The following is a 288,358-nucleotide window of genomic DNA, read 5'->3' as shown; positions in this document are numbered from 1 at the left end:
CAAACCAAGAAAATTTCTAATTCTTTATAACTAGATTAATAGTTGATACTTGACACTGCTAGTTTTTATCCCCGTTTCAACATTTAATAATTGTCTCCTAAGTTTTTAAACCAATGAACGAGGTTTCCTGTTCGAACATTTCTGGTACCAGTATAATTAACAGTCAAATGTCCTCTTGCTTTTTGCTTTAAAAAAAGAATATTTTGAACTGAGATATTTATTAAAATATTTATACACAGGTGATTTCTCCCAAAGTGCCTATCAAGCACTGAAACTCTTGAATTTTAAATAAATTGAAAATAATGGGTGTTTCTGTGCTCGACTTGACTCTTGAAGGAAACTTCATATTAACTCTATCTGCCTTTATACTTTTCATATAGTATATGTTTTATTGTTGTGCTTTCTATGTATAAATTTCTACATGTTATTTAATCTTTTTGCAAATCCAAGTTGACTTTTGTTTCTTTTATTCATTCATTTCTTTTTATTCCATTTACTATTCTCTTGACCTTTTAATAAAACAAATAATCTAAAAAAACAGGCAAACCCACACACATGAATGGATTTTACTCAGCTGCTATTTAAGACAGACAAATTTTTTTATGTAAGTTTAAATTCATAATAAGCTTTTTAAAGCGTGAAACAGCTTAAGACGTTTTACTGCATTTTAGATTTGCTATATAGTGGCAACGATCCTTTAAAAAAGAGGGGGTAAGACGACCCTCCAAATTTTATTTTGAAAAAAAATGTTAAAAAAGAATGTTTTTGGACAGGGATATTATTTTACAGTTGCTACTTACTTTGTTAATAAGAATTGTAAACCTCCCCGAGTCCCCATGACCTATAAGAAGTACACTGAAAAGGAGAACCTTATCAGTTCAGTGGTTAGTAAGATCTTAAGTTGCAGTCAGACAGTTATATAAAAGGATTTTTTTCTTCTGAATATTGCATAAGTCCAATATATTTTACTTAATTATGGACAATCCTTTTTAAAAGATGAAAAACTTTTTTTTGTCTTTCGCCTTTTAATACTTCTTCTAACTTGCTTCATGAATAATTCTTTGCCCGATTATAACCAATATAATGCAATATCCAGGATTAAAAGGCATTTTAAATCTATTATTATCCACAAACCAGTGGCGTGCCCTAGGGAGGTGTAGAATGTTGTAAACACACCCTAAATATTGAAATACATACATGTGAAGACACTTCAGCCATGGCTTCACCCTTGATTTTAATTGATAACTAGAATTCATAATATTTTTATATCTTTCATACTTAACAGGAGATCACACATATCATTGTAACACTGTTGTATTCATTAAAATAGAAATGAATGTTAAATATACGTGGCTATTATGACAGGGGAAATATTATCGTCAATTTAGTAATCACTTTATCCCTGATTAATAGTCTAGACATTATAGTTGTAGAAAATTACACTTTCATTCAGAATAATAATTATCATAAATCAAGGGATTATCAACTAGAAGAAAAAAATGGATCCATATGTTTTTATTTTCATATTCCTGGACAACTTTCTATTAAACCGTACATACCATCAACCAAGCCATATCTGATAAAATCCTTATATAAAAGTAATAGGCTTTGTGTGTGTGCTTCTGTTGTGAAGGATTTCTCTAATAGATATGGCTCTTCTTCACAGTGAAGCTTTACATAAAACCAGAAAAGGTTATTATTAGTTTAAAAGCCGCCAATAGAAAAGATTACCCCACCTCCTTAAAAAAATACTACTTTTTTTAAAATAAAAAATAAAATGGAGACTCCACCCGACCACCCAACTTTCATCCAGTGCCCTTGAGGCCGTTTTTATAATGTTTAATTTGTTTAAGTATTTAATCTAATAAACCTATACCCCACTTCCTGAATAATACTACATAATAACACTTTTCTTCAGTAGATTAATCATATGAATTGGTTTCTTTTATTTTTAACATTATGCTTTAGAGAGGGAGGGGACACTAGACTGTAAATTATTCTGGGAGCCACAGTTATGTAAACACAGAACCTCTTTAGTTAAATACAAACTTTGGATACCTTTGTTACATTTTCTATGAACTAGCATTGTCTAAACATTTCCACCATTAACTTTAATAAACAAAAAACTTCATTATTTTGTCTTTTTTTAATATGGCAAATGGACATTGATTGCCTTGTTTATTTGCTTTGGTACAATTCAACGGGAAAAAGAAAAACAAGGAAGAAATCATGCAGAAGTATTGAAACAGACAAAGTGATTTTTAAAGCAGATGTCCATTTCTCAGATAGAAAGAGAGAGAAAAAAGAAAATCACATAAATTAAAAAATAAGGTTTATATCTTTTGAAGCATGACCGACAGAAAGACGGACAAACCAGTGTATTTACTAGATGCGCAAATGTAATACGATTCTTCACTTTAAATGTCATTGTGTATCTTCAATATCAGTCGAGAAAATCACATTCGCGCATAGCGTTACGGACTGACAGACGGACAGACAAAGTGAATTATAGAGTAGCTTCGCTACTAAAAACTTAAATATAGTTCACTATAAAATGCAATAAAATGATTAAAGTATGAAAACTTTTTAGATACGTAGCATTTTTACAAGTCCTATCTTTTCTCACTATTTAATTCACCTAAATGTTGTACTATAATATTTTCAAGAGGCTCGCTTAATTAATAGATCTTTTAATATAATAATAATTATTCATTTCAACCTTTATAAACCCCAGATAGTAAAAAAAGGATTTTTCCTGGGCCAATAAAACAGGGATTAAATGTATGTTTCATTTTCAGTGGAAGCTGTTTCAAAAAATTTTAATAAATAACTACGATACATAACTTTTCAGTGTAGATAAGAACTGTTTTTTTTTCAGTGGAAATGGGATGTATTTGAACTTAAAAAGAGATTTTTTAAAATTGTTCAAGAATTTTTTAACTTTTACTGCTGCGTTTCTAATTGACAAAAGTTTCCTTGCCTTGAAATGATGTTATAATGACAAATTGTAATGAGAGGTAAAAAGAACAGCAGGCCAGGAGGGAGGGGACCATGTTCGCTTATTTTTTGGCTTAAAAATTAGGTACATTATTGAAATTTGATTGATTGGTTCCAATCTAGAAGTGTCCAAACTTTTTACCAGTAATCTTAATCTACAGATGGTATTACTTTGCAAATCATCATTGGGATGTATAACAATTTATCATCCATTGTCTTATCCCGTAAAATCCCTGTCATAAAGTGCAAAGTGCACAAACTGCAATCCTAATTTTAAACTTTTATATACAAATAACAAGGTTCTGCCTGTTGACAGGTTAATTAATAAATTTTCCAATGTGGCTTCGAGACCGATTAATATCCGCCTGATTAGAACCGGTTCTCAGCCTTACTGAAGTATCATGTATAGCATAGTATTACAGACAATTTTCAACGAATATTAAAATAAAATTAATATCAGTTTTGTAAGCCCGGGTCTTCGGCTTCTCGTTGATAACAAAACTGACTTTAATCCTATAATTTTATTAAAAATCCGCAGAAAGCTGTCTATAATACGATACGATAAATAACTATTTGTGCACATTTTTAATTCGGTAGCTCCTTTATCACTAGAAGTTTGACGGTACGTCTGTTACTTTCGAAACTATCATTTCAATAAACTGTACTTTTTTAAACGTCCTTTTAAAAATACATTTTATCTAAAATCTTATCTATATATTTTTTCGTATTGACACCTTTTAATTCTCTTTCATTAAAATAGAAAATATTTTTTTAATATCATTTAAATTTGTGAAGAATATGAATCCTTTGTCTTTTTGTTAAGTTTTTCCGAGTATATATTAAATTATTTCTTGTATTATGCTTATTGACAAGTTGAAAGAAAGTGTTTTATTTGACACAACCAAATCTGTCCCGATTTTGTATCACTTTGAAAAGTGCGATTCCAGTTACGTCATATACGTTTCGGGAAAGAAAAAGGGAAGGGGGGAAGAAAATCTCTTCAAAAGAGATGGGAGAAAAGGGAAGAGATTTGGGGGGTGTTAGGTAGTGTCCAACAGGTAACACCCAACAAAATCGGCTAAGCGGCTACTGAGATCTTAAGCTTCAGACGGACATCGTTCTTGTTAAAAGAAATAGCAATGCAATTAATGCTTTAAAATCAGACTGTAAAACAGACGATCATAAACACTTGTAAAGTGTCAGAACTTAATACTCAGAATGAAAATTATAAGTCTAAACAAAAATGTTTATTCGTTGCAATATTTAAGGACTTTCTTGCAATTTTAGGATTTGACGTGCTTAAAGTAGCTATAAGAGCTATCCAGACAGACGGACGGAAAGACCCTAATTTTAAAAAAGCTTTGAAAATGATTTTATTTCGACACTTTCTTTATTTAAGACTTTTTTGCTATTACTAAAGTTTGCTGTTTTGATAAGTGTGTGTAAAAGTAATACAGAGCGCAGACAGACAGACCAATGAACAATAAATTGTCACAATTTTCATGGAGCCTCAACTAATCAACAATTCTAATTTTTTTTGCAGTTTTTTGTCTTGGAATTAGATTTTTAGCTTTTTTCTTTTATCATTTCAAGTAAAAGGAAGGTAAAAAGCACTTTAACATAAAGTACCAGGTTGAGCAGTGATTGTCCCACACTTCCCATTATTTTATAAAACCTTTTAAAATAAGAAGGGGGCTAGTTTTTCGTTTGTTTGTTTATTACTTTAGGTCAGGTTAGGACAATGGGAAAAAACTACCCCCACCCCCTCATTTTCAATTAATTCAAAAATGAGAGGTGTATGAAAATCCCTAACTCAAAAATATAAAAAGATATACAGATGTAGTTTTAGATTAATATCTTTTTTTAAAAAAATATTTTCTGAAGTTTACCAAACTGATTTGAATATTTTTTAAAAAGTTATTTTGTTGAGGACCCATATTTTAGTAGAACTAGGCCACTAGTGCAGAATCCAGGACATAATCAATAATTAGGAAAAATATAAAGGAAACAATAAAAATCAAAGAATTGTTTCATTTTGGTTCCAAATTAGTATTGTCTAAATTTATCAACCTATTAATTTGATCTACAAAAGGGTAATTTTGTTTGTCATTACTAGAGATGTACATCAATTTATTGACTTTTGTCTTATACCTTTTGATGCCTGATTTAACTTGTTTAAACTAAACTGTAGTAGCTTGTATTTGCTGCGCTGCTGTATTAAAAAATTTCCTTGTTTTATGATAATTGTTTCTGTTCATGAAGAAAAGTTTATAAGGAACAAGAAAATATGCCGAGTGTCAATTTCTTTCAGGAGTGTAGGAAATGACATTGGGCAATTGATTTAATTTTAAAGTCCTTTAAACCAAATTAATCTTGAAAAATTGTCTTGGGAAAAATTGTATTAATAAAAATAGAATACGTGTTGTTTTTATTGTTTTCAGTAATCTTCGTCTGTAAGAAGAGTAACTATTGAGCGGCATTCTGTTCTAGTCCCCAAATTGCTAGAATACAGACAAAATAAAAGTTGCGTTGGTTCTATTACCCATTTTGTAAGACAATGAAAAGAATGCATTTTGGGTCCATTATCCCAACCCTATATCCCTGTTTTCTATGAAAAGTAATGCCGTCGCTGAAAATAGAATAAAAAAAAATTTGTACAATTTCAAAACAGCCATAAGTAGCGAAGCACAAAAAAATTGTGGATGGAGGAATAAAAAAAGTGATTTATAGAGCAGATATTTTGTGTATGGTTTTAATCCAGGTGGACAATGATCGGTTTTGAAGACATACTGAAAATAGAATTAAACGTAATTAAAGCATGTGAAATAAATACAAACATTATATTATAGAAAAGTATCATATCTGTGTTAGTGACGAAGCCTAATATGTCCTACTTTTGATTCCTGTGACTTAATAAAAATGATGGAGATGAGTGGAGAAGTGGGGAAGAAAACCCCTAAAAGGAGATGGATAATGACGTAACAGGAATCAAAAGTAGGACAGATTGGGCTTCGTCGTGTTGGTTATTTTCCGGCCTACAGATCACTGGACAAAAGTCTTACAATTAAATTTTTCGCCACATAAAGGTGGAGTGAGTGAGGATAGCTCACCTCATTTGTATTTACTTTTAGATTTAGCGTATTTTTCTTAAATTTTTGGAAGGATAAGTGTGTACCTAACAATTTGGAATTTTCTTTGAAAAAACTAAGCCAAGTTGGTCAATTCAGACAGACAGAAAGACAGACATCCAGAGGTGTACAAGAGGGTGTAGGGTGTAGAGAGGGGGATCCCTTCTGTTTATTGATATTAAAGATAAAAACGAGATTTAATAGAATGATGTTTAATTTATATAAAACACTCAAGCATAATAAATAAAATATTATTTTTTATTGCAGGCAAATCAGCAATTCTAATTCTGTATTAGATTCTAGAGTTTTATGAATGTTATCATCGTTGTTATTTTGAAATTAATTAGCCTACGGTAAAATTTTAATGTACATTTGACTACAAATTAAAATAAGCATCCCAATAAATATGTTTCTTTTATCAAGGATAATTTTGTACATAAAAAGCAGGGCTCGGCAGCTGACTGTGGTCCTCAGGGAAATCAACCTTTTACAATTTTAAAAATCAACTGAAAGTCTAGTCCTAGGAACGATTTAGAAAGTGTAGCAACTCTATAATCGTTATCAAAAAGTCCACACGTCCATTATAAACATGATAATTTAAAAAAACTTTTTAATGATGAAAACTTTTTGTATGATATAATTATTCTATTTATCTAATATTTATAATATTGAATCCTAGAACAACAAAGTACAAGCGATTTATCTCTAAGGTAAAGGCTAAAAGATATAAGTATGTCTCTGAACCATATCCTGTAATTTTTAGTTACTGTTAGTTTGTCTTAAAGTCTTAATTTAGAGCTTCACTTTTATGGATGTTGTCATCCTTGTTAATTTAATGTGTAGGTTAATAAGTTTTTTTTTACGGAAGTTCAAACAGATAAAAACAAAAAAAAGAGATGTAGAGAAGCTGCTGAGCTAAAAATATCAACATCTAGGTCATAATTCATACAAATTTTCGCAAAATATTTCTACAATTTCACGGCTTTTCAAAATTACTTTGGAGATTGTTGGAAAGACAGATTTTAATGAGTTTTGTCGCGGTTCAATATTTTGTTGTTGTCACTTTTTTGCTAAGCAGACAACCCCCCCCCCCTTTTTTGACCTTTTTTTATGAAATTATCGCCCCCATCCCCTTATATTTAATTATTCTTAAAACCCAACCACCCTTTTTGTACGACCTTCCTTAACATGACATCATTAAAAATTTTTAAAAGTTGCCATAGCTGATATATTATTGACATAACAATTTTACAATAACATGTTGATACTCATTTCATAAATATAAATTGGAGAGAATAAAATTAGCGTCCATTGTCATATTCAAAATCCCTGAAACAGTTTTAGGACGAATTACACATTCTTCTACATGAATGTTTAAAAAGGAGGGAGGGGGAGGGATTATAAGGTGAAATTTTTCAAAATATTGGATACTACCAGTTCTTTATACTTCGCAAATACTTTTTGCAAAGTTTTTCCTGAAAATTATGAGGCTATTTTTAGTTTGCTTCAAATGTCAAATGTATTTCTTTCCTTTTTTAAAGCGAGGCTCTTCTACATTCAATGTCGGTTTGTTCGTATTAATGCATAGCTCTTATAGTAAATTCAGAAATTTTAGAATTGCACTATAGATTGACACGATGATTCCTTTAACAGAAAGTCCGTATGTTTATTATTATTATTATTATTACGATTTTTGCCTTTTAATACAAAGTTTTACTTGATATTGTTATACAATTTTCGTGAATTTTGGTTTATGTATTACTGGGACGATAGCTAAAATGTTTTCAGCAAAACGTCACTGTAATCAAATCTAAAATTGTAAGTAAATTCAAAATATTAAATGCATTGTTGCTCTACATTTATGTCCGTCTGTATGTTATGCTTTGCTTTCATGGATTTTGTTATCCTTGTTTAAGAAGCACAGATACTCTAATATTGAATTCGCTCAATCATTTTGTTTTTACTTGACCAGGCACTAATCAGTATTGAAAATGGTTTTAAAAATTGTAACTAATATCATTAGTGAACACTGGATGTTTTTTTATGAACCAATCAAGATTTGATAAAAGTACTGAACTGATCATGTTTTATAATCTTGGGTTCAACTACCAGTATAATTTACAGTTCAATGTCCCCTTCCTCCCTTAAAAAAATGTACAAAAATAATCATATCAGTACTGTTATTGATATATACATAATTGTACTTTGTATATTTATTCATTAGCTTCTAAAAAGAGATTTTCTTTGAAAAACAAATTGTTACAAATGTATGTATATTTTATTTATACATACTTCATTCTTATATAAATGTAATTATTTTTAGGATAAATAGGTTCATTCTGTCATTCACAACAGAATTTATTTACTTTTTAACACTTTATTCAGTTATTCATAAACGACGAGCTCCTATATATTTATTTTTAAAAGCGAAGCTTTTCTATATTTCAATCTTTGCCTTATGAATCTTATAAGAATTAGGTACGATTTTGGACGCGTAGCAACTCTACAATCGTTACCAGCAAGTGCGTATGTCCATTTAGAACATTTTACTTTTTTATAGTAAATTTTTGTGTGATAAAATTATCCTATTCATTTTATTTATGGAATAATGATTACTATTACAACAAAGTCAATGTTATAAGAAAAGCATATCTAAAATAAAGTCCTAAAATTGTAAGTATGTCCTTAATTAGTATCCTGTATTTAAGCAGTTTTGAAACAAATTTACTTACATTTTTGTTTAAAATTGTACATTTATATTCTGCTTATTCCAATCTGACATACTACAGGTATTAATGTTCGTTTGTCCAAAGTTTTCAGAGCTTCGCTTTTATGTATGTTGTCATCTTTGTTTAATAATGTGTTCCCCCAACGTTATTAAATGAAATCGTCATATTGTTGTCAAACAAGTAAATTGTTGTTAGGTTAAGTGATAAGTGTAGCAATTAAACAACTCTGCAAAAAGAATAATTGAATCTGATGTTTGTAGAAAACCTTTGCGTGTTGGAAATATAATTAAAAGTACAGTCTATGTTTAGTGTTGTTCTATATTTAGTTTTGCAAATGTTGAAATTGAGCAAATAAACTAAATAAATTACAAATTCTGATCTTTATCGTCTCATTCCTATACTCTTACTTTACCAGGAATTAAAGATTAAGGTATTCAAATTTAAGTATGGCATTAAAACTTGTTGATATCCACTGGATTAGAACCGGTTCTCAGCCAAACTGAAAAATAATCTATAACATCGTATTACAGCCAATTTTTCACGAATATTAAAATATAATTCTGAAAATGAATATAATTTTTGATGTCCGGGAATATTTTAATATCCCTGGAAATCTGTCAAATACTAAACCACATGATGGGGGGGGGGGTTGACTTCAAGGGCCCCTATCTGATGATTAGATCTTCACCCGCATAATACTAACAAACACCACACACTAAAACAAACACATAAAGCACTAAAAAGTAAAAATACAGGATAGTATAGATAGGTAAATAGGCCAAAAAGTATACTGAACAAGAATGACAACATCCATAAGTAGCAAAAAATGAAAACATTATGGATTGTAATACGGGCAAGAAGATTTAAGGAGCATTTATTCAAATGAAGAGATTTATTGGGGAAAACATCACGAAACCTTTCACACTTTTTTATATTCTTTCATATTTATATGTCGTATGATTGACAGACATACGGACAAAGTAAATAACATACTAGATGCTCATTGGTATAGGGAATCTTCTCAAAAAATTAGCCATTTATTTTAAATAGCAGCCGATAAGATCAAATTTCTTTCATTACAGACAGATTGATGAACAGACAAAGTTAGTTGTAAGTCTACAGGTATAACTTCCCGATCTGTTAATCTCTGCAAACACAAACATACACACACACACACACACATACACACACACACACACACACAGTCACACATATTTACCCGTATATGCAATGCAAGGTTAATCATTTAATCTAAACAAACATGGATTTTTTATGCGGTGCACTCGAACTTTATCAAGTGAAAATCTCAACTCAAGAAAAAACATAAATTTTAAATTCGAATTATTATTAATTAAAGAAAGTTCATACTTAATAAGAAACATCTTTATTTTCAAATCCTGATGAATAATAAAGCCTATTACATATTAACAAGGATTGCAGAAAAGAAAATAGATAATATGTAAAAACTCAAAAAAAATCACTAAACCTTTAAAGAATAATGTTTAATGTCTTTTTAAAAATGACTGACAGAAGGACAAAACAATGTATAGACTAAATGTACATATTTTATGAAAATTTCTGCAGACTATTTTCAATAGCAGCCAAAAAAAACACATTTCCCCCATAGCGTTACGGACATACGAACTTATAAACTGAATTATAGAGTAGTTTCGCTTCTTATAACATAAAAGTTATTGTGCAACCAAATATTTATGTTTATTGAAGTGTTCTTTTCAGGAAAGCTTCATGTAAGCCCTGGCAGGTTAACCATGCGTTTTTACAAATTTTCAATATTAGGACATAACAGTTTTCTACTGTTTCCCCTTTTCTGAAAAGTAATAGTATGCCTTGCCCGTGTGCCTACAATAGATATAATCTAGATACATACTCTATAAATAATCCAATTGGAAAACAGTGGAGCAACAGCAATATTTTTGGTAAGATTATGTACTGATTTTCTTATAAACAGGGTTCTCAGCCATACTGAAAAATCATGTATAGCAAAATTGGTTTAAATCTGATATTATTTCATTTTAATATCTGCAGAAAACTATCTGCGGAAAACAATACGATGCGATAATAACTATTTTAAGTTTGACGGATTGTTGGGCCAGGTTTGAGCATCTATCTTTATAGTTTATATATCTATATCTCCTGCATAACACCTGTCAGATACAAATTACTGTGTCTGGCTACCCCCAAGTAACGTTCTGCAAATACAGAAAAAATATGCCATGTAAATTATGAAACATTTTAAAGTACATTAAAGTTTTATTAATGATAAACATACAATTATAGATAAAGTTTAACGTTGATGAAAGTTATATATGAAAAATAAAAATATTTTTTTTGTAAGAATAATCTTGCCGTTTTAGAGAACTTAAGCACCGTTGACATAGAGACAGACATTCACACATTACATTGTTCTGTCAACAAATTATCACTTTAGGGAAAGGGGGAGGACTAAGTTGACCCTGCACTTTTCATTTTATTTTTAGGAGAAAAAGTAAAATAAAATTAAAATTGGGGTGTGTTTTTTTTCCAGGGTCGATTTCTCTTGTGAGGGGGACACTACCCTTCCCCAAATAGTTGAAAACCTGTCCTATTGTATAGGCTGATTTACTGCAAAGGAGAACCATATCAGTTCAGCTGTTGGCGAAATCATTAGCTTTAGAAACACAAACATAAATAATTTTTTTTTGTCATTGCAAAAATAAAAATAAAATATTTTGCTGGATTTTAAAATTTCCGAAAGTTTATATTTAGATTTTCACATTTGATCATTTCACACATTCAGACTTTCATCTATTTATTCAAGTATTTGCCAGGGAGGGAGAGGAAAATGTCGCTGAAATTAATCTACACCATTCTTTCTATTTTACATCAATATCTAAGACATAATTTTACTTACAAGAAATTTGGAGAATAAGGATTTATCTTTTCTTGTCCCATCCGTGTATTCCTACAGTATTTTTACATATTTTTCATGTTTTTAATAAAAAAAACTTTCTATAATTTTCCAGTGTATGTCTGTGTAGATTTTTTAGTCAAGTGTTTAACTTTAGTAAAATTTTGCAATAAAAAAGTTGCTTTCATTCAAATGTACTTCTTGAATAATGAATCCCCAACCCAATCCCCAACCCTACTTCTAGCCCTCTAGGGGGACACCAACCCTTGTAAGTCCTGCGGGTCTCTTACCAACTTTTACTTAACCCAGCCAAACCTTCAATAACATATGAAAAATACATCAAGGGGCCAAAGGTTAGAGAAAAAACATATATTAAAAAATTAACTCATAAACTTTATTTTCAAAACAAATTTTAATTTTATGCAAAGTTTAGCAATAAATTTTCATCAAATATCAAATGTTTTGATTAGGTCAATTTTTAAAAGGGTATGATTGTCCGTCTTTTTATCAAGGAAACAGAAAAAATTATTATAGAGTAGCTTTGCAACTAAAAAGAAAATAACATGACACATGAAGAGTAGCATCGGTGATTTGAAAAAGAGTTGGTGTTTATTTATAATTTAAACATATATTCTTATGCAACTAACTCAAAGTTGACCTTATATCATTTTTCTGTTGCTCAGAAGCGAAAAGTTTACGTTTGTGACTGTAATTAAGATTATAGTGTATAGTTATCCTCGCAATGAGATAGGACAAAAGAATATTATGAACAATAGTAAAGTGTCTAAACAAATTTGTATGAACACCGTATTAGTGTCTTAGAAATTATCAGTGTGACGTAAAAATAATAGGATGTTTCGATAGTATGAAGATTTTAAGAATTGTTAATATAGCTCCGAAATTAAGATTTTTTTTGCTTTTAAAAAATATAAAAAAATATTTAATAAATTGTATAATATTTTTGCTTACTTTTTATTTAACAAAATCAACGTTTTTTGCAAAAATTTTTTTATTATAATATCTTTAAAATTGAAGGTTAGTTGAAACAGCTGATTAATGTTTTGATTTTTGAATCCGGGGATTTGACAAGAAAAACAGACCATTTTTATTATACATTTTAAAGCAAAGCTTTTCTATAATTAGGGTCGGTCCGACGGTCTGTCGGTCCGTCGGTCCGTGACGGATTGCTTTTTTCGTTGATTTAGGCACGTTAGATTTTTATATCGACTTCAAATTTTGCATGGTGGTCCCTGTATAAGTTAGGTACAATTTAGAAAGTGTAGCAACTCTATAATCGTTACCAAAATGTCCGTACGTCCATTTTTAACATGTTGATTTTTCCACTTTTTTAACAACATATTTTTATATGGTTTAATTATCAGATCGATTTGAGTTTTGCTATACTGATTCCTGGGACAACAAATTATATTATATTTTTGCACACACTATTCTCCAATATTTTTTAATATACTCGCAAGTCAATGTTTACGTCAGTAATGTAGAAGTCCGTCCGTCCATCCGTCCGAGATAGATAGCTTTTATTCGTTAATTTAGGCATGTTAGAATTGTCATATCGATTTCAAACTTTGCATGATGACTACTGTAGTAGTTAGGTACGATCTAGAAAGCGTAGCAACTCTATAATCATTACAAGAATGTCCGTTTTAAACATATTGATTTTTTTTACTTTTTTAACAACAAATTTTGATTTGATCTAATTATCCGTTTGATCTGATTTTTGGTATATTGATTCCTGGGACAACAAAGAACAATATTATAAGCGAAGCAACTCTATAACCAAGTCCTAAATAGGTAAGTATGTCCATAAACATTATCCTGTATTAAGCAGTTTTTCAAGAAATTACTTACAATTTTGCCTCGACTCTTATACTTTTATATTCTGGTTATTCAGTTCAGACACTATACAAGTGTTAATGTCCGTTTGTCCTACCGTTTCAGTGCTTTGCTTTTATAAATGTTGTCATCCTTGTTTACTTCAATTTTATTTATCTTTAACTTAAAGTATCACGCTTTCACAATCTTCAGAAAGATACTTTTATTTTTTTATAATGCATTATTTATAGCAGATGTCGCCCATGGAATGAACAACTTGTATCCTCCATTCCAACAACTCAACGCCAAGCGGGTGGTTTCAGGAAAAGAAATTAATTTGATATAAGTTGCATCATATTCAGCAGATATTAAAATGAAAATGAAAACATTAAAACCAGTTTTGTTAGCACCTAGAAGAAACTAGTCTGTAATACGCGTATGGTTAAGAACTGGTTTTAATCCAGCGGATATCAATCAGTTGCGAAGCCATACTAGAAATTCATTTTTTTTTCTTTATACCAGCGCGGCGGCTATGTTCCTTTAGTCTACCCTACACTTTCTATTGTAGGTTAAAAATGGGTTTTTCCAGGGGGGCGATTACATTTGGGAGGGTGAAGGTACCCTCCCTCCAAAATAGTTATAATTATCTTTCGGTACAAACAAAAACATAAATCAAAGTAAATTTTTTTTGCGGCAGGATGAAGTACAGGTTGAGTTTCGATCTACAAGGTAGTAGTTTTTATTGCATAGTATTATAGACAGCTTTCCGCGGTTGGAAAAGTGTAAATTATAAGATCAATTCCAGTTTTGTTTGTCTCTTAAATTTTTCGTAAAAAATTGTATAGATTCAATGCACGTTTTTTCATCATGGCTAAGAAGCGGTTTTAATTCAGGGATAATAATCGGTTTTAAAGGAAAAGTAACTTTTTACAAAGATTTTACATAGTGATGGAGGGGACACTGGAATAAGAATTATACGGGTGCTCAAAGTTGTGCAATATCCAAGTATTAATATATCTTTCTCCATAATATGGAAAGTGTCGCACACTAAAACTAATCCTTGTTATTAGGGTTGGGCCGGATATCCGGCCATTTTCAATATCTGGCCGGATACCGGATATTGAAACTATCTGGCCGGATATCCAGCAATATAATCTTTTATATTTTACAACAAAAATCTCTGTTTTTTTAATCTTAAATGGAAGAAATTTTTTTTCTGAATATGTTTATCTTTATGTAAAGGGGTAGGTAGTTTCACGAAATGCATTTGAACTCAATTTAGTGAACCGCATATTTTTTCCTGGTTAATTGGTTAAACTACATTTATATGGCATATATTAGAAAGAATTTAAATTTTCTACTACGTAGTTTTGAAAATATCATGACTTGAAAATCGTCTTTTTGTGATATATGCACTTTAAAAAGATGATTTTCTAGTCTTGATATTTTCAAAACTACGTGGTAGAAAATTGAAATTCTTTCTAAAATATACCATATAAATATAGTTTAACCCATTAACTAGCAAAAAATATGCAGTTCACTAAATTAAGCTCAAATGCATTTTGTGAAACTACCCCTTTTATATTAGAAATCTCAATACATAAATTTTGGCGGTGGCAGCAATACTTGGCAGCTGCCAGCCGCAAACCGACGGTTGGCAGGTAAACGGCAACGGATTTTATGAAATTGTAATATGTCATGAAGATATATAAAAAAGCCTAAGTTTAAAATTTGAAATCTTTAAGTAAAAATTTGCAGTCACAGGAATCGTTTAAAGATTTCTGGAGACCTGGAGTTTCAGGACTTGAACACCTATATTACATATGAGGATGTACGACTATAGGATATTTTAGTATTAGATAACATGAAATGCTTTGTTTAAGTAAAAATATAAATATAAGCTTCTTATAGGTCCCAGGGTGGTTTTAGGCTGTTTAATTTTTACAAAAAAAGTCGTTGTAAGGTTTTAAGTTATTTTTCTGCACTTTCATGTCCCTTCTAATATCCCTAGATACTAGGGACGCAACCGCTAGTATAATATAAAACACCAGTTTATGAAGAAATTTTTTGCGGGTATAGTCCCTTTCGTGGCAACGCCCCTTAAGGAGCGATTATTCGTATTTTCAAAGTAGCTTTCCTCCTATTTCTAGCCCCTCGCGGGGGACTCTAACCTTGTGGGGCCAATTGCCTAACCCTGCGGGGCAATCACCTAACCAAATATAACCTAACCTAACCTAAAATAACCCATTAAAAGCAATTTTAAAAATACAACAAATCACCCCTTAAGGTGCGTTGCCACGAAAGGGACTATATCCTTTTGTGATACTTTAATATGTAGTAATTTGGCCGGTTATCCGGCCGGATATCCGGTAATTTGGTCGGATAACCAGATATTTGCCGGATACCGGCGTTGACCGGATATCCAGCATTTGAAATCAGCCGGATATCCGGTATCCGGCCAAAAAATTATCCGGCCCAACCCTACTTGTTATTTCAGGCCTAACCTAACATCCAGTGTGCAACGTTGTCACCCTCATATCTGCAATGAAGCTTGAGCGAGCGGTTCCAATTTTCTGGTTCACCTTGTACGTCTATTCAGAAGTAGATGCAGCTAGCCAGGTAAAATATTATATCAGGGAGAGAGGGAGGGAACATTGGGAAAGCATCGGACACATGACCGTGAATTTACTCTTATTCTTTGGTATAAAAACATAATTGACATCTATAAAATATTTATAGGAACAAAAAAAGCATTGTCAGAACTTTTCCACCAATAATTTTAATATTTTTAAAAGTAAATCTTAAAAACAAAAATGAACATCCAGTTATTCAGTAATAGTCCCTTTCGTGGCAACGCCCCTTAAGGGGCAATTCGTCGTATTTTTAAAATGGCTTTTGATAAGTTATTTTAGGTTAGGTTAGGTTAAATTGAGTTAGGTGATTGCCCTACAGGGTTAGGCTATTTATCCCGTAGGGTTAGAGCCCCCCGCAGGGGCTAGAAATAGGAGAAAAGCTACTTTGAAAAAAAACAAAGAAACGCCCCTTAAAGAGCGTTGCTCTGAAAGAGACTATACCCAGTTATTCTAATAAAAGTAAAAGGGGACTATCCACGAACAAAAGCAAGTGATTCTAAACACCTTCCAGCATTGATCCATAAAAATTTTAATATTTGGTTTATCGACTAAAAATTGAGATTTCATCATAGTGTTATATGGAGAAAAAAAAATTGAAATGTTAAGCATCTTTTAGTGCAATATCATAAAATTTGATGAGTTCTAAGTTCAATATTTTAAACAGTTTAATTAATGTACTTTTACAATTTACAGCATTTGATGCTTTTATTCTATTTTGTCCTTTGAACTCAACAAACCATTTGATGATATTGCATCAAAAAATGCTTTACATTTCAAAGTTTTTTCATGTAAACAATGCACATAGGGGCAACAAGGGGCAACAATTCACTACCCCCAAATCAAGTTTTAAACATTCTATGAGTATTATCATACCCAATGTACATCAGATTTCAAAGGAATCGTAAAAATACGCTTTTTAAGTAAGCATTCTAATGCATGGAAGTCAAGAAATGCAAAAAATTTCTTACAGAAAAAGGCATACTTTTTGTGTTTCACCAACAATTTTAAAAGTATTATAAAATCTCTTAGAATTAACGTAATTAGACAAAATAACTTCTGACGAGTCATGTATTACATATATTTTGACAGTATAAAAGAAAAAAACCCAAATTGAAGAAATTAGTCCTAAATAATTCTAGTTGAAGTCAAGATTTTAGTTTTTATTTGTTTGTTTTTTAATCAACATTTAAGAAGACAGTAAGAGAAAACATGTTTTCGCTGGGTGTCGCCGGCTAAAAAAACGATATTTGAATTCCCAAAGACATATTTTAATTGCCAGTACTGGTTTCATTTACCCCCCCGCGCCCCCGTAGGGGTTTTTAGCCCGTTTTCTGAACGTGGGTGCACAAAAAGCTTGTAAGAAAAGGCGTTTAAATGAGCTTTTAAAGTCAAAACTTAAGATATAATTCAAATAAATAAAAGACACAAAAACATAGACATATTGGGAAATATTTATTCTGACTTAGAATTAAAGTTAATAATAAATATTTTCAAGTTCTATTGCACTAAATGATGGGGGGAAGGGGGGGGGGGGCTAAACCTAAATTTAAACCTCTTTATGTTTGATGTTTTAATGTACTTAAATAATCGTTTCTATAGATTATTACAAATATCAGGGATCTAAAGGGATAAGACAAAGGTCAATAAATTGTTGTACATCCCCAATGATAATACACAAAACTACCCCTTGTGTAGATTAAAGTTAGTAGTTAAAACGTTTGAACACACAACTGTAAAACTTTGGGGACTAGTGTTATAAACAGCCCAATGTCCCCTACCTCACTGCGGAAAGGTAAAAATAATATGCAAATAACGTGAGGTTCTTATAATCATTCTAAATTGGAATTAGCAAGTAGTCTTCTGTCTGTCTATTGGTAATGCTTTGTTTTTAAATTATGTAGTTACAGGGTATTCATGTTTAAAGTCAGCAGTTTTATTTAGAAAGGGAGGGTACTGTTAATTACACTAGTCCCCAAACTTCAAAGTTTTATAATAACATTTTTATATTCGTTAGCATAAGAACTTCAGGAAATTTAATTTATTTTTTATTGGTTGGTTCATTAAGATGAGTGTAAAAACTTTTCAACCACTAATTGTCATCTACAGACAAATAATTTTGTAATATAATTTATTAAATATGTATTTATTAAATATGTATCAATATTGGGGATGTACATCGGTTATTGTTTTGTTCCTTAGATCCCTAGGTGTTAATATATAATACAAAGTAGCTTGATGTCTGTTTGTCTGTCCGCCCATCTCTTAAGATCTTGCTAACCACTAAACTGATTAGATTATACTCTTCAGGGAATATATCTACTGGTCCTTTGGTTGTTTAAAGATCTTTTTCAAAGATAAAAATCCCCCTCAATTTTTTCATATTTCTATATTAGGGTCGGTCCGTCCGTACGTCTGGTACAGTTAGCTCTTTTACTTAACTTAAACAGGCTAGAATTGTCCTATCGATCTCAAACTTTTCATGCTGATTTCTACAACAGTTAGGTACGACTTAGAAAGCACAGCAACTCTATAATCATTACCAGAAAGTCCGTACCTCCATTTATAACAAGCTGATTTTTACTTTTTTGACAACAAATAATGGTTTTGAATGTTATAAATATCCTATTCATCTTATTTTTTGAATACTGATTCCTATTTTAACGTCTATTGTTATAAGCAAAGCATCTCTATAATCAAGTCCTAAAAACGTCAGTATGTGACACATGTGTTAATGTTTGTTTGTCCTTCCATTTCAGAGCTTCGCTTCTTTCATGGATGTTGTCATCCTTGTTTAATTACCTCTTGGGGCAAATCCCCTAGAGGCTAGAGACTAGTGTACATATAAACAGTAAACAAGAATCATAATATCATTATAAATATAGATATTAGTTAATAAAAATTTATGTTAATCATGCCCACATTCATAATGGATTTATTAAACATAAAAATAAAGTGAAACTTGTAGCTTGCTAAAATAAGGATCCCCATCCACCCCCATTTACACCATCCCCTTCCCTCCTACTGAAATGAATTCCATGACCCCAAATTTGACACTTTGAACACTAAAATCGGACTACAATTAACCTAGTTACACTTTAAAGGGCCCAAAAAGCTAGTGATAGGGTAGCTGCGCTACTAAAAAATTCTCATATTGCTCTGATAACCAAAACCCCTAATTAGACATTTTAAACACGAAATTCAAGATAGTTGATGGATAGATAGATGGATAGATAGATGAATAGGTAGATGAATAGATAGATGGATAGATAGATGGATAGGTAAATGGATAGACAGATGAATAGATTGATGGATAGATAGAGGGATAGATTGATGGATGGATAAATTGATAGTTGATGGATAAAGAGATGAATAGTTGATGGATAGATAGATGGATCGATATATAGATGGATAGAGAGATGGATAGAGAGATGGATAGAAAGATGGATAGATAGATGGATAGATAGATGGATAGATAGATGGATAGATAGATGGATAGATAGATGGATAGATAGATGGATAGATAGATGGATAGATAGATGGATAGATAGATGGATAGATAGATGGATAGATAGATGGATAGATAGATGGATAGATAGATGGATAGATAGATGGATAGATAGATGGATAGATAGATGGATAGATAGATGGATAGATAGATGGATAGATAGATGGATAGATAGATGGATAGATAGATGGATAGATAGATGGATAGATAGATGGATAGATAGATGGATAGATAGATGGATAGATATATGGATAGATAGATGGATAGATATATGGATAGATAGATGGATAGATAGATGGATAGATAGATGGATAGATAGATGGATAGATAGATGGATAGATAGATGGATAGACAGATGGATAGATATATGGATAGATAGATGGATAGGTAGATGGATAGATTGATGGATAGATAGATGGATAGGGTAGGGGGGGCTATTTTTGGGAGGGGTTAATCTGGTAATTTTCTATCTACCTTCATAAAATGACCTTTATCTCCATTTTTATCTTTCAAATGACAGAAAAAAACATAAAAGCAAATTTGTTTGTTGTTAAATTACCTACAAAAAAGTATAAAATGAAATTTTTGTGAGATGAATTTTAAGGGTACTAAATAATTAAATCCCCTTTTTTGTTGATTTGCCCCAATGTGCAATGGTGAAGCATAACTTTTTAGTCGATAACCCAAATACTAAACATAAACCTAGTATATTCACTTGCTCTTGTTCGTGGATAGTCCCCTTTAACATAAAAAAGTCATAATTAAGACAATTTATGATGTGTTTGCATCTAACATGTTATCCTTATAAAAAAAAAAACAGGATATCTAGCTATGAGTATGTACCGAGGGATCCTTAAAGGAAGCATGCAAGAAATACCACGCTTTAACTGCTGAAAGACTGCCACAAGTAGACCAAATACCCCAAATTTGAAGCCTTCAGCTTCTATAACAAAAAAGTTCTAGGGATTTTAAAATGACATTTTATGTACAATGGAAATTTTGAAAGAATTGCAATGCTCATGTTGAAAACTTTAAAATTAAACTACGTGGCCTAGAAACAAAATTATAAGCTTATTTTTGTCATAAATTTAGGTTTCCAGTAACTAATTATATTTTTACAATAAAAATACCCATTTTTATAGTCAAAATCATTAAAAAAATTAAGTTTTACTTGCGTTGTACCGAATGTACTGTAGCCAATCAGATGGCTGAATCAGCTTAACAACCAATCACAGCTAAGCTTGTATTAGTTTACCCCTTTGTTTCCGCTATGATTTTCGTTAAAAAATGCAATTTAAATCGAATTTTTTTCATAGATTTTGACTATGAAATGTGGTGTTTTTATTGTAAAAATGTAATCAGTTACAGGCAAGTTTCTGACAAAGATAAGGTTATAATTTTATGTCTAGGCAACGTAATTTAATATTGTTTTTTCTTTTATGAGCATTGGAAATCTTTCAAAAATTCCATTGTACATAAAATGCTATTTTGAAATGCCTAGAACTTTTTTGTTATTGAAGCTGAAGGCTTATAATTTGGGGTATTGGGTCTTCTTGTGGCAGTCTTTCAGCAGTTAAAGCGTATTATTTCTTGCAGGCGTCCTTTAACCACTGAATTGTACAACAGTTCTCCTTTACAATGTATCATCTCCTGGGTCCCTAGAAGGTTTATAACTATTTTATGGGAGGCGATCTAACCTCAAAAAAAATTAGGGGGGATTTACTTATCTTTTTACAATTAAAATAAAAGAGAAGGGGGGTCGAATTCAATTAAAACCACCTCAAGTGGCCGCCCTAGAGGCCCCTGGGGACGTATAGCTGTGCCTTTGCTTCTCTTTCCATGAAACAGACTATAAAATTTTCCTTTTCAGGTACGCATGAATCAGAAAGACAAATACAGGCGAACAACAATACCTTGGAATCTAATTTAGAAACAGGTACAGTAGGGATGGGACATTGTATTGTAAATTACATTGGTACCCAAAGTGGCAAAGTTTTATAACTATGTTATCATTTTCGTTTGCACAAAAAATCCTTGGGTGCCTTTATCGAATCAGGGTAATTTTAATTTAAAGATTGAATGATTTTGTGTATCATCATTGGGGACATATATCAATTTATCTTCCATTGTCTTACCCCTAAAGATTTCCGTGTATAAGTAAATGTAAATAGACGATAAATTAATCTTCCCCCAACATTTTAAGCTAAGACAGATATCAGTAAGGTTTATTTCTATTAACAAAATCAAAAGGGCACTTATTTGCTGGTCTTTGGATGCCAAATTCAGTGACATTGAACAATAGAAATCATAACTTTACAGGTAGATATCATATATAGGTTTCCAAATTACTGGCTTATTAATCAAAGAAATTTCGGTTATAGTCCCTTTCGTGGCAACGCCTCGTAAAGGGTGTTTTGTCATATTTTTACATTAGTTTTTATAGGTTGTTTTAGGTTAGGTTAAGTTAGATAATTGCCCTGCAGGGATAGGCAATTGTCCCCACAGGGTTAGAGCCCCCTGCAGGGGCTTGAAATAGAGGAATTGCCACGAAAGGGACTATACCTGAAATTTCAAAAAGTGTACCCTCTGTTTCTATGTCAATCATGCAAACAATATAATAAAGAATGGTGCTTTCAAATTGCCTAGCGAGAATAGAAACTTCTCCTTTAACATTTTAGATAGTTTAAATTGTGAGGGGTTATCTTAAACCCAATACAACCTAACCTAACCTAACCTAAGTTAGAATAAAATACTAACACACCAAAAACTATCCCATACTTTATTTTAAAAATTTTTCCAACTAGTGGGGTGCTTCTGCTTGACTGGACACTTCAAGGGAATCCTCAAAAAAATATTGAATTGAGTAAATATTATAAAATGTTGAATATTATATATTTTTTTCAGAAAAGCAACCCAGAAGCCGTGGGCGTCTCTCCCTTTTTTAACATTGCAAGTAAAAAAAACATTTAAACCTTTTTAACTATTTGTCTCAGGGTATGAAACAATGCATTTTCTTTTTTAAAAATAATTTTTTTATTAAGAACTAATTAAAAAACATAGACAAATCTAACTTTGCATTAAAAAAAAATAAAGAAAAGTTCCAAATGATAAAAACAAAAAAATGTACCTTACAAAAACAAACCAAAAAGTCTTTCCAAGAAAGTTGTGTTCTTTAGATATGTTTGCCTTCTATTTTAAGTTTTACTTTTTTTATCCATTTTTTATTTAATTGTCAAAATCTAGGTGATGTAAATATTTATAATTGTTATGTTTTTTCTATTGTGATAAAGTATAAAATGTTGTATTTTTTTTTTGTATATTAATAGTTATATATCTCATCGTATTATAGTCAGCTTTCTGTAGAAAATAAAAATAAAAATATTTAAACAAGTTTTGTTAGACCCAAGGGGCCGAAGGTCCCGGATAACAAAGCTTATATTAATTTTTGATGTTTATTTAAATATCAGTAATTAAGAGATTTTATGGTCTTGCTGTTATGGATGTTGTCATCTTTGTTGTTAAATGTTGAATACACTATAAAATTTATTAAAAATAAAAAAATGTTTGACTGTATAATTTCATCTTCTTATCCTTTTTAAAGCGAAGCTTTTCTATAATTAGGGTATATACCTCCGTAACTGTTAGCTTTGTTAGTTAATTTAGGCATGTTAAAATTGTCCTATCGATTTCAAACTATGCATGATGATTCCTATAGTATTTAGGTACGATTTAAAAAGAGTAGCAACTCTATAATAATTCATTATAAACGTCCATTTTGAACTTGTTTATTTTCAACTTTTTAGTAACAAATTTTTATGTGATATAATAATCCGGTTGAACTGTTTTTTGAAATACTTATTCCTAGGACAACATAGTATAATGTTTTAAGTGTAGCATCTCTATAATCAAGTCTTAAAAATGTAAGTATTAAACATTCAACAAAACGTACAATTCGACTTTTATACATTTATATTCTGATTATTCAGTTCTGACACTCTACACGTATTATTGTTCGTTTTCCTTCCTTTTCAGAACTTCGCTTTTATGGAGGTTCATCCTTGTTTTGTATTTGTTAAACTGAATCATTGAAATATATAAAAGAAATGATCTAAAATGTTTAACCAGTTACTCGCTAATACTGATTCCTATGACAACAAAATACAATATTATAAGCGAAGCATCTCTATAATCAATTCCTAAAAATGTTATTATGTCCTTAAACGATATCCTTTATTTAAGCAGTTTTAACAAATTTACTACAATTTTGTTTCGACTTTTATACATTTGCCCTTAACAGTCGGGCCCCTTGCCGCACCTTAATCGGTGGGGGGGGGGGGGGACACCGTTAAGGGTTTATATTACAATTTTTCAGTTTAATTAATGAATGTTTATGTTCGTTGGTACCGATTTAGAACTTCGCCTTTATGGACGTTGTCATCCTTATTTTTTCCCCCAAAATTTAGGGAAAATACAAAGGGGTTACATAAAAAGAGAAATATTCGCTGAAGAAGGCATACAATATGTTTCAAACTTGCTAACCGCTGGACCGATTTGGATCTGCTTTAAATTTTTGTATATATTCCTTCAATGTAAATCGCCGCTATTAAAACAATACGTTCCAACTAAGCGGTTCCCCCCTCACTCCTCTTCCCTTATATAATGAATTATATTTGTCATAGATATAATGCTGACAGAAGCTTGATAAATTATACAAATGACTATGTTTGCTCGAAAAATTTAAATTAATCTATGCATTGAAAACAATAATATAAAAGCTAAATTGCTATTGCTTATTCTAAAGGGCGATTTGTCGTATTTTTAAAATGACTTTTTATAGGTTAGGTTAGGAGTAAAGCTACTGTGAAAAATACGAAGAATCGCCCCATAAGGTGCCATGTTACGAAATGGACTATACCCGATATTTATTTATAGAAAATCTATATTAATTCTTCTTTGGAAGGAAAAATAAAGAAAGATAAAAACAGATTTACAAAGAGTATAAAAATTATAGTATTTTGTACTCTTTGTAACATTATTTCCTAAATTTTCTTTATAAATTATAAATTATCGATCAGTCCTATTTTCCATCCCACCAGTTCTATTATCCATCCCTTTTTTAGGGGTTTCCTTTCCCACCTCTCCTCTCATCCCTCAATTTTTTGTTACGTCACTAAGTTGATTTCTAAGACAGTAATACGGGGTTCATTTGTATGTAAATTTACTACGCCTTATAAATCATTCCTAACTCTGACAGAAATCTCCATAAAAAAAATAAAATCAATAGGAGAATTCTATCGTGCTTAAATTAACGGAAAGGGCGTACGTGTACGTTGTTGAACGTACTCTTGTTATGGAAAAGCTTCGTTTTAAAAAAGTGTTATTTTTGCATTTTTATTGGCAAGAGGTTGCGGCTGGCTACAGTTGGCGGCTGAATATATCTGCTACAGACGAGAAAAAAACTAATTTTGAAAGATAAATCACATTGAATTTTATTTTCAATAAAAACTCCTCGATTTTGTTTGGTTAAAACCAGGTAGTAGTTTAAAATGGTATATAACGCCTATAAAGACTAAAATCCCCTAAGATCTGTAGTGTACTTCAATCAAAATTGGAGAAAAATCAAATATTTTTTCTTTCAAATAAAATGAAAAAAAGGGATATTATTTTCTTTATGTCTAGCCCCTGCGGATTCCTTAATCCTGCGGCGCCTATACCTATGGTGTCGTATCCTTGAGTTGCTACCCTGTACTCAATATAACCTAACCTCACCTGGCCTAAGCCTGTCTTAATTTCAATTTATTTAAAAAAAGAATGGGTTATCTATGCTCGACTAGCTACTTTGAGGGAAACCGGCCAAAACTTAAAATATGTCAAATGTAAAGTTTATTTTGAATGTAAATCTGACCTTAAATATTTCCCTTGCAATGCCTCTACGTGTTATAAACACACTGCTTTTTACTGCACTTTTTATTCCCCTAAGGAAATAAAAACATATGTCCTTTGCTTCAGAGAGTTAGGGCATATTCAATTCATCAAAAAATATTAATTGATTATAGAATAACAATTAAAGGGTAATGGGCGTTTTCCCTAAAAGTCCATTTTTAACGTTGACCCTCCACTTCCCGCCCTTATTTTATAATAGTTTGCTTATTAGATTATATTGGATGTATAATCCGCAGTGAAATGGCTCCAGTAAGAATTGGGCATAGTAAAAAAAAACTGATCCCCACCCCACAATTTTTAATTTATCTAAGGAAAAAGGTGAGAGGGTATCAGTGATCAAAAGGTCCTTTAAAATAAAGCACCAAAACTTTCCCAAATTATTCTCCACTTGGTTTAACCATTTTAAAACTTTTTTTCTAATTAATCAAAATAGTCATAGACAAAAAAAAACTTCTCTGAAAGTTATAAATCTGTTCCGAGTGTTTTGAGATCCTTCTGAGCAATTAGAAATATAAACCCTTTATTGAGACGTCAATTTAAAGGATTATCTTTTAAAATTCAAATCCCTTACATCTCTGTTTTTAAGTACACTTATATTTTGAATACTTTTTTATATGGCGTTGCTTCTCAATAACTTGACTTGTTGGTCGGTCACATTTTCATGTGTACATTATATATCTTTTAACACTATACATTATACAATATACATGCACAAAAATTATCGTATTTTAATTGTATAGATAATTTTTTGTTATGATGAATTTAATTCTAAACTGATATAAATGATATTATAAGCTTAGTTAATTTGTAATTTTTCTACTAACGTCTTTTTGTTTGTTCAAATTTTTAAAGTATCTATTGAATTGGAAAAAAAGTTTTATTTATTTAAAAGTCTGCCTCGCGCCTAACTCTGGGATGTGTCCTTGTCTGATTAGATTTCTTTCAGCAGAACTCTTTAGAAGCCGTTTCAATATCTGGTCCTTTACCTCAAAGAGCTTATTAAGCACTGAACTCCCCTCCTCTTAACTTTTAAAATAGGGGAGTATTTTTTTCCTATGTCCAATCCATGCAGGGTGCCCATAACATTACAGAGCTTCCCAAAACACACTTTATATATATGATAGCAACAAAAAAACTACCACTCCGCACCCTCCTACATCCTTTTTTCAATTTATAAAAAAAAATTAAGGAGAAGAGGGGGAGCTTCATTGCTCAATAGGCACTAAGGGGAACACCACCTAATATCTTTTGGGCAGCAAAACTATTCTATAAATCTAAATATACTTCCGTATGGTCCTAGGACAAACACAGGAGTCCCAAACGTCAGAGTGGAAAAACGTCGGAAAGGAAACTTAACTTAACCTAACCTTTTTTAGACCATCGTATAGGTTTTTTAAATGCCTAACCCCTGCGTTTGTCCTAGAATCGTCCGTCTGTATCTGAGAAACTTTATAAGATATAATATAACCTAGCATGACCTAATCTACCTACCCTCCCCCGCCACCGTATTTTCAATATATATTAAAGTAAGTGTGGTGGGTCTGTTCACGACTGAGCCCTTTAAGGGAAACACACAAATATGATTTTAACTTCTTGCAAAGCGTCCCCTAAACACAAAATATATTCTCTTAAACTTCTTTAAAATATTTATTTCCTACTTCGCTATTTATGGATATTGACATAAGTATCGTCAATACTATCTAATTACATTTAAATTACAAAGTACTTTTCAAAGTCATTATCTAGTGTTTTGTTCAAATTAGTATTACAATATAAAAAAGCTCTAAAAGTAACAGGAAGTATGTCTGTATCTGTGTTCCGAGGGATCTCGCTAACTGCGGATCCAATACGCTTGTCATTTAATAGCAGATCTTAAAAAAGGAAAAGCGGCTAAATTCACAAAGCCGAACTATATAACATCTGCTGATCGCAGTATATCAGCAGCTGCGTAATGACTTTAAATTTGGTGGCTGCGGTAATCCTAATTTACAATAGCAGTGCAGTGGCAGTCTATATACAACAAGCGGCTACGCCCCTAGAGGCCTCTAGTGGCATTTAATTTTTTTTTATTTTAAATATCTAATTTGAGAAATAATTTGTCTATGGTCAATCAGCTGTTAAATTCATGTCTCTACTCAGCGCCACTACGCTAGTGACACTATGCGGCGGGAATATTTCAATTTTTTTCGATTTTATTGTGATTTCTCTTGGGAGGGTGGTGGTACCCTCCCCCAAAATAGTTATAAACCTTCCTGGGACCTATGAGAATCTGATCGGTTCAGCAGTTAGCGAGATCCTTCGGTACAGACACACAGACAAACAAACAGACAAACATCCTGTTACTTTAGTATAAGGATATTATAGAATACTATTATAACAAGATTTACAGATGTTTTAAGATTATATCATGCATATGGTTTCATTAAATATATACATTTCCCGAAGAAAAAAAATCTTCTCAAATTCAAACTTCAAAACATCCTGTAATTATGATTAATTGCATTTCAAACAAGAAGCCTTATTAGAGTAAAAAACTATAGGAAATATAAAAACAGTCTAACAAGGAAAATATAATTATTAAGTGACGCAGCTACAAATAAATAATGAATAAAAAAGTAACAGTTAAAAACCTCATCGATATCAAGTAGGCAATCTATCATTACTCTCTCGATCAGTCCTTTCATATGAAAGGTACTTCCAAGCTGGTCCCGTCTACCTTAGCCTCCAGAGCCATTCTTTCTCCCAAAGTTACGCTAATGCCGCGGGTTACCATAGTTATATAGAAGCTGAGCTTCTAAAATCCTATTATATAAAGTAGTAAGGTTTTCTTGTCTTATGTTGGGTTTGATGATATTTTTCTACATTTCTTCGAAAACAGAGCTCCTAGATGCTAGTAGCGCATCCGCTTGTAGTCAATAAAGTAAAAAAAGAACACTTATAATGTAAGAGAAAGAAATATGAAAAATAGTTATATTTTGCACATAAGTTTACTTTTATGCTGAAAGAAGCTTGACAAATCTCTATGCAACAAGGATGGCAACATCCATAAAAGCGAAGCTCTGAAACAGTAGGACAAACGAACTTTAACACTTGTAGAGTGTCAGAACTTAATAATTATAACATAAATGTATAAAAGTCGAAAAAATTGTAAGCAAATTTGTTGAAATACAGAATAATAAATAAGGACATACTTACATTTTTCAATTGACTATAGAGATTCTTCTTCGCTTATAACATTGTAACTTGTTGTCCTAAAGAAGATATTTTATTCAAAAGAATATTGAAAGACGCAATATCTTATTTTTTATCCCACCTCTTGAGTTAAACCACAAATATACATATATTTCATCTGTAATACTAATTTAGAAGTGGCACTGACATTTCTACATCCGACAAAAGTACAACGGATGTATTTCGCCATTGCATTCAATAAAGTGACTTTTAGCTGTATAAATGACAAAAATAGATATTAAAACTCCTTGCAAAAGAACATCTAACATATTATTTATACTGCCAATGTTGGCAAAAATACATCTGTCTAATCTAAACACTTATAGAACATAATACCATTAAGACAACTACAGAAAATGTGGATGTATTAATAAGTAAATGACATTGTCAGGGAGGGAGGAGACAGTCCGAAATTATTATAATCAACGATTCATTGTAATTATTGACAATACCTTGTTCTTTTCTTAGAAAAAAAATTGCTTGTTATTGTTGCTCTACGCATTGTTATTCTGGTGATTTCCCTCAAAGTTCCTCACGACCACTGTCATTGACCTTCACCCCCCCCCCCTCCCCGTCTTATTTTAGAAGAAACATTTAAAGAATGGATAATTGTTTACCCTATGTCATTGTCTAACCCTTCAAGGAATTTAACCTGCTGGGCTACTCAGGAACCATTTTAACCTAACCTAACATGCCCCCAATATAATAAACAATCAAACAAATAAAACTACACCCCCTCCCCCTTAATAATCGATTGTTTTCTAAATTAAGAGAGGGATGGGTTATTTGATCGACTACTCACTTTGAGGGAAACCAATGTTATTTTTTAAAATTAGTGATACGAGAGAAAATTAATGTATTTTCTATGTATTTTATCCATTAACTAAATTGATATAATTAATTTATATAAATTTTTCTATCTAATTTAATATATATTAAAAGATTTTTAGTTTAGATACTCTAGAGTCTACAAATCATTTTATCAGTCTTAATTTTTTATGGTTTTTTTCTATTTCTATACATCTATTAAAACGTAAATTTCTCGTCTGCTATTAAAGATAGTGGCTGAATTGTTGAGATTTCTTGAGTTAATTATTTTGAGAAAATAACAAGAATCTATTTTACAGTATTGCTTCGAAACCGATTAATATCTGCTGTATTAGAACCAGTTTTCATGCATACTGAAAAGTCATGTATTACATCGTATTATAGGCAATTTTTAAAAAAAATTATAAAATAAATTACTATTATGTCACTCCGTCCACTTGATAGCATGTCTTTTATTTGTTTTTTCATTGTTTGTTTGAGCAATGCTACTTATGGATATTGTCAACCTTGTTTAATGTTATAATTTAGTAAAACAATATATTTCTTATATGTATATTTATTTAAAAACACTATACAAAATTACAATATAATATATCTAGTACAAAAAATAATGAATCATTTATAAATCTTAAATTTACATTTTCCTAATTGAAAAAAAACAGTTATTTCTCGCATCGTATTATAAACAGCTTTCTGCGGATATGATATGCATAATTATAAGATTAAAACAAGTTTTTTTAGCCTCGTGATGCCAAAGGCACGAGCTAAAGAAACTGGTTTAAATCTTATGATTGTACATTTTGATATCCGTAGAAAACTGGATATAATACGATGCTAGACATAACTTTTTTGTATGATTGAGAACCGGTTCTAATCCATCGGATATTAATCGGTTTTGAATGAATACGAGAAAGTACGTTATTCATCGTTATTTGAAAACATGATTGATCATTGCTTACAAAAAAGAGAGAAAATTGCCATAATTTTTTTTCAGATGGTACTGAACCTAGTAATAGTGTCTAACTTTTTATGTTTGTGACGTAACAAAAATCGAAGGATGAGAGGGGAGGTGGGAAAGGACACCCCTAAAAAAGAGATGGATTTTTGTTACGTCACAAAGATAAAAAGTTAGACACTATTACTAGGTTCATGGTACTTAATAAAATAACATTTTAAAATCAAATTTTAATCTTGGATTTAAAAGCTTTACCAAGTAAAACCAGGGATTATAAGGGATAAGACAGTGGACGATAAATTAATATACAGCTTTAATGTTGATAAACTAAAGTTTGCATTTTGAAGATCAGAAATGAATTATTGGTTGAAAAGTTTGGAAACAAAAAATCACAATTCAAAGTTTTGAGCCAACGAATAAATAGTTTGATTATAAAACTTTGGGTACCAGCGTAATTTACGGTCCAATGTCCCCTACCTCCCAGAAAACCGATTATGTTAATTATTTTAGCATTATCTGTTTGATCCGAATAAAAAAGATAAACCAGTATTCGGCAGCCGCCAACCGACCACCGATTTACTAACAATTGACAGCTAAAAATATGTTTAATTGGTTGCCGGAAGAATTTATGAGAACGTCGATTTTTTGGCAGTTACTCATGCGGCTGACTGACTGGCGGTTGCGATGCCCTGCTTTTATTATTTAAAGTTTTTTTAACAAAAAGCTGTTTCTAAAAACTTACAGAGCCAGTAACAAATATTCAAAAAATTTTATGAATGTAATTCAAATATTTTGGAAGTATTTGTTTTGAGACAGCGTAAAGTGCCTCCAAAAAATGACGTAATACGATAAAAATAACCAATGAGAGACCAGTAAAAATTTTACTATTTTTTAAATTTAAGTGTAAACTGGCCTATCATTGGTCAATTTCATGGTATGACGTCATTTTTTGAAGGCACTTTACGCTGTCTCGTTTGATTTTATTCTTTATAATTTGTTATTACCCCATTTCATCAATCAATTCAAAAAAATATATATATCACACAAAACTGATGCTGTGAGTATTGGTGCAAAAAATGGGGACATGATTCCAGTGACGTCATATTTTTCTTTCCCGAAAAAGGGAAGGGGGGAAGAAAAAAAGAGATGGGAGAAAAGGGGGTTTTCCCCATCTCTTTTGAAGAGATTTTCTTCCCCCCTTCCCTTTTTCGGGAAAGAAAAATATGACGTCACTGGAATCATGTCCCCATTTTTTGCACCAATACTAACAGCATCCACAAAACTTACATGGTTTTAATTAATCAAAATTACTGAAAATCCTATATGTCTATAAACTGAGATAGACAAATATTGTATCAAAGACAAAAATTCTATTAATTGGAAATACCAATTTTTAATATTGTTTCTTTTATTTATTTCTTTTTCAGACAAAAGAATAAGGGTTTTTCCACAAATACATTAGTGGAACAAAATTCCCTCCTTCTCTCATTTTTAAAAGCGAAGCTTTTCTATAATTAGGGTCGGTCCGTCCGTACGTCCGTCCGTCCGAGATAGATAGCTTTTATTCGTTAATTTAGGCATGTTAGAATTGTCCTATCGATTTCAAACTTTGCATGATGATTCCTGTAGTAGTTGGGCACGATTTAGAAAGCGTAGCAACTCTACAATCATTACCAGAATGTCCGTACGTCCATTTTAAAAAAGTTGATTTTTCTATTTTTTTAACAACAAATTTTCAAGTGTTCTAATTATCCGTTTGATCTGATTTTTGGTATATTGATTCCTGGGACAGCAACGAACAATATTATAAGCGAAGCAACTCTATAATCAAGTCTAAAAATGTAAGTATGTCCATAAACATTATCCTGCTTCAAGCAGTTTTTTCAACAAATTTACTTATAATTTTGCTTCGACTCTAATACTTTTAAATTCTGATTATTCAGTTCAGATACCATACAAGTGTTAATGTCCGTTTGTCCTACCGTTTCAGTGCTTCGCTTTTATGGATGTTGTCATCCTTGTTAGATAACTAATATATCCATTTGTAGAGCAGAAATATTAAGCCGAAAATAGAAATTTTCATAGTAAAGAAATATGGATTAACTAGCGTATTTGACTGACAAGCATAACCTCTAGAGGACAGGATACACCAGTAGGTCTTATTTCGGTATTTCTCTGGACCAAATCTAGCCAGTTAAGTGTATGATTACGATGTACATTTTGATCAAACGACTTTTGTCTGGAAGTCCTAATTGTTAATGGTATTGAGTTGTACCCTTTATGGGCCAAGGCATACCCCTATCTTTATTAATATAGCACAATTGACATAGCAGCGAAAGGAACTATTTATTCCCGTCCTTGATTAACGCGTTGTTATGCCGTGATTCGAACCTATCACGTTCATACAACGGGCTCAAAATCAACATTAATAGAAAAAAGCTTTGATAATTTCCCTAGTAATAAGGAGGGTTAACTATGGTCCATCTTCAAAACTATGGAATTTTTATTCCAAATAAAAACGGTAATTGACTCTCCAAGAAGTATTGAGTTTCTTTCAAGAGAAATATGTATCTTTACATACAAGTAACAGGATGTATTTGTGTCTGTCTTTACCGCATAACCAATATGGTTCTCCTACAGTGAAGCTTCTCATAAGTCCGCGATAGGTTTATAACAGTTTTGGGAGAGAGAAACACCAACCTCCCAAAAGAAATCACCCATTGAAAAGATACCTCGTAAAGGAGAACCATATTGGTTCAGCGGTTTGCAAGATCCTTCGGTAAACATATACAAACAGAGAGACTTAGCTTATAATTCCTGCGCTTTTTATGAACATAAATTTCCTTGTTTTATACCAAGACCCAGACTAAAAACATCTCGTTACTTTTTATTTTCTTGTTTTTCACCATATTTTTATATCACTTATTTTTTTTGTCTGTGTATGATTTGTGGATATTTGTTGTTTGTTTGACTTCTTCAAAGCATTTGACTCACTCGTCTGAGAAATTTTTTTATGGTTATTCAGCGCATTGTATATTTTTTTGTAACTACATAACATATTTTGTTCAGGAGGGGTTGCTGCTAAGTCAAACACGTGACATTATCAGAATCATATTTTTTCATAACTATGCTTCTCGTAAAATCAGTTTAAGAATCAGAAAAAAAGACTTTAAATTGATTTAACAAAAAAAGGATGAAGATATAAGTGTAGATTATGACAGGGGAAAAATAGTGGTCAATTTACGTTGCTATTTCTCCCGTCTTTTTTTGGGCAGTTCATTCATTTAGTAGGACGGAAGGGGATAGGGTGAAGGGAGTGGAAGGTGGAAATAGTTATTTTAGCCCGCTGCGTTTTTCACCTTATTCGAAAACATGAAAATCTTGTGTTAGATCAAAGTAATGATATATTCATTATAAAAGAAAATAAAGACATTCAATGAATTATAATCTGAGAATGTTCTTGGATATTAGAAATAATGTTATCAAAGTTAAATTAGCATTAACCAAAAAGTTAACCTTAACCAAATAACTTGTAAAAAGTTATAATTGAAATATATTTCGACAGTATAGTATACATCGGGGATCTGAAAGGATAAGACAATAAACTATAAATTATAAATCCCATAATATGAAAAAAAGATTCTTCCATTTCTAGATTAAAATCATTGGTTAAAAATTGACATTAATAGATTGGAAATAACCAAACACAAGTACCTCAAGTTTTAATCAACGAATAAGATAAAGTGGTTAAAAATTTTGGGTATCGGTACAATTTACAGTCCAATGTCTCCTCCCTCCCTGAGTATACATTCTCTCAAGGTGATCAAGGTTTTGTCTCAGTTTAATGAAGGACAATATTTTCACCCTAGATATTTCAAGGTCGTGATCAAGATTGGGGCTGAGAGGGGTTGAAAACCTTTAACAACCACCCCATCAAAACAACATTGAGGGGGTTCAGTACCCCTTCAATGATTTTCTTAGACGAGTGAGAGGGGTGAAAGCGGATAAATGTTGCAAGATTTCTTTCAGCCAAACTCCCTAACCATCCTCCTACCCCGGTGGTATTTTAATCTTTCCTTATCAATTTTCATATTTTATAAAATGTTATACTTTGCTACCCTATTAACGATTCACTAAAAATCAATTCTTGTAAATTGAAGTTTGGATTTAGTAGAACGACTCAATCCAAGCCAAGTTTATAAATATTGTTGCTGAATAACTGCATGCCTGTTGACTGTTGTTCTTTTCCAGGATTTAAATCTTTGCTTGGCTTCCTCTGTGGATAAACTTGTGTTGTAACTTACTTTTCTAAATATAAATAATTATCAATCTATATATAAAAGTAACCATATGTCTATCTGTCTGTCTGTATGTGTTTATTATGACCTATATTGGAAATTAAGGGGGTAGGAGTAGTATTTTTATTTTGTTTATCACTTCAGGTCACGTTAGGTTAGGTTATATTGGGTGCTTGGTTGGGGCACCTCTAGTAAAGGCCTTGGAGATCTTAAGGGATAAGACAATGGACGATAAATTGTTGTACACCCCCTATGGTGATAACAAAATTACCCATTCTGTATTTTAAAATTATAACCCAATGTCCCATCGCTCCCTTTTAATGAGTAATTAAATTTTAAAAAAGGACTAATAAAGTCTGAAGTCAATTGTCTGCTATTCAATTTTCTAAAGAATTTTTCCTAAAATTAAAATCTTTTCATAAATTTTATTGTATTGTCTAATTTACTATATCCAAAATAAGGTACTTCAAATTTATTGATATATTCTTCATTCATTGATATATTCTATATAAAATTCTATACAACTTCTGTAATAAGTCTGTTTGACTGAAAGTTGAATTAACAAAGACATAGAAAAAGTATTGGTTAACAAGGATGACAACATCAATAAAACGTTAGGACAGACAAACATGAACACTCATATAGTTTTAGAACTTAAAAGGCAGAATGTATAGATTTATGAGTCTAATCAAATTTGCACATATATTTACCGTCGGACAGACGGACATAGATAGCTTTGCTTTTAAAAGATCTAAAAATGCTTCAAACTTTAAATAACATATAATCACTACTGCAAAGAAAATAAAAAAAAGATATTCAAGTGAATTTTATATTAAATTATGTTAAATTTAATCATTTTGTTAAGCTATAATTCTATATTTATTTTATTCTTTAAAAAAACACATAAAAATTCTAGTTGTGAGGATCTCTAAGTTTTAAAAGAATCGTATCTACACTAAAATTTATTTATTTTCGAAAGTCTGTCCGTTCGTTCGTTACTAGGACTAGATGCACTGTTTCTTACTTTGACATTGCCTTATTGTTAATCTAAGTCTGTTTGTCATTCAGTCTGTTTGGCCTTATGCCTGTCTGTGCTTCTGTCTGTCTGTCTGTTCGTCTATCAGTCCCTCTGTCTGTCAGTCCTTCTGTCTGTCTGTCCTTCTGTCTGTTTGTCCTTCTGTTTGTCTGTATTTCTGTCTGACTGTTCGTCTGCCTGTCTGTCCTTCTGTTTGTCTGTCTTTATGTCTGTCTGTCTGTCTGTCCTTCTGTATGTCTCTCCTTCTGTCTGTCTATCCTTCTGACTGTCTGTCCTATTGTTTTTGTTGCTTTTGTCAATCTGTCTCTTAGTCCTTCTATCGGTTTGTCCTTCTGTCTGTCTGTCATTCTGTATCTCTGTCCTTCTGTCTGACTGTTCATCTGTCTGAATGACCTTCTGTTTGTCTGTCTTTCTGTCTGTCTGTTCGACTGTCTGTCCTTATATCTGTCTGTTTTTCTGTATGTCTCCCCTTCTATCTGTCTGTTCTTCTGTCTGTCTATCCTTCTGTATATCTTTCTTTCTGTCTGTCTGTCAATATGCCTTTCTGTCCTTCTGTTTGTGTGTTTTTCTGTTTTTCTGTCCTTCTGTATGTCTCTCTTTCTATCTGTCTGTCCATCTGTCTGTCTGTCCTTCTGTTTGTCTCTCTTTCTGTCTGTCTGTCCATCTGTCTGACTGTCCTTCTGTTTGTGTGTACTTCTGTCTGTTTGTCCTTCTGTATGTCTCTCTTTCTGTCTGTCTGTCAATATGTCTGTCTGTCCTTCTGTTTATTTGTACTTCTGTCTGTCTGTCCTTCTGTATGTCTCTCTTTCTAACTGTCTGTCCATCTGTCTGTCAGTCCTTCTGTTTGTCTCTCTTTCTGTCTGTCTGTCCTTTTGTTTGTGTGTACTTCTGTCTGTCTGTCCTTCTGTATGTCTCTCTTTCTGTCTGTCTGTCCATCTGTCTGTCTGTCCTTCTGTTTGTGTGTACTTCTGTCTGTCTGTCCTTCTGTATGTCTGTCTGTCCATCTGTCTGTCTGTCCTTCTGTTTGTGTGTACTTCTGTCTGTCTGTCCTTCTGTTTGTCTCTCCTTCTGTCTGTCTATCCTTCTGTATGTCTCTCCTTATATCTGTCTGTTCTTCTGCCTGTCTGTCCTTGTGTATGTCTTTCCTTCTGTCTGTTCTTTGGTTTGTCTGTCCTTCTGTTTGTCTATCTTTCTGTCTGTCTCTCCTTCTGTATGTCTGTCTTTCTGTAGTCGTATGATTGACTTCCCCTTATTTTTCCTTCCCCTTATTTTTCCTTCCCCTTTCCCTCTCCTTCCAAATGATTGAATAGTTACTCTGATTAATATTCAATAATATTAAACTTGAAATCATTAGAAAATTTTTCCATGACAACAACCAGTGGCGTGCGAACCGAAGGGGGCATTTGGGACAATCGCCCCCCCATAGCGACCAAAACGCCCACCCCTGCCCCCCCTAGCAACCGCCCCCCTGCCCCCCCCTAAATGTTAAAAAATGCCCCATTTTGCCCCCCCCTGGTCAACCAAAATGCCCCTTTTTGCCCCCTACCCTACAAAAAGCAAAACTATCCCAGTTTCCAAAAAAAAGATCAAGAAATACTCAAAAAAAAAAATACTATTCATTTAACCTTACCAAATTTTTAAATTAGTGTAGAAATTAGGTAATAATCTTTTTTCACTGAACATAACAAACCAGGTTATAGGAAGTATTTTATTTTGTATAATATAAACTTTTTACCAACGAAATTTTGTACATCCCCAATAATGATACACAAAATTACCCCTTATATAGATTACAATTAGTGGATGAAATGTATGGAAACTCTACTTAATTAACCAACCAATCAAAATTCCATTAAAGTCCACAAAGTTGTTGAGCCAACGAATAAGAAAATTGTATATGAAATATTGGGGACTAGTGTAATAAATAGCCCAAAAACCCCTCCCTCCCTGCATATTTGAAGAAAAAAATTTGCGCTTCGCGCCCTTCCAAATGGTTTCTGCTATGAAATATTGGGGACTAGTGTAATAAATAGCCCAAAAACCCCTCCCCCCCCTGCATATTAGAAGAAAAAAATTTGCGCTTCGCGCCCTTCCAAATGGTTTCTGATATGAAATATTGGGGACTAGTGTAATTAATAGCCCAAAAACCCCCTTTTCCCTGCATATTTGAAGAAAAAAATTTGCGCTTCGCGCCCTTCCAAATGGTTTCTGCGATGAAATATTGGGGACTAGTGTAATAAATAGCCCAAAAACCCCTCCCTCCCTGCATATTTGAAGAAAAAAATTTGTGCTTCGCGCCCTTCCAAATGGTTTCTGCTATGAAATATTGGTGACTAGTGTAATAAATAGCCCAAAAACCCCTCCCTCCCTGCATATTTGAAGAAAAAAATTTGCGCTTCGCGCCCTTCCTAATGGTTTCTGCTTTTTATCACAATGAAAGAACAAGTAATTTTTTTTTTTTTTTTACATAGTTCATTATATCTTTGGTTTTTATGGTACGATAAATTTTTTTGTGAATTATGATATTAAAAAAATAAAATTTCTCACTGTTTCGAGCATCCAGTATGTAATTTACTTTGACTGTCATCATACAACATACAGGAAAAAGGATTTGTGACTTTTTTTACCTAAAATATATATTTATTTCAACAGATGCTCTTTAAATCTACTTGTCTGTATTCTTATTAATGCTTTTTTGTCCTTTGCTACTTAAAGATGTAAATATTTAATATAATTTTTTCATATTAGGTTAATTTTTGGTAAATTATTTCCAAAATGAGTGTTTTTATCTCCCCCCCCCCAATTTTTTTAAATGGGGTTATTCATCCTTCCTGCTGAGATTTTATAACATCCCCTTCCACCCATTAAAAATGTTTTGTGGTGGAGGGGGGGGGGGGAAGGTTAATTTATCTTCTGTACTATTTTTTCAAAGATGCTTTCTAGCTCCCTTCCCTTCGGTCATTGCAGGGTGGGGAGAAGGGATGCGGGAGAGAGATAGGGAGAAGAGATGGGGGGAGGGGAGAGGTGGGGGATATAAATGGGAAATAGGGATGGGGAAGAAGGGATAAGAACTAGGAGGCCCATAATCAAATAATCCCACCCCTTAAAACGCCCTTATTTAAAATTAGTATATATATTCAAAATGCCCCCCCCTAAAGCAAAGTGCCCCCCCGGGGCACTTTGATTTAGGGGGGGGGCAAAATTTTACAAAATCTTCAAAATGCCCCCCCCTAGACAAAGTGCTTCGCACGCCACTGACAACAACTCTAAACAATGAAATCAATTATGACGTATTTATACTATTTAATGCAATAGAATAATTCATTAATTACGTGAACTTTTTTATAATTGTCTACATGAAAATAAACATTTATTTTTAACGTGATTTTTAATGGAATTTTTTTTTATGAAAAATAGATTTTGAAAGAATTATCTATCTTGAATTTGAGATTAACTGAATTGTGTGAAAAATGGCAAATTGTGTTTATAGTGTTTTCATACCAGTGACCGTTGCGCATCTGCGTCATAACTGATGACATTAAAAATTGTTTCTACTGCTGCTATATTAGATGTGCGACATTAATAGACAGAGAGTAGGAAACCCTAACTTATAGACTAGCCTAAAAAAAAGATTTTTATGTCTTTAAGAAGAATATCTAACAATACGGGACCAAGTAAATTATACACCAAACGCTCATAGGTACAATAATAATTAACATAAATTCAAGCTTTTTATCTTTAATAGTAACCAATAAAATCACATTAACCGTATATTGTTACGGACGGACAGACAAAAGGAACTATAGAGTATCTTGGCTACTAAAAATAACAAGTAAAATAAGATTTTATAACTTTGCAAAATATGTTTTCAACAAAGTTTTTAAACGTAATTATTTTAAGTTTTTGATAACACTGCTTTTCTACCTACAAAGAAATCCACCTCTGTCCATAAACGTATTCTCAAATTCTTTTTTTTTTTCATGATATGGCTAAACCGACCAGTGAACACATGTGCATAGTCTATACATTGTATTGTCCGTATATCCGACGACCATGCTTCAAAAGACTTAATCATGTTTTTTAAAGGTTTCGTAATTTTCTCTGATTTTTTGCATATTCAGAGAGAGAACTTGTTATGACAACTGAACACCTGCTATACAAAATTTTGTTCGTTTCATGATTTTGTACTTCGCTACTTATGGATGTTTCCATTCATGTTATTCTATATGGCGTGCGACTTTTATGGGCAAAATTGTTCTTGCTATTTTAGTAAAAAGATTTATATAACATTGTTGTTAATTTCTACGTAGAACAAGGATGACAACATCCATAAAAGCGAAGCACTGAAACGGTAGGACAAACGGACATTAACACTTGTATAGTGTTAGAACTTAATAATTATCATAATATAATTTTATAAGAGTCAAAGCAAAATTGTAAGTAAATTTGTTGTAAAACTGCTTGATACAGGATAATTTTTATGGACATACTTACATTTTTAGGACTTGATTATAGAGTTGCTTCGCTTATTACATTATACTTTGTTGTCCCAGGAATCAATATACCAAAAATCAGATCAATCCGATGATTTTATCACATAAAAATTTGTTGTTAAAAAAGTAAAAAAAATAAACATGTTTAAAATGGACGTACGGACATTTTGGTAATGATTATAGAGTTACTACGCTTTCTAAATCGTACCTAACTACTAAAGGAATCACCATGCAAAATTTGTAATCGATAGGACAATTCTAACATGCCTAAATTAACGGAAAAAGCAATCCGTTACGGACGTACGGACGGACGGACGTACGGACGGACCGACCCTAATTATAGAAAAGCTTCGCTTTCAAAAATCAACTTTATTTTTCAAAATAATTTATATAAAATGTTTTGCTTTCGCAAGACGATATGCGATTTTAATATTCATCTTTTTTTAGAAATATTAATTTCTAGGACAATAAAGTACAATGTTATTAGTGAAACATTGCTCTAACATAGTCCTAAAATGTCCTTAAACAGTGTCCTGTATTTTAACAGTTTTGCAACATATTTACATTCAAGTTTGCATGGACTTGAAAATTATATTCAACATAATATAATTTTCTATTAAGTTTTGACTCTTTATACGTTTTAATACCAGGTATACCAACCGTTTCAGAGCTTCACTTTGAAATTTCCCAGGACGGAATTAATACCATAAAAAAACCTAGTTTTTACCACTTTTATGGTAAAATTTTACCAGCCTATACGATTTAAAAGGTGGTAAAATTTTACCGTAATCGTGGTAAAAACACTTTTGGTGGTACTCTGTGACGCTTTTTACCAGCGATTTTTACCACAATTATCGGTAAAATTTTACCAGATTTCCGGTAAAATATTACCATTTTAGGACGCAAATTTATACCAGATTTTGACCAATTTTTACCACTTTTTTGGTAAAATTTACCGCAAATTTCTGGTAGATTTTACCGAAAAAGTGGTAAAACTGTTCAACACCTGGTAATATTTTTGCCCTAAACTGGTAAAATTTTACCAGAAATAGGGTAAATATGGTAAAAATTTACCAATAATTGTGGTAAAAACGGGTGGTAAAAATCACGAGAAAGTGGTAAAAAACGACCTTAATTATAGAAAAACCTCGCTTGTACACAAATCGCAAAAATAAAAAAAAAATTGTTTTCATTATTATCTTTATTGATTGAAACACTTAAACATATTTTTTTACATAATGATTTACATAGGTACGATAGCGCGATACTATATAGGTATATATTCACAGAAATTTTCTTAATTAGTCTATAATTCTAGACGTGGTTTAAATGACCAAATATTACATAGTTTTACAGATAATATAACTGCATGTTTAATCGGTTTAAGCTGAGAAATTAACACAAATATACATAGGTTTTAATTGCTGAGATCTGGATTCTAATTGTACTTTATACTAGAACATTTTTATACACAAGAAAAATATATTACGAAGTTACTTTCCATTATTAAATTTTCAAAAATTTGCTATATAGGAATAGCGGTTTCAAATATAATATTATATGAATATTCTCATCGTCAGAACAAAACTGTCAAAACTGTCATATAGATTAATGTACGTACAAATTAAAGGTGGTTAAACATATTTTTGACTCAAGATATCTTGATATATATCACTTTTTTATCACAAATAGTTTATATATGATCTGACTGGAAGGACTATTATACATCAGCTTACTTTTGTCCTTCTTTTCTTTGTTTTTGCCTCTTGTGAAAGAAGACGCGGCAGTCTGGACACATATAGGTGCATTCGATGAGTCTTGTGTTCAATGGCAGCTCGCTTCGGGGACTGCGTCCATGGGCGCAGGTCTTGATTTTCCCCGGTGTTGCACTTCTTTTGCGCCTACTCAGTTTTGATGCTGGCGGGATTGTAGGAGGGGGTGGTTCAAACATCTCCTGCTCATCATCTGACACCCGATACACTGAAATTAAAATATTTTTTAAAATTACTTTTTTTTACAAAAAAATACTTCAATTTTACAATAGTTTTTTTTTCTAGCCTAACCTAACCTAGTGTATTAATAGAAAGAGTAATATTTCTAGTTTTAGCCTAGCCTAGCCTAGCCTAGCCTAGCCTAGCCTAGCCTAGCCTATTCTAACCTAACCTAACCTAACCTAACCTAACCTAACCTAACCTAGTGTAATAATACAATGTATTACGGCATTTTCTTAGTGCCTAGTACAGAAATGTTTCACTATATGCTTTGGGCACAGTCGCTAGTATAAATATTGTACTATACCTGGGCTTTTTGGTCCTGGATTCTTTATGTTCTCATAAATTATATCAAAATCCGGTTTGTCTTCCATCCTGAAATTAAACAATCTATACTACAAAGTAAAACGATTTTTGTTTGTATGTAGCGAAGGATCTTGTTAACCGCTGAACCGATCGGGTTCTTCTCATAGGTACCGGCAAGGGAAGGGAGTGGCAAAAGAAACTTTAAGGATATACTTCATATTAGAGGGTTTAGCGTACAGAAAAATCATTTACAACACAGTCGCCAGGATAAAGTAGTAAAAACAATTTTTAAAAAATCTTACTTTGCTGGTGTTTCCATAACAGTGACTTCCTTAACCTCGTTCTCATCCGAATTTTCTGGAGAGCCAGCTGCAGCTGTTTTGTTCCTGAATTAAACAATATATATATAATAATCTATTTAAATTAAGTAGTTAACTTTTTGGTTCCACATTTACCCCTTCCACCTTACCCAGCTAGAGGCGTACTTGCTAGTACTCGCTTTTAATAAATAAAGGAACACGTTGAATTTGTCTTTACAGAAAAATCATTTACAACACTGTCGCCCGGATAAAGTATGAAAAAATAATATTAAAAGAAATATCTTACTTTGCTTCTCCTTCCATAACAGAGGCTTGTCCGACCTTCTGGTCATCCTTTTGTGCCGCCGGACATTTCTCGGATTGCTCCCTGAATTAAGCAATCATATTATTATTAAATAGTAAACTTTTTATGGTCCACATTTACCACTCCCACCTTACCCCTAGAGGCATACTTGCTATAGTTTTGTAATATATAAAGGTGAATTTGTCTGTACCGAAAAATCATTTACAACACAGTCGCCCGGATAAAGTATGAAAAAAGATTATTAAAAGAAACTAGTGGCTACGCCCCTAGAAACCTCTAGGGGCACTTAAGGTTGGAAGGGGAAAAATCAACATCTTCCCATTTTCAATTTCAGTTTCAGAAGAGTAAAAATATTTTTTGGGGGAGGGGGTGAAGACACCCTGCACAAAAATAGTTTAAAACCTTTCCAGGACCTATAAGAAGCTTCACTTTAAAGGAGAACAATATCGGTTTAGCGGTTATCCTTCGGGACAGACAAAAAACGCTTACTACTTTATATAATAGGATATCTTACTTTGCTTCTCCTTCCATAACAGAGGCTTGTCCGACCTTCTGATCATCATTTTGTGCCGCCGGACATTTCTCGGATTGCTCCCTGAATTAAGCAATCATATTATTATTAAATAGTAAACTTTTTATGGTCCACATTTACCACTCCCACCTTACCCCTAGAGGCATACTTGCTAGTTTTGTAATATATAAAGGTGAATTTGTCTGTACCGAAAAATCATTTACAACACAGTCGCCCGGATAAAGTATGAAAAAAGATTATTAAAAGAAACTAGTGGCTACGCCCCTAGAAACCTCTAGGGGCACTTAAGGTTGGAAGGGGAAAAATCAACATCTTCCCATTTTCAATTTCAGTTTCAGAAGAGTAAAAATATTTTTTGGGGGAGGGGGTGAAGACACCCTGCACAAAAATAGTTTAAAACCTTTCCAGGACCTATAAGAAGCTTCACTTTAAAGGAGAACAATATCGGTTTAGCGGTTATCCTTCGGGACAGACAAAAAACGCTTACTACTTTATATAATAGGATATCTTACTTTGCTTCTCCTTCCATAACAGAGGCTTGTCCGACCTTCTGATCATCATTTTGTGCCGCCGGACATTTCTCGGATTGCTCCCTGAATTAAGCAATCATATTATTATTAAATAGTAAACTTTTTATGGTCCACATTTACCACTCCCACCTTACCCCTAGAGGCATACTTGCTAGTTTTTTAATATATAAAGGTGAATTTGTCTGTACCGAAAAATCATTTACAACACAGTCGCCCGGATAAAGTATGAAAAAAGATTATTAAAAGAAACTAGTGGCTACGCCCCTAGAAACCTCTAGGGGCACTTAAGGTTGGAAGGGGAAAAATCAACATCTTCCCATTTTCAATTTCAGTTTCAGAAGAGTAAAAATATTTTTTGGGGGAGGGGGTGAAGACACCCTGCACAAAAATAGTTTAAAACCTTTCTAGGACCTATAAGAAGCTTCACTTTAAAGGAGAACAATATCGGTTTAGCGGTTATCCTTCGGGACAGACAAAAAACGCTTACTACTTTATATAACAGGATATCTTACTTTGCTTCTCCTTCCATAACAGAGGCTTGTCCGACCTTCTGATCATCATTTTGTGCCGCCGGACATTTCTCGGATTGCTCCCTGAATTAAGCAATCATATTATTATTAAATAGTAAACTTTTTATGGTCCACATTTACCACTCCCACCTTACCCCTAGAGGCATACTTGCTAGTTTTTTAATATATAAAGGTGAATTTGTCTGTACCGAAAAATCATTTACAACACAGTCGCCCGGATAAAGTATGAAAAAAGATTATTAAAAGAAACTAGTGGCTACGCCCCTAGAAACCTCTAGGGGCACTTAAGGTTGGAAGGGGAAAAATCAACATCTTCCCATTTTCAATTTCAGTTTCAGAAGAGTAAAAATATTTTTTGGGGGAGGGGGTGAAGACACCCTGCACAAAAATAGTTTAAAACCTTTCCAGGACCTATAAGAAGCTTCACTTTAAAGGAGAACAATATCGGTTTAGCGGTTATCCTTCGGGACAAACAAAAAACGCTTACTACTTTATATAATAGGATATCTTACTTTGCTTCTCCTTCCATAACAGAGGCTTGTCCGACCTTCTGGTCATCCTTTAGTGCCGCCGGACATCTCTTGGATTGCTCCCTGAATTAAGCAATCATATTATAATTAAATAGTAAACTTTTTTTTTGGTCCACATTTACCCCTCCCACCTTACCCCTAGAGGCATACTTGCTAGTTTTGTAATATATAAAGGTGAATTTGTCTGTACCGAAAAATCATTTACAACACAGTCGCCCGGATTAAATACCAAAAAAAGAAGTGAAAAAAATTTCTTACTTTGTTTGTGTTTCCAAACAAGCGATCTCCTCTTCCAAAGAAGCAATTTTTTGCTTTGCTGCCCTAAGGTCTTGTTTTATTTTCTGCATTGTCTCCCATCCATCGTCGTCCCTGAAAAATAAAAAAAAATAATACTAAAGTAACAGGATGTCCGTGTTTATGTACCGAAGGATCTCGATAACCACTGAACAGATCGGGTTCTTCTCATAGGTACCGGCAAGGGAAGGGAGTGGCAAAAGAAACTTTAAGAGATATACTTCATATTAGAGGGTTTAGCGTAGCTGCTAATTTGAAATATCAGGGGTGTATATCCTATATGGGATCCCCTGTTCAGGTGGTGGGGGGAAAATAACTAAAATATGTGTGGTAGGACCAAAAATTTTAGTTCTTTCAATATTTCTCCATTTCCGTCCCTACTTGGTGAGATAAAAATAGGTGGGAAAAAAATACAAAATTTTGTACCACGGGAACAAAATAAATCTTGTGCGTAATGTACACCCCTGAATGAAACTATAATTATTCGCCATAACAATAATGTTTATCCTACTCTTTTCAATCCGGCTACTACCACCTTCCGAACAGAAATAGAATGGTAACAAAAATAAATAAACTTACGTAGTGCAATCCAAAGTTAGGTTCAAATCTTCTGTATCAGACGATTTAGGAGGGGTATCAGGCAGGTCAGCCAGCTTAGCAGGCAGCTCAGGCTCAGACACACTCATTTCGTTCTTCTCTTTTTCGCTATCACTGAAATATATAAATATATATTATATATCCCAGGTAATCGGACCTTTGCCCAAAGAAGTAATTACCAAAAAATATGTAATATGTATTTATGTAATTATGTTGTGATGGATTGTCGAATCCGATTCGATGAATGGTTACCAAAATATAGCTAGGGACGGACGGACGGACAGACAGACAGACAGACATCATTCTACTTCGTTTTATACATATTAAAATATTACTCACCCACTTGTGGTTTCCGGCTTCTGTTCTTCGTGCTGTTCGTCTCTCTCTAAGTCGGCTGCTGCTGTGGCTGACATGGACATGTCGGACATTCTATATTAAATTTGAAAAGAAACAAATTATCACTGGTAATTATAAATTTTCATGAATAAATGTCCAAAAAACTGACGTAGGGAATTTTAATATAATAGGGTCCAGCAAGATCACATATTGGTATATCTTATATTGTAAACAAGTATATAGACAAATTTCATTTACAAAAAGTTAATACAAATTTGAAACGTTCTCTTTTTTAATTACAGCACAGAAACATTACGGATTTTACCATGGAAATCTACCACCGTATTAATTAAAACATTCCCTACAATAACTGTCATATATATAATATTTATATACAAAATTAAACAAATATATAAAATTAACAAAAGCTAGTTGTGAATACTTTTTTTCCTTAGTTTAGGGGGTAAACTACAACTGCTATATACTGAATTACAAAAAATGCAACAGATTATACAACAAAAAATTTTCAGTTTAAGCTCTTAACTTTAAGCTCATTAAACTTAATTGGTGGAAAGGGGTAGTTTCACAAAATGCATTTGAACTTAATTTTGTGAATTGCATATTTTTCTTTGTTAAGATGGTAAAAGTACGTGGTAGAAAATTTAACTTTCTTCAAATTTATGCCATATAAATAAAGTTTAAACACATTTAAACAGGTTCAAATATACGGTTCACTAAATTAACTTCAAATGCATTTTGGGAAACTACTCCTTTCTAGATATTATAAAAAAAAGTTGAAGATGAAACTTATGACATAAAAAAAAATTACATATAAATATATATATACGTAAAGTCCTGGAATTATTGGGATTGACTGGGAGCTATCAGGTCTTCGTCTTGTTCTTCGTCTTGTTCTTCGTCTTGTTCTTCGTCTTGTACTTCGTTTTCAGACGAAAGTTCCGACGAATAATACTTGTCTCCATTCTGCCAGGGATGTATATTCTACATGGTTCGGATGTGTAATATTTTTTCCAAGTCTGCACAGGGATGTATATTATATTTCATTAAATATAAATAGATGGAGGTAAGAAAAAAAGGTAATAATTAAGAAAACTGAAAACATTTGTAAATTTTAAAAATTTTTAGCCGTGGACAAACAATATTTCTTGTGCAGAATATACACCCCTTTCCCGAATCAGCTGTAATGTAGCTGCCAAAGATACTGTAATTGTTTATGTTCTGAGAACATTGTTGAGAACTTGCTCTCTGTGGTGGTCTGGAGCTTGATCTTTTCTTCTTCTCTAACTCTTCATCTTCAGGCCTGATTCCCTGTTCCCACAATCTTTGCCTCTTCATGTTGGCCTTTACTCGTTTGTTGGCATCTCTTCTTGTCCGAGTCTCACCACGCTGGCCGAAATCGGGCAAATGTGTATTTGTTCTGTTCAACATTTGCTGCATCCTAATTTGGTTAGGTTGCTCACTGAGTTGACTATTACTACAACCTGGCTCTGCACTGAGTTGACTATAACTACAACCTGGTTCTGGGTTTACGTCTTCATCAGGATTTGATGTGCCTCCGCAACTTTCAGCATATTCCCGGCTTTCATTTTGTGCTCTGCTCGTGCTTGCTCTGCTCTGGTTTCTGTACAACACCGCTTCAATTTGATTTGTTGATGGAAATTTTGTTTGTTTTCTGGGACGTTTAGGAACTTCTTTGGTAGGCTTTGGCTTTTGGGCCACTTTTGCTTTTGGCCTGCGTTCATCTTCTTCTTCTTCACTACTACTACTACTGCCAGTTCCAGTGTCTGGGTCTGATTGATGACCTTGATCTGTATCATCACTTTCTGGTGCTTCTTCTTTGATGTCAGAAATTAAATCACCTTCTTCTTCATCATTTTTCCACTTTGCTTTTTCTCCTACAAAGAAATAAAAAATGTTAAAGCAAATGTACATAATTGTAGCTTCAATATTATTTCCATACCTATATGAACATTAGTTACTATTAATCAGATTCAAATGAAAACAAGCAATATTTTTTACCCTATATTTATATGCCAATCAAAGATAAAAGGGGGAATTTTGCATTGGCAGTTGCTTTATAGGGGTACAATATGGAACTGTGAAGAAACGGCGTCGCCACCGCCGAGAACCGCCAATAAAAGCCCCAAAAAAATTAGGCTGGTTTTAGTTTTGGTTTCAAAAAGTGTCACTTTCGCCCACCCCCCCCCCCCCCCCCCATTTATTACATTAAGACCTGTAACTTACCGTCAATGTTGATGAGTTCTAAAATTTCCCTTTGGTTGTGTATAGAAACATTTGAGCCTACTGCAACAACCTCATAATGACCCGTGTGGTTTTCAATTATAATGGCAAGTTTGGGTAATATTATTCCACATGGATGTATCCGAATTTCCTTACTTGCATTGCCGTCATTCTTGCCCTCAATGTCCTCAACCTCCAAAATTTCGTCACTCTCGTTTCCGTCATCTTCGTTATCCACCTCGAATGATGGTTCATTTGAGTCCAGCTGTAAACTTCTCTTGGTTTTTGCTTCGGCTTCCAATGCGGTTTGCCTTCGCTCCCGGTTCTTCTTTGGAATGATCGGCACATCATCTAAATAATTATTATAGTCATTATTTCAAATAGTATAAATGTTACCCAACCCCCCCCCCCCCCCTCCAAGGAAATAGCTTAAAATCACCGCAGGACCAATACACAGAAGAGTAGAATCCGATCTCCAGGATACAATTAATACCATAAAAAACCTAGTTTTTACCACTTTTATGGTAGAATTTTACCAGCCTATACGATTTAAAAGGTGGTAAAATTTTACCGTAACCTCGATCGATTCAGTGGTTACTGAGATCTTAAGCTTCTGACGGCCGGACAGACATTAAGCTACTTAGTATTATAGATAGCGGCTGCGCCCATACAAATTTTAGCCTAAAACCCTGTCAGGGCCTGTACGAAGTTTCCCTTAAAACAAAATTAATCCACAGGGTTTTTATCTAAGACTACTTCTCAACTAAAATATTAATAAACTTAAATTTAGGTGATACAGTTCCTACGTTTTTCAAACTATAAATAACAATACCTTCGGCATCCTCATCATTCTCATCACTGCTGCTTTCCTCCACGACACTTGTTGCCTTTCCAGTCACCTGTCTCTCGTTACTGTTGCCTGTAAATAATTAATTTATACATTAATTTTATACGTTTCCAAACAAAAAGCAAGTACTGAAAACATTTTTTCCACCCCCCCACCCCCCCTACTTGGTTGAAAAAAAAATTTTAAAAGGAAATGTGTTGTAGGAGGGATAGAATAAATAAATCATAGAGTTCTTTAAATATTTTTCAATTTTCCCCCTACTTGGTGAAAAAAAACTAGGGGGGGGGGGAAGAAAAATTTAAAAAAAATTAGTAGCAGAGGAAAAAAAATCTTGTGCAGTATATACACAATACGAGGAAAGATAAAACTTATAAATAATAATTAATGTTCAACAAATATGTACCTGTGATTGAATTATTTCGTCCATAAAATTCTTTCTGTCTTTGCAGTGGTGGAAAGTTTGGTGGTGGTTCATCATCTTGCATTGGCACTGTATCATCAAGATTTCCCACATTTTGGCCCTCATCGTCTGTTTCACAAATAATTATCTTCTTCGACTTTTTCGAGCCCTTTCCATGCTTCTTCCTTTTGGAGCTTGTGATGTTTTCAAATACATTTACTTTGGGTTTATTATTGGACTGGCTGTTGACAATTGGATCTTCATATAACCTACGTGGCTTTACTGGTTGCTTTACTGGTTCTGGAGTTACTGCTGGATTCTCCGCGGGTGGTATGCGTAACTCATTCCCAATCTGATCATCATTTGAATTCATTTCAACGTCGTCGCCTCCGTCATCAATTACAAGCTCCTCACCATTGTTGCTTTCTTCATCAGCAATGTTTTCCATACCATTTTCTTCAACAGCATTGCCTTCAGCATCATTGTCTTCAACAGCATTGCCTCCACCATGATTGCCTTCACCATCATTGTCTTCACCATCAGTGGATTCATCAGCAGTGGAATCATCAGCAGTGGAATCATCAGCAGTGGAATCATCAGCAGTGGATTCATCAGCAGTGGTGTTCATTCTTCCGATCTTTCTATTTCTGGAAATTTTTGTTGCTTTCTCACTGGCATTGTGAATCTTTGTCTGTTCTTCACTCATTTCTGGTTTCAAATTGTTTGTGGCGTACGAATAATACATTCCAGCTCTTTGTATAACCTTCTTATCACTATGGACTGTCTTGAAAAATTGCTTGGATTTCTTTGCATTCCCAATGTCTGCATAATTTTTGATCTGAAATGTAGTACTCGACCTGTCATTGTTTCTTTTCAAGTAAATCTGGTTCTTTCCTTGAACTTCGTGGGGTAAGCAACCCATTGAGTGGGCACCTAACATGTAGTAAAATTTCTTGTCTTCGGCTGTAACACCTGGTGTTGAAGTTGTGATTGTCTTCGGTTTAATACGCCGCTTAATTCTTTGTATCTCTGCAGGGGCCAGATACAATTCACACATCTGTAAGGCTGATCGTTTCTGTGGCTTTTCCTTCTTGTCTTTCTTGTCTTTCTTGCCTTTCTTATTGCTTGTCTCCTTGCTTGGCTTGATTTCAAAAACCTGTTCATACTTGTAGAGGGGGGTTGACAATGCGCGTTCTTGTTTTCGCGTTACCAGCCCTCGAAATAACCTCCAGCAGACAGGATCCTCATTAGCAATCATATAATCTTCGGCCCTCTTCATATTTTCACAAAAACCAGTCGCGTCCTTTTTAAAAGTGTGTTCGAAATTGCGCTTGAACCTAGATAAAAAAAGGGTTTATATCAAAACAGTCTCAATATATAACATATAACATATATCAAGAAAAGATGAACTAAAAGTCTTGCCACATAAAAAAATACATGGTACAAAATTGAAATTCTTTGAAACATATGCCATAGAAATGTAGTTTAACAATTTAACAAGAATACAATATGCAGTTAACATTTCGTGAAACTACTTTTTTAACTAAAGAACATTGAAATGCATTTTGTGAAACTACCACTTTCACATTTAATAGACGCGGAATAGATGCGATAAATAATTGAATTACCTACAAGCTTGTATGTGGTTCCTCACTAGAAAAAGGTCGCTTGAAGACACATAGGTTCCTGTTCTCCACAAATTTGGTGGGATAGCTTCATGTAGGTACGTCTCGTTAAGCACTAACTTACAATGATCCAAGAAACGTTCCACTGAAATAATAATGAAATTTTCAATTAACTATGCATAGGTACATGTTTATTATTGTACCAGGGGTGTATATTCTGCACAAGATTTATTTTCACAAATAAAATATATATATAAAAAGATTATTGTACATGGTCACCTGCTAGCAAGAATAGGAATGCCTTTTTTATTCGGTTTATTTCCCTTGCCCCCACCTCCCTTCTCCCTGTTTTAAACGTTTTCTCATCATGTCAAATTTACAAAATAATATTTACTTACCAGTTTCGTCATCAATAAGTTCCGGAGCAGTCCAAAAGGCAGCGGTGATGCGGGCGTCAAAGGTGAACTGCTCGAACACGACATATAGGAAGGTTATGATGTCTCGGCATACTTTCAGTAAGGTTTGCCAGCCTTTATCCACTTTCAGTGAGTCTTCGAAATTTTGGATGAAAAAGACAATTTCTTCTCTTCGCATATAACCATCTTTTTCCAAGGGGTCATGGTTCTTTATTCTTTCTTTGTAAAATTCTGGTGAGAAAATACGGTCCACGACAACATCCTGATTCTCACTAGGCCCTTTATTCGCCTCCTCCTCATCAAGCTCATCCACATTGGTCAGTCTTCTTAGATCAGTCACCAAGGTTTCCACTATTTTTCCGGTTTTCTTCATTTCTGTTGTCAGGGTTACAGTATTTTCAGCCATATCTCTTGATACACTGTCTTGCAGGTCTTTGATTTCATTCTTCACTAATTCATGGTTTGTGGACGTTTTGTTTACCAAGTTTCTGATGGACGCATTAATGGGCTCTATTTGATTTTTCATTTGTGAGGTCAAGAAAGTACGTAGCTGCTGAAATTGGTTCTGAATTTGGTTCATAACGGCCCCGGTGAACAAATCCTTAAAATTAAACATATTAAACCACATATTTTCAAGTCTTGGTATTTTAAAAACTACGTGGTAGAAAAGAAGACTATCCACAAACAAGAGCAAGTGATCCTAAGCATCTTCCATCATTTTTGGACTTTGACAAACAAAAAAACTTGGTAAAATTTGACCAACTTTTTGGTAAAAATTGACAAGGTAAATTTTTAGGCTAAGTCCAGATTTTTGGACTTTGACCAAAAAATCAACTTGGTAAAATTTGACCAACTTGTTTGTAAAAATTTACAAGGTAAATTTTTATTGGTCAATGTTTACCAAAAATTTAGTCAAATCTTACAAGTTATTTTTTCCAGGCTAAGTCGATATATATCCTAAATAATTGTAATTTGTATCCTCTGGATGACAAAATGAAATAAAAATAATACCTCGCTTTCTTCCATCTCACCAGAAGGGCCAGATGATCCCTGGGGTCGTGATGACTGGGGCTGGGGTCGTGATGATGTTGCAGGAGGAACTACAACTCTCGCGGTCCGTTGATTCGCGGAGGGGTGCCGTGCCCGTGGAGATGGAGGTGGGGTAATATTTATTGGCCTTATTGGAGATGTTGTGGTTCTAGTTGTGTTCTAAAAATAATATAGATAATTATTGTAAAGCATTACTTACCGAGGATTATAGTTTTAAACAACACCGGCATTATCCTAATTTTTTTCTTCTATTTTTTAAAACTTTACCCTACCCCCCCCCCTCTCCCGACAAAATGACTGTGTTAGGTTAGGCTAGGTTAAGTTATATGGTTAGAGGGACCCAATTTGTTCAACGGTTAACGAGATTTGTTGGTACAAACCCACAAACAGACATCATGTTAGTAAGTTTAGTTTAACAACAAAACACCAACAAACCAAAAACCGATAACAATAAAACTTAAAATCCTACCTTTGCTGTTGTACCTTTGCCACCTCCAGTAGATTTGTTGCTTCCAGGTTTGGCACTTGCAGCTTTGGCACTTCCACCTCTGGCACTTCCATTAGGTTTGCCACCTCCAGTAGGCTTGTTGTTCTAAAGCAAGAAATAATTGTTGTATTTACAATGCATAATAAGATATTAGATAGCAGTGGCTACGCCCCTAGAATTTTAATTACTAATATCAAATGTTAAACACACTGTGGAAAATTAATAAATAATTATACTTGGTCAATAATCTTTTGTGGTCTGTTAAGCATGAACCGATAAGGTTTTCCTTTCGATCCGGTAACATGCGAATTTATAAGTTTTAAGAGCGAAGGGTAGCAGCAATTTGTACAATAGTAAATTAGGCCTTAAATATAATTTTTACCTTTACAGAACTAGCACTCTTTCCAGTCCTCGTCATTTTGGGATCTAGCTTGGTCAATTGCCAGTCGAAATTACGCTGTTGTATCCAGGTCGTTGGCATGGGCAATTTGCATAGTTTTAAATCTGAAATGTGTAGACAGAAATTAAAATTTTATGTAAAATTAAATTAAATTGCAAACATGTACTCTTTCAAATTACAGACTAGACTTATAACACTTTAACTTCATACCCATCGATGGCCAAAAAGGTAGGGTTTTGCTAAATAAAGTTGACATGCCTTTTTTAAAATTAGCTATAAAAAATAATTTTAATGAAAAAAATATTTTAAAGTACATTTCACATAAATTCCAAATAAAGAGGGAAGGACCTTCAGTTGAATTTTACAACATTTTACATACATATTATAACAAAAGGGGGGGGGGGAAGTGACACTTTTTGAAACCAAAACTAAAAGTCAAAGGAACTGAACTAAAGAAACAGTTACAGATCTGTCATTTTGCATGGCAGTTGTTTTATAAGGGTACAATATGGAACTTTTAGTTTTGGTTTCAAAAAGTGTCATTTCCCCCCCCCCCCCCCTTTCTCTGCTTTCAATGTACAAAATTAAATTCCGATAGGAATTACGATGGAGACATCTTGATGCAACAGGTGTACGGAGATATGTGCTACTCTGTACTTCAGTAGGTTGGAGGCTAGTTGTGTTGGAGGATGGCTATAGTCTTCGGGATCGTCAGTCTTGCCTACTCCTAATACCAGGGGTGTATATTTTCAGTGTTTAAAACCATAAAACTTAATTCATATTTCCTAGACCCCCCCTCCCCCCTTTACCACACTCTCCTCCTGGCATGATAAGAGAATTACAAATAAATTGTGGTAGGTTAAAAAGGAATTAGATGAAATGTATAGTTCATGAAATATTTCTATACAACAATTAATCATGTGCAAAATATACACCCCTACCTATTATTCTGGAATCTTCAGGAAAGGTGTATGCCGGAAAAAATGTCCTCACTTTGTGGACCAACCATACTGTTTTATCACGACGGCAGTCTGGGACAAAGTAGAGGTCTTGGCAGTCTGTATAGAATTGATTACTTTCGAACTTTCGTTTGTTGGCATTCCTTTTTCCCCTGACAGCCAGCTTTTCATTTATGTACGGTTTCACTGTGTGAAATATCAACAATCTAAATATGTCATTTATGTCATTAATGGCTGTTAAACGGAAAGGTATGTTGCTGGTGAAATCGTTATAGCTTAAGTGTTTGATCAGCAATACACGGAAAGAAAGTTATGTTACATTTTTAAAAATTACATTAAAATTTGTAAAGAGTGGGGGGGGGGGGGGAGAAGTGACACTTCTTGAAACCAAAACTAAAAGTCAAAGGAACTCAACTAAAAAAAAATAGTATTACCTGTTTGAAACCTCTTTAAGGCCAAAATTATATCCTCGGATGTAAGTTGATATCACATGATTGGCACTTTCGAAAGCATAACAACTGAACGCCATGGATGGTCCAAATCGGCGGACATGTTCCGGCATATGGTAAAGCATGTGAGTATTGTAACTCAAGCACGATTCGCCGTACATCTCCGCCAATTTTGAGTTCAGGACCATTATCATGGTCTTGAGCTCAGCCACACGTTCAGTTGTTATATGCTCTTCGAGACTGCGCAATATGTGGAATAAAAACTTGCATATCAGACGTTGTTCATCTTTAAGATTTGCCAACTGGAAAAAAAAAACATTGTAATAATTTAAGGTAAAACTAGCTCTTTCGCCCCTAGCCTCTAGGGGCTTCGCCCTATATACTTATTGGAAGTCCACCCTCCTCAATAGAAATATATATATAATATAGCACACGTGCGCAAATTTAAAAAGAATGTTATTGCTATACAATATAATGAAACTGAAATAAGCTTTAAATTCTAAAAAGATTATAATATGGTAAAAACCTACCTCTGCATAAAATATCATATGGTAGAAGCCCAGTACTTTGAATTCAGAACTTTTCAAATTGAGGGCTAGCTTCTTCTCTGTCAGGCGCATGATGGACGTACGGGGAACGCGATCAAAATCGCCAACAAGCTTCAATTGATCGTTGATTTCATCTATAATTGGAGTTACTGCAGTTCATGGTAAAATATGGGTGATAAGGAGAAAATTTTCAAAATTTAAGTTCTTTAAACTTTTCAAACTAACACTCTTTTAAGCGGCATAACAAGGCGTACAAATAATGTGTAATAGACATAAATCTAAAAATGCAGAATTTTATCGCAGTGCCGAGAAATGCGCGAAGAAAACACCTATTTTACGCGTCATTTCTTTAGTCAAATGCAGTACATCCCTGTAATTCTCTCCATTTGAACTAAGTCTTCTTCTTCCAATTCTGGATAACTATTACGTCCTTTCTTCAGGTACGTCATCACTTTCTTTACATAGCCCAGGTGCAACGCGTGCATCGGATCACTGGGGGTATCTTGTATTAAATCCAAGCTCGGGTCAAGGTCAGAAAAACTGGTTTTCATGTTCTGATTATTTTCCTCTAACTTGCGGAATTTCTCGTCAGACCTCGGCGTACCCATATTTTGACTGTCACTGGGGTAAAATACATTCATTGATTCAAACAATACCAAGTTCTTTTGACGGAGATAAGTCTGTGAAAAAGCCATCCCTGGAAGGTCACAGTGTGGGCATCCATTTTTTGATCCATGGCCAAGAATGCCGAATACATCGGCTCTGGCAACGGCATCGTGGATGATGGTTCTACATTGAAAGGTATGTCCAGGTAATCCTTCTTGAATTAGTTTGTTGATGAATCGGGTAACATTATCCAGAAAGTTGTAACTGTAGGGACGCCTCCTCGTCTTCTCAAATATGCTGACTGGCAATATAACACTGAAATCCTTGTTGAAGAATAACCTGAAATAATAAAGAAGAATTAATAATAATAGCATTTAATACCTTAGACTTAAAATTGTAGTCACTGATTTATAAAACGTAAAGGCTGGTAAAATTTTACCGTAAAAGTGGTAAAAACTAGGTTTACTTATGGTATTAATTAAGTCCTGGTATACAGTAAGACAGATTTTTATATATGTATGCAATAGAAAAAAGTATCAATTGTAAACTTAGTTTTCTTTCTTATTTGTTTATTGAATGGTTTCCTAAACTTTGGCTTTAAAAATCTGGGCTGTCAATTGATGTAAAACAAATATTTTGATATCCTTTGAAATATAGGCTGCCAATCCTAAAAAATATTTTTTCGAGGGTCATGCTGTATATGAAAAGAACTTTATCCCAACCCAACCCTTTCAAATCCACAATATATTAATTACTTACCTAATCCAGACAGTATAATAGGAGATATGAGATCCCTGAGCTGCTTTCACTCCGTCGCCCGAGATGTCAAAAGTTATATGATCATCAACGGCCTGTTGTCCATTCAACCGTTTAAAGTCTGTGATGGCGTCTTGGAGGATCTCATAGGTAGGGAATCTGGAAAAAGAAATATATTTTTAACTAAAACTTGCACAATTCAAAGAAATTTTGCACCATCGGGCTCCAAATAATATTACGATGAAAAGTAATGGAACAAGGGTGACAACATCCATAAAAACCAAAGCACTGTAACGGTACGACAAACGGACATTAACAATTGTGAAGTATCTGAACTGAATTTAAAAATATTAAAGTCGAACCAAAATTGAATGTAAGTAAATTTGTTAAAAAAAAATACTTCAAGAAGGATAAGGTTTATGCACATACTTAAATTTTAAGGAATTAATTATAGAGTGGCTTCGCTTATAATATTGTTCTCAAGTTGTCGCAGGAAGCAATATACCAAAGAATGATCAAACTGATAATTAGAACACTTGAAAGTTTGTTGTTAAAAAAGGAGAAAAATCGACATGTTTAAAATGGCGTACGGAAATTCTGGTAATGATTATAGAAATGCTACGCTTTCTAAATCGTATATAAACATACCTGCACTCAATCAGTGAACCAGGAGCATTTGTAGGATTATATTTGTTTTCTTTGATTTCAACTTTGTATTTGGGTTTGAATAATGTATTATATGACGGAAAGAACCACGTACATCTTAATTTTGTAATATGTATTTACCCTTACAAGCATAGATTATTTAATATTAGTGTACTTATTTTTAGCGTAGATTCGATATTTGAAGCCAGATTTAACATAGGAGTTGCCGTTTTAGAGATATCAGGGGTAATAAAAAGCCCCTAAGTTAAAAAATTAGAAACCCAAGAAAGAGGTCTATAATTTTCACAGGAATAAGGCGGCTTTATGTAAAAAAAATAAAATACATACAACAGAATAAATATTTTACAGATTTAGTATTGGGTCATTTAACTAAAAGCCTTCATTGCAGTTATTTTTAATTTATTCAAAAAACATATGGAAATTAACACGATCTTACACACACGCCAACCAAGTTGCCTATACACACACATACACACACACACACACAACATTCAAGGTGCTCGGCAATGTCATCACACCCACACTCCCGCATTCTTAATAGCTGTAAATAAAAGATTCTCTTTCTAATTAATTGTTTACTTTATATCGAAACACACACACACACACCCGCAGCACAACGCTGCTTCCAGGAATTAAAATTTTTTTGTAATCTTTCGTGCCTCCTAGTCCTTTACAATGAAGGGAGGAAGGGTAAGGGTGCGGAAGAAAAAGAAATAGAGAAAGGGAAAGGGGTTTTCTAGACCGGTGTCTTTTAGATAATCATCATATTCATAAGCGCATACACTCAAAACATTAACACACAAACGTATAAATACATGTTAGCATTGTTTAATGTGTATTATATTAGGACGCACTTTTACCTTTCAGTAAATATTATTAATTAATATTATCAACAAGAAAGTACAATTGGACTTCAGTTCCGTAATTTTGTTTTAATGAAATAAAATATCAGTTTTAATTGTTATTCCCATCATGTACCCGCCCATTTATGCTTATTTAAGTGTATCAACAAACACTTTTTCTTTATTTATATTTGTCATGTTATTAAGGAAAATATTTGTTTTAATACGTATATGTTTCAGATTTCATTAAAATGGCAAGTAATCTCCACATTAAATGTTTGCAGCAGGATTTACGTCAGAGCTTAACAGAATAGGTAAACTATTATATTACATAACATTGAGCAGGGGTTTAAAATTAGCTATCTAATTCTTTAAATCAAGCAGTTCCAATCTGCGAACTCATTATTTAATATAATTAGCCCGCGATCTTTATTTTAAAGCATACTCAGTACTGTTTACTTAAAAGTGTATTATTTATTTAAAGCTATCTGTTAAAATATATTGGCTTCACATGAAAAATGTTATCCGGAGAGGGGGGGGGGGGTCGGTTTAAACTTTCCCATGACCTACCATACCAGTTCAGCTGTAAGCGAGATCCATTCGTGCACACGCACATAATTCGTTTTTTAATACTACCGATGTTGCGCCCCTAGCATCTAGAGGCTCTGTTTCTGAAGGGTGGGGGAGAGAAATAACTTTATATCTGGAAATATAAAGCCTAAAATCATTTTGAGGCTTCCTTAATACAAAACTCAATCTTTTAGTGTTATTAATGTCTTAAGCTTCAGACAATAAATCCCAACAACTTTAATTCACTATCTGCAACTCCCCTAGATGCCTCTAGGGGCACGAGAGCGTTTAGCAAGCTCTTTCGGTACTAACATACATAGATCCTGTTACTTTTTTATTAAAAACTAGTGGCTTCGTCCTTAGAGGACTCTAGGGGCACTTTAGGAGGGGGGGAGTTGAATTCCAAAACCTATTTTTGGTTATAAGGGAAAAATTTTTTGAAAAAATAACATGGTCTTTTTAACGGTGGTGGGAAATGGCGGCGAACGGCGGGAGCGGCGGTCCCGCAGCCGTTTTTTTTTAAAGATACCAAAACTTGGGGTAATTAGTGACACAACTCAAAAGATTTTACACAATTATCTCTAAAACTAAGGCAGTAGCGCCCTAAATAAAGTTGCTGGTATGGCGTGGCACAAGTCACCACATTTTACCCCCCCCCCCCCCCCCACTTTCTTTGGACTAGTTAAGAAAAATATACATACAATAATTGAATTTTATATTTGCTTTTAAAAAGGAAGAAATGATTATTCCGGTTCTAAAAAAATATTTATCGTATCTTATTACAGACAATTTTTCTACGCATAAAATAAGATATAAATCATATGAAAATAACATTTTTTAGCCTGGCTCTCGGGACTAAAAAAACTGGTGTTAATCTTGCAACTTTCCATTTTACTATTCACTGATAGCTGTTTGTAATACGACAATGTGAATGTTAACTATTATCCTTATTTAGAATAAAATACAATAAGGCCAGAGAGAGGTCAATGCAAGAAGTTCTTGACTAATATAACCAGGTAAGAACAATATACTAAGGGCTTCTCTAAAAAGTATATTACAGCCTTGATTTCTAAATTATAATAGATAAATCGAAAAAAAGCTTATAGATTTTTCTACTAAAGGGTTTTTTTAATGCAACCATCTCGTAATCAATATATAAATGGCACTTAGAATTCGCATTTCGATCTGAAATTATGCATCATGAGTAATCCTTGGTAGGTCTATTTTCCCTAAATTGAACAAAAAGATGGAAAAATAACGGCTAACAGCTGGCGGCTCAGCCGTTTAGCCATTTTTTGGGCAATATCTAATGCAAATCATCACGAAACTAATAATACTATTTGCTGCTGGTACTAGAAATCTAAAAATGTTTTTTTTTGTAGGTATCATTTCACACGATTTTGGGCAAAACTATGTTTCAAAAAGTTGATGCCTACGTAATTTATGACAGATTTGCCCTAAAAATAGCCAAAACTTTTTGTTCGATTCAGGGAAAATAGACCTACCAAGGATTACTCATGCAGAATTTTAGATTGAAATTCGAATTCTAAGTGCCATTTATACTTTGATTACGAGATGGTTGCATTTAACCCCCCCCCCCCCTTACATAATGTAGTTGTATAAAAATAAGCATGACAGCATTCATGAAAGCGAAGCTATAAAATCAGAAGGAAGGAAAAACGAACAATAACTCATCATATAGAGTATCAAGACTTCATAAGCAAAAAATTAAGTCTAATTTTTTTTCAAAAATAAAGGATACTGTTCAATGACATACTTTTTCTTAATATTTAATAATACAGATGCTTAGCTCTTATATTGTATCTTTTTGTCCAGGAAACATTATTAAAAAATCAGAAGAATATAATTATTATATCATACAAAGCTAATAATTAGCATGTTTTGAACGTACGGACTTGCTGGTAACGATTATAACCTAACTGTTATCGGAAAATCATGCAAAGTTTGAAATCGGTAGGACAATTCTAGCATATTCAAATTAATGTTTCAGACGGATCAACCCTTATTTTAAAAAAGATTCGCTTTTAAAAACTTTAGGTACTATACTTAAAAACTTGAATAGATTTAAGGCATCATTTTTAAAATTATTTTGGTGTTTTAGAACATATTGAAATAATACCTACAATTTTAGGTGAACAGTCAAACTCTACCATGCTACGTGGCTTATTCCATTGAATATTTCAAACTTCTACATATGGATGGATTACAGGTAAGGTATAAATAATACTAGCTGTTGCGCCACTAGCTTCTAATGTATTAGAAGGGGTAGAGAAAAAAAAATATTTATTTCTCACGTCGTATTATAAACAGTTTTCTGAAGAAATGTACAATTATAAGATTATTAACAGTTATTTAGCTCATGCCTTCGGCATCTCTTAATCTTGTGATTGTACATTTTTATATATATTCGTAAAAACTCGATTTAATACGATGCTAGATATAGTTTTTCGTGTGGATGAGAACCGGTTTTAATTCACCGGTTGATATTGGTTTCTAATAAATAAGAGAATAGATATTTCTTGCATCGTATTATAAACGGCTTTTTAGCCCCTAGGTGCCGAAGGCATGGGCTAAAAAAACTGGTTTTAATCTTATGATTGTACATTTTTATTCGTAGAAAGCTGGATATAATATAATGCTAGACATAGATTTTTCGTGTGGATGAGAACCGGTTCCTATCCACCTGATTTGAATGAATACGAGGAGAAACATTCTTAGACTTAAATCTATAAAATATAATGGCTTCTCTTTCATGGAAAACTCCTTTAATTCAATGCTTTTCGAAATCTTAAGCTACAGATAAAAAAACTTTCTGCATGATAATTCTTGAAGATAGGGACACAGCATTTCGTAATATGATTATAAAAAAGGGAACATATGTATAACCAACTATAGATTTTAAGGCGGTTCCTCACAAAGCACCTAGTTAAGCAAAGAATCCCTGTCCTTTATTTTGATATTTAAAATAAGTAAGGGAGGAACACACAGGGGCTATTTCTGAAGAAAAATTATTCCCTTTCAATAATAAACCAACTGGGGGGGGGGGGGGGGGGCTGGTGGGAGTTAGGTTCTCTGCTCACTAGGCACCAAAATCAGGAAGATATGTCTATGTTTTATTTTCTTGGCCTTATTAACATTGTTTTTTTAACCTAAGAAACAGTAATTTATTTCTTTATTACCCCCTCCCCTCCTCCAAACTTAATGACGTCTGGGTAAAATTAACATGGAACTGGGTTATTTTTTCATTTTTTTAGGGGGAGGGGGTGGTGAAACCCACATTTTAGATGATCTTTATGTTATCAATGTATTGTAAACAAGGATACAACATCCATAAGTAGAAAAGTTAAAAAATCAAGGATAAGATTACCCACATAAAGATTTATAGAGCATTTGTTAAAATCAAGAATAGATATGTTTGGGGAAAAAATCAGGAAAGGTACGTCCATGTGGGGGGCGGGCGAATTTAGGGGTGCCATATTGACAGCTTTCTACATATATTAAAATGAAAAGATTAATTCCAGCTGCTTTGTTTTTCCTGGCAATCAAAACTGACAATAATTTTTGATCACTTTTTTAATTCTTAAAAAATTATCTTTAATACGAAACAAAACATGACTTCGGTATTACTCATAACCAGTCCAGCGGACATAATAATATTTTCATTTTATCATCCATAGAAAGCTGTCTAAAATACGATGCAATATAAAAACTTAAACCATTATACTTATGTTTTTTAGTTGCAAAAATCCAGTCTTGAGAAGAAATCCAAGCAAGAGTTTTACTAACTATCCACATTACATTATTAGGTAAGCTTTGGTTAGTAGGATATAAAAATGGAGGATTTAATTATTTTTTCATTAGATAGATATTCACCATTCAATGATAGATAATACTGCCCTACTATCACATGAAATCTCTCGTTTTCTGTCCAAACACCTGGGTATTAGGTTAAGTAATACCCATCAGACAACCTACTCTTTGATTGCACAACCTCTGAGAAGTTCTAACTGTGCATAGTAATGAGTTTTGACCGTTTTGGGCCAGGGCATTCCCCCTACTCTGATATAGAAGCAGTAAAGAACCATTTTTAACGTCTTCAGTTAAAACCATTCACGAGCGGTTGCGCCACGGTTGTGGGTTAAGATTGTAGGCATTTTAAGCAGGGATAAGGGGGGGGTTAATGCAACCATCCCGTAATCAATGAGTAAATGGCACTTAAAATTCGAATTTCGATCTCAAATTTTGCATGAGTAATCCTTGGTAGGTCTTTTTTTCCCTAAATCAAACAAAAAGTTGGAAAAGTGATTGCTGGCGGCTCATTTTTGTCTATTTTCAGGGTAAATTTATCATCAATTACATAGGAATCAACTTTTTAAAACATATTTTTGGTTTAATTCATGTTAAATGATACCTACCAAAAACTATTTTTTAAATTTCTAGTAACAACAGCTACCGGCTATAACCGTATGATAACGTTTTTGAGCTGCATAGAGTATTATGTGATTGTGGAGATAGGTTTCGTGACTAATTTAAACCGAATAAAGCCAAAAAAACGGCTGAGCCGTTAGCCGTACTTTTCCAACTTTTTGTTCGATTTAGGGAAAATAGACCTACCAAGGATTACTCATGCAAAATTTCAGATGGAAATTCGAATTCTAAGTGCCATTTACTCATTAATTACAAGATGGTTGCATTAATCCCCTCCCCCTTTTAAGGGGAATGACAATACAGGAGGAGAAACTTTGAAATATATTAAGTAGTCCACTTTGAAATTACCTACTCCGAAAATAAGAGATAAAATAATGAAATAAATAATTTTTTAGAATCAAAATTATCTACCTGGTCCTGCACATTTGAAGTTACAAAGATCAATATGAGAAGTAAAGTAATTTTCAGGTAATAAATTTAATCTTTATATGCTTCTTAAGTACTTGATAATTACCTATCCGATAAAAAAAGAAAATAATAGTGGTAATGTTGAAAACGCGTATTCGTTAATACTTTAAACTATTTCAACATTCAATTTTAACCTATATTGCAACGATAAATGAATGAAAATATGAGGAATAGTAATAACAAGGATGACAACACCCATTAGTATAAAGCTCAAACAATTATACAAAAGAAATCCACGAATAACAAGAAGTAGATGCTTGTAAATAAGAGGATTAAACTTAGATAATTGAAAATTTAATTCAGCAATAAAGCTACCTGTCCCTATAATTTTTTAATGTTATTATTCTCACTCAAAATCAACGGGTGATTCGACATATTTTTTTCTGCACTTGTGGGAGATTTAAGATGTGCTTTTAAGCGTTTTGCGAATCTGCCAAAAATAGTAGAGAAATAACCTAAGTTATGCAGTCAAATTAAAGTAGGTAATTTTTTTTAAAGGCCCTTTACAAAGTAAACCTTCGAAACCTGTTCTTTGTAAACTTTAATGTATTTTTTTTAGGATGGAACCAAGAAGACGGGAAAGTTTACTGTTTCTTATAAAATTAAGTTAGTGAGATGTTCTTTTCCCTCCCTCTTCATTAAAATTAAAATTGTTATTATTTCAGTTCTAATAAAAAGAAATTTTATGTATTTAAATTAAATACACAAATTCACATTTTTTTGTTATCCTTGTAATATCATTTCAGGCCATGTTATATAATTTGTCATGTTAACTTTATTTTAATAAATAGATACTAAATAAAGTATTTTTTTCTAATGGATTATTTTTTATCTGTACATGTTAGTGAATTAATTTGTAACCAAGATGGGTTCATCTTTCAAAGGGTATTTTTAAATTCAGTCTTTTTTTCTTCAGTTTTATGTACCTACTTCTTAGAAATTTTTAAACATCTAATCCTAAAAATAAAGTAGAAGGATCTATGTCTTTGTGTGTGTCTGTATGTAACTAAGGATCTTGCTAATCGCTAAACCGATATGGTTCTATACAGTGTAGCTTCAGACGGGACCTGGGAAGGTTTAAAACAATTTGGGCAGGGTACCATCACCTCAAGAGAAATCGTCCCTAAAATAAAATTACCCTCTCAATAAACTTTACTTTTTTTTAACTTCAAGTTTTTAATGTTTAAGTAAACAAGTCATATGCTATCCTAGGACTTAGCTTTGTTAAAATAAAGAGCTCATTCGAGATTTCCTATAACAAACCAAAAAGTAATCTTGCTGCGTCATTGCCAAAGATGTTACAAGGTTCCTACTGCTGCTCTGTGAAGTGCGTGATATGAATAGTTAGAACAGGGGAATGCCTTGGCCCAAAACAGCTGCAACTCATTACCATGTAAAGTAAGGACTTCCAGACAAAAGTTGTGCAATCACAGAGTTGGTTGTCTAAAGGGCTAGTGAAAATATAATCATGCATAGAAATTAAGCAAGATTTGGCTCAGAGATGTACCTAAATAAGATCTTGTGTATATCGAACTCATTTGCTATCTAACTGAATGATTGATTGTTAGTCTGTCTGTGTGAACCGAATGATCGTGTTAACCATTGGACCAATATGGTCATAATAAAGCTTCTTGTAGATAAATTGTAGGTTAAGAACTTTTGAGAGAGGATTCCTCAACCTCCCAAAGAGAAATTGTCCCTTAAAAACTAACTCTTACAACCGTTTCTTTTAAAACTAATGCAAAGTTTAGGGTTGACTCCACCCCTTCTGTCAAGTGTCCTTAAAAGCCTCTTTAATCGTAGCCAATCATATAAGATATACAGTGTATATTTTTCTTCTATTATACCCCTTCATATTAAGTATTACATTGTCCAGGTATTTCATATTAGATATGAAACATATGTTTTGCATAATATAAACAAACATAAAACAGCTGTTTGCATAATGTAAACAAATATCTCTCTATATTCCTTGGCAATATTATTAAAAGGCTTTTTGTAAAATACCCAAAATATAATAATATTTTTTTAATCAATAAAATTGATTTTATTATTTTTACACTAAGCGTTTATTCTTGTGAAAATGAAAAGGCTTTTTCTCGGTATCATTATTTTTTTACTTAGGGGCTATTTACTACCCCTTATATCTCGAAAACAGCAACTCCTTTGTAAAATCTGGCTTCAGATATTAAATCTACACGAAAAATAAGTACGGATAACCCTCTATACTCAACTCTTCTATGCCTGTTAGGGAAAATATATATTTCAAAACTAAGATGTACGTGGTTCTTTGAAAATACACGAGCGTTTCAGAATCGCCAGGATGATTCTAACTTTGTTGTGAGAGATGGGGTTGTCTAGAACACAAACGCTTCTGAAATCATTAACAATTTCTTTCTCAAGTTCTGTAAGATGTTTGAAGCGATCCCCGTCATGATCGCCATCAGGTTCGCCATCAGGTTCGTCATCAGGGTCATCGTCATCATCTGGGTCAAAATAATCTTCAGGTATATCAAACAATTCGACGTGGTCCCAGTCCTCGGCATCTTGAATGCTGTCATTGTCTGCATCATTATTATCGTTGGTATTATTGTTGTTAATATTGTCTACAACAATATTAATGTAGTTTGTTTCTTCAGGATTGTTATTTAATCGCTCCAAAACTTGGTTTGCGTAGCATTGATAACATATACTTTCGGTTTCCTTTGTGAAGTTGGTATTGCAGCCTGTACAAACTTTACCTAAAAAAATACGATGTTAAACATGGTGTTTTATAGTTATAAACCTTCCCGGGACCTATGTGAAGGTACCCTGTAAAGGAGAACCCAATCGGTTCAGCGGTTAGCAAGATCCTTTTGAACAGACACACAGACATCCTGTTACTTTAGTATAAGGATAATGCCGTAAAGAAAAACTAGTCAAATTAGAAAGTTAAAAAATTAAAAATTCCAGAAAAAGTAGATAAATGTAGAGAGTGGGTGAAGGTGGGTTAGGTTAAGGGATCCCATGTAGAATATACACCCCTGGAACAAGGATATCTTGAGACAAACTTAACTAACGTTTGATCAAACCAATTGTTTGAAATTTAGATTGAAAGGAAAATAAAAAACAAAAATTGGGAGACAATGTTTGTGGGAATTTGGACAAACAAACAACAAACAGACAGACCGACATCGTTCTACTTTATATTACAGATATTGTAGGTTACCTTTTGACGATGCAGTTTCGTTCTCATATTCCACATCCATCAAATCCTCCTGCTGTTCTTCTTCTAGTAATGGCTGACTGTCTTCACTTTGTTGATGTTTCTGCATGCGCCATTTTCTGGTTCTCGTTACCTTACAGAAGAGTTTTCTTATGGACCTCAGTTTATGCTGCAACTGGAAAAAGATTACATAATTAGTGAATTACTTATTTAAAATAATATAGGGGAGTTGTTATGGATCGTTATTTGGGCAAGCTACACGTGTCAATTGATTACAGTACATATGACTATACTGGTGTAAGAGCAAGCATGTTTATAGTGCGCTGACTGCAAGTGAAAAATAGAAATTAAAGTCGAGCATAGATTATACTTTAAGTACAGTAATGAAAAGTAAGGTCTCATCTTAAATATGTAGAAATAATTAGTTGTAAAAAGTCACCTGTACATTTTTCGTCTTATCTCCACTTCTTATACGCTTCAGTAGAGCTTTAGAGAGTGTACCAATCAAATTGTCTCCCATTTCAATAACGTCTAACAGGGGTGTATAGGTAACTCCTGAAATAAGAAGTATATGTTATAATCAGGGATGTATATTCTGCATGGGATCCCCTGCTCAGGGGGGGGGGGGGGAATAAAAAATAAGTGGTTGGAGGAAAAAAAAATGTAAAAATTAAGAAAACTGAAAACATTTTTTCCATTTTGCCCCCCTCCTTGGTTAAAAAAACTAAAAAAATGTGTGGTAGGAGGGATAAAATAAATGAAATATAGAGTTCTTTAAATATTTTTCTATTTCCCCCCCTACTTTTTCAGAAAAATCTAGGGGGGAAAAAAAATAAAAAATTTTGTAGCAGGGGAAAAAAAATAAATCTTGTGCAGAATATACACCCCTGGTTATAATAATAAGGTTATTACTTGTTTACATATAACGAAAGAAGGAGAAAGCAAAAAAGGGGGGGGGGGGGGAGTGACACTTTTTGAAACCAAAATTAAATGTCAAAGGAACTCACAAAATAAAGAGTTAGAGTTACAAACATAAGAAAATACCCTTATTTATTCTTTGATTGTCTATAAAATTAATTAAACTTACCTATCAAAATTGTGATCCAATTATACATACGTCATCCAGCGTTGGTCTGACATTTTTTTACTTTGAAAAAAATAACTATATACAATATATACATAAAATTTTGTTTGTTCCAGTCCTGACCTGGATAATACCTATATAAATTTCCTGCCTTCCCTGAAAAGCCGACGAACGCATATATAATCGAGCCCCACTGGTCGTGACTTTTGCAGAATTCTGCAGTTGCATGGAGTTTTATTATAACAACAATGTTGAACCCAGAAAATTTGTTAATTTGCTATAAAATAAATAATAATAAATAATATAAAACAACATAACAAAAATATCAAAAAACAAAAACAAAAAATAAAACATATCAATTAAGATCTCCTAGAGAGCTATAGCCAGAAGCTTAAAAAACTGTACACGTGCATACGTAATCGTCGGCTTTAGGGGTAAATAATGTTTATTAATGTTTATATGCAGGAAATTATATATCTGCACGACCAGTGGGGCTCGATCACTGTCACCATGGGTACTTAATTCTAAAATATATGGGCGCTGCAATCAAAGAGAGGTTAACGTAAATGTTCTGAAAGAACAAATTGATGTTATCCTCTTAGGAAATACCCCCCCCCCCCCTAGAAAAACGGCGCCTGGCCTCTACCTAGCCGTATAACTTAACCTAGCCTAACCTAACCCAGCAATTTAGTTTGGGGGGGGGGGATGGGGAGTTAAATAATACAAACAAAATTTTCTAAGAGGATAACGCCACAAATTACAATTAAAATTCGCTTTCAGCATGGATATCCGGAGGCTGGATGAAATCGCCGGCGGCGAGCTCGGCTTCTCCTAGCTTCTCCTTTCTCTTCCCTGAAAGGAAAGAACATTGAATTAAAAATGAGAAAACTAAAGCGTTTTTTAATGAAGAAACTCAAAGAATTCTGAAACATTTTTTGGTTAAAAACAATTTTTTCCCCTGCTACAAAAGACAACTAGCCATGAACAAGAGCAGGTGATTTGAAGCAACTTCCATCATTGATCCACTTATTTCTTTTTTCCCCCTCCCCTCCCCCCCCCCCCCCGGAGCAGAATATACACCCCTGCAATAATTTCGTAGTTTTTACCTTGTTACTCTGGGTTTTATTTAGAAAAAAGGGCTGACGTTGGTGAGGAAAGGTGCACAGTCGGCTTCATGGTCAATGACATATCTCTCGGTATCATCCAGGCGGGGTCTCTCGTTCTCGTAGAGATTCTCGGCATAGGTTCATTCTTCTTTAATTGTGTCTCTACCCAACCGTGATGGTATAACAGTTTTACTATTTCAGCAGCGTCATCAATGCCACATGATTCTTCTTGAACTCGAATATTTAACTTGGAGAAGAGTCTCAACATCCTAACCATGAGGGCGTCCCATCTGTCATGCAGCTCGTGGTATTGGTATGGATCCATCCTAATTTGAGGAATGATTATTTTGTTTGTCTTGTTTATTTTTGGGAGGGGTGTGATTAATGTTTTTTAACTTTCCGGTATTTTATTTGTCCTTAAACAAGGGGGGGGGGGGGGGGGAAGGCCTGGAGCTCCGGAACCTGGAGGCCTATCCAAAAAATATTAAAACTTGGGAAAATTCATCATATAAGAATGATTTTATCCCTAATAACCTATACTCTCAGTCCAAAGATAAAGCCTATACTCCCTGTTTACGCAAATGTGTCAAAACTTCCCCCCCCCCCCCCCCTATTTATTTAAAACAAATTTTGTAGCAGGAGAAAAAAAATAAATCTTATACAGCTAATATACACCCATACCTGTTATTATGATGTACGCGTACCCAGGTGATTGACTTGAATAGCCTGTTATTCAGAACTATCTGAAAAGGTAGAATATTTAAGAAATAAAAAATTACAAAATAAAAATAGCTCGTATTCATTCGAATCCGGTGGATAGGAACAGGTGTTCTCATTCATACGCCAAAAAACTAGGTAACTAGCATATCGTATTATATGCATGGTTTTCTACGAATATAAAAATCTAAAAGCATAAGATTAAAAACAGTTATTTTTAGCCAGTGCCTCCGGCACCTCTGGGCCAAAAAAGTAGTTTCATTCTTATAATTGTACTCCTATATTTGCGACAATCCGTTTATACTACGGTGCAAGACATATATTTATTAATTTTACATTTAAAAAAGTCCTGTATATTACGTAAGCTAAAAAGAGTCCCAAAAATGGGAGAAAAAACGAATACGAAGAATATTTTAGAAAGAATTTTCAATAATTAATGATAAAATTTGAATTATAAAACAGAATGATACATATTAACTTCAAAATTCACTGTAATTTCACTAAAAATGATTACTAAAATACAAAAATGCACCGTAGTCATATAGTCCAGTTGAATTATTGCGCCGATGGAAAGTTACGGTTGCCAACATACAGATTGAATAGGTGGCAAAACACTTTGCAAGACAGTTATATTTTTAATCGTAAAATTGCAACGAATAATAACATTTCATGAATTATATAAGTTATGCAGTTTTAATTAATTAACCGGTAAAATATTAAAATGATATTATATACATAAGGTGTTTTTTAAAGTTTGGCAACTTTGTCCAGCACGTTGATTTTATCATCTGAAAACAGGGTTACGAAAGTTAAATTAATGTAAATTTTTTTTAATGTGAATGTAATATATTTTTGCAATGACTTAAATGAAATATCATCGATAAAATATAAAAAAATATATTGCAATGGATATAAAAGAAATATTTTTCAATATAAAGTTGTATACCTGTACAGAGCATGTGCATGAATGCCGCTATACCGATTGAAAACTATTGTAAACAATGAGTGTTATAGTTCAAGTCTCTTAGAGAAAATACGTGTTATATCCAAGTATGATTGACAGGAGATGGTCCATGTCACAAGATTTATATGAATGTCAGTTAAGAACGCCTAGAGAGCTATATATTCAGAAGTTTAAAAAAGTACTTGTCTACCAGTCTTGGCTGTTAGTGTTGATATATGGACCCTGCAATCAAAGAGATGATAGTCAGAAGTTTAAAAAAGTACGTGTCCACCTTCAGTCTTGGCTGTTAGTATATGGACCCTGCAATCAAAGAGTGGTTTGCGTAAAAGTAAGTGTTTAAATAATTTTAATATAAAAACATTAATAATATAGGACCTTGAGCGTACGGTTTTAGGCTGCCTTCGATTAACGGTTTAAGTTTTACTAGCGGCTATGCCCCTTAGAAGCCTCTAGGGGCACTTAAAGTAGGAAGAGAAAAGTCGAGGCCTCATCCTATTTTTAATTTGAGTTTCAGCTATAGATTAAAAAAAATAAAAAGCTTCGTTGTAAAAGAGAACAATATTAATATATTTATATAATAGGATAATTGTTTTAAGCCTTTTTTAAGCCTTTTTGATTTGATCTAAGAAACACTTTTTATCCTATTCTTAATATTAAATAATCCGGGTTTAATATATATGAATGTAAAAGAAATATTAATAAATTATATTTAAATTGAATATTGTTTTTCAGGTTCAGCAACACTGATTCATCAGAAATAACTATTTGGGCGCTGCAATTAAAGATTGGCGAGATAGAAGTAAGTGTTTAAATAATGTAATAAAAAATCAATATAATTTAGGACCTTACGCATGGTTTTAAGCTGCTTCGATAAACTGTTTGTTTTATAATTTTTTAAACCTTTTTGATATATGATATAAGAACGACTTTTTATCCTATTCTTAATATTTAAAGTATTCTACTATTAATATATATAAATAATAATAGAAATATTAACAAATTATATTTCAATTAATATTGTTTTTCAGACTTAACCAGGAATCAGATTCGTGAGAAAATATATGGGCGCTGCAATTAGTGAATGGTTTACATAGAAGTAAGTGTTAAAATAATTTTAATAAGAACATGGATATTTTAGGCCATGTTATTAAGACTATCCTTTAACGAAGCCTTTTTAATTCAACCTTGCTACGAAGCCTTGTGTTATGGTAGAGTGTTTGAGTTCTTAGGGAACCACACTAATTACATAATATTATCTTGAGTTAGACAGGTTTTATAAGCTGTAAACAGACTAATACAATTAGATATGTCATTATCTTTAAATTATTTATTATAATCTATATAATAGCACCTTTGAAATAAGCTCATATTATATCCAACCTATATTCGCCCTTTAAGGTTTATGATTGTTTTAAGCGTAACGAATTTTTATACCCTTAATAGAAAGATATTATAAGATGTGTTTTATGTAAAATAATATTAAAAATATATATAAATTATATTTCAATTAATATTCTTTTTCAGGTTTAGCTTCGCACACAGCTGGGTTTATTCTCCGATTATAAGCTGACCGCAATTCGACCGTGGAACATTTCTTGCACCAACATGAAGCTGTTGCCGTCAGAAATTCATCCGTTAAAAGTAAGTGTTTAATTATTTGTAATAAAAGATAGTTGGAATAATCCTACACGCAACTACGGCAACACCTCGGCCCCAAAAGGTAGTTTCCATGTATACAAGCATAACAAATATGAAGTTAATATACACAGACACACATCGAACTACCTTTATGAAACTGTATACTAAATTATATTAACAATTAAGCTATTATTAAATTTATTAGATAGATATTAAACTGGTTAGACAAAAGTTAATACATAAAAATAATGTACTAGATAGGTAGCTATTTAAAATTAGATTTTACTACTTTATATTATTGAAACAGTACATTCAGGATATTATTAAAATCTAAACAGCATTACATTCATCCTCGTGCATGTTTACTTCGTGAAGAACAGCTGCCAGTTCGGCAGCCTGGGCAGCGGCGGGCAGCAGAGGGGAAGGACGGCAGCGATTAAGATGTGTAGTAATCCATCCATGTTGATATAACCTCTTACAAACCTCCCTCTGGATCTCGACATTGTCAGTTCTGGCTCTAATCTCTAGACTCTCTCTTAAAACTAACATACGACTATTTAATTCATACCATAACTCCAAATTCCCGTTATAAGACATTCTTAGTTTCTCTCAGTCTGGTTATGTATTGATAACTGAATTAAACTTTCTCTAATAAGCAGGCACGTACACAAGCTGTATCTACTTTCTCCATGAAATTTTCCCAAAACCGTTAACTTTCCTTTTTGTAAGGCCTTTTTGATTTGTTAATCCTTTAATTGCTTAATTTAAAAATGAATATTCTTTTTCAGGATTTTGGAGTTGAACCAGTTTTGAAGTGTGGAGCTTTGCAGTTCCATGGAGAACAACTAGAGTTCCATCTCAAGATGTAACAGTCACAGATTATACAAAAAATTTCATTATTTATTATGACGACAATGTTGAACCGAGAAAATATGTTAGTCAGTTAAAATTAACAAATAATTTACAGAACGATACTAATAAGTTTTATTATGACGATCAATGTTGAACAGAGAATATTCTGTTAGTCAGTTAAAATTAACTTAAATAAAGCGTATTGATTACAATCAGTGTTTATTATGACGACAATGTTGACACCTAACATTCCACAAGCTAAAATTCTAAAAAATATTGACTTTAACATATAAAGCGTATTGATTACAATTCGCCCAATCGGTGTTTATTAATTAAGTTCTACTCGAGAGCTCCAAACATTCCACAAGCTAAAATTCTAAAAAATGTTATTTACAGAAACGATACTAGTAAGTTTTGTAGTTTCAGTATTGACCTGGATAATATCTATATGACCTGTTATGTTATAATATGAAATAAATTCTAAATAAAATCATTATCATCATTATATTTTATTTGCGATTTTTATCATTAAGTAGAAGGATGTTTGTTTGGAAAAATCTGGACTTAGCCTAAAAATTTACCTAAAAATATTGACAAGAATTTAATTAACAAGTAAGAATGGAAAAACCTACCTTAAATACTGGAGATCTTGAGGCAAGTATAAACTTGTGCACTTTTAATTTGGAGGTACTAGTTTCTATCAAACAATCAGTAAACTCTGGATCCTCAAAACAATTCTCCAGGTCACCAGAGAGACAGGATACTGCACTTTCAGGTCCAGGTTTTATAACTTCCAGCCAAATAGTCAGAGTACCTCCAGGTAGGAGACTTGCCTGATTGTTCTTCAGTACATTAATCTCCATAAAAGCAGCATTACAATTTCCCTCTCCAGGTGGCACTGTTATCAATCGACATTTAGGCATCAGTACTAGACTGTTGTTATCTTGGATGCCAATCTTTTGTAGTTTCAGTATTGACCTGGATAATATCTATATGACCTGTTATGTTATAATATGAAATAAATTCTAAATAAAATCATTATCATCATATTTTATTAATTTCATATTCCATATAACGAAAGCAAATAGTGCTGAGTAAAAGGATGTTTGTTTGGAAAGTATTAGGTCTGAATATTTCCTCATTATATTTTATTTGCGATTTTTATCATTAAGTAGAAGGATGTTTGTTTGGAAAAATCTGGACTTAGCCTAAAAATTTACCTTGTCAATTTTTACCAAAAAGTTGGTCAAATTTTACCAAGTTTTTTTTTTTGGCAGAGTCCAAAAATCTGGACTTAGCCTAAAAATTTACCTTGTCAATTTTTACCAAAAAGTTGGTCAAATTTTACCAAGTTTTTTTTTTTGGCAGAGTCCAAAAATCTGGACTTAGCCTAAAAATTTACCTTGTCAATTTTTACCAAAAAGTTGGTCAAATTTTACCAAGTTTTTTTTTTTGGCAAAGTCCAAAAATTTGGACTTAGCCTAAAAATTTACCTTGTCAATTTTTACCAAAAAGTTGGTCAAATTTTACCAAGTTTTTTTTTTTGGCAGAGTCCAAAAATCTGGACTTAGCCTAAAAATTTACCTTGTCAATTTTTACCAAAAAGTTGGTCAAATTTTACCAAGTTTTTTTTTTTGGCAAAGTCCAAAAATTTGGACTTAGCCTAAAAATTTACCTTGTCAATTTTTACCAAAAAGTTGGTCAAATTTTACCAAGTTTTTTTTTTTGGCAAAGTCCAAAAATTTGGACTTAGCCTAAAAATTTACCTTGTCAATTTTTACCAAAAAGTTGGTCAAATTTTACAAAGTTTTTTTTTTTGGCAAAGTCCAAAAATTTGGACTTAGCCTAAAAATTTACCTTGTCAATTTTTACCAAAAAGTTGGTCAAATTTTACCAAGTTCATTTTTTTTGGCAAAGTCCAAAAATCTGGACTTAGCCTAAAAAAATACCTTGTCAAATTTTACCAACTTTTTGGTAAAAATTGACCAAATTGTGTTTTTTTGTCTAAGTCCGAAAATTCGGACTTAACCTGAAAAATAGAGTTGTAAAATTGACCACATTTTTGGTAAAACTTCCAAAAGTGGTAAAATTGAAAAAAAAAAAAAAATTTAAATTTAGGCTTCATTGTATAAAAGTCATTATTTTAAAGTACTACAACTGATTATGAAGAGCTGTTTTTTATTTAAAACACAAAAAACGGGTTTTTTTGTTTCGTCAAATTTTACAAAAAAAATGGTAAAATTTGACTAATTTTTTGGCTAAAATTTTTGCTGGTAAAATTTACCACGAAACTGGTATATTATACCAGGTTGACCAGCTTTACCACTTTTCTGGTAAAACGACTCTTTTTTTATGGTATTTCGTAGAACCTGGGTTTTACATGTATATTAACTTTTATATAAAAAACATTTTTTATAACAAATTTAAAAGGATGCAACTATTTTAAAGGTTTATATTTCTGCAAAAGAAACCTTAAGCATATAATTTTTTAGCAAAAACCATAAAGCCTATTAAATGCTTAAATGTATGAATCGCAATAGCTTGAAATAGAAATCAAACTTAAACCTTAAAAATGAACACGTTTGTAAAAGCAAAGCTTTTTATATAATAAGGGTCCATCCGTCCGTTCGTACATAACGTTAATTTAAGCATGATAGAATCATCAGAGAGAGGGCGGACAATGGGCTAATTATTACACTTGTCCCAAAAGTGTTTTTTAATTACGTTTTCTTATTCGTTGGCTTAACAACTTTGGGGACTTTTGATTGGTTGGTTAATTTAGTTGAGTATTCAAAGGTTTCAACCACAAATTTTAACTTACAGAAGTGGTGATTTTGTGGATCATCATTGGACATGTACATCAATTTATCGACCATTGTCTAATCCCTTTAGATCCCTGTATAATTGTACTATTGATCAAAATTGGCATGGTGATACCTACATATATTTACTTAACTTCAAGGGTCAATTTTCGTCTTATTTTAGACCTTTGCATTAAAGGATGTCGTAATTCTTATTGCTTTTAGAAACAAATATATGATTATATAAATTTAAGCATGCAGTAGCATAAATAAAAACAAATTTTCATGAGTTGATTGCTTTAATTATATACAAATTAAGATTTAAGTTTTAAGTCATTCATACAATTAGAAGTGGCTAAATTCGACCGAGAAATTTAATCTACAGAAATGGTTATTTTGAACTACAATGATTACCAAGAGCAAATAAAAAGAAAGCAGCATAGCTATGAGCTATCTTACCTTTGATGGCCGGGTGATGGGTTAAATGGAAGAGAATTCGAGGTTTGTAACAGTTTTTTCGTGGATTCTAAAAGGAAAAAATATTATTTTTTTTATGTTTCCTTTGAATGAAAAAAAAACATAGCTGCATAAAAATAGAAAACAAAATCGAAAGTTACTCAAATTTTATATAGTCAGATCATCAGAACATCTTACTGTTTTAGCAGATTTAAATCTGGTAACTACATAGAACGACTAAAAGTAATTTTCCATTGCTCGTAGCCGAAAATTGGAGAAGTTAATGCCAAACTGTAAGTGACATACATTATTACAGACACACAAACACAAATTTTTGGAGAGGTGAAGAAGCTAAATTCAAAAGTGACTAATACCTGAAGGCGACTTGACATAGCAGGATTTTGTGCTCCGCAACAACTCTGCAGGTTTCCCGCCAATTTCTGGTTCACGATTGTCGTCTTTGCTAGCTGCTAGTCTGTCCTCCGGGTTGCTGACTTGGTTTGAGGTAATTGTGGTTGAGTGGTCCAGTATAATGTTGGCATCTCCAGTGCTGCTATTTTTAAATGATAAAAATAATTATTTTCTTATAAATAAAAGTAAGAGAATGTCTATCTGTCTACCTGTCTGTCTATCTTTATGTTGGTATCCATGAGTTCAAGGATTGAAACCGTTGGATTTTTTAGTGTTGTTATTTTCATTTTGATACATAATCTAAAATACTTAATCTATAGAAAGCCTCACATTAATCTGATTATATAAAGTATTAAACTTTCTTGTCTGTAGTGAAGGATCTCGCAATCCGTTGAACTGATATGAATCTTCTTTACAGTCAAGCTTCTTATAGATCAAGGGAAGGTTTATAACTATTTTGGGAGAGGGTATCTGCATTTTCCTAGGAGAAATTAACCCCCCCCCCCCCTCCTCTACTAAAAGTTCCCATAGACGCTTCTAGGGGCGTAACCGCTAATAATTGATAAATTACTCACCTTCTATCTTTTCTAATCCGTAAGGGATCCAACATTTCAAATTTGGCGGGCTTTTCCAGCTGTGGTTGGCGACGCAGGGAAAGGTTGTCTAGGGCAGGAGGAGAGGGGGAAGTGTCCAGTGCTTGGTCAGGTGGAGATGGAGAAGGGGAGGGAGAGGAGTCTGACCGACTGAAGAGCCGACTTTTTCGGGTAAATGAAGAGAATAAGCTCTTTTTGCGCTGAAACAAAATAATTCAAAATTTTAACTAATTCTAACTTCTTGAAAATACATCCCGTAATTACTATTTTTAGATTTAAATACCAATCTTTTATGCAAGTACACATAAAAATATAATATTTATTTTTAAAGCATCCAAGATAATCTATTTTTATCTATAAAAAGTTGTCTTTTGTCAGAATAAATATACAAAAAAAGCTGACTAATTAAATGTACTTGAAATTAAAACATTCTCTAATTTCAAAAGTATTAATGGATGAGTGAGATAATTCTCTAAGAAAATATTAATTTTTCTTAAATTTTGTAAGAAAGTCTCTTAAAAGAAGCTAATTAATGTATTACATATGTATATGGTATATACGCTTTAAGTTTTACGGCTTCATCCCTAGCATCTAGGAGATCTGCATAAAATTACAGATTCTGTCATAAATAGGTCGCTTGAAAAAAATGAGTCCTTGAAATTTGCATCTTACCTACGACCAACTATATTTATTGAAAAGTTTTGCTTTTAAAAATAATTCTAACATTGAAAAGAGTAGCTTTGCTTTAACTCTTAAGACTATCGCTACATATTTAAAGTTGTCTTTTTTGACGAGATTTTTTTTGGCTTAAGGATATTTTGAGAGATATTTTACATGATATACACAGTATTTTGCGATTTGGCGATATGAACCAAATATATGTATACACCCGATCACATGAAATTTGCAAGTATAATTGCAACTAAAAATGAATCTATTGTACATTACTAGAAACGTCTTGGCAGCCGCACATAAGCCTCAAATTTAAACCTGTTTAGGTGCAAAAAAAATCCGAAATGATGGATTGTCTGTTTAGGAACAGGTTTAGGCATCTAGTTGAATTTAAAAGTTATAATATGACGATTTAAATTAGGTTTACACGTGGCTGACGCGGAGACCTGCTAGTTTCTGTTGGTTCTTTCGAACGTAATCGTCCTCGATTCTAAATACATATTTCTTTTTATGTCTAGACTTGGCTATTGTATTAGCAATATATATTCTTTACAACAAATATGTGGTGTGATTTCACACAAAGTGCCGGTTAAGCATGATACCCCCCCCCCCACCCTTTTTTTTATAAAAATAAGGGGGATGTGGTCGTTTTTTCTTTTATCTTACTTGCCCTAACTTTTCGTAGCTACCCAGTTCCCAATTTAACCTAACCTGACCCAAAGTCATAATCAAACAAACGGAAGACATCCCTCCCCTTATTTTTTTCTCAAAATAATGGGATGGGGAGGGGGGTCGGTTATGTGTGCTTACCAGAGTACTTTGTATGAATCGCCAATATGTGAGTAGAATCTAAATTTTTTTTATTCTGAAGCTGAAGATGTTCATAGTAGCAAATCTAACTTATAACAAGGGTATACATACATACACGTAAGTTTGTCCGTCCATCCGATTTAGACAGTTAACAATAAAGTCTGCTACTTTCTAGTTTTTAGCATCAAAGATTCTCTTTAATTTACTTTATCTGTCCTTCAGTCCCTAAAGAACGCTATGTGATTTTCTTACCAATTTGTCTTCAATTTAGCTTGCTAATATGGACCTAATTTATTGATCGATTCATACATCCATTAGAAGGGGAATGCATGGGGTAAAGAGAGTGGATTGGGGGTATCGTTATTCTAGCCATCTGCGATCATCACTTTTCAGAGTACATGAAAATCTGGTACAACTTCAAAGTAGTAATGTATCGATTTTATTATGACGTGTTACATTTTGTGGCCATATAATTCTATATAATTGTGGGGCTACGACGGGAATAAATAGCTAGCAAGTTTCAGGATTTTTCCTATTTGTTTGTAATATGTATAATTTTACAACATAATTGCATAAGACTTTTTTCATGTTAGAAAAAAAAACATTCATATAGAAGACAAATAAAGAAGGATGTCCAATCTTTTTGGGGAGGGTGAGTACAGCAGTAGATGAATGCCTCAAAGGCAACTGAAAAAAAAACATATTTGAGGCAAAACAAAATCCACGAAAATAAATCTACGAATTATTCTTATTTTTGTGTACATGGGTCTGAAGCTGTAGGCGGCTGCCACCTGTGAAGAAAAAATGGTGCAGAATGCAGCTACGGCTGCCGAGCCCTGGAATTTTGCAAAGTAAAAATAGTGAAGATTTATTTGTTTCAAGTAGAAATTAATTATATGCAAATATGCTCAAAGTGAACAAAAAGAAAAACATGGACAATTGTTTTATAAAGTAGCGCAGTATTGCATGGATTTTAAGGGATACACAATATACATTCCTGAAAATAATAAACAAGATGATCCCTTATGTAGGCCCAACCCCCACCCCCCCTTTAGATTTTAGTTTTTAAAATTGAAAGTAAAAAAAATGGGATGGTTTTTTTTTTCTTTGGGTGATTTCTCTTAGGAGGGTGTCCCAAAATAGATATAAAATTATAAAAGCTAAATTGTAAAAGAAAAACATTGGTTCAGTGGTTAACGAGCATTAACTCTTCTAGAATGTTAGAACTGAATAAGCAAAATATAAATATATGTAAATCTTTAACAAAATCGTAAGTTTTCTGCTAAACTGCTAAACTTTTAGGGCTTCCTTATAGAGATAATGTGCTTATAACATTGTACTTTGATGTCTTAAAAATAAAAAATCTAAAAAACATATGAGAATAGGATAATTATACCACAAAACAATGTTGTAAAAAAGATGTAACATGTACATGGACGTACAGACATTCTGATAAAAAAATATAGATATACCAAGCTTTGTAAATCCTACCCAACTAATAAAAGAATCATCATGTCTGAAATCCATAGGACAATTCTAACATGCCTAAATCAAATATAATAGCTAACCGTTCCGAGAAGCGTTAAATGAACCTGCCCTGATTGTAGAAAAGCTTCGCTTTTAAAAACTAACCTTAGATGCATCTAGATCTTTTTCTTCGATCATTATGTGCAAAACAAATAAGAACAAACTAACCAATTAATTTCTGCATATTTTAACGTTAGTTTAGAGTTTGCAAGTAGTTTATGTATAAGTGTTTTATTATAACTGTAGTATAATATATTTATTTATAACTGATTAAGCAAACAATAAATTTGTCAATATTATTATTTAACTATTCGTTATCACTTATAATATTTTTTAAAATCTTTGTTTTCTCTTTTCCTCCGTCGGATGTGTAAGCGACTAAACATTGTTTAGCGGACGACGAGATATTTATACAGAATTTTAGCTGTGAGGATGCGAGGCTTGGTCGCCAGGGAGTTGCGAGAGCGAGTCCGTTACATTGAGACACACACAAATTCTACGCTCTTATTCTGAGGTTTCGTGATTTAAATGTACTTTAAACAAGGATGGCAACATCCATAAAAGCGAAAAAAATACTGAAAAATCAAGTAATGTATCTTATTATAAACATTTTTATATGAAAAAATAAAAATTTTAATGTTTTTTCCTACCAGTTTTGTTAATTTTCTTATTTTTCTATCCGCGGAATTGGATAGAAAGGGCAATGGAAGACAACGGGAAGTTAAATGATGGAAAGGTGAAATCGGAGACTAACAGACTGACCGATCGACAGACACATACTCTTATAGAGTAGCTATATAAAAAAAATTTAACAGGTTCTTTATTTTTTGAATTTTTTAAAAAAAAAGTAGGTATTGAATCTTGTATCTAACAATAGTCCATATTTTGTAAGATTAGCATAATATATTTTTGTTAATAAAACAAGGATCATAACATCCATAAAAACGAAGCTCTACAATCAAAAGAGTGTTAGAACTTAATGAGCAGAACATTAAATTGTAAGTCTGAACATTATAATATTTGATTATAGAGATGCCTCACTAAATAATAATATTGTACCTTGTTGTCCTAAGAATCATTTTTTTTGTAAATCAGATGAATAGAATAATTATATTATTCAAAAAGTTGTCAAAAAAAGTAAAAAATTCAGCATGTTTCAAATGGCTGTGTAGACTTTCTGGCAACGATTATAGAGTTACTACACTTTTAAATTGAGTTAAAGAGCATGAAATAAATTCTGGAACACATGATTATCAAACAAAAGAAAATTACGAAACCTTTCTTAAAAATAAATATATATAAATTAATCTTAGGAATATATATTATCTAAAGATCAAGTGAAAAGGATGTTGATAAGCTTTTTTAATTGTACCAAACTGTTACAGGAATCATTATGCTGAGTTTGGTTGTTATTGGACAATTCTGAAACGCTTAAGTTAACGACAATAGCTATCTTAATCGGACGGAGGGACGAATAACCCTGACGTATAGAAAAACTTCACTTTTAACAAAAAAAAATATTATGATGTTTTACTGTAATATGTGAGTATTTTTGTTTATATTCAGTTTGTAGATTATGCAGGTAATCAAAATGAGCCAAGCTACATTAAAATTTACATTGTCTGCCTGTCCATCCTAAGTCACGCTATGTGGGAAATGTGATTTTACTGCGGCGGCTAATTCTTTTTTTTTGTAAGGATTTCCTTTATCAAGAAGCATCCATCATATAAATTACTTAGTTCTTCGGTCTTCCAGTCATGCAATATGAATATAAATAGTAAAACATATAAAAAAGTGAAAGGTTTGTCAATTCTATAAATTGACTCTTGGTTTGGGCGAAAGTATCACCTATAGAAAAATATGAACCCTCTTCCTCCAAAAATAAAATAAAAAATTCTTATCAAAACTAAAGTTAAAAGTAGTTGGTCGGCTCCTCTCTCTCCCTTCATCGAAGTGCCCCTAGAGACCTTTATTTATTATAACACTTGTAAAACAAGTTCTTTTGCGGCTGGCAAACAGTTATGTTGTAATTGCCCTGATGTTTTGTTTACATAGATGTGCTCTCATTGTTTGGTTAACAAAATATATTATGTGGACATATCATAAAACAAGGATCACAACATCCATAAAAGCGAAACACTAAAATATGACGGGGTAGGACAAACGTTGACATTTGTCTTCATTTTCAAAACTTGCATTTATATGACTTGATTATATAAAGAGAGATAAAATTGGGCTTTGAACGCACGGTTTTCTAAAAACGATTATTGATTTGCTACTATAGGACAATTTTAACATGCCTAAAATAACTATAATCTAATTTTATGAAAAGAAAAGGTGAATATAAATTAAGTAATTATGATGTCAGACCGAAAGGAGGAAGGTAAACTTTATAGAACATGCTTTGAATAATAAAAATGCATCAATTATACTGGTTTACATCTATCTTATAATCTTATTAGATTAACAGCAAGTGCAGACATAGAGACAAGTTTCTTATTACTGAACACCTGGCAGCTAATGATACCTAATACTGCCGTTTAAAAAGAGTTTTTGAAAATGATTTGTAATTTAAATTTTTTAAAAATCCTATAATTTTTATTGAAAAAATCTGTAAACGCTATTTTTATTGTCAGTATTGTGTTACTCATTAAGTATATGTGAATTATAATAAATATATATATTTTTGATCTGTAATAAACAGGTTATCTGTTTGTAGCTTAAGAACTTGCGCTAACCGTCGGACCAATTTGGTTCTCCAGTGAAGCTTATAATGCGTCCAGGGAAGTATAATAAGTAATTTATGGGAGGGTACCTCTGATCACCTCTATCAAGGGAAATAATATACCACAGTTTTGTGATTTTTTTCTAGGATTACTTAAAAATTTGAAAATTGTAAATTACAAAAAAAAATTTCTTCATGTATACTGTAAATTCTTTAAACCTTTGAATAATGTTTATAATATCATAAGAAAACCTTCTGTACAATAAAACTTTTTTGAAAATTAATCTAATCGAATTTCTTTTTAAAAAAACTTTTTTTTGGCTTCGCCGTGATTAATGTTTAGAGTAATCTACCATTTTAAAACCAAACTTTAAAAAATAAGATAACTGGAATGGGTTAATGATTAGAAAGGTTAGTTGTTTTCGCGGATATATAATATTATAATAAAAATAGTAAACATCAATTCATTCAAAATTTATTTGCATTAAGTTAAATACAAAATATTCACCGTTCTATCAAACATACAAAATTTTAATCTATACACAATATATCACAAAGTTTTTAAAACTTCTAGCAGATATTCTTTCTTACAATTGCAAATTGACCATTGGGAAGAGTCTGCGATACATCAGCAATGCATGGGTTGGAAGTTGTGGAAGGAGCAGTTGTCCCTGCGGTTGTTGGTTGTGGGGTTGATCCATCTCCACCACAGACATTCTTTCTCACAACAACAACTTCTCCATTGGATAAAGTTTCCCAAACTTCCTGGATGCAAGGGTCAGAAGTTGTTGTAGTAGTTGTGGTTCTTGTTGTTGTTATTATGATCGGTGTTTGAGTTGTGGTTGTTGTTGGGGCTGGAGGCTCAGGTCCACATACATTCTTCCTTACAACAACAATTTCTCCATTGGGTAAAGTTTCCCAAACTTCCTGGATGCAAGGGTCAGGAGTTGTTGTGGTAGTTGTGGTTCTTGTTGTTGTTGTTATGATCGGTGTTTGAGTTGTGGTTGTTGTTGGGGCTGGAGGCTCAGGTCCACATACATTCTTCCTTACAACAACAATTTCTCCATTGGGTAAAGTTTCCCAAACTTCCTGGATGCAAGGGTCAGGAGTTGTTGTGGTAGTTGTGGTTGTTCTTGTTGTTGTAATTGGTCTCCTTGTGGTTGTTGTTGTTGGTCTCCTTGTTGTGGTTGTTGTTGGGGCTGGGGGCTCAGGTCCACAAATATTCTTTCTGATTACTACAAGTTCCCCATTAGGCAGAGTTTCCCAAACTTCCTGGATGCAAGGATCAACTAGAGGAACTGTTGGTCTTGGTGTTGTTGGTTTTGGTGGTGGAAGTTCAGGACCACATACGTTTTTTCTAATAACTGTAAGCTCACCATTTGGAAGAGTAAACCAAACGTCCTGAATACAAGGATCAATTATAGTGCTGATAGCTCCTGTACCTACAGATCCGGACACTATTGGTCCAACACCCAGGGCACCTGTGCCAACAGTGCCAGCTATAATAGGTCCAGTTCCAAGGGTGCCTGTGCCAACACTGATAATTGTATTAGGTCCAGTTCCAAGGGAATCTACACGAGTAGGTCCAAAGATTGCCTCGACAATTCCTTCAGTTACATCCACAACAGTCTGAAGCAAATCCACTTTGGTCTGAAGGACAGCTTCGGCTACATCTTGAGTTGCATTCAGAGCACTGTTCACCAATTCATTAACATCATCAAGGATTTGATCAGTGTCTGTGATTAGTAGTCTTACGTCTTTGCGAATTTCTTGATTAGACCCAGGGTAGATAGTAGAGATGTAGCTTTCTGTTATGTCAGCAATTCCCTTGACAATGCTGTCCTTGTGCTGGATACTGGTGCCGCGACCATTAGCCTTTACTAGCTGCAAAGATCTGTCCAGAAATTTGTTGACAGCGGTGATGTACTGCTGTTCTGAGGCCCTCAGTGTTTCAGCAAAGTTGTTGCTGCGACCATTTCCAACGATTGGATCCAGGAGACCATTGATGATTTCTTCAGAAATGTCTACTATGTCTTTGAAAATGTCAGCTTTGGTGTTGATAAGTTGCCTCAGCCCATTTCTTAGATTAAATGTGTGTCCTTGCTGTCCAACAAGCAGCAGTAGGCACAAGGATAAGTGTAAAGACGATGCTTTATTTGCTTCCAACTTCATTGTGAAAGCTAATTGGGATAACTGATTTTATTTTCTTAAAATGTTTCTTTTTATATGCCCAAGATAATTCTATAAATAGAATTAAAGTCTTAAAATATAAATCATAATCTTTGCGCAATTTATTTTTAGATATTATTGAAAATACTAAAGGATATGCCAATCTATAATTATGGCCTTTAAACTAAACAGGGAAAAATATTCTCAAACTAAAACTTTGTTTCTTTTCAAAAAAAATTAAACAGAAACAAATATTTTTTATAAAATATTTGTTTTTGAAATTTTTTTTAAAGTAAAAAAAAACATCCCTGAAAAGTGTAAATGCCCTTTCAAATAAGTTGGCTATTTTTAGGTTTGATTGAACGTCTTGAAATAATAATTTGTAATGGTACTATTAAAATGGGGTAAAAATTAGTGGGGGGGCGGGGGGGTGGGAGGCGATTACCATTATATTTGTAACTTCCAATATAAATCGTAAGTTTAGAATTTTGAAGAATAAACCTTTTAGTAATTTAAGAAATAGATATTTTAATTCAAATTATTTTTTATTAACAGAATAATTAATAAACCAAGAGACTTTTTTTATCGTTGCCTATGAAATTGATTTTAATATTGTAATTCCTAAACAGATTAAGAATAATGAAATAAGCTTAAGATCTGTATAATTACGTCTTTGAAATGTTCAGTACGCCCATAATCAGGTTTTAAGACAATTTACATCTTTTGTGGTCCAAATTTGAATAATGAATTTATGTTTTTTTTTAATTAGCTGTAATTTCTCTCTATAAATGTTTTACGGTTGTTGTCATCCTTGTTTGATATTCAATGACATATAAATCTAAACTTTAGTTCTTTTTACAAAGTTTTAAGCTTTTTTGTTTGTACGTTAAGATCTCACTAACTTCTAAACCGATTTGAATAAAGTTTAAAACATATATTTAGATTGTAAAACAGCTACGTAGCTAAAGACCTTAAAGTCACCTTTAAAGCACTAATTGCTTCACTCTAGTGGAGGGCGGAGGGTGTCAGGAATATAGACTAAAGCAACTCAAAGACATTTAGTGAGCTCCACTGAAAAGTACAACTTATTGGGTCCGCAAATTTCTGAGATATTTTTCAAATAAAAAGACTAAAAAATTTTAAGCTCACAATTATAAAGTTATTTGCTTTTTTTTCTTTTAAAACCTTATTTTATTGCATTGTTTTAGTAAAAACTAAATAAATATATCAACGTCTTAAAATCACTAAAATATTTTCAGTGTGCTTCGAAACCAAATAATATGACTGTCTGTGAGCCATACTGAAAAATTATGTATCGCATCAAATTATAGGCAATTTATAACGAAAAATAAAATAAAAATCATTAAATTAATACCAGTTTTGTTGACCCGGGCCTTTAGCCCCTCGAGGCTAACAAATCTTTGATAAATCTTATAATTTTTCTTTTGCTATCCACAGAAAGCTGTCTTTTTATTACTTTTTAATAATATTAATTTCATATTAACACTTCTACATCTGGTAATAATAGGGAGAGGGGGGGGGGGAAGTATTGGACTGTAAGTTATAAAGTTGAAGAGAAATACATTTTTTGGCTTTAAATCTTTGGGGATTGTATTGTATTGGGTGGTACAAATTAACAACGTCAAAAACTTTTCCACCAATAACTTTAATCTACAGAATATTTTGTTTGTCATAATTGTGGGTGTACATTGATTTATCGTCTATTGTCATATCCCTTAATGTAAAATAACCATAGAACCACCTTTACCTTACCTCCCCCCTTAATCCTTTCCTCCTTCTAAGGTTTGAAACCCCCCTCCCCCCCGTTATTCTAATTATAACCAACCAAACATCTTGAAATAATCAAGATTCAAGAAAGTACGTCCTACAAAATAACCAAATTTATAATCTAGAATTTAGCAAATAAATTTAGTTTTCTTACAGAGGCTTGTGTCTTCAAGAATGATGTGTAAGACCTCCAGAACGGTTAAATACCAAGGTTAATCAATTAAATGAAGCTTTCTTGAATGTCTTTGATAATCTATATATAAAAGTAACGTGATATATGCCTGGTCTGTGTGTAGCGATGTATCTCACTAACCACTGGACCAACATGGTTTTTATTTACATTTTTCTAGAAGAGGTAAGTTTCACATACAGCAATGAACAGTTGAGATATTCTATTTCTAAATTAAAGTTATGGGGTGGTTATAGACTATTTTACTGTCCTCCCTCACCAAGATGCTAGGAACTAAAAAAACATGAACATATAACATACTTCATGATCAGACAGATTGATATACAGACAATCTGCAGCTGAAGCCGTCAAACGACAACCGCTAAAAGAACAAGCAATGTCTCAGAATGGAGATTTTTAAAAGTTTCGCTATTTAAAAAAAAATATCTGTGTTATTTAAGGACACCATCCAAGAAAATACTGAACTGTCATGTTCAATAAAACTTTACTTTAACCAGGGAAGAAAAGAACATTGGACTATACATTACACTGGTACCCAAAGTTTTATGAGCACTTTATTTTATTCGTTAGCTCAAAAACTTTGGGTACTTTTGTTAAATTTTATCTGGTTGATTACAAACTGAGAGTAAAAACCGTAGTATTATTTCTCGTATTCATTCGAATCCGATGGATAGGAACCCAGGGGCGTCCAAGTTTTTTTTTGGGGGGGGGTAAAAATTTTTTAATAGGGGGGTAATTCGTTTTTGGGGGGGGTAAAATGGCGCGCGAAGCGCGCCGCAAATGTTTTTTACCCCCCCCAAAATTTTTACCCCGGGGGTAAAATTTGCTTGGGGGGGTAATTACCCCCCCTGAAATATGTTGGCAGGGGTAAATTTAGTTTACCCCCCCAAAATTTACCCCCGGGGTAAAATTTTTTTTGGGGGGGGAATTTAAATTTTATTAGATATATAGTATTAAAAATGCGCGCGAAGCGCGCAAAAATTTTTTTTATTAGAGATTTTTTATTTTGGGGGGGGGGTATTTACCCCCCCCAAATTGTTTGGGGGGGATAAATACCCCCTCCTAAATGGTTGGGGGTGCCTACGGCACCCCCAGGGTAGGGGTAAATTTTAAATGGGGGGGGTAAAATGAAAACAAATTTGGGGGTGCCTACGGCACCTCGGGGCTAAAAAAACTATTTTTAATCTTATAATTGTACATTCTATAACCGCGGAAAGCCGTTTATAATACGATGCGAGAAATAACCATTATCACCAATGAATACGTCTATCAATTTATTGTCCATTGTCTCATCCCCAATATCCCTGTAATTTACCTGTAATTAACCCGCAACTTTATCCAATTATTATTAAAGATTTAAATGGACAAGAGCGGGTCAGTTCGGTCAATAATGATTACTTGGTTTTCATAGAAAAATAGACATGCTTATGTAAAAGTAGCAGAATGTACCTTGCTAACCGCTGGACCTATTTGATTCTTCTTTTCAGTGGAGCTTGTCATAGGTCTAGCAAAGTTTTATAACTAACTGGGGCGAGGGCGATTTCACCCTCTAAGGGAAATCGTACCTGAAAAAGACCCCCTACGAAAAATTTATTAAACTAAAATGAAAAGTGGACGGACTGACCGATCCTAATTATAGAAAAGCTTTGGGTTTAGAATAGTTATTTATTGCATCGTATTATAGACCTCTTACCGAGGAAGTTAAAAAGAATAGTTATTTCTCGCATCGTATTATAAACAGCTTTCCGCTGATATAGAATGTACAATTATAAGATTATAACCAGTTTTTTTTAGACCCGAGGTGCCGATATAATACGATGATAGACATAATTTTTTCGTATGGATGAGAACCGGTTCCTATCCACCGGATTCGAATGAATACGAGAAAAATTATGATTTTTATTTTAGTATTAGTGGAAAATTGTCTGTAATACGATGCTATTAACGATTTTTCAATATGTCTGAGAACAGCGGATATTAATCGGTTTCGTAGTCATTCTGAAAATTACATATTTGGAAAATCTATTTTTCTAAACTATTTTGGATGACTCTAATTGTCCGAAATTTTCCGCCAAGACGTTTGTTATCAAAATTATAAATAATAAGGTTTGCGTTCATTGTAAATAATCTTAACGAACTTTATTCTATTTTTAACTTTCTTAAGATAATTTCAGGCGATTGTTAAGATTTTATCTAAAATTTATAACTATAATATATATCATTCTCTCGTTCTTTTTATTGCCAAATATAGTAGGCATATTATAAAATAGCAATTTAATGTTTTTTTTGTAGAGCACTATCCTATAATATAAAGGAAACGTTATTTTTTTTGTTTGAAGCTAAAGATCTCGGAAATTTCTGGTCTGAATTAATTCAGTGAAACTTAACAAATGTCTTATAATGGTTTGAGGCTTTTTCCCCCTGAACTCCCCTAAAGGATATGGAATTGGTTTTAACATAGAGCCTAATCTTCCTAGGAATTATTAATAAAAAAAATTTTAACAAAAGGTAAAAACAAAATATTTTAAATGGACAGGCGGACTTGATATTAGTTAATAATTGATATATACCATATTGCCAAGATTAAAATGTATTGGAAAATTCTAACATGCCTAATTTGTCCCGAATTATAGAATAGCTTCGCTCTGATAAAAAAATGGGCGGAAATATTTTAAATGGGAGGAAAACTTATTTAATTTGCACATTTTTTCTGTGATTATTGTGGTAGTTAGGTACAAAGTAGAAATCGTAGTAACTCTATAATCAATAGCAGAATATCCGTACGTCCATTTTAAACATGTCGATTTTTAACTTTTTTAAAAACAAATTTGTATGTGATATTCTTATCCGATTGATTTGATTTTTGAAATACTGATTCCTAGGACAACAAAGTACAATGTTATAAGCAAAGCATCTCTATAAGCATGTCCTAAAAGTGTAAGTATGTCCTTAAACATTATCCTGTATTTCAGCAGTTTTTAACAAATTTACTTACTTTTTTCGCCTTTCAACGCCCCTCCCCCCCAACCGTTAAGGGTTAACAATACCTACAAAGATTATATTAAATGAATTTTCTTATTACTGTGCTACGAGATAACTTGTTAAGTTTTGATTTAAAAAACATAAAATAAAAAATACATCATAATAAAGGTAATTTTAATATATATATTTATTTTTGATAAAGATTATTACAATGTCCAACATATATTACAATATTTACAACCTATAAGTAGTGATCATAAAGGAATTTAGACGGACAAACCGACGAAGTGAGTTTAACTTCATAGAAGAGAGACAATATGTAAAATCAGTACTAGAAAATCAAGAAACTTAGCAAACAAATTTAAATTTAGATACTTTTTAGTGGCCGATAAACCAATGGACTACAGTAAGCTGTATTCTGTATTCTCTTAACCTTAAATAGCAGCCGATAAGCCCATTTCTCCCTTGGAGTTATGGACAGACCGACAGACAAACTAATTGAATTATAGAGTATCTTTGATCCAAAAATATATTTAGAAGGTTAAAAATTACAAAAAATCTGAGTAAGGGTTTAAAATTTTTTGTAGCTTGACTGACAGTCAAAAGGACCAAGTAAATTACACGGAATGACAGACAGAAAAATAAAATATACAATAATGCTAAATTATTTTCCATTTACCGTATTATTCTAGAAAATATGATAATTGTATGAGGATTATTTAGAAAATGATATGGCTCCATTCGGACATAATAAAGGTTCTGTATGAGGATTATCTAGAAAATGGCATGGCTCCATTCGGACCATTCTGTATGAGGATTATCTTGAAAATGATATGGCTCCATCCGGACATAATAAAGGTTCTGTATGAGGATTAACTAGAAAATGGTATGGCTCCATCCGGACATAATAAAGGTTCTCCATTCATACACAATAAGTTGCCCTGAAAATAGGATAGATAAATAACAAAAATACTTAAACATTATAGTTTGTCTTTAACTCAAATTCATTTTTAGACCAGCAATTCTCCTTTGGAATCCATGATCCCTTTCCCTGCTGGGATATTTTAATTTATAAATTGTGTTTTTTTAAGGGAACAAAAGTATTGCTTGCTTTGACCCACTTACCCTTGACAGAAATTGATAATCAATATCTTAATTTCATCATTAACTTCAGGCGATTTGTACCTTTTCTCGTCGTTTTTAACAAATTATACCTCAAAACTTGTTTTTCTAGAATATATAATTGTTGAACAATTAACAGACCAACAACAAATTCCAAGGTTATTGTTTGACTAAATAACTTTAAATGCAGCTGGCACCCAAACGGCTGGCAGCACAGTCTCTGTGGGCATACATTAGAAGTGGAAATAAAAGGAATAAAAAACTGTAATAGCCAATTGCTAAAAAAGGACAAGAAAAGCACAGCACACAAAAAAATTACATATTTTGTTTGCTGTGCCATTCCTGTGAATTTTTAATTTTCAACTATTTCTTGTTTTTTTAGACATTTCAATTCTAGATCTTATGAAATGACAGTACTGCCAGCCGTTTGTTAGCTAGAAATTTTGGTCCAGATTGACCATCTAGATCTACTATATCTATTGAGTAGATAAACACTGCATATTTCAAGAAAGACATATATTATTATTATAACATTATAATACTCCTTATAAAAATATTTTGTTTCCTTTAACAAAATACATGAAAGGGAGTATGTTTTCCTTTAAAAATCAAAGGATAAGTTTAGAAAGTTTACAGTCGGAATTAATCTTGACCTCCACTGAAATACAGGGTGGGGCAAATAAGACCGGACAAACTTTAAACGACCATAGCGCCAAAACTACTTAACCAATCAGGACGTTTGACCACACTATAAAAAGCTTAGGTAATGACCTTTTAGCACAAAAAAAATCTTTGGACGAAGATGGACATGTACAACGAGCTGGCCGCGCATATGTTCAACAAGGCAGATTCCAAATGGGCCGGCGCGGTGGTTTAATCTGGATTCTCGACTAGGGCCCACTAAATCTGACCTCAGCCTATCTGTAGGTGAGGTAGAGTTATGCAACTTGCTGGGGATACTGTTAGATACATAAGTAAGACACTAGAAAAGACTAGAGCTCTCTATCTGAAATGGCTTGGCCGTAGAACTCCAGCAAAGTGAAACAGGGCAGATTTTTAGATGTAAAAAAAGTCAAAAACCGTGAAAATTCGTGAAAATTTCTAGGTTCTTGACTCCAGGGACCCATATTGAACTTAAAACCTCATTCTAGACTATGGGTTGCGCTGACAACCCTAGCTGAAACTTCATGCCATTTCCAAAAAGGTAAAGAACGTCGTGCTAGCTCAACTGTGGTCCAAATAAGAGCCTCCGTGTATAAGGGTAGCTTGAAAGTTGGGTGAATTTGGATCCTGCGGATACTCACGTTCCTAAGGAAATGTGGCTTTCAGCAGCCCGATCTTAATTCAATAGCCTTTTGGGCCTGGGGCTACTTTGAAGCATGCACCAATAGACGTGCCCATACCACAAAGACATCCCTCATTGCCACTATCAAGGAGAACTACGCCAGCTTGGACAGGTACATTTTGACCTGGACCTGCCGGCGGTTGAGGAGGCGGGTAGAGGTGGTGATTAAGGCTGGCGGCGATTTTATTAAATAATCTAATAGTCATATACCTATTTTGCATGCCAGTTTTTAAAGTTCAATAAAATCTTTAAAATTGATGATTTTATGTTCATTTCTTTAGAAGTTAGAATTTGTCCGGTCTTATTTGCCCCACCCTGTATGTATTTCTAAACAACACAGGATTTTGTATCCTTTTTAATTTGAGAAACTATAAAATTGTTAGCTAAAGGCCCTAACCCTGTATTTAACAAAAATCATTAAAAGGCAATTCCAACTTCAAAATTATTGGTCACCTTAAACTGTTTATGACCCCATCAAAACAGCAAAAATTAATAGTAAAATGTTACATTTTTTACTATTTTATAAGTGTTTTATGTTTTTATGAAACATACAAAAAATTAAATAATTCTTTTTTCATCATTTCAATTTTTTGTAAGAATTTTTTGGCAGCAGGTAACAAAATCCTATATGTGCTTAAAATTTAAATTATTCTTAATAAAACTTGATTATGTTACTTACACTAGCGCATTTTGGTGGTTGACCGGGTTGTGCGCTGGGCTGGCTGCCGTCCTCACAGCTCAGCTGCCACGGCACTGCTGTATCATCAGAACAGGCAGGTCTAAATACATACATTAATTGATGGATGGATCAATATAGGTAACAGGATGTCTGTCAAATGTTCTAATTTTCTTATCTTTTATGATCTAGGTTATTTACATTTTATATTTCAAATATTTATATCATCATCAATCCTTGAAAACAAGATGATCAGACGGGTAAACAATTAGTTATTTACAGATTAGATGCGATCAATGATCTGGGGAATTATAAAGCAGCTCAAAAGTATATGAAAGTAACAAGATGTCTCTCTGTCTCTTTTTAACAAAGAATTTAACTGAAAGCTGAACCGATATGGTTCTCCCTTGCAGTGTAGCTTCTCATACGTCCTGGGAATGTTATTCACTATTTTGGGTGAGTACCAACCTTTTCTCAAGATGAATAACCACTATAAAAACTTTCCAATAAAAAGAATATTTATTTCTATTTTTTATTTTCAAAACTAAAATTGAAAGTGGGGAAGGTTCGACTCCCGATCCTCCCCTAGAGGCCTCTAGTGGCGTAGCCGCTATTATAGAAATAAGTTAATAGAGTATAATAGAATGAAACCCTTAACCTTACCTTCCCTGGCTGCAAGGTTTTACCCGTTTTGGTTTCTCTATTTCACCTCCATTTGGACAGGAACACTTGGGCCTTCCCTGAAAAGTTCAGAGTGTAATACTTGTATTTTTTTTTATTCAATAATTGATCACAATTTTTTAACATAAAAAAACACCATTGGACTATTGTTATGATGAAATTATAAAATTAAGCTATACATGGTAGATGTAAGTTTCTGGTAGCAATATTTTAAGTGATAAGACAATACACCGCACATTGATAAACATTCCAAATGATGAAAAGTTTGGACATTAAAAGAAAACATTACAAATGACAGAAACCATTAGATGGATTTAACAACATATCTATAGTAGAGAAATATAACTACCTTCCACCCTTTACCAATGACCTTTATAGTGTGCTAGCAAATTGTTTTTCTGCCACTTGGCTGTGTTAATATTATCGACACCATTTGTCGATTTTCAAAGACCCAATTGAGAGTTGGTACAAGGTCATTGCGAGGGAAATACAGTTATCTATCCCACTGCTACTATGTCAGATGCGCGACGTAAATAGTTAGAGTGGGGGGAATGCCTTGGCCCAAAACAGGCACAACTCGCTACCATGCACAGTTGGGACTTCTCAGACAAAGGTCGTGCATCTCAGAGAGTTGGTTGTCTGATGGGTGATTGGACGCTTTACACCGCAATCATAAGTATTGTATGTATGTTCCAAGGTGCGTGGAGAGAGGTCTAGTACCCGAAGCGACACCTAGCCCCCTAGAGTCTTTAACTCTTTAAATACAGTTATCTAACCCCTTCCCCATCTAGTGTTTTACTCTAATGCTTTAACCATGAATATTGATTCAAACCTTAGAAAGATCACAAGGTGGAAACTTGGAGGTGTCAGGTTGAGATCCATCCCCGCAGGTACAGCTGGCTGTTCCACCGCTGGGACAAGGCGGCAGCTGACAGCTGGTTATAGTAATAAAGGCAGCTAAAACAGCCAAGGATATTAAGTGATGCCTCATCTAAAATTTAAATATGATAAATTTATCTTTGACAAATCAAAATGAAATTGTTGTCAATAGAGAGAAAAAAACATGGCTCGGCAGTCTTGTAAAATTATTTACAGAAGAGGGATTGCCATATTTGAACCAGGTTTAGAAACTGGAAATTTGTTTTCAGTAATATAAAAACAAAATGCATAAGTAGGACTTTTATTGATGTTATAAAATTAGCTTTTATAATGGTGAACTTCTTTTTTAAAGCACAGAGAAATTTATTTCATATTTTCAACAATAGAAAGGAAATTTTCAAAACAGACCTTGTTTGAAGATTGAAAACCCTAACTAGACTGACAAATTAGAAATTCAACTATTTTAATGCTTTCTTCTCATTTACATTATCTTAAACTACTGAAAACAATATTATTTCAGAAGAATGTTTGATTTAAGGCCATATAATGCACTGTTATTATATGCATGGAAATATTATTAGAAATTGGCTTTCATCATTGACGCAAAATTATCTTGAATGATAAAAGTCAGCAGGGATTTAGGTAACCGTAAGAAACATAAAATTTATGTGCTTTTACACTAAGTTGCAGTTGAGCACAGATACCCCCCCCCCCCCTTATTTTTTTACTAAATTGAAAATAAGGAGGTTGGGGGAAGTTTTACGTTTTACTTAAGAGCTGGGTTAGAGCACCGCTGGCATAGGCCCCGCAGGGTCCCCTTTAGATTTAGACATTTAGAAAAAAATCTCTTTTCAATTTATGTTATGAAGTAGAGGGGGGGGGGGGAGTCAGTGATCAACAGGGGTTGAGACAGGTAAATACCAGCGAGAAGAGAAGGTGATTCTGAAAAACAAATCTAAAGGAAAATTTCAACAAACCCCATTCTCTTTTTCTCCCCTTCTTACCTACTCCCCACCAGTTACGTAAAAAACAACCTGTTTTACTCCAACCTTACCCCAACAAATATTCAATTTTGCGGCATTATTTATCGGTATTCATTGTTTGAATAGCAGCCCCTGGTAAACACAAAATTTATAAGATTTAGGGGGTTGTTGATATCCCCCCCCCCCCCCTTAATTTAAACCAATCCTCGCTTCTTCGTCGCAAAAATCACAATTTACCAGATACAGAATAAATTGTTGTCCAATGTCCTATCCCTGTATCCTACAATAAAACCAGATAATAGGCAACAGATAATTTATGCTTTTGCTGGAAAAAATCACTTACAAGAACCAATATTATAATGAATTACGCGATTTTGGTGCGATAAGGAATCGTTTTAAGTTGATTTTTAAAATTCCTACTCTAAACTTTTTAAAAACCAATTTTAAAATGTTTTTTTTTTATTTTTACTAATAAGTGAGTAAATTAGTAAAATTAAAATTCAACAAGAATAAAATATAGGTTTTTTTCAATTCAATCCTATAAAAAAATGTACTAATTTTCATGAATGTTAAAATAAACTCCTTGCTCGATCGGTGTACAACTTTATTGGAAGATTTGTATTGACATTGAAGAAAATTTCCATTTGCGCGTGGGATGGAGATTGACACTTTCCGAGAAAATGGCCACTAGAAATGGCAAACGACTCTCTTTGATGAGAAACATCTTAAGACCGAGTGCCTTAAAAATGACTAAATTAATTTTATTTCGAGTATTATTTCAGAAAACGCGGAAAAAAACACGTCGTTTTTACAATAGTAAACATCATGCCAGTGGCATTATTGCCTAAGCCATATCATTAAATTTATCGTGGTGGTATGACATAGGGTTTATAGTCTTTCTAGCACAGTTTTACAATATCACTACAGTCAGCAAGCTTGAACAGAGATTTAGCTGTTACACTATTCTTTTCAACAACTTTCAGATCAACTACTAGGTAGCAGGAATCTCAAAGAATAAGACAATGGACGAAAAATTGATAAACATCCCCAATGATAGTAATAGTTATTTTTCGCATCGTATTATAAACAGCTTTCTCTGGATATAGAATGTACAATTATAAGATTAAAACCAGTTTTTTTTTAGCCCCGAGGTGCCGAAGGCACGGGCTTTTTATATTCGTAGAAAGCTGAATATAATACGATGCTAGACATAGTTTTTTTTCGTATGGATGAGAACCGGTTCCTATCCACCGGATTCGAATGAATACGAGAAATAAAATTACCCAACTTTGGGTAACAGTGTAATTTACTGACTAATGTCCCCTTCCTCCCTGGTATTAGGTAGTCACTCTAGTTTTGATTATCTTGTAACTAATCAGTACTCCAACGCCGTATTATATAAGTGATAAAAGTTGCTCAAAAAGTCTACGGTCGTTGGTCAAATAGATACACTCTGAACTTAACAACTTCGTAGAATTGTCACATTGTGTTATAGACAGCTTTTCGCAGATAGTAAAATGAAATATAAATAAGATAAATTCCATTTTTGCCCCTAGAGGCCAAAGGCACGGGGCATCAAACTAACACGAGTTAAATACAAAGGAACTATCCCCATCCCCTTTATTTTCAGTTTATTTAAAATAAAGAAGGCCGTTTTTTTCCTGAGCTCGTCTAGGGAAAATTTTATATAGAACTGCAAATACTAATACGGCTATGAAAATTTCTACATATAAGTTGTTCTTTGTCTTGGTTCATCTCAATTAATTTTCTATTCAGCGCCTCTTTATAGTCTATTTCAAGTGAGTCAATAGATTTATTAGATCTAGAGGGTCAATCTGGCCACATAATCTGTTATAAATTCTAACAGACAAACACCTTTGTTTCATTTTTTTTGTTATATCCGATATATTCTAATAAATAAAAATTCCCATAATACGAGCGAATACTTTTTAGGACGATTTAATTTAACTTTACAATGTAGCTTCTCATGCATGGGTCCTGGGAATGTTTACTCCCAGGACCCATGTTTAAATATTTTGGGGGAGGGTACCACCTTCCTCCCAAGAGAAATCACCCTTTAAGAAATTGCTAATAACCCCCGCCCCCCCCCCCCCCTATCTAGTGACATATGAATAAAATGATAAATTAACTGCCCGTCTGAATCCAGAATATGTACATGTTTTAACCAATAATATAGCCAGATTGTTCCTTCACTATATTCTTATTTGTCCAGCCTACTGATTAACAACCTAGATCTACTTATTTTTTTACGATGCTTCAAACTAATTTACTCAAAAATGTTCAAAGGGCCAGTTCATTATCCTAAAACCTGAAGGTCTATACTAAGTTTTCATAAACCTCACACCCTATTATAATATTACACCACTCGACTCTTGATGTTTTAATTTCTCGGCAGCTCACATCCTCCTACAAACACCCTTCTCGAATAAGTGTCAAATTTTTTGGACATTTAAAACATCAACACAAAAACCTCGGCTAACTTTGTATGTAAACTTCGTTGTTAAAATCAAAGCTTTTCTAAAATTTTGATCACTCCGTTCGTTACGTTCTTATCGTCAAATTACGCATGTAAGAAATGTTCTATCGATTTCAAATTGGCTTGAAGATTTCCAGTGAGGTACGATTTAATAGCTGAAAGAAATAATTATCAGAAAGTCAGTAAGTACATCAATTTCAGCTTGCTGATTTTTAATTAATATTTTAAAAACTTTTTGTATTATTCCTAAAACATCAAGGTACAATTCTATATGTTAAGCATCTTAAAAACAGAGGCCAAAAAATAACCCGTATTTAAGCAATTTTGCAACAATGTAACAGTATACAATTTTGTTTAGACTTATAAATTAATATCCTGTTTATTAAGATCGGAAACTCTACTAGAGTTAATGTTCATTTGTCCGGCCATCTTATTTTAAAGCTTTGCTTTTTATGGATGTTGTCATTTGTTTTACTAAAATAAAACTTTATATTTATCTTTGAACACATTTATTGTTTATTTCTCTAAATTGTACAAAAAGAAACTGTACAAAAATAATAATAGATTCAGGACTACAACATAAGAGTGTGACATCCAAAATTATATTTTGGAGGATTTAAAAAAAAGTTTATTGTGCATTTCTTGGATGAAATATGGACTAAAATTATTTACATTTGTCTTTCCCCTCTAAGTAAAGACAGAACAAAAAAGAAGACAGTTAATTCATTACATATGAGAGCATTTCAAATCTGTCATCTAAGAACATTATTTAAACCTTTAATATTCATCATACATGTTATTTATATGTTCATGGGATATTCAATGAAATAGCTGTCTCATTTTTTTTCCAGTTTTTACTAGTTTAAATTTATGATCATGGCTAAAAAAAATCTTAAACCCCTTTACAAGAAAGCTTTATTTGGATTAATATTATTTGGTTCTAGGAGATATGACATCTGAAGATAATTCTTAAACAAAATAAAAACTTTGTCTTTTTTCAAAAGGCTAAAAAGCTCATATAATTTTCAATCCCAGTGAATTAAATTTGCTTTAAAAATCAAAGTAGGGTTCTTCTGGTTAAACACAGTTTAAGTTTCTTCAAATGTCATATCCCCTAGGTATCCATGTTTATTATATTATGTTAATAAGCTGTAACTGGTGGAGGTTGTTGTTCAAGGGTTGGCATCCTGTGATTCAATGATATACTTGACAATATGCTCCGGAGTTATCAGCTTTTCAGCATGTTCGTCAGGAATCTAAAAAAATAATATTAGTTTTTTCAAAAAAGCGAAGCTTTTATAATGTTAAGGTAAGCCCGTATTTCCATCAGTAGATCTTATTGTTAATGCGGGCATGTTAGAATTGTCCTATCGACTTCAAACTTGTCATAATGTTTCCATGTAAGTATGTCCATATGAAGCATCCTAAATTCACGTAATTTTGTGATAGATTTTAACCGGAATTTTAAAACCCTTCCCCCTAATGTCAATTTTATACGATATTTCTTAGTGATTGGGAGAAAAAATGGCGGTGTCAAATTTCAAGTCTATCAGTGATACTTCGCACTTTAAACAAGGATGATAACTTCTGTAAGTAGTGATGCACCAAAAATCCTGGAATGGACAAACGGGCAAAGTGGGATATACAACAGATGTTCAGTTGTCATAACAAAGAAAAGAGAGTGTATGCAAAACTAAATGAAAGACACGACATCAATAAATGCGCATATCGTCTTAAGAATCTTCAATGAAAATTTCATTTGTCTAACTTCAATATCAGCCAAGAAAACCGTTTTTTTCCCTAGTGTCACGGACAGGCGGACAAATAAAATTATGAAGTAGCATCGCTACTAAAAAAAACTCACCTCAAAACCAAATTCATCTTCAATGGCCATAATAACTTCTACATGGTCTAAGCTGTCCAAGCCGAGGTCATTAATAAAGTGGGCATTCAGAGTAACCTGAAAATGTGAATATTTCTTTAAATTAAATATTAACAAGGATGACAACATCCATAAAAGCGAAGCACTGAAACGGTAGGACAAACGGACATTAACACTTGTATAGTATCTGAACTGAAAAATCGGAACATAAATGTATAAATGTCGAATCAAAATTGTAGGTAAATTTGTTGAAAAACTGCTTAAAAACAGGATAATGTTTATGGACATACTTACATTTTTGGACTTGATTATAGAGTTGCTTCGCTTATAATGTTCTTCTTTGTTGTCCCAGGAATCAATATACCAAAAATCAGATCAAACGGATAATTAAAACACTTGAAAGTTTGTTGTTAAAAAAGTAGAAAAATCAACATGTTTAAAATGGACGTACGGACATTCTGGTAATGATTATAGAGTTGCTACGCTTTCTAAATCGTACCCAACTACTACAGGAATCATCATGCAAAGTTTGAAATCGATAGGACAATTTTAACATGCCTAAATTAACGAATAAAAGCTATCTATCTCGGACGGACGTACGGACGGACGGACCGACCCTAATTATAGAAAAGCTTCGCTTTTAAAAATTGGGCAAGTACTGAATTATAACCGGGGCTCGACAGCCGCCTGTAAGCCTCAGGAACATCTACCTTTGAAATATATTCTTTGAAAAACCAGAAAAAAGTCTAAACCTGACCCATATATGGCAATGCCATTTTTCAATCGTTTTCTTCTTAAAATCCAAACTTTTTTAAAATTGATGTTTAGACGAGTTCTAATCATAATAGCTAAACAAAACTGATTTCTCCAAACTTTTCAGCAAGTTAAAAGTAAGATTACAATTTTAATATGCTGGATCTATTTCTTATAGGAATTCTTTATGCTTTAAAATCTTTTTTTTCCATAAGACTACACTATATGTTTGTTCGACTGTGAACAATTAACCGTTCATTGTCTTATCCCTTAAGATCCCTGAAAAACAAATGAATTACCTTATCTGCACTAATTTTATCAAAAGCTTTGCAAACATTTAAAACTCTGGACTCAACATCTCCCTGAATAAATACAGAATAATATTACAACATGGATGACAGTAAAGTAACAGGATGAGGATGCCTGACCGCTGATATGGTTCTCCTCAACAATGTAGCTTCTGAAACGTATACATTGTTGTGGGAGAATACAACATTTCTCCAAAGAAAAAACACCCCAAATTTTTCCTACTTTTTCTTTTGAATTATTAAAAATGAAAAGTGGGGGGAGGGGAAGAGGTCAATTAAATGATAAATATATATCGTAGCAACTCTTTAAATAAGTGTTCACCTGTGTGGACATAAATCTGACCACAGTTAAATCTCTCCATGCAGGGTGACCCATGGCTGGCTTTACAAGTAAACCTGAAAATATAATAGTTGTTTATCGCATCGTGATTTAAACAGCTTTCTACGGTTATAAAAAAAAATGTATAATTAGATTAAAACAGTTTTTGTTTGTCGCGAAATATTAACATTCTATGTAAAATTTGTTTCAATTCTTAGCTAACATCAAATCAAAGATATAAGTTTCAATAGTAATTTCTTACGGTATCCTGTTCGAAATGACATAAAATATTACGCTATATTAATCTATAATCATTTTATCCAGGAGCGATAAGTCTCCAAAATATTTATAAATCATCATAGGAAATATAATTAGCTTTATTGTAAATGAGAATCAAATTGGTCCAGCAGTGATTAGAGAGATCTTACGACTACAGACAGAGAGACATCTGACTATCTGTGTGTCTGTACCGAAGGATTTCTGTAACCGGACAACAGATATGGTTCTTCAACAACAGTTCAGCTTCTAATAGATCCTGGGAAGGTTTATAACTTTTGGGGTTTGGGGAGTACCACCACCCTCCCAAGATAAATCGCCCCTAGAAAAAATACCCACTTCCCAAAATAATTGTTAATGAACTTTTCTTTTTAAAACCAAATTTGAAAGTGTTGGGGAGGGGGGTGGGTCAACTTACCACCACCCCAAGGGCCACTAAAGGCCTTTAGGGGCGTAGCTGCTAGTAATAATAAAAGGAATACCTTGTTGAGCTGTGTTGAAAACATGGAAAAGTTTGACTGCGGCCAGCTTAGGAACATGTTCTACAATCTTCATCTATACAAATAGTTTTAGTGGTCACTTTTTGGCAGGTATTGTCAATTGAATTAAGAACTTGATATATCATAATGTCATCTAAATCTTTTACATAGATTTTGGTACAGAATTGTGAACAGGATGGAAAATAAAATTGGATCAAGTAAAGAAAGTTTTTACGAAAACGGCAGAAATTACCTTCCTAAGATTTTACATTGAATGGGCTATGCATGAGCTAGAATATATGTTAAGGTGTCTACAGTAGCGTCATGGCATGCTTTGCAAAAAAAACTCGACACTGCACGTAGGTCTATATCTGATATTACAACTATTTTTTCTCGTTTAAAGCTACATTTTCAGACATCTTACTCTACAAAGTGCAAGGTACTCGTTTAAAGTACTTGACATATCAGAGGTAGACCGTAGTTTGTATTCATTTATTTGTAAAGCATGCCATGGCGCTTCTTCTATAGACACCTTAACATCGATTTTAGCTCATATGCCTAGCCTATCTCATGTAAATCTTAGGTAGGTAATTTTTGCCTTTTTTCTGAAAAAACTTTGTATTCTTTCCATGACTCTAAATATTGGTTACCTGACCGGCCCAAGCTCCTGCTAGTCGGCTGAACACACGAGCTCCACGCACAGCAAACATTCTTTATTATTTCTTAAGATGCACTCTGAAGTTTTAATAACATGTTTATTGTTTATAATAGAACCTGGATATATGATGCGACTAAAGTAAAATATTTGGAAAATTGTTTTAAGTTCAGCTTTGTTAAAAAAGCTTTTTTTACAAACAAGCAAATTTAAATAAAATTTCGACCATATGAACCCCAAAAGTTTTTAAGGATTACTAAGTTTCTTTACTTTTAATAAATGTCAAAAATTCTTTATTATTGAATCTGTTATAGAGAACTATGGAGAGTACAAATAGGTAAACTTATCGCGTTAAGCTAAAGAATAAAATAGCACCAATTGGATATTGAGAAAATGTGTCTTAGCTTTAGCAAAAAAAATAGCATTTTTTCATATTTTGAATTGCTTTTGACAGAAATTTGCTATTAGCTCAAAAGGTTTTTTACGATTTTTGAAGTAGGGTAGAAATTTAAATAATCAAATTCTTAATTGAAATTACAATATTTTTAAAAATAACATTTCAGCATTACCTATACAAAATAATATTTAAATAATAAGAATCACAATCTTAAATAAATGCAGTATACATAGAAAAGAGAATTATAAAATCATTTCCATATAAAAATAAATCTTTTTTTATTAAATTGAAGACTAGAACTTTGATTGTATACAATAACTTAAACAGCTTTTAAATAGGTTAATTATATTTTGTTATTATATTATTAAGTGTCAATTATTTAGAATCACGGTTAACAGGGAATTAGGACAGATCTACAGCAAGTATAATCCATGATAAAAACTTAAAATCAATGTGTAAAATTAAACTTTTAAAGGCACCCTACTGCTTTTAATAAACTTAATGCAAAACTTGCATAAAAACAAGAATGACAATACACATAAGTAGCGAAGCAAAAACAATACATGGACTAACGGACAAAGTGAGTCATATAACAATTGTTCAGTGGTCAAAAAAGAGAGGGAGAAAAAAGTTAAGAGAAAGAAGGATAAGATTGAAAATAAAAAAAATCAAGAAATCTTTGAATACTATAGGTATGTTTTTGTAGCATGGTCGACTGACAAAGTTGTATACTGAATGATCTTTGTTAGGGGTATCTTCACAAAAAAATTCTATCATGAATAGCAGCTGAGAATAACACATTTCCTTTAAAAATGACAAGACAGTATTATCGAGTAGTTTCGCTCAAAACTAGAAAATTGGGTTAATATCTTAAAATACAATGAGAAAATATTTGACTTAACTTAGACCTGTCCCTTTTATATCCAATAAAAAAAGAACAACCCATAATACAATATTATATTTATCCAATATCCACACTCCAAGTGTGGAACAAATCACAGGAAGGGAAAGGACAACCAGAAATAAATTGATCTTCACTAATATATTTTACGGTATAAGAATAAGGTGAAGATTAATCTATCTTCTTTAGTACTATCTCTTTAAATCAATTGAAAAATCTTAATCTTTATGATGGTTTAAATTCAGCTGATTTTACTGACATCTCTGAATGCAATACACGTTACAGCCTTTGAATGTCCCTAAAATATAAGATTCTTTTATTATGACATTTTAAAATAAATAGTGGCTATGCACCTAGATCCCTTTAGAAAAGGAAGGGGGGAGGGAGTGGACTAAACTTCAATTATAGCTTTAGACGGGGGAAGGGGGGGGGGGGGGTTCCGATTTCTCTTGTCATGTGTAGATACCATCCCCCAAAAGTTGTTATCATAAACCTTCTCTGGACCTTTAATAAGGGAGGGGGCGAAAGTGACACTTTTTGAAACCAAAACTAAAAGTCAAAGGAACTCAACTAAAAAAAGAGTTACAGGTCTGACATTTTGCATGGCAGTTGCTTTTTAGGGGTACAATATGGAACTGTGAAGAAACGGCGTCGCAACCGCCGAAAACCGCCGAGAAAAGGCAAAAAAAAATTCGGCGGGAAACTGCGGTTTTTGGCGGTTGCGCCGCCGTTTCTTCGCAGTTCCATATTTTACCCCTATAAAGCAACTGCCATGCAAAATCTCAGACCTGTAACTCTTTTTTTAGTTGAATTCCTTTGTTTACTTTTAGTTTTGGTTTCAAAAAGTGTCACTTTCGCCTCCCCCCTTTATTGGTATCACTAAATTGGAAGACCACATCAGTTCAGCGGTTAGCGAGATCCTTCACAGACAGACACCCTTTTACTTTAATATAATAATCATTATGAATTTTTTAATTCTGAAAGTGACTACCTACTGAACTTTTTTATATTAAGGGCTTCAATGAAAATTATTTTACCTGATATTCTAATTGACATTTCCCAGATTCAAGATTCCATAACCTAAAATTAAATCAGGATAAAACTGATTGTATAGATTAGAGATCTTATAGGACAAAGCAATGAACAAACAGACAAAGTAAATTATAGAGCAAATGTTATCATAAAAAAGGAAATAAAGAGAGATAATAAGTGATGAATACGTAAACCAATCACGAAACCTTTTCACATTTTTACAAAGGGTTACCTGGCGACTCCATCGCTGCTACCAGTAATTAAATATTTAGAATCTGCCGTAAAAGCACAATCCCATACCCATCTAAAAAAATAAAACATTTATTTGGTATTAAAAAGCGCCTTATCTTATGCGTATTTTCCGCAGGTGCAAAGATACCCATGTGTTTTAAGATTTTAAAACAGGAGTTGACCGCTAAAATTTAACATGGCAGATGCTTTACTAGGGTACAATATGAAAATGTGAAGAAACAGCGGTAAAAGCGAATAGCACCCTATTTCAAACTATTTTTCATTTTAAGTTACAATAAGTAATTTTCTTAACGATTTTTTCCCCATGTAGCTTAACACTTTACTACTCATCCGATTAAGTTCTCTAATTAATAGAAGGCTTTCAGTGAATTAAGTCACGGGCTATTTTGTTTTAGATATAAATGTTAAGAAAGTTTTAGGCTACTTTTTTATCGAATAGAATTGACTTACTTGAGATTTGGAGAGGAAAGGTGTTGTGTAGGTGTAATTTGAGTATTGTCAAAATCTGAGATTCTATAAATATTGGCTGTACGATCAGCTGATGTTGTTGCCAATAAACTGAAATATAAAAAATCTTGGTTAATATTTCAATTAATAACAGAAAATGATTAAGTTTGTTCGTTAATGTTTGTTTTCAGCTACCTTAACAATTACAAAAATCTCAAATTTACTGTTATATGAATAATGTTCATTCAGAAAATAACACAAAAATATTCAAAGAAATAATTTTAATACCTAATCAAAAAGGAGAAAATTCACTTTAGATTTTATTCATTCACATCACATTTTACTTCTCTCAAACGTTAATAGAAAAATAATACTCCGGCTAAGTTTAAAATCAATAGGACAATTCTAACATAAATAACAAAAAGGCTATTCTTTACGGCGGTACTGATGGACGGACCGACCAAAATTTTAAAAAATCTTCGCTTTTAAAAATCTTAGTCTGCTTAAAACTAATGGTGAAAAATGAAAATTAAGAGTCTCGAAAGTTTTGAAGCTACGAATGAGAAAAAAATGAAACTTTTGGGGACCAGTACAATGTACATTGTAGAGTCCAATGTCCCTGCCTTCTCTGTATAAATGTGTACCTGGAATCAGGACTAAATTTACATGCGAGGCCATAGGATTTGTGTGCGGGTATTTCTACTTTTGGAGTCAGCTTAGTGGCCTCGTTATCACCAGTTTTTAAACTCCACACATAACAGATTCCCTAAATATTAATATTTTTAAAGCTAAATGAAAAGTTATGTAATGCGCAAACCTTATTCATAATGAAGTTTAATTAATTGAAAAATCTTTAAGTATTAAGTTGTGTGTATGAATGAATGTGTAATTAAGCCATGTGAGTTTACGTTCAATAAGATCTCGCAACTACTGGAAGAATCCAGGGATCTTAAGGGATAAGACAATGGACGATAAATTGATATAATGACAAAATTACCCCTTCTGTAAATTAAAATATTGAACATTTTTGAACCAACCAATCAAATTTCAATTAAATTGCCCAAAGTTTTTGAGCCAATAAATAAGACAACGTGATAATGAAACTTTTGGTTACCAGTGTAATTTACAGTCCCATGTCCTCTTCCTTCCTGAAATGATCTGCTTCGTTTTAAGCTTCAACTATAATATTGTAAACATTGACCTTATAATTGACGACCGCCATGTATTGTCCAGCAGGATCTATGTCTATGGATTGAATAGCTGAGTGCTCAGGATCAGGAATCCATTGTTCACTCTGATCATTCTTTAGGTTCCATCTAAATATAGTTAAGAGTTATTTTTAATTTTAAATTATCGCATCGTATTATAGACAACTTGTATTTGCTTTATAATTTTTATTTTATTATTCATAGACAATTGTCTGTATAATACAATGCTAAACAGGATTTTTCAGTATGGCTTGGAACCGGTTCTAATCCAGCGGATATCAATCATTATTAAAGCCAAACATACATAGGTATTCCAAATATTCTGTCAATGTGTGATCACATGGCGAAACTTAAACTTTCTCTCTCCCCTACGTTGAAGAAGGTAGAAATTACAAATTCGCCAAGTGATCATTTTATTGACAGAATAATTTAGAAACCAATTCCCGAAGGTATGTTTAATAATACAAAAATTGCGATACAGAATTTTGTGCATTTTAAGGAAAAATTAATAAATTAAGTATTATTTTTTAAAAAAAATAATACATTATCTTTTAAAATACGATAAATAAATATTACACTTATGTCAACGGTGGTATATTATGGAAGTTAAATGATAATAATAAAAGATAATATATCTTTATTCTTTATAAATTAAAATTACCTATGGACAACACCGGATTGGTCTCCGACAATTAACTCCTAAAAATAAGAATCATAATTCTAGAGCTTAATTTTAATAAGTCTTCTCGATCATTGGAATAACATAAAACAGACCAATAAAGACAATTTAAAGACCTTTATTGATAAGATTGGTTTTTATGAATACTGTTGCTGTTTTGAAATGAAATAAATTTTACTGTCGTTTAAAGACATAAAAACATATAGAGCGCCTAGAAATTATTTTTACATACACATCATTCCTGCAATGCAATGGCGCAAATGCATTAAAATTCTTTAAACTTGTGGAAGAAATAAATTCTGTATGTATGCCTTTTTTGATAAGAGGCACGAAAAGAAATAGTTATCACGATAAAAAAGCCAAAATCAATTTTTCAATTGCTTTTAATTGTACGACAGTACCAACCTGTTGATTAGGATGTAAACAAGCTGCATTGACAGGCGCGTTAGCCTGGAATGCCCTCTGGCAGGAGAGGTTTCTCATTTTAAGGTCCCAGATGCGGGCAGAACAATCCTCACCACCAGAGTACATCCATTTACCATCCTCCTAAATCAAAACATTATTGGCTATGATGATTTGCATAGTTGTAAGAGAGATAGATTTAAATCCTGTTTCGGAGTATCAAAAGGGACAAGAAATCTTTGGAGTGCCGAAGTATTTTCTTTTTTTCCTTATCAACATTTGGAGGAAAGTAGGGCCAATGATAGTCAAATATACAACTCTTCCCCTCCCCCACTACTCCTCCCAAAAACAGAATTAACAAACCACTTAAAATCAACCAACTTCTTTTTTTTAGTTCCAGATAAAAACAATGTCGCGAGGCATTTTTATTTTATTCTAAAATGCAAATTGAACGAATGAACTTCAAACAAAATAAAAATGTAGATTACATTTTCTGCTTTAAGACATTTTGAGAACTGGGTAGCATTGCAGGTTTATTTTGGACAGGGAATCGACACAGAAAAATACACCCTACTCTTATTTTCAATTAATTTAAGAATAATAGGGGAGGGGGGGGGGGGGGGTTAATAGTGCTCAACAATCACTTTGTATGATAACACCTATTACCTGGCAACCAACTGACATGACATTTTTAGAGATTCCTTCATAGTTGACCACAAAGTTTAGGTTGTTGGACGTCAAATCATACATCCTAAACAATGAATAGCCTTTTTAAATAAACCCAGGAGTAGCTTATCTAACAATCAATTCTACAAAAAATTAAGAATCCTTTTAAAGTATGATGGAAGTATATTTTGTTTTTACATGGAACTGAAGAGGGGCGAGTAAGAAGGGAAGGAAAAGGGGAAGGGGGTTGTGGGGAAATTTTCCTTTATAATTGTTTGCCAGAATATCATTCCCTCTTCAATGAATATACCCTTCCCCTCAAAGTCTATCAGTTCAAATTTTATCAATTTTTGGGACAAAACTTACTTTTACAAATAACTTGGTAGTAGTCTAGTAACTTTAAGCCTTAAAATTACGTCCTTGTCCTACTTTCTTTTCATCGTTGTAAAAGAGAAACTCTTTAACCTAAGGACATAAAAGCCTTAGATAAATTGATAATCAGACTAAAAAGCAAGTTTATTAAAATTACCTTATTCTTTGATATCCACCGGCTATGAGCATATTACCGTCAGGTGTCACATCCATACAGTTTACCTAAAATTAAGCTTGATATCAACCGAGTTATGTATAATCTTATGTATTGAAAGGAAAATCTTCAGTATGAAGACAAGAATCCTGGCGGTCTATCTTTTAGCTCAAAATAGAAATTAGAGAATTTTGTAACCTTACTAAATGCCCTATATTGACCTTGTTAAAAGCGAAGCTTTTCTACATTTTCGTGAGTTTTAAATCCATTTCAAACTTGTCTTTGTGATTCCTTTAACAAGTTTACAATTTTAATTAGTATATTGACTTTCTCCTTTTTAAGAAACTAGAATTTTGGAATAAGGTTTCCCAGGATCATTAGTTTTAATGTTATAATCGAGAGGCATCTCTATAACGAAGTCATATAATTGCAAGTATGTCTTTAAACAATAAAGCAACAAATTACCGTACAATATTTTACAAACTTTCAAATCATATTATGATGATTAAGTTTTTAAACTCTAGAAGTGTTAGTTTGACCTATAGCCTAATTTCAAAGTTTTGCTTCATGTATGTTGTAATCCTTGTTTTGTTATTCCTACCTGTGAATCTGGATGTTGATGTGTCCTGGTGCATGCTCCTGTGTGGGCGGACCAGAACTTGATGGAGTTGTCATAGCCAGCCGTGGCCAAAATTATCTCATCGTTAACGGCGGGACCAACCTGTGCTTGCACAATTTCTTGTTCCTAATCATATAATATTTTACTAGCTTAGGGGAGTTATTTATTCTAGCAGTGATATCTCCTGAGAAGGTGAGATAGAAATATTATTTTTATATTTAGACTAGAGAACTAAAGGACATTTTAAATGGAGTGGGAGGGAGGACCACTTCCTCTTTTTGGTGATTTCTAATGATAATTTTACTTAGGAGGGTAGAGATAACCCACCCACCCCTCCATTAACCCTTCCACAAGAAGCTCTACTGTACAGTGTACAGGAGAGCCATATAAGTCCAACGGTTAGAATATGTTTTTATAATTTTCCACAAACAAACCAATATGGTGAGAATCTACGGAAGCCTAATAAAGGTTTTTTTGACATTAATTTATAGATTTATTTCCTTGATATAAAATTAACTTTTACACTACCTTTTCTTTCGGGGCGTCTTCATTTATATCTGAATGTCCCATTTTAGCCTCTGATAAAATATTTAAAACATGTTAAAATGCCCATACATAAATAATTTTAAAAATTCCATATAATTCTCCTTAAACAACAAATCACAAATATTACATCAGGATTATAATCACAGATCTTTAATGATAAAAATATTATTTTTGTGCTACTTGTGTAACACAAATAATTAGAGCCTTTGAGACGTAATTAGATCTTTATAATGGCACAAAATAATACTAAATTTCAATCTATAATTACAAGAAACAGGAAAAATAATTTTATTATCAATAATAGAATAAGAATAAAAAATTACTTAACAGTTTGGAAAGTTACAGGGAGGGACAGAAAATTGGACAGTAAATTATGCTAGTTCCAAAAGTTCTAAAAATAACGTTATCCTATTCTTAGCTCAAAAAGTTAGGGACTTTTATTACATTTCATTGGTTACAAAATAATATCAAAATTTTCAACAACTTAGATCTACAAACGGGAAAATTTTATTTGTCGTCATTGGGGATGTTCATAAATCTATCGTCAATTGTCTATCATATCCCTTAAAACTAATGTTATGTATTTAATTTCACCCTGTTATTAAAGGTGGTAAAAATATATTTAAGCAATTTGAATAGATACCTACCATGTTTAACTTTTTCGCCAGTAAAAAAAGATAGAAATTAAAGAAAATAGGAATTCTTTTGTTATGTAATTAGATCTAGACGTTGAAATAAAAACTTTAGGCATTTTTCTTTCTATATTTAATTTTAAAACTATTTTCCTGTTCTTTAATTTGGCAATTTAGGCATCTTTGGAAATCAATGATAAAAATACAAAAATGGAAGCCAATTCATTTTGTTACATATTCAATAAAATAATTAAAAATCTTTAATACGGAATTTTAATAGATATATCTAATACATAATTTGGAATAAAATATAAATATTATGGTGGATAAAATACAATAATTTTCTTATCAAATAAATATTAAATAATGTGCGAATAGGCAGTTGTTGAGTAATCAAGAAAAATGATATGTTGGATAAAAATGCTATTTTGAATAAATAAAAAAATCTTTAAAAAAAAAATTAGTGCAAAATTACATTATTTAAAACCCTAATATAATGATAAACTTAATTTGTATATTTATATTATTTTTCTATATAGTTCTATAAGAGACAGGGATAAAAATATGAAATACATCAAGTAAAATATAGCTTAGCCTAAAAATGTTTTTGTTTTATTTTGAAAAAGTCATGCATATTCATTTTTTCAACAAGATGTTTTTCTATATCTTTTTCCCTGTCCGTCGGTCCCTAATTGTGATGATATTTAGTTTGCTTTGATGTGTTCAGCAGCCAGATTTTTACTCTCCTCGACGATTCCGTTCATAAAACCACCAACCTAAAAAAAAACAATGTTTATTATCTTTTAGTATTAAGATAAATAATAAAATAAAAGGGGTAGGTAGGTACCCAGAATAAGATTTACATTTTGGGGACTAGGTTTGACTTGATGACTGTGTATAACTTTGGGACATATTGACTACAATTACAAAGCTTTGTTAGGGAACCTCCACGAAATCGCACAATTTTAACTGAACAAAAGAGGTTAGTTGAATTTATAAGCCTGATTGATTGTCAATAAAAACTTTGGATAATATGACAAGAGAAAAATAAACTTCAATTAAGCTTGCTAACATGGAACTCATTTATTGCACTATGTGCCCAGCCAATGCAAAAACTCCATGATTCCAAAAAATGCATTTTTGAATATTGACCAATTTTAAAGTTTTAGGTTAATCTTTGTCATATTTGAGAAGGATTCCCAAAGCTAGAGTTGAAAATATCAAATACTTATCATTTTACAGCTTCGAGAAGTAGCCTACCTAGATATTTAGGATTTTGTAATAAAAGCCTGACTATTGAAATTACATTTTATATGCAAACTTTAAATTATTGTCAATCTACCAAAAATTGAGCTACAGTAATATGTTATACCTTTTTTGAAAGCTTATTGAATATACTATTCGATTTAAAATTAGTTTTTATACGTTTACTTATAAAACTTATGAAAAAATTTATGTCAAAGCATTCCCCCTTAAAGAATCAGGAATTATACTATTTTGTAATGATACTCTCAACTTTAAATAGTTTGATCTTTTTTCAGCTAACGATGCCGCATATCAGACCTTTACACATGTTTAACCAAGGCACTCAGTGAATGAATCCCGTTGGTTTCAATGGCGGCATCGTTAGCTGAAATTTTTTTTTCGCATTTTTGTAGGAGCGGTCGGACCCATTTTATAACAATTTTTACACAAAAAAGACAAATTAAAATAACTTTTTTTACAAATTATTTTATCGTGATATTTATAGTTCTTGATGCAATTTTTTGATACAATCCCTTATTCTTATTGCTTAAAGTCTTTAAAGGATATCCTCCCCCCCCCCCCCACCCCACCCCCGGAGTGTGGGGGAGGCCCCCCATGCACACGCCTAGGAATATTCATTTAAGCTATGTAATCGAAACTGTTGCTTCTAATCAATTACCATTCTTTTTAAATTAAATGAATAATATTCTAAATGTTTCAATTTGATAAAACTAAAACCTATTCCACCCCTTATGCACGCCCTAAAGAATTAAAAGAGATAAGCAAACTTGTAAAGAAACTAAAAGATTTAAGCAAATTTGTTAATAAATGTATGAAGGCCTTGGGATCTAAAGGGATAAATGAATGGCAGATAAATTGATGATTACCAATAATGATACACAAACTTACCCTTCTGTAGATTACAATTATTGGTTGAAAAGTTATGACACTCAACTTAATAAACAAATAAGAAAATGTTATTGTAAAACTTTGGGGACTAGAGTGATAAACAGCCCAATGTCCTCCTCCTTCCTGATAAAGGCCCTATTGCAGACTATCAATCCTTTGATTGCAAGGCCTTTGGATTAAAGTTTTCAGTGCTTTTGGGGTGATTGTTTTGTCTCTAAGTAGCGCAGCAATAACAGGTAAATTTTTTAATGAAAAAGTACAGTAAGATGGGTTATAGAAAAATAGAAAATTATTTAACAAAATGTTATTAGCATGTTTCCATGTTTATGGTTCTTAATGTACAAATCCAGGGATCTAAAGGGATAAGTTAATAGCCGATAAATTGATGAACTTACCCAACGATGATACACAAAATTACCCCTTCTGTAGATTAGTGGTTTAAACGTTTGGACACTCAACATTTGAAAAATAAAACAATTAAAATTCAGTAAAAGCCCCTAATGTTGCTAGACCAATGGATAATAAACGTTATTATAAAGCTTTGGGGACTAGTGTAAGAAACAGCCCACTGTCCCCTCCTCCCTGAAACAAATCAATTGATATATAAGTATTTCATTGATAATTTATTTACGGGGGGGGGGGGGGGTAAATGTGGTGACTTGACACACGACATACCAGCAATTTTATTTTGGGCGCTACTCCCTTAGTTTTAGAGATAATTGGGTAAAATCTTTTGGGTTTTGTCACCAGTCACCCCAAGTTTTGGTATCTTTAAAAAAACTGCGGTGGAACCGCCGTTCACGGCCGTTTTCCGCCACCACCAAATTTTTTTTATTGTATTTCTCGCTGAATTAGGCAATTTGGAATCATTTGACACCATGTTATTTTTTTCAAAAATTTTTCTCCTTGTAACACAACCCTGTGGAGGGACTTCATTTTCAAATTCTCATTTATCAAGGTATATCTTAAATTCAGTGCTTCTCTTGAGCTTTTAAGATATTGGACCCAAATCGTTTTAGGGTGTCACTAATCACCCCAATTTTTGGTATCTTTAAAAAAAAACGGCGGCGGGCCCGCCGTTTTCAGCCGCCGCCGCCAAAATTTTTTTTTTTGCATTTCTCGCCGAATTAGGCAATTTGGAATCATTTGGGATAATATTGTTTTTTTTTGCGGCGGAAAATGGCGGTTAACGGCGGAAGCGGCGATCCTGCCGCCGTTTTTTTTAAAGATACCAAAACTTGGGGTAATTAGTGACCCAACCCAAAAGATTTTACCCAATTTGAAGCAAAATTAACAGAACTATGAGTTTTTGTTTTATTTTGGAATTCTGGGCACATAGTGTATTGGTCACTTCGTTTAACCAGTAAGAGGGACGAGATGGGATAAAGTGGTTAGAAAGTGGGAATAGTTATTTTAAGCAGATAAGTGTTTCAAAATGTAAAAGAACCCAGTAATAATGTATCCATTATCCCTTGTACCATACAAACCCTATCAGAGTAACAATAATTTTCTGTGAGTGTGTGTAGCAATTGTTTCTTAGTGTTTGGACCTAAGTAGTCATAGATGAAGGACGAGACACTTTTGTTTAGCCACTAGGGCTATCAAGCTCCACGCTCAAGTACACTATGCCTTGACCCGCTGTTCCAAAGGAGATACTATTTATTACTTAACCCTCGCAGCTGTGGCAGGTGTCCCAAATTAAGGCACCGTAATGAATGACGCTCTATGAAGACACAATGATGTTCTTACCATGTTTTGTGCGTCGCCAACAACTTTGTCAATCTTGGCCTGGTGCTTCTGGAACTTAGGCTTGATCAATCTGAAAAACATGGTTAAGATAATAAATTACAATTTTCATATAGTTTCGAAGCTCAAATAGAGATTTAAATGTGTAAGATAACATAGACAAACATAAAAAAGACAAACTTTTAAATCAACCACGTTTGTTAGGAATTATATACTGTGCTGCAAAGTATTGAAATATATTTATATAAAAAGCCAAATGATCCAGTTGACGAGTTGAAGTTGCAGGTATAAGATATATACTCAGCACTTAAATATGGCAAATATCTTTCATCATTATCAATGCCTCTATGTGTGAAAGAACTATCATTAATATCTAATACCTGTTGTAGATAATCTCTGCACCATTATTATGTCCAGGCATCATGCACCAGCACATGAACAGGCACTTGAGCAGCCAGTAGAAAGGAATCAGATACACCAGCATTCCTATAGTATATTCATTTTAAATATCTGTTCTAGAAGCTTCTCAAAATTAGGGAGAGAAGCTGTTCACCTTCACCCCCACAATATCCTTAATTTTTTTGTACGGGGATTTGGGGTTTGTTAAATTATTTGAAGATTCTTCCGAGCTTTTCATTATCAAATTTTCTCATATTTCGGTTTTTGAGTTATGGTCCAAAAATTTGCGGATTAATCCGAAAAGGATTCGGATTGCCATCACCCTGCTTCTTTATAACGGAAATAAGAATATTCAAACATAATCATTTTCTAGGTAAAGTTTGGCTTTGAAAAATAGAATAAAAAGATATTATGCCTCGTCTCAAGTACTGTAATCTTAGAGTAAAACTAACAAGTACGGTTTAATTAAATGCTACACAAACACACAGTCAAATATGAATGGAACATAAACTAAACCAGACCTGAGAAATATTCCAGGACAGAGAAGAAAGCAAAGACAACCCAGTAAGTCAACCACTTCCTGTCATCCTTCAGATCACTTGTCTCCAGCGCTTTGATGGACCAATAGGCAGGGTACAAGAACCTGGAAGCATATAAAAAATCAAAATTTTGGGGAATGATTGAGGACAGGATTCGACCTTCGTAAAGGATACTTTGGATCTTTTCATCCTGAACCATTGAATTCCACGAAGATTGTCATAGTAAGGAAGATCTAACAGATGAAACTGTTTCGTTTTACATTGTAAGTTATCACTAACATTTTACTTTTTGGTGTGTTTATCAGATTATCATTTTCTTTTTATATATAGATTTTAATATGATCAAATATAAAATTACCCAATACTGTTGGCGAGTAAAGGTGCTCCCCATCCGTACACAAGCCATAAAGCACTTAATCCAAGAAACTAGAATATTTATAATAAATTAACATTATACAAACTAAAAAATAAATAGGTATTATAGTTAATTATCGCATCGTATAATAAACATCTTCCTAGTACTACTAAACATTTTAAGATTAAAAACAGTTTTGTTGACCCCGGTTAGCCGAAGGTTCGGGCTAACAAAACTGGTTCCAATATAATGATTATTCATTTCATTAGTATAGGTAGAAAAATTGTCTACTATGATTTGTTGAGCAGACAATAATCTGTTTCGTAGCCATTCTGGAAAGTATATCACGGGAAAAATCTCGTCCGTCAAAAACGGCCTTTCGGATTATTTCGCTTATGAATATTTAAAAATAAATGCACTAATTTTCGGCCTATAAGTTTAACACAAAACATTGTAGCTTACTCCATAGGCCAAGTAGATCCTCTGAACGCCAGTTTTCTTTTCAGCTAAGGTCATCGTGTCATTGATGGTGCCAGGGGTCTGCAGAAACTTTTCCAAGTTTTCCTGAATTAATTGAATTGCATATTATTGCTGCTATGTCTGGCACGTGACGCTAATAGTGAGATTATTGGTAAAGCTTTGATATATCCCCCGTAAAAAGGCGTTATGCACAGTTAAAACTTCTAACCAAAAGGGTTGGTTAATTGTCTGTTGGGTTTTATTTACCCTAAATCCAATTTGTAAGAAACAGTTTACCTTGATTTCCTTTTTAAAAGCCATTTTAAATCTGTGTTCTAAGTCTTAAGTCTGAAATAAAAAACATTCTTACCTATTTAAAAGATGTACAGGTACGTATTATTAAAATTTAATAAGGAATTACATCTATAAAAAGTGAAGCACTAACCAAATGATTATAAAAGGACAAACTTATATACTAGACTTATAGAGCAATTATTCACAACTCGTAAAGAAAACAGAGAAATATAACAAATAAAAAAACACTTGGTAAACAATAAAATTTTTTTTAACATGAACTAGTACTATAGACCAACTGACATCAGTAAATATACAAAATACTTGATGCTGGATATATAGGTATATTTAATAAAACAAAAATTTTTACTTCAATTTTTAACTGCAAGTTTTATGTTTTAACAATCTTCAGAAAGTTACTCACTGGTGTCCTGGATAGGAAACAGGTTTTTTTTGAGTTACGTATGACAAGACCTATATTTCTATGACTGGGCGTGTATGACGGTTCAGCACATAACTTTCATTAAATCACAGCTGATCATTTTTGTGGATTTTTTTGAAAATTACTTTTTTACCCAGATTTTCATAGTTTTTCCCCCCAAAAATCACAATATTCTCACATTTCCAGCTAAGTTATTCTATTTTCATGCAAAAAATTATAATAGATGACAGCTATAACAAGATTAATTACCTCAATTGACTATTCCAAGATTTGTAGGTAAAACATAGATCCTGAATGTGATACAAGGTTCCTCTGAAGTTCCACCATAAAAGTTTAAACAAATAAGAATCAGCAATGATTTTGTACAATCTTTCAATGTTTTTATTAGTATTGACAAGTCAATCTCTTCTAGACACCAAGCATATGGAGGACTGGTAAAATTATTTCACTGAAACCAGGGAAACTTTGACAATTAGGGTTCCAGCTACTGCCCTGTCTCACTTCTTTATCCTGCCTGCATGATTCGTCCCTACCTGAATGATGCTGTTAAACTTGCAGACCAACATTATGGTTTTCACACAGGCAGGTTCACCACCACTGCCTTACAGAGTATTAAAACCTTAATAAGAAACCAGTTATCAGAACAGTGCCAGTTGCCATTTATCTTTCAAAGGCTTTTGACACTGTAAACAATGAGGTTCTACTGCATAATATTAATGCACTAGACTTGAATGAGTATATGTAATGTTTTTATGTGAATATCTTAGAGGTAGACAACAATTTGTTGTTATCAGAGGATCTAAATATACATACAAATCTGCCAAACAGGCTGACCTACAAGGAGGGGTCCTATACCATATACTATTCGAACTGTAAATTTCATAAATGCCAACACCTCACTCTAATTACATCTAGTTTCCTCTGCTGACAACTCCAACAGCATAGGTCCCCTTATTTATCCTTATGTCAAGGACATAAAAGCTTACTTAGCAGTTTTTAATGATTGGTTAAAAAGCAAGAACCCATTCATTTCTGCAGCCAAATCATCTACAATAGTCTTTACCACCTTTTTGAATAAAGCAGGCACTCTAGTCATTGTTGAAACAGTACCATAAGTCAGACATCCTAAGTTCTTGGGTGTTACATGTGACAATGTTTTCTTTATCGACCATCTTGTTAAGGAGCCTAGAAACAAACCAAACCCTAAAACCAAATGCTTTAAGCTCTCTCCACCAAAGAGAAAGAAAAGTAAGTCATAGAAAATACATAAAAAGCAATTTGCCAGTCCCTGATATTCTACTGCAGTTCCATATTTAGTAATGCCAGCTAGGACAGCCTAATGTTTGCTGGAAAAGCTGCTCTGAGAACAGCCATCTACAGTCACATCATGAACCAGGAAGCATTCGTTACCAGCAATATTTTACCATGAACTGCAGTAGATCCAAACTCATACCCAGAACAGCTAAAACCACCCTGTCCCAATACTTTCAGGTTACAATGTTCACCTGAATACCTTAAAGGCCAGAGTAAACAAGAATCTGGTGCAGTTTGTGTCTGACACTGGCAAGAATTTCACACAACCACCATCATTTCAACTGCAACCACAACCCATCAAAACCTTTAAAATCAGCAACAATACTGAACTGACTGTTTCCAATGATGATGAGCAGGAACAAACAATAACTCAGGAACTATGTAGACATCTAGTCAGCAAGCAACCAATATTGAGCAAGATAACTTGTCAATATTATGAGGAAAACTTTATACAGAATCATTGCTGATTCTGAAGCATGTTAGTTTAATCTTCATTGGTGGAACCTGAGAGGGACATCTTATTACAGCCAGGAACTATGTTATAACAATTCATGAGACATGCATGAGGGACTTAAAAAGTGAGTTTTTTTTTGTGTTGACTACCAAAACAAACTTAAAACTGTTTAGACATTAATTTAAATAACAACTTCAAATAACTGTTACCCAACTTCTAGACTACAAATCTTAGATTAGTTGATTGATTCTGAAAGATCTTGTTATTGATTATAACATAATCTTTGGTTCAGCTGTCATCTATTATACTTTTCTATGAATAAATTTAGATTAACTAAGCTGTAAATATGAGAACATTGTGATTTTTTGGGAAAAAAACTCTGAAAATCTGGGTAAAAAAGTAATTTCCAAAAAAGTCCACAAAAATGATCAGCTGTGATTTAATGAAAGTTATGTGCTGAACCGTCATACATGCCCGGGCATAGAAATATAGGTCTTGTCATACGTAACTCAAAAAAAACCTGTTTCCTATCCAGGACACCAGTGTACTGTTTTAAGATTTGAGCTGAAAACTCAAGTAACTGACTATCAGACATTTCTAATTATAGAGTAAATTCGATTCAAAAGTTATACAAATATTAGAATAATAAGAAAGAATAGAATCAAATAAATTAACAAGTTGCTCTTGCCACCATTTTTTGATTCCATTATCAAACTAGAATAACACGGGTGTCAATTTTTTAATTATCTAAATAACATTCGTAACAAATTAATTCCAGATAAAAGGTTATTTTTGTTCCTTATGATCTCAAAAAGCATTAAAGTTTCAATTTCAGGGAAGCTATACATAGGTCCTGGGATGAATTTGGGCTTATCTTATTTAACGTACATATGAGTCTTGCAATGTGATTTTAGAATATTTTGCTGCTCCACTTTGTTTATATGCCAAGGGCTCATATGCTAGTTTTAAAAAATTAAAATGCCATAATTGTCATTGTTTTTTTAACATAATTCAATAAACATAAAAAAAAATGTGACACCCATAACAATTCGTAATTTTAAAAAATAAAACACGGCATTCGCGAGTAACAGAGTAACCAAGTTATTATTACAAAAATTATAAATAAGAAATTTATTTTTTATTGTTTAAGGGTTATTTACTTCATTAAAAGGTGTTTTATTTTTTGAAAAAAAAAATATTTGAAGGAAAATTACAACAAAAATTACGATAGGGTTGACAACTTATTCTGAAAACAAAATATTCTCTATTCAAAATTTCTCCTATTTCTTACTAAAACTTTAGCCATGCTGTATAAGTAGGGGATATTTTTTCTACGGTCGATTTATCTTTGGAGGGTGGTGATAACCTTTCTCAAGGAAGGTTTGTTAGTTATCTTTTGGTACACATAGAAATAAATAGACAGATAGATATCCTGTTACTTCTGTATAGGGTATTATTTTAGATTATTATAGATTGGGAAAAAATTGTTAGTAAGAAATTGTCCAAATCTACGCGCAAAGACCGCGTTCCATTTTACGCACGTTGACACCACACTACACACACACACACACACACACACACGCAATTGGGACTGCATGAATGATGAAAGCCAAAAGGCTTAGCTACTACACGTGTTTTGCTTGTCTTTTATTTTGTCTTCAAACGCAAAGCTTTTATGTAAATAATGGCCTTATTTTATGTCTTATTGTCGAAATACTAATAGAGGAAGTGGACATTGCATTATTAATAACAAAGTTTTTTTAAACCACGTTCGAGCGCTGGAATTGGTTAGCCAAAAAGGCTTTTTTTCATTAAATTTTGATAGGTTGTTTCTACACTAGGTTTGTCCTAACATATAATTATAATATACAATTAGTGGTAATTTTTTGATTACATTGTCTGATCCCTTTACGTGTACCAGTGATTGTTTAAATTTTTATTTTATTTCTTTAATAAGTTTCAATAATGTCCTTGAAAAAAAGAAAAGTTAGATTATTATATAATTGTGCTTCGATCTCAAACTTTGGTGTTGATTCGTATAACAGTTAGAGGTATATATGATTTAGAAAGCGAAGCAATTCTGTAATCGTTACTAGAAAAGTACATACGGACTATTTAAAACAAACTCAATATAATAATTAAGTTTTGACAGACTAATAAGTATTAATTTTCTTTTGTTCCAATATATATAATGTTAATAACAGCTTTGATTGTAAGTATATTGTCAACATTATTTACTTATTTCAGAATTAATATCTGTGATTTTAAACTGATAAAAAATGTCTGACGGGGGAAGTTCTAGTGATGAAAATGATCTTCCTGAACTTGTGGAAGGTAATTACAATATTTTTACTTATTGCCCAGGGACTCGGGAGGGAGGTAAAATTGGACTGCTAATTTTCACGAAACCAAAAATTTAGTTTTATAAACGATGTTTCTCTTAAATTCGTTAATAATTTCTGCCAATTTATAGTCTTATTAGTTTTAATTGTCTTACCCCTCAAGGTTCCTGATTTTACAAAGTGTCCAAGTTTTGTTTCGGTGCTACAGGTCTTAAAATATGAAAAGGAGTTTAAAATCTATTAAAGTCAACCAAAGTAGATTTGATAAACTAAATTAGTAGAATAATGAGACTTTTTTTGTAGGAGGCAGGAAAATGAAGTTATCTGACGAAGATCGAGAATTTCCGGATGAGGACAAACTTATTGACTCACTGAAACCTGCCCTAGATCTCTTCTCTAAAACTACTTTTCGCACAGCTGAAGAATGCATAGAACATTGCAGGTATTTTTTTGACTGATGAGCCATAGGCAGTTTGTTGGTGTTTAGACAAGGCTTCATGGACTACTTAATAATCTTCCTACTTACAAAACCAGAGGGAAGTTGCCCTAATGTATTGCGGTTAATGAAATCGAACTCTTGCCACCCTATTTTGGTGTACCATTATTGACCAAGCGATGCTCCTGGGTTTCACTCCTCCATGTTTGTTTACTTCATCTTTAATTTTTTTAATAAAGTTTTTTTTTTAAATTCCCATATTGATTTAGAGACGTTCATGGTATGGACCTAAATGTTTTGAAGAAAAGACACAATATGGATACATTCAGTTATATCAGGTTGGTACATAATTCTTTTTAAAGAACCTGTTTTCTCAGTTATTAACATTTCAGTTTTACACTTAAACGCTGAATTAGGATATTTACTTATTGCTTTTCTTATTTTGTTAACCAACTTCAAATTTTAACTGTATAACGATGTTTTTAACATCGATTGTATGGTTTCATTTACATGAAAGGGTCAAACACTTCGTTTTTTGTACGATCAAATAAAGTTGATATTGTACATGTTCTTAGATTTTATTTGTCAGATAATTTTGTTTTAGTGGCAAACTAGAAATTGTTCTTTGTTTTTTTTTACGTATATGAAAATGAATTGAGAAACAGGTGACTGTTTGAATTCAAATACGTAAGTTTATATGAAAACTACCTAATTGTATTTAAGTCATTTATTGTATTTTTGTAATATTGATCATCCTAGAATGTGTATTCCAAATATTCTGGCATTGAGTTTTCTTATTGTGAAATTTAAATCTTTCTATCCTCTTTGAGCACGAAGAAGATAAAAGCTACAAATTTTGTCATGTATTCACCATATTGACCAAATAATTAGGAAACCTATTCCTGTATTTATAATATTACAAAATCATAATGCGATACATATAATTTTCTAAAAAGCTAAAACATGTGGATTTCAAAATAATAAAATCGTACTGAAATATGCATTACGATTATGTCATATTGCAAATTCTAGTCAGGGGTGTCACTGTATATTCTGCACAAGATTTATTTTTTTCCCTGCTACAAAATTTTTTATTTTTCTTTCCCCCCCCCCCCCCCCCCCCTAGACCTAGTTTTTTTCTCACCAAGTAGGGGGAAAATGGAAAAATATTTAGAGAACTCTTTATTTTATCCCTCCTACCACACATTTTTAAACGTTTTTTTCACCTAGGAGGGGGGGGGGGGAAATAGAAAAAATGTTTTCAGTTTTCTTAATTTTTACATTTTTTCCCCCCTCCAACCACTTATTTTTATCCCCCCCCCCCCCCCCTGAGCAGGGGATCCCATGTAGAATATACACCCCTGATTCTAGTATTACTTATTATTCATATTGCGTTAAATAAGATAAATTTTCAGATTAATCAACTACATCCGAAGTGAATCACCAAGTGCTGGCTTTGTCATGTCCTTAAGTTCAGATAGTATGTGGGAGGTAAAATAGTTTTTCTACAACAAAAACTTCATAGGATGGATATCAGTTAAGAAAAAAAGATTTAGTAAGAAGCAAATCCCCGAAACTTTATTGTATAAGAATTAACTACAGTTTCTGAATTATTTTTACCCTGGTAGTTGGCAGCTTTATATCCTGGATGGTGTCTCAGTGTCTCACTCTTTAAGAGAATAAGTTTAACCACAGCAGGTTTATAATCTGGATATTCTGATAAGCACAACCTTGTCGGTTCAGCATATACCGAAACCTTAAGCTTCATACGAACAGACAGACCTCGTTTTACATTGTTTTTCTTCAGAACTCATTTTTCGTTGGCTGATTTCCTGAAGAAAAAGTCACGTTGTATATATAACATTATACTAATAAATGTTTAAATTATGTTTAGGGTGATAAATACATGAAGCCTGTGATTGAAGATGATGCCTTGTTGATGTACAGTTTCATGGAGGATCAAGAGGATGAGGCAATTCATTATATCTGACTCTTACTTTATAGTTTAGAATTTGGATAATTAATCTTTGGCTTAAATAGGGATCTGAAAGGGTAAGACTAATGACAATAAATTGACGTGCATCGCAAATTATGTTTACCCCATAAGTACGTGCAAAGTTTTTCGGCAGTTGGGGAAATTTTGCCGTATAAAGTTTATTCAGCTTATTCCAGAAAGGGAAAGGTAGGTTGCGGGTAAAATTCTTAAAAGTGTGTGTTTTAAGGCTTAAAAATAGTAGTTGAACGATAATATTCACTAAATATGTGTATTTCTTATTGAAAAGAACTATAAACATGAACTTTTATCGTTCTACTACTGTTTTTAACTTAAAACACACAACCTTAACGGATTTTACCCGCAACCTACCTTTCCCTTCCTAGGAATCTTTGTTTATGTTTTAATGGTTGAATGGTATCCAATGGGTGAATAGTTATCTATCGCATCGTGTTATAAACATCTTTCCTCGAAATTAAATGATTTATAGGTCTAGCTCAGAACTGGTTTTAATCTAGCGGTTTCGAAGCCAAACATAAAAATGAGTCTTATAATGAACACAACGATGGTAGGAATTTGATGAGGATGAAAATGGATTTGGTATTGATATTAGCAGAGATCTTAATGATCAGATTGAAAACCCAAGAAGAAAGGTATTAGCTAATCTACAAGTCTTGAATGTAACTTTTTAGATGCTATGTAAGGTTTTTTTCAAGATTTTACTGACTGAAGAGCAAATAATCTCTAAATTGAACCCGTTTCGAGAATCTGCTCCAAGGACGTCAAGCTTACTTTTTTTTGGAGGGGGGAGTAAAATGAGGGTCTTTAAAAAGTTCAAAGGTCTAAGGGGGGAGAGGAAAGTCTCTAATGTATATTTAAAAGTTTTAAGAGGGGGTTAAATTAGAGGTAATTTAAGGGGATACCCCCCCCCCCCCCTTGTACGTCTAGAATCTGACCACAACTAGCTGATGCAGTCGCAGTCTGTGTCAATTCTAATTTCCTTTGTTTTTTAGTTGATGAATGAAAGTTTAGAAGAGGCAGTTGGACGGGTGAGGAGGGAACTGGAACAAGAAATGGACACATTACATAAACAGTTACAGGTTGGTAATTTAATAAATTCTTTATATACTATTTCTCCAAAAATAAAAGTTCTTTCGGTTTTTCTGTGTGTACTCGGTAACCGCTGAACCGATATGTTTCTCCCTTGCAGTGTTCCTTATAGGTTCTGGGAAGGTTCATAACTATACTGGGGGTGGGTACCACCATCCTCCCAAGAAAAAATGACACCCTGAAAAAAAATCAGTGTCTCCTCCCTTTTATTTTAAAGTTTTAAAATTTTTAGGAAAAAGAAGCAGAATTGCGAAGGTGCAGAGAGGATATGATAAAAATGCGCTCAGCTGCTCAAAGTTTATTTTCAGGTTAGTTTTATAACTTGTATTAAATGGCATTGTAAAATAAAGGGAAAAGAAACAAATGGAAAGATGGGGAAAATTAAAATACATAGATTAAACTTTAATTTAAACAAAAATTAGTAGAGCTTGCACAAGAAAAAAAAACGAAACAATAAAGTGATGTCATAAGGCATTGAGAGGGAAACGCTGTTTTCTTGGAGATTCTACACATTCTAGATAAGAATTTATCTATTTTTAGACTTTTTGGTAAAAAGTCATTTAGTTATCACTTCTTCCACCAATTATATTTTTTAAATGCTTTCTCGTCATTTGTATGGTTCTTGCCTTTGGGCCTCCAAACCTAAAAGATTTTAAGTCTGTGTGTTGAATGATTTATAAATTTTTCACGACGGGACAGAAGTAGGTAATATTTTTACATTCCAAAAAGTAAAAACGTCATTAGTTTTTATGAAAACTAATCTTGTTTAGGAATGGAAGAGAGTAAAAAGAGTGAAGGAGTGGCACAAAGCTCAAGTGGGGTTGTATCCGTGGCCGACCAGAAGACCGTGGAAGAGGACTACAGCTATTTCAAGTCATATGCTCATTATTCTATACACTTGGATATGCTTTCAGATAAAGTTCGCACAGAGTCCTATAGGTGAAAATTTACATAAATACATAGGTTTAATTTTAAAAGAAAAACTTATTTGCCTCTATGTTGTGTCCATCTTACAACTTCAGTCCTATTTGATAAGAGGTTTTTGCAAAAAATTAATTTGAACTTTAATTGGTGAACCCAGTACTGTTTATTAATGGATATATGTAGAATAAGTGGATATATTGAGTTATTCTCGCATCCTGTTATAAAATGTTTCTCTCAGCTGGCTAATATGAAAATGATCCCCCTTCCCCCTCAGTTATGACAGAATTGACTTAGAATTTTTTTAGAATTTGTACATGATTCTTGTTTATTTCATTTCTGAAGCACCTAACTCCATTGGAAAATTAGAATCGATGTTAAAATTTTAAAAAATGGTGTTTTTAACATCTGTATTTTGGCAATTTGACAGCAGTTATTGATTTACTAAAATGTATGCACTTTATTAGGGAAGCATTACTGAAAAATGCGGCAAGCATAAAAGATTCAAGAGTTCTGGACATTGGTTGTGGTACAGGTATCCTATCCATGTTCTCTGCTGAGGCGGGCGCCAGTGCTGTTGTGGGGGTGGACTGCAGTGATATCATCTACCAAGCCATGGATATTGTCAGGGTAAGATTTATTTTACCAGGGATACGGGGATAGTTCACCTGGAATTTATACTTTTATGAATAGAGCCCATTTAAAATAATATGTTTTATACAAAAATATTTTTTGTATTTGACTATTCATCTTTCTTTGGCTCAAGAACCCAACAACTAACGTATGCTTCATTTGGAGATATGGCAGTTATTCAGTGAAAGATATTAGATAATAATTTTTGGGTGCTTTACCTCATAGTTTTTGTCGAGCATTGATGGAAACTGCCGAAGTTTATAAGAAAAGCTTTTTTAGGAAAATGGTCTTGCTGATAAAGTTCAGTTAGTAAAGGGCCGTCTGGAGGAAACAAAGTTGCCTTTCGAGTCATTTCAGTACATTGTCTCGGAGTGGATGGGATACTTTCTCTTATTTGAGGTACAATATTAAATTTTAAACCTGTTTATACTTTATGATCTCTAAACTGTCCTCTGGATCAAACCTCATAGATAATGAAATAGTTATTCGTGGAATATTGTCTAAAATACTATACATGATTTTTTATGGCTCAAACCGGTTTCATGGCAGAGGATATACGTTTATCGGGTTCAAAGCCATACTTGAAAATGTATCTATTTTGGCGATAGAAAAAAACAAAAAGAAATGGATTGGAGAACATTCCAAAAATACTTGCAAAATTCCTTATGAATGAAATTATTATAAATATAAATTGAATTAAGGTCAAACTATTTAAACATTTTGAATTCTAGGGTATGTTAGACTCTGTAATAGCGGCCAGGGATAAGTACATGGCACCTGGAGGCTCAATGATACCCAACAGAACGACCATCAGTCTTGTCGCCATTGAGGATGAGAAAAGGTAAAACATGTATTGTAAAGGAGATGTGAGGGCGGGGATTATATGCAAAAGTTAAGGTAGATTATCAAGTTATAGTAATGTTTTTTTTTGCATGAAGCTATCTCCGAAAATGTTGGTATGTGTTAGTTTTTTTAATGGTTTAGGCTATTTTCCTGACCTCCCCTATAGACTGGGGGCGAAGTAACTAGTTTAGAGAGAAATTCTTTTTTTGCAATTACATATTTCTCCAATTGAAATAAATATATATTTTTTTTGTAGGTACAGTCAGTTATTAGACTTTTGGGACGATGTGTACGGCTACAAGATGAAATGTATGCGCGCCCCTATCTTGGAAGAAGCCAGCGTTGAGGTAAATATTAACTTTGGCATTAATCCCTTACTACAAAAGTAGTTAGATGCGTTTCTGTGCAGTGGGATCAAAAAAATCTGGACTTAAAATAAGGGATGGCAATTCGCATCCGAATAATATTTCTACAATCTGATCAGAATCTAAATATGTTTTTTACGTTAGGTGCTGCTGATTGATATCTTGACTAAAAAATGAATAAGTCATCAAAACTTCATGTACTAGTTTCTGTCGCTGATACTTTGAAATAATTAGGTTCTATGAGTTAAAAGAAAAGAACAATAAAACGAACAATAACATATTTGCGTACGATTAGTCTTCCAAGTGTTTGAGGAAAATTAACGGTCATGGACTAGTTTTGGGCTATTTTTTTTATAGAAAAAGTAATAGGATCTGTGTCTGTCTGTGTTTGTGTACTCTCTAACCGCAAAACCGATATTATGCTTCTTTAGATATTGTGAAAATTACACCTTCCACTTTCGTTACAGGTTTACCACGTGTATTAAAGAAAATATGTGATAAAAAAGATAGCTGACAAAGCAAAAATTGTAGTTGAAGATTTGGTGATAAAGGTCGTTTAAACAACAATTATAATTCCTAGTGTTAACTTATTATTTGTGTGTGTACTTTTATTGAAACAGGGAAAAAGGAGACATTGGATTGTGAATTATACTTGTACCCAAAGTTTTTTCTGTTCACGTTGTCTTATTCCCTGGCTCACAACTTTGGGTAACAAACTTGGATTTGTCACAATTGGATTGTGTTGTCCAAACGTTTCAACCAATAACTTTAATCTGCAGAAGGGTTAATTTTGTTTATCATTGTTTCTTTCATTGTTTGATCTCTTATAATCCATGAATTGACTTGAGAGATTTTTAACATATCCTAAAGCTTTCTGTTACTATGTACTTTCTAATTTTTACAACTTGATGTAGTGTTCCTTCTCTACCGCATTTTGTCACACTCGCATCAGGGATCTTAAGGGATAGGACAACGGACAATAAATTCGTATGATTAGCAATGATAATAAACAGAATTACCATTTATTTCAGTTGAAAGCTGTGAACCAACCTATCGAAATTTAATTAAAGTAACCAAGATTTTTGAGCCAACCGATTAGATAACGTTGTTATTAAACTTTGGGTACTGTACCCAAACACAGCATAATTTTCCCTCCATTCCTGCATTCGTATAGTGTTTCATATTTGTTAAAAAGAAGTAAAAGTAAATCATCTATAAAGAGTAAAGCAAAGGCAAAGGGATGTTACCAGTTTGTGCTGTTGTAAAAATGCGGTTAATAGTGTGTTTTTATAACGTTTGAAATATGCAGAAGTGAAAGCTCAATCCTTAAAACATTTATTATTGCAAAGTGACAAAGCTTTTATTTCCACTAAAAGATCATGAAAAATGTTAAGGAGAATATTTAATAGTGATTTTCTGGATATAGAGTAGCTACAAATTGTAGTGTTATATTTATCGTATTTGAAACGATAATACATATTTGTTTACTGTATTAAAAAAATACAATTACGATAATACGTTCAAAATGTGTTTATTTTTCATTTGTTTAGATTGTGCCACATGCCTCTGTCATTTCTGATCCAGCTCTGGTGCTTGACTTGGATCTGAATACCTGCAAAGTCGAGGACACACAGTTCAATACTCCCTTCACACTAACCATCACCAGGAATAGTCATTATTTTATCATTGATTGAAAAAAAATGCATTTAAGAAAAGATACACTAATTCCACCAAAAATACCCTACTCCAGTTCACTGTTGAAACGTTTAAACCGATAATTCAAATCTACAAAAGGGGTAAATTTGTTCATTATCATTGGGATATATTATATTTTGTTTTGTCGTCTATTTTATAATTCCTGATATTTTGATTTCATTATGTTTTCATTTTCTTTTATGTAAACTAATCACTTTTATCAAAATAACGACCTATTGTACTAGGGACTGCAACCTTACTGCCATAGTTGGATATTTCGACACGTATTTCAACCTTCCCAACAGCCAGGTCATGTTCTCAACTGGGCCGCACGCCACGCCCACCCACTGGAAGCAGACAATTTTCTACCTGCCCTCGCGGCTGCCGGTCAAGTCCGGCCAACAGCTGATCTGCAATATTTTGTGCAAACGGATGAAGACTGATTCGCGCGCCCTGAAAGTCGCGTTGACTATTGATGGCGTGGTTTACAAGTATACAGTCGATTGAATATTTTTTTATCTTCATATAAAATCATTTTTTATCAGGGGATTGAAGTATTAAATGAATGAGAAAATAATTTGAAAATTGGATTGCATGATGATTTAGTCGAAGCATAATATTACAAACCCCTGGTTACATTATCATATTTTTATTTTTGATACATTTTGATACACAAATTGTTTCATTTTTTCATAAAGAAATTTGGTAACTGAAAAATTTCAATCCACTAAATAATCAGAATAGCAATAGTATTTAAAATTTTTCATCTCTGCTTAATCTCATTACTATGCATATTTAATCAAATGCTTTTGATAAAATTTAAAATAGTTTGCCATAGATAAATTACAAATATTTATGCTTGAAAACTTATGCTTGTTATGTAAAATTAATAATACATTTATTACACTTTTTATTATTGTTATGAAATGTAAAAAAAAATTCCAGCTGTGACTATAATATTAATAATAATGCATTAATTTCAGATTTATTGTTACAACTGAAAACTTGCGGATTTACAAACATTTATATGAACTTTGCTGACAAAAGCTGATGGTGGCGGTTTTGATAAATGATGCAGCCGCCTGCCACTGATTTGGAGTCGGCGGCTGTGCTAAGTGGCAGTCTGGCTGCTTCTAAGGAGCAGTTTGGCAGCAGCTGCCCTAAAGTGGCAGCTGAGTTGACTGCTAATCTTAAGCATCGAATGCTGAAAGAGAATGGTGTCAACACGTGCACGAAAAATGGTACAGGTAATCTAACTTAATAGAATTTTCCTATTCCTATTGAAACTATACTAAAAAAAACATTAGACATTTATAAAGCTTCCCTGAAAAGTACAACTCCTTCGAACCATCATTTCTGCTATTTTTATCTTATTATCCTTTAAGATAATTTACTTTATATCATAGAATAGTGCAAATTAAATTCATTATAAGTTTTAGTGACATGAATTTAAATATATGTACAAAATTCGCAAAAAAAATAAATACTTAACATATGATACATTAGGTAATTTGTTTTAGAAAAGTCCAAAGAGAAGCATGAATCTAATGGCCATACCGAAGAAATACCAGAAAATGGTGACTGTCCACCAACTAAGAAATTAAAATTAGAAAATAATTCTTTTCCTAATAAGTAAGTTTCCTTCCTTTTAAAAAATAATTTTCTCAATTATGTTACATGATAATTTAATATCGTGTCTAGAAATACTACTTGACAACTTTAATTTTCAAAACAAGAAAGACTATATCCATAAAAGCAAAGCTTATTAGATATCATAAATATCCATAAAGTTAAGAGAATGGGATGATTAGGTATAACAAATATATTATTTCTCTTTAAATAGGTAAAAATTCTGTATTAAATTGACCTACGTACTTTCTGGTAATAATGATTTATATAGCTGCTTTCTAATTGTACCGAATTGTTACAGTAATCTTCATACTAAGTTTTAAATCGATATGACAATTCAAACATGTCGAAAATTATGAGAAGAGCTTACCTCTACGGAAATTACAGAAAAGCTTTGCTTTAAAAAATATAAACTGTTATTGTTATAATTTGCCTTGTTGTTTTAGGCCGTGGAAGTTACGTGCCGTATTGGGTGAAGATGCTCTACTACCAGTGCCTTTAGTTAAAGCCTTAGCCGCGCAGATTATTAATAAAAAGGTAAAAGATAATTACAAGTTACAGGAAGAGAATATTAGATTATTTTTTAAAGTGCTTCTGATAAGCTTTGATAGCAACCTCCCCCCCTCCATCCCCCCTCCCAGCAATTCTTCTCTATGCACAACATCTCTTGCGGTCCCCTAACCCTTCGGGGTTACTTAGTACCCAACATAACCTAAAGTAATAACAAATTATAATAACTACACCCCCCCCCTAATTTTCATTTTATTAAAAAAAAAACAAAAGAGGGTGGGGTGAGTTTGTTGCTCACTTTGTGTGAACGTGCCAACATTGGGAAACAAAAAGAAAATTTATAGATAACTAAGTTTATTGTCAATATTAAAACATCATATAGTCTAGTAAAAATTCATCGATTGCCAAAGCAGTTATATGGAAGTTTAATCTAAATAAACATCTTTGTTTTAACTGAAAATATAAAACTTCGTTCTTTGGTACGTTTTTCAAATTTTTAACATCAAACGCTTTGCATATTCTTGAAAAATACACTTTGAACTGAACTATGAACGAAGAACAAGTGATTTTAGGCTATTCCAGCTATGATGTTGGGGGTATACATTGTAAACAAATTTATCTGGAATTGTCTTATCCCTGAAGATCCATGCTGTAAATACATTATTTTCCCTTCATTAAATCAGAATAAATCTAACCTAAGCAAGACCAAAATAATTTTATCTTTAAATACTACCTGCTAATTTTTTTAACACTTAAGGAAACTTCAAAGTTGATACAGAAATTAAATGAGGTCCTGCCTTTACCTAGCCTACAACACTTAAAAAGAGTTAAATCTTCGAAAGTAAGTCTTTTTTTTTAGATGCGTAGGATCATTATCAAAAGAGGACTCTCTACGAACAAGAGCAAGTGATTCTATGCATCTTCCAGCATTGACCCATAGCATTTTTTAGTAAATATACTAGGTTTTTGTTTAATATTTGCTTTATCGACTAAAAAGTTAGGTTTCACCATGGTTTTATATGAAAAAACTTTGAAATATTGAGCATTGTTTGGTGCAATATCATCGAATATTTTGATGAGTTCAAACTGTTTAAAAGCTTTGACACAAAATAAATTATTGTGATTAAAAATGTATATTTAGAAAAAGAGTTGGTAACTTGTAAACAGTTTAATTAATGTACTTTTGCAATTTACAACATTTGATGCTTTTTTGCAGTGTTATTTTATTTCGTCCTGTGAACTCAACAAAGCATTTGATGATATTGCTTTAAAAATTGCTTTACATTTCAAAGTTTTTTTCATATAAAACCATGGTGAAACCTTACTTTAGTCGATAAAGCAAATATTAAACATAAACCTAGTATATTCACTAAAAAAATACCATGAGTCAATACTGGAAGATGAATAGAAATAGAAGAGTAGAAGAATATTCTGAACCCTTTTTTCGTCAAATCTAAGAGAGAACATTCCTAGCAGACAAAAGTATTGTTTACTTTCGACTCAAGCTGATGTGGATTCTTAAAAAATGATAGACTCACTATTCGATAATGAGGCAAAATTATTTTTGTGAAAAATCATCCAAAAGCACATTAAAAATCTACAAAAATTAAACAAAATCATATGTTAATAACCCTCTTAAGATTTTATTTCATTTTTGTAAATTTTTTTATTCGATTTTGGAGGATTTTTCACAAATAATTTTGCCTCACCAGCGAGTTGCCAGCCTAACTTTTTTTTTAAGAATCCAACTTTGTTTCAAGCTTTTAAATTGTAAACGAAATTTTTGGGCAATTAATTCTGATTCCGCAAAGCTTTCTACTAAGAAAATATACTGTTAACAGCTGACTTTTATGTATGTATGAAATGAAAAAAAACATGCCTTCGTAGGAAAATGTGTACATAATTTCAACCAATGAGCTCCAATGTAAATTCCGATGCGATTCTCCTATTGGCTCAATCAGACATTCCCTCTCTTTCTTAGTACCTTTATTGGAAGATGCTTAGAATCACTTGCTCTGGTTCGTGGATAGTCCTTTTTAATTTCCTTTACCTTTCCTTTCTCTCTCTTTAACATTTTCTCCCTCTTAGTGTATTTTCTCTCTTTTTCCCTCCCATTTAAATATCATGGTTTGCGCTGAATAATCTATAACCATTTTCAATCAAATAAGAGATTTAACTAGATAAACAGGATTTAAATTATATTCATAAACTACTCATCAAAATCAAGGGGGGAGGAGGGTGTGACACTATTTTGCACGTCAGAGAGATGTAACAAGGAACTGTAAGGAAACGACGGCAGAACCGCTGCTATCGCCTAAAACTGCCGTTTTCCGTCGTAATTTTTTTGTCTTTTTGCCTAATCAAACAATTTAAATTCGAGACAAACATATTTCTTTTCATAAAAATGTCAAGTGAAAATTTAAGGAAAATAAGTTGATTCTAATGATTTATAATTGTCTATTTTGGCGAGAAAGGCAAACAAAGGAGACTATCCACAAACGAGAGCAAGTGATTCTAAGCATCTTCCAGCAGTGATTCTAAATGTTTTTTCGTAAATAATAATATACTAGGGTTATGATTAATATCGTTATATCATTTTTTAAAAGATAAGTTTTACCATGTTTTTTTTATGAAAAAAAGCTTCAAAATGTTAAGAATTTTTTACTATATATCATCGAATGTTTTATTGAGTTCATACTGCTGTGACACAATTAAATTTTTTTAATGAAAAGTATTAATTTAGATAAAGGGATGATAACTTGCAATATTAATAACAGTTTTATTATTGTACTTTCGTAATTTACAGCATTTATGTTTTGTCGTGTTATTTTATTTGAACCATTAAACTTAACAAAACTTTTGATGATAATTCATAAAAAAGGCGTAATATTTCAAAGTTTTATTCATAGAAAATTATAGTGAAACCTTTTTTTTTTAAATTGATATAACAATATTAAACATTACCCTAGTATATTCACCTAAATAACATTTAGAATAAATGCTGAAAAGTGCTTAAAATCACTTGCTCTCGTTCGTGGTTTTCAGCAATAGCGGCGATTCCCCCGCTGTTTCTTTGTTCTTCAACAAAGCGACTGCTGTGCCTAATTTGAGTGCTGTTACTCAAGTTGAGTTCCTTTGTCTTTTAGTCATGGTTTCTAAAAGTTTCACACTCGCCCCTTCAAAAATATTCAAGGGCTTTAAGTTGGAAAAATGCAAGATCTCTAAGTTGATTTAATGTAGCTTTTATGTTTTCTCTTATGTTATGAGTTGACTGTAAATAATCTTTCTTTGTTTCTTTTTAGGATTATATCCTGTTATTATTATGGCCCTTGTCTTCTACATCAACTTGCCCTCTTCAAAACTGTGATAAAAACCAAGCCGCCAGGGACAACTCCCCGGCGGATATCGACCCTGCCGCCGTTCAGTCCCGCCTTGTAGCGGCGGGTGTTGACCCGTCTGTGTTTTCTGAAAACTTCAGGGTGGAACGAGTGGCCGAATTTGCTCCTTTAACCCGCAGACAGTTCGATATGCTAAAGGTAAATCAATGTGTTTTTTAGGTAGAAATAATATTAATTTGAGCATTTTTAGTATCTTGATCTTTATTCCAATTTCCTAGTATGGGTAGTCCAAATGGATTTTGAGGGATATTAAGGGAAAAGACAATGGACGAAAAATTGATTTACATAACAAATTAGAATATACAAGATTACCCCTTCTGTAGATTAAGATGTGTATTATAACATCTGGGTACTACTTATTTTGAACTAGCCAATCTAAATTTAGAAAAGAACCAAAAGTTTTTGAGAAAAAAAATATTGCTTTACTTTAATTTTAATGTTTTATTCAGGCTGATAATTCATACTGGCCCTGCAACTTTCATGAGGATAAATATTTTGAGTCTCTAGTGAATGGTTCACACGAACTGTGGTCCTCCTCCAACCATGATCTACAGGAAGGATACATGCTCAGAGCTACCAGCTATTATCCACAGGTAAAGACTATATTCTAACTATGATCTACAGGAAGGATACATGCTCAGAGCTACCAGCTATTATCCACAGGTAAAGACTATATTCTAACTATGATCTACAGGAAGGATACATGCTCAGAGCTACCAGCTATTATCCACTATATCTAACCACCAAGGCTATTATCCACAGGTTAATACTAAATTCCAAGAATAGCATCATGATTTTTTTTGTGTTTGTAATATATTTGTCTGATGCCAAAAGTGGCATGTTGTTTGTCTCTCTCCATAAATTCATTTTTATTGTTTATCATGTTTAATTTATTATAAAAGTTATATTTTTTGTAGAGCGGAGGCGTTGTTGTGGATCCTAGCACGAATATGATAATAGCCGAGGGGCATGGGACCCAGGGGCACCCGCTCCACCACACAGTGCTCAACCTTGTTGACCTAGTGGCCAGGTCCCAGGGGGGCGGAGCTTTACAGCACACCAGCTCTCTTCCAACTTTTAATTATACCAAGGTATGTGGAGAAGTCCCTTGTTTGTATTTCCATCGCAAATTTTGCGGTCTTTGTTTTTACACATTGAGCTTAACAAAACATTTTATGACATTAACATAATTCGCTTTTCAATCCAAATTTTTTTTACTAATAAAATGCCCAATACCACTGCTGGAAGATGCTCTCGTTCTTGCATAGTCCCATTTATATACAATTTTGTCTAATAATATTCTGCTTATTAATTTTTGACACGTTTTAGTGTTCGTTTGTCATGCCGTCCGATTTTAGAGCTTCTTTTACGGATGTTTTCATCCTTGTTTTTCTTTCTAGGAGCTTGGCAGCAGTGGTAAGTCCAGCAGAAATGGAAGTATAGACGAGAATGAGGAGGATGAGAAACCAACCACGTCACACAATCATCTCAAGAGATTTGGCAGCATAGCACAATTGTCCACGGTGCCCAAAACTGGGCCCTACCTTTGCACAGGGTATGTACTTGTTTAGTTTCTATGTAGTATTTATTGATAGCATCGTATATAATACAGAGCTGGATCTTTAAATCATTTCAATGGTGCGCGGGGTGATTTAGCGCACCATTGAAATGATTTAAAGATCCAGCTCAGTATTCCGCTGATAGCAAATTGAAAATTGTACGATCATTGGTCTTGTTATTTTTGAAGCACCCTCTTTAATAAGATACCATACCTGAATTTTCAGTATGGCTCAGAAGTTTAATGAGTTTAAGAAAAGAATTTTCATGTCTGTTCATGAAAGGACAGTAATTTTTCACATAAAAAGGCTTAAGTTTTCATGAAAATAAATGTTCTATTTAGGTATGACGTGTATCTTTCCCAGGAGCCCTGTCATATGTGTTCCATGGCTTTAATTCATATGAGAACTAGGCGGGTCTTCTACAGTTCGAGATCAAGGTAGACTTATCTCAATATAAACAGTGAAGCAGGGATCTCAAGGGATAAGACCATCGCCGATGGATTGATGCACATCCCCAATTAAATTGACAGTTAGACAAAATTACCCTTTCTTTAGATTATAAATGTCGATGAAAAAGTTTCTTCATTGGAGGTTTATTCAAACCATGGTTGCCACCTCCCCCCCCCCCCCCACACACGCAAACAAAAAGTTTGGCCATCTTGCATGACGTCGTAGCTTTCAATAATAGGACATATGTTGTAGGGATGGAGCATTGGGTACAAGCGACAAGATTCACACCCTACACGGTCTTAACCACAGATACGAGGTCTACGCTGGCATTCTTCATGATCAAGACAAGGATAAGGATCCTTCACAGTTGCGGGACTGTTGCTAGAGAGATCTTCACAGTTGCGGGACTGTTGCTACAGAGATCTTTACAGCTGCGGGACTGATACTAGAGAGATCTTCACAGCTGCGGGACTGTTGCTAGAGATCTTCACAGCTGCGGGATTGTTGCCAGAGAGATCTTCACAGCCTCGGGACTGTTGCCAGAGATATCTTCCCAGCTGCGTTACTGTTGCTAGAGAGATCTTCCCAGCTGCGTTACTGTTGCTAGAGAGATCTTCACAGCTGTGGCACTGTTGCTAGAGAGATCTTCACAGCTGCGGCACTGTTGCTACAGAGATCTTCAAATGAACATTAATGACAAATATTACTGAAAAAAAAAGTATTTTCATTATAGTTTTATTAGTAGGAAATTAAAGTGGAAGATGACAAAATCTAGCTAAGTTATTCATTTGTTTTGGCAAGGAAAGATTAAATTAAGCTCTTTTTAATTTTATTGGGTCTAGAGTCAAACTTTTTTGATTTATCTACTAAAAGTTAATTTCTGTGTCTCTAGTATTTATTGTTTTTCATCTCATTTAATTTAATTCTGGTTTACAAAAATTTTGTCCTAGATCATATTACGCATTTTGGTAAGAATAGTGAATAGTTACTGTAATATTGAGTTAAAATATTTATATTTTCTATGCAAGATACTTCTCAAAATGTTTTAACTAAAATTCTTTAAACTTTATGTTTGCTTTTTATTGTTTAAGTGTAAGAAATTCAAGTGATATTTATTTTTAAAGCTTGCAATTGAAAACATTATTCTTTGTACAGAATGAAACTAAATTTATATTTTGTTGTTATGTAATGATAATATTATAATTTTTATAATATGTTGATAGTTTAATTCTAGACTAAATCATATTAATAATTTGTACACAGTGCTAGAATACAAAGTAAGTTGAGGGTTAGATGAACGCCATAACTGAAAATAAAGTAGCCTAAAACCCTCCCGGTACTTGTGTGAAGCTTTCTAAAAATCGAAAACTTATAAAACAAAATATGCATGAAACTTTTAGTGAAATAATCATTTTCATTCCTGAGACTCCTTATTTAGTGTTTACTCAAGTGTCATAACACCCCCCCTCCCCTTCTTATTTCAGTTGTTGGGTAGAGCTGACTTTAACCTCTTTAGTATTCTTGCACACTGTGTTTAATCATATTATTATATTTTCTATGTATTGTATGATAAATAAATTTGTGATATTTTTCAGAAGAAGGTGTTGATAGAAAACAAAAATGGCGGCTAGGAAAACTTTGCGCCTGAAGCTGATTCTGGCCAAGAAGATGAAGCAGAACAGACCCATTCCTCAGTGGACCAGGTGCGTTCTTGTTTTGTCATATTTGGTGTAGCTCAGGGATGGTTTATTTATTTTTTCCCTGCTGCAAAATATTTTCATTTTTTCCCCAATGAGGGGGAGAAAAATGGAAAATGTTTTCAGTACTCTTAATTTTATTAATTGTTTCGCCCCCCAACATATTTTTCTTGCCTCCCCCCCCCCCCCCCCCCCAAGGAGGATAAAAAAATGGAAAAAATGTTTTCAGGTCGGCTTATTTCTTCATTTTTCTCCCTCTCTTACAAATTTTTTTACAAATTCTTCCCCCCCTTGCAGCAGGGTAACCCATTCAGATTATACACCCCTCGTGTAGCTTCTATAGAATTATTATGTTCAGCGCAAGGATGCGATGCAGCAAATTAATTCTATTTGAAATTGCAAATATTTGAATATTTTGTGGCGTTTTGTTAAGACTCCTAGTTCCCTCGTCGGGCACAGAATTCTAATTCCTCAAGTAAGAATGAAAATTAAGGAGAGAGTGTTCTTCTTATTGGGGGGGGGGGGGGGGTGAATGTGGGTAAAAATCTCTCCTCATTTGTACATTTACATCTTTGACACCACCTCTTTTTTTGTTGTATTTTTAACGAAAAAAATGGAAATAACATTATTCTAATAATTTAGAATGAAGTTGAACAACAAGATCCGTTACAACGCCAAGAGGAGACACTGGAGAAGAACCAAGTTGGGTCTGTAAGCCAGCCAACACACAATCCACCACATTCGAGTTCAATAATTCGTCAACAGATGTCTCCATCTCAATATTTGATGAATTTAGTTCTCCAATGCGCCACTAGGTGACGCAGTTCTGTGGCGCTTTTGATCTTTTATATCTTTACATGCGCTATCATAATGTATTTGATTTGATTCATTGTTTGATAATGTTTTAATAAAGATATTATGATCAAGTTTTCTTTTACTATAGTAGTTAATTTTAATTGTTAGTTATATCGCTCTTTAACTTTTTTAGTTTCTTTTTTAAGTTCTAGTATTCATTTATTTGAAATCTAATTGAAAGTTGCCTGCTCTTTTCTTAAAGTAAAGAATTTTTTTTATAGTGTTACGTCCAGTTTTTTTTAGTCAAAATAACTTAACTATTGTAATAAAGAGCGATATTTTTTTACAAGTATGAAAATATCTTTAGTAGCGAATTACAATATAGTTTAAAACATGTATGAACAGAACAGTATTTATAGTCGAGAAACCACTAAAACGTCTTGTATACAAGATAATAATATCTACGCTCTGTAAGTCTTTGAGTAATAGTGAAACTTATGCTATCGTCTTCATTGACTTCCGACTCGAAGGCTGGCTTTAGCGACTTTGATGTGCTTAATTTTTTCTCATGGCTGCTGTGATTATCAATGTTGATGTAAGTAGAATTCTAGCTCAGCTATTTTAAGGATCTTGAAGAACATATTGATTTTTAGGGAGGTTTGATATTTAACCAAAATACTAAACAAAAGCAATCCCATCATTTTATTATCATTCGGTCCCTGTAATAACTTTTCACAACTTTGCCGAGCGTTGTCATGTCCTGCGATGAGAACTTAAACTTTTAAAAGGCTTCGCAAACAGTCTGAGGTTTCACATCCTAACGAAACAGTTTAAAGCTACTCCATAAAAGTGATCATTGCTGCCATCAAGAAACCTTCCCATTAATATCCTAAACCTGACGTCCTCATCTTAATAAAAGGCCTATTGCACCACATATACTTTTTAATGTCAGATGATTACAAGTGAATAACAAATCAAGTCTTGAACTTTATTTTCAAAATGTCTGATTGCGGGTCCACTGGTAGTCGGGGAGGGGACTCGACCCAGCCACCCTCCTCGTCTCCGGAGGATAAGGGGGACAAGGCATGGAGTGATTTTGAGAAATCTTTGGAGGTACAATTTTATGTTTCAACTCAGTAACTTCTTTTTAAAATCAAAGCTCTTCTATAACTTAAGTTGGCCGGACTGCTACGGATAGCCGTATTTTGCAATTAAGGCGTGATGAAATTGTCTTATCGATTTCAAATTTCGCATGGTGATTCCTTAAGAAGCCGTAGCAGCTCAATACTAGAAAGTCCGAATGTCTTCTTTAAACATTATTTCTTCATTTTTTACAGCACATCACATCCTATTCAAGTTTTTGGAATTTGGATTTCTAGATCATTAGTAATTTTATATGCGAAGCATTTCTGTATTTTGGTTTAAAAACCTAAATATGTTTATTTTAAGCATCAATTTTGGAATAGATTTATAAGGTTTTTTTATTTCTAAATAATGTTTATGATTAAATGCGCTGCTTTAATGTTAATATTTGTCCGTCAATGAAGCTTGGCTTTTATGGATGTTGTCTTCCTTATTTTAAAAGTAAAGATTTGTTATGAAAACGGTAAATATTCGAGTGCTCGTCGAGTCGTCGGGGTAGACTAATTAAACTTTCCTAAACTATTAATTCAATTGTAAAATAACACAGATACAAAGAGTAGGAGAATCCTTTGCTTGTCGCAGATTCCCCTGACCAATATGCAACTAGTCTTAAAATATCTTTTACGGTCTGGATTTTTTCTGAGGAAAAAAAGTTATTTATTGCCTTGTATACTAAACAGCAGCATTCCGCGAATATAAAAATGTAAAATAAAATTAATATTAAAACCAGATATTTTTACCCCCAGAAGCCGAAGATACGGGCCAAAAAAATGGTTTTAATCATAGGATTGTACATTTTCATGTTCGTAGAAAACTGGATATAATACGATGCTATACATAAGTTTTCAGAATGGCTGAGGACCGGTTCCTATCCACGGTATATTAATCGGTTGTGAAACAATACTTGAAAGGACTTTTCTTGAACTTGTCCTTTAGTCTAAAAACTTAATCTTACACTAACTTTTTTTGTCTGAATTGTATGCTTCGCATCATCCTTGTTTGTAATAACTAAATTCGAGCTGAAGCAAAGTTTTATTTTAATATTATTAAATTCACGCAACCTGCCAATGTAAAAAAAATCCTAATAAACCTTTATAATATTGTTGTTTACATTTAATGAGGCTTGACTTAATTTTTTAATTTGTTGGTTAGGGGGGAGGGGGGGTTAATACAACCATCTCGTAATATTTGCGCATATGGCACTTAGAATCCAAATTTCGTTATGAAACTTGGCATTAGTAATGAGCCGATACTTAGCCGTTACTTTTCCAACTTTTTTGTTCGATTTAGGGAAAAAAAGACCGACAAAGGATTACTCATGCCAAGTTTCATAACGAAATTCGGATTCTAAGTGCCATTTGCGCATTGATTACAAGATGGTTAAATTAACCGCCCCTTTTTGAACACAACTCTATGCTAACAAAATGTTAAAAACTATTTAATGTTTCTTTAACTCAAACAAAGCATTTAACTTACGATTGTTCTGTTTAAATAGTTTAGCAATTTGTTTTTGTTCTATTGCATGATATGTATTTAAAGTAGTTAGTATGTAAAGTAAAAGGAAAATTTACTTAATGGTTTCTTCATCAAAATATGCCAAATAAGGCATTAAAAGCCTATTTTCGCAAGGTTTTTATTCTTGAATTTAGATGTAATACCTATATTAAAATGAGCTTATGTACCAAAGGGGATGGGGGCGGATGTGACACTTTTTAAAACTAAAACTAAAAAATAAAGGAACTCAACCAAAAAAAGAGTTACAGCAGTGAAAATTTGCATGGCAGTTGCTTTAAATAGGTGTAATGTGGGACTCGAAAGAAATCCGTCAAATTAAACAATTTTGAATTATTTTAAACATTTTTCCATAAATTTAAACTTGACACTATTAAATATGTGTCGAATTAAAATATTATTAATATTATTAAGTTGAATTAAAAATATTAAGTTTCTCTTATTGAATATAAATCTTCTGGATTTTGGTACTTGATAGGGTTGTACAAACTAGTAGCAGCATCCTACGTTTTTCACTAATAATTAAAATCTGTTGAGGGGGTAAAGATAGTTGTTTTTCGGGGTGTACAGCTATTGTCTTATCCCTTAAAAAACCCTGCATTCAATCATATATGATGTTTGAAAAGAACAAAAATTGGGAGATATATTGCCCAGAGAATTATAGAACGAAAATTTGTTTTTTCCATGATTTATTGATTTTATGTGTAGAAAATTCTATGAAATAATCTTATTAGCGGCTTTTTTTTTGGGGGGGGGGGATTTTCATTTTGTCCCACCCTCCAAGAAAATAGCTTAAAACCACCGCAGTACCAATAGCTATACTACTATATACTCTGAAGAGTAGAATCCGATCGGTTCATTGGTTACCGAGATCTTAAGGGACGGAAGAACAGACATCATTCTACTTTGTATTATAGATATAAAAACTATTGTTTAAAGGTTTTGTTGAAATTCAAGAGAGATGAGGATACAAGTACCCAACGCCTGCCAGAATCATCTTCAAAAGGTAATAGTTATTTCTTTCATCGTATTATAAACCGCTTTCCTCGGATATAGAATGTACAATCATAAGATTAAAACCAGTTTTTTAGCACGGGCTAAAAACTGGTTTTAATCTTATGATTGTACATTTTTATATTCGTAGAAAGCTGGATATAATACGATGCTAGACATAGTTTTTTTCGTATGGATGAGAACCGGTTCCTATCCATCGGATTAGAATAAATTCGAGAAAAAGAATTAAAGAATGGAGGATTCCCATGAACTCCTTGATTAGTTCATCCTTAAAAGCCAACAATTTATGATTGCTTCATTTAAATAGATAGTGTGGTTCGGTGAGGTTATACATATTGGATACTGGGTATTCCCGCAGGGTTAGAGCACCGCATGTACAGGCCTCGCAGTGTAACCCCCAGCCTCGTATTTTTCGTTATTCAATAAATGAACGTGCCCTTTCTATGCAAAATGCAAATAAATCCTCGAATCGAATTCTAAATAATATAATAAATCCTCTTACATTTGCTTGTAATAAAGTATTTCCATTCTGTAGGCCAAACGTCCAGTTCTGGTGTTGCCTGTCATCAAACAAGCAACCGGGCTACAAAACAATTTCAGGATTGATATATGAAGTATTGGCCATTTAATAAACGATCAGACAAAGTATTCAAGTTTTATTGTTTTTAAAAAGCGCTCTTAACTGTCACTTAATAAAGGGGACTATCCACGAACTAGAGTAACCAAACAATTCAATTAAAGGGGGGGGGGGGGGGGTGGGAGTTTTGACACATTTGCGTAAACAGTGAGTAAAGGCTTTATCTTTGGACTGAGAGGATAAGTTATTAGGGATAAAATCATTCTTATATGATGAATTTTCCAAAGTTTTAAAAATTTTTTGGATAGGCCTCCAGGTGGTCTCTGTACAGGTAAAAATGAAAAAAAAATTTTTTTTGAAGAGTTAGAAGTCAACTTATGAGACAAAATATGCATATTTTTCTTCAAATATGTGAATAACATTCAAAAATATGCATATTTTGTTTCATAGGTTGACTTCTAACTCTTCCAAAAAAAATTATTTTTTAAATTTTTACCTGTACAGAGAGGACCTGGAGGCCTGCAGCTCCTGAACTTGGAGGCCTATTCAAAAAATCTTAAAACTTGGGAAAATTCATCATATAAGAATGATTTTATCCCTAATAACCTACCCTCTCAGTCCAAAGATAAAGCCTATACTCACTGTTTACGCAAATGTGTCAAAACTCCCCCCCCCCCCCCCCCCTTTACTACCTACATAAATGAAATGGGATAAAATACTGTCCTTTCGTGCCAAAATTTGTATACTTACTAACTACCCAATTATGCGGTTGGATTGTTCCTGGAGTTTGTTTAGCTAAGAGATTGTGCATGTTTTCTGTCACTATATTTCTGGTATCACATAATCAGGCCACTGTACCTGGATCTAACGGTTCTTCTGGAGCCTCGTGTGAAACACCCAGGTCTGCTGTTTATGTGACCACGAGGCAGGGCTACTTTTCATCATTTATTCTTTAAAGTGAAATATGTATTAATAAGATGAGTGGTTTTAGGTTTATTCAATATTCATGGTTTAATTTCTTTTATATATTTTTATTTTGTTATTGGTAGAAAATTTCAGAAATACGATACGGTACACGATTTTTAGTAAAATGACTCAGAACCGGTTCTAATCTAGCGGATCTTTGTCAGTTTCGATTCTGGAATAAGTATTCAACTTATTATTACAGTATTCAACTTATTACTCACACAAAAATAAACGCTTAATATCCAATAGCTCTCTCGTCTGCCGGAAAATTACAACCTTGGAAACCTTTGGTTCGATTGTAAAGAATCCTTGATTTTTCTTCTAATCTAATTATAAAGATATTATATATGTAAAGTAAATCTTTCCCAAAAAAGATCAACATTGCCTGTTCCTCTTACACCACAAAATAAAACTGTAACGAGAAATCCACGAACACCAATCAATCAATCCATCAGGAAAGTATTAGTATTGAAAACTGCAATTGCCTAGTCAATTATGACATACTGGCGAGGCTGCTGGCCATGGCACTTTAAAGTCAGGTCTAACAGCCTATAACTCTGTCCAGACACCCGGGAAAATAGCTTAAGTAACACCCAACAGACAATCAACTCTTTGATTGCAGGACCTTTGTCTGGATTTTTAACTTCCTAAGTTATGACCCAGTGTGAACCGATATTTAAACTTATCCCCTACCCGACGACGAGCGGATGCGGAATTGAAAACTGCATGAGGTTTGATCGTAGCCTCTTATTATTGTATTTGGCCTGACTTTAAATCACTCAAAATACCACCAAACATCTACTCTATAATTCATTCTGTCCGTTTGTCTCTCTGATATTTTGTTTTGTTTTGTTTTCAATATACTGAAATGGTTTAGCACCCCCCTGCATTCCCCAGCTCCCACGCCTGTTTCTGTCTCTCCGATGCTGAGTGCTCCGCCTCCTATAAGGTCAGATATTTTTTTTCAGTGTATTCTGGGGTAATTGGGGGGGGGGGGGGTTGTTGAACTTTTGAACATTGGCATCCAAAGCTATTTATTTAATCACTTTATCTTATAACTAGCGGCTACGCCCCTAGAGGCCTCTAGTGGCACTTTAATTGTTTTTATTTACATTCAAAATATAGCTATTTAACGCTTGACGTTTATTTTTCGTTGAACTCTCTTTCTAAAATCGATAAATTAAAAAAAAATTTTATTTCTCTAGGGAGGGTGGTGGTACCCTCCCCCCAAATAGTTATAAACCTTTCCGGGACATATGGGAATATACCCTGTTAAGGAGAACCCGATCAGTTCAGCGGTTAGCGAGATCCTTCGGTACAAACACACAGACACACAAACATCCTGTTACTTTATTATAAGGATTTGGCTAATAAAATTTGGGTGCTCTTACTAGATTTTAATTGGTTGGGTTCAAACTCTATTATTATTTTGGCCATTGTCTTATATTCCTTAAAATCCTTGATGAATAATAGATGATTTTTTCTTCAGTTACAAATCTTTTGAATGGTTTTTATACAAAAAAAAACTTTTTCCATTGGTCTTATATTACCTTAAAATCTTAAAAACGGTCCCCAAGTTTGCCTACGGTATTTTTTCTCATTATATGTTTAACTTCTGATTAAAAGTATTTGAGGTATTCGAAATAGTTTCTACTTTTTCTGTTTAAGTGGATTAAATGTTCATTTATGAATCACTTTGTAGGTTTTCTTATATTTATATGAAGAAAAAAAAAAAGAAATACCCGAGGTTCTAAAAACTTACTTTTTCAAAGTTATTGGGTATGTACAAAAAAATCTTCCAAAATATTTGGAAAAATCCTTATAGTTTTATTTTATTCCATGTTTAAGGTCAATGGGATCTACAGCGGGAAGTTATAACACAACTTCATCTTCGACAAGCTATGGTCGGACAGTTTACAGCATGGTAAACTTTAGTAGTTAATATTAGGGTTGGCAATCCGGGATCCGGAATCCGCCCAATTTTTGGGCCATTTTTGGAATCCGAATCCGGATCCGGAATCCGTTTTTTATTAGCGGATTCCAGATTCTTAATTGGTATGCTAAAATTAGCGTCTTGAGTTTTTTCTTTCAACTATCGCTTTTTGAAGGCAAAGATTATCATTGATTATAAAAATTTTCAAAATCTGGTTCGATTCTCGGAAGTGAATTATAGAGAACACCAAGAACATTAATTTTTAGGACATATGTAGCACCTAATTTTTTAATTTTTTTTAAAAAGCCTTAAAAAATACTGCTAGAGACTATGAGAGACTATAACTGGCCTATTATCCGTTCTGAATACTGATATATAATAATAAATATCCAGATGCCTTCTGGCTACAGCGGATATTTTTTGTAAAGTTAGTAAAAAACTAATCAAAACCTGTTTAGTTTTTTTTTGCTTTTAGAGTTATGTTATCATAGAGAAGCTTTCTAGCTACTCTACTAGCATAATCAATTAATAGTTAGTTATTTCATCGTATTATGAACATCTTTTCGCACATAGTAAAATGAAAAAATTGCTTGAATTTGTTAGCACCGAGAGGCCGAGTCCCAGGCTAACGAAACTGGTACTAATATTCTGATTTTTAATTTATCATTAGTCGCAAATTGTCTATAAAATAACGTTACGATACATGGTTTTTGAGTATGGCCCATAACCGGTTATAATCCAGCGGATATTAATCGGTAAGAGGCCATACTGGAAAATATTTTTAAGGCTAATCAACAGCGAAGAATTTTATTTTCACAAGGAAATGCATTAATATTAAAAATATTTTAGATTATTTACGTTTATATGCATTGTTCAAGTCTCTTATAATCTAATTCTTTGATTATCCCCAATTCTCAGCTACTTTGTTTATTCCATTCATGTTATTTATTCCGTAGGAATTAAGGCTAGTTAGTTATATTGTGTACTTCCAATAGATATTAAAATTAGATATATTAAAATATTTGGCCACTTAATTTTTTTTTATCCTTATAATATACCAGCGGATATGCCCCTAGCATTATAGTTGCTCTGTTATCGAAGGGGAAGGGAAGTATAGAAAAATCCAACACTCCCTCTTCATTCAAGGAATTGTTAAATAAATGTTATTTATGACGGCGAGTAGATCAAACAACTACCACAACAGCTGCGCTTCCTTATCCTTATCTACCCACATCTGCCCTAATTCTTTCAACTCCTCCCCCTCAGGTAATAATTTCCCAGTTATTATATTTTATCTGCCTATACTATTTCGACCCTTTCTGTGTCTTTTTTCCCACATCTGCCCTAAGGGGGCACCAGTGTCCTGGATAGAAAACAGTTTTTTTTTTACATACGTCTCACAAGACCTATGTAGTCATGCCCAGGAGACAATGACGGTTCAGTACATGACTTTCGTTAAATCACAGCTGATCATTTTTGTGGATTTTTTTGAAAATTACTTTTTTATCCAAAATTTCATAGTTTTTCCCAAAAAAATCTCAATTTTCTCACATTTGCTGCTTAGTTAGCCTAAATTTACGCAAGAAAAGTATAATAAGTAACAGCTGTACTGAAGATTGTGCTATCACCTATAACAAGATCTTTCAGAATCAATGGAATAAGATTTGTAGTCTAGAAATTGAGTAAGAGTTAATTATTTTGAATTAATGTTCAACAATGAATTTGCACGTCAGAACTGCTTCAAGCCTCCATAGGCTTTCACCTGGCTTTAACATGATTCAATCTATCTGACTTTGCCTTTGACTCCACAACATAAAGTTATTGCCCACAAATTTCTTTCACTAAAACATTATCTCCTATCAATCCACATGTTAAACTTCTTGTTTAAAGACGTTAAAGTTACCGTCCCTGTCCTTCAACTTTAACAAGTATGCCTCATAATACTTTCCACTAAACAGGGTACCTCTCTCCACCCTGGTATAGCCAGACCTCTATTCTAGCCAGCTGACATGTTTCACCCAGCCTATAAATCTTGATGGAAGTCAGTTTAGAATTCTGACCTTGTTTGTTAATCAACAATTTCACACACTTTTGACTCTTTCTTTATGGCACTTGTTTGCTATTGAACTTGTGGCTTGACTTTTGCCATATAAAGGAATAACCTCAAGATTCAGAATAAACTTTCAAGTATTCTTACTTTTTACTTCCTTTGGTTTCCTATGAACCAACTACTGTCATGAGAGATCTTTCCATGAATGAAAGCTAAGACTGCCATGCATCTAGCTACATGGTCTTTAAGACTCCCTTGCCTTAGTTACTTCAGCTAAGAGCTCATATCCTCTCATTTTCTATTACTCAGAAATTCACCATGGTTTCTGCCTACTCTGCTGATTGAAAGTCAGGTGGGTCTATGATTCCAAATTTAACACCACTTGATAGACAAACTGCCCTTTATTTTTGCTTTGCTAATCCTACATTTTGGTCTTCCTGTTCAACACCTTCCTAGGTTCCTTTACTGCTGATAGCTTTTAGGAAGGGTAGTATTGATCTGCTTAGGACAAAGAACTTGCATGTGTTTATTTTCAAATTGGATTTTAAAGTCGCCATTGGAAATCACACTTGAATAAAATCCAGTTATGATCATGTAACCAGCATTCACATTCACTCTAGTAATAAGCTACTATTATTTTCTTCAAGCTATGAGCCAAGTGTTTTCCTGTCAGTTAGCTGCTCTTACACTATCTTGAATACACTATCTTACAAATTATTCATCCAGCTTAGAATCCAATATGTATCTATAATCATTCTGTAGGTTCACCTATGTAAAACCTTCCATGGTTCTCACTATGACATTTAATCAGAGCTTGATCTTTAAATCGTTTTTATGCCGCGCTGAATCGGGGCGATTCAGAGGTGAACCGTAGGCGCGCTGGTGGTAAGCCACAGCGCACCTGATTTTTAAAAGATTTTCGGCGCGGTGTTGTTAAATCGCTTGCGCACTCACTAAAATATCGATCCGCGCCAGTACAACTTTATTACTTAAGCAGTGCCAGTAAGGTATTTTATATAAAATACCGTGTCAGTATGGTATTTTATATAAAACATTAATATATAATTTATTTTAAAAATAACTATAAAAATGTTTTCACGATAGTTTTGCAATAAAATATTAAAGTAATTAAAAAAAATATCCATTTATTACATATGCAATGGGTCTTTCGTTGGGGCTCAGTGCATGATTCACCCCGATTTAAACCGGCAATGCCACTCGATGAGTGCCATTGCCGTGCCGGGCCCGCGCCACTGCCCGATTCAAATCGCCCATGCAAATTCGATTTAAAGATTGATATTAATAATTTGATGGTGCGCAAAATGAATCGCCCCGGTTTAAATCACCTATAAACGATTTAAAGATCGAGCTCAGTAGTAAAGACAAGCAGTGTGTACAAAAGGCAGAGACTCAATCAAGACCAGCTATAGACTGGTCTTTACACGGATTTCAAGTTCATGTCAAACACTTACAAGTGATAATCCCACTTGTTAAAAATATTAACCTTCTACTAAGCTCTTTTTAACCAAGGACTGGTTGTATATTCAATTGTAGCTGGGTATATATTGTAATATAGGACTTTAAACATGGCAACTGTGGTTGTGGATATATATGTTATACTCCAAGCAGATATTGTTTTGATGTTGAGACATCAAATCAGCCAGGAACCAATATTGAGCATGATAACTTGGTAATATTTCAAGGAAACTTGTTTTAAAGATATAATATGTCATGAGGCATGCAACAGGGACATGAAATATTTTTTAAAAATTTAATTACAAGAGTTGTTTAGACATCAATTAAAATATTTACTTCAAATAACTCTTATTTCATTTCTAGACTACAAATCTTAGATTATTCAAGATTCTTAAAGATTTTGTTATTAATGATAACACAGTCCTTAGTTCAGCTGTATTTATTATACTTTTCTTGTGTAAATTTAAGTTAACTAAGCTGCAAATGTGAGAAAATTGTGATTTTTGAAGGAAAAACTATGAAAATTTGGGTATAAAAGTAATTTTCAAAAAAAGCCACAAAAATGATCAGCTGTGATTTAACGAAAGTCATGTACTGAACCATCAATATCTCCCGGTCATGACTACATAGGTCTTGTGAGACGTATGTCAAAAAAAACCTGTTTCCTATCCAGGACACCGGTGGGGGGGGGGGGGGGGGAAGGTGGATTAATTTATACCATCTCGTAATCAATTCACAAATGGCACTTAGAATCCGAATTTCGTTATAAAACTTGAGTAATCCTTGGTAGGTCTATTTTCTCAAAATCGAACAAAAAGTTGGAAACCGATTGAAAACGTCTGGGAGCGGCAAAGAGTATGATAAGTAGATAGGTTTTGTGATTGATTGCCCTGAAGTAGCCAAAAAATGGCTTACTGGCCTAAGATGCCCCCCCCCCCTCTTTTTTTTAAACTTCACCCTTAAACGAATATTTTCCCTATTATTATGTTACATCCGCCTTTATCATTAATTTCGACTATGCCTTCTTTTCAGCAATCTTTTCTTTACATACAACTGCCCCATTTGTTTCAACTATGCCTCCTCAAAGTTTCAAATTGAATTAAATAGATAAACACCAGCTTTGCAAGATATTTCAATTTTTGAAGACTAAAAGTTATCTGTCACATTGTTATTTTATGATTCATGATTTTTCATATTATCTCAGAACTGGTTCTAATCCAGCTGCTATTAATACTACCTTACGTCTTACTTTAGATACAGATTCAGTCCCCGCCCATGCCAGTTTACCTGCCTGTACGAGCTGTTTCTGGGCTTAAACCGGTTATTCAGCCTTCAGGTAAAGAATTTTACGACCAGAAATAGATAATTTGTATTTTCTAAATATGGCTTGTTCAAGATTTTTCATATGTATATATAAATAAACATAAATATTATGACACAATTGATTTCTGTTGAATCTAGTTCAAGCTGTACAGCATGAGCGTACAGAAAGTGTACAGTCGCGTGTACTGGCAGTACAGCACAGGAGTAACAACCAACAGCGTAACCATTGTACTCAACAACCTATGTGCTTCAGTGCTGATAATAAGACAAGGTAACGGCTTTTCAATGTGGCTAGCTTATTTCAAAAATATTACCTCATCAAAAATCCTGAACCGATAATAAAACCAAGAAGCTATAAATGAGTTTATAGCTTTTTAGGATGTCTATAAATGATATGTATACATAGATAATTTTATTGCAAGATAGTTTTTTTAAAATATGTTTCCCTTTTTAGTTATCACGGAAGAAATTGTCAGTTGTGCCCGTACCATCCAACTTCATTTCAGGTAAAATTGATCATCAAATTGTGTCAACGCCCTTACCTGAAAAAATCTCTTTCCAAAGATCAAATCTTTTCATAAACATTAAATAATAGGAATAAAGGTGATTAACTTATTACATTAGCTTTATCGTTATTGTTGCAGTCATTTTTTATGTATAAAGCTAACTTATCATTCTTTAGGGGGAAAACGCGTATGATGAGACAAGTCTTAGTGAGCAAGCAATGTTTCAGTGTGCTGGATGTGGCGTCAAAATTGAACATTATACTGAGGTACAATTTTAGTCAAAATTGCCTAAAAGATATACAACAAGGATGACAACATCCATAAGTAGCAACGCACTAACAATTCTTGGAAGGACAGACTAAATGAATTTAAGAGACTATGTTCAGTTGATAAATGTGCTATAATTTTTAGTAATCACGAAACCTTTCAGATATAGTGATAAAAAATATCTATGTCTTTTGTGAATTAACGACAGACTTAAGGACAAAGTAAATTAGGCAATTGATGCTCAGTAATGCAGGGAATCTTCACAGTAAAATTAATCCGTGAATCTTCAATAGAAGCCGAGAAAATCGCATTTCCTCCATAGCGTTACGGACGGACAAAGTGAATTATAGAGTAGCTTCGCTACTAATATCATGTGTTATTTGCTGGAGCTTTGTGTTTGTTTTATTGAAGTGTAGATTAATGATCGCAAATCTATGTAATTAATTAGGGGGGTCATTTTTTCGCGTATTTTCCTTGAAGTTGGGTGTAACCTTTCAGTCAAATGCTCTTATTAAGAACAGCATGACGTAATAAAAGCATTTGACTTGCAGGGTTACGCCCAAAATAGGCAAGAAAATGACCCCCTTTGTCCTTGTTATTTAGATGGAAGAGCATGTTGAAAAGCAGCATGTTGGCAAAGATCCAGTCCTTGTAAAGGCTAGCATTCTGGTTCCAAATAATTTGGAGTACCTCAAGGTTCATCAGTGTGGTATAAGGTAATTGATATTTAGTTTCTCAATTTATTTGTGTCTGTTTTATTTAGAGTTATTGTCATGCTCTGAAGTTTGCATGGAATAGGGGATTGTAGACTGTAAGAGAGTTGTATAAAATCCTCTGGCCAAAAATATCCGGGTAAAACATTGTTTTATTTGAACCTAATCTTGTTTCTTTATATAAGCACTTTTTTTTAATTTTAAGGAGCTGCAGCAAACGTTATGTAGCCCAACCAGAGTCTGTTTTAAAGAAACATATCAGGTGAAGATAAAAAAATATTGTTTTCAGTATCGCTTCGAAACCGATTAATATCCGGTGGATTAGAAACAAATCTCAGCAATGCTGAAAAATTAATGTATAGCATCGTACTATATCTGTTTTCTACAAATATAAAAATATACAATCGTAAGATTAAAGCCTTCGACATCTTGTGGCTAGAAAAACTGGTTTTAATCTTACAATTGTACATTTTTATATCCGCGAAGCTGTTTATAATACGATGCGATAAATAAATCAGACTGCCTTTCAGCAGGTTTTAGGCTATTTTTGTATTTTTCACATTTTTCTCCATGTCTTTGGCGTTTATGGTACCATTTTCAAATATTTTTCAGTTATACATATTAAAATTAAATTTCCTGTTGTTTAAAGAAAACAACCATGACGGTCAGACTTCCTTTTTGCAGGTTTTTTGCTATTTAAAATTTTTTCCATATCTTTGATGTATATAGTCCGATTTTCCAAATTTTTTTAAGTTAAGGATTTAAAAATTAAATTTCCTGTCGTTTTAAGAAAACAAGCATGGCGGTCAGACTGCCTTTTAGCAGGTTTTTGCTATTTTTATATGTTTTACATATTTCCCCACATCTTTGGTGTTTGGTCCAATTTTAAAACTTTTTGGGGATATCATTATCAAAATAATTTTTCCCATTGTTATGAGCATCTTTTATGTAATTTACTTTGACCGTCATCATTATAAAAAATAAAACAGGGTTTCGTGTTTATTTTCTCCAATAAATCAATTAATAAATGCACTTTAAATCTACTTGTACGTATTACTATCCATGATTTTATTTTTTGTGCTTCGCTACTTATGGATGTTGTCATCCTTGTTTTTCTTTCAACCCATAAGGAAAAAGGATAAGAGGATGAATACTCACCCCAATTTCATTGTAAAATATTACTTCCCCCCTACTAAAATAATTTGTCTGCTATTTATCTAAACCGTCCGCGGCTTTTTGCATCTTAATCATAACCTATTCTATATATGTAAAAAAAAATAAAAAAAATTTTATCTTATTAATTATTATTATTTTTCTGTAATTTATTATGTTTTTGAAAAAATTAAAGAAAATATTTAAAATACAATTTGATTTAGAATCTTAAAAAACAAACAGCCGCGGACGGTCTTAGTGCAGCAGAAAAGTATGTTTCGCCTAGTTTAAAAATAGGAGAGTTCACCTTTTATGATCAAAAATTTATTTTTTTTCAAATTAGCCTAAATGTAAAATTTAAATCTAATTAACATGATAAAACTTTTAAATGTTTACTAATAAAAAATTAATAGTTTAGCTCTCAGCCACCAGGTTCGCTAGTTGTCTACTTCAAAGACATACATTAAAACTAAGGCTAAATATTAAATAAAAAATTTCATAACTGAATAATCTAAATAAGTGAATAATCTGTAATGCTATCTATGTTCTTTCTCAGACAATACTCGTTTTTACAATATTTTTAACATTTTCAAGTGATGTTATTTACCCCTCAGGGTTTGGCCCTTTAGTGACAAAAATCCAAAACAAGAAAAATACAGGCAAAATAAAAATTGATGAACGCTTTGATATTCTAGTTCTATATCCAAAGCTAGATGGCACTGAAAAACTGATTATTATAATTTACAATCAAATGTTCATATTAAATTTGTAAAAACGTTTATTTATTAAAAAATATAAGTTAAATAGACTGCAATATAAATCTTATAAGCTGATAATGAGTGTTATGATTTAAGTCAGTAGCAAAGTCATGAAAAATTAATAATGATAATTTTATATTCTTTCATTAGGTTTCATCAGAATGGATGATAATTCAAAATATTTCTATATCATCCCTTAAAAATTAGATTTATGCTTCAAACAGCAAATATAATTGTCTTGAAATTATATTTAATTTTAAGATATTCCCATTTTGAAAAGTGGTGGAATAACATTAAAAATTCAGCGCGGCAATTGCTCAATATAGGCCTCTAGGCCCACTGCCTATTTTAGTCCTTCAAATACCTCGATTTCTCTCTTTTATTATTTTCTCTATGTTTCAACCATAGGAACTTGTTTTTGTTTCTTCTTAACTTCATACCTATTCATAACTTTAATTTTATCATTTTAGGTTGGCTCATGGAGAATTTTATGTTCACATGGGTAGGGGAAGAAATATTCTTAGAATCTGCAGGTTAATATCAATTTAGATTGGTTAACTTGGAAATGGGGATCAGGGGGGGGGGGGGAGGTTTGTGAACGTTTCATCAAGTAACGCATAATTAAAAACAGTTTGACCCAATAAGCGCATTTGCCTTTTATGTAGGCGTGCTTTGCTTCTCATGGGAATGCCTCTTGTTATCTAAAATATAAAGATTTATTATGTACATATAGTACACTGGCACTGTTGTTATAGACTCTATTGTTCTTGTTTAGAATTTGTGTGAACGGGACCAGATACAGTTCAGACCTTCAGCTGAGTGAACACTTACTAACAGAACACCCAACATCCATATATGCCAATGCAGAGTTTAAAGATATACTCCCTGATTCTCAGGTTAGTCAGGGATACTAAGGGATAAGACCATGGATGGTACATTGGCAGGAAGGGAGGAGACCAGACATTGGTCTGTTTATTACACTAGTCCCCAAAGTTTTATAATAACATTTTAACCACAAATCGTAATCTTCAGAAGAGATAATTTTCTGTATCATCATAAGGGATGTGTATCAATTCAGTGGCTATTATCTTCTCTCTTTAGATTCCTGGTACTTGGGTGTACATCAAAGAAGATAAAGTATAGAATAGAATCCAGGTAGAAGATTCTGCCTGGCTAGCCTGAAGTAAAATTGGAACTTTTGAAAGACAAAAACGGCTACAAGGCTGTTAGTAAATAACATGATTTCAGTAATTATTCAGAAAAAATATTCAAAATAAATTTCTTTTCCAATGATTTACTAAAAGCCATGTAGCCAAGAATCCAGCTTCCTCTTCCCTATTCACAATGGATTAAAAATGAATTTAATGTGCATATTAAGCCTTAAAAAAATAATTATGTAAGAAAATTTACAAAAAATATTGGTCTCAGTATTTATATTATAAAACTAAGTTGCGCTCTTATCTTTCTTATATTAGATGTTGATACAAATTAAACTTTTCTAGTTTTGTCCAACTAGTCATTGTGATTTGTACTTTATCATTATTGTCTTTACTGCGCAAGTCAAAGATTCCTTCAAATTTCCCAGAAATATTTAGGGTTTTCATTTCTATTCCTCCTTATTCTATGGTGTACATCCTTAATGATTTCAACAAAATTACGATTTTCTTAATATTAATATTATTGTTTGAAAAGTTTTGATACTACTTTTGAAACCAACCAATCACATAAAACTTTGGGTACCAGTGTAATTTACCGTCCAAAGACCCCTCCCTCCCTTGTGATTTACTGTGTATCTGTATATGCTGCGCTTTATAGTTATTCCTAGTCCTAGTATAGTTATTATTAAGCTAGTTATAAAAGAATTTTACTTTCTTAAAATATCTTTTTTCATTAGTTAGTTATTATGTTAAAGAGCTATTTTTTTAGCTTTCCCAATCAAGTTCAAGCCAGCGATACTCCCATTGGGTGGATACAGAAGCTCAAGGTATTTTAACTTATTTTATGTAAGAATAGTTTTAAACATTAATAAGCTTTATTACAATCTGGCAAATCTGCTGACTAATGATGTTAAATTAATGGGTTAATGGTCATTAGAGTACAGCTTTTTCAGGGATAAGGGATAGGAAACCTGACCATTAATTAGGTCCCGGCCTAGATTCTAAAGGGATAATGCAACTTTTACCAATTCCTAATTAAATGTCGTCCCTGGCGGACGCTCCCAAGTATCTATCGCTCTAAACCAATGAGGATCTGCCTGTTTTGTATAAACCAATCACCAATTGGCGGATGGAGATATAACAAACCGCGGCAATTTTTAGAAGCAGACAATTAAAGAAAAAATAATGATTTGTCTGCTAATACAAAATAAATATAAATGGTGTTAGATCACATTAGCTTAATTATTAGATCTGCTCAGAGTAAAACATTAAAAAAGGACCATATAGAAAAAACAAAAATAAAAGGATTATTCTTTGGAAAGTGGGTAGCTACGAATTTTCATTTGGTAGTTTATAAATTAAATGTTGTATTTTGAATTTTAAAAATTTAATACGGAATTGATACAACACCTTAACCTTAATATTTGTACTTTACAACACAGTACAAATCTATCATTACATAATAGTATCCAAAGAACTTGATAGAATGCTACCCAAGTGCTTATTTATTGATTTATTTATTTTGAATTTTAATTAACAATGATATTTTCAAATAAAATTTTTACTCATTAATAAAAATGCAAAGAAATACAATCTAAAATCTGTCTGAGTGAAACCCAACGATAGCTTTCTAAAAATTCAAATTACCAAAGTAAAAGATAAAAAAATGTTGTGAGAAAAAAAACTTCATTTTAACAAAAGCCATTAGTATATTTAGGTTTATAATAAGTTCTATTTTTTACTTTTGACTAGCTACCTGAATTTGATTCTATACTATATCTACACACACACACACACAGCTATTTCATTAGCATTTATAACGAACTACTGCGCCATCCCATAACTGGTTTTTTAGGCCTAGGCTTGAAATAGGTCTGAAATAATATTTTCCTACGTTTCCCATCCCTTATCCCTGAGCTTTTTACCTTTTGCCTTTAATAATCTTTAACTTAATTTCTATACAACCCATCCTCCTAAACAAAAATTTGAGTAACCTTTGTGTAAAATACCAATATTTTAGTAGAAAGATTTGTTGAACGTTGTCGCAGAGAAAGAAGCCGGGAAAGGAGTAGGTCCCCATTCCAATCATCAAATGGCCAATGGCAAGAAACTGTATGCAAAAAGGACAGGTATGTGGATGTGTAGGTCCCCACATTTTTATGTTTTTGTAGTGTAGCTATTTTTTTAGACTGTAGCCTGACTGTCTTGTATATAACTTATTATGATTTTCTTATAATCGTCAGTGATAACATACAAAGTACCCTTTTGATTATAGATAACCCTGCCCTCTTGTTTTAAAATAATTTGAGAATAACGGAGAGAAGGAATTTCCGTTTGTTTGTTATTACTTTAGGTCAGGTTGACCATTTATAGGCCCTCCACTGCAGGCTAGGGGCCCCTCTTGTGGTTAGACATAGAAAAATACTCATTTCCTTAGTTTCAATTTATTGTAAAAAAAAGGTTTCGGGTTATCAGTGCTCAACTAGCCCTTAGCTTGTAATGACCTAATTGTCTTTGTTTGATTGAAGGCATCACTCTGGTCCCAGAAGTCCCTCTCCCCATGGGCGTCGCTATGTAGCCACCAGAAGTCCCGGGGGCCACCCCCCTCCGCTTAATATTGCACCAAGGAATAATTTAAGATTAATTTTATTTATGCCTTCTTTGTAAGTAGAGAAATATTGGGAGAAATGTTATTTTCTCGGCTGCTATTTAAGATAAAAAACTGAATTTATTTGTTGAAGAACTTCTTATAAAGTTTTCCTGATATATTTATAGTGAAATCTATCATTTGCTTTTTATGCCATTGAAACAAATGCTCTGTAACTCATTTTGTCTGAAACCTTTAAATAATGTAAAATATTAAATGCGTTTTTACTCTATACTTAGTGTTACTTTCTAATTTGTTAGGCATCCTTTTATGGATGTTGTCATCCTTGTTAGTTTGCACTTACACAAATTCTTGACTTGTTTGATCTTAATGACAAACAACATGAAGAAGTCCTACTATGGGAAACCGATGGTGTACCCCAACGCGGCGCTTATCTCGGAGATCAACGCCAAGTCCCACTCCAATGTCAGCCAATGCTTCCACTACCAGCAGGAAAAGAAAAATTAGCTCCAGGTATACAAGGGGCTTAGAGATATGGCTTTATCAATGACTAATGGATATAGGGGCATTTGAGGCAAGGGTGGGGGAAGTCGACCCTTAATTTAATTTTCCATTTTTACAATTTAAAAAAAAGTAGAAAAAATTATATTTTAGGGATTTCTTTTGGGAGGGTTGAGGTTTTCTTCCCCAAAAATCAGCGTTGCGGAGCCGTTTGATTTAGGTCCAGCTCTGCGGTTTCGGCTGTGAAGATAACGGCTCCGGCCTTAAATCAAGAATAACTCATCATATTTTTTTGCCAAGTCTATCTTTGACTTTTGAAGGTTTTAAAAGTTAAATTTTTGATAAAAATGTACTTGAAAAACTTAAAAGGGGCTGCATTTGCACACGACGCATCAGAGTTACTAAATTATAATTAATAAAAAATCTCTTATTTTAGCTAACCCGTAGCCGTTTTTAACGAAAATAACGGCTCCGTCAAAATATGGCGGCGCCGGGTCCACTACGCTGCCAAAAATAGCTATAAACCTTTTCCTACAAGAAGCTTCACTAAAGCGCTTTAATATAAGAACTTTTCAAGGACTAAAAGTATCTTAACAGAAATACATATTTTGTGCTATCGAGGATTTTATGAAAAGGTCAGCTGGGAAATGTTCCACTTGATCATATCTAAACTTCAGGAGGAGCAGGACTCGAACACCAACACGTTGCACAGCTAGATGCAGGACTCGTTCTGATTGTAGTTCCGGTATTTGCTCAGGAAAATTATGAAATATGGTTACTTAATCAAACACTATTCAAAAGTCAAAGTTACATGATTAAGCCCTTATAAAAAAAATGTGCTCTCTCCACTGAATCCTTACCTTAGCCATGGATGTCCTCTACCTTTCGCCGTATTATTCTATTTTTTATCAGCGGCTACGACCCTAGAGAGTGATGATGGAAGAGAGTAATTGACCCTCCACTTTTGACTAGTTTTTAAAAAGAATTAGAAAATACCTCTTGGGTGTGGGGCTTAACTTAATATTATAGTGGCGATTTTTCTGTGATTTTCTTCAAAAGGGATGGTAGTGCACGGCTGCTCTAAAAAAAAAGTTATAAACCTTTCTTAGATATTTGAGATTTAAAGGAAAACCCTATCGGTTCAGCTGCCCTTCTATAATACACTTAGACACACAGATACCCTGTTACTTTATGCAATCATTTGTAATTTTATTGAGCCTACAGGAAGATCCCGCAGGTCACGGTCCCGTGGCTGCTCTCCGCCGTCAAGAAGGTCACGTTCCCCAACGGATTACAACACGTGGTCTTCCAGCTCCCATGATCGCATGGCTGCTACTTCAGGTATAACATTAATGTTACAGGGTGCCTGTCTGTATCTTAAAATCTTAATAACCGCTGGTATGATATGGTCTTTCTTTACACTGTAGCTTTCTAAAAGTTTAAGGAAGGTTTATAATTAAAATTATTTTTTGGGATGGCATGGTTTTACCCTCCCAAGAGAGATAGACTCTGGATAAAAACACTCCCTTTAGCTAAATTTTTCTTTTTAATGGAGGGTCGACTCACCCCTCTTAACTCCAGTGATATTTGAGGTATCTAGGTTCCCGCTTAGCTTAAAGATTTTTTATATATAATATGTAATCAGCTGTTTTATGTACATATAAATAATTGTTTTAGCTTATGCACACCATCACGACGCGGACCATGGTAACCGTCGGCGTAGCAGAACCTATTCTGACCATGACCGCGGACATGGATCTAGCGGCCATGTTTGTCATGACTCTGACGACTGCAGCGAGCGGCATAGCCGCAGTCATCATGATTCCCGCGAATGTAATCAGCGCTCGTCAAATAATAAGGTAATGCAACGTATAAATAAAAGTGGACCTTAATACTTTTCCATTCCACATTTTTTTTTTGTAGCTCCTGAGGGAAACTCTGAATTCTTCTTGAATAAATGAAATGCCATCCTATTATATAAAGAAGTAAGGTTATTTTGTCTATTAAAAGCACAAAGTGTTTGAAGGGAACGGCTAAAACAGAATAGTTTAAAGAATAAAGATTGGCATTTATTTTACTTATTCTTCACCAGTTAACAAAGACAGAATTTCACACACTGAGACATTTGGAATTTTTTGTTGTTAAATTATAATTAAACTTTTTCCTATTTCAAGCTTTTTTCAACTATATCTTAAAACAATATTATTTAAAAGGATCATGGTATCGAGGACAAATGTTTGTCTCGAGATGATTCCTGTGAAGATTTGAGACAACTCATACTAAGAGAAAAGAAATTGAGAACTCTGCAGCCACTCTCAGGATTTTATATATTTTTTTATTTTTATAATTCTTAGGTTTATTAAAGTAACAGGATGTTGGTGTGGGAAACTTAGGATCTTTCTAACTTATAAACTGATATAGTTTACAGTAAGCTTCCCATAGTTCTATGGAAGGTTTATAACTATTTTATAGGTTCGTCCCTCCATTTTATTGTTTTATTGTTTAAAATTAAAATGCAAAGTTAAATTGATAGTAAAATTATGTCCCAATGAACGCTTTCAGATATTTTTTAAAATTTCCGTCTTTGGATGATTTTATGCTGCCATTCTTTAAATGCTGTAAGGCACATCCTAGGGCTGCTATTCAGCCAATTAATTCCATTTAAAATTGCAGAAAATTAAATATTTTGTTGAAATAAAGTTGGAGTAAAACTTGCTTTTTGGTGTAACTGAAATGTAAGTGGTTAAGAAGGGGAGAAAAAAGTGAAGGGGGTTAAGGGGAAATTGTTTGTCAGAATCACATTCCCTTTTCCCTGGGCACATCTATTAAATGTTGATTTAAAAAGTGGGACTTTTAAAAAATACCTATCATGCTACAAACATAAAAAGAAATAAATAAAACTCAGAAAATGTATTGGATACAAATGCCACTGTTACCAACAACAAAACTGGTCCAACTGCTGTTGCTGCCATTGCAAAGAAAACTGATGAGATTAACAACAATCGTTCCAAGGAACCCGGATTGGAATAAGATTCAATTACGCAAAATCTCTAATAATTTTTGCTATCATATTTTGAACAAAAATGTTTTAATTTCAGTATGATAATTTCTTAAACAATAATTGATACATTTTTGTTTAAAATTCGACAAAAATTAAGTATTGAATTTTCGTAATATTGCACATACGGGAATATGTTACGTAATTATTTTGTCAATAAGTGATCACATGTCAAAAATTGTAATTTATACCTTCTTTGTCCCTGAAGGGAATTAAGAGATAAAGAGGACTATCCTAGAACAAGAGCAAGTGATTCTAAGCATCTTCCAGCATTGACCCATAGTATTTTTTTTAGTAAATATTATTATACTAGCATAAAGTGGCTCACCTGTCTTGCCTCTGTCTCAATATGCCATTTTGTATACAGAACCCGTCAGGCCAAACTCTAGAAAATATTTGCCATTTGCCTGGAGTGTCCGCTAGAGATGAAGTGGCTGCATATGCTAATAGTCACCTCCAGAATATTCACAATTATAGGTAACCCATAAATGTCAATGTTCACGTAGGTTTTATAATCATTAACAATCACATTATCACTTGGGACACTCCAGGCAACATAAAAACAATAGGGAATATAAGGACTTTAAATTATCTGGACTTTTAATATATTATTTTTCAATTGGTATAAATTCTTCAGACACTTATTTTCATAATTGATAAAATAATGATAAAATGTTTTTGATAAAAGAATAAAATAATCTCAGCCATTTAGAGAAACTTATTGATAAAATACATTATGGTTAAAATGTTTGGCATATTTGTATGAGACATAGATAGGCAATTTGTTGATTGATTGATTGGTGACAAGTTTCTTTATAGAGATCTTCTTTCAATTTCAGTCTCAGTTTCATTATGGTCACCATCTCCTATCTCGTCACTGTTGCCCTCATCAGGTTATTCTTCACCAGATGTATCCTTAATAATATAATTATTATCATACAATAATGTTTATGTTATTTACAGTATGACGTAGGTTTATGTTTAATATTTGCTTTATCGACTAAAAAGTTAGGTTTCACCATGGTTTTATATGAAAAAAAAATTTGCAATGTTAAGCATTGTTAGGTGCAATATCATCGAATGTTATGATGAGTTCAAACTGTTGTTTAAAAGCTTTGACACAAAAGTATATTATTGTGATTAAAAATGTATATATATAGGAAAAGGGTTGGTAACTTGTAAACAGTTTAAGGGGGGGGGGGGGTTTTAATGCAACCATCTCGTAATCAGTGAGCAAATGGCACTTAGAATTCGAATTTCGATCTAAAATTTTGCATGAGTAATCTTTGATAGGTCTATTTTCCCTAAATCGAACAAAAAGTTGGAAAAGTAACGGCTGGCGGCTGGCAGCTCAGCCGTTTAGCCGTTTTTTGCCTATTTTTAGGGCAAATTCATCATTAATTACGTAGGAATCAACTTTTTAAAACATATTTCTGGTTTAATTCATGTTAAATGATAACAATAACCATTTTTTAAAATTTTTAGTACCAGCTGCTAAACGGCTAGAACCGGCTGAAAACGGCTGGGAGCCGCAAAGAGTATAAAGGGTAGATAGGGCTTGTGACATGTCTAGGGGTAGGTTTCTTTGGGTGCTGAGCTCAAAAATGCTACTAAAAATAGTTACGGCCAATCCATATGGCAGCTGGGTAACAGCTGCAGCTCAGCTGCGAGCGGCCAAGAGTAGAATGAGTAGATAGGGCTTGTAACGTGTCTAGGGGTAGGTTTTTATAGATGCTGAGCTCAAAAATGCTAACAAAAATAATGGAGGCCCATCCACATGGCAGCTGGGTAATGGACGCAGCTCAGCTGGGTAACAGCCGCAGCTCAGACGAGATAGGCCAAGAGTAGAATGAGTACATGAGGCATGTGACGTGTCCAGGATTAGGTTTTTATGGGTGCTGTACTCAAAAATGCTTCTAAAAATAGTTTCGGCCAATCCCTATGGCAGTTAAGTAATAGCTGCTGCTCAGCTGCAAGCGGCTAAGAGTAGAATGATTAGATAGGGCTTGTGACGTGTCTAGAGGTAGGTTTTTATGGGTGCTGAGCTTAAAAATGGTTCCAAAAATAGTGGCAGCCCATCCATATGGCAGCTGGGTAACGGCCGACACACCCCACCCGATGGCGTGTTAGGTTAGAAAAAAAAAACCGTGGAAAAGGTTTACACAGGATGTACTGGGACCTTATGGTGAGTTCAGAACATGCTTTCCCTAAATTAAATTAGTAGCTTCCCATAGTAGAAAATTTTAAAATTACTTTTGGTGATCAAATTTTATGTGTAGAGTACCTTCACCTAACCTCCTTAATGATCTTGTTATGTCTTTCATATTCATGATGCAAATTTGTTCACATTACGGTTGAATTGACAGATATTGGAGATTTCTAAAAAGGTCTCTAACATTTATCTTGCTCCAATACTTTCTGAGATATCTTATTTCAAAGTATTGCTGTAAAATCATCTTTTACACAGCAAAAAGGTGAAACATAAAATAAGATATTTTAGAGAAAATTATAAGTATTTTCATATAAATCTCTAATATTGCTTTTAATTGACCAAATTAAACAGTTAAGGTGCCTAAACCTATCTACATTTAATGGACAATCCAAATACATACTTTTAAGACTACATTAGCCAATAGGAGCATGCTGAAGAAAAAAATAATTCTTGTTTTTTAAAATAATTTGAAATTTAATCAACTTTTGCAAGGATTTTAAGGTAAGTTATGGTGTAAAAAGTTGTTACTTTGTAATGAGAAAGCCAATAAAACACAATCATCTAACATTTTGAACAAATAGAAGCATATCTTAAGAAAAATAGACATAATCATTCTAAATAAACCAAAATTTGGTTAGAATTTTTAGAATTTCCAAGCAGTTTAAAAATGTAATTTACTAATTCTAGTATTTTTTTTTAGGAATAGTGGATTGGCTTTTTAAATTTAGTACAACCTTATGAAAAAAATTTGTTTTTGCCACCTTAACTAAGAAAACTTAGTAACGAAGACACTTTCCTGGATGATCTTAAATATATTAAAAGAAACAATTTAATATTTATTCTTAGGCAATTTTTTTGTTGTTAATGAACACCATTAGGTACTCTAAACTATTACTGTACTTTTAAAAAATATTAAATCATTATTAAATATGAGTTTCTTGTACCTTAAAACACCTGTTACATTATAAAAATGCCTTAAAGGTGATTTTTAATTAAAATTAAGTTATATTTGTTTCTTTAATTTTACATTTTAGCAACCTTCTGTTGACTTATATAGTCTTAAAAAGTATGTATTTGGATTGTCCATTGAATGTAGATAAGTTTAAGTACCTTAACTGTCCAATTTGGTCAATTTGGAGCAATAATAGAGTGATTTATATGAAGATATTTGTAATTTTCTATAAAATATCTAATTTTATGTTTCACCTTTTTCCTGTGTAAAAGATAATTTTACAGCAATAGTTTGAAATAAGATATCTCAAAAAGTAATAGAGCTATAAAAATTTTAGAGACCTTTTTAGAAATCTCCAATATCTGTCAATTTAACTGTAATGTGAACAAATTTGCATGATGAACATGAAAGACAAAACAAGACAATAAAGGAGGTTAGGTGAAGGTACTCTAAAAGTAAAAGTAAAATTTGATCACCAAAAGTAATTTTAAAATTTTCTACTATGGGAAGCTACTAATTCAATTTAGTGAAAGCATGTTCTGAACTCACCATAAGGTCACAGTACATCCTGTGTAAACCGTTTCTGCGGGTTTTTTTTCTAACCTAACAAGCCTTCGGGTGGGGTGTGCCGAAGCTCAGCTGGTAGATGCCAAGAGTAGAATGAGTACATAGGGCATGTGACATGTCTAGGGGTAGGTTTTCATGGGTGCTGAGCTCAAAAATGCTACCAAAAATAGTGGCGACCCATCCATATGACAGCTGAGTAACAGCTGCAGCTCAGCTGCGAGTGGCCAAGAGTAGAATGAGTAGATAAGGCTTGTGATGTGTCTAGGGTAGGTTTTCATGGGTGCTGAGCTCAAAAATGGTACCAAAAATAGTAGCGACCCATCCACATTGCAGCTGGGTAACAGTTGCAGCTCAGCTGCGCGCCACCAAGAGTATAATGAGTAGATAGAGCTTGTGACGTGTCTCAGGGTAGGTTTTTATGGGTGTTGAGCTCAAATATGCTACTAAAAATAGTGGCGACCAATCCATATATAGCAGCTGAGTAACAGCTACAGCTCAGCTAGAAGCGGCCAAGAGTAGAATGAGTAGATAGGGCTTGTGATGTGTCTTTTTATGAGTGCTGAGCTCAAAATGCTACCAAAAATAGTGTCTGAGCTGCAGCCGTTACCCAGCTGCCATATGGATGGGTCGCCACTATTTTTGGGAGCATTTTTGAGCTCAGTACCCATAAAAACTTACCCCAAGACACGTCACAAGCCCTATGTACTCATTTTACTCCTGGCCGCTCCCATCTGAGCTGCAGCTGTTGTTCAGATACCATATAGTTTTGCCGCCACTATTTTTGGTAGCATTTTTGAGCTCAGCGCCCATAAAAACCTACCCCTAGACACGTCATAAGCCCCATCTACTCATTCTACTCTTGACCGCTCGCAGCTGAGCAGCAGCTGTTACCCAGCTGCCATATGTATTGGCCGCCACTATTTTTGGTACCATTTTTGAGCTCAGCACCCATAAAAACCTACCCCTAGACACGTCACAAGCCCTATCTACTCATTCTACTCTTGGCCGCTCGCAGCTGAGCAGCAGTTATTACTCAACTGCCACATGGATTGGCCATCACTATTTTTGGTAGTATTTTTGAGCTCAGCACCCATAAAAACCTATGCCTGGACATGTCACATGCCCTATGTACCCATTCTACTCTTGGCCTCTCCCAGCTGAGCTGCTGCCGTTACCCAGCTGCCACATGGATGGGCCGCCACTATTTTTGGTAGCATTTTTAAGCTCAGCACCCATAAAAACCTACCCCTAGAGACGTCACAAGCCCTATCTACTCTTCATACTCTTGGCCGCTCCCAGCCGTTTTCAGCCGGTTCTAGCCGTTTAGCAGCTGGCACTAGAAATTTAAAAAATGGTTATTGCTATCATTTAATATGAATTAAACCAAAACTATGTTTTAAAAAGTTGATTCCTACGTAAATAATGATGAATTTGCCCTAAAAATAGGCCAAAAACGGCTAAACGGCTGAGCTGCAGCCGCCAGCCGTTACTTTTCCAACTTTTTGTTCGATTTAGGGATAATAGACCTACCAAGGATTACCCATGCAAAATTTCAGCTCGAAATTCGAATTCTAAGTGCCATTTGCTCACTGATTACGAGATGGTTGCATTAAAAAACCCCCCCTTAATGTACTTTTACAATTTACAACATTAGATGCTTTTCTGCAGTGTTATTTTATTTTGTCCTTTGAACTCAACAAAGCATTTGATGATATTGCTTTAACAATTGATTTACATTTCAAAGTTTTTTCATATAAAACCATGGTGAAACCTAACTTTTTAGTCGATAAAGCAAATATTAAACATATACCTAGTATATTCACTAAAAAAATAATATGGGTCAATGCTGGAAGATGCTTAGAATCACTTGCTCTGGTTCGTGGATAATCCACTTTTAAGTTTTCCCATGTCATCAAAATTTGCAGAATATTTAGAATCAGGTATAAGGTATAATCTACAAGTGAAATAAATCTTAAATAATATTTGGGTAGCAAATTATGTGGTCGTCAATTTTACTATATGTTGCCCCCCAACGATATTAAAATTACCTTAAGATAGGTTTCCCCTACTAATTTGCACTTAAACAAGTTATTGAACCCTTAGTCTGCATATGTACTGCTTTGGAAGGCAAGTAGGTGTAATCTGTCACTGAAATAAATGTAATATGTCCAATTTCTGTAAGAAATTCTGATATTTCATTAGAAAATATACTTGAAATAATTAATCCAATTCCTTCTGGATATCAAAGGATGTAGAAAACACAGCTCCAAAAGATGTTACCAATACAAATAATGATAGCGTTTCTAATAATAAGAAAGACAAGAAAAGTGTTGAGAAAGAAAATCGTTCACCATCCACTGAAAGTCCTGTAAGAAAAGGATCAACATCGACTAGGAAATCTAGAATTGAAGAGGTTGCTAAGATTAAGTCTATTGCCGTTGATAAATCTGCTGCTGCGGCTAAAAAAGAAGTTGATCTTAATGCTAATACTGAAAAGGTAAGTTTTGTTTTAAATTATTTATATATTTGCAGTTTTGGAATAATTCAGTCTCTCTCAAAATGGCCTGATGAAGGGTTTTAAAACGTTTATATTTCCAAAATAAATGAAGTTTAAACAGCTAGATAAAACTTGAAATAATGTTTTGGTTTATGAATTATGTCCTTAATAAGCACAAGAATCCATCCCATAAAATATTTATCAAAGAAAATACGTAAAAAATGAGTTATTATAAAGAAAAAAATATCATTATGGTTAAACGTTATATTTAAATATGCTTAAAGTGATCGCGAAGCTAATTTTTCAAATTGCATTTTTATTTACCTTTTTTTATTTTTTAAGTAATTTTCATTGAATAATGCCTTAAAAATTCCACTAAGTTAGAAATAAATTAATTAAGGATGCCGAGATCCACTTCTCACGAAAATACCACAACAATCTGTGCACTTATAAGACTAAGGAAAAATCACCCTTTTCTTTGCTTACACATAAAAACAACGAAATTTATACTACAAAAATTTTGTTGTACTACATCTCTTTTGAAATAAATTTTCAAACTTGGTTTACAATTAAATATAAAACCTGCATTAATATCGTAAAATCAGTTACCAAATATTGATATATCTATGCAGGTACACTAACATATGAAAAATTGTTGAAATCTTCAGAAATTACATGATTTAAGATTAAAATTGGGCAAAAAGAATAAACAAATATTATTTGCTATACATATCTAGCAAAAAAATTAGCAGTCTTACTAAAGGTTTTCCACAAACAAAAGCAATCTTTTTTTTCTCCCAATTATCGGAAAAGAGTAAATTTTTTCTAAATACCTGCCTATATTTAAACCCTAGATATTCCAAATTTTGTTTTTTATTTAATTTTTTTTAAAGCCTTAAATTCATATTCCTACAATCAATATACATAAGTTTCAACTAAACATTATTTAAATGAAAAATCCATATAAAATAAACATTCAGGGCCCATTATTTTAAGTAGTTGTCTGTTTCATTCAACAGAGTTGGGGATTTAAAACGAAAACGTCGTCAATTAAATAAAATCTGGATAATATATAAGTTGATTTTAATTAATTTTTATCCAGTAATATGACTGTTTCATTCAAACAGAGTTGGGTCTTTGAAACAAAAAGGTTGTTAATCATTGAAAATCTTGATCATAGATCATGCTTTTCAAGGACGTCCAATCATTTTTAATGGGGGGGGGGGGGGAAGAATTAAAAACTACAATTTCTGGGATGCCTACAGCACCACCAAGTTCATTTTGGGGGGAGAAATCTTTATGTCATAGAGTTAGTGACGTCTAAGCTTTTTTATTTTAACGGGGGTAAAAATTAAAAATTTTGGGGATGCCTACCCCTTTATATTCCACCCCCTAGGACGTCCCTGGTGATATTATGTAAAATCTCGACAAATTGGTTAAACAAGTTTATTAATTTATTGATTTATAATCATACAGATTTTGTTTATAAACCCAACTTATATTAGCCGTTTGCGTTGCCCTCTTTCTTTCTTCGTCCCCTCACTTACCTGTCATAGTACAAATGGTACCAACGGATTTTGTTAAGTTGAAATATAGAAACCAAACATTTTTTAATATTGTAAAAGTTGCAGTCCCTTCAGTGTATTTTAAGTTATAAGTTTGGACCAATATAGGACAATTTCAATAACTATAATAAGTAAATAATTGTATTCCCATAACTGAAAAGACATGTTATTTTATTCCCTTTTTTGTATATATTAATTGACTTGATTTCAGGATCTCAGGAACCATCTTTACGTAATTTTGTTTAACAGTATTAAAATAAAAGCCTTACATCAATTATTGTACATCCATATATAACAGATTTATTAAAAGAATAGAATTTGTATGCTCTTTATCCTATTCCATGTTTTGAAGAATAAACTTTAATACAATCAAGTTCTGTGGTGTCCGTACTCTGTCTGTGTGTATGTGTGTGTGTGTTTAATTCAACCTGCTGTACTCAAAAAACGCCTATCTTAGAAAACACTTATAGCAAAACCTTTAATTAATTCACATTTTAAAGTTTGTTTCTTTTAAATATCTTCTATAAATTTTAATTAATTAATTAAATATAATCCAAGCAAGCATTTTACCCCAAAATAAAATAAAACCTCGATATCTGTAAAAACTTTCTCAATTGATAATAAAACTTTAAAATCCCCCAATTATGTGGGGGCCTATTTGTATTTTTAGCTCTGCAGTATGATTCCAAAAGAGAGTACAAACCCACAGACAAACATCCTGTTACTTTATTAGTAACAGGATGTTTGTGTGTCTGTATATTTGTACCAAAGGATCTCGCTAACTGCTGAACCGATCAGGTTCTCCTTAACATGGTAGATTCTTATAGGTCCTGGGAAGATTTATAACTATTTTGGGGGAGGGTACCACCACCTTCCTAAGAGAAATCACAAGAAATCAAAAAAAATTATGTTTCTTGATTTAACAAAGAGCATTCAATGAAACATAAATGTCAAACACAACATAGACATATTTTAAATATAAAAAAAAAACATTTAAAGTGCCACCAGAGGCCTCTAGGGGCGTACCCACTAGTTAGAGATAAAAAGCTTGGACTTTATCTTAACAATTTTTAATAAATGAATGTGTCTTTATACAAAATGAATATAATTAAGTCATATTAATGATATCAAAATATATTCTTATTAATATATTGATTGCTAGATATAAAACAATGCTTTGCTTTTTAAAATGTTTTTTTAGAAAAGCATTTTCTGAGATATGCATTTTTTGAGATAGACGTTAAATAAGATGATACATTATTGATGGTCCCGAGAATAGCTTAATTTTATAGTTTCAATTATAATATTATCAATTGCCTGTATGTATCCTGTTATATTACATTTTATCATACATATACAAAGCAATTAACTGATTTCAAATGATTTTTAATGTCACATATCTAAAGCCATGTAGATATGTAGATATTCATATAAATTTTTTAATAAAGGGAAAAATGAAAATCCAGGTACCATATTCTTTACCATATATGGCTTTGTTTCTGTGACCATCGGAAGAAAATTTTTAATCTATCCGTAGATTACAATTTCAACATTTTTTGGTTAGTTTAATAGGGTATGTAACAAAAGCATTTATTTTACTATAAATTTGCAAGTAAACTTCAACTAAAAGATTGTTATTTGTCGATTTTGATAGGTTTTTAGATATGTATAATAAAACACAAAATACAACGATGTTTTCAAGGGAATAAATTCGTTTTTTTAAAGTTTGATTTATTTTTAAATGGGAAGTATTTAAGACTTAATTCTCAAAATAGTACTCTTAAAAAACATTAATCAGTGACATATATCTACTTTTTTCCAGCTTCGTGAACACTTTAACAATATTTAAGGTTGAAGAAAATGCAACAAGAGTGGTAAAAGCTGTACATGAAAATGATTACAAAACTGGAACTTCCAAAAGAAAATCTTCCAGTGTTGATGATAGAAAATCCTGTAATAAGCATGACAGTGATAGCAAGGACAAGGATGATAATCAACATGAAATAGCTCCGGAAGATGGAAAGGTAACATTAACCCAGGGATCTTAAACAATGGATTTTTAATTGATGGTGATCCTCAATTATGATAAACAAAATAAATCCTTCTATTATATAAATATTAATGGTCGAAAAGTTTATACACTACTAGTTTCTGTTTGGAACCAAGTAAAATTGAATATTATAAGTACTAGGAATGGCAATCCGTCTAATTTTTGGACTAAATTCGGATTCTTGCATGAATCCGTTCAAAAATAAAACTGATTCTCCACAGATTCTATTAATATTTTTAAAGACTTAAAAAACAAGGATGACAACATCCATAAAAGCGAAGCACTGAAACGGTAGGACAAACGGACATTAACACTTGTTTTGTGTTAGAACTTAATTAAATTATCATAATATAAAATTATAAGAGTCAAAGCAAAATTGTAAGTAAATTTGTTGAAAAACTGCTTGATACAGGATAATGTTTATGGTCATACGTACAATTTTATGACTTGATTATAGAGTTGCTTCGCTTATAACATTATACTTTGTTGTCCCAGGAATCAACATACCAAAAATCAGATCAATTAGATCACAATTAGATCACATAAAAATTTGTTGTTAAAAAAAAAAAAATATGTTTAAAATGGACATACGGACATTCTTGTCATGATTATAGAGTTGCTACGCTTTCTAAATCGTACTTAATTACTAAAGGAATCACCATGCAAATTTTAAAATCGATAGGACAATTCTAACATGCCTAAATTAACGGAAAAAGCTATCCGTTACGGACGTACGGACGGACCGACCCTAATTATAGAAAAGCTTCGCTTTTAAAAATTAAAGAATTAAATTATACCGGGTACTGGGAAGAATCTAAAGCTGCGTTTTGACATATTTTCTGATCTCTCCACTTGGTGGTGTAGGTGGGGAGAAATGGGGGGGGGGGGTAATCTCCGCCTTCAAAGCGGGGTGGGTTCCGGATTCAGATTCTGGATTAAAAAACTGGGCAAATTCCGGATTCGGATTGCTAACCCTAATAAGTACTCAATGGTTTAGAGCTAACGAATAAAATAACGCTGTAATAAAACTAATACATCCACCGATTCGTAAAAAATATTTGGTTCATTGAAATACCCAAGCCTTTCAGTCATACAAGTCATGCAAAATATAAAATTTGTTTTATTTTAGGGAAAGAAAAAGAAGCGAAAGAAATCTAGTAAACATCGTCGACATTCAGAGTCCAGTGATTCGAGCGTTGAAGTTTCTACCAAGTAAGATTGTTCTAAAAAGTAACTGTTATTATAGATTTATAGAGATGTGAGTGCGAATGGGGCGTTTGTCCAAGTTTAGGTATGGAGACCGCTCTTCTATGAGTACTACTAAAAACCTACTTTTACTGCAATACACATAGACATTCTCATCGTCGGTTCGTTTATTTAGAATGCTTAACCCTCTATTCCCACAAGTATAATACGAATTTGGTTGAGCTGGTGGAAGCTCAACAAAAGACCCACGCGAAGTATTATATTGCTTTAATCTAAGAATAAATGGTTGGTTTTGATATTCGATTGGAATTATATAAGTATATTAAGTATTAAGGAAGGAAAATGTTTTTATAAAGTGTATTTATATTACAAGTGCATAAGTTAAGTATGAAAATATTTATAGGATAAGTGTTAAAATCATAAGTAGTGTGGGACAGAAAAGTGCCCTAAGTCCCAAGCAGTGAATTGTGCTAAGTGTTAGAATTCTAACATAAGGCCTAAGCTCAATTCATGCTAAGTACTAAGGGTCCTAAATTTAAACTACAATGCATGCCAAACAACTAAGTCATTACCTTTTAAAGCCAGAAGAGAAGTTAATGGTAGAAGAGTCAATGAATAACTAACTTATTTTAAGAGGTACATGCTATAACATCAGCTTTGAACCAGGATCTTAGTGTTTGTCTGTGCAATTAAATGTCTGTATGTTAATTTGTGACGTAAATCAGACATGGTTGTAGGCATACATATTTGTACTGATTGGTTACATGGTTACTTTAACAATAAACATAATGTCTTTAATAAACATATAATATTAACAAATCACATACAAATTACCATGAATAGGCTAGCGTTACCCATATATGGTGTTATATAGGTAGAGATAGGCCTATGAATGCATAAAAGGATACAAATAATGCCTTGGGCCTAGCTAAAGTAATTGTGTCTTGTGCCTGAGCACTACTTGATAATTGCGGGGCACATCAATCAAATATTCAGATTCTACTCTATATAGTGTTAACTTTATATCAAGCATAGATAGATAGTTTGGATGCGAAGCATTTCTGTAAAAGTCTTATATGTACGTTCAAAGAATTTGAAAATTGAGGATCGCATCTCCAGAGATAGGGGCTATCATAAAAAGTATCCTCTTGAACACAGATACATCGACCCTCTTCCTCTTACTTTGAAGTTATTAGAAAATAGGGGAGTGGAGGGGGGGAGGGGAGCTAATACTTTAGGTTAGGTTAGGTTAGGTTATATTTCGTGAGGGGTTTCTGGCAGGGACTACCTAGTAATATGGAAAAAAAAAATACTTATCTACTTTTTTATTTTCCTTGATAGAGGGTGTTAATCGCTTTTTATAGGCTATTCTTTTGAATTTTGTTAAGGATGTAACCTCCCCCCCCCCCCCCTTCGTATAAATTCTTATAAGCTGACGCTAAACAGTTAAAAGCTTTCCTTAACTTGTATTCTATCGGTTTACTAATATTCGTTATTTTACTGGACAAATACACACAAACAGTGCTTTATATTAATCACTAGTGGCTACGCCTCCTAGAAGCCTCTAGGAGCACTTAAGATAGTGGAAGGGGAGATTCGAAGCCATCCCCCTTTTTTTGTATTTTTTTGGGGGGTGGAGGGCGGTGTTTGGTAGAGTGGAGATATCCTCTGCCAAAATAGTTTAAAACCTTCGCTGGAGCTTCACTGTAAATGAGAACCATATCGGTCCAGCGGTTAGAGAGATCCTTCGCTACAGGCAAATAAAAGGCTTACTACTTTATATGATAGGATAGTCCTATCTAGGATAAGGACATGATGTCATGCCTTACTTATTTAGTTTATCAAAAATTATGTTGTTTGATCTGCTTTCTTTATAAATCCTATATATCAAATAACGGAAATGTTTGTCTGTCCGTTAGACTAACAGATCCAGTAATTTTCAGGGACGTGTTACATTTATCTAGGGAAGGTTTTATGTTATTTGGAGATAAAGTCACTAAAAATACCCATTTAATTTTAAAAGAGGGGTACACTCCAATTGTTGTATAAAGGAAAAGAAGAAAGTCTCGTAGATCAGAGAAGCACCATAGCAAACATAAGAAGAAAAAGAAGAAGAAGGATAAGAAAGAGGTAAATAAATTTTTAGGGATAAGACAATTGGTGATAAATTGATATACATTGATGACAAACAAAATTACCCCTTCTGTGAATTAAAATGATAGATGGAAAACTTTCACACTGATAGTTTGGAACAAACATCAAAATTCATCAAAAGTTTTTTAACCATCGTTGTTATGAAATTTTGTGCGCTATTGTAATTTACAATGCAATTTTTATGTATTAGATAACCTATTAGTTGAACAACAATTTACTTGTGAAGTCATATTTCTCCCAAGCACAAGTTATAATAATATTTTATAATTTTAATGTCAATTGAATTAAAATTGAGTTTTTATTGCTATGGCAATAAATCATTCATGAAATAGGAGATTACCTTCGCTGTGATCTTTGAAGAAAATTATTTTTTTTTGCTTCTACTTTAAAAACCTAACCCGAATTTAGCATAAAACAGTATTTTCTCTCTATATATGTGGTCTAGTAACAGTCAGATTAACATTTCTTAATTAATGAGTAATCGTTGTGTTTAATGCATACCTAAAGCAAATATTCCATGATTGGAATTTCCTTTGCATTTTTAAATTAAATATTTTGTGAAATAAATTGACACCAGAAACCGTTGAGCTGTGTATTTGAATTGATAGATGCTTAGTTCTTAATGATATGTTTAGGAATCGTTTATGTTATTCCCAAGGAAAATCATTTTAGAGCCTGTGTATTTCATATTTGTAACTGAATTACCCACTGCTAAGCTAAATATTTGGGGTATAGTCCCTTTCGTGACTAGGTCTTTTAAGGGGTGTTTCGTCTTATTTTCTTCTTTTTCTAACCCCTGCGGGGCCAATTGCCTAACCTTGCGAGGCAATAACGAAACCTAACATAACCTAACCAATCAAAAGCTACTGTAAAATGAAAATACGACGAAACGCTCCTTGTTCTAATGACGTCAGCACCCGTTGAGTTTTGTGCTAGTGGTTTTGGTCTTGAATTACTGTATTTTTAGTCAAGAAAAGTGACGCCAGCACCTGTTGAGCTGAGTGCCTACTGCTATGCCTGTGAAGCATATACTCATGATTGGAACCTTCACAAGTTTATGTATAAACACATCAGAAATGATAAGAAGGTAAAATAACTCACTCGAAAGAATTTAATTATAATAAAACTTTAAAATATTTTATTTTATAATGAAGAGATTGTTAAATGTATTAGGTAATTAACTTTGGAAACTCCTTTGCTAAAATTTAAATTGGAAAATTCGACCCCCCCCCCCCCTCTTTTTTGGAAAAAAAGTGAGTGGTTGCTATATTTTGCCTTTTCAATTTAGGTTAGATTATATTAGGTACTGGTTAGCCCCGCAGGGTTAGGTAAAGGATGGAAAATTACCCCACACAACCTCTTATTTTTAATATATTTTAAAAAGAGGAAGTTTGGGAGATATCAGTGCACAACAGACACTTTGTGGGAAAGGACCACACATTGATTAAAAGTGCATTAATATTTAGGCCCGCTGTTTGTTTTGTCCTCAGCGTATTTGGTTTCCACAACTCAAGTCACATATTAAAGATACACACAGGAAAAAATACATGCAAAATATAGTTTTTTTAATAGATTAATTTTTTTTCTCAAAAATTGTCACTATTAGGTTTTTCAAATGTAAAGCATAAAAAATAAATTGGTATGATTAAAACCTTCGATTAAGATTGATAAATATCTCTAATGATGATTAACAAAATTACACCTTCTGTAGATTAAAATTGTTGGTTGGAAAGTTTGCACACTACTTGTTTGGGATCCTACCTTTTAAATTTAAATAAAAGTACCCAAAGTTTTTAAACTAAGTGATTATATTCTATGTAATAAAACTTTGTACCCGTGTAGTTTACAGCCCAATGTCCCCTCGCACCTGGGATAAAAGTCCATGGAAGTATGAAACCAAACCATTTATTTTGCAATGTTCAGAGGAGCAAGTTTTGTTTGCAACGCCTCTGAAAGCTGTTTTATCCGCCTCATGGATTTAGCTAAGATTGTAGATCACATCAACACTAAGCACAGGTTTGATTTTAGTAGCGATGCTACCCTTAAAAGTTACTTTGTCCGTCCGTCTGTATGGCTATTAAGAATTTATAAATGAATTTTTGGTGAAGATTCCTAGGACAAAATGCTAATTTATTTTTAGTTTTAAATTTCGTTTTGACCGTTTGTCTTTTCAATCATTTCATTTTATGTGTTAAGATTTTTATGACCATCAAGCATCTATTTTACATCTCACTTTTTTTGGAAGTCAATATTTGTTCATTGATTTTTATTAGCACATTTTATTTTCTTGACCTAAATGTGAAATTGGATTCTGATATTTCTTTGAATGATTAATAGGCATTTATTTTATACCCTACTTTGTCACTCCGTTTTTTTTACTTTTCTTTTAAAGCTTGTCAAGTAGCTGCAATACTGTCAAAATAGTTGACAGATTTTCAGAATAACCTATTATATAGTGTAACTATGTTACTAAAACTTGTAGGAAAGAGCTTGACCCTCTGCATAAGTTGACCGGCCAATCAGGGTTTGTGTCTCCCCATCTGTTGGCCAAGCATGGCTTGATGATTCTGCCCGCCGACCTCAAGAAGTTGACCTGCAGGTGATTGTAGCCATTAAGAGAGGACAATTGCATTAGTGTCACTGAGAAAGACAGTATAATGGAATGAAAAGTAGCTGAAAATTGTTGTGAAAGGGTAGGGGGAGATGGAATCATTTTCTAATTACTGTTCTTACTCTATATTCTTGATTCATTGAAGTGTATTTTCTACGTTGGTTTGAGCATGTTATATTGAACAGTAGGTTGCAGAAAAAAAGTCTCTGCTTTAAAAAGTTAGGTGCAGTAAAATATTGTTAAAACTAGAAAATATACATTAAATGTTTTTTTCACTTTTTAGAATGAATATGTTTGGTTATGTTTGGTAATCCTTTAACTATGTTTGTTATTGGAAATCCATGCATTATTTTGTTTTCTTATAATTAAAGAAAAAAAAGAAATATTATCAAAAGTGTGTACCCACAAAAAGTATTAAAAAAGCTTTGACTTTCTTGCCTATAATAATATGATATAGATACCTTTCCCCCCAAAAAATTAATACCTTAAAAAAAAAATCTAAAAGCTGACTCGTTGCGGTGTTTATATTTAATTTGGTATGGGTAACGAGACAACAATAGGTACAATAGATAAGTTAAAATTAGAATTACAGATAAACATTAAATATACAAGCTAGTCCGTCTTTTTAACCTTTTTTGTTGCCTATTCAGATTATGTGACTTGTACTGGCTGGGTCAAGATAAAACTGCACTGGAAGAACATTTTCAACAGGTGAAAATATTTTCTTAAATATTACCTACTGACATTTTTTTAATTACGACCCAGAACCTTGTAATAAAATATTCATGAACTAGCGGCTACGCCCCTAGAGGCCTCTAGGGGCACTTAAGGTGGAGAGAGTCAAATTTAATAAACCCAATTTCTTATTTTACATTTTAAAAGAAAAAGTAAACAAAAAATTTTTTTTGGTGGGGGGGGGGCGAAAAAACTAGTTAAAAAAATTTAAATTTTTTTTTTTGGGGGGGAGGATTTTTAATTTTTTGGGGGGTTGGGGGCAGGGGTGTATATTCTGCACAAGATTTATTTTTTTTCCCCTGCTACAAAATTTTTTTTTTTTTTCCCCCCTAGATTTTTCTTAAAAAGTAGGGGGGGGGGAAATAGAAAAATATTTAAAGAACTCTATATTTTATTTATATTATCCCTCCTACCACACATTTTTTAGTTTTTTTTAACCAAGGAGGGGGGCGAAATGGAAAAAATGTTTTCAGTTTTCTAAATTTTTACATTTTTTTTCCCTCCAACCACTTATTTTTTATTCCCCCCCCCTTAGCCGGGGATCCCATGCAGAATATACACCCCTGGTTGGGGGTGTCCCACCCCCCAAGAAAATAGTTATAAACCTTCCCGGGACCTATGAGAAGCTACCTTGTTAAGGAGAACCTGATCGGTTCAGCGGTTAGCGAGATCCTTCGGTACAGATACACAGACATCCTGTTACTTTAGTATAAGGATTTAAAAACACATTGCTATCTCAGTTCTTGATTTTGATTTACTTTACTTGATACACCTGACTTAATTGTTCTTCACGTATTCGTTAAATTACTTACTATTATAGACTGACTAGCAAAAAAAGGGTGGTCAAATTAGGGCGACTTTGCGTAATCATGACTTTTGGGAACGGTAAATATTATATAAAATTTTTAATTGTTAATTTTTGCTACTGAAATTTTAAAACTTTTAATTGCTGTATATGATTGCTTGCTTTGCAGGTACTTGACAAATAATGTTATTAATTTCTCAGTTTGCATAGCTGCTTCACTGTGTTATTCAAATATTTATTTTGTACAAGGTTTAATTATCAAGTTTCTATTAGTCACATGTACCCTTTACGTAAAGCAACACCAAAAATGAAATTTAACTTCTATCAGATAATTTTAAATATTCTGAGTGCTATTGGTGTGATTCCAACATCATTGCTACAGCTTGTCGTGATAAGCATCTTTGTTGTGGTTGTCAATGTTACTGCATGGTTTGCCTATTATGTAAAAAATGTAGTTTTGAATCCCGACAACTCTATGAGTCTAAATGTCATCGTATTAACCACTGACTTGTCATTTGTTTTTATTGGAACAATATGCCCTCTTCTAAATTACCTACTTCAGAAAAATTTCCCAACCATGCTAAATGATCCAATTGTTGGAGGTAACAGTATCTATAATTTTGAAGCATTTGAAGGCCTAATGTAACCATAGTTGAATTATTATAAGTAAATCCTATGAAAATGTTTTTCAGCACTACCTATTCAAATTCAATTTTTATTTGATAAAAAAACATGATATAAACTGTGCTAAAATCACTTGTTTCGTATGGCATTCAAGAACTTTCCTCAAAAGAAAAGCAATAATCATAGAATTAATCCCATTTTTGCTCTCCTTATGGATCTATAAAAATTACCCCATTATTTTTCTTCTTTAAAATTGACAACCATCTATAACACTAAATATTAACTATATTTTCTATGATATAACCTCCTCTATATTCCAATTTTCAGAGCCTGCTTGGAAAAAGCTGCTTTTAAGTATATTTGTTATTGGTATCACTTGTTTGGTGGTATTCACTACAGAATCTTTATCTATTGATGAAATGTTTACTTCTTGGATAAACATAACTTCTTCAATTCTCAACATTGTGTACTTTTTATGTTCTCAGTGCCTTGTAATTTGCTATCTATTTTTCTTTGGATGCTGTGTGTCTGTTTGCAAAATCAAAATGAAGAAAGCATCTGATTCAGTTCCAGACTTCAAAGACCATTACGATTGCTTAGAAGTATTCAGGATACAATTGGAAAATTATTCTAAATTTAAGGACTCTGTTAGTTTTGGTTTATTCTTAATATTCACTCTTGAAACTGTACAAGTTATCTTTTTTGTCTTTGTTACAATACAAATGATGGGAATGGTATCTCGGTTGTCCTCAGTTTGTTACGTAATATGGTGTACTTTTCTTCTTTTGATAATTGTTTACCTTGGATTGGCAGCTGAGGACACTGATCAGATGAGACATATGCTGATTGATAATATGTGGTAATTTTTATTTCCTCTAAGTTTATTATTATCCATGAATAAAAGAACAGGATTTTTATGTGTCTGTCTTTAGCTTTAAATCTTGCTAACCGCTGGACTGATTTAATTCTCTGATGACTCCCCTCCCTCTTCACTCAGAATGTTTCTAATGGATATAGCTTCTCATACCTTATTAATTTAACTGTCAGTTAAAATCCCAGTGCTGCACATTTTTTTTTGGATGAATTTCTTTATGTTGGTTTCAAAATAAAGTACTCACACCTTCCCATTTTTATTTATGATAATTTTACTCTAGGAGTGTCACTAAATGACTCATTTCAATATACTTGTTCTTTTATGCCTAATATGACAAAAAGATTTAAATGATTTTTCTTTAAAGGTATTATTATATAGGACAAAGTATGAAAGTGTTCCAGAAGAATGTAGACCAAGACTTCTATCCTACATCAAGAAATTTGAAAAAGTAGGGTCTCTATCTGCTGAAGGATTTTATGATGTCAACAAAGGACTATTAGTTTCCCTGACAGGAACACTACTGACATACATCATTATACTTGTACAGATGGGTGGCATGTTCCAGTGATGCCATTTACGTATTAATGTCTAAACTATATCTTTACTGTATTTTGATCATTTTTATTTAAAAATAAACCTTGAATATAATATATGTTTGCATTCATCTACATCCGTGTAGTTCATTGTTATGATAAATATATAAGTGCTCCACAATTCAAGATTACAGGAAGTGCTCTTAACTTCCTTCCCTAATAACTTTACATAATATTTATTTAACTTAAGCATGGTTGGTTAAAATCATTATCAAGTGTTTGTATCACAAAAAGTAAGGAATTACAGGATCGTTGTAATAAATCATAAATGTTAGTCAAACTTGAAAAAATTTCAAATCTCTGTTAATTCATTGATGAATACAAAGTTAATGTTAAACAGGAACATCCCCTGGTGAAGAAGAGGGACCTTGAGGCCAATATTATGTTCGAATGCCGAGGTTGTGATGGGCTGCTGTTTGGATCCCAAGTCTATTTGACTCAACATTTTAAGGTAATTAGAGTATTGTCTATTTGGAAGGAGTATGGAGGCCTTTTGTAACACCCTTCCAGATGACAAAGAAGATAAAATATAATTTTAACTCTTATACAAATGTACATTTTAAGTTTATATTAATAGTCTATAAATTGAAGTTGAAAGTATTTAGTTTTATGGTACCTGGTGGTTGCTTGAATAGTTTATATTTAGGAAATCCATTCTCTTGGTGGTTTTAAGCCTGGACCAGCTGACTTGTCTGAAGATGAAATGTTTCAAGCTATATCAAACAATTTCGCTGAAAAGGTAATAATTTCTTTGATTAAAACAATCAAAGATTGACGTATAAAGTTGAAGGTATTAATAAAAAAGCCACAATTATACAATTGCTTTGCTTACCAACAAGAGTTTCAGTCTTAGCGTGCCTTCTTGTTGTCGGCTAGGTATCAGGTTTGAGTCATGGCCACTTGGCGTAATTCTAAAGATGTTAATGAGGGTCAGGCACGTGACTCTAAAAGTGAGAGCAAGGGGAGGATTATCTTAATATCTAGGCTCTTAAACAGGATGCAACTCATTAACATAAACTGTTAGGACCTAGACAAAGGTTGTGCAATCGAAGGGTTGGTGGGTAGGATATTAATTTACCCAATATCCTATAGGTAGTGAGCGTAAGCTACATAATTTTGTCCTTCACCTTAAAACAGGGGTGTATATTCTACATGGGATCCCCGGCTCAGGGGGGGGGGGGGGAAATAAAAAATTAGTGGTTGGAGGGAAAAAAATGTAAAAATTTAGAAAACTGAAAACATTTTTTCCATTTCCCCCCCTCCTTGGTAAATAAAACTAAAAGAATGTGTGGTAGGAGGGATAAAATAAATAAAATATAGATTTCTTTAAATATTTTTCCATTTCCCCCCCTACTTGGTGAGAAAAAACTAGGGGGGGAAAAAAATAAAGAAATTTGTAGGTGGGGAAAAAAATAAATCTTGTGCAGAATATACACCCCTGCCTTAAAATTAAAGATAAAGTAAAATAGATAAAAAAAAATAGAGATAACACCTGCAAGCATTCATTATTGTTTAGTATGAGACAGATGCTAGGAGGCTGATCCAACATTGCTCTTCTGGAGGTTCCAGGACCAGCACAACCACAACCAGGGACACTTCACCTACTCTCATCAAACACAGGTATAATCCAGAAAAAGATATGAAAGTTCCTCGTCAAGAACAGAACCTCCTATCCCCATTTGTTATAAATAAATGGAAAACAAGGATGGGAGGGATGGGGTCAGGGGTGTATATTCTACATGGGATCCCCTGCTCAGGGGGGGGGGGGGGTGAAATAAAATATAAGTAGTTGGAGGGGAAAAAATGTAAAAATTAAGAAAACTGAAAACATTTTTTCCATTTCCCCCCCCCCTCCTTGGTGAAAAAAAACTAAAAAAATGTGTGGTAGGAGGGATAAAATAAATAAAATATAGAGTTCTTTGAATATTTTTCCATTTCCCCCCCCCCCCCCCCCCCCCCTACTTGGTGAGAAAAAACTAGGGGGGGGAAAAAGAAATAAAAATTTGTAGCAGGGGGAAAAAAAATAAATCTTGTGCATAATATACACCCCTGGATGGGGTTTTATAAGCCTAACCCCTAAAGGAAGCGCGGCATATACCTGCGGTAACAAAACCTGATATGACCTAAAGTTAAATAAAACATGCAAATAAGGAGTTAAATCGAAAATTTTATAATTTTAACAATTAATTTTGCTTTCAACATTACATCTTTATTAACAATTTTTCTTACTATATCACCTAATGTTTATTTAATACATATTGGTTTGTTATCCTTTTGCTTCTCACTAAACTATCCTTGTTTGATAAAAGATTTAATGTGTACTGTTACAAGTTAATAGGTCTAAGGGGACTATGTAGGAACGAGAGCAAATGTAGTTAAGCTCAGCTATTAGTTATGATGTTAGACATTTTTTTAGTGAACTTCGGTTTCTGTTAATTGAGCTAAATGAACAATGATTTTAGGTTTTCCATGAAAAATTTAAAATAAGTTTGATAAAGCATCGTGATCATAAATCATTAAATACTTAAACCCAAAAGCAAACTTTTATGGCGTATTTCATTTATCTATCAAAAGGGGTGATAATTTCTAAAAAATGTACTTCTGTCTTAAAAGCATTTATGGTTGCTTTAATTTAAATACATTTTGAACTCAACAAAGCATTTGATACTATTCAGTCAAAAATCTAGCATCATTTTGATTTTTTTCCCTCTATAAATTTGTGTTGATATTTTGTTCTCTCGATGATATAACTAATAAACTAGATTTAACAGAAATATAGTATATTTACCAAAAAATGCTGAGCGTCTCTGATGGAATGTGCTAAATAACAATTGCTCTCGTTCATGCATAGTTCCCTTTAATTCTGTTCTTAAAATTGATCTAATATTCCTTCCAGAAGACGATCTTTCACGCCCTCTCCTAAGCCAAGCATCAAACTAAGACTGGGACTAAGAGAGGATGTCAGGTTTGTTAACAGTTTTATTTATAAGAAATAAAGCTAATTTTAATTGTATTAAAATGGACACAAAACTGAATGTTTAAAAAGATTTTGTTAGGTTATGTTAAACTAGCGGCTTCGCCCCTAGCCTCTAGGGGCTTTGCCCGAAGAGATTTGATCAAACTAATTTTTCGTATTTTAGATTTAAAAGAAAAATTAAAAAAAATTGGGGGGGGGGGTAGTCGACCCCTACTATATTACCTAATTTTAGTTTTAAAAAGAAAAAATTTTTTTTTTTTTGGGGTGGGGGGTTATTTTAATTTTTAGGGGGGTTGAAGGTGTCCCACCCCCCCCCCCCCAAGAAAATAGTTATAAACCTTCCCGGGACCTATGAGAAGCTACCCTGTAAAGGAGAACCCGATCGGTTCAGCGGTTAGCGAGATCCTTCGCTACAAACAAACAAACAGACAGATAAACAGACAGACATCGTTCTACTTTGTATTATAGATAAGGGTTAGGAAAGCCGAACAGAAGTAAGTCTTAGTAGGGTTTGGAAGGAATAAGCAACATTTTGTATTGAAAGGGTGTATTCAATAAGATTATCAAGAATAAAAGTAACATAATGTCTGTCTGCCTTGGTATAACTAAAGTTCTCGCTAACTGCGCTGAATCGATACTGCTATCCTTTTCAGCGTAGGTCGTGGGAAGGTTTATTTGGAGTAGGGTACCACCACCCTCCCATGCGGAATTGCATGATATTTGGGACATATAATAAATGTTGTATTTTTAGTAATGATAGAATGAGGCCAATGATGGGAATTAACTCAGGAGAAGAAAATCAAGAAAACGTTAAGGTAAAAAACGTTTGTTAAACATGGCTTTGCAAGTGCTAGGTCGTATTTCTTCATACGACCACCAGCTTTGAAAAAATTGACAGCTTTTAAAAATTAACTTCTTGTTTGTTAAAAAAGGGTCGTTTAAAGTCAAAAGAACTTAAAAATGAAATAGCATAGTATTTAGAAACAAGTTTCAGAGGGGTCTCGTCGTTGGGGTGTGGGGGATATAATATTTTTAATTTAAAATTAAAAGTAGGTCCTTCCTCCCCACCCCCTATATCAAGTGCCCCTAGAGGCGAGAGGATTCTATGAAAGTCAGGGCTAATATAAACATAAATGAATGTAAAGGAATCTGAAGAAAATGCTGCAATGTTAGAAGCCTCGAGAGCAATTAGATCCTTAGAACAAAGTCAGGTAAATCAAAAAGCAAACTCGCGACTGTGGCGTCACACGTTGCGCATTCGATTGTTGTCGGTAAGGTGATTGGTTCGAATCTCGGCCCGACTCCGCGTCATGACTTTAAACGTTAAAAATGGTTCCTACTGCAGCTGTCAGGTGTTGGGCAATATACTTAGTTAAAGTAGCAGGGGCATCCAAGTTTTTTTTTTGGAGGGGGGGGGGGAAATTAATTTGGCGCGTAGAGCGCGCTGCAAATTTTTTTACCCCCCCCCCCCCCCAAAAAATAAAAAAAAAAATAAATTTACCCTGGGGGTAAAATTTACTTGGGGGGGGGGGGGATTACCCCCCCTGAAATCTGTTGGCAGGGGTAAATTCCCCCAAAAAAAAATTTACCCACGGGTAAAATTTTTAATTTTATTAATTTTTTTTTGTTAGGGATTTTGTAATTTTCTTTGGGGGTGGGGGGGGTGTAAAATGAAAAAAAATTTGGAGGTGACCCCCCCCCCCTGGACGTCTTTGAGTAGTAGTAAAGTAGTTAACCCAAAACTGGTGCAACTCTTTACCATGCACTGTTAGGACTTCTAAGACAAAGGTCTTGCAATCAAAGACTTGGTTTTCCAAAGGACGAATGGCCATATCATTGCACAGCATTGAGCAAGGTTTGGTACAAAAATACACTCAAATAAGATCCCGTACTGTATCTAATCCTCAAGGCTATCCGAGCTAGATAAAAAGACAGTTTAGATTTTAACAGCTTAAATCTTATCATTCGAAATGTTCGTCTGTCTGGAACGTTTTGGTTTATGCGTCGTTTTCTCAGTGCCTGGTAAAGATAGACAGCTGAAAATTCTTGTAACTTATAGATTTTGTAATCCTTGTTATATTATATTTAGGGACACGCACCCAAAGTAAAACAAACAGACAGTGAGAGGATGCAAGCTATTGGGCTGAGTGGGGATTTGAAACCCAAGCAAAGAGAACCATGTCTATTCTGTGAAAAATCACTTCTTTCTTCAAGGTAATACTAATCATAATAACCTTTTTAGAACTGTTACACCAAAAGGCATTGAATAAGTGGACATGGAAGTGTAAATTACACTAGTACCCAAAGATTTAACAATTTTTTTAATTTGTTTTCTCAGCGGCTTTGTGTACATTTATCGAATTAATATTGTTCCAAACTTTTCAACCAATAACTTTATTCTACAGTGGGGGGGGGGGGGTGTAATTTTGCTTATCATCATTGTTCCTAGATTTATATTGATTTTTCGTCCATTGTCTGTTCCGTTAAGATTCGTTTTTTTGTGTATCTTAACATCGTTTGGTATGACGAATTACTGAAAATTCAATCCTTCCAGCTGCATTGTAATGAGATCCACCAAGACATTCCTCCTTCTTTTACTATATTAAAGTTTCAATTCGAATTCTGGCAGAAATATGTATTGTGCATTGAATTCCCTGCTAAAGGGGGATGGGGAATAAAAAATATGTGGGAGGGGGGAAAATGAATAAAATAAAGAATCCTGGGGAGGGGGGTGAAATATTTTTTAGCAAGGGGGAAAATATTTTTTAGCAGGTGGGGGGGGGGGGGGGGAGAATGAATCTTGTGTAGAATATAATCGATTTTTGATAATTATTGTTGAACTGCATGTACCAAAAACTTGTATTTTTAAGGTTAGAAAATCATCAGAAAACCAAGCACTATGACCTGATGTTCCACTGTTCTGATCCAGCCTGTGCAGAAACAGTACAGCCACAGAACAGGGATGGTCCACATGCCCGCGGAGTATTTCAAAGGTACAAACGCATTTTGTACCGTCATGATATCATAACAAAGAAGACAACTTACGATTGATAGAATTTATGCGCAAATTCTTTTTTAATCTCGAAACCTATGTGTAAAAAAATAATTTTTAAAGCCTTACCAAATGAATTAGTAATTTATTTATGGTTCATTGCTAAAGGGAATCATCAACAAAAATTTCAGATATCTATCTTGAAATTTTAAGCGTCCGAGAAAATTACATTTCCGCACTACGGACGGACGACAAATCAACTGAGAGAGTAGTTTTGCTACTATTATACGTACAATATTGCGTCTTTTTTGTTACTTGCGCCAAATTCAAAATGCATTTGTTGTCCCAGGACAAGATCCAAGTCTCATCGTGAAATGATAGTACCACAGAACAAGCTGATTGTCCATTCATTGCCCTTGTTGCCAGCCATCCAAACTCAAGGTAAGATTTTGAAAACAGGGGGGGGGGGGGTGGAGACGTCAGTATTACAATGTGGAGCTTCAAAGAAACGACAGCTAGCTAGCATGATTTTTAGATTTTTACTGTACAAATATATATCTTTACATAAAATTGACATGTAATTATATTTTTACCGAAATACTTCGCTATCTACGTTACCTATTTTGCTCTTCTTTACAGTGAAGCTTCTTTAAGGTATATGTTTTTTCCTTAACCTTTTATAATGTCCTTAGAGACTTCTAGTGGTAAACCTTTATCTAACTTTAATATTTAGAAAATGAAGTTGCGGAGACTGATAATACTAAGAACAGCACTGACACTGAAGACTCTCCAGCTGATGAAAAAGAATCATCATCACCTGTGCCAGGGAAGACAGAGCCACCAGCAAGAGCATATGAGATGTCAAGTTCTCCATGGAAATCTGAGATTATAACGCATCTCAGAACTTTCCATAACAGGTTGTTATTCTCTTTTCAGGGGCAAAGTTACTCTTTAATTTCTTTGTTGGTCTGTTTGTACGTATAGTTTTGTAGAAAAAAAGGATTACATAGCAAGATAAATTACAGAAAACTTTCCTTTTTGTGCCATTTTACCTCTGAACTTTACGAAGACATTTTAGTAAGTAACGAAGCTACTCTATAATTCAATATAGCCTTCACTTCACATTTTGATTTTAAAAGAAAAAGTTTTTTTTTAAAAAGGGGGCGGGTCTACTTCCAGGAGCCGTTTATCTTTGGAGGGTGGCAGTATCCACCCCATAAATAGTTGTAAACCTTTTTTAGACCTATTATAAGCTTCACTGTTAAGAAGAACCATATCAGTCCAGCGATTACAAACACATTCTGTTACTTTTATATGAAGGTTAAGCTTCGCTATTTATTAATGCTGTCATCATTGTTTTGTCTTATCCCATTTTTTTAATTAACAATATCCTATTTTTAGGGTTGAAGGTGATGACCAGTTGACAAGAATGTTTGTTAAGATGCCAATTAACCTCAAGATGGTCATTTGTAAAGTTCCAGTAAGTATTCGCTTCCCTCATTCACTCCTTCCCTGTGTTATATACCACTATTAGAGAATATGTTGGATAACAAATATTTATTTTCTGTATTCTCTTTAGACCTTTTAGCGGTCTTTCTCTCATTTGCAAAATATACACCTAATTGGGAAAATGTTATTGTCTTAAACTTTTTTTAGTAGCGAAGGTACTCTATAAATAAATTTGTCTGTCCGTTAGTCCGAAACGCTTTAGGGAAATATGATTTTTAGTCGCTTTTAAAAACATATAGCTGAAATTTTTATCACCAGTATATAATTTACACCCACTTTTTGTCAAAAACTCAGAAGTTGTTTTTTTGCTAGTGGTAAAAGTGGCAGCACCCCAATTTACATGGTCCATTAATGAACCTTTACAAGACATAAATATCTATTTCTTACTGCATTTTGTCTCTTTCTTATGACAACTGAACATCTGCTCTATAACTCAAAATCTAGGATTGTGATTCAGCAGTGTACCTGGGTCGTTCACCTGGGCAGGTGAAGCTGGACATGGAGATACACGTGGATACCTGTCATCCACACTTGGATCTGGATGCCTGTTTTAGCTTAGCTTGCAGGTAAACAAAATGAGCATGGGCTGTAGCATATTTCAGTAACTTGGCCAAAATTACCCAATGAATTGAATAAATTATCCACATAATGAAGTAACAGGATGTTTGTGTGTCTGTTTGTACCCCAGGATCTCGCTAGCCGCCGGGCCGATATGGTTGTATTTACAGCGAAGCTTCTCATATGGCCTAGTAAAATTCATTACTATTTTAAGGGAGGTTATCATCACTCTCCTAAAAAAATTGCTCTAGCATAAAATGCCCCCCTCCAGCCCCTCCAAGAAAAAAAAAAATTTCTTTTAAAAACCAAAATTGTAGTGGGGGCAACCTTTTTCTACGTGCCCCTAGAGGTCTTTTGGGGGCGTTTCTGTACTAAATCTTACTTTTTGTACACTGCAATAAAAGTTAAATGATAATGTGTTATTATTTTACAATATTAAATATTTTAGAGGATGTGGGTATGTTCTTGATTTAAAGAAGGAACATGAATGGATTCTTCATGTCAGTAAAGATCACAGGTTGGGTCACTTATTTTCCCAGATTTATCTAAAGCAATGTTTTCCAGCATTAATTTCTTATAAAACAGTTTGATTAATGTTCTTTTTTTTATAATATTAAATGATATTTTTGCTGTGATTTTTTACTCACATTGAACTCAACAAAACATTTGATGCTATTTCGGCAAAAATCGCATATTTTTAATGTTTAGCAATATCATTATCCCCCATAAAAAATGTATAACAACATTGCAGGAAGGTGCTAAATATAAACATCACTTGTTCTTGTTCGTGCATAGTAGCCTTGTTAAAGAACAGTTGGGAACTCTTCAGCTTTGGATGTCTCATTTTTAAAATAATCTTGTCTGTCCGTCCATCCGTCAGTCCGTAACTCTTTTGATTCTCTCGGCGGTCATTTAGGATAGACTTCTTTTATTTTAAGGATACTAATGTATATATCACACAACTTACTTGGTCTGACGGTCATGCTACAATAGACATATTTATTTTTGAAAGGTTTTATGATTTTCAATGATTTGACAATTACATTGTCTTTTTTTTCTTTTTCTTTTTTATGACCACTGAACATCTACTCTTTACTCAATTTATCCATCAATATTTTTTGTACTCATTTTCTTATGGATGTTGTTAAATGCAGTTATCTTATTTATTTTAGTTTGCCCGGAGTGTCAAAGAGAATTAGATCTGTGTCTTTTTCATCAATTGGATACAGGTTTTATTTTTATTTTGTTAGCACAGCTTATCCTATTATATCATTTAGTAAAGGTTTGATGATTAAGATTTCTTATTGGGTTCTCTATTTTATGTAAGCATCATATAAATAGTTCCCTAACTAGTTTTACGTCAGTTTACTTTTGGAACCAAGTTTTGTGATGCATTTCAGCTATTTTTCTAGCACTTGGATACTAAAGGCGTGACCGCTAGTTATTTGGTGCTTTCCCTCAAAATGTCCAGCGAGAACAGAAACCACTCTCTTCTCTCATTTTAAAAATAATTGGGTCTTGATCTGTTTTAATCAATTTCATTGATTTCAAAGCTTAACTAGCTCAGAGAACAAGTTTAGTTGTATTGATAAATTGATCAATTTTAATCTTCTCTAAACAGGTAAAAACAAATAGCAAAATTTTTAGAAGTTATGCAGAAGTAAATACCAACTGTGAGACAAAGGAAAAGGATGATGAAATCACAACAGAAGAGACTACTAATGAATTGAATGATGAAAAACCTGCTGAGACTGTTGAGAAAACTAATAATGATCAAGATGCCATTGAAAAAGATGATAGTAGAGCAGACGAAGTTGAATGTTCCAGCTATGAAGAAACCGAAGGAGAGAAAAATAATGAAAATCTTTAGGTAACACTTTTTGGTAGCTAGGCTTCTCTTTAATTCAATGTGTCTGTTCGTTAGTCCGTAACGCTATGGGGGGAATGTGATTTTATCTGCAGACTGCTAGTTTTCAAGATATACGGCAAACATAAACTAACCAACATCATGTATATATTTTACTCAGTCGGTCTTTCAGTCATGCTACTAAATATATAAATACCAAATTATAGAACCACACATGAAAGGTTTCGTGATTTATTTCTCAATATATACTTTTCTTGATTTTTAACCATTATTTTTAATGTGTACCTACCTATTTTCTATTAATATTTTTGATTTCTAGGTTTACTTTGATGAAAATTGAAGTAGTAACGAATTCCTGTAAAGAATTACATGATCTCAGTTAAAAATTAATCTAAAATTGAAAAAAAAATTTATTTTTCAATTCATTCGTAATTATACTAAATCTAAATTGGAGCTTTAAATGGAATTTTGCATGAATTGAGGCATATTGTCAATATCCTTTTCATTTACAATTCTAAAGCATTTTTTATAAAAAATTCCTATGAAACTATTTTTGTATGTACCCAGTTGAAATCATTATTATTTATAATTTTTATGATTTTTTAACAGGGGTATGTAGAAGGTTGGTGTTTATCTACTCCCCTGGCACGCAAAATTAAGATACACTGTTTTAAAAAGGATACTTAGCTACAATATCTCTTAACTGGGAAATTGTCGTTTTCATGTTAAAAGTACTGAAATAATTTTGGAATTGCATGATAAAAATTGTTAATTTTTCACTCTAATTTTATGCACTTATATTTGTATAGAATTTTCATCGTTTTGCTTGAATCCATTGTTTGTTGTTTTATTACAATTAATATAATTTTTTATATTAAATCAAATTTTTGATAATTCTATAAATTATTTATTTAAAATTCCGCTTTATAATCATCAGGTTGGGAGGACAATGGACTGTAAATTTTGCACTCGTACCCAAAGTTTTAAACACGTCTTCTTAATTGTTAGCTTAAAAACTTTGGGTACTTATATTGACATTTGATTGATAGGTTTAAAACTGTTAGTGTCAAAACTTCTCAACAAAACATTTTAATATACTGAAGTGAAAATAATATAAACATCGTTTGGGATGTATTAACATTTATCGTTCATTGTCTTCTCCCTTGAGATCCCTGATTTATATTTCTAGCTTTCTTATCACTGCGTAGACTTCAATAACAGCTTTTCAACACTGCGTAGAATCTTATTACACTTCACAATGCTACGCGGCATTTTGGTCCAGATTTCGCGGGAACTTGTCAACAACCAGTTAAAAACATCATGTTTTGTCAATATTTTCTATCTTTTAGACACTTTATTCCCTTTATGTGGCTATATTTTATGTTTTTTTTGTGATATTTGTTGAAGTCAAATCGATTAATTGTGATATGCTGAAATGCGTTGTAAACCATATCATACATACATGAGCTTTCAATGATTTCTATTTTAAGGTTGGTATAGCTAGCCTAATATTTGTTTTATCAAACTATTTGATGTTGTAAATATGTTTATATATGTAATTGTTAATAATAACATATATGTAATATTTATAACCATTGTAATATTATTTTGTTATCGTGTGTATAATGCGACATATTTTGTTTATTTTTTTCAGATTTTTAACCATCTTCTAGTTATACGTGATAATGTGAACTGAATTTAAGAACTAGAAAAATATTAAGTTATCCAAGTATGTCTTTTTTAAATTATATCTGCAAGGGATGGTTGCATGAGGTGCATTTAATTATTTTATTGCAAGCGCGCATATTTACACCTTTAATTACAATAATACCATCTAATATAAATAATTTTGTATTACATTAAATATCAATTAATTAGGCACCACCATTTTGTGAAAACAGGACAGCCAAATATCCAAACATGTTTTTCAAATCTTGATATTTTTTTTAACTACTTGGTAGTAAAATTCGTTCAAATATATGTCCTATATATATAGTTTAGACTATTGAACAGAAAAAAATATGAAGTTCATATAATTAAAGTTTAAATGCAATTCGTTCAACTACCCCTTTACTAAATATGTCATAACAAAGACGTTAACCTGTTTCTTTTCTCCTTCAAAGATGTTGCCATAAAGGGTTAGGTATGCAATTAACCACGGGTATATAATGTAATAGAATTGGACCAATAGTCTAATCTTTTCTGTCCAAGAGCAACTCTTATACATGAATCTATGAGTCTATATTTTACCCATTTAGAAACACTAAATGTTATGTTAAGTAGCTTATCTAGCTTTCTAAAGGAGATTTATTGAAAGTTTTCTATCCTTAAAGTTCCTAGTTAATATCCATGAAGTCTTTTGAAATATAAATATATTAATATGGGGAGAGTGAAGTATTTCAGTTGATTATATTTGTTAGGTTTGGTTATAGCTGCGGTACTGGGTAGCCCCGCAGAGCGTAAGGTTAGGCATAGGAAAAAACTAACCCATCCACCCTCCAAATAATTATCTATTATTTCAAAATTAGGAGAGGAGAGGATTAATGATCGTTAGTGACTTTGAGAGAAAGCCCCGACTTACTCAGTTTTGTCTAAAGGATGAGTGGTCCTGGAGATGACCCGGGTTCCCAGCTGAAAAGACTGTTGCGCCATCTGGTGGTACAAGCTGGAGGCAACAATGATGTTTTTCAAAAACATTACAGGTAAAGCAAAATCAATCTTTTTTTCTCTGCAGTTAAATACTTACTTGGGGTATACTTGTGTTCTTTATCTTCTAGCTCCTCATCTAAAGGAATGGTTGAAGATTTCTGCTCGTTTCAATGTTGATTCATCCAGGCAATTAGTTTTTTCTTGAATTTATCTGTTGAAGTAGAATGTTTTATTTCCGATGGTACAGAATTCCATGATTCGACAATCCTGTTGGTGAAGAAGTTCTTTCTAACCTCAAGTCTTGAATTTTGCTTTACTAAATTAAGTGGTTCACTTTGATTTCTGGTAATGTTTCTGGTTGTACTATCTCGCTGGAACTTTAAACTCAAACTTATTTCTCCAATGTTGTTTGCCACTTTAAACATTTGAACTAGGTCAAACATTTTTCTTCTTTTTTCTAAGCTCCACAAGTTTAGCTCGTTAAGCCTGTCAGGGTATTCATTTGAACTTTTCTAAAGCATCTATGTCCGCTGTTGTCCATGGTGACCATACTGAACTGCTGAACTCTAAATGTGGCCTCACATACTGTTTATAGAGTTGTAAAAATACACGTCTATCCCTGTAATGAAAACATCTAGTTATTTTACCAAGGACTTCTCTAGCTTTCCCTACAGCTTCATTTACATGTTTAGATGGTTTTAAATTTTGTGTAATACAGATTCCAACATCTCTTTCAGCTTCCACTTCAGTTAATTCTTCTCCATTCATAGTATATTTGTATCCAGGATTATTTCTGCCTACATGCATGATTTTACACTTTTTAGTATTGAAGTCCATACTCCAAGTTTTACTCCGTAAATATTACATTATAACAGTTTGTTTTAAGTCTAAGAGTAAGATGTAACATTATAGTTATATTTTTGTCGTTATAAAATTATGCGTAATTTGGCTATTCTCGTGTATTTTTACTCAAAGTACTAAAAAAATTCTAGACTGTAATTCTATGTCTAGTCTATGTGCCAAATAGAATTTATAGTAGATGTGTGTCTGTCTAAATGAAATACCTACCTATTTAATATTTTTTCATTTAATACAGACATCAGTTTTCATGAAAGCTAATCTTGTTTAGATCCGGGCTAGCTCTGCTGACCAGCATGCAACAACAAAACAGGCGGGCTGATGATTCAAGGATAGGAAATAAAATTGTCAAACAGCTCATAAGGTATAGCATCCTTTTTTAGTTTAAAATTCGTACTTTTTGTAGGTAAAGAGTATTTTTTCAACTCTGTATGTTACGTATATAGTATTTTACAGGTTAATAACCAATGTATTGTATCTTTTGGCTATATAACCTTGGGTACTTTGTTGAATTTTGATTGGCTAGTAGTGTTCACCAATAACTTTGATCTACACAAGGGGTAATTTTGTTTATCAAGTATGGGGGTTATTTATCTTCTATTGTACTTTTCTAGGGAGGGTCGGCAACATGAAGCTGCGAGAGTCACAGAACTGTTGACAAGCTTGAGGCACTCCAGTCAACACATTCTTAGAAATCCTTCCGCTGTTCTCACTTTTCTACATTCTATGGGCGATAGGTAGGAATCTCTTTTTGTCACCTGAAAGTTATATTGACCAAAGTTTTTAAATCGGTGCAGCTGTAACCAACACCTTAAATAAATAGATATCTTATTAGTTGGTTTCAATCTTTTGGGTATTTTATTGAATTATGATAAGTTGGTTCCAAACGTTTCAATAAAAATTGTATCTATATCTACCAAAGAGGCAATTTTGATAATCAATTTTTCATCCATTTTCTTTCCCCCTAAAATCCGTGAATCTTTTTTATATTGTCAACGCTTCAAATACTATGCTTTGCCTTATTTTGCAAAAATATTAATAATTTAAGATTGGATCTGGTGCAGTTAGCGGTAAAATGTTTATGCGATCGATTATCTCAAAAAAAATTGCGAATTTTAAATGCTGCTGGCTAGCAAACATATAGTCTGATTACCAGAACTAATGTTGAATTTTTTACAGGCGTGCTGATCCTACATTCAATGCCCACATACGAGTTGACGGGGTGGGTATGAATGGGGGAGGGGGACACCACCACAGAGGTATAGAGGGAGGTCCTTTGAGGGGGGAAAATGCTGGTGGTACTTACTCTAATAGTGGGGAAAGGAGGGATGCCTTCTCTACGCCGAAACCGTATACCAATCCTAGGTAAGTTTTTTTTTACTACTTCAAACAATCAATTCTATATAAAAGTAAAAGGAAGTCTACATTGTGTTGGTATCGTAGGATCTCGCTAACCAATAAACCAATATGCTTTTCCTTTAGTATAGTTTCTCATAGGTCCAGGGAAGATTTGTAACTATTTCGGGGGATCGTATCGGTACCATTTTTCTTCCTTATAGAAATCTTTAAATCTTATTTTGAAAATGTCCAAAAAATAATTATGTACTAACATTCATATACATTTAGCCTACTGAATGGAGTGGGATCAGTCTCATCAATTCACCCGGTGTATGGAAATGGAGGCTTAGGCTCCAATACACAACATACAAACTCCACTTTAAGATCCAGGTATCAATATTTAATATTTTCTTATGGACAGGTTATCTCAGGGATTTTAAAAGATAAGACAATGGACGATAATATTAATATTATTTGTGGAAAAGTTTTTACACTAGTAGTTTGAACTTACCAAACAAGCCTCCAAGAATGAAAGATCAAACGTATTTATAAATCTTTTAGTACTAGTATAAATCAAAGTCCAATATCCTTTCCTCCCCGAATCCAGAAAATACAGGTAAAAATGGAAAGTGCAATGCCACTCGAAGCGACGATTAAAGTTCTAGTTTGTTTGTGTAAGTAAAAAAGGATTTTCGTAAAATTAAACGTTAATTTTTTTCTTGCTGCCGTAGGCGTACCATATCATTTTTTTCTTTCAACCCAAGATGTTTTCCGACTTTAATTTATTAATTTATTTGTAGGTCCTCAAATAATATAGACACAATGTTCCATCCACCCATCCCTCCAAAACCAAGGTAAAATTAAGTCATATTGCTACATTGTCCGTCGGTAATGTCTATCAGTTATGCACCCTAGCTTTTCGTATGGTTTACCCTTATACTTTTATATTCAAGATCTTTGCTACATATGGATGTTGTCATCCTCGTTTGACTTCTGTTTTCATATAGTACCTAGCAAATTTTTGCTTCATTTAATCGTTTTGTTAATTTTGCTCCTAGACTATTTTTTTTTGGATAGAATCCAGGGATAAGGTATCATTATTATGGCAAACAATTTCAAGTAAAATATTTCTTTTTCTTCCTTAAATTAACTTCCTGGTTTTTACATCCTAAAACCAGTTTTACTCCCGATAACCAGCGTTGCGGAGCCGTTTGATTTTGGTGCGGCTCCGGCTCCGACCTAAAATCAAGAAAAACTCGACATATTTTTTTCCCACGTCTATTTTTGACTTTTGAAGGGTTTAAAAGTTCAATTTTTGATAAAAATGGACTTGAAAAACTTAAAAGGGGCATTTGCACATGACAAAACAGAGTTACCAAATTATAATTTATAAAAAATCTCTTTGTTTATCTAGTCCGGAGCCGGAGCCGATTTTTAAGGAAAATTACGGCTCCAGCTCCGGCTCCAGTAAAATTTGGCGGTTCCACGGCCTCGGCTCCGTACCGCAACACTGCCGATAACTATTCCAAAATATCAGGAATTTCTAGTTAAATTAAATTCTCTGATAAGAATCATATCTTTTATCCACCCTACAAATAATTCTTTGACTAACTTTTTCTTTTCTTAAGGTCTCGCCCTGGTTCTGCGATGATGAACGGAGGAGGGGGTGGGGCAGAAATTGATGGGGTTGGCGTCAGATTACCACCATCACATTCACATCCAAACCTTCCAGCAATAGGCGCACAGGTAATTATATCAGGGATCTAAAGGGATAAGACAATGGCCGATTAATTGATGTACTGTATATTCCCAATGATGATAAAAAATTACTCCTTCTGTAGATTAATATAAGTGGTTGAAACGTTTGGACGAACACTCAACCCAAAGTGAAAGAACCAACTAATTAAAATTAAAAAAAAAAATAATGAAACGGTATTATAAAATTTTTACGACTAGTGTCCCACATTCCTTCTAGTGCCCCTAGGCCCTAATGGCTCTTGGGGGGCGTAGCAGCAAGTGAATTAAATAAATTTTTAGGGTCGTGGACTAAATGTACCGGTAGCTAGCACCAGTTCTGTTCATTCTGCTGTTGAACCCACCCTGGTCAAAGAACTTATTTATATTTTCCAGGTATAATATAAAGTTATCATTGTATGAAAGGAACAGGATGTCTGTTTGTCTTTAGCGAAGGATCTCAAAAAATACTAGACCGATATGGTTCTTTTCTACAGTGAAGCTTCTTGTAAGTCCTGGGAAGTTTTTTGACTAGTATGGGACAGGGCAACTTCACCCACCTCTAACCAAGAGGAATCGTCGCCTAACAACCCCCCAATTTAAAAATATCTTTTTTTAAAAATTAAATTTAATGTGTAGGGTCGGCTTTTTATCTGCACGAATCTCTTTTAATATGTTGCTTTATTTTTAAACTAAATAATAATCATATTTGTAGGGTATTGAGGGGAAGATAATACGAAGAGACCCTGGCACTCTCAAATATTACATTTCTAGGTAGGTACCTAACAAGTTTTAGTTTATTTATTATTAAACAAATTTTACATAGGTAAGTACTATGTATGTATTGTCAATATTAGCGCTGCTATTGTACAATTAGAACATGTCTTTCCGCTTTTCTATGTTATTTTTCCTTTTTTTGCGGGATGGGGGTGTCCTACCATTCAAAAAGCCTAAAACCATTTCAGGATCAGTATCATCTATAATCTACATTCCCTGAGAGGCACAGCCTTGTCGGTTCTGCGGTTACAGGGATCTTAAGTTTAGGCGGACAGGCAGACATATGCCTACCTTGTCGCTTTGCTAATCATAGAAATTCAATATTTAGGTTAAACACACCAAATGTTTATGAATTATTTTTCATTTTAGAGACGCCAACATTAGTCCAGCCCAGGCGTCATTAACTCTGAAGCTTTGTGAACTAGGATGGCTTTTTCATCAGGTTACATTATTGCTTTTGACCAAATTTATTTTTAATGCAAAAAAAGAAGGGGGGGGGAGGTTGTCTCAAGTATTCATAATAAAGTATAATGTGGATCTGTGAAGAAACGGCGGTGGCGGAACCGCCGCATCCGCCAAAAATCACAGTCTTTTGTTTTGCCTTTTCTCGTCACATTAGAATAATTTTAGTAAAAATGTAAAAATTTTAGTAAACCGAGATTCGAACATATTACCTCTCCAATGACGAGCGGTTGCGCTACGTGATGAGCCACGATCATTCACGTGCTAACACAAATAGCAATCAAAATTGATTTAACATTAAGATTGAACAATTTACGGAGAAAGAAGGAGGTGAAAAGGAGTATGGTTTGGTGGGACAGAGTTTTGTTACAGCTCTCAGAGAGGAACTTACTGAGTATTATAGGCTTCTTTCTGTTCTAGAGAGAGAGGTAGGTAGTTTTAATACTCTGTCACACACTTTGGATTTATTTTTGTTTGTTATCATTTTAAAAGCGTTTTCCCCCCTTTGACATTGTCGAAAATTACCTTAATATTTTGTTAGCATAGAGTTGGCGTAAATCTTTTTTAATAAGAAGTAAGGAAGTGGGAAGTGGATAAGAAGAGACAGGATTTACTAGCTGTCAAACACCTATGTTTAATTTTGCACTCAAGTTAAACAAGCGACAAAATTTTTAAAAGATATTTAGTTTCTAGAAAGATAACTCTATCATAAGGAATCCAACTATTTATAGCTTACTTGTCATGTGCTTCACACTATACAAACTTCTACACGATATAATTTATCCAAGAAATGCGACTATTTATAGCTGACTCATTATGCGAACGTAATGAAAAAATTATGCCTTTTTCTTTCAAAATCTGTACACCATTTCAACAAATGACATATCTAGAATGTACCTTCACTGTTCTCCTATTGGCTGATTTTTATTTTTTGATAGGTACGTGAAGGTGAAATGAGTCTTTTGCAGCTGTCAGTTTGGGCTGTTGAGCCGTTGAAGCGGTTTAAGCTGCTCGTGGAACTTGTTTCAGCTGCCGGAAGAACAAGGAACAGATATGCTTAATCCCTTAGTTAATCAGCTGTTTTTTTTATTATATTTCCATTTTAATTGCTAATGAGTTAAAATATCAAAGATAAATGCTACATCTAAACAAGGGATCAGCAAATTAATAGATTTTGGTAAAGAAAACTGATTAAAATCGGTTAAGATTATGGTATTTCGAATTGAACAGAAAAAAAAGATTATTTACTCTAAATAATCTAAATAGCCTGAAACCATCCTGAGATATATGTATACTTATAGCTTCTATGAATTGAAGAACTCAATCGGTTCAGTAGTCATCAAATTCTTAACCTACAGAGAGAAAAAACATACTACTTTATATAATACTAGAGTCTAGCGGCTTCGCCTGAAGGGGCTTTGTCCTAAGAGGTAAAAATTAAAAAAGAAAATAAGTAGTTACCTCTGAAGCTGCCACCATTGATTTCGAATAATTAAAATGGTTGTTTTTTAGGGGGGTTGGAGGTGTCCCACCCCTCAAGAAAATAGCTTTTAACCACCACAGGACCAGTAGGTATTTTCCCTGAAGAAAAGAATTCGATTGGTTCAGTGGCAGGGGTGTATATTCTGCACAAGATTTATTTTTTTTCCCCTGCTACAATTTTTTTATTTTTCTTCCCCCCCTAGTTTTTTCTCACCAAGTAGGGGGAAAATGGAAAATATTTAAAGAACTCTATTTTATTTATTTTATCCCTCCTACCACACATTTTTAAAAGTTTTTCACCAAGGAGGGGGTGGAAATGGAAAAAATGTTTTCAGTTTTCTTAATTTTTACATTTTTTTTCCCTCCAACCACTTATTTTTATTTTTTTACCCCTCCTGAGCAGGGGATCCCATGTAAAATATACACCCCTGTTCAGTGGTTACCAAGATCTTAAGGGACGGTCGGACAGATGGAGAGACATCATTCTACTTTGTATTATAGATGACTCTGGTCAGGTATTAAAGTATCTTGTTAATTAGGGGTGGAGCACTTGCCAGTCATATACATTCATTCATCAATCAAGGAGACCCAGTACTTAAGGTTACAATTTAGTTTTTTAGTTGCAAAGTTTCTATATATGTTTTTATGTTGGTCTGCTAGTATAGTTTTCGAGAATAAAAAACTCCCTGGAAGGTTTAAGAACTATCACACAAACTGGTTCAACAAGTATGGAAAGGAAGATATTTTGCATTACCTATTCAAATGACATAATTTTAAAAAAATATGACCTATGAATTTTAAATTATCTAATCTTATCCAAAATTATAATTTTTAAATTCTGCCTTTGTAATAGAAATAGGTATTATGGGTTGAAAATTAATATGTCGAATGTTTAGTTTTCTCTATGGAGATAGGGGACCAGGGGTGTATAGTATATTCTGCACAAAATTCATTTTTTCCCCTGTTGCAAAAATTTTAGTTTTTTTCCCCCTCCAAGTTTTTTCTAGCAAGGAAGGGAAACAATGGAAAAATATTTTCAAGACTCTTTATTTTACCAAAGAAGGAAAAAAAATGTTTTCAATTCTCTTAATTTTTACATTTTCCTCCCCAACCATATATTTTTATTAGCAGTGTCAAATTTGCATAAGATACACTTCTGTAGGGGACATTAGGCTATCTATCACACTAGTACCCAAAGTTTACTAACAACTTAAAAATCTTGTTTATCCTCATTGGTGAAGTATAGAATTTCAATTTATCCTCCATTATCAAATCCATTAATATGTAGTTATGAATCAAGTAATAATACAAACCACTCGTCTAGGGATGTGTATCAAGTCTGCTGACGGCTGCCTGCCGTCCACTGTACACCATGCTTATGCGCTGGATCCTGGATGGTAGCCTGGAGGATCCACACCAGGAGTTCTTTATTGCCAGCCAACCTGGAATACAGGTACTTATTTCAGTGTAATGAATCCTTAATATAATTTTTTTTCTGCTCATTGATAAGGATAAAAAGTTTAAATAGTTAAAATTATACCTATCCAATTTTGTCAATGTAGTTTTAAAAATTAAAGTTGCTGTCATATCATGTTATTGTTTATAGACTACATTTTCCCCATTTTTTTTAAGGATCACCTATTATCTAAGTACCTTAAATATACTTCATCAAACTAACCATTATTGGTTTTTAATTTTTGCAGGGCGAAGCACTATGGCATCACAAGTACATAATCCGTAAGTCCATGATCCCACGGTTCATCACCCTGGCCTGGAGCAAGAGGATCCTGTCCACGGGAAAGTCCATCAATTTTCTGCGCAGCGTGTGCATGGATACCTCCCCCATACTTGGCAGACAGAAAATTATTGCAAGGTGATATTGAAATTCCGGTATGACTCGAAACCGATTCATATCCGCAGGATTGGTTCTGAACCATAAGGAAAATTAAGCATCATGTCTTCTCGTTTATAAACAAATAAAAAAAAAGTTGTAACACCAGTTCCTTGCATGCCCGCTATAATCAGTCTTTGATCGACTTATCTTTATATTTTCAATTGTTATCTAACTTTATTTAATCATATATTTTTTATACTTATTTTTTGCTCTTTATTGTGAATTTCTGTTTTATTTAGGTTAGAGGAGACTGACCCAGCTAGCCTTTTCTCTTACGACGTTGACAGTCCCCTTCTAGAGGTAAGTTTTGACTTTGGATAGTTCTCATTGTGAAATAATAGTATTATCCTCAAATAAAAATAACGGGATGTCTTATTTGTCTATGGCTCTAGATCTCGATAACAGCTGGACTGATATGTTTTTCCTATTCAGGTCCAGGGAAGGTTATTATTATTCCATTTTGATTAAGAGTACCTCCACGCTCTCAAGAAAACTTCCCCTGGAAATAATACCCCTCCCCTTTGCCCCGCCATCCATCATTTGCCTCTATATAAGAAATAAATGTTTAAATATAGATGTGTAACGCAGACAAATTTCGTCTGCTAATATGTCCTACAGGGGTGTATATTCTACATGGGATCCCCTGCTCAGGGGGGGGGGGAAAAAAATAAAAAATAAGTGGTTGGAGGGAAAAAACTAGGGGGGGGAAAAAAATAAAAAATTTTGTAGCAGGGGAAAAAAAATAAATCTTGTGTAGAATATACACCCCTGATGTCCTATTGACTGATATTTAAAGACCCAATTAAAAGTCGGTACAGGGTCCCCACCCCGTGAATCTACAGATATTTAACCCCTGTTTCTTCTATTCTTTTATCCTCTAATATATAATATTCCATCATGTAGGTTGCTGGTGATGCATTTAAACAGATGGGTCAACACGTGCTGGACATAATGTTCAACAAGTTCCATTTCATGTCGCACCTGGCGGCCCTCAGGAAATACCTTCTCCTTGGTCAGGTAAGCAATTACAGACTTTCATGGTGGAGGGGGGGAGGTGTGTTTAATATTTATCCCCCTCAAACTTTGAAATTCTTATTTTATCCCCAACAAAATAAAAAAAATACATTACGATTAACGGGCTCCCCCTTAAATCTTTTAAACCCCTCATTTTACCCTTAAAAAAAGCTTGGACGTTCTTGACTTAACTACAATTCAAATGTCTGGAGTTCTGCCATAGAGTTAAAAAGTTTCTTGATGAGTTAGCATGGAGGGAGGTGACAATAGACTGTAAATTACACTGGTACCCAAAGTTTATAATCGCGATATCTTAATTTTTCGCTTAAAAACTTTACTTTATTTTAAGAGCAATATTAAAAAAATAATTTTGTGTTATTTTTTAGGGAGACATAATGAGATATTTGCTGGATCTCTTGGATGCTGAACTATCACAACCTGCCACTCAACTCTACCCACATAATCTAGCTGGCATTCTAGAGACAGCCATTAGGTAACATATACAGTATGACCCTCGAAAAAGTATTTTTTAGGTTGTACAGCTCTTATTTCTTAATGTATCATTAAAAGTATCATATGTCCGTGTTCTCTGTACATTTCCACACAAGCATATATAAAAATATTAATTTTACCTCCATTAACACCGGAGATTTTTAGAGCTAAAGTTTTAAAAAAGTGACTGAGCAAAAAGTAACTTTTAACATGAAACGACTTTTTTACCAAAATTTAGGTAGAAATCCTTTTATTTTTGTTACTAGCAGAAACTTTATACAAAAATAAAATAAAAAATTTAGATTTTAAGTTAAAAGCATTTTTTTATACATATTTTTTGAGTCTTTTAAGCTTAATGATATTTTGAAAAACATACTTATTAGGCAAAATTGTTTTAGATTGAAAAACCAAATAAATCTTTATGGATTTAACAGGAAAATTGTTTTTGTTTCATAATCCTAACTTTAATAACAAAAAAGTTATAAAGAAAATAAAATTACAATATAATGATTTTTTAGTCTAAAAAGCTTAATTAAACCCCTTTTAAAGGATTGAGATGTCAGAAAAGGGGGCGGAGCAACTGTCATAATTAATCATAATTAATCCTTTTCATAAAAAAGGGTAAGTAAATAGCTTGAAATTTGCAAATAATCAATTCATTTAGTAGTATTTTTTGTCTTTAAAAATTGATATTTTTTGGTGGAATAAAAAAGAAATAATTAATTAACTTGTTTTTCTTTGTATATCATTCTTCAGTTACCAGAAGGACATAATATAACCATCCAAAAATTCTAAGAAACCAAAAAAAAATTTTTCTTAGTCACTTTTTTAAAACTTTAGCTCTAAAAATCTCTGGTGTAAATGGAGGTAAAATTAAAATTTTTACATATTCCTGTGTGGAAATGTACAGAGAACACGGACATATGCTACTTTTAATGATACATTAAGAAATAAGGGCTGTACAACCTAAAAAATACTTTTTCGAGGGTCATACTGTAAAGTCTGTCAGGTTAGTTACTAAACTGTCATACCTACATAACCTGGATAGCATTCTAGAGCTGCAATTAGGTAAGATAAGGTTTCTCATCAAGAATTTTAAGTAAAAATTTCCCCACAACCCACTTCCTTTTTAACCACTTCCCTTAAGTTACTGAAGAAAACAAGTTTTACACCAAAAAAAAATCTTAAATCCCTGCAATTTCAAATGGAACGGCCCTTTGAGACAGCTTTTAGAAAACAAATGTAATATACTATACTAATATGGACACCACGAGATCTTATTTTAGTGTATCTCAAAACCAGAAATAAAACCTTGCTTAATGATATGCAGGATAATATCATTATATGGTATAGCAACCTTTGTCTGGAAGTTCTAACTGCTTTGCAATCACTTGCGCCTGATTTGTGCTAAGACATTCCCCTTGCCCTGATATTTTATGTCGCACTCTTGACATTGCAACAGTAGGTTCCATTTTTTAATGTCTTTAGTTATGTCGAGTTGTTGGGTCAAGATTCGAACCTATAACTTTCCCGACAACGTGTGGACGTCGAAACCCTTTTCCGCCTGGGTTATCCTAAAAGATCAGGGGTGTATATTCTGCATGGGATCCCCTGCTCAGGGGGGGGGGGGGGAATAAAAAATAAGTGGTTGGAGGGAAAAAAATGTAAAACTTAAGAAAACTGAAAACATCTTTTCCATTTCGCCCCCCTCCTTGGTTAAAAAAACTAAAAAAAATGTGTGGTAGGAGGGATAAAATAAATAAAATATAGAGTTCTTTAAATATTTTTCTATTTCCCCCCCTACTTTTTAAGAAAAATCTAGGGGGGGAAAAAAATAAAAAAATTTGTAGCAGGGGAAAAAAAATAAATCTTGTGCAGAATATACACCCCTGTAACAGATAGATAATAATTTAAAGATTAATGATAATTTTTAAGACAAACAAATGCACAGTATGAGGAGGTAGAGATATTAGAAAGACTGGATGTCAGACTTCTGGAGATTCAACCTGGGGACTCGGGATGGGATGTTTTCTCTCTGGATTATAAGGTAATTCTTCAAATTATGCGGGCATCTGTAGGGCTAAAATAATAAGGTATAAATTAATTTGTATTCCCAGTGACCATAAACAAAATTACTTCTGTATCTAGATTAAAATTTGTTACAAACAATTGGACACTGATAGTCTTGAAACAAACCAAAATTTTAAAACCTCCCCGTTCCATCGTCTTTTAAAAATTAATTGAAAATAAGGGGTGTTATATTTGTTTTTGTGTAGGTAACTGGGCCAATAGGAGTGGTGCTGACCCCTGACACGATGACAAGGTACCTGATGCTATTCAACACTCTCTGGAGGGCCAAGCGAATGGAGTGGGTTCTCTCCGGTACGTGGAAGAAACTGGCCTACTTACATAAGGTAATTTTGGAATAAATTAAAAACTAGAGTAAGTTGGGGCCCGGGGGGGGGGGGAGAGTTGTTTGTTCAGTTAAGGGTTTAGGTTAGGGGTATTTGAGGTAGCCCTGCAGGTAAAAGCCACGACTGGTATAGGCCCCTCAGAGTTCAGAACAAGCCCAAAAGAAACCAAAACAAAACTTGCTGAACTACGGTAGTTTAGAATACCATACATTTCAAGTTTTAGATAATACATATATTCTTCTCTAGACTACCCTGTAAAATACCTTTATGGGCGAGGTTAATGGCCCGAGACCAAACACGTCCGAGTCCATCAACCCAGGAAAACTAAGGAGAGCAGTAGTGTCCCCTTTTCTGTCCATTCATGCTCTAGACTTATTTGTTTCCTTTATTCCTAGATGGGCCGTGAGTTGAAAGAAATCTCCGGTCTACTCCACCAAGCTGACTTACTTAACAGTGAAATGGTTCATTTTATACATCAGATGGCCTACTATATCACTTTTGAGGTATTTTAAGTTTTTCACAGGGTTCTCTATTACTCTAATGCTTTTCATAATCTCCCTCTCCGGAATTGGGTGGGGGGATATAAAATAAGAATTCCGCATTTTTACTAAATAGATTTCGTATAGAAATATAGTTGGATGGGGGAAAAGGAATTAAACTAGGTTGGATAATATAATACACTCCTGCCCCAACAATACTCATATTAGGTATTATTTCTGATTTTTTTCAAGTTAAATATTTTTTTACTTTCATTAAAGCTTTCAATGACAAGTTTCCCTTTTTAAAGTCTAGCTCAAAACCGTTTAATATCCGCTGGATTAGAACTGGTTCTAAGCTATACTGAAAAATCATCTATCATACCATGTTTTATACACCTTTCTATGAATAAAGAAATGAAATGAAAATAGTAATTACCTGCCATTTTTGTTAGCCCGGGCCATGGGCCCCTCGGAGCTAACAAAACGTGAATAATCATTTTTAATTTTACTTCCCGCGGAAATCTTACTATGCGATGAATAACTAATTAAGGTCATTGAATGTGGCTGGGATAAATTGTTGAAAGAGATAGACACAGCAGAATCACTGGAAGACGTAATCCAGGTAATCTTGTCATAACGAAATACAGATTTTAAAAGTTTAAATTTCATGAGTTCACTCTATCTCATTCTCTTTGACCCTTAATTGAAAACAATTTAGTCAGAAATACTGATATAAAAGTAGCAGGATGTCTTTGTGACTGTCGTTGTGTGTGTATTAAGCCAAGGATCTTGCAAACTGCTTAACCAACATGGTTCTCCTTTACAGTGAAGATTCTCATAGGTCCAGGGAATATTTATTTCTACGTTAAGGGGGGGTACATTCACACATTTCAAGGAAAAAATACCTCCAAAAATTGCATTTCTATTTAAAAATGAAATTGAAAATGTAGGGTCGACTTCCGACCATACACCCCTTCATTTTCCTTAAAGGACCCAAGAAGCCTGTAGGGGCATAGCCGCGAGAAATATAAAAATAAACATTTTTTTGTCATGCAGGCCCACGAAGAGTTCCTGTCAAGCCTGGTAACTCGCGCCCTGCTGGACGAGTCCACCCTGGAAATGAGAAACCAACTGAGGACTGTGTACGACAGGATCTTGGAATATCAGAACCTCCTGGATAAACTATACCTGGATTGTGTAATGGAGGTAGATACAGTTATTTTTTATGTAATCTTGGCTGCCATTCAAAATAGACGGCCTAATTTTTTTTAAAGATGTCCAATATCAATGAATATCCAGTTTCTAATTTACTTTGTCCGTCGGTCCGTCAGTCATGCTACAAAGTATAAAAATACTTTCATGATTTTTTTCCCAATAAATCTATTTATATGATTTTTTTGGAGCTTCACTTCTTTTGAACGTTGTAACTTGTCATCTTTGTTTATTTGTAGGTGGAAGCAAGACATAGTTATTCTAAGAGGTTGCGTGAACGAACAGCTGCTGGCGAATATGGTACCACACAGGCCCAGGAAAACAAGGAGGCTGAGCGCAGAAAACAATTTGTCAAGGTAGGAATCAAACCATGGAAGGAAGGGACATTGTACTGTAAATGACAATGGTACTCAAAGTTATATGACTACGTTATATTTTTCGATGGCTCATAAACTTTGGATAATTATACCTATTCAAGTATTTTGATTGGTAGGTTTCTAAACTAGTAGAATCTAAACTTATCAACAAATAATTTTAATGAACCAAAGGAGTAATTTTGTTAAACAACAAAACCGTCCATTGGCATATCCTTTAAGATCCCTGGCGGCGATGGTACAATCCGATCATAAAACTAAAAGTAGTTTTGGGGTTTTTCATTGTCTAAATAGTTAAAGGTATCTAGGTATCTATTTTGGGCAAAGTAGATAGAACCATAGTCATCTACTGATAGTTACCAGGGTAGAACTGATCAGGATTTATGTTGTTTGTTGTTTTAGTAATTTTAATTGTATCTGTTTCCAATATTTTCGATTTTATGACTTTGTTTAAATCTTAATGCCCAATTAAATATTATTTAAAATTATTTCTCATGATTTTATCATCTAATTTTAGAATAAGTTAGCCGCAGCTAAAGCAAACCTCAGAATTATCTCCCTAAGTTATCAGGTAAAACTTACATTATTTCAGTAGCGAATCTACTCTTCAATTTACTTTATTTATCCGTCTGTAACGTTCTGGGGGAAATGTGGGATTCTCGGCTGCTATTTAAGATAGACAGCTACAAATTTTGATTAAAATTTTCTGTACCAATGATCATCAAGCATGGGATAGTTGCATGAAGTGCATTTCAGAAAAATGATTTTAAGCACAAGTTATAAGTATACCATCAAACATATATAATTTTGTATTTCAATAAAAAAACAAACAATTAGACATCGTCGCTAAATTAGTTGTCATGCAGTTTTTGTGAAAATAAGCCAGCTTTATAAATTCCATCACAAAAATACGATTTTCTAGTTTTCATTAAAACTACATGGTAGAAAAGGGGGGGGGGGAAATGTGGTGACTCGTGCCACGACATTCCAGCAATTTTATTTTGGGTGCTACTCCCTTAGTTTTAGAGATAATTGGATGAAATCTTTTGGGCTGGGTCAGTAATTACCCCAACTAGAGGTATCTTTCAAAAAAAACGGCGGCGGGACCGCCGCTCCCGCCGCCCGCCGCCGTTTTCCGCCGCCACCAAAAAATTTTTTTTTTTTGCATTTCTCGCCGAATTAGGCAATTTGGAATCATTTGAGACCATGTTATTTTTTTCAAAAATTTTTCCCCTTACAAGCAGCCCAAATTCTAGTATATCAAGGTATATCTTAAATTCAGTACTTCTCCTGTGATTTTGAAGATATTGAAACAAAATCTTTTTAGGTTGGTAAGTAAAAAATATTTGAATGAAGGAAACGGCGGCGGGACCGGCGGGACCGCCGTCCGCCGCCGTTTTCCGCCGCCAAAAATTTTTTTTTTTTGCATTTCTCGCCGAATTAGGCAATTTGGAATCATTTGAGACCATGTTATTTTTTTCAAAAAATTTTCCCCTTACAAGCAGCCCTGCGGGGGGACTTAGTCATTTTTTTCAAATTCTAGTATATCAAGGTATATCTTAAATTCAGTACTTCTCCTGTGCTTTTGAAGATATTGGAACAAAATCTTTTTTGATGGGTCAGTAATAAATATTTTAATAAAAAACGGCGGCGGTACCACCGCTCCCGCCGTTTTCCGCCGCCAATTTTTTTTTGCATTTCCCGCCGCCGTTTTCCGCAGCCGTACCTCTGCCATTAGTTACTGACCTACCTAAAAATATTTTGTTTCAATATCTTTTAAATCACAGGAGTACCTACCACTGAATTTAAGATATTTTTTTGTTGGCGGCGGAAAACGGCGGCGGACGGCGAATTTGAAAAAAAATGACTAAGTCCCCCCGCAGGGCTGCTTGTAAGGGGAAAAATTTTTGAAAAAAATAACATGGTCTCAAATGATTCCAAATTGCCTAATTCGGCGAGAAATGAAAAAAATTTTTTTGTTGGCGGCGGAAAACGGCGGCGGAAAACGGCGGGAGCGGCGGTCCCGCCGGTCCTGCCGCCGTTTTCTTAATTCAAATATTTTTTACTTACCGACCTAAAAAGATTTTGTTTTAATATCTTCAAAATCACAGGAGAAGTACTGTATTTAAGATATACCTTGATATACGAGAATTTGAAAAAAAATCCCCCCGCAGGGTTGCTTGTAAGGGGAAAATTTTTTGAAAAAAATAACATGGTCTCAAATGATTCCAAATTGCCTAATTCGGCGAGAAATGCAAAAAAAAAAAAATTTTTGGTGGCGGCGGAAAACGGCGGCGGGCGGCGGGAGCGGCGGTCCCGCCGCCGTTTTTTTTTGAAAGATACCTCTAGTTGGGGTAATTACTGACCCAGCCCAAAAGATTTCATCCAATTATCTCTAAAACTAAGGGAGTAGCACCCAAAATAAAATTGCTGGAATGTCGTGGCACGAGTCACCACATTTCCCCCCCCCCCCCCCCCCTTTAAATTCTTTCAAATACATGCCCTATTTATGTAGTTTTAACTATTGAACAGGAACTAAATTCAAGTTTAAATGCATTTCGTGCAACTACCCCTTTATTGGTCCGTTGGTCTGTCATTAATACCTAAAAATAATTTAATACTTATATCTATGATTTATCATTTCGCATATATTTCATCGCATAGTTTTTTTTTAATAACAACTGAATATCTGCTCTATAACTCAAATGTAACTTAAATTTTTTTCCATTACATATTTTCTAATTTAGGATATGGTTCGGACGTTTTTGCTTCAGCTAACATGCAGCCATGAACAAGCCCTGCAGGGCTTGTCATTTAGACTTGATTTCAATCAGGTACGTACAACATTTGTTTCTATTACATAGTTAGATAGGTATATATTTTAAGCCATAGCCGAGGTTATTTGCTAAAATCGCATTTTTTTTCATATAACAAGTTACGTGTTAGTTTGTGATTGTCGCGATTAAAAAAGAATTGGTCATTCTCACACTTTTGAATACAATTATCCTTGTTTAGTGTTTACTCTCTAAACTTTAAATAAAATCCAATTCTCAAAGGATATTAAGGGATCAGACAATAGACGATGATTTGATGTACACTTCCAATTATGACTAACAAAAGCTTGAACCAGAGGTGTGTTGAAGAAAGAGGAGTGGGGTTTACCCAACCCCTTGGCAAAGTGGTGTATCAAAATTTAACACGCCACTGGTTTGAATCAACCAATCAAGATCTAAAGTATACTTAAGTATTTTAAAGCCAACCAATGCAATGAGAATACGCGTTTTAAAACTGCGGGTTCCTTGCAATTTACAGCCCAATTTCCTCTTCATCCCTGAATCTAAAAATATCTTGTTGTCTATGTTACTATTAGATGAATGTGATTTTTGTCCAAACTTGTTAATTTGAATTTATTTCAGCATTACAAAGACAAGGATAGTAGATTATCCAGACCTCTCACATTCTCACATAGGCGTATGTCAGGTCAGTTCTTTATGCCTTTTTAATATAAAGGCTTTTAATTTTCACTTCTTCCGCTAATTTCAAAAAAATATTTTTTAATGTTTTCTTGTTTTTCTTACTTTTATAACTACTTATAAGCATGTCGACAAGATTGTCGTCTTTTAATTAAAGTTTTAGCTTGATGTACCTTTTCAAAGGATCTAATAGAATATTTGAAATGAGTTTTTTATGTTTTTTATTTCATTTTTATAGTTTGACTGACATCGACGGTAGAATTTTCATTTGTAAGAGTTATTTTTTAAAAAATCAACTTTCTATCTTGAATAGAAGCCGAGAAAATCATATTTTGCTTGTAGCGTAATGGTCGTACTGACTGACAAGGTTAATTATATAGTAGTTGCTTCTACAAAAAGTACAATTGAAAACAATGATTTTTTTTCAGTAATGAACAGTTCTATGACGAGTACACCGAGATCCTTTGCAGATTAACAAAAACAGACAACACATAAACAATAAGAAAGACTGATACCTTCAGCATAATAGCCAAGCCATTGCAGTGAACAAAAAAACCTATTTTAGTAATTTTAAAATATAATATTTTATTAAATAAGTTATAACTGTATTTATTATAATATGTATAATAAAAGTTTCAATTAAGTAATATTAGATTTACAGCTTACTGTGTCTACTTAATTAAAATATTCTACTTGATAATGAATATTAGATCAGAACAGACAAAATTTTTAGCATAGAATTTCGTTAGAAAATATTTGGGAAACATTTAGCATCAACTAATAACTATAACACTTCAGACAGTCAAAATACACTTTACTCAAATATTATATATTATACTAGAGGCTGAGTCACTAACATTTAGGAGCTCTTTCTTCTAAAGGGAAGGCATGAAAATAGCCATACTGAGGCTTAAATCAAAATAGCCTAAAACCATCCCGTTTTACCAATTGTATTACATTCTTTACATAGATAACCCAATCGGTTCAGTAGTTTTCGAAATCTTAAGCTACAGACAAAATTATCCTTACAGTTTTGAATAATAGGATTGTTTCTATAATGACTAAAATTGAAATAGAGGTAAAGTTGTTAACCAAATAGGTTACTTGCGGATTGACTATATGTTCTTGAAACACTTTGTTTAGCACCTAGACTTTGCTTCAACCTTTGTCTGTTCTTGTTATCATTTTCAAATCACAATCAAAATTACAAATAATTGATCTTCATCTGAAAAACCTGAGTGCATCTACCAGTGGCCAAATTATTTTATCGTTTATAATATCTAATTAGACAATAATATGATGTGTTAATATAGGATCAAAAGAATAATTGAATTGAATTTACCAAATGGGTAGAAAAGACCCTACTCAATAAAAAAAATGTTTTATTTAGGTGTTCAAAATAACAAATATTATAATACTTTTCACTATCTAAATGTCAACTTAAAGTAAATTAAAGTAAAATAATTTATAACAATATACATGTATAATAAATAAAGTTATTTTTATTATTATTAATTGAATGTGATCTAAATTTAGGTATTTTTTTTATTTTACGCTTATGTTTTAAACCAGTTTAAATGTTATACTTTTACCATGCTTGATAATATTTTGTCTTCGAAAAAATATGATATTATTTACGCTTTTAAATGCTTTCCTTCCTTTTAATTGTGTAGTTTTTGTCTTGCTTTATAAGATAGATAATTTAAGATGATATAATTTTTTTCTTTGTTTGAACGGCTTTTGTAAACGGTTTTAATAATTTTATATAGCCACTAATTCTATTAAAAGACAAGAATGATAACAACCTTAAGTGGCGAAGCACAAAAATATCAAGAAACGGACAAATGGTTATAGAGACGATGTTCAGAAGAAAATGAAAGAGAGAATATGCAAAAAAAAACAAAGAAATTTCCTAAACCATTAATAGTTATTTCTCGCATCGTATTATAAACAGCTTTCCGCGGATATAGAATGTAAAATTATAAGATTCAAACTCGTTTTTTATTCCCGAGGTGCCGAAGGCGCGGGCTAAAAAACTGGTTTTTAATCTTATGATTGTACATTTTTATATTCGTAGAAAGCTGGATATAATACGATGCTAGACATAGTTTTTTTCGTATGGATGAGAACCGGTTCTTATCCACCGGATTCGAATGAATACGAGAAAATATATTCTAGATGTCTATTTTTATCAAGACCTACAATGTACAGATTAGATGCGTGCATATCTTAACTGTAAACTTTAGTTGTCTCTCTTAAATAGTAGCCAAGAAAATCACATTTCCTTGGTAGCGTTACGGTCAGACAATGTGAAATATAGAGTAGCATCGCTACTAAATAAAAACTAGTCTTTAAAAAAATCATTTAACAATTTATTTTACGACCTCTTAAACAGATGTCTCAATAAGCTTGTTTGTCTATTCGATTCAGGGATCGAAGGGATATTGGTCTGTAAATTACATTAGTACCCATAGCTTATAATCATATTTTCTTATTCGTAAGCTTACAAATTTGAGGTACTATTAAGATTTTGATTGGTTGGTTTATTAAGTGAACAAACTTTCCAACAAATCTTCAGAAATGGGGTATTCCTGTCCAGTTTTTTGTTTATGAATGAATATTTCTTACCCGAGGGAATAAATGATGGACCGATAGGTCATCATTTATTCACGAGGGTAAGAAATATTCATTCCTAAACAAAAAACTGGACAGGAATATCATTCTCATTTAAACAAAAATTTATGCTAAAATGTGGTTTAATTTTGGTTTTTAATTTTCATTTATTTCCCTGGTATCATTTTTCTTTCTTTTAGTAATTTATAAAAATTCTAAAATCTTCCAAAAAATGATACCCGGGATATAAATGATCATACCCGGGAAATAAATGAATATTTACATCCACTATTTAAGGGGTCGTTTATATGGGAATGTTTGTTTATTTTATCCATTATCATAGAGAATGTACATCAACTTATTGTCCTATCCCTGGAAATCCCGGATTCGTTATGAGTATTAGTTATTCAACTTACCATAATTTTGAGGCCAGTACCAGATTGTTTAGACTATATGTGAGTTGATCTTTTTAACTTAAATGTTTAAGATTTCATTAAGACTTTTAATGTTATTGATAAAAGTTGCATCACAAAATAACTTACTTTATATTACCATTAGAAATGTGATTAACAGTATTTTTATTATTATATTATTATTAATCTTATTCTAAATGTGAAATATTTATGCAAAAAAATTATGAAAAATGAATTATTTTATCTGAGAGGAGTTTTTAAATAGCTTAAAATGAGAATACACGGCCCCCCCAAAAAAAGAGTATGGGGCCCCCCATACTCTTTTTTACTCCCCTCAACCCCCCATCTCTTTTTAGAGGCAGAGAATAGGGAAACGGATAAGGGAGGTGGAGACAAGGAGCAAGGGATTTGAACAGCGTGCTGTCTCATATTCTTGCCAAGCAGGCAAACGTGTCGGGCCAGTTTCTTGCCACGGGCAGGCAAGCGTGCTGGGACACATTATATGTTGATTGGGAATAGGAGAAGGGAGATGAACGCAAGGAGCAAGCGATATACACAGGGAGAAAAGGGAAAGGTGCCATTAATATTAGTAATGGTTGCCAACTAAAATGAAAATAATATTTTTTTATAATCCTTCTAGCTTTCTTTTACTATTATATCTTACGAGTAATATTTTAATACCACATCCTTTTACATTATTAGAAAAATGTAATTTCTAGTTGGCAACTAATGAATGCTTACCCCTTTTCTCCCACTTCATATCCCTTGCTCCTTAATTTCACCTCCCCTCTCCCTTTCTCAATCAACATATGATGTTGTCCCAGCATGCTTGCCTGCCTGTGGCAAGAAACTGGCCCGACACGGCCCCCATACTCTTTTTGGGGGGGGCCGTGTATTCTCATTTTAAGCTATTTAAAAACTCCTCTCAGGGATCTGGCAAAGTTCACAATAAAATGTTCTTGGGATAGATTATTTCCAAATAAATGATCTGCCAGCTGCTAAACGGCTGAACGTACATCATTGTTAACTTATAAGAGGCATGTATTGTATATTCTGCACAAGATTCATTTTTCCCCTTCTTCAAAATAATTTTTAACCCTAGTTTTTACCCCTCCCACTTATTTTTTTTTCAGTTTTCCCCTAGGAGAGTAAAGGAAAAAATATTTTCAGAAATCTATATTTTTATTGCCTCCCCATTTAGCAGGGGATCCCTTGCAGAATATACACCCCTGTATAAATAATCAGGAATGCTATGATGCACAGTGGAAGTTTGACTAAAAATATGCGCGTAAAATAAACCTTTTTTTGCGTATTTATATGCGCCGCAAGTTATTTTTTCATTATTAAGTAATGAATATACTAGATTATTTGTGGGGCCTCTTTTGTTTCAAATTTTTGTGTAAACATAATGTATATATTTAGCCCTTTGGCCGCTAGCAGCCTTTAAAGTTTACAGATTTTTAAATAAAATCGATAACAGGATCAGTTTACTGTGAACTGCACCAGAATTTTCATATTGTTTTTCATAAACTTGTCCTTGTTAATGCCTACTTAATTTTAAAGAAAATATTTAAAATAAACTTGCAAATTAATCAAATAAAGTATTTTAGATGATAATAAATATTTTAATTTTGACAGATGGAAATTCTTTTAAACAAGGATGACATCATCCATAAAAGCGCAGCTCTTAAATCAGAAGAAAGGACAAACGAACAATTACTTATGTAGAATGTTAAAACTTAATAAGCAGAACATTTATTTATTGTGTAAAAACAGGACACAGTAAATTGATACTTTTATTTTAGGAGTTGAATATAATGATGCCCCACTCGATCAGTCTTTCTAAACGAAATTATACACTTCCAAGCTAGACCCGTCTACCTTAGCCATCAGAGCCCTTTTTTTACCCATAGTTACAGAACCTTGACAGACTCCCATTACCGATATTATTCTATTAGTCAGAGGTTCTTAACCTTGGAGATATGCCTCGTTTTTTAATATTGGACTTTGTTGTCTTAAGAATCATTATTTCAAAAATCAGATTAATAGAATAATGTTATAGAAATCTTCATGCAAAGTTTCAAATCGAGAGGAAAATTCTAACAAGTCAAAATTTACTAAACGAGCTAACCGTTACGGACGGACGATCCGACCCAAACTTTAGAAAATCTTTGCTGTTAAAAACTATAATTGTATTCACTTAAATGCTCGCATCACTAACAAGGATGACAACATCCTTAAGTAGCGAATAACAAAATATATTGTGAAATAGACAAACAGATAAAGTGAGTTATAGAACAGGTTACAGTTATAACAAAGAAAAGAGAGAGAACATGCAAAAACTTAAAATCACGAAACCTTAAATGTTATGTCTTTGAAAGTTGTAAAAAGAAAAGCTGCTTAAAAGCAGTTAGACTACCATAGATTTTACCTAACTATAGTGCATAATGAAGGTAATATTGGCAAGAAGTTTCAGCCGTGTATCTTTTGTAGGAGTCGAGAAAATCTGTTGTAAAAAGTAAAAGCGGCTTAAAAGCAGCCAGACCGCTACGGGTGTTTTATACTTAATTTTGCTCCATATTGATGGGAATTGTGACAAGAAGTTTCAGCCTTCTTTCTTTTACAGGAACCGAGAAAAAGTAAAAGCGGCTAAAAAGCAGTCCGACAACTACGGATATCTTATATAATACATCATTATGCTTTAAAATGATGGGAGTGTTGACAAGAAGTTACAGCCTTTTATAGGAGCCGAAAAAATTACGTTTCCCCCACCTTGTCTCGTACGGACAGACATTTGGAATTATAGAGTAGCTTCGCCACTAAAAACTAATAAAATATTTGATTATTATTTAATAAGGAATTTTTTTTCTGAATATCTTTACAAAACTACAGTTGAAAGCAAGAAGTAAGTCACTACGACTTTACCCCCTCTTATCAAGGGTCCCTAGAGGCCTCTAGGTGTGTAGCCACTAGTGAATATACATATAAAACAACATTTGTAATTTTTAAATTAAGGCAATATTTTGAACTTTGTTTATTGTACTATAAAAGCATATAAAAATACAGATTTTCAGTAAAAAAAAACAAATTATTTATTATAGGTAGTTGGCTTAAAACTTAACTTAATTTTACCAAATCCAATTCATTTCCGCTGGATTAGAACCAGTTCAGAGCAAACTGAAAAATCTTGTATCGTATCATATTATGTACAATTTTCCACGAAAAATAAAATAAAAATCTTAAATTAATTCCCTCTTTTAGCCCGTACCTCCAATACCAACAAAGTTTTAATCAATTTCATATTTTTTCCTTTTACTATCCGCGGAAAACTGTCGATAATACGATGCTAGTTAATAGTTATTTCTCGCATTTTATTATAAACAGCTTTCCGCGGGTATAAAATGTACAATTTTAAGATTTAAACCAGTGTTTTCACCCGTGCCTTCAGCATCTCGGGGCTAAAAATACCAGTTTTGCTCCACGCACCGGATATTAACCACGATCAAAATTTCAGTACGTTGACAAAACTTAACCCTTAAACTTATAGGATTTTAAGAAACAGCGTAAAGTGCCTCCAAAAAAATGACGTCATACAATACAAAGTATCAATTGACCAATTTGAATTGTAATTGACCAATGGTAAAATTTATACTGGCCTCTCATTTAAAAAAAAAAAACAATTTACTTTAAATTATAAATAGATATACGATCTTAATAAATAGATAAATAAATTAATAAATATTTTAATACAATAATTACATTATAATAACTTTGGTTTGCTGGCGACTAGAAAATTTTACAAATAAATATGATTAGAAACTTTCTGAATAAATAATTTGACTAAAAATACATTAAAGAACAAGCAAAGAAATTGTTCAATTAAAAATATTTACAAAAGTAGCGAAGCCTTTTTATTTTATCTTAAAAATTATTGAAAATTTTAAACTTTAAAAAAAATTCCCGCCATTTTACCCTTAACCCCCCCCCCCCGTAACAAAAAAAACATTTTTAAAACGATTTTAAAAGTGAATTTTAGTACTAACCGACACATAAAATCTGTGTAAAACCTTTGCTTAGATAAATAATTAATAGAACACAAAAAAGGGTTTTATGATTCAGATCTGAAATACTGTTACTATATACAGACTAGAGATACATTATTGAAAGAAATAGGAACATATTTTTAAATACTTTATAAAAGGATTTTGTAATTTTAGCAAACAAGGGCGTACATAGTGCAGAAATATTATTGGCGTTTTATCTCAAATTACCTTGTTGAGCCTTGACTCCCCCTCCCCCACTTTTTATCATATTTTTTGCTACTTCATAGCCAAACTAACCCCCTTCCTTGTTCTTAATTTAAAAGAAAGGGGGGGGGGTCAGTGCTTGATATGCACTCTGAGGTAAAGTACCGAATATAAAACGAATGGTAGGTTAGTTAGGAAAGAGAAAGGGGGAGGTAGGTTGCGTTAAAAATCCGTAAAAGTGTGAGTAAGCTTCCAGTCAAAAGCGATTTTTAAGTCTAACTATTCTTAATATTGACAAAACTCCTAGTATGATTAAAAGCATATTTAATAACATTTAGACTTAATAATCGCTTTTGATTGGAAGCTTACTCACACTCTTACGGATTTTTAACACAACATACCTCCCCCTTTATGGATATTCTTCGCGCTATAAAGTATTTAAAAATTGTTTACGTAGTCAAATATAGGGATAGATGAATAGGACAATAGAAGAAAATTTCTCCCATTCTTATACGAAAAATTAGGTCTTTTGCAGATTATGAGGGGGGGGGGGGCTATTCGGGTGAAGAAATCAACTGCAATTGTCTATCCGTCCCCTCCATGGTCAAATAAATTAAGCAACTAGATTTGTAAGAATGCTCCTATTGTTTTTCACCTCCTTCTCCCCTGGGTTGTAGAGGACCTCCAAGTGGTCGTGGATGGGCGAGTTGCAGCGGCGCTTGGAAACCGCCTGTGACCCCCGCCGACTGTGGCGGCAGTTGAGGACGGTGGGGAAAAGTTTTTCTACAAAAAATCCTTAAACATTTTAGCAAAAGAATTATCATTAATATTTTAAATATTGAAAGATTAAGATCTTGATAACTAATGGACTGATTAGGTTCTCTTTATAGGCAAGGTTCACATAGGCCCAGTGGAGATAAAATCAACCTTATTCGACGTTCACTCAAAGCCCAAAAATAATGTACTTAAAAGTGTATTAAACTGTATATAAGACATTTGCGAATATATTAATACCATTAATTTGCCTCTTAGATAGAAAAAAGTATGTTTTTTTAATATTTTTCTCTTGCTACAAATCAAATTTCAAATTTGAGTCACCAAAAATGCTAAACTAATTTTTGCTCTAGAAGAATCAATTTTTGGAGTTAGAAAGTGCTTAATACCTCATTTTAATCGCCTGGCATTGCTTTATAATATACAGGTAATGACTTGGTTTTTTATGGAACAGCTGACTAAAAAATCAAGGTTTTGTGATAAACCCACTTTTGTTGTTGCTCCATAAATGATATTTTTTTTCCCAATTTTTTTGGCTGTAAAGAAGCTTTATATATTCATATAACATCCACCTAAATTTGATTTTTGATATTTTATTTATAACATCACCAGAGGGAATTGAATTTTGGAAAAAAAATATCAATTTATATTTTACACTGCTATGCATTGTTCTTGTTCTTGTTTCTAAAAAAAATTTATATTATAAAAAGAAAATTATTTAACGCTTCTATAGGTATGTTTATCATTTTTCTAGGCTAAATATAACTATAATTACAACATTTTAAAGTTAGACATCTTAACATATTAACACAATTATTGAATCGGTCTGTATTATTAGGCTGGCAACCCTTAAAACAGCTGCATTTCATTATCCTATTATATATAGTAATTATTATATGTATAAACACACTTAATTTTTTAACTTTTTATTGATGGAATACATATGTTTCTCTATAAAAATAGATCATCAGTTCCAATTAAGATGTATAAAATAAGAGTTAAAAAAAATATATATATATGTCAATGCATTTTGAATCCTTTTAAAAGACTAAATAAGAAAGAAGTGTTTTTTACTGCTTATATCCTCTTAGGGTTGGGGGGGAATTAGCATCTTTATATAAAAAGGGGGAAGTGTTTGAAGAGAATCTTTAAAGAGAAAAAAATAGGTCATATTTTATCATTTGCAGTTTTACAAATTAATACATATTATATAAAGCTTTTTTGTCTGTAGCTTAAGATTTCGGTAAAGCATAAGGCTATTTTACTAATTTCCTTACTCCTTTAATTACAGAGCTCCTAGATGCTTGGAGCGCAGCTGCTAGTAAATAAACAAAGTAAAATGATTCCTGAATAATTGATTTACAATTTTAAAAAGCAAAACATTTTTACAATTAGGATGTGTATATCCACGCCATGGTTAGCTCTTTTTGTTAATTCAGGCGTGTTAGAATTAATCTTAAATGTTGGAAGATGATTTTTGTAGCAGTAAGGTACTTAGCAACTTTATAATCATTACTTTATGTAAAGGGATGTCCTGGTGGGGGGGGGGGGGTTAGGGGGTTAAGGGTTATTAATTAATTTGGGGCGACCCCATAATTTTTAATCTTCCCCTTCCCCCCCCCCAAAAAAAAAAAAAATATAAAAAGCTTTGACGTCCTTGCCTCTATTATATAAAGATTACCCCACAAAATGAACATGGGGATGCCCAAATTTAGATATTTCAATTCCCCCCCCCTTCCCCCCAAATCAAAAAGCTCCGACGTCCTTGATTAAGTAAGCTCATTTAAAACATACTGAAATCAATTTGTGTACAACAATTATCCTATTTAGTTTTTTAGTAGTGAAGATACTCTATAATTCAAAATATTTGTCTGTCCATTTTCTGTCCATTCATCTGTATGTCTGTTCATTGGTATGTCTGTCTGTCTGAGACAGAAAGGGGAAAACGATATTTTCTCGGCTTCTATAAAAGATAGAATGCTGAAATTTTCATGGATTGAATATTCTCTCTCTCTATCAATACTCCATATTTTCATCAAATTTCATTAGGATTTGCCAAAAACTGGGGTGGGCTATATCAATTCCTACATTTCAAGTTTTTATGATTTTCTCTACTCCTATTCAAGTTAGATGGTTGAAATTCAGGGATTGAATACTTTGATATTTTGCATAATTTTATCAAGTTTTATTGAGATTTACTTATTGGGGTTCTACCTCAAACATAGGAGTCCCAAATGTCGGAGTGGACAAATGCAGGAGTCCCAAACATCGGAGTGGACAAATGTAAGAATGGGACAAACGTCAGAGTGGACAAACATCAAGGTGGACAAACGTTGGAGTGGAAAACATTGGAGTGGACATTGCTTAAATAAAACCTAGGAGTTTCTACTATTTTAATAATATTACAATTTTGAAATTTTTTATACCCTTGTCTACAAAATAATGACTATGGCTGCAGCGCTCAGCCCCCTAGCCTATATCCTAACCTAACCTAACTAAGAAAAGTAACAGGACGAAGGTAGGGGGGGCTGTGTTTGTATAAAAAAAATTCAAAATTGAAAAAAAAGTTTGGGACTCCTGTGTTTGTCCACTCCGATGTTTGTCCCAAAAATCCTGTGTTTGTCCACTCCAACGTTTGTCCCACTCCTGCGTTTGTTCCACTCTGACGTTTAGGACTCAAGCATTTGTCCCTCCAATGTTTTTCCACTCCTACATTTGGCATGGAACCGATTATTGGTTGGGGTGCTAGTTTGATTCCTAGATTTGTAGGTTTTAAGGATTTTCTTTACTCCTATTAAAAAAAATTTAAAAGGCTGGTTTTATACCCCCCATAATATATTACGGGGGGTGATTACCCCCATCCCTAAATAAAATTACCCTTTTACAAGCACCTCCCCCTGGATACTCCTGCACTCCCCCTTGTAGTGACTAGGCCAACTTTATGGTCTCTGGTTTCAGGAAGCCCATTCAATTATGAGAAGTTCACATTATAAGAGCACTCTTATAGCATCCTCTCTATTAGCATTACATGTGTAATGCATTATAGACAGACAGATATTGTGAGGGATCCTACACTTTATAACACCTTGTTTTGCATGGTAAAAATTGTTCCAATAGTTCTTGATATTGATATTTTATTTAAAAATTACAATAACTTGAATATAATGATGTTTAAAAAATGCTGAAATTATAGTTATATTTAGACTAGAAAAATGATTAACATACCTATAGAAGCATTAAATAATTCGTTTTTTAATTATAAAAATATTTTTTAGAAACAAGAATGAGAACAATGCATAGCAGTGTAAAATATAAATTGATATTTTTTTCAGAATTCCAAAACTATCCAGGGTCCTATAAGAAGCATCCATAAAACACAGAACTCAATAGGTACTGTAATGGTCGAAATCTTAAGCTGAAGACAAAAAAGATTACTACTTTATATAATAGGATAATGAAATGCAGCTGTTTTAAGAGTTGTCAGCTTATTAATACAGACCGATTCAATAATTGTGTTAATATGTTATGATGTCTAACTTTAAAATGGTGTAATTATAGTTATATTTAGCCTAGAAAAATGATAAACATACCTATAGAAGCAATAAATAATTCTCTTTTTTATAATATAAATTTTTTTTAGAAACAAGAACAAGAACAATGCAAAGCAGTGTAAAATATAAATTGATTTTTTTTTTCCAAAATTCAATTCCCTCTGGTGATGTTATAAATAAAATATCAAAAGTCAAATTTAGGTGGATGTTATATGAATATATAAAGCTTCTTTACAGCCAAAAAAATTGGGGAAAAAAATATCATTTATGGAGCAACAACAAAAGTGGGTTTATCACAAAACCTTGATTTTTTAGTCAGCTGTTCAATAAAAAACCAAGTCATTACCTGTATATTATAAAGCAATGCCAGGCGATTAAAATGAGGTATTAAGCACTTTCTAACTCCAAAAATTGATTCTTCTAGAGCAAAAATTAGTTTAGCATTTTTGGTGACTCAAATTTGAAATTTGATTTGTAGCAAGAGAAAAATATTAAAAAAACATACTTTTTTCTATCTAAGAGGCAAATTAATGGTATCAATATATTCGCAAATGTCTTATATACAGTTTAATACACTTTTAAGTCCATTATTTTTGGGCTTTGAGTGAACGTCGAATAAGGTTGATTTTATCTCAGTGGTGGTTTTAGGATAATTTATTTTCAGATTTAAGTCACCTCTAACCCCTTTCTGCTCCTTTAATGCAGAGCCCCTATATGCTATAAACTATTACAGGAATCATCATGCAAATTTTGAAATCGATAGGACAATTATAACATGGTCAAATTAACGCTAATATATTAAAGTATATACATACCGATTTTAATTATAGAAAAGCTGTGCTTTTAACAAACGCGTTTTTAAAGATAGGGCTGTAGTTAAATAATTTAAGGATTGATCCCTTGTTGTGGCGTTGTTGATTGTGGGGTTGTTGACTGTGTGGATGGTTGTTGTGCCCGCTGTGCGGCGTGGTCACGGGACTTGAGAAGAGGCGGTTGTTTGTAACGGCGGCTGCAACTGTGGCGGGTGTTACCGACGTTGTGTGAAATCGCTGGGCAGGCCTGGAAACAAATAGTTTTATTCTATTTGAAACATTGATGTTTTAATAATAATTATTTAAGTGAAAAGTTCTTAGATAAAATGATACTGTGAATGCATGCTTTGAGTTCAAATTTTGCTGCATACCAGAAAAGTGTGACTTTAGAAGTAGCTGAAAGTGGCTGCTTCACTCGTGTATCTGAGACTAAACAGTGGTTACGCCCCTAGAGACCTATACGCGACGGGCACCACAGGGAAGGGGGAGGAGTAAGTTTTAAAAAGAAGAGAAAAATGAGGTTTATCTGGGGTGATTTCTTTTATGAAGTTCAAGGTTATCCCCCTCAAAACAGTTTTTAATCTCCCCTATACCTACAAGAAGCTTCACTGTAAAGGAGAACCATATCGAGAGATCTTTTAAACAGCCAGACATCATGTTACTAATTAATACCTGAATGAGTTGAAAACTGGAGGAGTTTTTTCTTTTGGTTTTGTTTCCTGGATTTCATTCAACTTGATCAGCTCTTGATCTTCTCTGCTTATTTCATAAGGATTCTAAAAATGGTTATTATGACAGGGGATATTCAAATAATAAATACAGTGTGTGTTTTTTTAAAAGAACTTTTTTGAAAGCAATTTTACCCCACTTATAGTTATCAGAATTTAATGATTTATGGCTTATTTTCTTCGTTTTTTAATGCAATTAATAGAACACCAAAAAATTATTTTAGTTTTTATTTGAAAAGTACAGTAAAATCTAAAATTCAAAACTTAGGTGTCAACATCTAAAAATGGTTTTAGCGCATTTTTCTTAGTCGACTTTGGGGGGCCAGTACTTCCTCCCTGGTTGAGATATGACCTTTAAACTTTGATATGTTCTAGTAAATGTCCCCAATAGTATGTATACTTTTTTAGCTCTATATCTCAACTTTGAAGTGTTTAGAAGTCATTCTTGCAAAAGGTTGAATATTTGAGCATAAGAAAAATGCGCTAAAACCATTTTTAGATGTTGACACCTAAGTTTTGAATTTTAGATTTACTGTACTTTTTAAATAAAAACTGAAATATTTTTTTGTTGTTCTATTAATTGCATTAAAAAAACGAAGAAAATAAGCCATTATTCATTAAATTCTGATAACTTTAAGTGGGGTAAAATTGCTTTCAAAAAGTTCTAATAGAAATATTTTTACCTGTGTTGCTGGAACATTGGACGGGGGGCTTTGTTTCGTGTTCCTAAGCAAAATAATAATCTTTGTAATAGATCAAATAAAAGGGCACTTTAATAAAGGGGCGTTCAGTCGATCCTCTAGGTGATAGGTTACAATCTCGACACCGCGTCATAACTTAAGACATCAAAAATGATTTCTACTGCTGCTATGTAAGTAAGTAATATAAATAGTTAGAGTAGGGGGAATGGTTTGGCCCAAAACAGGCGTAATTCATTAACATGCACAGTAAGGGCTTTCGGAAAAAGGTCGTGGAATCAAAGAATTGGTTGTCTGAAGGACGTTTGACCATATAACAAGTCACAACATTAAGCAAGGTTTGGTTAAGAGATACACTCAAAATAAGATCTCCATTGTATCACGTCATTAAAGGCTACTCAATGTAAAACCCGTGGCAGGGTGGAGGTACCATTTACCAAAATAGTTATGAATTTTCCCTGGGCATAGTTACTAGCCCATGGCGACAAGATGAAAATTTTTTAGTTCTATCTTTGCCACACTGTGCAGTGTGCATACCCTAACTAATATTGACATTAGAACAGTGCCCGACAAAGTAGCGGAGTGAATGATCTAAAAAGGACCTACCTTGTAAATCTCTGAGTGGTGTCTGGAACATAGTATCTCAAATCATCTCCTGAAAATAGTTTTAATTAATGTTCATGCCATTTTTTACTTATCCGCGTCTTGCTGCTTAAATTCAGCAACTAGTCATTCATTTTCCAATGATATCTCGTGCAGGTTTCCCATAAAACTGATCATTTTCTCTACTGCTATTCAATATAGACAACTGAATATTTTTGCTACAATTCCCTGCACCAATGAGCATCTAGTATTTATATAACTTATTTGGTCCGTCGGTCTGTCAGTCTCCTGCTAAACATACAAAACTAAATATGTAAGGTTTTGTGACATTTTCCAATAAAATTATTTTTATTTATAAACACATGACATTTACTCACTTTTGCATTTATGATATTTTTGTGCTTCGCTTTTTATGGATGTTGTTAACCTTGTTTTAAATCAACAAAAGCAAAAACAATATTTTTTAACAATTTTAAAGTGAAAAAGAATTGCAAGATGCAAGAAAAAACTAAACCTTGATATTCTACTGTAGGAGCGGAAAAATCTTCGTCAACTGTATTGTACACCTGAAAATTTATTTCATTTAAAATTTTTTTATTTGTCAATATTTCAAAATTTAACTTCTTGAGAAAATAAGTTTCAAAGGTATAATTTGTTTTTTTGATAAAAAAAACTCCCAAAGGCAATTAAGAAAATGAGATATTGATGAATCATATTTGTCAATGGTAAGTGGGTTAAATTAACCATTTATTTGGTCCTGCACAAAAAAAAACACCTTGTAGTACAATTCTGTTTCAAAGCTTTATTGTTACAACTATGGGCGTGCGATGTGGGGGGGTGGGAGAGTTGGGGTGTCTACACTTCCGCTTAAATAAAAAATTCGGTAGGACTACCATCCCCTTTTTTTCACCCCCACAAAACTTCATACCCCCTGGTGAATCCCTGTGCACGCCAATGGTTACAACTAATATACAATGAGACAATTTACTATGGATTAATGGTGTTATATTATAATTTTTAAAAGCGAAGCTTTTCTATTATTAGGGTCGGTCCGTCCGTCCGTCCGTCACAAACAGATAGCTTTTTTCGTTAATTTAGGCATGTTAGAATTGTGCTATCGATTTAAACTTTGCATGGTCATTCCTCTGGTAGTTAGGTACGATTTAGAAAGCGTAGCAACTCTATAATCATTACCAAAATGTCCGTACGTCCATTTTAAACAACAAATTTTGATGTAATCTAATCATCCGATTGATCTGATTTTTTGTATACTAATTCCTGGGACAACAAAATACAATATTAGAAGCGAAGCAACTCTATAATTAAGTCCTAAAATTGTCAGTATGTTCATAAACATTTTTCTGTATCAAGCCTTTTTTCAACAAATTTACTTACAATTTTGCATCGACTCTTATACATTTATATTCTGATTATTCAGTTCTGATACTACACAAGTGTTAATGTCCGTTTGTCCTACCGTTTCAGCACTTCGCTTTTATGGATGTTGTCATCCTTATTTTTTTTTTTAGAAAAATACAACTTTTTTTCAAAAAGTAACCTGTTCATTAGGATAATTATAGTTAGGTTCTCTCTTCAACTTGTTGGAGCCCGAAGGGATGGTGAATCTGGACAGGATAGGATCAGGTTTGTCCTGAGAGGAAGCTGGAGCTGGCAGGTATCCGCTGGGAGGCGCGTAGGCGGCCAGATCACCCTAGATTTAAAAAATCCAGTTGAAATTTGTATTTATATTTTATGTTATAAAGGGGCTGCCCCCCTAGCATCTAGGTGCTATGTATTTAAACGAGGAAAAAGCTTAAAACCATCCCAAGACTTGAATTTGTAAATAAAATAGCCTAAAAGCATCACGGTACGTTTGTAAAGTTTACTTTAATTAGCGAACCCATTAAGTAATAGTCACTGAGACCTTAAGCTTCAGACAAAAAAACCTTACTCATCCTGATTCATATAAAAGACAAGACACTGTGAGGGAAGCAAAAAAAAACAATGCAGGGGCCGGGGTGGAGGTTCAGTGCTTGTAAGACATTGTGAGGGAAACAAAAAACAAAAAGACGGTGGGGGGGGGGGGGGGGGTTGTGTTCAGTCAGTACTCGTAAGGCAGTGTATGGGAAGTTTAAAAAATACGGGGAGGGGGGGGGGGGGCGCACATTGCTCGCAAGACACTGTGAAGGATAGCACCGTTTTTTACCTGATTTGGAGGATTCTTGGTGCACCACTTGAGCTGGACAGGTTTCTGGACCATGTGAGGGTTCTTCAACTTCATCACACAGATCTCCTTAGGGATGTCCTTGCACACCTCCTTAGTCGTCAAATGGGGGATCTAAAAGATAAGAAAAATTACAACAGACGAAAGTAGTGAAGCACAAAAAATTATGAATGAAAAAAGTTATAAAGCAGATGTTCAGTGGTTTAAAATCAAAAATAAATTTATTTCAAAAATAGGAAACCTTTTAAATGTTTTCTTTTACGTTTTGATATTTATATTTTTTAGCTTGACAGGCAGACCGACGGACCAAGTAAATTATGTAACACATGCTTCAGTACTCTATTTATTTGATAATGCTTGTTTGTCTGAGCTCTCAATTTTTTAAGATTCGCTTCTCACAATGATTTCGAAGGTGCTTTGACTTTTGTGTCAGAACCTAAATTGGGACATAGTGCATTTCATTACCCTAGGTTAGGTAACTTCATTTCACTTTTCAATAAAATCTAAAATGCAGCGGTTTTTGAGAAAATTAGATTTGAAAATTTCAAGTTAGATTTTCATCCCCTAGGAGTTATCGCATAATCATGACAAGAAAAGCAAAGATTATTTATTTAAAATTTTGAACAACTTTGCTTTTATAGAGTTCTTCATCAAACCGCTCCTGAAGGGAGTTAATTAATGGCCATTTTTATCAGTTGCTTTGCTAAGGTCACGGAAATTCAGCCTTAATTAAATCATATAAAGAGATGTTTTATGAATGACTTTATAAAAGCAAAGTTGTTCAAAATTTTAAATAAATAATCTTTGCTTTTCTTGTCATGATTATGCGATAACTCCTAGAGGATAAAAATTTAACTTGAAATTTTCAAATCTAATTTTCTCAAAAACCGCTGCATTTTAGATTTTATTGAAAAGTGAAATGAAGTTACCTAACCTAGGGTAATGAAATGCACTATGTCTTAATTTAGGTTCTGACACTAAAGTCAAAGCACCTTCGAAATCATTGTGTTCTATGGATGTTGTCTTCCTTCTTTTAAATTGAACTCAAAGAAAAATAAAAAGTTCTGTAGACTTTCTATAGCAATAGTTCAAATTTTAATTCAATTTGAACTTTAATTATTAAATTTTCTTGTGAGTGTTATGAAATTAAAACAATAATAAGAATATTTCCAGTATGACTTCGAAAACGATTAATATCCGCTGGATTAGAACCAGTTATCGGCAATACTGAAAATCATGTCTCGAATTGTATTATAGATTTTTTTCTATGAGAAATCGTAATAGTGTTACCAGTTTTGTTATCCCAAGACTTCGGCCCCTCGGGCATAAAAAATTGGCTTTAATCAGAATCTTATCATTTTTTATTTTCTATCCACGAAAACCTGTCTATAATATGATGTGATAAATAACTATTATCTTCCACTTACCTAACCCTGATTCATTCCTCTCCCTCTACAACTCCTTTCAGGGGTGTAGATGTAATTAAATTAACCACATCAAATTTCTCATATACACCCCAGGAAGGAAGTGGATAATGGGCTGTTTATTACACTATCCTCCAATAGTAATTCTTATACTAAAGTAACAGGATGTTTGTCTGTCTGTGTGTCTGTACCGAAGGATCTCGCTAACCGCTGAACCGATCGGGTTCTCCTTAACAGGGTAGATTCTCATATGTCCTGGGAAGGTTTTTAACTATTTTGGGGGAGGGTACTACCACCCTCCCAAAAGAAATGACAAAAAATTGAAAATCTGGGAGACTTCAACGTAACATTAAGAGGTATCCGTAAAATAAAGAATTATCGTAAACTTTAACAAACAAAAACATTTAAAGTGCCACTAGAGGCCTCTAGGGGCGTAGCCGCTAGTCTTTATACTAAAGTAACAGGATGTTTGTTTGTCTGTGTGTGTGTCTGTACCGAAGGATCTTGCTAACCGCTGAACCGATCGGGTTCTCCTTAACAGGGTAGATTCTCATAGGTCCTGGGAAGGTTTATAACTATTTTGGGGGAGGGTACCACCACCCTCCCAAGAGAAATCACAATAAAATCGAAATAATTGAAATATTCCTGCCGCATAGTGTTGCTAGCGTATGAATGTCTCTACGTAGCGTAGTTGCGCTGCGTAGAAACATGAATTTATTATTTAACAGCTGATTGACCATAGACAAATTATTTCTGAAATTAGTTATTTAAACTAAAAAAAAACATTTAAATGCCACTAGAGGCCTCTAGGGGCGTAGCCGCTAGTAATGAAATAAAGTAGGGTTTAGTTTTCCTCTTATTCCCCCCCCCCCCCCGTCAGACAAAAACACCGCTGCCACTGCTTTAACTTTTAGAGTTTATACTTTTTCCTTTTTTACATGTTTTATGTTGGCAAAAACTATCTACATTGTTATTAAAGTTCAAAAAGATAAATCATCAGCAAATTAAATCAATCGTTTCCGCAAATATTGATAAAGTAAAAAAAATTAAAACTATATAAAGCTTATGGTGTATTTCCTCTTTTAGTTCAGTGGAATACACAACACAACTTTTTTTCTATTCTTTATTCCATAGACATTTTAATTATTTTTTCTAGTCACTATGGACACTTTTACGCTACGGGGATCTCTAAACTTACACTAGATCTAACTAAAAATAAGTTTTCATTTTGAAAAAGTGTATAGAGGGAGTGGGGAGTTCATTTACTTACAACTTTAGAAATGTTGAGTATTATTACATATTTGCATGTTTAGATATTTTTAAACAAAGTAATGAAAATACTCTACATATGTTGTCTGTTGGTTGTCAATAAGCAACCACATAAGCTGCATACTGAGTCTTAGACTAAGAAAATAAAGTAAGTCACTCAAAGCCAAAGCTACACGCAGCCTAAGGCAAACTATCAGCCGAGGCAACTAGATTTTAATTGAGGCAACCTGAGCTGCAGCATCTCTAGGACTTAGATAATACTCAGTCATCCTCAGCTGCAGCTGCAAAAAGCAGCTTTCGGGAATCTATAGCTGCTTGAATCAAGAATATTACTGAAACTCAACAAAAAAAGCTTCATAAAGTTAAATGTTAGTCATAGATAATTAGATTATAGTATGGACAAAGTGTCACAAAAATCAGCCATGTGACGTCATAAATATAAGGGAGACGAGAGGAGAAGTGGGAAAGAAACCCCCTAAAAAAGAGATGCATAATCACTCATCTTTATGACGTCACATGGCTAATTTGAGACACTTTGTCCAGATACAAATTAATTATATTCTTCATGCTTAATTTCAATTTAATACTTTAAAGTCGACATAGCCTATATTAACCTATTGCCTCTAAGATTTACAGGAAAGTAGACCAGGGATAAGAGAATGGAACGTAAAATTGATATACAATATAATCCCTAAAGATTATAAACAAAATTACCCCGCCCCCCCCCCAAAAAAAAAATTAAATTCATTAGTTGAAAAGTTAGAACTAAATTTGTTTGCCATCAACAAAACACAATTAAAATCCAAAGTTTGTGCGTCTACAAATTAATAACATAAAACTTCGGGTACCAAAGAAACTTACAGACCAATGTCCCCTCCCTCCCAAGAAATAAACAGACTTTTATCCAACTAACAATTTCATTTTTTCTGTGCAAATTATGCAAAAAATGCAACTGAAACAATTATCACTGTAATTTGTTTTAGTTATTTGTTTTTGGTTTTGGATAAGTGGCACAAAATCAATCTTTAGCTTATTATTGATGTTCTATATTTGTTTAGATATATCAAAAATGAATTATTATTTTAAAAAAATAAAATAGGATTTAAAGTACTACATAATGATAAACAGTTAATAAAAAATATACTCATATTTGAATTAGATGAAATTGGTGAAATTTTTATTGGCGATACTGTTTTAAAAGCTTTGAAGTTTCTTTTATTAAAATCCATTTTTGATGCTAGCATATGTTTAGTAAAGTTTAGTAGAGCCCCACTGGCATTTAAGAAGGCAGACAATAAATCTATAGTATGGATGCATAACTAGACAACTACCTGAATCCCCCTGTTGGGAACCTTTTTCGTCTGCTAGTAAATTGCTTTCTGCTTTATTGTACCTACTTGGCTGTGTTAATATTTCTGACACCATTGGTTGATTTTCAAAGACCAAATTGAAAGTCGGCACAGGTCCCTTGGGAAGGGGACATATAGTTATTTAACCCCCCTCCCATCTATTGTTTTACTCTAATGGGCAGACACAGGATTTTGCAAGAAAAATCTTCTTGAATTACAAATATTATGTGAAATGTCAGGGATAAGGGATGGGAAACGTAGCAAAATATTATTTCAGGCCTATATCATTACCTAAAAAATTAGGCCTAAAAAAACAGTTATAGGAAGGTGTAGTCGTTAGTTTTGAAAATTATCAACTATGATAATATAGCTGATTAAGTGCAAAGAAAAATAAAAGTATAGAATAGAATTAAGGTAGAAGATTCCTTGTAGCTAGCCTAAAATAAAATTTGAACTTTTTATAGAACCAATATGTCAATGACTTTTATTTCAATTACGTTATTATATCCTCAAAAAAATTCTTATTGTTTAATAAATGAATAAATCACGTATAAGTGAATAAGTACCTCTGTAAAAATCTATCAACTAACTGTTCCATGGCAAGATTAGATATAGTTAAATTTTTCCTTCAAAAACTTAAACTCTAAGCAGATTTGAAAATAAGTTGATGTGATCGAGCATCGCTTGTTTATATTTTAATTCTTATTATTTTAGAAGCCCCGTTTTTTATATTGGCTGCCTCCAATTGCCTATTGGTTGGTACAAAACAAGCCATAATCACCGAACACAATTGGTTTAGAGCAGTGGTCAATAGGAGCCTGCCTCCAATGACGTCATTTAATTAGGAAATGATAAATATTGTATTATCCCTTTCGAAGCCAGGCCGGGACCTAATTTATGGCCAGGTTTCCTATCCCTTATCCCTGTGAAATGTAGATTTTATTATAATAATTACTAGTTTAGTGATGAGTCTGCAGTGTTGCTGTGGCTGTAGCTGATAGTACTGTGTAGATATAATAATAATAATTACTAATTTAGTGATGAGTCTGCAGTGTTGCTGTGGCTGTAGCTGATAGTACTGTGTAGATATAATAATAATAATAATTACTAGTTTAGTGATGAGTCTGCAGTGTTGCTGTGGCTGTAGCTGATAGTACTGTGTAGATATAATAATAATAATTACTAGTTTAGTGATGAGTCTGCAGTGTTGCTGTGGCTGTAGCTGATAGTACTGTGTAGATATAATAATAATAATAATTACTAGTTTAGTGATGAGTCTGCAGTGTTGCTGTGGCTGTAGCTGATAGTACTGTGTAGATATAATAATAATAATTACTAGTTTAGTGATGAGTCTGCAGTGTTGCTGTGGCTGTAGCTGATAGTACTGTGTAGATATAATAATAATAATAATTACTAGTTTAGTGATGAGTCTGCAGTGTTGCTGTGGCTGTAGCTGATAGTACTGTGTAGATATAATAATAATAATTACTAGTTTAGTGATGAGTCTGCAGTGTTGCTGTGGCTGTAGCTGATAGTACTGTGTAGATATAATAATAATAATAATTACTAGTTTAGTGATGAGTCTGCAGTGTTGCTGTGGCTGTAGCTGATAGTACTGTGTAGATATAATAATAATAATTACTAGTTTAGTGATGAGTCTGCAGTGTTGCTGTGGTTGTAGCTAATAGTACTGTGTAGATATAATAATAATAATAATTACTAGTTTAGTGATGAGTCTGCAGTGTTGCTGTGGCTGTAGCTGATAGTACTGTGTAGATATAATAATAATAATTACTAGTTTAGTGATGAGTCTGCAGTGTTGCTGTGGCTGTAGCTGATAGTACTGTGTAGATATAATAATAATAATTACTAGTTTAGTGATGAGTCTGCAGTGTTGCTGTGGCTGTAGCTGATAGTACTGTGTAGATATTATAATAATAATTACTAGTTTAGTGATGAGTCTGCAGTGTTGCTGTGGCTGTAGCTGATAGTACTGTATAGATATTATAATAATAATTACTAGTTTAGTGATGAGTCTGCAGTGTTGCTGTGGCTGTAGCTGACAGTGCTGTGTAGATATAATAATAATAATTACTAGTTTAGTGATGAGTCTGCAGTGTTGCTGTGGCTGTAGCTGACAGTGCTCCTCTGGTTTCTGAACTGTTGATATCATCACTCTGTCTGTACATTCTTCATCTCCCTGTAATATAAAAGTAGTAAGATGTCTGTGTGTGGGGGGAAGAAAGCACCCAACCACCCAACAAAAACTACCCCTAGAAAAAAAACATCCCCCCAAACTTAAAATTAAAAAAAAAATTATTGTTAAAAGTTGAAGAACCACTTACCCCCTCCCTTTCATCAAGTGCTTCAAAAGGTCCTTAGAGGCGTAGCCACTAATTAAAATATACATATTGTACGAAGCTCTTTATAGTGCCTATAAAGAATGACGTCATACAATACAAATGACTAATGATAGGCCAATACAAAGACTAAACCAAACTGGCAGCCCAGTATACATTTTAATTGTCCAATGGCAGGCCAGTATGGCGTCATTTTTTATAGGCACTGTAAAAAGGTTCATATTATACCTGAACCATGTTGCAGTTATCAGGGGCGCAAATCTTCCTGGGGACTTTGTGACACCAAGTGTTTGGCTTATGGTCTCCGGAGGGCGTCGCCACATATGTTGTGTTGCATTCTGATTCAAACCAGGTTCTAAAATGAAAATTTATTAGACAAGGGGGTGGCAGTTTGTAAGCTTATTTAGTCATAGAATACATCCTATTATATTAAGAAGTAATTCTTTTTGTCTAAAGCTCAAGATTTCTACTGAACTGTATGGTTTCTCCTTTTTAGCTATGGTTTTAGGCTATATTAATTTTAGATGGTTTAAAATTGATGTACAATGTACATCCCCAATGATGATACTCAAATAACTCCTTCTGTAGATTACATTTAGTAGTTAAATCGTTGGGACACTCAACAAAAGTGTCCAAAGTCGTTAAGTCGAAGAATAAGAAAAAGTTATCATAAAACTTTGGGGACTAGTGTAATAAACAGCCCAATGTTCCCTTCCTCCCTGCCGAAGTACAGCAAAAAAATACTCATTGATCAGTACAAGCAACTTATGATTTAGATGATCACAAGAAAAGATATCTATCTGTAATAGAAGCCGAGAAAATCTTATTTTTCACGTTACGCAATCTGTATTGAGCAGCTTCGCAACTAAAACTAAAGTAAATTAACCTTGCTTTTTATATAATATTAATAATATATAATAATAGTTTGATTAATGTCTTAATCTAGAATCTATCAGGGTTTAACGGAGGATTAATTCTTGTGTAAAACATCAGGATGTATTTCTGCGTGCGTGCCTTTACCGAAGGATCTCGCTAACCGATATGGTTCTCCTGTACATTGTAGTTTCTCATAGGTTGTGTGAAGGTTTATAACTATTTTTTAGGAGTGTACCAACACCCTTACAGGAAGAGGATCTAAAACCCGCCCCCCCCCCCCCCCGATTTAAAAAAAAAATAGAAAATGGGGTTAGGGTCGTCTCCCCCTCCCTCATTACTCGAAGTGAGTTGCTATTAGTGAAAGATATAGATACAAAAAAAGACCCAAGGACGTCCAAGCTTTTATTTTTGCGCATGCATTTTAGTTTTGAGCATCCGACATAGTACTGTAGCGGTGTATTATAGAAGACAATAAAAAATATTTATAGTTATAGTCTAAAGCCAACCATCTCTAGTAATTTTTGTATAGGCCTATAACTTTTTTCCTGGTTATCATTATTGTTAATGTAATAAATACATGTAGTTATATACAAATATGATCATATCCATAAAAAGCAGCATAAATTGTATGTACATATATGACATTTTTAAAAACTTCTCAGAGGTGTTAAGTTTGTACAGAGTGGGAGGGGAAGGTTAGTTACTCTAATAACCAAAGATTTAGTTTGAAAACTTTGGGAACTTTTTATGATTTTTGATTAGTTGTTCCAAACTATTTTGTTTATTAAAAGATAGGGTATATGAGTACTATCTCAGCTCAGCAGGCATTTTCTGTGAAAGCACCGACAGGTATGGGATAACTGTTATATCTTTTAATCCGACAGAGTTATAAACAGTTTACAAATTAGCGTACAAACATATCTTGTTTATATAATAGCATCGCTTCTGCTTGAATTACAATTTGGCAATTGTTTGTTAAGATAAATTATTGTAATATTTTATGTGTCATTTTCACCTAGGTTTGGCATTTTTAATAGTTCTTCTCGTATTCATTCGAATCCGGTGGATTAGAAAGGTTCTCTTCCATACGAAAAAACTATGCTAGCATCGTATTATACCCAGTTTTCTACGAATATACAATGAACAATTATTAGATTAAAGCTATTTATTTTTAGCCCCGAGGTTTAATCTTATAATTGTACATTTTATATCCGCGGAAACCTGTTTATAATACGATGCGAGAAATAACTATTTCAGTAGGGCTTCGAAACCGATAAATATTCTTAGCCATACTATAAAAATCATTGTGACAATATTCCACGAATATTAAAATGAAAATAAAAATGTAATACCAGTTTTAAGGCCCTTCGTGGCTAACAAAACAGGTCTTGTTATAATTTTTTAATCTTAAAAAAAATACAAACTCCTAAAATATTTTTTACTTATTCTATTTATAACTAAAATTGAAAATAAAAGGGCCGACTTACCCCCCCCCCCTCCCCTACCTCGAAATTGCCCCTTTCTATAAATTACTAAAATGGATGTAGAAAATATGTGGATATTATAACAGGAGAAATATTGACGTCAATTTATCTTTCTAACATGGAACCCGTTTATTGTTCAGTTCGTTCATCCAGTAGGAGGGGAGGCAATGGGGCAAAGAAAAGTAAAATGGGGAATCGTTATTTTACCCTGCTGTGTGTTTTACTTTATCAGAGAATATGAAAATCTGGTGTAAGATCCAAGTAATAATATATCCATTATTACGGATAAAATCAAATAAAGTGTTAAATTGATTTCCATTTATTGATCCGTGACCTATGCAATTGGCAACTGTTATGGTAGCGCCGCTTCTACATATAACTAGGAGATGTCTTTACGTCCGTTTGTCCAATAGTCCCTACTAATCAAGGGAAAACTGTAGTTTATTATTGTCGTTTATAATAAACCAGTTACAATTTTCTATGATCAAATGGTATAATACTTTCTCGTATTCATTTGAATCCGGTGGATAGGAACCGGTTCTCATGAATACGAAAAAACTATGTCTAGCATCGTATTATATCCAGTTTTCTACGAATATAGAAATGTACAATCATAAGATTAAAACTAGTTTTTTTAGCCGGTGCCTTCGGCAATAAAAATCATGAAATATTAATTTGGTTGGCTCATGCCTCCGGCCCTTGGGGGGCCAACAAAACTTGAATAAAACTAACAATTTTACATTTAACTGTCCGCGGAAAGCTGTCCATAATACGATGCGATAGATATATATTCTCTATTTTTGGTGAAATATTTTTGTTTGATTGTTTTTGCTGCGCTACTTATGGAAATAATTATATTGAATATAGATTTAATAATGACACCTAATACATTATTCTATATTTATCATTATTCTATTTTTGAGTTTTTATTTTTATATAATAAATCATTTATTCAATGTACATTTTTCTATAGTTATCAAATGGCTAAAATTGTTTGAAAAAGCTGTTTATAGTGCCTGTAAAAAAATGACGTCATACTATATAAATTACCAATGATAGGCCAATTCACAGACTAAATTACAAATGGCAGACCAGTATGACATATGGCACTATAAAAAGCTTCTTCCAACCCCTCATTTTAATTCTCCCCCACCCCACGGCAAAAAATAAGCTTGGACGTCCATGTGTTTGTTAATTTACCTGCAGACAGTTTTAGTTTCAACCTGCGGGGATCCATACTGGGCCTGTTGGGGCTCTGGACTCTGGTTGCAATCCTGCGGGCAAAATAAGGGTTAGTATATGTTTCTGGGATTATACGAACATATTCAGAAGCTTCTCTGCATAGTCCGTCCAGCTGTTAGCGAGATCTTTTGCTACAGATACAAATTAGTCAGAAGGACATCCCTTTACTTTTATAAAAGGTTGCAAATTATATAAAAGTAATATTTATGTATATATATATATATATGTGTCTGACTGTATGTACCAAATAATCTTGCTATCCGATGAACCGATATGATTTTCCTTTACAATGTAGCTACTTATAGGACCTGGGAAGGTTCATAGCTAATTTGGGGGAGGATATCAACACCCTCCCAAGAGAATTAGCCTCTGAACAATTTTTTTACTTTTTCCGTTTAAAACGAAGTTTAAAGGGTGATTGGGTCGACTCCCTTCCCCTTTAAAAGATCCTAGAGGCCCTTAAAGGTGTAGCCGCTAATAAAATGTTGCCAATCTTATTGAATTATTATTACCTTTACAAGTGGTGTATGGCATTGCTTGAGTGTGTAGTTGAATGGAATCTCTTTGAAGTTGATTTTACAAGATTTCCAAAAAGTTTCTTCACATTTCTGCTCTTGACTCGGTAAAAACTCTAAAATTAAATATTTTTTAGTTATCATTATTAAAAAAAAGTAAGATTTTCTACAGAAGCATCTTTGTTAAGAAAATTTTTTTCATATATTTCAAAAATAACGGCGATAGATAGATTGTTAAATGGATAGATGGATGGAGGAATGCATGGATGGATAAAGAGATAGATAGATAGACATATAAATAGAAAGATAAATCGATTGATTGATCGATAGATAGATAGACAGCTATATATAGATAGATAAATACCTGTTATATAAGTGTCATGACATTGTGTAATATTTTGATGCCAACATAGATAGATAGATATATTAATACCTGTTATATAAGTGTCATGACATTGTGTGATATTTTGATGCCAACATAGATAGATAGATAAATACCTGTTATGTGTCATGACATTGTGTAATATTTTGATGCCAACATAGATAGATAGATAGATTGATACCTGTTATATAATTGTCATGACATTGTGTAATATTTTGATGCCAACATAGATAGATAGATAGATAAATACCTGTTATATAAGTGTCATGACATTGTGTAATATTTTGATGCCAACATTCTTTGACCTCGTCATTTTCCAATCTGTCCACATATTTCACCTAATAATAGATAGAGTTTATTTTTGGTTTTATTTAACTATTCACAGCTGACTTATCAAGTATGTTTTGTCACATGCTTCACATAATATTTATTATACGAGGGAAGATATTTTTGCACTAAGAAATGTACTCTGTAGCGGGCTATCACCCCAATCCCCCCTTTACCCTCCCCTCCTACTGGATAAACGGCCTGACCAATAAATGAGAAGGAAAATTGAAACCTAAATTGATGACAAATTTTCCCCTGTCATAATATCCACATATTTTCTACATCCCTTATGACGATACACAAAATTATTCCTTATTAAGATTAAATTTCTTTGTTGAACAGTATGGATCTTATAGTTTTGAAATCGAAAGCACTTAAAGTTTTTGAGTCAACTAATAAGATAGCGTGGTTACAAAACTTTTGGTACTAGTGTAAATTACAGTGCAATGTCCCCTCACTACTTGTCTAATAAACAGAAAATATTTTGATGTGTAGGTTGTCCAGGGAGGCAAGGGTCACTGGACTGAAAAATACACTCGTACCCCAAAGTTTTATTAATATTTCCTTGCATTTGTTGTATCAAAAGACTTTTAGTGAAGCTTTATTGGTTGGTTGAAATTTTTTCACTGGGCAATTTAAGGAAGTGGTTATTTTGTTAATCATTATGGGTGATGTAAAAAGTTTATAAGAAATTAAGAATGCAGGTAATAAACAAACAAAATATTTCGTAAATTTTAGTTTTTTTGGGGGGGTTTGTCTTAATAATTCTTGAATTTATTTTGATTTTTTGTTTTAGGTTATTTTCATTCTTAACTTTACTACAATCATAATTGTAAATAACCAACCACCTCGTATTTATTAGGTACAATAACACCCAACAGACAACCGACCCTTTGATTGTACAACCTTTGTCTGGAAGTTTCGTCAAGGCATCCCTCCCTACTGTTGCTTGACATAGCAGCAGTAGGTAGGTTCTCTAGTATGACGCTGTGAGGTCCATACTCAAACCCGCCACCCGGAATAAATAACCCACCTTAGTTATGCACCAAGACCCATCAGGTCCAGGAACTGCGTTGCTAAAGTCGACAATTCCATTAAAATCCTGGTGCTCCGGATCCTGAATAAAACAAAATTAATTTGTTTTGAAGTTATTAAAACTTTGTCTGACCGCACGTCTGTAACGGATAGCTCTTATTGTTTATTAAGGCATGTTAAAATTTTCTTTTGATCTTAAACTTTTTAAAAAGCATAGCTACGTTTATATCCATCCCCATGACAACAAAATAATATTTTCTGTATTATACTCCCTTAAGCTTATCTCTTAATATCCCTGGAGAGCTTACCTGTAGAAGATGAAGAGCCGGACCCCGGAGAGCTTACCTGTAAAAGATGAACAGCCAGACCCTGGTGAGCTAACCTATAGAAGATGAACAGCCGGACCCTGGAGAGCTTACCTGTAGAAGATGAACAGCCGGACCCTGGAGAGCTTACCTGTAGAAGATGAACAGCCAGACCCTGGTTAGCTTACCTGTAGAAGATATACAGCCAGACTCTGGTGAGCTTACCTGTAGAGGATGTACAGCCAGACCCAGGTGAGCTTACCTGTAGAAGATGTTCATCCAGACCCTGGTGAGCTTACCTGTAGAAGATGAACAGCCAGACCCTGGAGAGCTTACCTGTAGAAGATGAACAGCCAGATCTGGTGAGCTTACCTGTAGAAGATGAACAGTCAGACCCTGGTGAGCTTACCTGAAGAAGATGAACAGCCAGACCCTGGTGAGCTTACCTGTAGAAGATGTACAGCCAGACCCTAGTGTGCTTACCTGTAGAAGATGAACAGCCAGACCCTGGTGAGCTTACCTGTAGAAGATGAACAGCCAGATCTGGTGAGCTTACCTGTAGAAGATGAACAGCCAGACCCTGGTGAGCTTACCTGTAGAAGATGAACAGCCAGACCCTGGAGAGCTTACCTGTAGAAGATGTACAGCTAGACTCTGATTAGATTACCTGTAGAAGATGAACAGCCAGACCCTGGTGAGCTTACCTGTAGAAGATGAACAGCAAGACCCTGTTGAGCTTACCTGTAGAAGATGAACAGCCGGACCGCTGGCACTGATTTCCGCATCACACCTGATCTCAACCACCATAAGTAACAACAAACATTGCACTACTAACCACACAATCTAAACAAGAAAACCAAAATTAATCAAGAGACATGAAACTTTCAGCTTATACTTATACAATCTACTATTTTTCTTGGGCGGGTGGTGGTACCCTTCCCCAAATATAATAATAAACCTTCCCTGCACCTATGATAACCATAACGGTTCGACGGTTAGAGAGATCCTACGCTATACACAGACAGAGAGACATCCTGTTACTTTTATTTAAGAATGATCACTTTAGGGCAGTTTATTAAGCTAACGACATTTATTCTTAACTAAAATATTTATGTTTATATTAATCAATTATCAAATATTAATTTTGTATGGAGGTTATTCATTGTAAATTAGTTATTTTTTATTATTTAGTTAATTTCGAACAAAATTATTTATCATAAAAATTTAAAAATTTTTATATTCTTTTGTAAAAGTAACAGGACCTCTGTCTGTTTTTCTGTCTGTACTAAAGGATACTCCTAACCGATATGGTATGTTTTTTTGATTCATTTATATGAAATTTATGATTAATTGATTTTTGCTATGGTAACACAGTGCAAAATAAGCTACTTGCTCATTCATCTTTTTTAATCTATATTCCATACATTGACTAAAACTAATCAAGTAAAAAAAGATAAAAAATCTGATTAATAATATAGTGTCCAAAAACTGGTGTTATAATTAGTATTATAGAAAACTGTTTTCATATTTGTTTTTAATTATTCTTCACGGATACATGGAATAATAACTGAGAAAAAATAATATACAATTAAGTAGTTTGATAGTGCCAGTGGAAATTTTTGAAAGTTTGAATATTTTTAAAGAATATGGTTTTAAGCAATTTAAATTTAGGTACATTATTAGAAAATTTAAAATTAAAAAAAAATGAAAAAATTACAATTATAAGACTTGATTATTGAGATGCTTCGCTTGAAATATTGTACCTTGTTGTTTTAGGAATCACCGTTCCAAAAAATATAATAGGATAGTTATATCCTAAACATTTGTTTGTCAAAAAGTAAAATAAAATCAGCAAGTTTTAAATGAACGTACACTTATTCTGGTACCGACTATAGAGTTGCTACGCTTTCCAAATCGTACCCAACTACTTCAGGAATCACCATGCTAAATTTGAAATCAATAGCATAAACTAAAACTAACATGACTAAATTAGGGATAAAAGATATCCATTACGGACGGACCAACCCTAATTATAGAAAAAGCTTCTCTTTTAAAATTACTAGTCTTTTTTTAAGTCACTCAAGTATCAAATTTTCGTAATATCTACCCTTTACTAAATTACAACAAAATATTACAAAATAGTCCATAACTGTAATATTCCACAAAATTCGGAAGCAGAAAATAATGATAATTCTAATTCACAATTACAATACTATTTTAATTTTAGCTGCGCCCCTTTTTCGAATGCAAAAAATATATAGATCTTTATCATTAAAATTAGTTTTTAAAATTTTTTTTAGTAATAATGTTGTCTCTTTAAATAACGAGGGGAAATTTCTCTATTAATTTGATTTACAAACCCTTCTTTTACCTATTAATTAGCAGCCGCACTCCTAAAGGCCACTGGGGGCACTTGAAATTTTTCGTTCCTTGTCTTATCCCTTAAGATCACCGAAAATGATCGAATAAGGGCGTTTTTGATGGTCCATGCGTGGAAAGAGGGTTATTACCGTATAATACCAAACAAATACTGATTACAAGCAAAATTTGCAATTCCAATAGATTATGGCAAAATATTTATCAAGTCCAATGAGTATGAAATTATTTAGCTCAAATGGTTTTATCTGCGTACAGTTGCATTTCAGTAATAATTATACCATTGTGTAATCTTTTCTTCAAATATGCAACAAATATTAAGGTAAAATAATAGAGGGGGCAGGGGTTAGATAACTGTATGTTTTCAGGGGTGGGAACCCTTTGCCGACCTTCAATTGGATCTTAGAATATGAGCCAATAGCGTCGGAAATATAAACACAGTGAAGGTGTTACAAATGGGCAAAAATTATTTTGATAGCAGACGAAAAACGTCCTCACCACTGGAACCAGGTAGTTGTATAGTTTATACATCTATACTTATAAATAATTCAACTAATGGATCATTTTTCCAACCAAGGCCAGGGACGGACAGGACAATCCTTGTATAAAAGTAGCAGGATGTCTGTCTGTCCGTCTTTACTGATCCTTGCTCGAACCCTCTATAGATTATTAAATGCAAGGATAAGACAATGGACGATAAATTTAAATACTTCACTAATTATGATAAACATAATTAACCATTCTGTAGAACACAATTATTGGTTGAAAAGCTTGGAACTGCTACAAAACGAAATATATATTATAAAAGTACCCGAAGTTTTTAAGTCAAGATTTAGGTACCAGTTTACTTTACAGTTCCCTTCTCCTAGTGAAGACGGAATAACTCTAATAATATTGTAGCTTTGCAAAGCATTTATGTAATTTTAAAAAAATAAAGTTTTGTTAATAAAATATTAAATAATTTGATTTAATGTAATGAAAAATTGTCAGCATGGGGTATCTAAAGTTCCTGATTATATAGAAACAAGGATGACAACATTCATAAAAGCGAAGCACTGAAACGGTAGGACAAACGGACATAGTGTCAGAACTGAGTAATCAGAATATAAATTTATAAGAGCCTAAACAAAATTGTAAGTAAATTTGTTGAAAAACTGCTTGATACTTGATATAATGTTTATGGACATACTTTTATTTATAACTTGATTAGAGAGTTGATTCGCTTATAACATTATTCTTTGTTGTCTAAGGAATCAATATACCAAAAATTCTAACATGCCTAAATTAACGGGAAATAAGCTATCCATCACGGACGGACGGACGTACGGACCGACCCTAATTATAGAAAAGCTTCAGAGGGGCGTCGTAGCCTAGTGGTAACGCACTGAGTTACGGTGATGAGAGTTCGAGTTCAAGTTCCCATGTGGCAACTCGAATTTCTCAGTCGTAATTCATTCACGCAACTTCCCCTTGGTTGTGTAAGAAGGGTGATAATTGGGTAGTTTAGATACTCAATAGTCACGTACATAATATCAGTACAACCCTTACCCAAGCTCCTTTGTGGAGAGCGTCATTCATTACTTAATTTGGGACACCTGCCATACTCGGCTAGGGTGAGGTAAAAAAGTTAAAAAAACTGATTTCCACTTTTGCTCCGAATTACATTAATTTTCACCGTAACGTAGCCGTTTTAAAACAGGGATCCCTGAGTTTAAAGGCATAATGAAAATGCATGTATTGCATCGATTTAAGAAAAATTTTATATAAAAATCAGCCTTACTGAAAAATCATATATATTATCGTATTAAAGACAATTTTCCACGAATATTAAAACAACACTGGCATCAGTCTTATGAATTTTATATGAAACTTTAATCATTTCTAATTTTAATATCCTCGAAAAGCTGTCTATAATACGATGCGATGAATAACTATTCTAACATAACCACACTCCTATTCACTGGAACATCTTAACTTTTTATCATTAGTCTTATAAGCAAAGCTTTTTTATAACTAGTATTGGTCCGTCTGAACGTAACGTATAGCTCTTATCGTTAATTTAGGCATTGTCCTATTAATTTCAAACTTTGCATGCTGATTCATGTAAGTAAGGTACGATTCAGAAAATGTAGCAACCCTATGATTGTTACTAGAAAGTCCGTACGTCCATCTCAAACAAGTTGTTTGTTTCAACTTGTAAGAATGTCTACGAAATGTGGATGTTCGTTTGTCCTATAGCCTGATTTGAGAGTTTCGTTTTTATGAATGTTGTCATCCTTGTATTTATAAAAGCGAAGCTTTTCTATAATTAGGGTCGGTCCGTGCGTCGGTCCGTACGTCCGTCCGTCCGTCCGAGATAGATGGCTTTTATTCGTTAATTTAGGCATGTTAGAATTGTCCTATCGATTTCAAACTTTGCATGGTGATTCCTGTAGTAGTTAGGTACGATTTAGAAAGCGTAGCAACTCTATAATCATTACCAGAATGTCCGTACGTCCATTTTAAACATGTTGATTTTTCTACTTTTTAACAACAAATTTTTATGTGATCTAATTATCCGTTTGATCTAATTTTTGGTATATTGATTCCTGAGACAACAAAGAACAATATTATAAGCAAAGCAACTCTATAATCAAGTCCTAAATATGTAAGTATGTCCATAAACATTATCCTGTATCAATCAGTTTTTCAACAAATTTACTTACAATTTTGCTTTGACTCTTATACTTTTATATTCTGATTATTCAGTTCAGACATTAAACAAATGTTAATGTCCGTTTGTCCTACCGTTTCAGCGCTTCGCTTTTATGGATGTTGTCATCCTTGTATTTTTTTATATTTATCTATAATTAATTATCAAAATTTTTGCAACTTTTTCCTATAGAATAATGTCTGATTAATATTGTATCCAAATGCTTTTTAACTTTTGAAAATAATTTGAAACTTTTCTGTAAAAATGTTAAAATGTGTACTTCATGTACTTTGAACTTTAGTGTAAAAATAACAATAGATAATGACAAAAAACATTATTTATTTCGCATCATCATATTTAACTTTGTGCAGAGCTTTTTAGATCAAGCAAAGCTTTTTTATAATCTAGTTATATGTTATAAATAAATTGCTATGTTCAGCTTAAAGAGAACTTGATAATTTTTTACACTAGCCAAAATATGTAAATGATTGAAATTAACTAGGTAAAATTTGGGGATCATTGTTTCCCCAATTCATAAATTTTTTTTAGGGCACCTTAGAGTATTTTTAAATTTTTTTTTTTTGGGGGGGGGGGCATTGTGTGATAAATTTTTCGACAAATATAGGAATGGAGCTTAGGCTAAAAAGTAAGGCTGCTGGGGGGTTGGGTATGCCCCGTAGAACATGAAGCAGTAAAAAAAAAATATTTTCATTGAATGTTACCAACCTTGTTTTTTTCATGTTTTTCTGTTATTTTGTGGTTTTAAAGTCTATAATTGATGACATGAGGATTCTAAATTCTACGGACAGTAACAAACTTGGTGAAATACCAATTTTTGACATTAGGAGAAAGATATCCAAATATAAAAGTAATGTGATGTTTGTGTGTCTGTAGCTTAAGATCTTAAGTAATTCTTTTTAAAGGTCTAAGAAAGTTTTATAATCATTTAACTCCACCCTACCTAGAGAAATCTCCTATGGAAAAATAACTCCCCCAAAAGTTTTTTTCTTTTCTTTTAAAAATAAAATGACAAAGAGTGTAAATTACCCCCCCCCCCCCATCCCTTACATTAAGTTCCCCTATTATTGAAAAATAAGTTGTAACTCCCTTTAAAATAAAATGCTTGATTGGAAGGGATTTTAAACTGGATAGAAAATCAGCTTATACCAACAATGAAATTAATTTTAAAAAAATCACGAAACCTATACGTGTTTTTCACCTGTCGTTGGGGGGAAACACATCGTAAAATAGACGACCTCTCCATTTGCCCCCCAAATATTATTTTAGATTTATTTCGCTTGTTGGTTATACCTCATACTTGATAGAAAATTGTTTGACAATATAACATAATATTAAAATGAATCATTAATAAAACAAAATATCTATTTAATTTTACACTTAGTAACCTCTTCTTATCTAAACTACAAAGAAGCTTGATGTCTGTCTGTCTATGTGTCCGTCCGTCCCTTAAGATCTCGGTAACCACTGAACCGATTGAGCTCTACTCTTCAGAGTATATACCTATTGGTCCTGTGGTGGTTTTAAGCTATTTTCTTGAGGGGTGGGACACCCCAAAACCACAAAAAAATGAAAATCCTGCCTCCCCCAAAAAATAGTTTTCTGGGGAAACTACTTCACATAAAATGGCAGTACCATAAATACTTAATTTAACAAAAATTTTTACAAGGAAATTATCAAAATTTTGTCAGAATTCTTAGCAGGGGCGTCCAAGCTTTTTATTTTGGGGTGGGTAATTCGGTTTTGGGGGGGGGTAAAATTGCGCGCGAAGCGCGCCGCAAATTTTTTTTACCCCCCCCAAAATTTTTACCCTGGGGGTAAAATTTGCTTGGGGGGGGGTAATTACCCCCCCTGAAATCTGTTGGCAGGGGTAAAATTTGTTTACCCCCCCCCCCCCAAAATTTACCCCCGGGGTATTTTTTTTTGTTAGAGATTTTCTATTTTGGGGGGGGGGGGGGGGTATTTACCCCCCCAAAATTGTTTGGGGGGGTAAATACCCCCTCCTAAATGGTTGGGGGTGCCTACGGCACCCCCAGGGTAGGGGTAAATTTTAAATGGGGGGGGTAAAATGAAAAAAAATTTGGGGGTGCCTACGGCACCCCCAAATTCGTTTGGGGGGGGTAATCGCCCCATTACCCCCCCCCCCTTGGACGCCTATAATTCTTAGCCATATCTGAGATTTTATTATAGTAAATACAAGTTAAATATAAAAATGATTATCAGAGCCGCTATTCTTTTATTTTTTGCTATACTTTTTACCTTTATAAAAGCGAAGCTTTTCTACAAATAGGGTCTGTAAGTCAGCTCATTCGTTCGTTCATAATGGATCGACACTTTAGTCTTGTCAAATTTGTCCTATAGATTTCAAACTTGATTCTTGTTCCAGTTAGGTACAACTTAGAAATTGTAGGAACTCTTTGTTATACAATTTTGTTTAAACTTATAGATTAATATTCTGCTTATTCAGTGTTATTGTTAATGGTGCAAGTGTTAATGTTCGTTTGTAGATTGTTCAAATATCCCCTTTAAATAGCTTAAAACCTCTTAAGGACCAAGCTAATTTTCTTCTTAAACAAATAGCTTTAACCATTTAGGAGATTTTACGTGGATTTATGCTTACAAACCGGCTCAATTAAATGCATATACATTTTCTTTCTAATTCAAACTATTTTATCACTAGTATTCTTACTAAACAAGTTTAACAATGTCCAAAAGTTTAATTCCTTTATATTAGCTACTAGCGGCTTCGCCCCTAGCCTCTAGGGGCTTTGCCCCAAGAGGTGATAAAAAAAATTATTGCGAAAATCGTAAAGGACCATGGAAATCTCCTTCAAAAAAAAAAAAAAAAAAAAAAAAAAAAAAATGGGGGGGATTTTTTGGTTTTTGTGGGGGTTGGGGGTGTCCCACCCCCCGAGAAAATAGCTTAAAACCACCACAGGACCAATAGGTAGATACCCTGAAGAGTAGAATCCGATCGGTTCAGTGGTTACCGAGATCTTAAGGGACAACCAGACAGACGGACAGACGGTCAGACGGACAGACGGACAGACAGACATCGTTCTACTTTGTATTATAGAAGACGTCAAAGTTTTTGTTGGCGAGAGGGGGTGGGGTATAGTTCAATTAGGGTGCTAAATTTACTAAACCAGTGGTAAAAAATATGTGTGTGTGATGGTTTGGGGGGTGGGGGGAAGGAAATGATATTATAACCAAAGTTTTGTGATCCGAAAAATATTTTTGGGTTGGTATTAACTCTCCACACCCATTGGTCACCATTGGCTGTAAGACTTTCATAGTTATTCAGAGAAGTAATTTCAATATAATTCAAATGCTGCGCTTACAAATGCGAACTTGATGTTAAGGTCAAATATTTTATAATTTTGGTAAAAAGTGCAAACCTTACCAACCAGTGTCCCTTCACCTCCGCCAATTTTATAATATCCACAAAAAAGATAATATTCGCAAAAAAACATAGGGTGTTAAAAATTATTAAATGGGTAAGGAACAGTTTTAGCGGTGCTTTAACATAAAGTGTATATTGTCCATGAGGGGGGGGGGGGGTTAAGATGTGTTTACCCCATAGAATTTATATCCCCTTATCTAAAAAAAATACATTATGTTACCCCCACTTAAACCTTAAAACCCCTTCAAATAAAGGTTTGGACGTCCTTGCTACCCAGTACTCAAATCAAACCTAACCTAACCCATCCTAAAGTAATACAGAAACAACGACAAAAACACCCACCCTTAGAGGATGGGTTTATTTCTCGACCAGGTACTTTGAGTGAAAGGGCAGTTCTGAAAGGGCAGAAGTGTAGGCACACCATACCGACCACAACTACCGTATCAGCCGCCCGGAAATTGCACAGGGTGCAATCCAAGTTTCTGCAAAATTTTAAAAATGTGCAAAAAAGCAGCACTTTTGTTAAGATTACTTTTTTGAAAAAGCTTCCTAATAGTTTAAAAGTTAATATTATGTACCTACCACAATAAAATCAAATCAATATACTTCTGTATAATTATTATCAAGGTGAATGTCTTACATTTTCGGTTTTTTAATTAAATAAAAAAAGTTATTTTGTAAGACCACCAATGCAACATAATTTGCTTTCTCACTCACCAAACTAAACCAGGCGTGCGCGGAGCTTTGCAAAAAAATGACGGCACTGCGAAATTTTTGCGGATTTGCATTGTTTTTTTTTGTACTTTTGAACCTTTTTTTATATTCCTATGCATGTTTTTCATTATAATAGTTGGTATTAATTTAGTGGATATAATGCTTATAATTTATAAATTTGCAATAGCTCTGTTACTTATGAACGGGGTTTTTATAATTTAATGTTTAATAACTAAAACGCAATAAGATTCTTTACTATATAATTCAAATTATATGCTGCTTAAATAAATTTGAATGTATCTAATAGGGGGGGGGGGGGGGGGGGGCGGCTAATTTTCAATTTTAGTTTATTGAAAGGCATAAAATGATGATATTTCATTGTGCATTTGTAAAAGAAGAAACATTTTATAGTTAATACACTGAACTATTTAAAATTCTGAAAAAATGTATAAAATTCAACTGTGAAGAGAAATAAAGGAAGATATATTTTCAAGTTTAACTTCGGAACCGATTAATATCCGCTGGATTAGAACCCGTTCTGAGCCATACTAAAAAAATCATGTATTGTGTAATATTAAAGACAATTTTCCACGAACTATGAAAAATAATTGTAAAATCAATCTTATGACTTTTTTATTTTACAATCCGCGGAAAGCTGTTTATAATACAATGTGATAAAAAAACTATTTTCACGCAACAGAGATTTATTTAAAACACTTGTTCCTTACCAGTAATTGTTTGATTCTTATCAATTAGGAGATTCTGTTTTATATCGAGGGATGCTTTAATATCAGGTAGGAAGTACTCAAATTTTATAGCCACCTTATCTTATATTTGTTGGCTCAAAAACTTTGGGTACTTTTGTTGTATTTTGATTGGTTGTTGGTTCCAAACCAATAGTATCCAAACTTTTTAACCAATAAGCTAGATATAAAGAATGGATATTTTTTAATATTGGGGATGCATATCAAATTATCTTCCATTGTTTTTATATTTGAGCCATATTGTCGACGTAAATATTCTGAAAAAAAACTATTGCGAAAAAGAATGTCGATATTATATCAGACAATTTATTTTATTAAATAAACATAAACTCTTCATTTTGAATGTAAATAGAATAAAAACAGTTTTGAAAGACCTTTTTAAAAGGTTGACTCATCATCCTACCTCAAAAAAATGCTTAAACCTGCCGAGGACCTACATAAAGATTCCCTAATTTTGACTAAAATTTTTGAAAATCATTTGATTGCGTGGAAATTAAGTAAACTATACAATCTTCAACGTATGAAAAAAAATATCCATGATTAAATTTTAATTTAGTTTTTTTTTCACAACAAAAAGAATTTTGTAAGTAATGATTTTTTAAGTTTATTTCTATCCTATTGTATAAAGTAATAAGATTTATTTGTTTGTAGCGATAGGTCTCGCTAACCGCTAAACTGATATGGTTCTCTATTACAATTAAGCTTCTTGAGATGGTTTTAGGCTATTTTAGTTTTTATAATTAAGTCTTGGTATGGTTTTAGGCTATTTTTAAACCCTTCCATATACTTCAAATATATATTCCCTAGATGATAGGGGCGCAACCGCTAGTACAATATACACAAAACATAAAAATCTACCTTTATATACGGACGAACAGACAGACACAACTTATAAAGTAGCTTTGCTACAAATGATATAGTTATTTATCTGTATCTGACTTAGATAAATTATTTATTGCTTTTTAAATTTAGAAATATGTAATTGTAATTGCTAACTGTAAAATTTGTTATTAGAAGCGAAGCTACTCTACACTTCTATGTATATTGGTTGCTGCTATTGCATTCATATTGATTTTCTTTTATCATTCTATTTATGCATTATCGTCTTTGCCCCTTGAGGCATTTGGGGGAAGGGGGGATTATCAATACTCCACGTTCAATTATAATTTTGGGTATAGTCCCTTTCGTACTCTTAAGGGGCGTTTCGTCGTATTTTTATAGTAGCTTTTCCCTATTTCTAGCCTATTGGGCGGGCTCTAACCCTGCGGGGCAACATTTTTTATGGCAAGACATTCTATAAAAGTGGCAATCCTAATATAAAAGTAACAGGATGTCTATCTGACTGCTTGTACCAAAGGATCTCGCTAACCGCTGAACCGATATGATATGTAGGAACCATTTTTAATGTCTTTAATTATTCATAACTAAATTTGTAAAGAATAAATTTATTAACAAAGCTTCGCTACCTACAATTTTATCTAATCGTCCTTGACAAGCTGTTTACGTCACGTGAAATCACCCAGAAAAAAATAAGTTAGTTTTGATCATTAATATTAATTAATTAGGGTTAGTTATATAAAAGTTAACATTACTTTTAATAAGCTTTTCTATTTTTATATTGCTTTATAAATCAAGTATATGTTAAAACTTTTGTCCTTTAATAGTTGCAAAACTTTTCTATCATAAAATTATTTGTACATCTGTTCGATATCTGTAATTTTCTTGGCTGCTGTTTAATATTTTAGTCAACATTCCAACCTATGCATAGTTAGCATAACAGACACAGTCAGTATACTGGATGGTCTTTAAAAATGGATATCATCACAAAATAATTAAGAACCTATATTCAATGGCAGCAGAGAAAATAAAAAAAGGAAAAATCATTAATAAAGCTCTATGTCCATTAATGTTTTGAGCAAAAAAATTCCACAAAAAGTTTGAAAATCAGACTAAATATATGTGGAAATCAGTAAAAGATAAAAAGCTGCTTAAAAGCTGCTTTAAAAGCAAACGGACTGCAATTGATGATTAATTATCAAATATGCCCCGTAGAGATGGAAATGACATCCTAATTTTTCAATAATTTGAGTCAAAGAGCAAATTATCATTCATATTGTAGACAAGACACCTCCCTTGCACGTCCTTGATTTAAAGTACAACTGTATATATGAAGTTAAATCAATGAAAAAGTGGTGCAATCTTAGTTTTAATTATACAAATTAATATTTAAATTTCAGATTATATAATTTAATTTAAAAAGTGCAACTGTAAATGTACAAAACTCAGACAGTTTATGTCTCTGTCTGTTCTATCTGTATAATATGTATCTGTCTGTCTTTATCTGTATAATATGTATCTGTCTGTTCTATCTGTATAATATGTATCTGTCTGTCTTTATCTGTATAATATGTATCTTTCTGTCTTTATCTGTATAATATGTATCTGTCTGTCTTTATCTGTACATGTACCTGTCTGTCTGTCTGTTTTCTTGAGAAAAATTGATGGTTTTTAAAAACCAATATCAAATATTTATTTTTATTAAACCAGAACCAAAAAAATTTAATTATATAAAAATTGTTCTATAACTCTTTTATATATTTTTTTTATCTTTACTATTGATTTAACATTTAGGTATAATTAATTTGTATTTTTAGAGAAAAAAGTTTACGATATCTGTTGATACATACACATATATCAATCATGCTTTTGTGTAAAATAGGATTGTTTTTAAAGATAGGTTGATATGATTGCAATACAATTTAAGAAATCATGTTAACAAGGATGACAACATCCATTAAAGCGAAGCTTTGAAGCGGTAGCAAAAACGAACATTAAAACTTCGTGTAAGTGCTTCATAAGCAGAATATAAACGAATAAGTCTAAACAAATTGTATGTAAATTTGTTGCAAAACTGCTTAAAAACAAGATTATTTTTAGGATTGCCAAAGTTGAAAATTAAACAATTCAATTCTAAAATGCTAACAATAAAAGCTAGCCATTAGGGACGTACGGGCTGACCTTATATATATAAAAGCTAGATTACTTTTTACTAGCGGCTTCGCCCCTAGCCTCTAGGGGATTTGCCCCAAGAGGTAATTAAAAAAAAATGTAGTACATGTGGTGGATCTTCATCATCTGCGTCATCAAAAAAAAAATTGAGGGGTATTTTTTAAATTTTTTTGGGGGGGGTGGGTTGGGGGTGTCCCAAGCCCCAAGAAAATATCCTAAAACCCCCACAGGACCAGTAGGTATATTCCCTGAAGAATAGAATTCGGTCGATTCAGTGGTTACCGAGATCTTCAGGGACAGACGGACAGACAGACGGACAGACGGACAGACAGACAGACGGACAGACAGACAGACGGACAGACAGACAGACAGATGGACGGACAGACGTCAAGCTACTTTGTATTATAAATAAAATGATTCATCGACAATGTATGCCAAATCAAAAGAAGTTTTATATATCACCAAAAAACTGTTACCATGTTATTGCTGCGCTTCTTTTTGACTTGATTGTTTTAGAGACTCAATCTTGCAACCCTTTGGTTTTAATTACTCCGATATGGTTATTAAGCATATAAAATCACAAGGACCGCCATGTCCATAAACAGAACAGCAAAAACAAGATAACATCTTTATAAATAAAATAATAATGATAGATTATTAACCAGTAAAAATATGAATATCTTATAATAAATTGAAACTTAATAAAGCAAATATTTCAGCATCACAGACGTTCAAAATTTGAAACTCCTTATTAATTTACCCACCACAAAATAAAAAAAAATAACCCATCAAAAAAAAGCTTGGACGTCCCTATTTATAACATTATCAATTAACCACTGAATGTTATACAATAAAAACTCATTTAATTATGAACAATTTATAATTTAAAAATGCCAATAAGCAGAATAGAAAAATATTTTCTATGTAATTAACTATTATACGAATTTACTCAGTCTAGTTATAGAGTAGCTGCTGTACTACTAAGGCAACGCCTGTAAAATGTTTTTGGCATGTTTATAAAATTTAATGCATGATCCCCCCCTTTAGAGTAATTATATCATGATTGATAGATCAAAGGATTTTGTCCCACTACCAACCTCCTCCCTCCCCCCTCCTTACAAAGTGGACAATTATTTTTATATGTAATATGATATATAAGTGTAATTATTTTATGTTGGTTAATTAGCAAAATAAGAGCTAACAGGACACAAAGAAAATATTCCGTTACAACAATTAGAGTCATCTGCAGTAGCATATATTCATCAGCATTGAGGCTGACCTAATTCATTTAGTGCTCGGCAGCTGCAAAAAGTAAGAAAAACAGCTATCAAGCAAATCGTCAGTTATCTGAAGGGTGGGAGGGGGGATATTGGGCTGTTTATTACACTATTCCTCAAAGATTTATAATAACGTTTTCTTATTCGTTTGTTTGACAACTTTGGGGAATTTTGTTGAATTTTGATTGGCGAGTTCATTAAGTTGAATGATAAACGTTTCAACCATTAATTGTAATCTACAGAAGGGGTAATTTTGTGTATCATCATTGGGTATGTACAACAATCTAAAATTTAAACTCTAGTCTTCTCAATTCTGAAAAGAGAAAATAAATTCTCAAAGTGCCTTTTTGAGCACATAAGCCCTCTACCCCACGTATTTTAAAAATGAATTTGGGTGTGAGTAAGTTTTTCGTTCTTTAGTTTATTACTTTATGTTAGTTCAGATTAGGTTTAGTAATATGTACTGGACATTCCCATAGGTTTGCTAGATTTTTTTGGTACAGACAAACATTCAGGCATCCTGGATTGTGATTTAATTTTTTTGGACAATGGCGATTACATAAATTAAATTTTTGATGAAAGCAATTAAAAGATAATTGTAAAAGTAATAATAATAAGCTACGCCGCAGCAATAACAAAGAAATATTTATTTTCTATTTTTGTATAAAAATGTAAAACAATATTACTATGATTAACTACAAATAGTAATTAAAATGTTTGTAATTACATGTAATTTATATTACAATTGTATAAAGGTTTAACTGTAAAGAAAGATTAATTTCTATCTTTCCAAAAAAATATTCTTTTCTTGAAAGGAATTTCCAAAACTTAGATTTTTAGTTATAAAGTTATTTTGAAAAAAGTTTTAAAATGGCTTTTAAAAAGTTTTAAAACATCAATATGTTTTTAATAGACCTAAACAGACATCACAGTGTAAAGTTTTACATCAATATGCCAATTCTAATATAGGGACGGGCCTACCAGGACTAAAGAAAAATCTTCGTTTAATAAAAAGCATTTCTACTAAATTTAACATGAAAAGTTATTTTGAGATGTAGTGTCCTATTAAGCACAGATTTAATACTCGTAACGAGAATAACACCATCCAAAATAGGTTATTAAGCTAAAAATCTCACTAACTAATTTGGTATTTTATTTTAGAAAAGCTTCACACAGGTCCTGTGATGGTTTTAGGCTATTTTATCATTATTAGATTTAATTCCTGGGATGATTATTAGCTATTTCTTTAGCCCCTCCCTGCTCCTTCGAATACAAAGCCCCTAGATGCTAGGGGTGTAGCTGCTGGTATCCTTATACTAAAGTAACAGGATGTCTGTTTGTGTGTCTGTACAAAAGGATCTTGCTAACCGCTGAACCGATCGGGTTCTCCTTAACAGGGTAGCTTCCCATAGGTCCCGGGAAGGTTTATAACTACTTTGGGGGAGGGTATTGTTTTTAAATATTTGAGAGACTTGATCGAAACATAATTAAGAGGTATCGTAGAATTTGAAAGCAATAAAGAGGTATCGTATAGACTTGAACAAAAAAAATATTTAAAGTGCCACTAGAGGCCTCTAGGGGCGAAGCCGCTCGTAATATATAATTAAAAAGAGTTGATGAATGATGATAGAGGTAAATTTTTAATACACATTTTCCCAGAATTATTTATGGAACAAAATTTACATAAAACTGTTATTTAATTATTTAATTAGGCATATCTTTGTTTCAAACATTAATGTATACTTTAATGGAAAAGAGGTAGGATGTTTGTCGGTCTGTCCGCTAATATCTCGCTAACCCCTGAATCGACTGAGATTTCCTTAATTTTTGACTGGGTATTTTTTTCGTATTTTTAAAAGTTGATTTTCAAAAAAAGGATTCTGTACGTCCGTTTTTCCACCAGTAAAGGATGGCAACTATCGTAAATTTATGCATGCTAGAATTGTCCTATAGATTTTGAACTCCGTAGCTCCAAGTGAATTTTTTTAAACTTTTTCGACAACAAAAAAATTGATACCTAGGACAACAAGGTGCAATATCATAAGCGTTAGGTTTTGACTTATACATTTACATTCTGCTAATCAAGTTCGGACACTCTACAAGTGTTAATGTTCTTTTGCCCTACCGTCTTATTTAAGAGAATTACTTTTATGGATGTTATCATTCTTTTTTTTGAAATATTTCAATTAATTTTTTACTTCCCAACCAACCATAGTAACCAAGTTTTTATGATTTAAAAAAAATGGTTTTTAATTTGATTTGTCATTGTCAGGGAACTTAAGGGATAAGACAATGAATTATGTATTAATATACATTTTTTTATGATGAACAAAATATACATTTTGTAGATTATATTTATAGGTTAAAAAGTTTAGAAGCAACCGCTAAAAACTTAATTAAAGCCTTTGAGCCAACTAATAAGATAAGGTGGATATAAAACTTTGGGTACAAAAGTATTATTTCCAGTGCAATGATCCCTCCCTCCCTGATGTTAGTGAAGTTCTGCGCTGGTAAGAACTGCCCAGTCATCACATATAAATTGTCAGGTCTATACGATCCAGTTTTAATGGTTGAATTTTGTACAGTGGCGTGCACAGTTGGTTACCAGGGTGGTGGAAATAAATTAGGGAGCCCTTACCAATTTTAAGAGGGAAGCTGACACCCCTCTACACCCCCCTATCGCACGCCACCAAACTTGTACATTTCAATAGCAACTTTTCTTATCACATCAAATGTCCGTAAGTCATCAAAAACGTTTTGGGACCAAAAACTTATTATAGGCTACTATTTAAAAAAAACGTTATATATTTTTTTGTAGTGAACTTACAATTCATCTCTTCTTTAACTGACTTTGTCTGTTTGTACGTAGATTTTATAAGAAAAACTTTATTAATTTTTTGTGTGAAGATCTTCTTGACATATTAGAATTTGCATTATTACTTTTTCTGTCTTCCCGTATTTATGTATCTGTTATTAGTATTTCTCTCATTACTAAATTTTAATTTAGTTGTTACGCCTCCAAAATCTAGGGGTTCTGTATTTGAAGGAACAGAGGGGCTAGGAAAATAGGTTAAACCCACCAGAAGACTTGAATCTGATAATAAAATAGCTTAAAACCATCACTGGACATATGTAAAGTTTAACTAGAGTAGATAACCCAATCAGTTCAGTAGTTATATGAGGTCTTAAGGTTCGGACAAAAAAACCTAGCTGTCTATAGTGCCCTAGCAAAATGGGGATAGATGTTACTGCTTTTAGAATACTTATTTTATTGACTTCAGGAAATACCCCTATACCCATTTCTAGGGGGTTCTTTCCCTCTTCCATTTCTCTTTCCCTTTACTATGACGTCAATAGAATAGGTAGGTCAAAAGCGGTGACATCTATTCCCATTTTCCTAAGGCACTAAACACAGCTACACCAAAAAACGCTTACTACTTTATATTATTAGATTAGCCTTCATCGTTTTAGCCTAAAATCTTCGTTTGACTAATATGGGAATTCCATGAAAAGCAGAGCCAAGGTTGTCAAGAAATTAAGGTTTAACCAACGTACAGCTAGGCATAATGATATCATTCTACTTTATAATATAGTTAGATTTTTTGCTGTTTTACTTGTTTGCACGTGTGCCAGTTTGTCAAAAGGTAGAACTAACGACCGACCGAAATCCATGCTTATAATTAAAAATTGTCACAACAAAAATCATTTAAAATCCGCCGTTATCAAGCATTATACGCGGCATGGTGACGCCAAAATCAATTATTTAATTTTTGTCTGAATATATTTTTAATTTATTCATCTATTTTTAATCATGTAATTACTAATTAGGGCGCGTCTCATTATTCTAAGCAAAGCTTTCCTATAAATGCCAGGGATATTATGGGATAAGACATATGACGATGCGTGTTTGTAAATTAATATTATTGGTTGAAAAGTTTGGACACTACTAGATTGGAAACAACCAGTTCATGAATAGTTATTTCTTGCATCGTATTATAAACGGGCTAAAAAACTGGTTTTATCTTATGATTGTACATTTTTATATTCGTAGAAAGCTGGATATAATACGATGCTAGACATAGTTTTTTTCGTATGGATGAGAACCGGTTCCTATCCACCGGATTCGAATGAATACGAGAAAAGTAATTAAAGTTTTTGAGCCAACGAATAAGATAACTTAGTTATAAAACTTTGGGTACCAGTGTAATTTATAGTCCAATGTCCCCTCCCTTCCTAATAACTGTGGCATGTCTAGACAGTTTCTCATTCACAATTTAGATAATATTATTGCAGTTTCCTATTAGCTTGTTATTGCTGCGCCAGCTATGGATGCAATTGCTCTTGATAGTAATTCATTTAGCCTAATTATAAATTTATTTTTGGATAGCAAAAGGCTATTGAACTTTTTTTTATAAAAAGCCTAGTATTAAGTAGATTAAATGTGTTAATTACTCTATAGGATCAGGGAAAAGGGAATGTGATTCTGACAAACAATTCTATAAGAAAATTTTCCTTACAACCCCCTTTTTTTTCTCCCCCTTCTTACCCACTTCCCTTCAGTTACGTGAAAAACAAACAAGTGTTACTCCAACAAAATATCAAATTTTGCGGCATTTTCAATTGGAATTGATTGGCTGAATAGCAGCCCATGTATAGGATGAAGAATTTGGATGAGCGTAATCGTATGGTTGTTTGTGTCAAATAAGATCTCAGAACAGTTATTTATCGTATTTTTTCGTAATTATTTTTTTGAATGATTTAACAATTGATTGAGTATTGATTAGGATAAACAAAATTACCACTTTTGTATTTATAATTTTCATATCCACGGAAATCTGTCTATAATACGATAACTATTACTGACAACTCGTAAATTTTCCCTGAAAGCCATAAATTTCACTACCTTAGCCACTTTTGTCAGAAGCAAAGGCTAGGGGCGAATTAATTTGTATAAATAAAAGACATGAAAAATATAATGTTTAAAAAGATTACAATGTTTTCAACAAAAAAATATCAATTTTAATTTCACCAACAAGAATAAACACATCCAACCAAGCGAAAAGGGGTTGTAGCGGGGGGGGGGGGAAGAAGGGTGTCAAAACCACCAAGAAAATATAAATTCCTGCCTTTACCTTGGCAAAACCCTGAAAAAAAACAGACTGCTTTAAATTGATGTACGGACTTTCTGGGATCGTTTATAGAGTTGCTACACTTTATAAATCGTACCTAGCATTTACAGGAATTTTCATGCAAAGTTTAAAAACGATAGGACAATTCTAACATGCCTAAATTACGAAAAGAACCAATTGTTATGGACGGACGGACCTACCCTAATTATAGATAAGCATCGCTTTTTTTAGCTAACGACCTTCCTGATCTAGTTACCAAAACTAATGTTTCCATTTTAATCACTTTACTAAAATCATTAATCATAACATGAACGTTAGGGTTGAGGAGATGGGACAATGAAAGATTAAAATTTGCACACCCACATTTATGAAAAGTCAGAATTTTGTTTTTTTAGTAGTGAAACTACTCTGTAATGTACGTTGACCGTCTGTACGCAAATCCATAACGCTATAGGGGAAATGTCAATTACCCGGCTGCTATTTGAGAAACACGGCAAAATATTTTGTGAAGATTTTCAGTGATTTATGTAATTCATTTGGTCCATCGGTCAATCAGTATGGCCACAAAATATGAATGTGAAAGGTTTTAAGACTTTTTTTTACAATAAATTTATTCGAACATGTTCTCCCTCAATAACATTAGTTGAATACTTAATCTTTCTTAAAGTCAAATATCATAAAGGCCTAATTCTGTTTTACTTAAATGCAGGTTTTTTTAATAGAACAACATTATTGCTTAATTTAACCCACTTACCCCTTCAAGGATTCAATCATTAATATCTTATTTTTCTCATTGCTCTGGGGAGATTTATTTGAAGATGATTAAAGTCCCTCAAAATAACCAATGAATAAGCAGCATAAATTTTTTCATTGGTCAATTACAGTGTATACTGGCCTCTCATTGGCTATTATATCGTATGACGTCATAATCTGTTGAGGGACTTTAGTCATCTTCGATTTATTTAAGAAAAAAGCAAACATGCCTTAAAAACCTTTTTTTTGAATTATTAATGGTTGAAGATTAAGACCAAATTACAGTATAATTGTTTCATCAAAATAACTACAATAAAAAATCTGATACAAAAATATAAATTAATAATTAATTTATTTCAAGGTAAGTGTGTAACCAAAAAGACTGTTTTATATTGAAAATGACCAACTACATATTCCTGAATCTCTGATATAACGCAGATTATAATTTTTACACACAAATAGATTATATTTTTTAGAAATCATCAAATTATTTACAAACTTGTTAATAGTCAGGGATTTTAAGGGATAAGACAATGGACAATAAATTCAAATTCAAAATCAATGATGGAAAAAAATTACCCTTTCTGAATATTAAATTATTTGTTTAATTATGATTAATTGAAGGATAATGATGGGATAGAATTTGAAAGGGGGGAGGTGATAGAGAATGACAATAATGAGATTTCTGCAGAATCTAATGATGAATCTATTATACTTGCTTACCTACCTATCTACTTAAAATATATGTATAATCATATTAACCACTTATAATACTAACAAACATATTTTCTATTAATTTGTGTTTGATTAAAAGTGCAAAGCAAATCTACAATTGACGTCCGTCCGTTCAAGTCTGTAAATATTACAGTTTGAAAACTGCTTGTTTGGAACCCACCGATTAAAATTCAATAACAGTCCCCAAAATCTTTGAACCAACGATTAAGATAACATTGCTTTTGGTACCTATATAATCTATTCATAGTCCAATGTACCCTCCCCCTGACAATGTAAAACACTGTATACCTATTAAACTAACTTTTATACTATTCCACACTTTTGGACTGGGCCTCTAGAATTTATTGGCTTTGTTAACGAAGGATGAAGAAAAGAACATAAAAATAGCAAAAAAAATCCCCCAAGACTCTAAATATAAAGTGGTTAAAGCCGATGCAGGGCCCTATGAAAGGCCTTAAATTGATAACTTATTCGTTCAAGGGTTTAGCTAAAAAAAGCTTAAAAAGCATTCCATGACTTTGGTTCAATAACCGGTTTTCAATACAGAAATCCGACCATTTTATTGTTCAACCTTTGTCTAAAAGCTTTATCTGTACATGGTTATTAGCAATGGCGTGCATATGGTTTTGACACGAAATTGTGGTGAAAAAATTTGGAGCAGAAATACCACATTTCTATATTATGGGGAGTTGGGGGGGGGGGGGGGGAGAATTGACACTGCTTACACCCCCAGGTACACGCTATTGGCCTATCCCTTCAATGTTCATTAATTTTAACAAGTCTTAGTTTTTCGCTTTCTAATGACTGATTTTTGATCCTTGTTTAATGAGGGTAATTGCATTTTAATAGCTTGTACTGTACAAACCAGAGGCGTGCAAAAGGTGCAAATTAAAAGGGGGGTGGATACACCCTTTAAACCCCTGAACACTCAACTTGTCAAGGGTCTACAACCCGTTGATACACCCCTAAAACAGCCAGCTAAGGAGGGTGTTAAGATCAAAAGTTTAGGCGCTTCGCTTCATCAATTTAACAGTAAAAGGACGCTTTTTGGTCTTAAGTTGTCGTTTTTTGTGACGCTTCTCCTGGGATCTTTTAGGATAATTTATCTTCAAATTTAAGCCTTGGGTTAGCCCCCTCCTTTAAACTTCGAATACATAAGAAATAGATGCTAGGGGCGTGGGGGCAATAACAGTCAGGGCTTTATCCACACTTTATTAACCTAACCTAATAAAAAGCAAATAAAAATTGCCAAAAAATAAATTCTTTTGTATTACAAATTATAAGTAAAAAGTTTTAATTACCGTGTGTGAAGAATATAAATAATTAATTTCATATTGCTCGCCAATAATTTGATGGATGGAAATTAAAACAAAACATAAAAATCTTTTGTCACCACAATTGAAATGAAATCCTATTTTTGTATAATTTCTCAGTCTGGTCGCCAATTTTTTTATTTTTTTTTATTGCAAAGCACAGACGGTAAATATGGTAATCTTTATACAAAAATAAAATGGTGTCTATCTGTCTATCTGTGTCTACCGATGGATCTCGCTGGACTGATATGGTTCTCCTTTTCATAGCTTGCCATAAATACTAGGAAGGTTTATGACTATTCTGGGGGAGGGTACCAATAACCTCCAAAGAGAAATCATCCCCCCCCCCTTTATTTTTACTTTTTTTTTTATTGTGTAGCTACTATTTTTGAGGAAAAATGCCGGTGGTTTTAATTATTAACTATTTACCTATTCCTTTACCCTGATACTTGAAACAAAAAAAAGGTGTCATTTAAAGGGAACATTATGTTCTATTTTATTTTTAAACGCGACTTTTCCCTACATACAGGGTCGGTGTGCACGTCCGCACGTTCCTCTGACTTTCTGACAGTAACAAAATGCTTTTATCGTTAACTTAGGCATGATAGAATTGTCCAATCGATTTCCAACTTGAAATTGTGATTCTTTTAGCAGCATGTATTAAAAATCAGCAGCAACTATATAATTTATTTCAGAAAGTCTATAAGTCTATTTCAAAATTGATAATTTCAGCCTAAAATAGACGTAACTCTTTTTGGTTTTGCTTTAGGAGTACCTTTTAATGAAATACTTCGATTAATACCGGGTCGGGTGCCTTATCTTCCGAGGAATTAAAACTAAAAAAAATAACAATAAAAATTCCAAAACAACAACCAATAGGACTTTCTCGTAATGGTTATAGAGTTGTTACTCTTTCTAAATTATGTTTACCGTTATAGGAATCATTTTTGCAATGTTTGAACTTTGAAATCGATAGGAAGATTCTAATATGTCTAAATTAACTATATGAGATATCCATTACGGTAGTACGGATGGATGGACTAACACAAAATAATATAGTAAAGCTTCAAACGTGAATATTTTGTACACTTCTTTAATTTTTAAAAGCAAAGCTTTTCTAAAATTAGGGTCGATCCGTCCTATCTCTATAATAAAAGCCTAAGAATGAAAGTATATCCTTAAATTGTAGTTCTAAAAATGTAAGTATGTCCTTAAACAAAATCCTGTATTTACACAATTTTGCAACAAAATTATGTATATTTTGTTTAGACTTCCAAATTAATGTTATGCTTATTAGATTTGACACTCTATCTGAATTATTGTTTTTCTAGAGCTTCGCTTTTATAGATGTTGTCATCCTTTTTTAGTTTGCTTTTTAAATTTTGAAATGTGATCTAGATATCTTGAACAAAAGTTAATATATCATTGTATGTGCCAAGTTACAAGAGTAAGCACATTTTTTTTTGATTTATCAGTTTTTTAATGGCGAAGCTTTTCTATAATTAGAATATGTCCTTACAGTGAATCGGACAGCCAATTTTGCAAACTTTAATCTTTAATGCGTAGCAACTCTGTAATCAATTATTCTTAATTTCAAACAATTTGAAAGCTACATTTTTTTCAATATTCTTTTAGTAATTGTTTTATCTAAGAATATACACATTGCTACTATGTAGGTTGTGATACCAACCCTCAAAATAGTTTTAAGCTTTCTCTAGATCTATGAGAAGCTTCACTGTAAGGAAGAACCATATAGGTTGGACAGTTAGCAAGATCCTTTCCGTCACTTACACACAACCACACATATAGACATTGTGCTATTTTTATATAAAGATCTTTTCCTCTTATTCTGGTAAGCTGCGCTTTCGAATTGTGGATATTGACATTCTAGTGATGATTTATTATTCCCATTTTGCCAATTGTATCGCTCTAGTGAAAGAAATAATTATCTCTCGTTCACTAAATTGATGGAATGATGGATTAAGCAGAATAGTAGACACAAATACAAAGAAAATTGTTATTAGTTAGCAGAAAAGATACTCTATAATCATCTTTGTCCGTCCGTCCGTTACTCAATCCGACAGTCCCAACGCCATGGAGGAAATGAGATGTACTCATCTGTTTTGAAAGCAGAATATTCTAACCTATAAGCATCTCTACTCTATGATTTACTTGGTCAATCGTTAATCCGTATATAAAAGTAACAGGATCAGTATCTGTCTGTTTGTTTGTCTGTGTGTGTGTGTGTGGATCCACGGAACCGATTTTGCTTACCTCTACAGTGTAGCTCCTTATAGGTCTTGGGAAGGTTTATAACTAGCTATTTTATGGGAGGGTACCACCACCCTTTTAAGAGAAACCGCCCCTAAAAAAATTATGCCCCCCCCATGAAAAAATGAACTCATTGATTGGGTGGTTGACTACCTCACCTGCCTTATTAAAACAAAAATTTAAAAAATGATTGGGAGGCGTATTTAACAACCCCCCCCCTCCCACATCTCATTTGCCCCTAAAGGCCGCTAGTTCAAAATTCATTTAGTATCTAAAGTTTACATCAAATATTTTATAAAATTCGGTTATAAAACTTTGGGTACCATTTTTTATTTTTGCTCTGCACTACTTTTAAATTTTCAGTTACAGAACTAATTAATAGAAATATAGAAATCAGCTGCGCCATTTATAACGCTAGCAAATCGTTGCCGTAAAAAAATGAATCATTTTCGAAGTGGGGTAGTTATTATGTTACTAAAATAACTGGAATCTGTCTGTATGACTGCTTTTGGGGAGGTATAACGGAAAAAATATACTAACCCCTTCTAACAAGAAAATGAAATAAAATCCTTCGATAATAAGTTTTATGAAAGCAATGAAATTAAAAATAATTCAAAATCAACGTTACAACTCTACAATTCATTTAGTGACCAACTCAATTATCAGAATTACAAAATCTACAATTTGTAATAATAAATTCGCTTTAAGAAATGGCAAAACGTTTTCAGCATAAAGTAACTTATATAAAAGTAATAGGATGTCTTTCTCTTTGTATGAAAGGATTTCGCAAGTTGCTGAACAGATATGGTTCTCCTTTACAATGTAGCTTTTCATTGGTCCTGTGAAGGGTTATAGCTATTTGGGGGTAGGGTACCACCACCCTCCCAAGATAAATCGCTTTAGAAAAAAATTCCCTCTCACCAATCTTTTTTACTTATTCTTTTCAAACTTAAATTTAATATTGAGGGTTTCACTCCCCCCCCCCCAAAAAAAAATACCCCTAGAGGCCTCTGGGGGGCATGGTAGCTAGTATTAAATATTACATAAATATAAATGAATAACACAAAATAACCCTAAATGGGCTATCAGACACGATAATATGTTCAACTTTAAAAGGATTTTCTAGCAGACAAACACATTTGTTTATGTTTAATCATTTCTGATTCATTACAATAATACGAGCCTAGAAATGTTTGGACGATTTTACCGAATGCTAATTCTAAGAAGTTCAACTATTTATAACAGAATTTTGGATAAAAATTAAAAAACTGTTATTTTGTACAAAAATGTGTTTATTTTCTAACCAATAATATGTCCGTATTGTTCCTTCACTTTGTTCTTATTAGTCTAATTTAATTAGTAGAGATCTAGTTCTTTTATATCTATTGATAACACAAATAAAAATAATTATTTTTTAAGGATATTTTCTTGCTTGTTACAGCCGTTTACGATACCATACTGGACACACAGTTAACTGATTTAAGGGTACTTTAATCAATAAAGCACAAATCACTATTAGTATTTTATGATATAAAAAATCGACGAAAATTTGCCCAAATATTATTAAAGCAAGAATGCTCAAATAAGAAAATATAGGAAAAGTAAACTATTTATCGTTTACGATGTCTGTCGGTACGTCTAGTAGATGGAAAAAGTGTCTAAGAAAATCAGCCTTGTGACGTCATAAAAATGAGGGATTATCCATTTTTTTAAAAAGGTTTTTTTTCTCCACTTCTCCTCTCATCTCTCTCATTTTATAACGTCATATGGCTGATTTATGAGACACTTTGTCCAGCTACTCCGTCTGCAGCAAAAGATCACTGCATCAAGCCGATTGAGTTCTGCTTGTAGGCAAGGCGCCTTGTAGAGCACTTAAATCCAATTGAAAATAAGGGAAGGGGATAAATTTTCGTCGGTTTCTTTTGGTCAGGTCAGGTTAGGTTATATCCAGTACTATGTAGCGCAGCAGGGTTAGGTGAATTTCAAGGGTTTGATTGACTAATGGCTTTAATAAAATATGGATAATAATGGTATAACCTAACCTAACCTTCCCGAATTTAATAAACAAAAAATTAACCCCATTTCTATAAAAAGCACTTTGAAAGAACACGCCTAATTATTTCAATTTTTAACACAATGGCTTCAAATTTAATAGGCACTGGTCCCCAAAGGTCTTTCAGATTTAACAAAAATTATTTATGTTTTCGTATTTATTAAGCTAGTAACATTTATTAACATGTCTGTAAAGTAAAAAAACGAAATCCCAACTGTTCCTTCTTGGGAGAAAATGCAGGAAAAAACTTTTGGGCAATTTTACAACAGTGAATTGTTAACATATCCTAAAAATTTAACAAATAGAAATCATTTCTTACCCGATTTGAACTGATTCCGACCATTTTAGAAAAGTCCAGCTAGGGATGATATAGAAAATCAGCACTTTTTCACTGTAAGCTTTGCAGGAGGATGGGGATGGGGAAGGGGTAAGGAAAATGACAATATCACGTAAGTGTAATTATTTTTATTCAGATGTATAGTTTGTTGGCTGTTCGGATTTTAATGATTTTTTGGCAACTGAAATAATTCATATGGTGGCTTTGGAGTTTAGACCAACGTTGTTGTAGCCCCCTTATCCCCCCCCCCCCCCCGTGATGATAATATGCAATACCCCCGGAGGCGAATATTAACCCCTCCTATTGTCTTTCTCCTCTTTTTATATGAAAGAGTAAACACTAAAGACCCACAGATTTCACCGTAATAAAATACAAACCAGACCATAGTAACTGCATGTGTGTGTGTGTGGGTTTCTATCTGTAAGTAGCTTAAAATCTCGCAAAACGCTTCACCAATACGATTACTCTTTACAGTAAATGTTCTTGTAGGTCCAAGGAAAGTTCAGAACTATTTAGTACAGGGTGCCTCAACCCTCCCAAAAGAAATTGCCCCAGGAAAACTCTCCTTTTTAAAAACTAAAATAGAAATAGATAGCTAACTTTCTCTCAAGGCTCCTTTTTAAACAGAAGAGGTTATAAAAATGGTTCGCTAATCTCGGTTCTGCGGTTAGTTAGATTGACATCCTGCTATATTACATTAGATGTTAGTAGTCTGGTTTTTTCCCCTCCTTTATGGCAAAATCCTTGGAACCCCCTGGGGTAAACATACATAATGTTTGTTGTTGGACTATTATTAAATCTGCACTTATTCCCGAGTCCCACTTCCCATATGTACCATCTCATTTCTCTTTCCCTTTTCTTTTATCAAGAGAGAAGGGAAACCTGATGGGGAAACAATGGAAAAGTGATTGGGGGGAAAGGGTAATGGTTTGAATAGAACAATTATGTTAACAAAATGAGAGGGAGAAATAAGAGAAAGAGGAGAGGGGGAATTTTTGTCGGAGTCTAACTAAAATGTAGAAAATAAAATAGCAAATTGTTAAATATAGCAAACGTTTTGAAATAATTACACAAAATTTTTAAATATTTTTTAAACTAAATCTACAGAAAGTAAAATTTTATAGTAAGTTACAGTTTTATCTAAAAAGAAGCTTTTAAAAACATTTTGCTAGTTTTTAAGTTTTATTCGGACACTTTCAAAGAATATTGCATGTTAGAAAATGGAAGAAATATAATTGAGATTTTAATAACTATTTAATAATAACAATAATATCACTTTGGGAAACAAAATTTTGTCTTAATTTTTTCTAATTCCCTTATGCATTTTCAATCTATTTTTCGACTTTAACGCACACTTGCGAGACATCGTATATTCGGATCATGGAAAGAAAATGAAGCTGTTAGTTTCGTCGTATTTTCTTAGTAGCTTTTCTCCTATTTCTAGACACTGCGGGGAGCTCTAATCCATCGGGACAATAATTAACATTTACCTATCCTAAAATAATCTATGAAAAGCTACTGTGAAAATACGACGAAACCCGCTACTTCGTTTTCTTTCCTTGATCCGAATATTCTGTAACGAGGTTTGCAAGTCCGACCGTAGAAAACCGTTTGCAAAACCGACTTTTAATTAATTCTTAATTAATTTTCTATTAAAAAGACAATAATAGATAAAAATATTTATATTTTATCAGTAAATGAATAATCACGTAAACGTAAATTTTCATGATTTTTAGATCATACCTGCCAAAAATGACTATATTCTGCTTTTTCAACCAAAAATAAATGGCTGTGCTACCTTTTAAAATAACTCTTCTACATATAAATGCATATCATTACTCTGTGGTTTTGTCTTAAGATGTTTTTTATTTATTAGCGAAGCTGCCCTACACTTTATATAAAACTATTATTTTAGTTTTTAGTTCTATTGGCGATTTTTCTTGTATGGGAATAAGGAACTTTTCCCTCTCCCCTCCCCCCCCCCCCCATCAAAAAAAGTATTAAATATTCTCTGGACCTATGGAGGCTTCACTGTAAAGGAGAACCATATCGGTCCAGCAGTTAACGAGATTTTAAGCTACAGTTACACAGACAGACACTAGAAGGTTCATGACTATTTTGAAAGAGATATCGCCCCGAGAAAAATGACCCCCATGAGAAAAAAAAAATTATATTACTTTTGTTTTTTAAAACTAAAATTGTGGGGTCGACTTTCCTTTTATCCCCCACATCAAGTGCCACTAGAGACGTAGCCGCTCGCTAAAGATTAAAGTATGAATTCCCTCAAGCACAGGACAAGCCTCATTCTTGTTTTAATTGTCAATCTGTGGGAATTTTATAATTTTTGTGTGTCTAGGCTAAACTAAATTATAACCTATGTCTCCGGATATCAAGATAATAACAAGAATCTAAATATGCACAAGCAATGTAACTATCACAGGGATCTGAAAGGATAAGACAATGGCAAATAAATTGATGTACGCCCCTAATGATGATCCAAAACAATTACCCTTTCTGTAGATTACAATTAGTGGTTGTAACATTTAGACACTCAACAAATGAATCAACCGATCAAAATTCAATAATAGTGCCCAAGGTTGTATGGCTATATAGTGAAGGATAGCCGCTGAGCCGATATGATTCTCCAAAGAAGATTCATATCCATCTTGGGGGGAGGATACCTCAATCCAACCAAGTGAAATCGCCGCTATAAAATATTCGCACCAAATTTTTTTCTTCCAACTTTAAAGAGGAGGGTTGACCTCCCCCCCCCCCATAACCATATGTCCAAGGCGGGAGGGGGTTAAGAGGGTGTTACCCCCCTCAAACTTTATTCATGTCTTTAAGAGTTTTTAAGCTATTTTCCTCACCTCCTACACTTTCCCCAGATTCGAAGCAACTATATTACATAAAAGTATAAAGGGGCTACTTATCTTTTTTGCAACCCTATAAAAATGCATAAATAAAATTAAATGAAAGAAGAAAATGTTAGAGAGATGCTACACACCCATCTATCAACACACATCAAGAAATCAGGAAGTATAGGGGAATATTCACATGATGTTGCAAGTACATCGCTCACTACTGAGGATAGTTATAGTTAATAGTTATTTATCGCATACAGACAGCTTTTCGCGGATATTAAAATAAAAAAATTGTATAATGAAAACCAGTTTTGTTAGCTCCGAGGGACGGAAGGCCTGAGCTAGCAAAACTGGTATTAATTTTATGATATTTTTTTTTTAATATTCGTGGGAAATTGTCTGAAATACGATGCTATTCATAATTTTATACAGCGGATATTAAACTGTTTCGAAGCAAAACTGGAAATAGTATTCTGGTGACCCTCCGCCGCCAAAATTATTAACTTTCTGTCGATATTCAATTTCATAGGTTTATGTCGACTATTGGGATTTTATAAAAAGTGGTCTTGGCTGACATAATATCAATATATCGATAGTCTACTGATTTATGACTACATACTTATGTTGGCATTATTGACGACACATTTTATATTAGTGTCTGTTAAAAATTACAAGATCTCAATAAAATGATATTACTCAATTTTATTTGCAAATCACAACAGCTAAAATTTGTCTAATACATTTTATGTAGAAAATGAAAACAAAACTTAATTAATATTTATGAATATTTAACGTATTCATTTTAATTTAAACTTTAAAGGTTTTTGAACTATGAAATTATGAATGTTATTATAGAAAAATTCAATACGTAGGAAGCAACCAAATTTAAGATTATTAAACACGAAGGATTTCTATGATTAGGGTCTGTACTCCCGTCCGTACGCAACGTTTAGCTCTTATTTATTTGATCATCTTAGAAACTAGAATTGTCCTATTAATTTTGAACTGGACATATAGATTCATGTATCAGTTTGATAGGAATTATGATTCCTATGACAAAAATACAATATTATATTTTAGGCAAAGCATCTCAATAATCAAGTCCCAAAAAAGTACAAGTATATCCTTAAAAATTATTCTGTTTTTAAAACTTTATATACAATTTTGTCTATTATTTCTATATTGCTTATTCAGTTCTGACATTCTACAAGTGTTAATGTTCGTTGTCCTACGTTTACCGTCTGATTTTAGAGTTTCGCTTTTTTGGATATTATCATCCTTGTTAAGTGACTCTGGAGATAAAAAATTCCCCTGTCCTAAAATAAATTTTATTGGGAAGTCATTTGAATCACAGGGAAGCGACTTTTACAAAAAAAAGAAAATTTCCAAGCGAAAAGAAAAAACATTAAATGTCATTAAATTTTTGATTTTTGCCCTTTTAAGCTTTAAAATTTTAGCAACTTTTGTATGGAACATTTCTTGTTTTCATACATTTATAATTGTCATTTATATTCTGATTGATTCATTAAAGATGAACAGTTTAAATTGAGAAATGTCTTTTTAATTAACAATTTACTTATATACTATATAGGTGTGATTAATTACTTCTAAACATCACACACACAAAATAAATATATTTATTTAGAGGTGGAAACATTAATGAATGTGTGTGTGTGTATGTGTGTCTATATATGTGTGTGTGTTTGTAGGGATATAGGGATAGAAAAATGGATCTAAAATTCATTTTCTTGGCTTGTCTTAGAGCTTGGGCAATAGAACTAATGCAACTTTTCTTATTTTGGGTAATTTTAAAGACTTTGGGTACAACTGCACATAATGCCGCTGAATTTGCTCTGCTAATAGCAGACTAAACTAAATGAAAATAATCCATACAAACACAAGCAGACGACAACATTAGTATTAAACAGAATTACTTAGCCTGGTAATAACAACAATTTTAGAAAATCTCATTTAATAGATGGAAACTCTACTGTGATATTTCTGCAATAAATGTTGTATTAAACCCTCATATTTCAAAATACAAAACTAAATTGATTAATAACAAAATATTTAGTTCATTGTGATATTTGGTTACATAATTTTCAAATAAATTTTTTCAAAAATAACATTTCTTTTATATTTAAAATTTTAAGTTAGATAAGATTTGTAAACTCCATTTTCTTGATAAATATGGTTCACTCGACATTGCAATTGAATTAATTGCCCATAGTCCCATTCCTGTATCCCTGGTGTGTTTGTCTGTCTGTGTTGTAGACAAACACGGGGGATAGATAATGATTTTAATTATAATACTTTGCATGTATTTAATTGTCATTAATGATTGTTTAACTGTGCTTATCTGGACTATATATCATAGTGAGGCAGATCAAAATTTTGTGTTATCTTGTCAGCTAATCTTACACCAGATTATCATGTTCTCTAATAAAGTAAAACGTGCAGAGGGCTAAAATAACGATTCACCCTTCCACCTCCTTAGCCCATACCCTTCCTTCGAACTGACCATTAAATGTTCTCTAATAAAGAGAGGGCTAAAATAACGTTTTACCCTTCCACCTCCTTACCCTACGAACTGACCATTGAGTGAATTACATGTTAGCAAGCTAAAATAACGACAATTTTTCTCCTGTCATAATATTCACGTATATTCTACATCCATAGCCCGAGCATGTAGAAAATCTGTATTCTACAGGATGGAGGGGCTAAATTAAAAAAACTGACTTAAGAAATAAAATAGTCTAAAACCTTCAAGTGTATGAATATATAAAGTTAAACTTTTAAGCACTTTAGGAAAATACTCATAATTTAGCAATACATTTTTTACTTTTACATAGATTCTAAAGATATTGGGTCCAATGAATAAAAATATATGTATATAAGAATATTGATGTAAAATCCAGAAAACTACCCCTCTTTTTATCTGCTAGCTAATTCTTTTTTTTTGTAGGGACCAGGCTGTGTTTATATTTCTGAAAATATCAGTTGATTTCAAAGACCCAATAGAAAATCTGTATAGGGTTCCTTTCCTGAGGGGAGAGTTCACTTAAATAAAAATGTATTATCTGCCTAACTAAAATTACTACTGTACAGAACTATATTTAATCAAAGCTGAACAAAATAACTTTAAATTACAGCAACAAAAATAATCTTAATAATCTTAATTATAGTCTCAAAGTTATAATTTTAGAAATTAAATTTTAAGTTTTGAAATAAAAAAACAGGATTCTTTACCCAAAGAAAATATTTTTTTTTTAAATAGAGAACTAACAGAATTGTCTTAGCTACTAAAACGTCCGAATAAAGATAATTGTGATTAATGGTTATTGTATCTACAGTCTATAATTGCAAAAGCCAAAAAAAGTATTTTTACTGAATACTAAATTTTGTTTTAGTTTTTCATTTTCTAAAGTTAGTAAGCTAAAAATACTTTATTTAAAACATTAATGAAAATTTTAATTATATGTAACCTATCCTAAGTTAATATTATTATCATTTGTGACCTCTAAAAATAAGGAATTGACAAAAAAAGAATTTACATGTAATATATGATATCTACCATTTTAAAGTTGTGTTTTAATATACATCAATCTTTCTAAATTATTATAAAATAGTATATTTTACAATTAAAGTAAAAAGGTCAAGAATGCTTTTAAATTTTAAAGATTAATTTTGAACAATATGGTATAATGTGCGCATTTAAAAAAAGTTTATTATGTCAAATAGGTTAAATTTTTTCTTCAAAATAATGTATAAGTAGTGCGGTGGCGGAAATTGCAACTCACGGACGGGGAAACGGCTACGAATTATAGAGATGCTTTACTCGTAAATCCCAAATAACAACGGGCTAAAAAATATGTACATACAAGTTTATTGAAGTAAGGTAAGCACAAAACTAAAGTAACAATTAGGATAGGTCATATATAAATAGCCATTAGTTGGAGAACATTTCTACAGGCCGCTTAATCCGATTATACAAGTTTGGGTGGGTTAAACAGAATACATGGTAGATTCCTTACATTATGTATTTTTGGGAGGATAATACGTCCACAAAATAATCAACATAATTGTAGTGTATTATACATTCTAACAAGGAATACAACATTGAGAAGAAGCGTGGCTAGCCTATAATTCAGGTCAATACACATAGAGTACTAGGATGTCCCTATTTGTCTATCTGTAGCAAAGGATATCGATAACTGATGAACTGAGATGGATCTAGTTTACAGTGAAGCTAACGAAAGGCTTATTTCTATTTTCTGAATCTGAAAGTTAAGGGTCGTCTTCCCCTCTTTACACAAATATACAAAAAATTATATGATTATATTAATGGATATATCATTACTTGGATCTTACACCAGATTTTCATGTTCTATTATAAAATGAAACTTGCAGCGGGCTAAAATAACAATTACCCAACCCCCTCCTCTTCTACTGGATGAAAGAATTTGCCAATAAACGTGTTCCATGTTAGCAAGCTAAAATGACGACAATTTTTCACCTGTTATAATACTCACGCATATTCTACATCCTTTATAATAATACAGTTTTATGATTATTTATAACTCTAGCAACGCGTTAGCTTGTTAGTAAGCGAATCTACTCTACAAGTTTATATAAGTAAGTTGAAAATTATTCTAAAGCTTGTTTATTATAGAGGCGCACAAAAAAGAAAATTATCGTTTTCTCGTATTCATTCAAAACCGATTAATATCCGGTTGATTAGATCCATACGAAAAAATTATGACTGGCATCGTATAATATTTAGTTTTCTACGAATATCAAAATGTACAATCATAAGATTAAAACCAGTTTTTTAGCCTATGCCTTTGGCATCTCGGGGCTAAAAAAATTGGATTTAATTTTATATTCGTGGAAAGCTGTTTATAATACGATGAGAGAAATAACTATTAATTACGAACAAGGTTTGCAACATCATTCAGGAGCGGGGACAAAAAATCATTGATAGACAAATGGACAAAATAAATTATAGAGCAAATGTTCAGTGGTCATACAAAAAAGAGGAAGAAAAAGAAAGAGTAGGATTTAGGAATAGGAGAATGATGGAACAAAATAAATATTTTATGTATTTTATAAGAATACCGACGGACCAAGCAAGTTGTGTTTTTGAACCTCTTTGAAATGTGTATTTTCAATAAAAGCTTTACATACGGACGGACAGACAAACTTAATTATGAATTAGCTTCGCTACTATAATAATGATATTTTAATCTAAATATTGTGGTTTATCTAGGCACAACTCCAGCTCACCTACTTGTGGATGTAGTCATCCTTGTTGTTAGTAGCGAGGTAACTCTATAATTTTCTTTTTCTGTCCGCCAGTCAGTAAGTCCGTAATGCTATGGGGTAAAGGTAATATTCTCAGCTATTTAAAAAAATATAACAATGAGCATCCAATATGTAATTTACTTTGTCCGTCAGTCTGCTTCGCTACTTTTTCATGTTGTCATCCTTGTTGTTTTTCTTAATTATAAAAGCTTAATTCTTATGTTGTGCAGTGGCTAATTGGCAGTTTGTTATGAAACCTTTTGGATGATTATTTAGATTTATGTGTGAAATATTTCTTATATTTTCAGGATGTTATTAGGAATAGTGCGAAAAATCACCATTTCGTAACTGGACAAAGTGTCTCAAAAATTAGCCATGTGACGTCATAAAAATGAGGGAGATGAGAGGATAAGTGGGAAAGAAAACCCCTTAAAAAAGAGATGGATAACCTATAATTTTTATGACGTCACATGGCTAAATTTTGAGACAATTTGTCCATTTACCACTATTTCACATAAAAAAGTGGGTATTTACCCCTCATCCCCTCCAAAAAAAAAAGTCTGTCAGACAGTCATTAACATTATAAAGAAAATATTTATTAAATCGGCGTTTGTTTAAGATAGACGGATGATTTTTGTGTGTGAATATTCTAATGATCTGTGAGCAATTAGTCTTTGCTTCATTTTGTGCGTCTGTCAGTTGTTCATGCTTCAAAACATAAAAAATTAATTTTTTTTTTTTTTTTTTGAATATTTTCTCAATTTTTTCCTTTTTTGTGACAACTGAACATTTGCTCCATAACTCACTCTATCTGTTTCTCCATCTATGCTTTTTATTCTTGCTACTTATGGATGATGTCATCCTTGTTATAATATGTATCTTGAACAATATTTAGATATTTTTTTATCATATGAACCCTATTTAATACTTTTCTGGTTGAATTAAGTAAATATGATTAATATATAATTACTTATACAATCATAAACTATGATACTTCCTACCATATTTCTCTAGGGGCACTTAAGGTTGGCTGGGAGGGGCGGAGGCGCCTACCCTAACCTTTTTTCTAGGGGCGATTTCTCTTGGGAGATTGGTTGTACCTCCTAAAATGGCTATAAGCTTTTCCACGACCAATGATAAGCTTTCATGTAAAAGATAATCCTATCGGCCCAGAGGTTAGCGATATCCTTAGGTAAAATAGACAGACCTCCGGTTACTTTTATATAAGGATTGTGGAAAATAAAAAATGGACGAAAAATTATTTAAATCTCCAGAAATCATAGAAATGAATCAATTAAAATTCAATAAAAGTACCCAAAGTTTAGAGCTAACGAGTAAGATGTTGGTTTAAAACTTTGAGTACCAGCGTGATTTAAAGTCCAATGTATCCTCTGATATCCAGTTAGATCTCATATCCCACGTACAGGACTGATCAGTCAATATCTTACTATGGGTCACAGTATATCAATAAATAAATTCAATAAAGCCCAAATTGTGTCAAAAATCATCATAAAAATGAGGGATTATCCACTTCTCCTCTCATCTCCCTCATTTTATGACGTTACATGGCTCATTTTTGACACAATTTGGTCTTTGTAAATAAATTCACACAAGCGTTTGAGCCCAGGAAGGGAGGAGACACTCGACTGTAAATTATACTGGTACCCAAAAATTGTAAATGTTTTAATAGTTATTTCTCGCATCGTATCATAAACGGCTTTCCGCGGATATAGAATGTACAATTATAAGATTATAACCAGTTTATTTAGCCCCGAGGTGCCGAAGGCACAGGCTAATAATACTGGTTTTAATCTTATGATTGTACATTTTTATATTCGTAGAAAGCTGGATATAATACGATGCTAGACATAGTTTTTTCGTATGGATGACAACCGGTTCCTATCCACCGGATTCGAATGAATACGAAAAAATATTTTAGATAATATTTATTAAATCATGATGGGGCTGTGCAAGCATTTAATGTCCAAACGTTTCTATCAATAATACAAGGAATAATTTTGTTAATATTAAAAATACCTTATTTTAAAAGTGTTATCTATGAATATTAATTTTACAATTTTAAGACATATAGAAATAAATTTAGTATGACTTTAAAACTGCGTACAATGTAACTTAACTGTTAATTCCTAATTTTAATAGTTGCATATTTTATCTTCAAAATGTATAAGATTTAAAAAGAATTACATTAACATTAAATTATAAGAACTAGCTGTAGATACCAATTTCCAAAAAAAATGGATTGAAAAACATAAAATCTAGTGGAGACTATTTTTTCGCTAAATTTATGCATGTTCAGGGATGCAGGGATAATACCTTGCCAATTAAATAAATATTAATCACCCCCCCCCCCGTGTATTATTGTGTGAAAATATACATAACTTTAATTTGTTAGGCGGAGATTAATTTTAACTCCAGTATCCCCTCCCTGCCTGGATAAATTACTTAATCCATAATTTATATGCATCAACAAACATTGAATGTATGAGGAATTAAAAGGTATCTCCATTATTATAAAATCTTCTTTGTGCTTTTACTCTAAATACCTTGTGAATCACTGATAACCCTGTCCTTATTTTGGTATGAATTGAAAATATAGGGGGGAGGGAGGGTGAGGTCGTATTTTTTTTTTTTTTGCTACAGGAAAGTCTGTGTTTGTGTATATAGCTAACCAATGAAACTAGATGTTATATATCCTTTACATAGGTCCGGGGGAGGTTTTTAACTATTTTTGGGGATGATACCATTACCCCGCTAAGAGAAATCAATAACTAAAATCAAAATTTTCACTTTACTTTAAAAAAAATAATTTTAGAATTGCAGTGTCGACTTCCGGCGTAGCCTCTAGTTTAAAAAGCTATAAAGATTTTTTGTTCAATTACTGAAAGCCTGTAGTGACCCTTTAGATGCAATTTTACACTCATTAGGTTAATTTTTCATAGACTAACAAGGACTTGTTAATACATTTTTAAGAAAGAAGCCTTTCTATAATTAGGGCTAGACCTTACGTCCGTCCGTATGTTATTTATGAAAGTGTGGCAACTCTGTAATCGTTACCAGAAAGTTCAATGGTCCATTTCGAACATGTTGATTTTCAATTTCTTATATAATCTGATTTCTGGAATGATGATTCCTAGGAGAACAAGGTACAATGTTAAACACAAAGCATTTAAATAAATTAGTTCTATAAATGTCAATAGGTCCTTGAACAGTATCCTGTATTGGCAACTAATAAGACTTCTAAATCTATATTCTGCTTTTTAATTTCTGACTCTCCTCACGTGTGAAAATTTTATCCTTGTTTTGTAAACAATACAAATTTATATAAGGAAAATAGCTCATAACAATATTTTTACAACTTAAACATATTTTTCAGCCTTGCTTAAATAAATTTAGTTATTTAGCACTTTGATTCCTGTAAGAGTTATGTACAATATTAGTATACTCGTTACCAGAAAGTCTGTATATCATTTTAGATATAATGATTTGTAGCTTTTAAAAAAAAAAAACATTATTTATATAGTGTAATAATCATCCTATTCACTTGAAATTTGGTGAATGGATTCCTAGAATCATTAGGTATAATGTAATAAACAACTCAATTATCAAGTGTAGAAGTGTAGTAAGTTTGTCATTATTTAGTATCCTATATTGTAATTTTGTGATAGATTTTATACTGACTTCTAAATAAATCGAAAATCAATTGCTTTAATTGCTACAATGTTTAATGTTCGTTGGTCTGGACGTCTCTTGTTGATCTTAACTTTTATGGATGTTTTCAACCTTATTAATGTAACATTAAAAGCATACGATTGGGTGTATCGACAAACTCTTTATGATGTTTATAATAGTTTACTATTGTTTTGTTTTAACCCGAAATTTGTATATTGCTCATTTAATATAAATCCCGTAAACATTTTTTTCTCGTTTTAACAATTATTACATCAAAAATTCATCTGAAAAGTTATAAAATTTAAAAATGATAATATTTATTTAAGAATTATAAAAAAATCAGTTTAAATGCCCCCCTCCCCCTCCCCCTCCACTATTTATATATATAAGAGGACAACTAGTGGCAACTTATTATTATTTGCATCACTGACTTTTTAATCACAAAGAATCACAAATAAACAGAAAGGTAAAAAGTCTAAAAATTTTAATAATCATTATGCTTGAAGGAGGTAATTTTTTTCTAAAGATGATTTCTCTTGGGAGGGTATTGGTTACCTCCCAAAAATAGTTATAAACCTTCCTAAAACCTACAGGAGAAGTTACTTTGTAAAGGAGTAACATATCGGTTCAGCAGTTAGAGAGATCCTTAGGAACAAACATAAAGAGAGACAGATAGACAGACACACAAACATCCTATAACTTTTCTGCAATGTATCTATTACTTTTCTCTTGATTTATGAGAACAAAATGTATTTACCAGCAACATCCAATTTAGCCACAAAAGTGTCACAAATCGGGGGGGGGGGGGGGGAAGGGAATATTGCACTGTAAATTACACTTGTACTCAAAGTTTTATACTATACGAAGATGATTAAAGTCCCTCCACAGATTATGACGTCATACGATAGAATAGCCAATGAGAGGCCAGTATACACTGTAATTATTGTAAAATTTATGCTGACTTTTCATTAGTTATTCTATCGTATGACGTCATAATCTGTGGAGGGACTTTAATAATCTTCATACCATAATTTCTCATTCGTTAGCTCAAGAATTTTTGTTAAATATTGATAGTTTGCTGATATTTTCCAACATTTTTTAATCTTATCTGCAGATTTGTTTATTAACATTAGGGATTATTTACTTTTTTAACAACAAATTTTTTTGTGATCTAATCATCCGATTGATCTGATTTTTGGTATGTTTATTCCTGGGACAACAAAGTATAATGTTTCAAGCAAAGCAACTCTTTAATCAAGTCCTAAAAATGTAAGTATGTCCATAAACATTATGCAGTTTTTCAACAAACTTACTTACAATTTTGCTTCGACTCTTATACATTTATATTCTGATTATTCAGTTCTGACACTATAAAAGTGTTATTGTCCGTTTGTCCTACAGTTTCAGTGCTTCGCTTTTATGGATGTTGACATCCTTGTTTACCTAAGTTTGAGACTAATCTTTGGATATTAGAATTGTCCTATCGATTTCAAACTCGGCACGATGATTCCTTATAACAATAAGGTACAATATAGAAAGCACAGCAACTCAAAAATCATTATCATGTCCAATTTTAACATGATGCTTTTTGGCTTTGATAAAAAATTGTATGATGTTATTATCCTAATCTCTTAATATTCGAAATTAAATATATTCATGAATTTAAATCCCCCTTGCTGAAAAATATTGGGAGATAAAACATAAAAACATAAAATATTTCTATAAATAAAACAAAAAGAAGCATTAATCATGTATTACAAAGTAATAATCTTTCATTTTTCTCATGTAAAAACTAAAGTAACAATTATGCCTAATAAAAACTATGCATGCTTTCAGATAGATATAAACTCAATTTACTATGCTGTAATTCTCCTTGTGTAAAAGTGACAGGATGTCTATCTGTGTATGTGTGTGTGTAGGTTAAGATCTGTGTGTGTGTGTAGCCATTGTTTCGTAGTGTTTGGACCTGAGTAGTCATGGAGTAGGACGAGACACTTTTGTATGCTAGCACCAGCACAAGGTCCACGCTCAAGTACAAGTACTTGACCCGCTGTCTCAAGGGACCTACTCTTTATTACCCCACCCTCGCCGAGTATGGCAATTGTCCCAAATTAAGTCACTGTAATGAATGACGCTCTCCACAGAGGTGCTTGTGTAAGGGTTGTACTGATATTATGTACTTGACTATTGTGTATCCAAACTACCCAATTATCACCCTTCTTACACAACCAAGGGGAAGTTGCGTGCATGAATTGCGACTGAGAAATTCGAGTTGCCACATGTGGACTTGAACTCCAATTCTCACCAACGTAACTCAGTGCTTTACCACTGGGCTACGACGCTCCTTTTATGGTTCTTTATTTACAATGAAGCTTGTTATAGGTCTTGGGAAGGTATATAACTATTTCAGGAGCATGTACATTTATCCTTCAAAGAGGAATCGCCAATGGGAAAAAAAAATATTTGTCGCCCCCCCCCCTTCCCTCCCTCAAATGCACCTAGAGGCCTATTGACCTATATGAATCCGCTAGCTTTACATAAAAGTAACAGGATATCTAATTGTGTATGTTTGAAAATCTAGAGATATCTCCCAAGATATCAAATAAAGTTACAAATTAGCAATATATGATTAATAAATATTTTAGGTTAAAAAACAAAAGTCGAGTTCTAAATATCAAAATTTATACTTAGTCACAACTCATTATCAGCCTAAAGTAACCGAAAAATTGCGTTAGCTTCGAAATAAACAAGATCTTTCCAAATATAATTTATATGTATTACACAGAGCAAAATTGTAAATATAATGATGTACTTTTAGATTTCATCGCTGTAAATAACTTTCCTGTATGGTTTCAAAACCGATTAATATCAGCTGGATTAGAATGAATATGGATTAGAATCGGTTTTAAGCCATGCTGAAAATCACGTATCGTGTCTTAAATTATTATAGAAAATTTTACACGAATGTTAAAATACAAATCATAAAATTAAAAATCTATAATGAATTCATAAGTTTTTATTTTACTATTCACGGAAATCTGTCTACATTACGATGGGATGAATAACTCCTTAAAGTGTTCTACTCCTTTTAATAATACTAGCGGCTACGCCCCTAGAGGCCTCTAGGGGGCACTTGAGGAGGAGAGAGTCAAATTTAATAACCCAATTTCTTATTGTAAATTTTTTAAAGAAAAAGTAAAACAAATTTTGGACACATTACAAACTTTCCCGATTTTGTATTACTTTTGAGGAACATGATTCCAGTTACGTCATATTTTCTTTCTCGAAAAAGGGAAGGGGGGAAGAAAATCTCTTCAAAAGAGATGGGGAAAACCCCCTTTTCTCCCATCTCTTTTTTCTTCCCCCCTATCCTTTTTTTTCTTTCCCCCTTCCCTTTTCGGGAAAGAAAAATATGACGTAACTGGAATCATGTTCCTCAAAAGTAATACAAAATCGGGAAAGTTTGTAATGTGTCTAAATTTTGGGGGTGTGAAAATTTTTTTTTTTTAATTAAAAAAATTTAGAATTCTTTTTTTTTTTTGGGGGGGGGGGATTTTTCCTTTTTTGAGGGGGTTGGGGGTGTCCCACCCCCCAAAAAAATAGTTATAAACCTTCCCGGGACCTATGAGAAGCTACCCTGTTAAGGAGAACCCGATCGGTTCAGCGGTTAGCGAGATCCTTCGGTACAGACACACAGATACACAGATACACACACAGACAAACAAACATCCTGTTACTTTAGTATAAGGATAACTTGTCATTATTACATACTAACTATTTTTTATCATAAGGTTTAGGGTTGGAATCCTAAAGATTATTGTTCATTTTTCGTTAGTTAGTAAGGAAGCTACTCTATTATTCAAATTGTCTTTCCGTCCGTTCATAACGCAATAGGGTAAATATGATTTTCTTTTCTGATTTTTAGATTTACATCTGAAATTTTTGGTTACGATTTCCTGTATCTCCCCTGTAGAGAAGCCATAGGTACTCTTTTATAGTATACTAGCGGCTACGCCCTAGAGGCCTCTAGTGGCACTTTAAATGTATTTTTTTATATTTAAAATATGTCTATGTTGCGTTTGACGTTTATGTTTGCGTTGAACTCTCTTTCTAAAATCAAGAAACGTAAAAAAAATTTCGATTTTTTGTGATTTCTCTTATGAGGGTGGTGGTACCCTTCCCCAAAATAGTTAAAAACCTTCCTGGGACCTATGAGAATATACCCTGTTAAGAAGAACCCGATAAGTTTAGCAGTTAGCGAGATCCTTCGTTACAAACAAACAGACAAACAAACAGACAAACAAGCAGACAAACAAACAGACAAACAAACAGACAAACAAACAGACAGACATCGTTCTACTTTGTATTATAGATTTACTTAATCGTCCGGTGTGGTCTTGAAGATGCTATGTCATAAAAAAATAGGACAATTAAGAATTGACCGACAAGATTTTGTTTTAAACTTTTAATATAGGTTCCATCAACTAGCCTCTAGCGGCACCCTTGGTGGAGGGGGAAGTTGACCCCCCAACTTCTAATTTTAGTTTTAAAAAGTTTTTCGGAAACAAATCGGTCTTGTGATTAGCGAGATCTTTCGGTACAAACAGACTTTTAAAATTTTGGAAATAAATGTTGCTGGCTTATCAATCTTATATCATATTTTAAATGAGATTCATTTTAGCGTAGCTACTCGTTACAAACTTATGACATTTTTGTAAGAAGGTTCACTTCAACAATGACGTCCAAATTTTTTTTTTTACAATTTAGCTTCTCTTTTAGGTCCAGGGAAGATTTATGACGAACCCCAAACTGTCCCACACTTTGAGAAAGACTATTCAATTGGCGTCATATACGTTTAGGGAAGGGGGGAAGAAAATCTCTTCCCTTTTCTCTCATCTCTTTTGAAGAGATTTTCTTCCCCCCTTCCCTTTTTCTTTCCCGAAACGTATATGACGTCACTGGAATCGTCTTTCTCAAAGTGGGACAGTTTGGGGTTCGTCAAGATTTATGCATATAGCAACTCTATAATAGTTACCAGAAAGTCCGTACGTTTATTTAAGACATGCTGATTTTTAACTTTTTGACAAAAGTTTTTTTTTGTATGAGATAATTATCCTTTTTTCTGATATTTATAACTTTGATTCCTAGGACAACAAGGTACAATACTCAGGTTCTAAAAATGTAAGTATGCTCTTCAACAGAATCCTGTATTTAAGCAATTTGACAACAAATTTAAATCCAATTTTGTTTATACCTTAGAATTAATATTATTCTTATTAAGTTTTGACACTTTACAAGTGTTCATACTTGCTTGTTTTATCATTTGATTTCAGAGCCTCGCTTTCGTGGATATTGACATCCTAGATCTGGTATGAAGTGTGGTGTTAATGTGATAAATGAATTTATGATTTTATTAATTAATTGAAATATGTGACCACAACTTTATAGTTTATATATTACTAGTTGTTACAATAATTATCAAATGTATCATTTATACTTATAGTCAAGTTTTAAATCTAAAATGTATAAAAAATCTTAAAGATAGATTTACAGTAATTATTATGTAAATATGTTTTTTTTTACAAATATTTATGTATACAACGATGATAAACTCCAGATCTCTACCTTAAACAGCAGTCGATAAAAACATGTGGTATTATTCTTTTTGGATTTTTAAATTTTTTTTTGAAAATTTAAGTTATACAGCATAAAGGACGGATGGACTAATGGACAGACAAAGTTATTTTTTCCTTATTAAAATTTTTCTTTTTACATATGACTAAACAAAACAAAGAATTTCTTATAACCAAAATAAGATTATTAGGGATCTTAAGGTATAAGACAATGGACAATAAAATAATTTACATCCCCCAAAATATAACAAACGAACCTACACACTCTCTTTATAAACAAGGATGACAACATCCATAAAAGCGAAGCACTGAAACGTTAGGATAAACGGACATTAACACCTGTATAGCGTCAGGACTGAATAATCAGAATATAAATTTTTTTTTTGAAATTTGATGAAAAACTACTTGATAGAGAATAATGTTTATAGACATACTTACATTTGTAGGACTTGATTATAGAGTTGCTTCGCTTATAATATTGTACTTTGATGTCCCAGGAAACAGTATACCAAAAATCAGATCAATCGGATAATAAGATCACATAAAAGTTTGTTGTTAAAAAAGTTAAAAAATCAACTTGTTTAAAATGGACGTACAGACATTCTGGTAATGATTATAGAGTTGCTAAGCTTTCTAAATCGTAAACTACTACAGGAATCACCATGCAAAGTTTGAAATCGATAGGACAATTCTAACATGCCTAAATTAACGAAAAAAGCTATCCGTTACGGACGGACGGACGAACCGACCCTAATAATAGAAAAGCTTCGCTTTTAAAAATATTGATGGAAAAGTTTGGACACTGATATATTGTATATTTAGTTAAGGTTCCCAAAGTTTTAAGCTACCAAATCTGTTCAGCGGATAGCGAGATCCTTCTGTACACACAGATAGACACACACACACACACACTTTGACATCCTGTTACTTTTCTATATTGATAAAAAAAGTGCTTACAAAATAAAGTTTCCCTTTTTTATGAAAGAAATAAACCAACTTTTATGCTTCTAACAAATGCAAAACATAACACAAAGAAGGATCACAACATCAATAAGCAGTGTAGCTCCAAAATTATGGATAGACAACTGGAAAAAATTATCAATTGAG

General features: G+C 33.0%; 15 protein-coding genes and 3 long non-coding RNA genes across 25 annotated transcripts; 7 read left to right on the top strand and 11 right to left on the bottom strand.

Annotated features, from left to right (window-relative positions):
• The first annotated feature begins 14,289 nt into the window (after positions 1-14,289).
• LOC145329437 (uncharacterized) lies at positions 14,290-23,309 on the top strand. 3 transcript variants are annotated; one of them, XR_013882902.1, is made up of 4 exons: positions 14,290-14,324; positions 16,093-16,214; positions 21,604-21,669; positions 22,638-23,309. It is a non-coding gene; the product is annotated as an uncharacterized LOC145329437 (long non-coding RNA). The 3 variants fall into 3 exon arrangements; XR_013882903.1 differs by having other exon boundaries at positions 14,290-14,327; XR_013882904.1 differs by lacking the exon at positions 14,290-14,324 and adding an exon at positions 15,183-15,256.
• Positions 23,310-33,529: 10,220 nt separating this feature from the next.
• LOC145329434 (uncharacterized) lies at positions 33,530-81,812 on the bottom strand. Of its 2 annotated transcripts, none has more exons than XM_080173550.1 (6): positions 81,529-81,812; positions 78,397-78,614; positions 77,785-77,963; positions 77,414-77,480; positions 34,918-34,998; positions 33,530-33,688 (listed from the first exon to the last, which is right to left on the bottom strand). In XM_080173550.1, exons 1-6 carry the CDS (start codon positions 81,559-81,561, stop codon positions 33,667-33,669), a joined length of 600 nt encoding a protein of 199 aa, XP_080029676.1. In that variant the 5' UTR covers positions 81,562-81,812; the 3' UTR covers positions 33,530-33,666. The 2 variants fall into 2 exon arrangements, with proteins under 2 accessions (XP_080029676.1, XP_080029677.1); XM_080173551.1 differs by having other exon boundaries at positions 77,785-77,960; positions 81,529-81,809.
• On the bottom strand, positions 41,701-43,492 carry LOC145330530 (uncharacterized). The gene is made up of 3 exons (XM_080175156.1): positions 43,117-43,492; positions 42,816-42,883; positions 41,701-42,497 (listed from the first exon to the last, which is right to left on the bottom strand). Exons 1-3 carry the CDS (start codon positions 43,131-43,133, stop codon positions 42,250-42,252), a joined length of 333 nt encoding a protein of 110 aa, XP_080031282.1. The 5' UTR covers positions 43,134-43,492; the 3' UTR covers positions 41,701-42,249.
• On the bottom strand, positions 45,811-47,125 carry LOC145330529 (uncharacterized). The gene is made up of 3 exons (XM_080175155.1): positions 46,791-47,125; positions 46,434-46,565; positions 45,811-45,929 (listed from the first exon to the last, which is right to left on the bottom strand). Exons 1-3 carry the CDS (start codon positions 46,877-46,879, stop codon positions 45,815-45,817), a joined length of 336 nt encoding a protein of 111 aa, XP_080031281.1. The 5' UTR covers positions 46,880-47,125; the 3' UTR covers positions 45,811-45,814.
• On the bottom strand, positions 51,917-54,512 carry LOC145330528 (uncharacterized). The gene is made up of 2 exons (XM_080175154.1): positions 52,320-54,512; positions 51,917-52,066 (listed from the first exon to the last, which is right to left on the bottom strand). The coding sequence occupies exons 1-2, from the start codon at positions 52,963-52,965 to the stop codon at positions 51,921-51,923; spliced, it is 792 nt and encodes a 263-aa protein (XP_080031280.1). The 5' UTR covers positions 52,966-54,512; the 3' UTR covers positions 51,917-51,920.
• LOC145330527 (uncharacterized) lies at positions 54,844-56,342 on the bottom strand. Its single transcript, XM_080175153.1, has 4 exons — positions 56,213-56,342; positions 55,668-55,984; positions 55,216-55,439; positions 54,844-55,001 (listed from the first exon to the last, which is right to left on the bottom strand). The coding sequence occupies exons 1-4, from the start codon at positions 56,300-56,302 to the stop codon at positions 54,859-54,861; spliced, it is 774 nt and encodes a 257-aa protein (XP_080031279.1). The 5' UTR covers positions 56,303-56,342; the 3' UTR covers positions 54,844-54,858.
• Positions 58,505-65,404, top strand: LOC145329424 (uncharacterized). Its single transcript, XR_013882897.1, has 6 exons — positions 58,505-59,414; positions 60,626-60,686; positions 61,823-61,900; positions 63,429-63,497; positions 64,515-64,587; positions 65,147-65,404. It is a non-coding gene; the product is annotated as an uncharacterized LOC145329424 (long non-coding RNA).
• Positions 66,859-70,108, bottom strand: LOC145330338 (uncharacterized). Its single transcript, XM_080174971.1, has 4 exons — positions 68,880-70,108; positions 68,232-68,347; positions 67,796-67,967; positions 66,859-67,328 (listed from the first exon to the last, which is right to left on the bottom strand). Exons 1-4 carry the CDS (start codon positions 68,905-68,907, stop codon positions 66,859-66,861), a joined length of 786 nt encoding a protein of 261 aa, XP_080031097.1. The 5' UTR covers positions 68,908-70,108.
• LOC145329435 (uncharacterized) lies at positions 70,427-75,446 on the top strand. 2 transcript variants are annotated; one of them, XR_013882901.1, is made up of 4 exons: positions 70,427-71,991; positions 72,396-72,462; positions 72,692-72,759; positions 73,188-75,446. It is a non-coding gene; the product is annotated as an uncharacterized LOC145329435 (long non-coding RNA). The 2 variants fall into 2 exon arrangements; XR_013882900.1 differs by having other exon boundaries at positions 70,427-72,462.
• Positions 81,813-91,446: 9,634 nt separating the features above from the next.
• On the bottom strand, positions 91,447-96,481 carry LOC145329423 (uncharacterized). The gene is made up of 6 exons (XM_080173538.1): positions 96,389-96,481; positions 95,934-96,092; positions 95,084-95,160; positions 94,424-94,523; positions 92,110-92,218; positions 91,447-92,062 (listed from the first exon to the last, which is right to left on the bottom strand). Exons 2-5 carry the CDS (start codon positions 96,090-96,092, stop codon positions 92,150-92,152), a joined length of 405 nt encoding a protein of 134 aa, XP_080029664.1. The 5' UTR covers positions 96,389-96,481; the 3' UTR covers positions 91,447-92,062; positions 92,110-92,149.
• Positions 96,482-99,952: 3,471 nt separating this feature from the next.
• LOC145329433 (acyl carrier protein-like) lies at positions 99,953-104,282 on the bottom strand. The gene is made up of 6 exons (XM_080173549.1): positions 104,128-104,282; positions 103,481-103,553; positions 102,726-102,799; positions 102,395-102,457; positions 101,325-101,420; positions 99,953-100,716 (listed from the first exon to the last, which is right to left on the bottom strand). The coding sequence occupies exons 1-6, from the start codon at positions 104,185-104,187 to the stop codon at positions 100,633-100,635; spliced, it is 450 nt and encodes a 149-aa protein (XP_080029675.1). The 5' UTR covers positions 104,188-104,282; the 3' UTR covers positions 99,953-100,632.
• Positions 104,283-104,707: 425 nt separating this feature from the next.
• Positions 104,708-111,923, bottom strand: Lst8 (MTOR associated protein, LST8). The gene is made up of 12 exons (XM_080173546.1): positions 111,790-111,923; positions 111,244-111,387; positions 110,646-110,710; positions 110,117-110,201; positions 109,454-109,594; positions 109,031-109,068; positions 108,363-108,477; positions 107,806-107,927; positions 107,165-107,272; positions 106,695-106,766; positions 106,468-106,510; positions 104,708-105,728 (listed from the first exon to the last, which is right to left on the bottom strand). Exons 1-12 carry the CDS (start codon positions 111,829-111,831, stop codon positions 105,672-105,674), a joined length of 1,032 nt encoding a protein of 343 aa, XP_080029672.1. The 5' UTR covers positions 111,832-111,923; the 3' UTR covers positions 104,708-105,671.
• An 856-nt stretch (positions 111,924-112,779) lies between these two features.
• Positions 112,780-118,804, bottom strand: LOC145329431 (receptor expression-enhancing protein 5-like). Of its 2 annotated transcripts, XM_080173548.1 has the most exons (8): positions 118,389-118,804; positions 118,095-118,196; positions 117,636-117,703; positions 117,260-117,381; positions 116,720-116,825; positions 116,343-116,412; positions 113,116-113,215; positions 112,780-112,982 (listed from the first exon to the last, which is right to left on the bottom strand). In XM_080173548.1, exons 1-7 carry the CDS (start codon positions 118,410-118,412, stop codon positions 113,144-113,146), a joined length of 564 nt encoding a protein of 187 aa, XP_080029674.1. In that variant the 5' UTR covers positions 118,413-118,804; the 3' UTR covers positions 112,780-112,982; positions 113,116-113,143. The 2 variants fall into 2 exon arrangements, with proteins under 2 accessions (XP_080029674.1, XP_080029673.1); XM_080173547.1 differs by having other exon boundaries at positions 112,957-113,215.
• Positions 118,805-122,819: 4,015 nt separating this feature from the next.
• Positions 122,820-131,917, top strand: LOC145329428 (uncharacterized). Its single transcript, XM_080173543.1, has 15 exons — positions 122,820-122,929; positions 123,241-123,379; positions 123,643-123,711; positions 124,789-124,864; positions 125,268-125,345; positions 125,939-126,019; positions 126,380-126,466; positions 126,709-126,784; positions 127,247-127,415; positions 127,865-128,027; positions 128,310-128,429; positions 128,762-128,871; positions 129,130-129,220; positions 130,789-130,905; positions 131,180-131,917. Exons 1-15 carry the CDS (start codon positions 122,875-122,877, stop codon positions 131,438-131,440), a joined length of 1,692 nt encoding a protein of 563 aa, XP_080029669.1. The 5' UTR covers positions 122,820-122,874; the 3' UTR covers positions 131,441-131,917.
• A 2-nt stretch (positions 131,918-131,919) lies between these two features.
• On the top strand, positions 131,920-140,074 carry LOC145329429 (tRNA-specific adenosine-34 deaminase regulatory subunit ADAT3). 2 transcript variants are annotated; one of them, XM_080173544.1, is made up of 11 exons: positions 131,986-132,180; positions 132,454-132,565; positions 133,009-133,099; positions 133,830-133,913; positions 136,375-136,608; positions 136,920-137,063; positions 137,388-137,561; positions 137,871-138,025; positions 138,371-138,466; positions 138,732-139,767; positions 139,996-140,074. In XM_080173544.1, exons 1-10 carry the CDS (start codon positions 132,003-132,005, stop codon positions 138,862-138,864), a joined length of 1,401 nt encoding a protein of 466 aa, XP_080029670.1. In that variant the 5' UTR covers positions 131,986-132,002; the 3' UTR covers positions 138,865-139,767; positions 139,996-140,074. The 2 variants fall into 2 exon arrangements, with proteins under 2 accessions (XP_080029671.1, XP_080029670.1); XM_080173545.1 differs by lacking the exon at positions 139,996-140,074 and having other exon boundaries at positions 131,920-132,174; positions 138,732-139,518.
• Positions 140,075-140,886: 812 nt separating this feature from the next.
• On the top strand, positions 140,887-194,683 carry LOC145329426 (uncharacterized). Its single transcript, XM_080173540.1, has 53 exons — positions 140,887-141,134; positions 141,322-142,084; positions 144,566-144,632; positions 145,176-145,241; positions 146,067-146,142; positions 146,558-146,638; positions 147,061-147,132; positions 148,032-148,107; positions 148,903-148,936; positions 149,300-149,382; positions 152,897-152,978; positions 153,104-153,236; positions 153,420-153,471; positions 153,648-153,737; positions 154,342-154,454; positions 154,657-154,713; positions 156,832-156,894; positions 157,137-157,257; positions 158,288-158,345; positions 159,539-159,647; positions 160,047-160,145; positions 160,514-160,639; positions 161,305-161,387; positions 161,855-161,968; positions 162,305-162,486; positions 162,841-162,946; positions 163,533-163,641; positions 169,667-169,913; positions 173,329-173,502; positions 174,658-174,740; positions 176,786-176,864; positions 177,856-177,975; positions 178,355-178,425; positions 178,812-178,904; positions 179,371-179,487; positions 180,150-180,210; positions 183,471-183,581; positions 183,777-183,869; positions 184,647-184,750; positions 186,027-186,095; positions 186,859-186,922; positions 187,253-187,318; positions 188,197-188,321; positions 188,978-189,100; positions 189,449-189,540; positions 189,833-190,016; positions 190,501-190,579; positions 191,053-191,174; positions 191,615-191,683; positions 192,339-192,395; positions 192,814-193,036; positions 193,353-193,970; positions 194,202-194,683. Exons 2-51 carry the CDS (start codon positions 141,971-141,973, stop codon positions 193,034-193,036), a joined length of 4,992 nt encoding a protein of 1,663 aa, XP_080029666.1. The 5' UTR covers positions 140,887-141,134; positions 141,322-141,970; the 3' UTR covers positions 193,353-193,970; positions 194,202-194,683.
• A 1-nt stretch (position 194,684) lies between these two features.
• On the top strand, positions 194,685-215,324 carry LOC145329427 (gamma-tubulin complex component 3 homolog). Of its 2 annotated transcripts, XR_013882898.1 has the most exons (30): positions 194,685-194,762; positions 195,631-195,735; positions 196,812-196,904; positions 197,155-197,277; positions 197,720-197,905; positions 198,167-198,268; positions 198,679-198,732; positions 199,507-199,624; positions 199,916-200,008; positions 200,328-200,386; positions 200,759-200,831; positions 201,154-201,279; positions 201,790-201,897; positions 202,874-202,933; positions 203,658-203,786; positions 204,037-204,206; positions 204,467-204,527; positions 205,131-205,244; positions 205,628-205,734; positions 207,669-207,780; positions 208,010-208,147; positions 208,543-208,650; positions 209,177-209,248; positions 209,683-209,832; positions 210,078-210,194; positions 210,730-210,783; positions 212,960-213,046; positions 213,629-213,692; positions 214,114-214,429; positions 214,829-215,324. XR_013882898.1 is itself a non-coding variant. In XM_080173542.1 (29 exons), exons 2-29 carry the CDS (start codon positions 195,632-195,634, stop codon positions 214,158-214,160), a joined length of 2,829 nt encoding a protein of 942 aa, XP_080029668.1. In that variant the 5' UTR covers positions 194,685-194,762; position 195,631; the 3' UTR covers positions 214,161-214,719. The 2 variants fall into 2 exon arrangements, 1 of the variants encoding a protein (XP_080029668.1); XM_080173542.1 differs by lacking the exon at positions 214,829-215,324 and having other exon boundaries at positions 214,114-214,719.
• A 5,750-nt stretch (positions 215,325-221,074) lies between these two features.
• Positions 221,075-269,929, bottom strand: LOC145329421 (uncharacterized). The gene is made up of 16 exons (XM_080173537.1): positions 269,743-269,929; positions 243,658-243,759; positions 242,610-242,693; positions 241,500-241,587; positions 240,865-240,983; positions 240,311-240,384; positions 236,979-237,105; positions 236,486-236,590; positions 230,331-230,462; positions 229,683-229,835; positions 228,639-228,690; positions 228,128-228,176; positions 227,507-227,549; positions 226,768-226,871; positions 226,185-226,342; positions 221,075-221,743 (listed from the first exon to the last, which is right to left on the bottom strand). The coding sequence occupies exons 1-16, from the start codon at positions 269,764-269,766 to the stop codon at positions 221,610-221,612; spliced, it is 1,548 nt and encodes a 515-aa protein (XP_080029663.1). The 5' UTR covers positions 269,767-269,929; the 3' UTR covers positions 221,075-221,609.
• Positions 269,930-288,358: the final 18,429 nt, after the last annotated feature.

Source organism: Acartia tonsa, chromosome 10, assembly GCF_053477335.1.
Source record: "Acartia tonsa isolate MP-2025a chromosome 10, ASM5347733v1, whole genome shotgun sequence".
NCBI lineage: Eukaryota > Metazoa > Arthropoda > Copepoda > Calanoida > Acartiidae > Acartia > Acartia tonsa.
The sequence above is the reverse complement of the archived record's forward strand: the minus strand, read 5'-3'. Positions and strand labels throughout refer to the sequence as shown.

Bases quoted from the DNA above. Each gene is read 5' to 3' on its own strand.
- Lst8 (XM_080173546.1), bottom strand. From the start codon at position 111,831: ATGGGACATTCAGATATAAATGAAGACGCCCCGAAAGAAAAG. The intron at 110,202-110,645 runs GTAATTTTAATA...TTCATTGTTTAG, and splicing joins GGTGGATATCAAAGAATAAG to GATGTATGATTTGACGTCCA. The intron at 106,767-107,164 runs GTAAGTCAATTC...TTATTTTTTTAG, and splicing joins CTTTCCTCTCCAAATCTCAA to ATGGGTATGGGATTGTGCTT.
- LOC145329423 (XM_080173538.1), bottom strand. From the start codon at position 96,092: ATGAGGCATCACTTAATATCCTTGGCTGTTTTAGCTGCCTTTATTACT. The intron at 95,161-95,933 runs GTTTGAATCAAT...TGAACTTTTCAG, and splicing joins CACCTTGTGATCTTTCTAAG to GGAAGGCCCAAGTGTTCCTG. The intron at 92,219-94,423 runs GTAAGTAACATA...TCCTATTTTCAG, and splicing joins AACCACCAAAATGCGCTAGT to GGCAACTTATTGTGTATGAA.
- LOC145329421 (XM_080173537.1), bottom strand. From the start codon at position 269,766: ATGGTCGGAATCAGTTCAAATCGG. The intron at 228,691-229,682 runs GTTACTTTTTGA...ATAAATTTTCAG, and splicing joins ATAATTATCCTAATGAACAG to GTGTACAATACAGTTGACGA. The intron at 221,744-226,184 runs AGGGATCAATCC...AGGATTTTTTGT, and splicing joins CAATCAACAACGCCACAACA to AGAAAAACTTTTCCCCACCG.
- LOC145329429 (XM_080173544.1), top strand. From the start codon at position 132,003: ATGATGCAGCCGCCTGCCACTGATTTGGAGTCGGCGGCTGTGCTAAGT. The intron at 138,026-138,370 runs GTATGTACTTGT...TGTTCTATTTAG, and splicing joins GGGCCCTACCTTTGCACAGG to GTATGACGTGTATCTTTCCC. The intron at 138,467-138,731 runs GTAGACTTATCT...CATATGTTGTAG, and splicing joins TTCTACAGTTCGAGATCAAG to GGATGGAGCATTGGGTACAA.
- LOC145330338 (XM_080174971.1), bottom strand. From the start codon at position 68,907: ATGTATAATTGGATCACAATTTTGATAG. The intron at 68,348-68,879 runs GTAAGTTTAATT...TTCTTATTTCAG, and splicing joins TTGGATCACAATTTTGATAG to GAGTTACCTATACACCCCTG. The intron at 67,968-68,231 runs GTGACTTTTTAC...ATCTTTTTCCAG, and splicing joins ATAAGACGAAAAATGTACAG to TTGCAGCATAAACTGAGGTC.
- LOC145329431 (XM_080173548.1), bottom strand. From the start codon at position 118,412: ATGGCTTTTAAAAAGGAAATCAAG. The intron at 116,826-117,259 runs GTCTGGTTTAGT...AATATACTATAG, and splicing joins TGTCCTGGAATATTTCTCAG to GAATGCTGGTGTATCTGATT. The intron at 116,413-116,719 runs GTATTAGATATT...CATGTTTTTCAG, and splicing joins GCAGAGATTATCTACAACAG to ATTGATCAAGCCTAAGTTCC.
- LOC145330530 (XM_080175156.1), bottom strand. The intron at 42,498-42,815 runs GTATAGTACAAT...TTTTAATTTCAG, and splicing joins TCCAGGACCAAAAAGCCCAG to TGTATCGGGTGTCAGATGAT.
- LOC145329434 (XM_080173550.1), bottom strand. From the start codon at position 81,561: ATGATCGAAGAAAAAGATCTAGATGCATCTAAG. The intron at 78,615-81,528 runs GTTAGTTTTTAA...ATTTTGTTTCAG, and splicing joins AAGATCTAGATGCATCTAAG to CGCAAAAAGAGCTTATTCTC. The intron at 77,964-78,396 runs GTGAGTAATTTA...ATTTAAAAATAG, and splicing joins CGGATTAGAAAAGATAGAAG to CAGCACTGGAGATGCCAACA.
- LOC145330529 (XM_080175155.1), bottom strand. From the start codon at position 46,879: ATGTCCGACATGTCCATGTCAGCCACAGCAGCAGCCGACTTAGAGAGA. The intron at 46,566-46,790 runs GTGAGTAATATT...TATATATTTCAG, and splicing joins AAGCCGGAAACCACAAGTGG to TGATAGCGAAAAAGAGAAGA. The intron at 45,930-46,433 runs GTAAGTTTATTT...TTTATTTTTCAG, and splicing joins CTAACTTTGGATTGCACTAC to GGACGACGATGGATGGGAGA.
- LOC145329433 (XM_080173549.1), bottom strand. From the start codon at position 104,187: ATGTTTGCTGTGCGTGGAGCTCGTGTGTTCAGCCGACTAGCAGGAGCT. The intron at 103,554-104,127 runs GTAACCAATATT...CTATTTGTATAG, and splicing joins CAGGAGCTTGGGCCGGTCAG to ATGAAGATTGTAGAACATGT. The intron at 102,800-103,480 runs GTATTCCTTTTA...TTATATTTTCAG, and splicing joins TTTCAACACAGCTCAACAAG to GTTTACTTGTAAAGCCAGCC.
- LOC145329426 (XM_080173540.1), top strand. From the start codon at position 141,971: ATGTCTGATTGCGGGTCCACTGGTAGTCGGGGAGGGGACTCGACCCAG. The intron at 145,242-146,066 runs ATTGATATATGA...CACATAATCAGG, and splicing joins GGCTACAAAACAATTTCAGG to CCACTGTACCTGGATCTAAC. The intron at 169,914-173,328 runs GTAAGTTTTGTT...ACAATATTTAAG, and splicing joins TTAATGCTAATACTGAAAAG to GTTGAAGAAAATGCAACAAG.
- LOC145330527 (XM_080175153.1), bottom strand. From the start codon at position 56,302: ATGCGCCTGACAGAGAAGAAGCTAGCCCTCAATTTGAAAAGTTCTGAA. The intron at 55,985-56,212 runs GTAGGTTTTTAC...TTTTTTTTCCAG, and splicing joins ATATGATATTTTATGCAGAG to TTGGCAAATCTTAAAGATGA. The intron at 55,002-55,215 runs GTAGGGGTGTAT...CCCTGGTATTAG, and splicing joins TGAAGATTCCAGAATAATAG to GAGTAGGCAAGACTGACGAT.
- LOC145329427 (XM_080173542.1), top strand. From the start codon at position 195,632: ATGAGTGGTCCTGGAGATGACCCGGGTTCCCAGCTGAAAAGACTGTTG. The intron at 195,736-196,811 runs GTAAAGCAAAAT...AATCTTGTTTAG, and splicing joins GTTTTTCAAAAACATTACAG to ATCCGGGCTAGCTCTGCTGA. The intron at 204,528-205,130 runs GTAAGTTTTGAC...TCCATCATGTAG, and splicing joins TTGACAGTCCCCTTCTAGAG to GTTGCTGGTGATGCATTTAA.
- LOC145329428 (XM_080173543.1), top strand. From the start codon at position 122,875: ATGTCTGACGGGGGAAGTTCTAGTGATGAAAATGATCTTCCTGAACTT. The intron at 123,380-123,642 runs GTATTTTTTTGA...ATATTGATTTAG, and splicing joins GAATGCATAGAACATTGCAG to AGACGTTCATGGTATGGACC. The intron at 124,865-125,267 runs GTAAAATAGTTT...AATTATGTTTAG, and splicing joins GTTCAGATAGTATGTGGGAG to GGTGATAAATACATGAAGCC.
- LOC145330528 (XM_080175154.1), bottom strand. From the start codon at position 52,965: ATGTGGTTTAATATGTTTAATTTTAAGGATTTGTTCACCGGGGCCGTT. The intron at 52,067-52,319 runs GTAAGTAAATAT...TTATTATTTCAG, and splicing joins ACTTATTGATGACGAAACTG to TGGAACGTTTCTTGGATCAT.